The sequence below is a fragment of the Macaca mulatta genome, chromosome 2 (genome assembly GCF_049350105.2).
Source record: "Macaca mulatta isolate MMU2019108-1 chromosome 2, T2T-MMU8v2.0, whole genome shotgun sequence".
In the NCBI taxonomy this organism is placed as follows: Eukaryota; Metazoa; Chordata; class Mammalia; order Primates; family Cercopithecidae; genus Macaca; species Macaca mulatta.
Genome location: NC_133407.1, coordinates 1,627,998 through 1,859,778, shown reverse-complemented (window position 1 = coordinate 1,859,778; position 231,781 = coordinate 1,627,998). Strand labels below are relative to the sequence as shown.

At 49.7% G+C, this 231,781-nt stretch overlaps 4 protein-coding genes, 1 long non-coding RNA gene and 2 pseudogenes across 13 annotated transcripts; 5 read left to right on the top strand and 2 right to left on the bottom strand.

Annotated features, from left to right (window-relative positions):
• The first annotated feature begins 1,191 nt into the window (after window positions 1–1,191).
• Window positions 1,192–28,038, top strand: DYNLT2B (dynein light chain Tctex-type 2B). Of its 4 annotated transcripts, XM_077991131.1 has the most exons (6): window positions 1,192–1,393; window positions 2,543–2,676; window positions 13,809–13,878; window positions 19,138–19,192; window positions 24,234–24,297; window positions 27,532–27,687. In XM_077991131.1, the coding sequence occupies exons 1-5, from the start codon at window positions 1,284–1,286 to the stop codon at window positions 24,261–24,263; spliced, it is 399 nt and encodes a 132-aa protein (XP_077847257.1). In that variant the 5' UTR covers window positions 1,192–1,283; the 3' UTR covers window positions 24,264–24,297; window positions 27,532–27,687. The 4 variants fall into 4 exon arrangements, with proteins under 4 accessions (XP_077847257.1, XP_077847256.1, XP_077847258.1 ...); XM_077991130.1 differs by lacking the exons at window positions 19,138–19,192; window positions 27,532–27,687 and adding an exon at window positions 27,779–28,038; XM_077991132.1 differs by lacking the exon at window positions 19,138–19,192 and having other exon boundaries at window positions 27,537–27,687.
• Window positions 28,039–31,094: 3,056 nt separating this feature from the next.
• PCYT1A (phosphate cytidylyltransferase 1A, choline) lies at window positions 31,095–77,321 on the top strand. Of its 5 annotated transcripts, none has more exons than XM_077991129.1 (10): window positions 31,095–31,284; window positions 40,967–41,026; window positions 47,547–47,673; window positions 59,273–59,372; window positions 67,564–67,680; window positions 68,385–68,536; window positions 71,759–71,837; window positions 72,312–72,454; window positions 75,084–75,272; window positions 75,929–77,321. In XM_077991129.1, the coding sequence occupies exons 3-10, from the start codon at window positions 47,557–47,559 to the stop codon at window positions 76,133–76,135; spliced, it is 1,104 nt and encodes a 367-aa protein (XP_077847255.1). In that variant the 5' UTR covers window positions 31,095–31,284; window positions 40,967–41,026; window positions 47,547–47,556; the 3' UTR covers window positions 76,136–77,321. The 5 variants fall into 5 exon arrangements, with proteins under 5 accessions (XP_077847255.1, XP_077847254.1, XP_028699363.1 ...); XM_077991128.1 differs by having other exon boundaries at window positions 40,967–41,065; XM_028843530.2 differs by lacking the exon at window positions 40,967–41,026.
• Window positions 56,940–57,069, top strand: LOC144339557 (U4 spliceosomal RNA; annotated as a pseudogene).
• On the bottom strand, window positions 76,126–78,081 carry LOC144338965 (uncharacterized). Its single transcript, XR_013413457.1, has 2 exons — window positions 77,873–78,081; window positions 76,126–77,834 (listed from the first exon to the last, which is right to left on the bottom strand). It is a non-coding gene; the product is annotated as an uncharacterized LOC144338965 (long non-coding RNA).
• A 3,902-nt stretch (window positions 78,082–81,983) lies between these two features.
• Window positions 81,984–100,355, bottom strand: SLC51A (solute carrier family 51 member A). Of its 2 annotated transcripts, XM_028843336.2 has the most exons (10): window positions 99,943–100,355; window positions 99,442–99,646; window positions 98,357–98,451; window positions 88,856–89,010; window positions 88,214–88,287; window positions 87,649–87,807; window positions 87,000–87,111; window positions 85,843–85,989; window positions 82,890–82,995; window positions 81,996–82,354 (listed from the first exon to the last, which is right to left on the bottom strand). In XM_028843336.2, the coding sequence occupies exons 2-10, from the start codon at window positions 99,477–99,479 to the stop codon at window positions 82,218–82,220; spliced, it is 1,023 nt and encodes a 340-aa protein (XP_028699169.1). In that variant the 5' UTR covers window positions 99,480–99,646; window positions 99,943–100,355; the 3' UTR covers window positions 81,996–82,217.
• Window positions 100,356–105,110: 4,755 nt separating this feature from the next.
• On the top strand, window positions 105,111–116,864 carry ZDHHC19 (zinc finger DHHC-type palmitoyltransferase 19). Its single transcript, XM_028843529.2, is given in 8 exon segments — window positions 105,111–105,394; window positions 105,977–106,098; window positions 107,021–107,160; window positions 107,970–108,142; window positions 109,346–109,451; window positions 116,271–116,356; window positions 116,691–116,802; window positions 116,805–116,864. Coding segments are annotated over 8 exon segments (945 nt in total). The 5' UTR covers window positions 105,111–105,248.
• A 75,201-nt stretch (window positions 116,865–192,065) lies between these two features.
• Window positions 192,066–194,430, top strand: LOC106996689 (RAF proto-oncogene serine/threonine-protein kinase-like; annotated as a pseudogene).
• Window positions 194,431–231,781: the final 37,351 nt, after the last annotated feature.

Sequence of the window (231,781 nt, the reverse complement as noted above, 5' to 3'; positions counted from 1 at the left end):
AGACGCAGAGGCCTCCTGCTCTCCTGCTGCGGGGTTTTCAGTCAGGTTAGGCTGGGTGGTGAGAAGAGTCAGAGCGGAATGAAGGACATGCTGGTGGGAGAGTGTGGTACGATGGGCAGGAAGAGGACAAGGCAGGCAGAAGCAGCCTGGGAAGAACCTGGAAGATGGGCACTGGCAAGAAAAGTGGTGGGCAGGCCCCAGAAACGAGTTAGAGAACCCCAGGCTCTGGCCAGGTCCGTGGCTCACACCTGTAATCCCAGCACTTTGGGAGGCCAAAGTGGGTGGATCACCTGAGGTCAGGAGTTTGAGAGCAGCCTGGCCAATATGGTGAAACCCCGTCTCTACTAAAAATACAAAAAAATTAGCCGGGCATGGTGACAGGCGCCTGTAGTCCCAGCTGCTCGGGAGGCTGAGGGAGGAGAATGGCGTGAACCTGGGAGGCGGGGGTTGCAGTGAGCCGAGATTGCGCCACCGCACTCCAGCCTGGGCGACAGAGCTAGACATCGTTTCAAAATAAATAAATACATAATTTAAAAAGCAGGGAATGCACCCTAAGTCTCTTTCCTTCCTTTTTTTTTTTTTTTTTTTGAGACGGAGCCTCGCTGTGTCGCCAGGCCGGAGTGCAGTGGCTTGATCTCGGCTCACCGCAGGCTGCGCCTCCCGGGTTCAATAGCTTACTCTGCCTCGGCCTCCGGAGCAGCGGGGCTTACAGGCGCCGCCACCACGCCCGGCTAACGTTTGTACTTTTAGCAGAGAGGGTTTCACCACGTTGGCCAGGCTGGTCTTGACCTCCTCCTGACTCTGGTGACCCGCCCGCCTCGGCCTCCCCAGATGATGGGATTACACGCGTGAGTCCCCGCTCCCGGCCGCCGCAATGATTTTTGCACCAACCTAATACCTCAGGTCCAAGAGCCTCAGGCCCCGCGTCTATTTCCTCCGACCGCTGAGCGGCCGATACCGCCCAAGGCGGGCGGAAGCGTCCGGACCCGCGACCAGTTCCCGCCCAGCAGCCGGTGCGCAGGCGCGGGAAGGGCGGGGCGGGGCTGGCGGCGGGGCGGGGAGGGGCGGAGCGGGGCGGGGCCGGGCTGGCGGCGGGGCGGGGCCGGGCTGGCGGCGGGGCGGGGCCGGGGCGGGGCGGGGCGGGGCGGGGCGGGGCGCTCGCGGGCTTCAGCCAGGCCGGAAGGCGGCCTTGTTGCCCTGGAGACGCTTTCCCAGCTGCCGGCGGCTGCCGCAACCCGCCAGGCCTTCGTCGCGAGCGACGCCCGGACCGAGAAGCCCCGGCCATGGCCACGTCCACCGGGGTGTCCTTCTTGGTGGGCGACGGGGTGCCCGAGGCTGAGAAGAACTCGGAGCCGGAGAACACCTATATTCTGCGGCCTGTTTTCCAGCAGAGGCGGGTAGAGGACGGGCTGTGGCGGGGCGACCTCGAGCGCGCTGGTCTGAGGGGCGGAGCTCGCCTGGGACCTGGGCCACGGAAGGAGCGCGGGGGACGCGCGGGGTCTGCGGGGCGGGGGGCGCGAGGCGGGAGGGCGGCCCCGCTCTGACGTCCGGACGGCCCTCCCGCCGCAGGGGACCCCACCCGCGGCCACAGTGTTGGGGCGCAGGGCGCGTCTTAGGGTGGCGCCGCGGGAATGGCTGGCCCTGGGAAACCCAGGATGGCGTCCCGAGTAAGGAGATGGGTGGAATAGGGGCAGGAGGCCATCGCGTGGGATGCCGTTCAGCCGTGATTCGAGGGTTACCGTGTGCGCACGGGTGCCAGGATGGGCTCCCTCCCGGCGTGGGAGCTGCATGTGTGCAAAGTCCTACCAGGCGGGATCCGGAGGCCCTTAGACCACCGCACGGAGACCTTCCCGGGATTAAGGCTCACGGGCCAGAGCAGAGGGCACTCAGCTGGGTCTGTAACGTCACTCACTTTACACACTCACGGACACAGATTTAAAAACACGATCCAGTCTCCTCTGTTGTTTGAAACCGGATTGCTGAATCTCATGCTTGGCAAATATGGAAACCAGGAGTTTTGATTATAATGTGATACAAATTTCTTTATTTTTATTCTCTTGGTAACTCACAGAAAAAGTGATACAAATTTCATACAGAAATTTTCCCTTGGGTAGAATGAACACAGAAAAAGATATGCTTAGTTATCTTGGGAAAAGGTTCTGAATACTCAGAATGCCATTCTGCCGTATTTTTTATTTTATTTATTTTATTTTATTTTGTGAAAGTGTGCAGAACAAGATTGACAACAAATATATATTTTGTTTTGAGGGAGAGGGGAGTATGAGAAGCTCATTACTGGATGTATTGAGTTGCCTAATAAACTTCCAGATGGAGCATCAGTTGGAATGTGTTGAAGTTCAGTGCAGGTCCAGGTTGAAGATACATATGTGGCCTATGATTTGTCTTAATTTGTTTATATTTTATAATAAAAAATATCAAAAAGGATTAAGTGGTACTAATGACAGATGGGAGAAGTTGAGGTGTGAAGGTAAGCTGGGGTTTTGGAGTCACCGACTAGATGTTCACAGATTTTTCCATTCAGGTTCAGGCCCTCTGTGGTGAAAGACTGTATCCATGCTGTGCTCAAGGAGGAACTGGCAAATGCTCAATATTCTCCAGAAGAAATGCCTCAGCTCACAAAACATTTATCAGAAAACATTAAAGATAAATTAAAAGGTAATCATGCTGATAACTGGAAATGACTCATTCTCTTCAAAGACTCAGTGTTACCCATTTGCCCCCTTGTCCATCTTTAAACAAAGGACATTGGGGCCAGGTATGGTGGCTGGCGCCTGTAAACCCAACGCTTTAGCATGCCAAGGCAGGAAGATTGCGTGAGTTCTGGAGTTCAACACCAGCCTGGGCAACATGGTGAGACCTCATGTCGTTTGTTTGTTTGTTTGTTTTTTTTTTTGAGACAGAGTTTCACTCTTGTTGCCCAGGCTGGAGTGTAATGGTGCGTTCTCAGCTCACTGCAACCTCTGCCTCCCGGGTTCTAGCGATTCTCCTGCCTCAGCCTCCCGAGTAGCGGGGATTACAGGCATGCGCCACCACGCCTGACTAATTTTGTATATTTAGGAGAGACGGGGTTTTTCCATGTTGGTCAGGCTGGTCTCGAACTCCCGACCTCAGGTGATCCACCCGCCTCGGCCTCCCAAAGTGCTGGGATTACAGACGTGAGCCACTACACCTGGCCGACCTCATGTCTATTAAAAAGCAAAATAAAGGCTGCGCGGTGGCTCACACCTGTAATCCCAGCACTTTGGGAGGCTGAGGCGGGTGGATCACGAGGTCAGGAGACCGAGACCATTCTGGGTTAACACGGTGAAACCCCATCTCTACTAAAAGTACAAAAAACAGCTGGGTGTGGTGGCGGGCGCCTGTAGTCCCAGCTACTTGGGAGGCCGAGGCAGGAGAATCACCTGAACGTGGGAGGTGGAGGTTGCAGTGAGCTGAGATTGTGCCACTGCACTCCAGCCTGGGTGAGGGAGCGAGACTCTGTCTCAAAAAAAAAAAAAAGCAAAATTAAAAAAATTAAACATCTCTATTAAAAATAAAAACTTAAATAGAATGTTAGCTGTGGGCCGGGCGCGGTGGCTCAAGCCTGTAATCCAAGCACTTTGGGAGGCCGAGACGGGCGGATCACGAGGTCAGGAGATCGAGACCATCCTGGCTAACACGGTGAAACCCCGTCTCCACTAAAAATACAAAAAAATTAGCCGGGCGTGGTGGCGGCGCCTGTAGTCCCAGCTACTCGGGAGGCTGAGGCACGAGAATGGCGGGAACCCGGGAGGCGGAGCTTGCCGTGAGCCGAGATCACGCCACTGCACTCCAGCCTGGGCGACAGAGCGAGACTCCGCCTCAAAAAAAAAAAAAAAAAAAAAAAAAAATGTTAGCTGTGGATTCTATCAAATACAACTTCTTCTGTGTCTTGTCTTCTCTAATTATTTGGTGACTTTTACTCATGTAAGTTTTTACAGATGGTGAGAAAGAGTGAAGATGTGGAATAAAACATTACAGGGAACCACTGTCCAAAAAATCTTAGTATTCAGAAAGGCCAGAAAGTACAGGGACGCCTTTCCCCTTATTTCTTGGTTGTTTCTTCCCCCAAGCTGTCAGTTCCTCAGCCTGGCATTTAGTACCCGCAGTCCATCTCTCCTCCCTCATCCTTAACTACTTCCCTTACTCAGCCCTCCACTACCCGCAGTCCATCCCTCCTCCCTCATCCTTAACTACGTCCCTTACTCAGCCCTCCACCCTACCAAACTACATCTGTAGAGCATATTTTGTGCTTTTCCTACCCTGTTCTCTTTGTCTCTCTGTCTGTTTTGTTTCGTTTTTGAAATAGGGTCTTGCTTTTTTGCCCAGGGTGGAGTGCAGTGGCGTGAACATGGGTCACTGCAGCCTTGACCTCCTGGCTCAAGTGATCCTCCCCTCTTGGCCTCCCAAGTAGCTGGGTCTACAGGCTTGTGCCACCATGCTTAGCTAATTTTTTAAGTTTTAAATTGTTTGTAGAGATGGTGTCTTGCCTGTGCCCTGGCTGATCTTGAGCTCCTGGCCGCAAGTGATTCTCCCACCTCGGCCTCCCAACGGGCTGGAATGACAGGCGTGAGCCACCGCACCTGGTCTCTCTTGTTAATGATGTTACGCCATCTGAAAAGTTCTTTTTTTTTTAAATCTTTTTGAGACAGAGTCTCACTCTGTTGCCCAGGCTGGAGTGCAGTGTTGTGATCTCAGCTCACTGCAACCTCCTCCTCCTGGGCTCAAGTGATCCTCCTGCCTCAGCCTCCCAAGCAGCTGGAATTTCAAGCATGCGCCACCACACGTGGCTAATTTTGTATTTTTAGTAGAGACAAGGTTTCACCATGTTGGCCAGGCTGGTCTGAACTCCTGACCCTCAAGAGTTCAGCATGCCTTGGCCTCCCAACGTGCTGGGATTACAGGTGTGAGCCACCGTGCCTGTCCTATTTCTATCTGCTCTTCTTGGAAGACACCATTTTTTGAAGGGAAGGAATATCTTCATAAAAGTAATACATGCTCATTGTAATAAACCTAGACCATACAAAAAAGTATCCATAAAGTTTTTTTTTGAGATGGGAGTTTTGCTCTTGTTGCCCAGGCTGGAGTGCAGTGGCGTGATCTCAGCTCAGTGCAAACTCCATCTCCCAGGTTCAAGTGATTCTCCTGACTCATCGTCCAGAGTAGCTGGTATTACAGGCATGTGCCACCACGCCCGGCTAATTTTTGTATTTTTAGTAGAGACGGGGTTTCTCCTTGTTGGTCAGGCTGATCTCGAACTCCCGACCTCAGGTGATCCATCCACCTCGGCCTCCCAAAGTGCTGGGATTACAGACATGAGCCACTGCGCCTGGGCCCTTAAAGTTTTAAAATATTAACCAAAGGCAGTTACTATTTAATATTTGTGTTTGGGCCGGGCGCGGTGGCTCAAGCCTGTAATCCCAGCACTTTGGGCGGCCGAGACGGGCGGATCACAAGGTCAGGAGATCGAGACCATCCTGGCTAACACGGTGAAACCCCGTCTCTACTAAAAAATACAAAAACCTAGCCGGGCGAGGTGGTGGGCGTCTGTAGTCCCAGCTACTCGGGAGGCTGAGGCAGGAGAATGGCGTGAACCCGGGAGGCGGAGCTTGCAGTGAGCTGAGATCCGGCCACTGCACTCCAGTCTGGGCGACAAAGCGAGACTCTGTCTCAACAACAACAACAACAAAATACATATATATATATATATTTGTGTTTACTGTTTTTTCTGAATTTGTTTTAAGTTTTAGAAATTAAAAAATACAGAAAAGTACAAAGAAGAAAATAGCAATCCTGTGTATTTCCATCACCCAGAATTAACTGCTGTTAGTATATTAGCATTTTTGTTTTTAGACTTTTGAATGAAGGTTCATTGTTAAGATTTTTTGCAAAAAATGGTACACATTCATTATACAAAATTTAAACACTAGAAAAATAAAATGAGAAAAATCACCTGAATGCCACCACCAATAAACAATCATTAATATTGGTCAGGCACAGTGGCTCATGCCTATAATTCCAGTACTTTTGGAGGCCGAGGCGGGCAGATCTCTTGAGCCCAGGAGTTCAAGACTGTCCTGGCCAACATGGCAAAATCCTGTCTCTTACAAAAAATACAAAAATTAGCCAGGCTGCTGGTGTGCACCTGTAGTCCCAGCTACTTGGGTGGCTAAGGTGTAAGGATCACCTGAGCCCAGGGACAGAGATTGCAGTGAGCCAAGATCATGCCACTGTGCTATAACCTGGGCGACAGAGTGAGACTCTGTCTCCAAAAAAAAAAAAACTAGGCGAACATTACAACAGACTTCTTTTCTACATTTTATATATATATATGGACAAATGACAATGGGATATTGTAGACCTGTTTCCCATAGTCATATCATATTCATTCTGTAACTGGATCAGTTTTCTCCTGTTTAGTCCCTTGACCATGTCATTTTCATGGTTGAGTTCTTGATTTCTTTTCTTTTTTTGAGACAGAGTCTTTCTCTGTCACTCAGGCTGGAGGGCAGTGGTGTGACTTCAGATCACTGCAGCCTCGGCCTCCCGGGCTCAAGCGATTCTCCTGCCTCAGCCTCTGAAGTAGCTGGGAAGAGTTCTTTATTTCAGCTCTTAGATGATGAGATCTTGTCGTAAGTTGTTTTTAGAAAGGACTCCGAAATGCTGTCTTCCCTGGGTTCTTTCGTGTTTGAGAGCGCCTGCCTTTTGCCTTTAAAGTAGAATATACTATGGGCCAGGCGCGGTGGCTCATGCTGGTAATCCCGGTGCTTTGGGAGGCGGAGCTAGGCGGATCACCTGAGGTCAGGAGTTTGAGACCAGCCTGGCCAACATGCTGAAACCTTGTCTCTACTAAAAATACAAAAATTAGCCGGGCATGGTAGTGGGCACCTGTAATCCCAGCTCCTTGGGAGGCTGAGGCAGGAGAATCACTTGAACCTGGGAGGCAGAGTCTGCAGTGAGCCAAGATAGTGCCACTGTACTCCAGCCTGGCAACAGAGCGAGACTCCATCCCCCGCCTCCCCCTGCAAAAAGTAGAATATACTTTGGATAAATATATATATATATATATATGTATATATATATATATTTTTTTTTTTTTTTGAGACGGAGTCTCACTCTGTCCCCCTTGCTGGAGTGCAGTGGCCGGATCTCAGCTCACTGCAAGCTCTGCCTCCCGGGTTCACGCCATTCTCCTGCCTCAGCCTCCCGAGTAGCTGGGACTACAGGCGCCCGCAACCTCGCCCGGCTAGTTTTTTTGTATTTTTTAGTAGAGACGGGGTTTCACTGTGTTAGCCAGGATGGTCTCGATCTCCTGACCTCGTGATCCACCCGTCTCGGCCTCCCAAAGTGCTGGGATTACAGGCTTGAGCCACCGCGCCTGGCCGGATAAATATATTTTTGAGGTAATAATTTGTTTTCTTGACTCTTGTGCTTCATTGCCTTCTGACATTCAGTGGTAACTTGTCTGTCAAGAAATCTGAGCCCAGCTTGATGTTCTCTGCTTAAGGAATCCTCACCTTTGGCTGGACATGGTGGCTCACGCCTATATTCCCAGCACTTTGGGAGGCCTAGATGGTTGGGTTACCTGAGGTCAGGAGTTTTAGACCACCCTGAACAATATGGTGAAACTCCGTCACTACTAAAAATACAAAATTTAGTGGCCAGTCGTGGTGGCTCACACCTGTAATCCCAGCACTTAGGGAGGCCGAGGCGGGTGGATCACCTGAGGTGGGGAGTTTGAGACCAGCCTGACCAACATGGAGAAACCCTGTCTCTTTAGATACAAAATTAGCCGGGCATAGTGGTGCATGCCTGTAATCCCAGGCTGAGACAATAGAATCGCTTGAACCCAGGAGGCAGAGGTTGCAGTGAGCCGAGATCACGCCATTGCACTTAAGCCTGGCCAACAGGGGTGAAACTCTGTCTCAAAAAAATGAAACAAAACAAAAATTATCCGGGTGTGCTGGTCTCAAACTCCTGACCTCAGGTGACCCACCCGTCTCAGCATCCCAAAATGCTGGGATTTCTTGGGAGGCTGAGACAGGAGAATTGCTTGAACTTGGGAGGTGAAGGAGGTTGCAGTGAGCCAGGATCGTGCCACTGCACTCCAGCCTGGGCGACAGAGCGAGCCTCTGTCTCAGTAAATAAATAAATAATAAATAAATAAAGAATCCTCATCTTCACCTTTATGCTCAGTAGCTTTTCTAAAGATTCTGACTTTCTAATGAGTGTTTTATAACTTTCAATCTGCAGACTTTATTCTTTCCACATAAAGGAAATTTCCTTACATCTCTGAATATGTTTCCTGTTCCACTTGTTACTTCCTTGTCTTCAGGACACCAAATATTGTTAGGTTAAGCCATCTTTGCCTTCTATATTTATTAGTTTTTCTTTGCCATAATTTCTTTTTTCTTTCTTTCTTTTTTTTCGAGACAGGGTCTCACTCTGTCCGCCAGGCTGGAATGCAGTGGTGCAGTCTTGGCTCACTGCAGCCTCAAGCAGTCCTCCCATCTCCACCTCCCGAGTAGCTGGGACTACAGGCGCCGCCACCACGCCTGGCTAATTTTTGTATTTTTTGTAGAGACGGGGTTTTGCCATATTGCCCAGACTTCTTCCTTTTCTATTGCCATTTACTCATGATTTTCTTAAACCAGTAATTGTTTTCATTTGTGTCTTTTTTCTTGCCATTTGAATTTATTGGTTCTGGAATGATCTTTTCTGGGTGTTCTGTTTGTTCCCTAGGGCCGTGGTCTTTCTTTTCATCTGTTTATGTTGCTTAATAACCTGACTGAGGCCGGGCGCGGTGCCTCACGCCTGTAATCCCAGCACTTCGGGAGGCCAAGGCGGGCAGATCGCCTGAGCTCAGGAGTTCGAGAACCACCCTGGGCAACATGGTGTAACTTCGACTCTACTAAAAGACAAAAAATTAGCCAGGTGTGGTGGTGCACCCCTGTAGTCCCAGCTACTTGGGAGACTGAGGCAGGAGAATTGCTTGAACCCAGAAGGTGGAGGTTGCAGTGAATTGAGATCGCATCGCTGCAGTCCAGCCTGGGCGACTTAGGGAGATCCTGTCTCCAAAAAAACAAAAACGAAACAAAACAGGCCAGGTGAGGTGGCTCATACCTGTAATCCCAGCACTTTAGGAGGCCAAGGTGGGTGGGTCACTTGAGGTCAGGAGTTCGAGACCAGCCTGGGCAACATAGTGAAACCCTGTCTCTACTAAAATACAAAATTTAGCTGGGCGTGGTGGTGTGTGCCTGTAATCCCAGCTACTTGGGAGGCTGAGGCACGAGAATCGCTTGAATCTGGGAGGTAGAGGTTGCAGTGAGCCGAGAACTCGCCATTGCGCTCCAGCCTGGGCGACAAGAGCAAAACTCTGTCTCCAAAAAAAAAAAAAAAAAAAAATCCATAACCTGATTGAGTTCTTGTTTCACTGAGTTTATAAGCTTACATTGTTCTAGTATTGTGAAGTAAATGTGAGGAATAACTCTTTGTTCGTTGATTTGTAGTATTTTCTAGGTTGATTTTTTTCTTTCTTTTATTTTTTTTTTGACGAAGTTTCGGTCTTGTTTCCCAGGCTGGTGTGCAATGGTGCGATCTTGACTCAGTGCAACCTCCGGCTCCCGGGTTCAAGCGATTCTCCTGCCTCAGCCTCCCAAGTAGCTGGGATTACAGGCCTGCACCACCATGCCCCGCTAATGTTGTACTTTTAGTAGAGATGGAGTTTCTCCAGGTTGATCACCGTGCCCAGTCAAATTTTTTCTGTTACACAACTCCCTCCCTCCCTTCCTTCCACTTGAAGTTTCTTTCTTTTCTTAAATATTTTTTGAAAAATTATTTTGTGGACCGGGTGCGATAGCTCATGCCTGTAATCCCAGCACTTTGGGAGGCTGAGGCAGATGGATCACCTGAGGTCGGGAGTTTGAGACCAGTATGACCAACATGGAGAAACCCCATCTCTACTAAAAATACAAAATTAACTGGGTGTGGTGGTGCATGCCTGTAATCCTAGCTACTCGGGAGGCTGAGGCAGGAGAATTGCTTGAACCCGGGAGGCGGAGTTTGCGGTGAGCTAAGATCGCGCTATTGCACTTCAGCCTGGGCAACAAGAGTGAAACTCTGTCTCAAAAAAAAAAAAAAGTTTTGTGGAGATGGTGGTCTTGTCATGCTGCCTAGGCTGGTCTTGAACTCCTGGCCTCAAGAGATCCTCCTACCTCAGCCTCCAAAAGCGCTGGGATTACAGACGTGAGCCACGGCACCCAGCAGTAGCTTGTTCTTCTTTGTTACTCTTTTGTTTTTGCGACTGCATCTTTGTTTATTGCCATTTGGCTGCATTTCATTTTGTGGTGGCCATACATCATAATTGCTCTGATACGATGTGGGGATTTTTCATTGCTCTGATATGATGGGGGAGATTTTTAATTGCTCTGATATGAATGGGGGGATTTTTAATTGCTGTGATATGAATGGGGGGATTTTTAATTGCTGTGATATGATGGGGGGATTTTTAATTGCTGTGATATGATGGGGGGATTTTTAATTGCTGTGATATGATGTGGGGATTTTTAATTGCTGTGATATGATGTGGGGATTTTTCATTGCTCTGATATGATGTGGGGATTTTTCATTGCTCTGATATGATGTGGGGATTTTTCATTGCTCTGATATGATGTGGGGATTTTTCATTGCTCTGATATGATGTGGGGATTTTTCATTGCTCTGATATGATGGGGGGGATTTTTAATTGCTGTGATATGATGGGGGATTTTTAATTGCTGTGATATGATGGGGGGATTTTTAATTGCTCTGATATGATGGGGGGGATTTTTCATTGCTCTGATATGATGGGGGGATTTTTCATTGCTCTGATACGATGTGGGGATTTTTCATTGCTCTGATATGATGGGGGGGATTTTTAATTGCTGTGATATGATGGGGGGATTTTTAATTGCTGTGATATGATGGGGGGACTTTTAATTGCTCTGATATGATGGGGGGTATTTTTAATTGCTGTGATATGATGGGGGGATTTTTAATTGCTCTGATATGATGTGGGGATTTTTAATTGCTCTGATATGATGGGGGGGATTTTTAATTGCTGTGATATGATGGGGGTATTTTTAATTGCTGTGATATGATGTGGGGGATTTTTAATTGCTCTGATATGATGGGGGGATTTTTAATTGCTGTGATATGATGTGGGTTTTTTTTTAAGTTCCTCTCCCCACCATATCTGAGACTCAGATTTTCCCCTCAGAACTGTGATTTAAGGGTTGGGTATTTATTATTCTAGACACATTTCTGTAGGGATTCGGAATTGGTGAGAGAAAGGAGGTAGCTCCGCTGAGTTGTGTGCAGTGTTTTTCAAAAACTACTTGGACTCTGTCTTTTAGGATTTTGTTAAACACTCTGTATTAGGCTCATGCCCCACATGGGAGATCGCTGTAGTCTTCAGATGGTCCAGTTTACAATGGAATCTTGGAACCTGTATGTTCATCAGAGAGAGCTGGCTCTGTTTTAGCTTCGCTTATTTCACTTTTTTTTTTTGTTTAAAAAAACTTTCCACTATTCCTTGGTCAAAAAAGTAGAAAGATTTAAAAATGCCCATTCTGTTTTTTTCTCTTCAGAGTTGCTGTTAGTGATAATTTTCAGGATTTTGCTGCTTTAGAATGTAGTTTCTGGGGTAAACAGCTACATGGTGCTGGATCACCTCATTTTGCTCTGGAATCTTCATTTTTTTTCTTGTCTGTCTGACCGAACAGCTTACAGTTTTCTGGCGATCCCATGCCTTCCTGCTGTGCACGCGCCCCTCCGTCTCAGGCGTGCGGAGAGATGGGGCTGACCCTTCCTGCTGTGCACGCGCCCCTCTGTCTCAGGCCTGCAGAGAGATGGGGCTGACCCTTCCTGCTGTGCACGCGCCTCAGGCCTGCAGAGAGATGGGGCTGACCCTTCCTGCTGTGCACGCGCCCCTCTGTCTCAGGCCTGCAGAGAGATGGGGCTGACCCTTCCTGCTGTGCACGCGCCTCAGGCCTGCAGAGAGATGGGGCTGACCCTTCCTGCTGTGCACGCGCCCCTCCGTCTCAGGCCTGCAGAGAGACGGGGCTGACCTGGTTCCCTCTCACTCAAGGCTCAGCTTATTGGCCGGCCACATCCTCCAAGAAGTCTTCTCCAGTGATTTCTTGCCACTGCCCAGGCAGAGGAACTGCCCCCACTGGCTCTGTGTTCCTGGTGTACATCATGCATGCCACTCCTTGAATTATAAGCATATTGCATTCTCAATTTATTTTTCTATTTCCTTTTCTTTTTCTTTCTTCTTTTTGGAGGTGGAGTTTTGCCCTTGTCGCCCAGACTGGAGAGCAGTGGTGCGATCTTGGCTCACTGCAACCTCTGCCTCCCAGGTTCAAGAAATTCTTCTGGCCGGGCGCGGTGGCTCAAGCCTGTAATCCCAGCACTTTGGGAGGCCGAGACGGGCGGATCACGAGGTCAGGAGATCAAGACCATCCTGGCTAACACGGTGAAACCCCGTCTCTACTAAAAAATACAAAAAATTAGCCGGGCGCGGTGGCGGGCGCCTGTAGTCCCAGCTACTCGGGAGGCTGAGGCAGGAGAATGGCGTGAACCCGGGAGGCGGAGCTTGCAGTGAGCCGAGATCGCGCCACTGCACTCCAGCCCGGGCGACAGAGCGAGACTCCGTCTCACAAAAAAAAAAAAAAAAAAAAAAAAAAAGAAATTCTTCTGCCTCAGCCTCCCAAGTAGCCGGGATTACAGGCACCTGCCACCATGCCTGGCTAATGTTTATATTTTTTAATAGAGACAGGGTTTAACCACGTTGGCCAGGCTGGTCTCAAACTCCTGGCCTCAGGTGATCCACCGGCCTCGGCCTCCGAGAGTGCTGAGATTACAGGCGTGAGCCACCGTGCCGGGCCTATTTTTCTATTGTCCTTTGAGTTCTTTACTACTGTGAGTTCTTTAAGGCGAGAAAAACGTCGTCTTTATTTCTCTGTCTTGAAGGTTCAGCTCAGTAGCTGACTTACAGCAGGGAAAGGAAGGAGGGAGGTTTATTGAGGGACTAGTATGGTTCAGCTCAGTAGCTGATTTACAGTAGGGGAAAAAGGAAGGAAGGAGGTTTATTGAGGGACTAGTATTTAACAGCACTGTTTAGATGCTTTAGATTACTATATCTGGTCAGGCGCAGTGGCTCATGCCTGTAATCCCAGCACTTTGGGAGGCCAAGGTGAGTGGATCACCTGAGGTCAGGAGTTCGAGACCAGCCTGGGCAACATGGTGAAACGCCTTTTCTACTAAAAATACAAAAATTAGCCGGGTGTGGTGGCGCATACCTGTAGTCCCAGCTACTGAGGAGGCTGAGGTAGGAGAATCACTTGAACCCGGGAGACAGAGGTTGCGGTGAGCCGAGATCTCGCCACTGCACTCCAGCGTGGGCAACAGAGCGAGAATCCATCTCAAAAAAATAAATACAAAGATACTACTATATCTTATCTAACCTTGTAACAACCCTGGGAGGTAGGTACTGATATTCCCGTTTAATGAGGGGACTTAAACTGGAAAGTTAAATCACTTTCTAAGGTTATACACCTGGTGAGTTACAGTTAGGGTCTGTCTTCATGTCTTCCTGACTCCCAGGCTTACCATCATATTCATTAAGTACTTGTGGATTGAATGTTTTTGTCCATTTCTAGGCAAAGTTGTCTTTAATAAGTAATTTTACTACATATTTGCTTATAAACAACCTTATTTTTTCTTTCTAGAAATGGGATTTGACCGATACAAAATGGTGGTGCAAGTAGTGATTGGAGAACAAAGAGGTGAAGGAGTATTGTGAGTAGCTGGATTTTTCCTTCTTGTTTTATTCATCTATATTACGAGGTATCTGTCCTTTTGACAATTCAGTAAGAGTGTCTTTATAAGAGTGAGGGGGGCCTGGTGTGGTGGGTCACACCTGTAATCCCAGCACTTTGGGAGGCTGAGGCGGGCGGATCACCTGAGGTCAGGAGTTCAAGACCAGCCTGGCCAACATGGTGAAACCCCGTCTTTACTAAAAATACAAAAATTAGCTGGGTGTGATGGCACACACCTGTAATCCCAGCTACTCAGGAGGCTGAGGCAAGAGAATTGCTTGAACCCAGGAGGCAGAGGTTGCAGTGAGCCAAGATCATGCCATTGCACTCCAGCCTGGGTGACAAAGTGAGACTCTGTCTCAAAAATACATAAGTAAAATATCTTTATTATCTCTAAAATATTGTCAGTCCTCAATATCATAAAATATGCCGTTATTGTTCAGATATCCTAGATTGCCTCATATATGTATATATACGTTTTCTTTCTTTTCTTTTTTTTTTTTTGTTTAAAGAGACAGGGTCTCATTTTGTCACCCAGGCTGGTGTGCAGTGGCACTATCACAGCTCATTGTAGCCTTGGCCTCCTGGGCTCAAGTGATCCTCCCACCTCAGCCTCCTGAGTAGCTGGGACTGCAGATGTGCACCACCACACCTGGCTAATTTTCTATTTATTTTTTTGCAGAGATGGGTCACACTCTGTTGGCCAGTCTGGTCTTGAACTCCTGGGCTCAGGCAGTTCACCGGCCTTGGCCTCCTAAAATGGTGGAATTACAGGTTTGACCCAACATGCCAGACCTATTATTTTCTTTTTTACAATTTTTTCAAATTAAGATTCAAATAAGGTCTACACATTGCATTTGGTTAATATGTAAATTATGATTTTTTTTTTTTAAGACATAGGATCTTGCTGTATTGCCCAGGCTGGAGTGCAGTGGCTATTCACAGAAGTGATCATAACACACTACAGACTAGAACTCCTTGGCTCAAGTGGGCCTCCCACCTCAGCCTGCCAGGTAGCTGGGACTATAGGTGCACACCATGGCATCTGGCTTTAAATTTACTTTAATCTGTCATTTTTGCTGCCTCATTTCTCTCTTTCCTCTTTTAATCCTGCCATTTAATTTTATTTTTATGACGGAGTCTTGCTTCCTCACCCAGGCTGGAGTGCAGTGGCATGATCTTGGCTCACTGCAACCTCTGCCTGCCAGGTTCAAGTGATTCTCCTGCCTCAGCCTCCCGAGTAGCTGGGATTACAGGTGCTCACCACCACGCCCGGGTAATTTTTGTATTTTTAGTAGAGATGGGGTTTCACCATGTTGACCAGGTTGGTCTCGAACCCCTGACCTCAGGTGATCCACCCACCTTGGCCTCCCAAAGTGCTGGGATTGCAGGTGTGAGCCACCATGCCCAGTCATTCATTCATTTATTTATTTATTTATTTATTTTCCTGCCATTTATTTGTTGAAGAAATTGGTTTGTTTGTCCTGTAGAGTTTCCTATATTCTGGCATTTGCTGATTTATATACCTATGGTATTGTTTAGTATGTCTTCTATTTCCTGTACTTCTTGAAAATAAGTAGTTAGGTCTAGTCTTAATTAGCCATAGGTTTGAGGTTGGGGAAAGACTGTTTTCTGTCATCTTATTGCATCTTCTCAGGAGGTACAAAACAGCTGGTCATCTCTTTTTACCTGGTTAAGGTTGATCGTGGAGTTCAGATACTATCAGCTGGATCCATCTGTTATAAAGGCCGGGCATGGTGGCTCACACCTGTCATCCCAGCACTTTGGGAAGCTGAGACAGGAGGATCACTTGAGCCCAGAAGTTCCAGACCAGCCTGGCAACACAGCAAAACCCTGTCTCTACAAAAAAATACAAAAATTAGCTGGGCATGGTGGCACACGCCTGTGGTCCCAGCTACTTGAGAGGCTGAGGTGGGAGGACGGCTTGAGGTCCTCAACCCGGGAGGGTTGAGACTGCAGTGAGCCGTGATTGTGCCACTGAACTCCAGCCTGGGTGACAGAGTGAGACCCTGCCTCAGATAGATAGATAGATAGGTAGGTAGGTAGGTAGATAAGTGATTACATTGTCTTCTAGTTTCCATTGTTTCTGTTCATAAGTCAGCTGTAAGTTTTATTATTCAATTGAAGATGATGTGTTCTCTCTAGCCACTATTACTTTCTTTATATTTATTCTGCTTGGAGCTCTCAGAGTCTCTTGAATCTATGGGTTGATTTTGTTTTGTTTTTGAGATGGAGTTTTGCTCTTGTCGCCCAGGCTGGAGTGCAGTGGTGCGATCTTGGCTCACTGCACGCTCTGCCTCCTGGTTTCAAGAGATTCTCCTTCCTCAGCCTCCCAAGTAGCTGGGATTATAGGTGCCCAGCACCATGCTTGGCCTTCCAAAGTCCTGGGATTACAGGTGTGAGCCACTGCACCCAACCAGGTTGATTTTTTTTTTTATCAGTTTGGGAAAATTCTTAGCCATTGCCTTTGTTTAAAAAAAATAGTTTTTAGGCCGGGCATGGTGGCTCACTCCTGTAATCCCAGCACTTTGGGAGGCCGAGGCGGGCGGATCACGAGGTCAGGAGATCGAGACCATCCTGGCTAACACAGTGAAACCCCATCTCTACTAAAAATACAAAAAATTAGCCAGGCATGTTGGTGGGTGCCTGTAGTCCCAGCTACTCGGGAGGCTGAGGCAGGAGAATGTCGTGAACCCGGGAGGCAGAGCTTGCAGTGAGTGGAGATGGCGCCACTGCACTCTAGCCTGGGCGACAGAGCGAGACTCTGTCTCAAAAAAAAAAAAAAAAAAATTGTTTTTGGCCATGTGCGGTGGCTCACACCAGTAATCCCAGCACTTTGGGAGACTGAGGTGGCTGGATCACTTGAGGTCAGGAGTTCGAGACCAGCCTGGCCAACCCCATGGCGAAACCCCATCTCTACTAAAATTACAAAAAATTAGCCGGGCGTGGTGGTGAGCACCTGTAACCCCAGCCACTTGGGAGGCTGAGGGAGGAGAATTGCTTGAACCTGGGAGGTGGAGGTTGCAGTGAGCTGAGATCACATCACTGCACTCCAGCCTGGGGAACAGAGTGAGACTCTGTCTCAAAAAAAAAAATAAAAAAAAATAAAAAAATCAAGTTTTTATTTTAAAATAGTTTTAGATTTATAGAAAATTTGCAGAGTTTGCATGTACTCCACACCCAGTTTCCCCTATTACTATAAGAATGATAATTATGTTATTGAGACGGTTCTTGCTCTGTCACCCACGCTGGAGTGCAGTGGTGCCATCGTGGCTCACTGCAGCTTTGACCTCTTGGGCTTAACTAGTCCTCCTGCCTCGGCTTCCCAAAACACTGGGGTTACAGGCATGGTCTGCCGCACCTGGACTTCCTATTGTTAACATCTCCATCGAATGGAGCATTTGTTAAAATGAATGAACCAATAGCAGTCCCTGTTGTTACCATCTACATAGTGTGGAACATTTGTTAAAATCAATGAACCAATGTTGATACAGTGTTATCAAATAAAACCTTGTTCTGATTTCTTTAGTTTTTTTCCTAACGTCCTTTTTCTGCTTTAGGATTCTGTCTAGGATGCCGCATTAAATGTCTCTTTAGGCTCTTCTTGGCTGTAACAGTTTCTCAGACTTTCTTGCTTTGCATCACCTTGACATTTTTGAGGAGCACTAGTTAGGTATTTTGTAGAATGTTCCTCCATTGGGATTTTTCTGCTGATGATTAGTCTGGGGTTACAGGTTTCTGGAAGGAAGATCACAGAGGTCAAATGCCATTCTCGTCATATCATATCAATGGTACATACTGTCAGCACGACATATCACTGTTCATGTGAACTTTGACTACCTGCCTGAGGTAGTGCTTTTCAGGTTTCATCACTGTAAAGTTACTCTTTCTATAACTGCGCAGTGGGTTCACCTTGCCCTCTGCCTAGACAGAGCGGATTCAGAGGAATCGCAATGGAGAAAGAGTAATTCACGCATCGGCCTCCCCAGCATTTGAGGAGCAGAGTTTTTAAAGACGGCTCGGTGGGTTGGGGGAGCCAGTGAGGGTCCGGCTTTGGCCCCTGAGAGCTTTCAGTGGATTCCTGTGTCCCACTGACTCTACTCTTGTGGGTTTCTTTGAGCACTTCCTTACTTTCTAGCACTATAAGAAGCTCCATTGTGTTCATTCCCTGCCCCAGCCCTAGAATTCAGCCGTTTCTCCAAGGAGCCCCTGTTCAGTGTGTTGGAGAATGGCATTAGAAATGAAGCTCGGGGCCCCAGCGGTGGCTGTTCTCTTTGAAAACACTGCTGCTGCTTCATCCACTCTGCTCGCTTTTTAGGACTTAGGTTACATGTGCGTTTGGTCTTTTCTCTGTATTCCATATGTCTCTTATGCTTTTTACTGATTTTTCTTTTTCCTGTCTGTGCTTCAGTTTATATATTTTTCTTTTTTGAGATGGAGTCTCGCTCTGTCACCCAGGCTGGAGTGCAGTGGTGTGGCCTCGGCTCATTGCAAGCTCTGCCTCCCGGGTTTAAGCGATTCTCGTGCTTCAGCCTCCCAAGTAGCTGAGACTATGGGCATGCGACACCATGCCCAGCTAAATTTTGTATTTTTAGTAGAGATGAGGTTTCACCATGTTAGCCAGGCTGGGCTTCTCAAAGTGCTGGGATTACAGGCGTGAGCCACTGCGCCCAGCCAATTCGTATATTTTTCTATTGCTCCCCACTCTTTCTACATTTTAGTCATACTAGTTATTTTATTTTATTTTATTCTATTTTTGAGACAGTCTCAGTCTGTCGCCCAGGCTGGAGTGCAGTGGCGCCATCTCAGCTCACTGCAACCGCCACCTTCTGGGTTCAAGCAAGTCTCTTGCCTCAGCCTCCCAAGTAATTGGGATTACTGGTGCCCACCACCACACCCGGCTAACTTTTGTATTTTTAGTAGTGACAGGATTTCACCATGTTGACCAGGCTCATCTGAACTCCTGATCTCAAGTGATCTGCCCCCTTCAGCCTCCCAGAGTGTTGGGATTACAGGCGTGCGCCACGGCGCCCGGCCACAGCAGTGATTTGAAGGTTGTTTTATGCTTACTCTGGTGTCTGGGTCATGTGTGAGTTTGTTTCCCTTGTGTTTTTCTTGATAATCACGTAGATGACTTTGTCTCTTGGCGTGCCTAGTTTGAATCCTAGACATCGTTTAAAAGAACTGTAGACCTCCAGATGATATTATTTTCTTCCAGAAAGGATTTAACTTTCTTCTGCTGTGTGGGAAGAGTATTGGCTGCTTACCTTCAGGTACTGAGCTGAATTGAAGTTGGGTTACAGTTTGATCTTTTTAAAAAATTTTATTTTCTTGTGCCAGCTCATCTGAGAGTTGCGGTTTTAAAAAGGCCCTATCTTAAATTCATCATTTTTCTTTTGTTTTTTTTTTCTTTCTTGATACAGAGTCTCAACTCTGTTGCTCAGGCTGGAGTGCAGTAGTGCGATCTCAGCTCACTGCAACCTCCGGCTCCTGGGCTGAAGTGATCCTCCTGCTTCAGCCTCCCGAGTAGCTGGGACCGTAGGCATGAGCCACCATGCCCAACTAATTTTTGTATGTTTTTGTAGAGATGGGGTTTCACCATGTTGCCCAGGCTGGTCTTGAAGTCCTTGGCTCACCCTTGTTTCTTTCTTTCTTTTTTTTTTTTTGGAGAAAGAGTTTTGTTCTTGTTGCTCAGGCTAGAGTGCAATGGCACAATCTTGGTTCACCGCAACCTCAGCCTCCCGGGATCAAGTGATTCTCCTGCCTCAGCTTTCTGAGTAGCTGGGATTATAGTCGCCCACCACCAAGCCAGGCTAATTTCTGTATTTTCAGTAGAGATGGGGTTTCACCATGTTGGCCAGGCTGGTCTCGAACTCCTGACCTCAGGTGGTCCACCCGCTTTGGCCTCCCAAACTGCTGGGATTACAGGCATGAGCCACTGTGCCTGGCCCCCTTGTTTCTTAATTGTAGCCCTCCAAGTCTTTCAACCAAGAACCTCGAGTGCTCATTTGGCCTCTACAGGCCTCTACCTCCAACAGGTACTGACTTTCAGAGCTTGTCTCCTCAGCATAAAACTTTGCTCTTCATATCATAGGCTTTTTCCTTAGCGTACTAGTTTCCTGTTGCTGCTGTAACAAATTATCACAAACCCAGTGCTTAAAATGGCACAAATATATTATTTTACAGTTCTGGAGGTCAGAAATCCAAAATGGGTTTCATTGAACTGAAATGAAGATGTCAGCAGGGCTGCATTCCTTCTGGAGGCTCTAATAGAGAATCCATTTCCTTGTCTGTTCCAGTTAGAGGCCCCTGAACTCCTCAGCCCACAAGCCGTTCCCTTGTCTGTTCCAGTTAGAGGCCCCTGAACTCCTTAGCCCACAAGCCGTTTCCTCCAATTTCAAAGCCAACAGCATCTTCAACTCTCTGACTCTGACTTTTGTAAGGACCCTTGTGATTTAACTGGACCCACCTGAATAATCCAGGATAACCCCATTTCAAGACCTTAATTTAATCAAACATCTGCAAAGCCCTTTTTGCCATGTAACATAACATAGGCACAGGTTATGGGGGTTGGGACATAGACATACCTGGAGGACCATTATATTGGTCAGGACACTTAGCTTTTTAGGTTCCTACTTACAGTTTCTGGAGTCTTGCACTGTCGCCCAGGCTGGAGTGCAGTGGTTCGATCTCCGCTCACTGCAGGCTCCGCCTCCCGGGTTCCCGCCATTCTCCTGCCTCAGCCTCCTGAGTAGCTGGGACTACAGGCGCCGCCACCACGCCCGGCTAATTTTTTGTAGTTTTAGTAGAGACGGGATTTCACCGTGTTAGCCGGGATTGTCTCGATCTCCTGACCTCGTGATCTGCCTGCCTCAGCCTCCCAAAATGTTGGGATTACAGGCGTGAGCCACCGCGCCCAGCCTGAATTCAGCATGTCTTGAAAAGAAAACCTACCATGTGATAGGCTTAGTTCTACTTTTTCCTTTTTTATGGGATCTTCTTCCCTCCAGACTCTCATTTTACCTCCTTAGCTTTGTTAAGACTGCCGACTCGGCTGGGCACAGCAACTCACTCCTGTAATCCTACCACTTTCGGAAGGCCAAGGCGGGCAGATTGCCTGAGCTCAGGAGTTGGAAACCAGCCTGGGCAATATGGTGAAACCCTGTCTTTACCAAAAATACAAAAAATTAGGGCCAAGCATGGTGGCTCATGCATGTAATCCCAGCACTTTGGGAGGCCTAGGTGGGTGGATCCCTTGAGGTCAAGAGTTTGAGACCAGCCTGCCCAACATGGTGAAACCCCATCTCTGCTAAAAATACAAAAATTAACTGGGCGTGGTGGCGGGCTGCTGTAATCCCAGCTACTTGGGACCTGGGGTAGGAGAATCACTTCAACCCGGGAGGTGATAGTTGCCGTGAGCCAAGATTGCGCCACTGCACTCCAGCCTGGGTGACAGAGTGAAACTCCATCTCAAAAAAAAAAAAAAAAAAAAAGCCAGGCATGGTGCTGCATGCCTGTAATCCCAGCTATTTGGGAGGCTGAGACATGAGAATTGCTTGAATCAGGGAGGCAGAGGTTGCAGTGAGCCGAGATCGTGCTGCTGCACTCCAGCCTGGGCCACAGAGCAAGACTCTGTCTTAAAGTAAAATTAATAAAAAATTTTAAAAAGTAAAGACCGCCAACTCTCCTACTAGTTTAATTTTCCCTCAGTAATTGGTTCTCTGCCTAGGCAAGGTCCAGATTCTCAGCCCTGTGCCCTGAATTGGGAAATCCCCCAGGAAAAAAGTCTGTGGCAGAATATCAGCAAATCCCCCAGGAAAAAGTCTGCGGCAGAATATCAGCAAATCCCCCAGGAAAAAGTCCGCGGCAGAATATCAGCTTACCTCCTACAGTTCACCTCTTTCTGGAATTTTGCCTGCTCTAGGCCTGTTTGCTTTGGCAGCTCTCTGATTCATTTTATCCAGCTTTTCTTACTGTTCTTGGTGGGAGCATTGCCTGCTACAACCTGTACCATTATGCCTCTTCCAAGTCACACCTGTAATCCCAGCACTTTGGGAGGCTGAGGCGGGCCAATTGCTTGAGCTCAGGAGTTTGAGACCAGCCTGGCCAACATGGTGAAACCCTGTCTCTTCAAAAAATACAAAAATTAGCCAGGCGTGTGTGTGGTGCACGTGTGTAATCCCAGCTACTCGGAAGGCTGAGGCAGGAGAATCACTTGAACCTGGGAGGTGAAGGTTGTGGTAAGCCGAGATTGTGCCACTGCACTCCAGCCTGGTTGACAGAGTGGGACTCCCTCTCAAAAAATTAAAATAGAAATAGAAATAGAAGTAAATAAAAGAATTGGGGTCTCACTATTTTGTATTTTTGTCTCACAAACAAAACAAAACAACTCTCGTGTTGTGTGCTTGATTCTGCTTCTTGTCATGTCTTCTCACAAGTCTTTTAAAATTAAGCGATTCTTGGCCAAGAAACAAATGCCAAATCGTCCCATTCTCCAGTGGATCTGGACGAAAACTGGTAATAAAATGAGGCACAACTGGAAAGGAGACATTGCCGAAAAGCCAAGCTGCGTCTGTAAGGAGCTGCACATGAGCTGGCTGGCACATGTATGCACGCTGTGTCAGGGTCACAGCCATCTTACCATCGCAAGCTGAAAATGTCACCACCGTCTGGACAGTTGGACGTGTTTTATTGGGAATATATTTTTTCTCTTTGTTTATATGCCCTGCGATAGTAGGCTGGGTTCAGTAATGAATATGTGAGGCCTTTTGTTTCAGGAAAAGAAAGAACCGATATAATATAAGGTATATATATATCTTTCTCTGTAGGTATGGGTTGTGAACTGCCTGGGTTCAAAGGCAAGCTTTGTCACCTAGTTGTATGACCTTGTGCACTTAATTTCTCTAATCCTCAGTTTTCACATTCACTAAATGGGTATAATTATATAGTACCTCATAGGATTCAGTGAGTTAATACACGTAAAACACTTAGACTAGTGAATGGCACAAACTGAGTGCTCAATAAGTGTTTGCATGATAAATCATACACATAGTTTAATAGAAATGTAAAACATTTGTAATTTTTTTTTTCACTTAACATTATTATTATTTATTATTATTTTTTGAGACAGAGTCTCACTCTGTCGCCAAGGCTGGAGTGCAGTGGCACGATCTCAGCTCACTGCAACCTCCACCTCCTGGGTTCAAGCAATTCTCCTGCCTCAGCCTCCCGAGTAGCTGGGATTACAGGCGTGTGCCACGACGCCCAGCCAACTTTTGTATTTTTAGTAGAGATGGGATTTCATCATGTGGCAGGCTGGTCTCAAACTCCCAGCCTCAGGTGATCCACCCACCTCAGCCTCCCAAACTGCTGGGATTACAGGTGTGAGCCACTGCGCCCGGCCTATTTTTTTCACTCAGCATTATATTGTGAATAGCTTTTCATGTTCTTGGAATTTGTTTTTTTAAGAGCCAGGGTCCTGCTGTGTCTCCCAGGCTGGAGTGCAGTGGCTGTTCACAGGTGTGATCATCACATACTACAGCCCTGGGCTCCAATGATACTTCCTGCTTCAGCCTCCTGAGTAGCTGGGACTACAGGGACACATCACTGTGTCTTGCAAAACTTTTCTTTAAGGTCTACTTAGAATTTCGTTGCCAGAAAACATCATTATTTCTTTTTTTCTTCTCTTTAAAATTCTCTCGGATCCTGAGAAATACCATAATTTCATTTACCAATCCAGTCCTACTGGGCATTTAAGTTGTTTCGATTTTTAATTGGCTTTTATTTTGACTAATTTTTTTTCTTATCCAAGAATTACAGAGAGGAGAACATCCAGTTTCGAGGGAGTTTAGCATTCTGTAGAGATATTTCTGGAGTTATAATTAGTTAGAAGACTGAATTCTAGTTCAGAGTTTGCTCCTTTTTCTGGGACTCTATAAAATGAACAGGTTGGACTAAATCTGTTGGGCTCTTTCTGTGCCTTCCTTGTCCTGTTATTGTGCAGGAGCTGAGCTCATTAAAAGTCACACACAAATCTCTAGTATTGATCCTTATAACCATTAGGCAGGGCCTGAGGCTGTCAGAGTCCCTGGCTGATCACCTCTAGTCGCAAGCAGCTTCATCTGACTCCGGTTTCTCTAGCTGACCCAGTATACTTTCTGGTACAAGCACAGTATTCTGTGGGCACCAACCTGGGAAAGGTTTGGAAGTACAGATCTGTGAGAGTGGACTAAGGAACACTTTTGCTCATGGCAGATATGTGTCGTTTAGGTCCTTGTTGGATTGTTGGTAATTCTTCATTCTTGGATTTTTTAGCATGGCTTCTCGCTGTTTCTGGGATGCTGACACTGACAACTATACTCATGATGTTTTCATGAATGTAAGTGTATTTGGAGACCTCTTTTCCCTTTCTAAGGACGTGGGTGCTGCAAGTCAAACTCCTCACTATTGATTAGGATGGAAAGACGCTGCAGTCTTAGTCATTCATCTTTGACTTCTGGATGAAATGATTTGACTGTTAGTTTTTGTGTTACTAAAGCCGAAACCTAGCGTGCTGCTTATAGGCAAGGAAACTTGCATGTTTACGTATGACATAATTTTTCATGGTTTGAATTTGTGAATAGCATATTCTTTAGTTAGCATATTATTTAAAATTATTTTTAGCCACTCCTCCATAAATCACTGTGTTCTAAAACTCAATCCTGATAATCCTTATTAAAGTAATCATTTATAACTAAAACTTTAAAATCACTTATTTGTTCATTCGAACAAATCACGCTTTGCTAAGTTGCAAACAAATTTGGATGGCAGGGATTCCATGAGCAAAGGTGATTTTTCTTTTAGTAACAAAATTTATTACTTTATCTTAAAGTCATTTATTAAAATTAAGCAAAACTAAAGAGGAATCTTTAAAAGGAGGTTTCAGGCCGGGTGCAGTGGCTCATGTCTATAATCCCAGCACTTTGGGAGGCCAAGGAGGTCAGGAGTTCGAGACCAGCTTGGCCAACATGGTGAAAGCCTGTCTCTACTAAAAATATAAAACTTTGCCGAGCGTGGTAGTGGGCGCCTGTAATCCCAGCTACTCAGGAGACTGAGGCAGGAGAATCGCTTGAACCCCAGAGGCGGAGGTTGCAGTGAGCCGAGATTGTGCCACTGTACTCCAGCCCGGAGACGGAGGGGGACTCCATCTCAAAAAAAAAAAAGAGAGTTTTTTTTTTTCTTTGCTTCTCGGAGTTAAAACTGCATCTTTTTTGTTTGTTTCTTTGTTTTGATAGAGTCTTGCTCTGTCGCCCAGGCTGGAGAGTGGTGGCACCATCACGGCTCACTGCAACCTCTGCCTCCCAGGTTCAAGCAATTCTCCTGCCTCAGCCTCCTGAGTACCTGGGACTACCGGTGCATGCCACCATGCTTGGCTAATTTTTGTATTTTTTAGTAGAGACAAGGTTTCACTATTTGGTCAGGCTGGTCTCCAACTCCTGACCTCAGGTGATCTGCCTGCTTTGGCCTCCCAGAGTGCTGGGATTACAGGCGTGAGCCACCGGGCCCGGCCAAAAAATGCATCTTTAGATGATACAATTCATTCATTCAGCAAATAGTTCTGAGCTCCTATTATGTGTCAGCTTCTGCACTGGAGGGGCTAGGGATAATGATGAATAAGGCAGGCACGATTTCTGCCTATTGACATCCAGTGGGGGCCACTTAATATTCAAATGAACAATATGTAGTAAAGAACTTTAGGCCGGATGTGGTGGCTCACATCTGTAATCCCAGCACTCTGGGAGGCTGAGGCAGGCGGATCACCTGAGGTCAGGAGTTTAAGACCAGCCTGGCCAACATGCTGAAACCCCATCTCTACTAAAAATATAAAAACTAGCTGGGCGTGGTGGCGGGCACCTGTAGTCCCAGCTACTTGGGAGGCTGAGGCAGGAGAATTGCTTGAACTCAGAGGGTGGAGGTTGCAGTGAGCCAGGATCGTACCACTGCACTCCAGCCTGGGCAACAGAGCAGGACTCTGTCTCAAAAAAAAAAAAAAAAAAAAAAAGCACTTTTTTTGGGAGATTCCAGGAAACATTAGTAGAGACAGAGGAAATGAGAGAGGAGGGCAAATCATGTGCCATTGAGCAGAAAACTGCTGTGGATAACAGGGCTCAGTCCTGTTGGAGAACTCTGGGTGGTGCTGTAGGACAGGGCCACTCACAGGGGGGTGCACAAACCAGCACCACCAGGGCCACTCACAGGGGGGTGCACAAACCAACACCACCAGGGCCACTCACGGGGGTGCACAAACCAACACCACTCTGTGACCTGTTTGTTACAGGTCCATGATGAGGTAAGCACATACATTGAGTATAAGGGTTGGTGTAGAAAATCTTACAGCAATTTGACGAAGTAATCTTTTGTGCAATGAATCTAAGAAAAAAAACTGGGGCTGTATTTTGTATGTTCTTTTTTTCCATTTCATGTTCTGAGTTATCTATTTTTATTGCATTTTACAAAAGCATCCTTCCATGAGAGACTGGAAGTTAAAAACAAAGCAGGTCCTTTATCACAGCACTGTTGTAGAACACAGTTCAGAGTTATCCACCCAAGGAGCCAGGGAGCTGGGCTAAACCAAAGAATTTTGCTTTTGGTTAATCATCAGGTAGTTGAGTTGGAATTGTTTTAACCCCATCATTACCAGGCTGGAGGTGAGGTTAGTGGTTCAGGAATTGCTGAGGCAGGTGGAAATCTTGTAAGAAGTGCCTAAAAAGTGTTTTAAGCAATTTGAGCTCTGGAAAGCATTTTGTGATTCTGAACTAAAAGATGGACGAATAAATTTTATCAATTAAGAACAAACACCCAGAGACTTTCTCTTATCCAGAATTTATGACAAGGTCCTGTTGTTCTTATTATCAGTGGTACTTATAACATAGTTTCTTGGGATGAGTAATTTTACTCATCAGTTTACTCCAAGAAACTCAAAGCATTTCATACATTATGTCTGCGATAAATCAGGAAATATGTGAATAATTATTTTATGAATATGTATTACTTAAAGTTCATTAGTTCACATTTTATTTCTACATTCAGAAAATCTAATTCTTTACCCATCCTAACCTTTTAGCAAGCAATTTTGTAGTTACCCTCAGGCAAGCAATAGCATAGCTATACTCTGGAAACCCTTCACTTCTTGAAGAAGGAAAAAGTCTTCCTGATTGAAAATTGGTGGCTGAGCAAGGTGGCTCATGCCTGTGATCCCAGCACTTTGGGAGACCAATGTGGGTGGATTGCTTGATCCCAGGAGTTCAAAACCAGCCTGGGCAACAAGTGAGACCTCATCTTTACAAAAAATACACAAAATTAGCCCGATGTGGTGGCATGCCCCTGTGGTCCTAGCTACTCTGAAGGCTGAGTTAGGATTGCTTGAGCCCAGGAGGTCAAGGCTGCAGTGAGCCAAGATCACACCACTGCACTGCAGCCTGGGTGATAGAGTGACACCCTGCCTCAGAAAAGAAAAAAAAATGGAAAGATCTGAGATGGTGTTAGTTTCGATTGCCTGTGCTGCTCTCATTCCCTTTTGAGTACTAACATTCTGGATGTGTGTGTGTGTGTGTGTGTTGTATTTGTTTTTTAGGACAGTTTGTTCTGCGTTGTAGCAGCATTTGGCTGTTTCTACTACTGAGTGAATCTTTGAAAAGCTGGGAAAAGACATGACCATGAAGAAATCTGAACTTTTTAATATTGTTAAATATCTTGACAAAATAAAGATGTTACTAGTTTGACAACTGAATCTGTTGTGTTTTAGGCCTTATATTTTTAATGTTTTGATTTTGTTATCCTATGTCTTTCCCTTTCCCTTTCCTTTTCTTTTCTTTTCACAGTCTCGCTCTGTCGCCCAGGCTGGAGTGCGGTGGCACAATCTCGGCCCACTGCAACCTCCACCTCTTGCATTCAAGCGATTCTTCTGCCCCAGCCTCCCAAGTAGCTGGGACTACAGGCAAGTGCCACCACGCTCAGCTAATTTTTTTATTTTTACTAGAGACGGGGTTTCACTATATTGGCCAGGCTGGTCTCAAACTCCTGGCCTCATGATCCGTCCGCTTCAGCTTCCCAGAGTGCTGGGATTACAGGCGTGAGCCACTGCACCCGGCCCTACTGTGTTCTTGTTACACTTGGAACACAGAGAAAAAAGCAGAGGAAAATCCACTTCAATTGTTCAAACATAACCAATGGTAAAAAGTTTGGTATATTTTCTACCAATGGTTTTTATTTCCAAGGTTTTAAAAAAACATATAATTTTATAACCTCATTTTTCATTTCTCATGATGTTATGAACAATTTTTATGTCATTTTATTTGCATTATGATTTTAAGATGCATGACTTAATAGCGGCATTTATTTCAATAGGTTATACCATTGTTACTTTTGCCAGTTCCTTATTGAGAGTCTGCTTATTTCTGATTTTTCACTATTATAAAAAATAAAGACATGGCTTTATTTGTGCATAAAGTTTTCCCTACATTCTTTAAAATAACTTTTGACTTTATTTATTTATATTTTCAGAGAATGGGCCTTGTTTTGTTGCCCAGGCTGGGGCACAGGGGTGGGACTGTAACTTGCTGCAGCCTTGAACTCTCAGGCTCAAGTGATCCTCCCATGTCAGCCTCCCGAGTGGCTGGGACTATAGGCACGCCAACACACATGGCTGTTTTAAAACATGTTTATTTTTATTTATTTATCGAGACAGAGTCTTGCTCTGTTGCCCAGGCTGGAGTGCAGTGGTACGATCTCGGCTCACTATAACCTCTGCCTCCTGGGTTCAAGAGATTCTCCTGCCTCCTGAGTAGCTGGAATTACAGGCAGGCACCACCACGCCCGCCTAATTTTTGTATTTTTTTTTTGTAGAGATGGGGTTTTGCCATGTTGGCCAGCCTGATCTCAAACTCGTGGCCTCAAGTAATCCGCCTGCCTTGGCCTCCCCAAGTGCTGGGATTACAGGTGTGAGCCACCACAACTGGCCAGTAATTAATTTATTTTTTGAGATGGAGTCTCACTGTCACCCAGGCTGGAGTGCAGTGGCGCCATCTCAGCTCCCTGCAACCTCAGCCTCCCAGGTTCAAGTGATTCTCCTGCCTCAGCCTCCTGAGTAGCTGGGATTATAGGCGTGTGCCACCACGCCCAGCTAATTTTGTATTTTTAGTAGAGGCAGGGTTTCACCATGTTGGCCAGGCTGGTCTCGAACTCCTGACCTCATGATCCGCCCACCTCAGCCTCCCAACAGTAATTTCATTTTTTATAGAGATGAGGCCTTGCTATGTTGCCCAGGCTAGTCTTGAACTCCTGGCCTCAAGTGATCCTCCTGCTTTGGCCTCCCAATATGCTGGGAGTACAGGCATGAACCACCATGCCTGGCTGCTTATTCCTACATTTTGAATTGTTGCCTTCATCTTTCTCACACAGTGTTTTTGCTCAGCTCTTGCCATCCTATGTCTTACATAGCTTATTAGCCTAAACACCCATCCATTTTCTTTGTCCACAGTGTCAGGGTCATATGAAATCAATCCTCTGTATGAAATTCATCCTCCCTTAAGACTCTCTGAGATTCTGATGTTGGTTACTATCTAAACTCTTATTTTTGTAGTGATGTTCCCCGTAGAGTCCCCGGTGTCTCCTCCAGCTAACTGTCCTTATTTGGGGTACCTTAGTCTATCCACCATGTTCAAACACATATTCGAAATTCAGATTTAAATCCTTTTTCCCCCGGAGGCTCCTCAGCAGATGCACAGTTATACCCATCCTCTTTCTTCTCAGCCACTTTCAAGTTAAGCATGTTGACCAAGCTTGTCCAAGCCGCAGCCCAGGACAGCTTTGCATGCGGCCCAACACACATTTGTAAACTTTTAAAAAACATCATGAGGTTTGTTTTGCGATTTTTTAAATTAAAGCTCATCAGCTATTGTTAGTGTTACTTTATGTGTGGCCCAAGACAATTCCTCTCCTACCAGTGTGCCCCAGGGAAGCCAAAAGATTGGATATTCTTGATGTAGACCCCCCCCCCAAAAAAAAAAAAAAATCCAAAAAAGCAAAGCAGCAACAACAACAAAAAAGTTAGCTGGGCGCGGTGGCCTGTGATCCCAACACTTTGGGAGGCCGAGGTGGGCAGATCACTTGCGGTCAGGAGTTTGAGACCAGCCTGACCAACATGGTGAAACCCCGATTCTACTAAAAATACAAAAATTAGCCGGGCGTGGTGGCGTGTGCCTGTAATCCCAGCTACTCGGGACAAGGCACGAGAATCTCTTCAACCCTGGAGGCGGAGGCTGCAGTGAGCCGAGATCGCGCCACTGCACACCAGCCTGGGCGACAGAGCGAGACTCCGTCTTTAAAAAAACAAAAGTAAAAGAACAAGTAAATAAGTTAAAAATGTCTTTTACTTCAGTTCAGTTGGTAATTAAATAAATAAATAAATTTTTTACAGCCTTTTTCCATAACATTGTGTAGCCACTTACACCTACTGATCAAAAGGGATCCTTCCCAAGGTTCATTCTAGCAAAGGAGAACGCTTCTTCCCCCCATACACCCCCCGGCAGGTGTCTTGATCCACTCCTGCCCAACTAGCTCCCAGCGGATCCCTGGGGATTTGTTATTATTACTATTATTATTTGAGCCAACCTGGGTCAGAAAAAGGAAGGGGGTGGGTCAGCCGCAGGTTCTCAGCGGACGGGGCTGGCGGTCGGAAATTCCCCTTCCATCCCCACGCAGGTAAAAGCTGACGCTGCGGCGAGGCGGCCGCGGTCGGGGCGTCTCCGCGGAGGGCTGCGCGGTGGCGGCCCGGGTGCGGGGTGCGGGGTGCGGGGTGCGGCGGGAGGATCTCCGCGCACAGGCCCGCCTGCGCGGACGCGGCCCGAGCTGGGCCACAGGGGAGCCGCCGGGCAGCGCGTCTTAACGGACCGGCGAGCTCTTGCGCCCGTTCACATCGTATCCCTCTTCAAGGAGGCGTGTTCGCTGCATTCTCCGGTTCCGGGCGGAGACTGACCCGGGCCATTCCGTCTCCGGTCTCTGGGATTTCTGCTCGGTCACTTCGTCCCCGGGGCCTCTGAGGAGGCGGAACTACGGTGTCAGGAGTCGCGGTTTTCAAGAAGTCGTGGTCGGATTGACGGGTGGGGGAAGTAGGCGGGACTTCCGGCCGGCTCTTCCATCTGCTGCTTTTCCCGGGCGTCTCCCCGCAACCTCCTCAACTTCCCTAGTCGGTGACGCGGCGCCGGGCAGGAATCCGAGCGGAGCGGGCTCGGGGAGCGTGAGCCGCGGGTGTGCGCCTCTCCGTGCGTCTCCGAGAGGACACTCTGTGGGGCTGGGACCGCGGGGCGACCGTGACCGAGGAAGAGCGGTGAGTGACAGCGAGGCGAGTGGGACCGGGGGCTGCGAGGCCACTGTGACCGAGGGCCGGTGACAGCGGGGGACTGTGACCCGGGGGAGGGAATGCGAAACGCGCGACCGCGAGAGCGCGAGGCCGGGGCTGCGACGGCGCTTGGACCGAGGAAGTATGAGGCGGTGACTGCAGGGGACGATGGCCGAGGGGCCGGGATCGATGGGCGGTGGCCGTGGGGGACCCTGACCGCCACGCGAGCCGCGGCCGCGAGGGGACTGCGACTCAGAGCAGTGACTTGGAGAAGAGGGTGGGGTCAGTGGTGGGCGATGCCACCGTAGGGTTGTGTGTGGGCACGGGCCGCGATGGGCTGTGACTGGGCAGAGAAGGTCGTTGGTGGGAAGGACACTGGTCTGGAATTGACAGACAGGCCTGAGGTGAATTTTCATGGACAGACCCCACCACTGAGTTACAGTTTCTTCATCACTGAGTGGGAAGTTTGGACTAGTTCAATGTCTCCCAGACTACGGGTTTCTTCCCAGTACTGAGCTGGGAAACCAATTCAGTGCATGGAACTCTTTTTCTTTTTTCTTTTTTTGAGACAGTTTCGCTCTTGTCGCCCAGGCTGGAGTGCAGTGGCGCAATCTCGGGCTCACCGCAACCTCCGCCTCCCTGGTTCAAGCGATTCTCCTGCCTCAGCCTCCCTAGTAGGTGGGATTACAGGCGTCCACTACCACGCCCGGCTAATTTTTGTATTTTTAGTAGAGACGGGGTGTCTCCATGTTGGCCAGGCTGGTCTCGAACTCCTGACCTCAGGTGATCCACCTGCCTCGGCCTCCCAAAGTGCTGGGATTACAGGCGTGAGCCACTGTGCCTGGCCTGAACGTGTACTTTTCTTTTAAAAAGTTGAATAGAATAGAAACTTTCAGTGTGTTTACATAGCAAGGGTAAGTATTGTTTCATGTGATTTATGTGTGTATGAGATTATGATGTAAAATAGATTTTGTACATCTCAAAGGGTAAGAAGCAAAATGTACTTTAAAAGTTTGAAAAACATTGGACCAGATTATTTCTGAGTTTTCTTTTGGTTCTAAAATGTAATGATTCTCTGACTAGGGAACTGTCTGGAAGTACAAAGATGCAATTGGGAACAGGCTGTATTAGATTGGCCTAACTGGAGGAGGCTTCCTGAATGTAATTGAGGTGACTAGCTCTGAGAGCTGAAACTCGGGATCTCAGTTGGGAGAACCAGAAATTATATTGAAATAGGGACACTGGGTGGGTGTGGTGGCTCATGCCTGGCATCCCAGCTACTCGGGAGGCTGAGGTGGGAGGATTGCTTGAACCTAGGAGGCGGTGGTTGCAGCGAGCTGAGATTACACCACTGCACTCCAGCCTGGGTGAAGAGGGAGACTCTGTCTCAAAAAAAAAAAAAAAAACAAACAAACAAACAAAAAACGGGACAGTGATATTTATAGAGGCAGTGAGGATTTAGGGGTTTGTAGTATGAGGAACTGCTAATGGGGAACTGGAAGCTTTGAGCGTAGGAACAAGGGTTGGGAAGGAAACTCAAGATAGGGACAGAAAATATTCTGCCAACAATAAAATGGAAGTAGGAAGGAAGACATGAACTCCAGAGCCTATTTATCTTGATATTTAGTGATTTGGCAAGTACAGAAACTTGCTAGTAAGAAGATATTGAGAATGGGATTTGGTGCAGTAATAGCAGTAAACAAATGATGACATGATGAGAAAGAAAGGTGGACAAAATGATGATACCCGCGATGTCAGTGATGGTGAGTGGAATGCCACATGGAAGAGACCTCAGTGTACTTGGTTGTCTAATTCAGTGGTTTGTATGCTGGAGGCAAGCCTGACATGCTAGGAGTGATGCCACACTATGGGTAATGTAAATGAAGTTTTAGCTGCTGACTTTATTTCCTACACATTCCCTTTCTTTAGGGCTGTTAGTGATGTAGATGAAATTAAAGTGAATGTTACTACTTCTCTCTTACAGCCCTTTTTATTTTATTTATTTATTTATTTATTTTTGAGACGGAGGCTTACTCTGTTGCCCAGGCTGGAGTGCGCTGGCACGATCCGAGCTCGCTGCAACCTCCGCCTCCTGGTTCAAAGCGGTTCTCCTGCCTCAGCCTCCTGAATAGCTGGGACTACAGGCATCTGCCACCATACCCGGCTAATTTTTGTATTTTTAGTAGAGACAGGGTTTCACCATGTTGGCCAGGCTGGTCTCAAACTTCCAACCTTAGGTGATCTACCGGCCTCAGCCTCCCAAAGTGCTGGAATTACAGGCATGACCACCGTGCCCGGCCTTACAGCTCCTTTTAGAAGGTGCTACTGACGGTGCCACCAAGTGCTTTTTATAATAGGAGAAGTATGAGGTCATTCAATTTATCAGACACTGTATTAATCTGATAGCCACTCCTGCCTCTACACTCTGTAATAGGGGAATAGGGTTCAGATAGGTTCTTGAATGGCAATGAGTTGAGAATGGTGGGGGATAGCCTTTTCTTGGCTAAAAAAGTTGGCTAGTTACACCTTTTTCTAGCACATTAGATGTTTACTTGACTTACATTCTACTTAACTAAAAGGAACTACCCAAGGATTTCTTCTAGAACAGCATATATGCTTCAAGGTAACAGGCTATAGAAGAGGCTTGGGATTCTGCAGTACTCCCTCTGGGATCTCTTTTCTTTGCTGAATGAAATGAATCTTTTTGTAGGACAAAGGATTTGCTTTGCAAATTCCCTTTGAAAACTAGCATGATGGCCTTGTTGATAAAGAATGAGCTTCATTCCCCCTCAGTCTGTGATTCTTCCCCCATAAGCAGTGGGGTTTTATTTTCCTTGGGGACCTGCTTTTTGAATATGTGATCCCTCAGGAAGAATGATCTAGTTAGATAGAGCCCTGGATTTAGCAGTCCCTGGTTACTTTCTCTGAGATTAACATTGACTCGCCCTGTGACTATGTATGGAAAGCATTATTGCTTTCTCTTGTTTTAGATTTTCTAACCATGGCCAGAGGTAACTGTTCTTATGATTAAACAGCCCTTCAATAATCTGAAATATATGTGAACTTACCAAATTTTATATATAATTTCATAGAGTTTGTAAACCATCTGACTCCATTTATAATTCAGAGCTGCCTAGCCTTTAGGTTAGACAGGATTTCCCTAGGGATCCGAATAACCTCTCCTGGAGATGTTGAAAGTGCTGATAGAGTTAGTTTTTGAAATGCTCAAATAAAAAGCAAGCATAATTTTCCATTGTTATTAATCATGGATAATAGCAAAATATCTGTTAATAACAGTAGAGTTCTTACTCAAGCATCACGCTTTTCTAAGTATTTACGTAACTCTGATCTGAAGCAGACCTTCTGACTTTTCTGCCAATAGAAATTTTCCTAAGTCAAGCAGAAGTAGGTCTCCTTCACATCAAAGTTTATGTCACCTTGAAATAGATTGGTAAGAATACATTTTTCTAAAAGTCATTTTTTTCTTGGATTTTTTTTTTCCAGTTAGAGAAACCCTGAAGTCAGAGTACTTGCCAGTTATCACAGGACCGTGAGAGTCCCTTTTTTGCTCAAGATTGTGGCTGGCTGCTTGTACATCTTTGACATTGTCACACATCAAGCACATGAGAAAAAGGGGTGGCTTGGGAGAGGGAGGGGTCAGGACTCTAGGCCTTGTCAACCCTCCTGCTCATCTGCTTGGCCACTTCTGGCATCTCCTTTTCCCTCCATCCTTGAAACTCTTTCCTAGGCATAAACCTTTCTGCTTTTCGTCCTAAACGTCTCTTTTCACAGTATTCCTGTCAAATGAGTACTTGGACATGTGTTTCATATGTGATTTGTTTTGTTAATTGCTTTATGGATTATTTGTGGCAGAATGTAAATCCTAATTCCTTTCTACAATTTAGCCAGTAAATTCCGGGAATGTACCTTTTTACATTTGCGGCATGTGCCGAAGTGCCACCTCAGAAGATAAAAAGAAATGAGTCTCATATTTGGCATTCTTTTAGGTTTGTTTATCTACCTTATTCATTAATGTAAATAATTGAATTACCTATGTTTTACCATTCGTAAACCAGGTTAATAGATATATATTAATAGCAGGCTTTCTGTGTGTGTTGTTTCCCTCCTTTCTTTCCATTTATTTATTTATTTATTTTTTTTTTTGAGACCAAGTCTTGCCTTGTTGGCCAGGCTAGAATGCAGTGGTGCAATCTTAGCTCACTGCAAACTCTGCCTCCTGGGTTCAAGCGACCTCCTGCCTCAGCTGGGATTACAGGCGCCCGCCACCACGCCCGGCTAATTTTTGTATTTTAGTAGAGACGGGATTTCACCATGTTGGCCAGGCCGGTCTCAAACTCCAGACCTAAGTAATCCACCCACCTTGGCTTCCCAAAGTGTCAGCATTACAGGCGTGAGCCACCGTGCCTTGCCCCTTGCCTTCTTTTGGGAATTCTCTTGTACCACAAGTTGAAAGTTATGTTAGTTTGAGACTTTCTGTGTTTGGACTAGGATGACTGCCAGTGAGCCAGGGGAGCCATGAATCTGCTAGGCGGTTATGTCACATTCACAACTACTTGCAAACCAGTTTTAAGGTGAAGGCTGCCAAAAAATAATGACATGCGGTTCCTGCTCTATAGACAATGAGCGTATAACCCTTAATAAAAAACAGGTAGTTTTTTTATATACAGAGAATTACACTAAATGTGATTATGTTTCTTTATTTTTTGACTGCAGAACAGGAATCTTAATCTTTTTTGTGTTATGGACTCCTTTGGCAGTGTGGTGAAAGCGTTTAGAGTTCCTTTTTGGAATATGTTTTCATATGCAAAAATAAAATACATAGAACTATAAAGAAAACCAGTTATATTGAATTATGTTGATATATAGTTATCAAAATATAACAAGTATAATATGATATGAAAATATCCATGATTTCTACTGGTAACAAATCCATTTGTCTAATAAGTCTTCTATTACTGCTGTAGCTTATGTTCATAACTAAAGTGATAATAGAGATATGGTCTTTTTCATCCGAATTCACAGACTTCCTGAATTCTGTTATAGACCCTGCCTTAGAGATATGAGTTTACAACCCACTCTAGGAAGATCACATTCTAAACACAAGAGTTTACTCACCAAATATTCTGGTAGAATAGTGGCAGAGTAAAATTGTTCAGCTGTAAGAACTATTCCATGTGTCCCTCATGGTTTTTTCTTTCCTGAAATATCCTACTGCGTGTCCAGGCTGAGAAAGTATAAGCTTTATTATGTGTGCCAGTGGCTAACCCAGGGTCTGGCTCAGAGTAAGTGCTGCTCAGTGTTTGTTGAATAAGGGTTTCTCTGACGAAATTAGAGGGAAGAGATCCAGTTCAAAGCTAAGGTCTTAAATGTGATAGTTTATAGGGCTCATGACAAGTCACATTGAGCTTTAGTTTAGAACTAATCTGTCTGAGAAGCTCATGTTTTGAAATTCACTTTTACTTTTATAAGTTCTCAGCCTGGTGTGATAGTTCATACCTGTAATCCCAGCACTTTGGGAGGCTGAGGTGGAAGGATTGCTTGAGGCCAGGAGTTTGAGACCAACCTGGGCAACAAAGTGAGACCCGCATCTCTATAAAAAATTAGCTGGGTGTGGTGGCATGGGCCTGTAGTCCTAGCCACTTGGGAGGGTGAGGTAGGAGGATCACTTACACCCAGCAGTTCGAGGCTGCAGTGAGCCATGATTGCACCACTGCACTCGAAATCTATTTCTAACACCGTTTTTCACTTTAGATTGGGTAAATTTAGGTAGAATTTGCCACCAAATTATTAATAAAGCTGGTCCTGATTTCATCTAGGATGAGAGGTAGCAAACTTTTTCAGTAACGGGCCAGATTGTAAATATTTTAGGCTTTGCAGGTCACACAGTATCTGTGACTACTCAGCTCTGCTGTTGTAGCACAAAAGCAGCCATGGACAATAAATGTAACAGTGAGTGAGCATGGCTGTCTGTGTTCCAATCAGATTTTCATTACAAAAACAGGTAGTGGGCTGTCTTTGACCTGCTAGCTATAGTTTGCTGACCCCTAATCTAGGAGATTTTCTGGTTCTTTTCCCTACTTTCGGTTAGCCATATACTCCCTCAAGCTTCAAAGGCCTTTACGCAGGGGCAATGTCCTTACACTGTTATCTCCAGAAAGACCTGAGTGTGCAGCAAGATGATATGACTAATGAATGCCAGGAATATTAGCTGCACTTTAACCCTTGAGTTTCCAGAGCGTGCCTCTTAGAGCACCAGCTTATTAAGTACCACCATGGCATAAGCAGGTCAACATCCCAAATGGAAAGTATGCTTGCGAACTCGGCTTTGGAACTGGGCATTGGTGTGCTGGTAGAAAAATACTGAGCACTGGGTTTTAGTGGGGAGGATAATGTAGGCCTAGAGATGGGGAAGGCAGGAATAGAATGTAAAAGAAAAATTATGTCTCATCTTTTTGCAAATAGTTCCTTGTAGTAATCGGTCAAGTTTGAGTTAGATTTTTGAAATGTGGAATAGCATATGTAATTGCAACTTGCTACTAAAAGAGCTCTCCCTTAGTGGCAGCTTTACTTTCTGTGGTTTCAGTTACCCCCAGTCAGCCACGGTCAGAAAATAGTTGTGTATGATATAGTAAGATATTTTGAGAGAGAGAGAGAGAACAGCCACATTCACATAACATTTATTAGAGTATATTGTTTGTTTTATTATTAGTTATTGTTGTTAATCTCTTACTGTGCTTAATTTATAAATAAAACTTTATCATAGCTCTGTGTATATAGGAAGAAAACAAAGCAGAGTCAGCCCTCTGTGGCCATGGGCTCTACACCTGCAGATTCAACCAAACTTGGATCGAAAATATTCAGGAAAAAAACAATAAAAAAACCAATACAACAATTTAAAAAAATGCAGATAAAAACCCAATATAGTATAATAGCTGGTTACATAGTATTTACTTTGTATTAAGTGTTGTTAGTAATCTAGAGAAGATTGAAAGTATATAGGAGGTGTAGATTATATGCACATTTGACACTGTTTTATATATATAAGGGACTTTTGAGCATCTCTGGATTTTGGCATCTGCAGAAGATCCTGGAACCAATGCCCTGCAGATTCCAAGGGACAACTGTCCATATAGGGTTCCATACTCTCCAGGGGTTCAGGTATCCGCTGGCATCTTGAAACATTTCCCCTGTGGGTAAGAGAGGACTCTGCTATATTTAGATTGTTACGTAGTTCAGGAAGCAAAGTCCATCTCCTCTTTCGCTTGGTAGGTCTGTTTGCAATAAGGAAGTTGAGTGGAAAGGATTGGATAGGAGTCCCTCAAACTGCTTGTAGGAGCCTTTCATCTTTGAGACTCAAGCATAGACATGCCAGCACCTAGATTCTGTCTCCTTCAGGACATTCGCATTGGAAAAATACGACTAGGTGTATCCTTAGTATCTCCTCAGTGCTAGCCCACCCCTCCACAAACACATTTTCCACTTGTCTAGCAAAGTTGATGTACCCAAGCAGGCATCTATTGGAACATGGAGGAACAAGGCAAGCAGTGTGTGCTGGTAGGTGAGTCAGCAGAAACCGAGCCAGATTTTTGTGAGTCAGAGTAAAAATCACAGGCACAGATACTGCATTCTGTGTTTTGAGGGCACTTTGGAGACACTAATATACTTAGCAGGCAGGTGTTGGGGGTGGGTTTTTGTGTCCGTATTTAGAATCTGTACTCAAATTTCAGTGGTGAAGATAAGGTGACTTATCTAGGGAGTGAATAGGCAGCAGTGTTGGAAAGATCGGGCCTTACAAATGCTATATTCTGGCTGTCAGCCCTTTTTTTTTGCTTTTTTTTGAGGTCGAGTTTCACTCTTGTCATCCAGGCCGGAGTGCAATGGCGTGATCTTGGCTCACTGCAGCCTCTGCCTCCTGGGTTCAAACGATTCCCCTCCCTCAGCCTCCTGAGTAGCTGGGATTACAGGCACCTGCCACCATGCTCGGCTAATTTTTATAGTTTTAGTAGAGACCAGACTTCACCATGTTGGCCAGGCTGGTCTTGAACTCCTGACCTCAGGTGATCCTCTCACCTCGGCCTCCCAGAGTGTTGGGATTACAAGCGTGAGCCACCACACCTGGCCTAGCTTTTTTTTTTCTTTTTCTTTTTTTTTTTTTTTTTTTTTTTTTTGAGATGAGGTCTTGCTCTGTCACCCAGGCTGGAATACAGTGGCATGATCTTGGCTCACTGCAACCTCTGCCTCCGGGGTTCAAGCGATTCTCCCACCACAGCCTCCCAAGTAGCTGGGTTTACAAGCACACGCCACCACTCCTGGCTAATTTTTTGTCTTTTTAGTAGAGATGGGGTTTTGCTATGTTGGCCAGGCTGGTCTTGAACTCCTGGGCTCAAGCAATGCATTTGCCTGGGTCTCCCAAAGTGCTGGGATTATAGGCTGGGATTATATACGAGCCACTGTACCAGACTGTTACAGCCTTTTTGACAAAGAAAATGTTCTGAAGGATGAACCACTAAACAAACAGGAAGTGCTGGCCCATCCTAGTAGGGCTCTTGACGGAGGTTCTCTATTCTATCTCCAAATACTTTTCTTTCTGTCTCATTCCTAAGGGTCTGTCTGCAGGGCATTAGGTAATGCACTGCCCCGTGTTCACCTCCTACTGTATTGGCTCTGAGGAGGGCGATCATTTCCCAGTCCCATTGCCTGCTGGACAAACAGGGATAGTAAGGCAGCCTGTGTGTGTGCATGTATTTTTCCCCCTTTGAATGTGGATATTTAAAGCCACCTCCTTTTCCAGAACCATCACTGTACCTTACTTGAATGGTATTGGTTGATTACAGAGGCACACTTACCATAAACTGAGAGTCCAAAAAATATTGTTCCTCATTGTTGGAGGTGTTCAAAATGGTTATTGGGCAGTTATCAGTGTTGTAACGGTGGTGTGGCTTTAGGTACACCTAAGTTCCAGTGTAACAAATTAAGAAGCCAACACGATGTTAGGAGGTATTTACTGTCTTCAGTGCGCCCTCATCCTCCCACATACCTTTTCTCTATACTTTCTCAGTAGCAAAGGTGATGTGTCCGGGCAAGCATCTTTTGGAACATGAGGGAGACTGGGGGTAACTTGTTCCATGATTTTAAACGTCAATTATTATTCTGTATGCTTTGGTGCTGCGGTTATAAGTTAGTAGATATGAGAGAACATTGGGATGGCCTAGGAAGGCCGGTGAAAAATGAAAGAAAACTCATGAGACCTACAGAGTAAAAGTTTATTATTGTTGTTATTATTTTGAGACAAAGTCTTGCTCTGTCACCCAGGCTGGAGTGCAGTGGCATACGATTTAGGCTCACTGCAACCTCCACCTCCCGGGATCAAGTGATTCTCCAGCCTTAGCCTCCCAAGTAGCTGGGATTACAGGTGCCCGCCACCACGCCCAGCTAATTTTTGTATTTTTAGTAGAGATGGGGTTTCACCGTGTTGGCCAGGCTGGTTTTGAACTCCTGACCTCATGTGATCCACCCACCTTGGCCTCCCGAAGTGCTGGGATTACAGGCATGAGCCACCACGCCCAGCCCAGAGTAAAAGTTTAAACAGCAGTAGTTCTAGACAAAAGTCATGAGAATTAATCTTTTCATAATTTCTAAATTCTTTTAGGGTTATCATTATGGAATATCTGTGACCCAGATGTTTTCCATCTCCTGAGAAGTGTGTAAGATAAAGAAGTGTCTTACACTAAAACCCAAAAAGCAGTGGGTATGTTTATTTTAAATCCAAAGAATCTAAAGACTTCGATTTAAAGAATAGTGTAAAATACAATGTAAAACCAAAAAGTCATCTTTAGAAAATATAAGAACTGTATGTAAGTAGATAAGGAATAGTATAAACACATAATAGTGTAAGATGGTAAAGAAAAATACTTTTTATTTTTTGAAACGGAGTCTCACTCTTGTCGCCCAGGCTGGAGTGCAATGGTGCAATCTCGGCTCACTGCAACCTCCGCCTCCTGGGTTTAAGTCTCCTGCCTCAGCCTCCCAAGTAGCTGGGATTGCAGGTGCCTGCCACCACGCCTGGCTAATTTTTATATTTTTAGTAGAGATGGGGTTTCACCATGTTGGCCAGGCTGGTCTTGAACTCCAGGCCTCAGGTAATCCGCCTTCCTTGACCTCTCAAAGTGCCGGGATTACAGGTGTGAACTACTGCACATGGCCTTTTTTTTTTTTTTTTTTGAGAAAGGGTCTCGCTTTGTTGTCCAGGCTGGAGTGTAGTGGCATGATCATGGCTCACTGCAGCCTTGGCTTCCTGTTCTCAAGTAGTCCTCCTGCCTCAGCCTCCTGAGTAGTGGGCCTAGGCACGTGCCACTACACCGGGCCATTTTTTGTAGAGACCAGTTCTGTGTTGCCCAGGCTGGTCTTGAACTCCTGGGCTCAAGTGATCTGACTGCCTCGGCCTCCCGAAGTGCTGGGATTACAGATGTGAGCCACTGTGCCCAGCCCCTCCTTTGTAATTAATAAGTAATCTATGGGGAGATACTTTGCAAACTGCAAATATCCTGTTCCTCAGCAAACTTTCACCCCATGGTTTTAGAATCCTGAAGAGCATTTTTATATCATAAACATTTTTTTAACATCTTCTCGGATACCAATATCATAAACATTTTTGAGGTAGAGCTCTGTGTGTGTTTTCCATGCCTTAATTGAAGCCTCTTTGAGAAAATAGTTTGTACTTAATTTTTTTTTTTTTCATTTTTTGAGATGGAGTCTTGCTCTGTTGCCCAGGCTGGAGTGCAGTGGTACGCTTGGCTGACTGCAACCTCTGCCTCCTGGGTTCAAGCAATCCTCCCACCTCAGCCTCCCAAGTAGCTGGGATTACAGGAATGCACCACCAAGTCTGGCTAATTTTTGTATTTTTGTAGAGATGGGGTTTCACCATGTTGTACAGGCTGGTCCCAAACTCCTGAACTGAGGTGATCCGCCACCTCGGCCTCCCAAAATGCTGGGATTACAGGCGTGAGCCACTGCGCCTGGCCTTTAATTTTTTAAATTGATGAATAATAATTGTTTATGCCACCACGCCCAGCCGCATTATTATTTATTATTGTCACCGTTCTGTGCAATAGATCACTGCAGCTTATTTCTCCCCTATTTGTTGTTGTTGTTGTTGTTGTTGTTGTTGTTGTGATGGAGTCTCGCTCTGTTGCCAGGCTGGAGTGCAGTGGCGTGATCTTGGCTCACTGCAACTTCTGTCTCCTGGGTTCAAGCGATTTTACTGCCTCAGCCTCCTGAGTAGCTGGGATTACAGGTACGCGCCACCACGCCCAGCTAATTTTTTGTACTTTTAGTAGAGACAGGTTTCACCATGTTGGCCAGGATAGTCTCGATCTCTTGACCTCGTGATCCACCCGCCTCAGCCTCCCAAAGTGCTGGCATTACAGGCGTGAGCCACCGTGCCCATCCTATTTCTCCTTTCAAAACTGAATTTTTGTACTCAACATCTCCCTTTTCACTCTCCACCCTCTTCTGTCCGTCTCTCATAACCACCATTCTACTCTGTACTTCTGTGAGTTCCACTCTTCGATTCCACAAATAAGTGAGATCATTTGTGGTATTTGTCTTTCTTGTCTGGCTTATTTCACTTAGCATAATGTCCTCCAGGTTAAGTTTGTACTTAAAAATTATGATACAGTACTTTGTAAAACAGTGAGTACTCATTTTTTTTTTTTTTTTTTTTTTTTTTTGAGACAGAGTCTTGCTCTGTCGCCCAGGCTGGATTGCAGTGGCCAGATCTCAGCTCACTGCAAACTCTGTCTCCCGGGTTCACGCCATTCTCCTGCCTCAGCCTCCTGAGTAGCTGGGACTACAGGTGCCTGCCACCTTGCCCGGCTAGTTTTTTGTATTTTTTTTAGTAGAGACGGGGTTTCACCGTGTTAGCCAGGATGGTCTCGATCTCCTGACCTCGTGATCCGCCCATCTCGGCCTTGAGTACTCATATTTTTGACTGCCTGGTATTATTGACTTCAGCCTGACGCCAAATTGCTGATTATATTTCTCATAGTGGATTTTGTGTCTCTACACTTAGAAGAATTGAGCAGATACTTACAGAAGAGTACTGTGCAAATTAGATGTGCAAATTAGAAAACTGTCATTAATTGGATGGATTAGGCATTTTGAGTAGTTCACTCAGACCACAGAGATGAGAGTACTGACCTCTGAATATTATGAAAGAATCGTTAATAACAATAGCGAAGGCAAGCTCTGACCATCGTCACTGGAAGAACTTAGAGTCCAGTGTATAGTACCCTTCCTCCATTGTAATTTGCATTTGTGAGGAAAGGACATTTCTAGGTGGTGCTCATCTTTCACTTTGGACTCTGACATTTTTTGATGTTGGCCTAACACTTAGCCGTGACTCATGGGGTGTCACCTTCAGTCTCTAAGAATCAGGCCAGGTTTCTTGTAGATCTTGTCATATTGCCACTTGGAATTTAGCCGGAGGAAAGAAAGTAAGGCATAATTGCAGTTGTTTAGATGAACATCTCAGTCAGGCTTATGAGAGGCAATAGGGCAGAGTAGACCGTCCTCATTCTCTCTGGCATTTGTTTTCCACCTGTTTTGAAGATTCTTCTCTGAACCATATCTTGTGCAGAGATGACAGTTGATCATAGAGATTCCCCTACCCCCAATTTCTGGCTGATTCCTAAAATTTCATCAGTATCAAGAAAGTAATTCATTTGTTCAAATTTTATTACTCAAGAAAAATGCAACTATCCCTGCAGGGAGCTAAAAAGCCAACGTCTAAATGATGGCAGCGGTGGCCTGTCTCCATGGGCTACTGCCATGATGCCAGCTGCAGTCGGGGAGGCATGGTCTGCACTGCACACTCCATGGAGCCAGTGGGAGCCAGGAATAGGTGGAAGCCCTGCCCGCTTCCAGGTTGGCGGGGCAGGAGCAGCCGTGGCTACATACCTGGGCATCCCTGTGCTTTTGGGGGCCCAGGAACCTCCCCTGCCCCTGCAAGCTTGAAGTGCCTGCTCCCACTGCCTGGCCTCTCCTTGCTCCTGGTGCCCGCTCTGATCCTGGTGCCCGCTCTGATCCTGGTGCCCGCTCTGATTCTGGTGCCCGCTCTGATCCTGGTGCCCGCTCTGATTCTGGTGCCCACTCTGATCCTGGTGCCCTCTCTGCTTCTGGTGCCCGCTCTGATTTTGGTGCCCGCTCTGATTTTGGAGCAAAGTTGAGGCCAAGCCTGGGCACTGTCATGACCTGGCTGGGTGTGCATGTGCTAGGGGCAGCGCTGACACGCCAGCCCCCTGCTGCCTTGGCCCCCTCCACATTTTGGGTGTCCAGGAGCACAGGAGGGGAGGCCAAGGCGGAGCTGAGGGCAGCTTCATGCAGGCCTGCAGGCGCCCCTTGGCACGAATAGCCAGGGTGCCTTGATAGCAGCAGGAGGCAGAGAGGCTCCTAGGCGGAAATGGGCGGGTCCCTGGTGAACCCCCACCTTCAAGCCAGAGATGGCCTGAAGCCTGGGGCCCAGGCTGCCAGTTCTGTGGACTGGAGTGAGAACTTATGGTGCTTTTTCCAGGCTGCCCATGGCTTCCCAATGGGCCAATCAGCATGTACTTCCTCCCCTCTGAAGCCCATGAAAACCCTGGACTCAGCCAGACTTGACAGGATGGCTGACTGCTGATAGGAGCTTCCACTCCAGCTCTCCTCTCCGCTGAGGGCTGCAGAGACAAAAGGATGACCTGCCTTCAGATAGGAGCTGCCCACTTTGGTCCCCTCTCCGCTGAGGACTGCACAGATGCTGGGACCACCTGCTGTGGAGAGGAGCTACCCACTTGGGGTCTCCTGAGAACTATTGTGTTGCTCAACAAAGCACCTCTTCACCTTGCTTATCCTCCAGGTGTCCATGTACCTCCTTCTTACTGGACATGGGACTAGAACTCGGGATCCACCAAATGGCAGGACTGAAAGAGCTGTAACAAACAGAGCTGAAACATGTCCCCAGCTCCCCCCACCCACCACTTGCCACGTTGTGAGCAAGAGAAAGAGACGAGAGGAGAGAGAGAAGAGAAGAGCTGCAGCCCTTTGGGAAGCCCAGACCTAGGAGCTCCCTGAGGCTGGGCTGTGACCCCCTCTTTGGAGCTCTGTGGTTCCTGGCCTCTCCAAGCTTCTGGGCACCACCGTGTTCCCCAGTGCCTGCATTGGAAGCTGCTTGTGGTATGCCTGGTTCAGCTGCAGCCTCTCAGGGAGCTGGCGCCTGGAGCTGCCCACCCCCCGGCAGCTGGTGTGCCTGGCTGTGCGCAGTGGCCGGAGCCTGTGCTCACTCGCCTGTGCACCGCTTGCCGCTCCGTGCCTGGCTTGCCCTTGGCGCGCGTGGAATCTGTGCTGGTGACACGAGCTGAGCGTAGCCTGCCAGGCTGAGTGGACGGAATGGGCCCAGCGGGCCTGAGCAAAACTCAGGCAAAGGCGCCACTGGCCACGGAGGTTTCTGGCTGGCGAAGCGACACCCCAAGTATTCTGTGACATAAACATGAAATATAGAATATTCAGAACTTTGCTGTAATAGCTAGTTGCTAGGAACTGTCTGCTAAATGAGCCAATAATAAATAAGTTTACCTTTGGGGGAAGGAGAATCCCTGAGGGAGTTTTAATAGCTGGAAACTATTGAGGTGTTAAGACCCTGAAAGAGGAAAGGGAAATGAGTACTGAGAAAAGAAGGGGAAGGGCCAGGTGCAGTGGTTTACACCTGTAATTCCGGCACTTTGGGAGGTCGAGGTGGGTGGATCACCTAAGGTCAGGAGTTCAAGACCAGCCTGGCCAACATGACAAAACCCTGTCTCTACTAAAAATACAAAAATTGGCTGGGTGCAGTGGCTCATGCCTGTAATCCCAGCGCTTTCGGAGGCTGAGGCAGGTGGATCACGAGGTCAGGTGTTCAAGACCATCATGGCCAACATAGTGAAACCCCGTCTCTACTAAAAATACAAAAAATTAGCTGGGCGTGGGGGTGGGCGCCTATAATCCCAGCTACTTAGGAGGCTGAGGCAGGAGAATTGCTTGAAACCAGGAGGCGGAGGTTGTAGTGAGCCGAGATCGTGCCATTGTACTTAGCCAGGGTGACAGAGTGAGACTTTTTTTTTTTTTTTTTTTTTAGAAAAAGGAGGAGAAGGACATTTTAAAAAGACGTTATGCTGGCCCTAGCTATTCTGGAGGTTCAGGTGGAAGTATTGCTTGAGCTCAGAAGTTTGTGGCTACAGTGTGCTCTGATTGTGACTGTGAGCAGCCACTGCACTCCAGCCTGGACAACCTAGCAAGACCCCATCCCTTAAAAAAATAAAAGTAATGAAAAAGGAAATAAAAACCGTTATGCTACTCTACAACTTTCATAGAACTAACCCTGGTGAAGTGGTCACTGAAATCTGTAGAGCATTTAGAGTTAAGACTTCAACTCGTGCTGTGGTTCATGCCTGTAATCCCAAGTCTTTGTGAGTTTGAAACAGGAGGATCCCTTGAGGCCAGGATTTCGAGACCAGCCTGGGCAACATAGCGAGGCCTGTCTCTTAAAAAAAAAAAAAAAAAAAAAAAAGCTATATGTGGTGGCATGTGCCGGAGTCCTGGCTGCTTGGGAGGCTGAGGCAAGAGGGTCACTTGAGCTAACAAGGTTGAAGCTGCAGTGAACCAAGATCATACCACTGCACCCCAGCCTGGACAACAGAGTGAGACCCTGTCTTAAAAAAAAACAAATAGAGTTAATAAATCCATGTTTTGTTAATCCAGGACTTCTTGAGAGCCATCCCTTTACAAAAGGTTCTTTTCTCTACCTGCACCTGTCATGCCTTCACATTGCCTTATACCTGTCGTATCGATGATATGGAGGGTAGTGGGAGAGTCTATGTAACTATCTTTCTCAGACAAATTATTCCAATCTTTTGCATGCAATCAGGATTTAAAATTAGCAGTTAGTATGTAGGCTGCACTGTGAGGGGGAATGACTTCCAACTTCAGGCAATTCATTGTGGCCATTGTTCCACAGAGAGGCATTTCAGTATTCCTACTAGAGCCTGTGTTTTGTGAAGCTTCGTTGTTTTTGCCAGATGCCATTGGCTCATCTTAGTGAAGTACATGCTATAGAACTGATATTTTGCTGAGTGTATCCTTGTGAACATTTCGGAAATACTGGTGACAAACTCTTTTCCCACCCCAATGAGAAAATTTTTGTTTTCACTTTCTATGACCAGTTAAAAGAAGATGGATGCACAGTGTTCAGCCAAGGTCAATGCAAGGAAGAGGAGGAAAGAGGCGCCTGGACCCAACGGGGCAACAGAGGAAGATGGGGTTCCTTTCAAAGTGCAGCGCTGTGCAGTGGTAAGTGGAGATGAACCCGGCAGGGGGAGGGTAGAAACCGATACAGCGTTGATGATATCAGTGTTACACGTCGTCTGAAATAATGAAAAGAAGGAATAGTAAGTGTATTTCACAGTCACTGGAAATCTTCTGCCTTTTTACTAGATTATGACTCACAGCTCAGTTGTAGGAGCTTTACCTGGATTTAGAAAAAGAAATGTTAGGAAAATATGGAAGTTGCGTGTGTATTAGGCTAAAACTATTGAAATATGGCCAGGTGCGGTGACTCATACCTGTAATCCCTGCACTTTGGGAGGCTGAGGTGGGCGGATCACCCGAGGTCAGGAGTTCAAGACCAGCCTGACCAACATGGTGAAACCCCGTCTCTACTAAAAATACAGAATTAGCCGGGCGTGATGGCACATGCCTGTAATTCCAGCTACTGGGGAGGATGAGGCAGGAGAATTGCTTGAACTCGGGAGGCGGAGGATGCAGTGAGCCAAGATCGTGCCATTGCATTTCAGCCTGGGCAACAGAGACAGACCCTGTCTCAAAAATAAAAATAAAAATAAAAAATAAGTAAATAAATAAATAAATAAAACTAATAAAATAGAAAAATTGGGGCTCTAGGCAGTGTTTTGATCTTTACATCATCTCGTGTCTAATGCGTTTTTTCTACTGTTTTTTCTCTCTATATCATTCCTCCATTCTATTACTAGTTGTATCTTGAATGAGAACCTTTTTCCATTTATGCCTACCTTATGCTCCTTTATCTCTGGAAATGTATCTCTGTATTTCCTAATTATTGCCAAACCTTAAATGAAAGACCCCATTCCACACTGCCTACCCTGTCTCAGCTTGCTACCCTTCTAAAACTTTCCATAATAAAAACATGTCAGAGAACACATACACAGTTGAAGCTACTGTTGTTAATATTAGTATGAAATCTGTGTTTCAAAATCCCAGTGACAGAATTGTATGTTTCTTTACCTATATTGACCATTAGCCATTGATCAAACTCAGTTTCCACTGGTTAGTTCTAGAGCTTCCCAGCCCAAAGGGAAAAATCTATTCTGAAACAATTAATAGTTACTCCAAGTGAATGCTCTGTCTTGAGCAATAAAAGCAAATAATACCCCACAAATAAACAAGTGCCTGCAGGGCTGATATTGATCATAAGGGCAAGTATATATATTTGTTTCCTGTTGCATTTGTAACAAATTACCATAATACAAATATACAAATAAATTATCTTACATTTCTGAATATCAGAAATCTGAAATGGGTCTCAGAGGACTAAAATCAGGGTGTTGGCAGAGCTGGAGGGTCCAGGGGAAAGTCCGTCTTCTTGCCTTTTCCAGCTTCTAGAGGGTCCCCATATTGCTTAGCGCTTGGCACCAGCCAGTGCTTACATCACTCTGACCATTGCTTCTGCCATATCTCCTGCAGATTCTGAATGTCCTACTCCCTTTTCACTTACAGGGACTCTTGTGATTACATTAGGTGTACCCAGATAAACTGGAATAATCTTCCTGTCCTTCAAATCCTTTATTTAATCATATCTGCAAAGCTTCTTTACTATTTTTATTTTTATTTGTATTTTTGAGACAGAGTCTCGCTCTGTCGCCCAGGCTGGAGTGCAGTGGCGCGATCTCAGTTCACTGCAACCTCTGTCTCTTGGGTTCAAGTGATTTCCCTGCCTCAGCCTCCCAAGTGGCTGGGATTGCAGGTGCCCACCACCATGCCTGGCTTACTATTTTTATTTTTATTTTTAGAGTAAGGGTCTTGCTATGTTACCCAGGCTGGTCTTGGACTCCTGAGCTCAAGCAGTCTTCCTACCTCGGCCTCCCACAGTGCTAGGATTACCAGGCGTGAGCCACTGTGCCTGGCCTGCACAGTCTCGTTTGCCATGTGTGGTAGAACAGTCACAGGCTCCAGGGATGGGTGTGGCCATCTGTAGGGGGCGTTATTCTGCATACTATAGTAAATAAGCTCAGAAAATGACTCAGCAATCAGCAAAACAGGGCATTGTTAGTTTCTGAATATTTCTTAGAGAATTCAGATTGAAGAAATGGTGGTACCAATTCAGCAGCATCACTTGGAGCAGTAACAAGTTATAACCAAATAGGTGATACTGTCAGCTAATCAGCCAATCACTGTAGCTAGGAATAGAGCAAAGGAAGTCAGTCTTTTCAGTGGAATGAGCTCTGAGAAAACTTAAATTTCTTGGTCTTTAAAGTCTGGGGAGTCTTTTTTTTTTTTTTTTTTTTTTAATTCTTCTGGGGAGTCAATGCTTTAAATTCCTTTGCTTCATCTATTCATGTGAAATCAGTTCAGTGACTTGCTACCTGTTCCACATTCCTCCCTGAAACACACAGGCTATTTAGCACAGGCGAATGGTCAAGGAGCCACCCAACAGCCTGGACCAACGTTGGTGAGGAGGGGTGTCTGCTAGTAAACGTGCCTGTCATCTCACTGTGCGCCTGTACTTTCTAGCTGTGACTCTCCTTTGAACACTGTAACAAAAACAAGACTGTTTTCTTTTTTTTAACGGCTTTATTGAGTTATAACTGACATATCATTTACAGTATACAATTCAGTGGTTTTTAGTTTAGTCACAAAGTTGTGCAGCCATCACCATGACCAGTTTTAGAATTTTTTCCTTTATTTTTTTGAGACAGGGCCTTGGTCTGTTACCCAGGCTGGAGGGCAGTGATGTGATCATAGTTCACTGCAGCCTCAACTTTCCGGGCTCAAACAGTCCTCTCACCTCAGCCACCCAAGTAGCTGGGAATATAGGTGCACGTCACCATGCCTGGCTAATTTTTAAATTTGCTTTTGTAGGCATGGGGTCTCACAGCGTTACCCAGGCTGCTCTCAGTCTCCTGGATCAAGTGATTCTCCTGCCTCAGCCTGCCAAAGTGTGGGATTGCAGGCGTGAGGCACCAGGCCTGGCCTGGGATATTTTTATCACCCCAGAGAGAAGGCGTCTACTCAGGAGCAGTCACTCCCCGTTTCCCCCCAGTCTCTCCCCGTTTCCCCCCAGTCTCTCCCCGTTTCCCCCCAGTCTCTCCCCGTTTCCCCCCAGTCTCTCCAGCCTCTGGAGACCACTAATCTGCCTTTTGATTCTGTGGATTTGCCTGTTCTGGGCGTTACATACAAATGACATCATACAGTATGTGGTCTTTTGGGGCTGGCTTCTTCCACTGAACATGTTTTGAAGATTCATTCATATTGCAACATCTATAAGTACTTAATTTTTTTGAGACAGAGTCTCGTTTTGTTGCCCAGGCTGGAGTGCAGTGGCATGATCACAGCTTCCCAGGTTCAAATGATTCTCCTGCCTTAGCCTCCCGAGTAACTGGGACTATGCAGGCGCCCCCACTCCTGGCTAATTTTTGTATTTTTAGTAGAGATGAGGTTTTACCATGTTGCTCAGGCTGGTTTCAAACTTCTGACCTCAGGTGATCCGCCCACCTCAGCCTCCCAAAGTGTTGAGATTACAGGTGTGAGCCACCACGTCTGGCCAGTACTTCAATTTTTTTTTATTGGCAAATAACGTTCCATCATATATCATGTGCTACTTTTTAGTTATTCATTCTCCAGTTGACATTTGGGTTGAGTAAGCAAGATTTTATTGCATTTTTATTTATTTATTTTTTGAGACGGAGTCTTGGCTCTGTCACCCAGGCTGGAGTGCAGCAGTGTGATCTCGGCTCACTGCAAGCTCCGTCTCCTGGGTTCACGCCATTCTCCTCCTGCCTCAGCCTCCCGAGTAGCTGGTAGTACAGGCGTCCACCACCATGCCCGGCTAATTTTTTGTATTTTTTAGTAGACACAGGGTTTCACCATGTTAGCCAGGATGGTCTCAATCTCCTGACCTCGTGATCTGCCCGCCTCGACTTCCCAAAGTGCTGGGATTACAGGCGTGAGCCACTGCTCCCAGCCTTTATTGCATATTTACAATGTGCTGGTATGGCAGTAGGTGGTAGAGGTGTAAAGATAAACAAGACCTTCCTTTTATGAGATGTGAGCATAGAGTAGAATTCTATAGCCTAGAGCTCACTAACTGTTTTTCTTTTTTTTTAACGGGAACTCGCAGGCCAGGAACGGTGGCTCACGCCTGTAATCCCAGCACTTCGGGAGGCCGAGTTGCGTGGATTACCTGAGGTCAGGGGTTCGAGATCAGCCTGGCCAACATGACAAAACCTTGTCCCTACTAAAAATACAAAAATTAGCTGGGCGCAGTGGTGGGTGCCTGTAATCCCAGCCACTCAGGAGGCTGAGGCAGGAGAATAGCTTGAACCTGGGAGGTGGAGTTTGCAGTAAGCTTAGATTGTGCCACAGCACTCCAGCCTGGGCAACAGAGTAAGACTTCGTCTCAAAAAAAAAAAAAAAAAGAAGGGTTGGAGACCTGCTGTGTTGCCTAGGCAGGTCTTAAACTCCTGGGCTCAAGCTGTCCGCCTGCCTCTGCCTCCCTGTGCTGAGGTGACAGGCGTGGACCATCACACCTAGCTGAGCTCTTTAGCTTTAGAAAAGCACTTTTCTTGCAAATAAAGAAAGGAATAGGAAGGATCACCAAGTATTAGATACCTGGGTTGGCGGGTCGGGATGAAATGGATAGAAAAGAGACAAGAGTTAAGAAGGAAAAACTTTATGGCTATTTTGTCTATAAGTATAAATCATTTATTGATACAGATGTTTCTAAAGGTTCAATCAAAAGGATCACAAAAGTATTTATAAAACGTAAGACATTTAGCTTATCTTAATATATATCAGGCTGGGCGCAAGTGGCTCATGCCTGTAATCTTAGCACTTTGGGAGGCCAGGGAGGGCAGATCACGAGGTCAGGAGTTTGAGACCAGCGTAGCCAACATGGTGAAATCCCGTCTCTACTAAAAATACAAAAAAAATTAGTGGGGTGTGGTGGCGCATGCCTGTAATCCCAGCTACTCAGGAGGCTGAGGCAGGAGAATGGCTTGAACTCGGGAGGCAGAGGTTGCAGTGAGCCAAGATTGTGCCACTGCACTTCAGCCTGGGTGACAGTGAGACTCCGTCTCAAAAAAAAAAAGCAAAAAAAAAAAGAATCCTTAGAAAGTAAAAAGTGTAATGGGACAACAATATCAAATTCTAGTCTCATATTATTTGAATTATGTCCATTTTCCTGTTAGTGTGGATGCTGGAATCTCTCGTTTTCACTGAAATTTTGAGGAATAGTGAAATAATGTGTGTGAATATAGCCTGGAAAAAGTTGTTATGGAAGCAATATTGCATTCAGGGACAATTCATAATTTGGGGACTGTTGATTGCCATTATAACTTTTAGCTGCATACATTTGGAAAGTTTATATAGCATTTTAGAAGCTAACCTCTTAGATTAATAGAGGTTAATCTTGTTAGCATGCTGAAATCTGTGTTCTATAGGATACAAGAGGAAATGAGCTAGTGACAAATTTGTTGAGTGCCTGCTTTTGTGATACATTGTGCTAATTACTTTGCAGATGCTACTTTGTTTAATCCTCATAGTAAACTTGTAGGGCAGGTATTGTTTTCTATTTTGTGGAAGATGAAACAAAAGCTTTAGAAACTTGCTGTGATTTCACAGCTATTAAATGATAGAGTTGGGATTTAATCTAAATTTTTCAAGTTCTAACCTCATGCTCTTTCATTTATACCTCACTACCAGATAGTCTTAAGGCTTGAAAGCAATACTGTGGGGTTCCCTTGAGGTTAAAATGAACGAGATGTATTTTAGGAGAACATAGACATATTTAGTCCTACTTTTATAAACCTCAGCTTCTAGAGACACTGTTCTTTGTGAATAACAGTGTTTTAAAAAATACTACCTTTTCTAGCTGGAAACAACTCTAGAAAAAAAGATTTTGCTGGTTTATTATAGCGGCACAGTGTTAGTTTCACTCCCTGTACTTAGGAGAAACGGGTTCAGCCAGGAAGGACAGCTGTACTTGTCTTCTACCTGGGAACAGACACAGAATGTGAGAAACACTGAAGAAACAGTTGTGAAAGATAAGATACGTAAAATCCTTTTTTTTTTTTTTTTTGAGATGGAGTTTTGCTCTGTCGCCCAGGCTGGAGTGCAGTGGCGTGATCTCGGCTCACTGCAGTCTCCACCTCCCGGGATCAAGGAATTCTCCTGCTTCAGCCTCCGGAGTAGCTGGGACCACAGGTGCCCACCACGGCGCCCAGCTAATTTTTGTATTTTTAGTAGAGGCAGGGTTTCGACATGTTGGTCAGGCTGGTCTCGAACTCCTGACCCCATGATCTACCTACCTCAGCCTCCCAAAGTGCTGGGATTACAGGTGTGAGCCACCACACGTGGCCAATATATCTTTTAAAATTTGGGTAAAATTCACATAACATAAAATTCATTATTTTAACCATTTTAAATTATATAAGTCAGTAGTTTATAGTCTAGTCATACTGTTGTATAACCATCACAACTATTTAACTCCAGAACACTTCATCACCACAAAAAGAAACCCCCTGTATTCATTAGCAGTCACTCCCTATTTCCTCTCCAGCTACCTCCTGGCAACCACTAATCTGCTTTCTGTCTCTACAGCTTTGCCTAGTCTGAACATTTAACGTAAATGAAATCATACAATATGTGGCCTTTTGTGTCCAACTTCCTTTGTTTGGCATAATATTTTCAAGATCCATCCAGGTGGTAGCATGTATCAGTACTTTATTCCTTTTTATAGGTAAATAAAACGATTCCATTGTATGGACATACCATTTGTTTATCCATTCATTGATGGACATTTGGGTGGTTTCTACTTTTTGGCTATTACGAGTAATGCAAGTGTGTGAACATTTTTCATGTATAAGTTTTTTGTTTGTTTGTTTCTGTTTTTGATTTTGTTTTTGTTTGAGGCAGAGTCTTTCTCTGTCTCCCAGATGAGCACAGTGGCACAATCTCAGCTCACTGCAACCTCCACCTCCTGGGTTCAAGCAATTCTCCTGCCTCAACCTCCCAAGTAGCTAGGATTGCAGGCATGCACCACCCCACCTGGCTAAGTTTTGTATTTTTAGCAGAGACGGGATTTCACCATGCTGGCCAGGCTGGTCTCGAACTCCCGATCTAAGGTGGTCTACCCGCCTCGGCCTTCCAAAGTGCTGGGATTACAGGCGTCAGTTACTGTGCCCTATATAGTTTTTTTTTTCTTAATATATGTTTTCAATTATCTTGGGTATATACCTAGTAGTATAATTTCTGGGTCATATTGTAATTCTGTTTAACATTTTGAAGAACCGTTTTCCAAAGCTGCACATTATTTTATATTCACAGTAGCAATGTATGATGGTTCTAACTTCTTCACATCCTTACCGAGACTGTTATTGCCTGTCTTTTTGCTCATAGCCATCCTGGTTGATATGAAATAGTATCTCCTTGTGGTTTAGGTCCTTGGTTCTATTTTTAAAAGTATTCCAAAGAATAACAACACACACACATATCTAAAAATGAATGTCTTGGCTGGGCATGGTGGCTCAAGCCTGTAATCCCAGCACTTTAGGAGGCCGAAGTGGGTGGATCACTTGAGGCCAGGAGTTCAAGACCAGCCTGGCCGACATGGTGAAACCCTGTCTCTACTAAATATACAAAAATTAGCCAGGTGTGGTGGTGCATGCCTGTAATCCCAGCTAGTTGGGAGGCTGAGGCACGAGAATCACTTGAAACCGAGAGGTGGAGGTTGCCGTGAGCCGAGCTCGCACCACTGCACTCCAGCCTGGGCGACAGAGCAACACTTTACCTCAAAAAAAAAAAAAAAAAAAAAAAGAATGTTTCCATTTATATCATTAAGTATATCTTAACTAAGCTTATATGAGTGATTTTTTTTTTTTTTTTTTGAGACAGGGTCTTGCTCTGTTGCCCAGGCTGGAATGTGGTGGGGCAATCTCAGCTCACTGTGACCCCTGCCTCCCTGACTCAAGCAATCCTGCCACCTCAGCTTCCCAAGTAACTGGGACTACAGGCATATGCCACCATGCCCGGCTAATGTTTGTATTTTTTGTAGAGACAGGGTTTTGTCATGTTGCCCAGGCTGGTCTTGAACAGCTGGGCTCAAGCAATCCACTAGCCTGGGCCTCCCAAAGTGCTGGGATTACAGGCATGAGCTACTGACCCAGCCAAAACAAACCAAACCAAAACAAACAAACAAACAAAAACGTGTTTTAATGTTAAAACAATTTTAAAATCTACACTTATCTGATCTTCACAGTCTCTGGATTCAGCCCAATCACGATATGATCTTTTTAGAACTGAGCATCACTATAGCCATACAGAAATTAGAAGGATTATAAGGGAACAATTTCATGCCAAAAATTTTGACAATTTAATAGACAATTTCCTAGAAAGAGACAAATTGCAAAAACTAACCAAGACACAGTAGAAAATCTTAATAGACCTGTATCAAGTTAAAAAAGAAAAAAAAGGAATTAGTCATTAAAAATCTTCTCACAAAGACAAGTCCAGGCCCAAAGTTAAAAAGTTAGCTGGGTGTGGTGGTGCCCGCCTGTAGTCCCAGCTGTTAGAGAAGCTGAGGTGAGAGAACTGCGTGGGCCCCAGAATCGGGGGCTGCAGAGAGCTATGATCGTGCCACCGCACTCCAGCCTCAGAGGCAGAGTGAGAACCTGTCTTTACAAAACCCACAAAAACATTTAAGGAATAAAAAATATGAATCTTACACCAAAATAAGGTAAAGAGAATACTTCACAACCTGTTTTGTGAGGCCAGATATCAAAGCCAGACAAAAACATTACAAGAAACAAACTATAGTCAAAAATCCCAGGCCAGAGGCCTGGCACGGTGGCTCACGCCTGTAATCCCAGCACTTTGGGAGGCCGAGGTGGGCGGATCACCTGAGGTCGGGAGTTCGAGACCAGCCTGACCAATGTGGAGAAACCCCTTCTCTACTAAAAATACAAAGTTAAAATTAGCCGGGTGTGGTGGCACGTGCCTGTAATCCCAGCTACTTGGGAGGCTGAGGCAGGAGAATTGCTTGAACCTGGGAGGCAGAGGTTGCGGTGAGCTGAGATCGCACCACTGCACTCCAGCCTGGGCAATAAGAGTGCAACTCCCTCTCAAAAAAAAAAGGCCAGGCCAGGTGCAGTGGTTCACACCTGTAATCCCAGCACTTTGGGAAGTTGAGCTGGGTGGATCGCTTGAGTCCAGGAGTTTGAGACCAGCCTGGGCAACATGGCAAAATCCCATCTCTAAAAAAATAATAATTTTAAAAAAAGAGCTTTGCACAGCGGCAGTAATAAAAGAGCTTTGCACAGTGACCACTGGCGTTTATCTGAGGCGCAGTTATTACTCTTTGAAAACTTTTCCCAGTACCCCTCTGTGACAACTTGCAATGTCGTCAGCATTGGCAATTTTTGACAGTCTCTATGGAGACTGAATTTTTAAAAAATACAAAAAATTAGCCGGGTGCAGTGGCCCACGCCTATATAACCTCCGCACTTCGGGAGGCCAAGGTGGAATGACTGCTTGAGGCCAGGAGTTTGAAACCAGCCCAGGCACATAGTGAGACCTTGTCTCTACAAGAATAAAAAATCAGCTGGATGTTGGGTAGTGCATGCCTGTAGTCCCAGCTACTTGAGAGGCTGAGGTGGGAGGATCACTTGAGTCGGGGAGGTGGAGGTTGCATTGAGCCGAAATAGCGCCAATGCACTCCAGCCTGGGCAACAGAGCTGGACCCTCTCAAAAAAAAAAAAAAAAAAAGAAGAAAAATCCAGATTGGAAAAGAATAAGCAACACTATCTTTATTCACAGACAACATGATATTATTATATGTAGAAAATGCTAAGGAATCTATGAAACAACAGCTGATACTAGAACTGAGAATTAGCTTTAACAAAATCATAGAACATAAGATCAATATACAGAAAATTTCAGTTACACAAACACAAATACAAATCAATTGCACTGTTACATAATATCAAGGAACGATCCAAAAATAAAATTAAGAAAACAATTCCATTCACAACAGCATCAAGTAGAATAAAATATTTAGGAATAACAAAAACTCTTTTTTTTTTTTTTGAGATGAGTCTTGCCCTGTCGCCTAGGCTGGAGTGCAATGGCGTGATCTTGGCTCACTGCAACCTCTGCCTCCCGTGTTCAAGTGATTCTCCTGCCTCAGCCTCCCGAGTAGATGGGATTACAGGTGCCCACCAGCACACCCGGCTAATTTTTTCTATCTTTAGTAGAGACGTGGTTTCACCGTGTTAACCAGGATGGTCTCGATCTCCTGACCTCGTGATCCACCCACCTCGGCCTCCCAAAATGCTGGGATTACAGGCGGGAATAACAAAATTTCTTAAATGAAGCCATCTATAATAGACAGATCAACATGCCTGCATAATAATTTCAGCTTGGCCTCTGAGTAACTACGTACAATTTACATAACTTCTCTGAATCTCCTTTCTCTCATCTTTTTTTTTTGAGACTGAGTCTTGCTCTGTGGCCCAGGTTGAAGTGTAGTGGTGCTATCTCAGCTCACTGCAACCTCTGCCTCCTGGGTTCAAGTGATGGTCCTGCCCCAGCCTCCCAAGTAGCTGGAATTATAGATGCGCCACTGTAATTTTTGTATTTTCAGTAGAGACAGAGTTTCACCATGTTGGCTAGGCTGGTCTCAAACTCCTGACCTCAGGTGATTTGGCCATCTCAGCCTCCCGAAGTGCTGGAAGTACAGTCGTGAGCCACTGTGCCCTGCCTCGTTTCTCTCATCCTTAAGTTGAGGATACCAATTATAGTACTTCTTGCCTTACAGGGCTGTTATGAGCATTAGAACATATTTACAGTGTCAAACACTACACAGTGATAGTTATACTTAATAAAGCACCCAGGAGCTGTTTGCCTTCCCAGTCTCCTAGTGGAAGTGGTATGAAAATGCACTTATGGGTCAGGCACAGTGGCTCACGCCTGTAATCCCAGTACTGTGGGAGGGCCAAGGTGGGCGGATCACTTGAGCTCAGGAGTTCAAGACCAGCCTGGCCAATATGGCGAAACCTTGTCTCTACTAAAAATACAAAAATTAGCTGGGCATGGTGGCGGGTACCTGTAATCTCAGCTACTTGGGAGGCTGAGGCAGGAGAATCACTTGAACCCGGGAGGCAGAGGTTGCAGTGAGCCGAGATCATGCTCCTGCACTCCAGCCTGGGCAACAGAGCGAGACTGTCTCAAAAAAAAAAAAAAAAAAAGAAAACGAAGAAAATGCACTTAGGAACCTTGGCAATTTGTCACATGATATAGGGGTGGCTGTTTTGCCTTGCTGCAGAGGAGCCATCATTCTGGACCCAGTTAGTTGGGACTGTGCTTGGATTCCCAGCCAGATTGCTCAGTCTGAACCTGAAGTCACCAGCAAGACATTTATTTTTCATGCCATAATTTACCCATTTTGTAAAAGGTTGCAACTTTCATTTGTCAGTTTGGAATACCATTTTTTCCTTCTTTCTTATGTTACAATGTTTTAGGAAGAATTTTAATCACATCATATTGAATAACTGATTTGTCTTTAAAGCTGCCTTTTTTTTTTAGTATTATAGTGTATGCCATTGAGTTGAACTTTCTTTTCCTTCACTTTCCTTCTCTTAAGGGCTTACGGAAACCAGCTCCTTTTTCTGATGAAATTGAAGTTGACTTTAGTAAGCCCTATGTCAGGGTAACTATGGAGGAAGCCAGCAGAGGAACTCCTTGTAAGTAAATACCTACCTAATTTGTTGTTTTACTGTTGTTTTTAGCATTCCATTGTGTTTATCAAATACACACCTGCTTTCTACATACTTCCCTCCGATTGCTTGTAAAGACCAGCGGTGAAGGGGTTCTTCCCACCTGCCTTGATGTTCCATTTAGAAGGGTAACTCTACTCCATAAACTTTCATTTTTTTCTTATTATTATACACCTGTTTCCTGGGCTGTTGTTGTAGGTATGAGGTATAGTAAAGCAGAAACAATACGATATTATATTAGCCTGAGCTGAGTTATGATCTTATCTGTTTCTATAAAGTCCAAATCATATGTCAGGCTGTCACATTCTTCATAGCCTTCAGAATTCCCCACCACCTCTCTACGCTCTGTCAGCTGGCTATGATGCTGCCGATTGATAGAGAACAAAAATATCCCAGGTTGGGAGATGCTCATCACTTAATTTTATTTTTACTGATATTATAATTTTCCAGGTTCTAAAAAATACTTTATTATTTTCAAAGCCCTTGCTCTTTATTTGTATGCTTAATTTACATCATTAATTAGCAGTTTTTGACCACATAAATTACTAACATATATTCAAGATGCTTTTCTTATGTGGGGCAATTGGTTTTAGAGATCACTGTAAAAATAAACTTCCAAGAGCATTTGTTATGAATACAGAGTCTTACAGCAAATATTCTTTCTTCTCTGTAAATTCCCCCATTCTCCTTTTTTTCCAATCCTTTTTCACTTCTTCTGATTACTATACTAAGTGTTCTTTCTACCCTGTAAATATAGGGCTGAACTAAGACTCAGGCAGACACCAGGGAATAAGAGGGAGTTATAGCCACAAATCTGTGCATTTAGTATATTTGTGGTTACTTCTTAATTGTATTGGTATGTTTGCTTTCTGTTGTAACTAAAGAACAGTGAAATACAAATAGAAGTGGGCCAGGAGTGGTGGTTCACACTTGTAATCCCAGCACTTTGGGAGACCGAGGCGGGCGGATCATCACTTGAGGACAGGAGTTTGAGACCAGCCTGGCCAACATGGTGAAACCCTGTCTCTACTCAAAATACAAAAGTTAGCCAGGCATGGTGGCAGGCCCCTGTAGTCCCAGCTACTCGGGAGGCTGAGGCACGAGAATTACGTGAACCCACTGCACTCCAGCCTGGGTGACAGAGTGAGACCCTGTCTCAAAACAAACAAAAAAACAAATAGAAGTGATGTACAGTGTCATACCGGGATTTTTTTTTCTTTTGAGGCAGAGTCTCACTCTGTTGCCCAGGCTGGTGTGCAGTGGCACAATCTTGGCTCACTGCAGCCTCTGCCTCCCGGGTTCAAGCGATTCTTCTGCCTCAGCCTCCCGAGTAGCTGGGATTACAAGTGCCCGCCACCCCACCCAGCTAATTTTTGTATTTTTAGTAGAGATGGGGTTTCACCCATCTCTGGTTTCACACCATCTCTTGGCCAGGCTGGTCTGGAACTCTTGACCTTGTGATCCACCCATCTCAGCCTCCCAAAGTGCTGGGATTACAGGCGTAAGCCACCGCGCCCGGCCAATACTGGGAATTTTAGCACTTACCCCTTGGCCTTATCTTGGGTATACGTATTGTGGGTTTTGGGTCCTCAACAAAAAGGAGGCTAATTCCAGAGAATCCTTTCTTTTTGAAAAAATGTTTAGATATAGTTCATATTGATCACAACCCTCTGATTCCATGATAAGATTTTTGAGTTTGGCTTCCTTTATTTGGGTAATAGGTAGGCTCCTGGAGGCAGGGTAAAATGACAAGGAAAACCAGAGACTATGAATCAGAGCGTAATGGTGCCAGGTCTCATTTCAAAACGCCAGAAGATAGTTCAGGGTTCCCATTCAGATGAGATAGTAGAGGCTGTTGAAAGCAAGAACTTCTTACATACTCTCTAATGATACACATTTACAATCAGCTATTCATTTAGATTTGATCCGATGGGTTGCATTACCCAGTTTGTTGCTAATTTGTCCGTATATCATTTGTGGTACATAAAATTTGAAAATATGTGTACTGTTTCCAAGTTGGTCTTTTGTTTTGTTTTGTTTTGTTGTTGAGACAGAGTCTTGCTCTGTCAACCAGGTTGTAGTGCGGTGGCGTGATCTCAGCTCACTGCAGCCTTTCCCTTCTGGGTTCAAGCAGTTCTTGAGTCTCAGCCTCCCGAGTCGCTGGGACTACAGGAGTGAGCCACCGTGCCGGGCCTGTTTCCAAGTTTTAAAGCTTATAATTAACAAGTCCTGACTAGTATAACTTTTTAATTTTAGAATTATAGAATTTTACAAATAAGTCGTTTTCAAGATTATCAACTTTATAGTTTCTTCATTATGTACATAAAGCAGTTATAGTCCATAGTAACTAAGAAGTGAAGGCTCCTCTACAGTAAAACAGATAATTAGTGGGATAGAATTGCAGCTAAAACCTCACCCTGAAATGGTGCTACTCCTTGTAAGCATTAGAATAGAAGGCCTTCAGCAAAGTAATTGTATTTTTGGTGGAACAAACTGCCACAAATTAGCCTATAAATTTGCCAGCTTAATTTGAACTCTGGGTTTTCTCTTAGATCTCATTTTGTCTGACTGTTGTATGTTAAATCACCAAGCAGCTAACTGCATTTATGTCAGTGCAGGACAAGGAATAAAGCAATGAAGAATGCACATGCTCTAGGGAAGTCTCCACACCTCCCTCCTGCTCCCCACGTTTTTACGAGGGAGGTTGTATAATCTAGGAGAAGATTCTCCACTTAGAGAAAAACAAATATGATTTGAGAGACAAGAAGGTCAGCTCTGGGAATCTTTTGGAAGATGAAAAAAATCAGCAATATGTTTAACTCAGAGAAAGGAAGGAAAAGGGAGAGTGTGAAGGGCAATGGAAATCTGTTAGGAACAGAATGTTTCAGTGGTAGGTATTTGGGAGAATAAATACATCCAAAGAGATCATTAATTGGAACCCAGGTTTCTTCTGCCTAAAGGAGGACATATGGTTACTTAGTCACCAGTGGTGCAGCGTATAGTATAATTCATGATCCATATAAACCATATAATTTATCATCCAAATCAGGACAGTTTTGAGCATGAAAGGGAGTTGCTGTTAATAGTATACAGAGGTTGAGTGTGGTGGCTCAAGACAATAATCCCAGCACTTTGGGAGGCCAAGGCAGAAGGATTGCTTGAGGATAGGAAGACCTATCCTCAAGACCTATCCTTAAGACCAGCCTGGGCAATACAATGAGATCCATCTCTACAAAAAATTTAAAAATTAGCCAAGTGTGATAGTGTGCATCTATAGTCCCAGCTACTCAGGAGTCTGAGGTGAGAGGATCGTTTGAGCCCAGGAGGTCTAGACTACAACAAGCCATGATTGCACCACCACACTTCAGCCTGGGTGACAGAGACCCTATCTTAAAAAAAAAAAAAAAAAAAAATACATGCATATACATATACATACACACACACACACACACACACACACACACACACACACACACACACATGCCGGGTGCGGTGGCTCACACCTGTAATCCCAGCACTTTGGGGGGCTGAGGTGGGTGGATCACAAGGTCAGGAGATCGAGACCATCCTGGCTAACACAGTGAAACCCCCTCTCTACTAAAAATGCAAAAAATTAACTGGGCATGGTGGCACATGCCTGTAATCCCAGCTATTGAGGAGGCTGAGACAGGAGAATCACTTGAACCTGGGAGGCGGAGGCTGCAGTGAGCCGAGGTCACGCCACTGCACTCTAGCCTGGGCGACAGAGTGAGACTCCATCTCAAAAAATATATATATATAAAAAATATATATATATATAAAATATATGCATAATATATAAATGATATCAAATATGTATTATATTACATTATATAATAGAAACATTAAACATTATATTAAAGGGATATAATTTATATAAATATGATTATATGTACTATAATATACATTAAATCAGGGGTGTGGTTATCCTGGCCAATAGCCACTTGGTAAAAGAATGGCTAACGCTAACTTTCTTCCCAGACTAGTTCAACAGTGACCCCTTCTGGCCGTTTGGTTAATATGTCAGCCTGGGTTTGCCAAAGGCGGGATGGAATGGTGGCCAGTTGAGACGTTGGTAGGCTGGGGAAGCACTGGAGAGAGCAAGAGGAGCATCTGGGATTGGTCTGAGAAAAGGTTCAGTGATCTACTTGGCCTAACCTAGGATGATTAGCTGTGCTGCAAGCAGCCACTTGATCAACAGCCTTCTGTGTTATTGCCGCCATCCAGGCAATGAGAAAATTTCCCTGCTCTATGCTGTCTAGTAGCAAAGAAACAACAAAATAGTCTTAATTTGCATATTCTATCCCTTGTGTTTCAGGATCAAATAGTGTGAGATTGTAGCCCCTCTGGACTTGTTTAGGAAAAATGGAGGTATGTTAGTTACTTCATGGACATGACTTCTGGGATACTTCAAAAAAAGATTTTTTTTTTTTTTTTTTTGAGACAGAGTCTCCCTCTGTCTCCCAGGCTGGAGTGCAGTAGCGCAGTCTCAGCTCACTGGAACCTCCGCCTCCCGGGTTCAAGAGATTCTCCCGCCTCAGCCTCCCGAGTAGCTGGGATTACAGGCGCCCACCACCATGCCCAGCTAATTTTTGTATTTTTAGTAGACACAGGGTTTCACCATATTGGCCAGGCTGGCCTCAACTGCTGACCTCAGGTGATCTGCCTGCCTCGGCCTCCCAAAGTGCTGGGATTACAGGCGTGAGCCACCATGCTCGGCCCAAAAATCTTTTTAATGTATTATTTTTTAATAGGCATAGAGCCAATGCAGTGACTTCTGGGATATAGAAGGGGGATTATATGCTCAGATTTTGTTTTATTTTGCTTTGTCTTATTAAAAATTATCTTTTTTAAAAATAATTTTTTTCTTCTTTTTTTTAGTTGACACATGGTGGCAGTAAAAAATAATTTTAATAGAGATAGGGTTTCACTGTGTTGCCCAGGCTGGTCTCAAACTCCTGGGCTCAAGCAGTCCTCCTGCCCTGGTCTCCCAAGGTGCTGGAATTACAGGTGTGAGCTCCTGTACCCGGCCTGCTTTCTCTCATAGATGAGAAAACTGAGGCATAAGGAAGTTAAGGTTACAGAGGAACAAAGCTGATTGGAAAGCTTGAGCTATGACCTTTCTGACTCTTAAATCCGTTAAATTAATTCTTAGTTTTCCATTGGATTGGTATATTTAATGTAAAATTTTTATTTCCTGTATTATAACATCAATACAACCAGCCTGGGCTGGGCGCGGTAGCTCACGCCTGTAATCCCAGCACTTTGGGAGGTCAAGGCAGGCGGATCACTTGAGGTCAGGACATTGAGACCAGCTTGGCTAACATGGGATACGAATATAAAAATACAAAAATTATCCCGGCATGGTGGCTTTCGCCTGTAATCCCAGTGACTTGGGAGGCTGAGGCAGGAGAATCACTTGAACCTGGGAGGCAGAGGTTGCATGAGCCTAGATCATGTCACCACCCTCCAGCTTGGGTGACAGAGCAAGACTCCATCTCAAATAAATAAGTAAATAAATAAATACATAAAATACAGCTAGCTTGGGCAACATGTGAAACCCCATCTCTACAAAAAATATAAAAATTAGCCGGGCATGGTGGTGTGTACCTGTAGTCCCAGCTACTTAGGTGGCTGTGGTGGGAGGATCATTTGAGCCTGGGAGGTGGAGGTTTCAGTGAGCTGAGACCATGCCACTGCACTCCAGCCTGGGTGACAGAGCCAGACCCTGTTTCAAAAAATCACATCAAATGAAATCAATATATTCCCACAGTTTAATATCCATAAAGTACAAAAAGGGCATAAAGTAAAATGTCTTCCTCTCAAGACCTGTCTCACAGCCACCTGGTGTCTCTATAACAGGCCACCAATATTACCCATTACTGTGAATAGCTAAGTAAATTGTTTATATATCCTCCCACCTTTTAGTGGGTGTATTATGCTATATTCAATCTTCCATTGAAATGTAGGTCATTTCCTATAAACTGTACTGCAATGAATAACGTCTGTATTTACTGTGAGAGAATTCCCAGAATTAGAATGGCTGGGCCAAAGCTATAAGCATTTGTCGTTTGTCTTTTGATAGATACGACCTAATTGCCCCTCTTGGAAGTTGCTGATACTCCTTTCAGCAGTGTATTATTTCTTGGTTTAAAATCTACTTGTTTATCAATAAAGTTTTTTGAAAACAAAACTTCATAAACCTCCTGAGAACCAATTCTCTTCTCCTTGTTTCATTGCCCTGAAGAGAGGAAGGAGATGTACCTGACCCTGAGCCTCAGTGTACCTGACCCTCAGCCTCAGTGTATCTGACCCTCAGCCTCAGTGTATCTGACCCTCAGCCTCAGTGTACCTGACCCTCAGCCTCAGTGTATCTGACCCTCAGCCTCAGTGTATCTGACCCTCAGCCTCAGTGTATCTGACCCTCAGCCTCAGTGTATCTGACCCTCAGCCTCAGTGTACCTGACCCTCAGCCTCAGTGTACCTGACCCTCAGCCTCAGTGTACCTGACCCTCAGCCTCAGTGTATCGGACCCTCAGCCTCAGTGTATCGGACCCTCAGCCTCAGTGTATCGGACCCTCAGCCTCAGTGTACCTGACCCTCAGCCTCAGTGTACCTGACCCTCAGCCTCAGTGTATCTGACCCTCAGCCTCAGTGTACCTGACCCTCAGCCTCAGTGTACCTGACCCTCAGCCTCAGTGTACCTGACCCTCAGCCTCAGTGTACCTGACCCTCAGCCTCAGTGTACCTGACCCTCAGCCTCAGTGTACCTGACCCTCAGCCTCAGTGTATCTGACCCTCAGCCTCAGTGTATCTGACCCTCAGCCTCAGTGTACCTGACCCTCAGCCTCAGTGTACCTGACCCTCAGCCTCAGTGTATCTGACCCTCAGCCTCAGTGTATCTGACCCTCAGCCTCAGTGTATCTGACCCTCAGCCTCAGTGTATCTGATTCTCAGCCTCAGTGTATCTGACCCTCAGCCTCAGTGTACCTGACCCTCAGCCTCAGTGTATCTGACCCTCAGCCTCAGTGTATCTGACCCTCAGCCTCAGTGTACCTGACCCTCAGCCTCAGTGTATCTGATTCTCAGCCTCAGCACAGTGTATCTGATGACACTTTGACCTGTCTTTCCCAAATGATGTAAATGCTCCTACTGTTATTTTCTGCTGCAGTAAAATAGCTCTTCCTTTATTCACATAAAGGGATAAGTTACATGGACTCCTTATATTTATTATTTAAAGCATGACGAACCATTATGCTGATCTCGTTTTTAATGTTTATTTGGCTTTGGAATTAGCCTTGTTCCCCAGGAAATCATTTCCTGGCTTCTAAGTTGACAGCTCTCTTATTAGTTGTGCCTGACAAGTTTGGTACAACCAGGCTACCAGAGGCAGTTAGTGCAGATGATGATGTTAAAAATCTCTTTATAGGCTGAGTATGGTGGCTCACACCTGTAATCCCAGCATTTTGGGAGGCCAAGGTGGGATTGCTTGAGTCCAGAAGTTCAAGACCAGCCTGGGCAACATGGTCTCTACAAAAAATAATAATAAAAAAAAATTAGCTGGCATGGTGGTGTGCATCTGTGGTCCCATCTACTTCGGAGGCTGAGATGGGAGGATCACTTGAGCCCAGGAGGTCAAGGCTGCAGTGAGCTCTGATCGTACCACTGCACTCCAGCCTGGATAACGAGTGAGACCCTGTCTCAAAAATGAAAAGGTGTTTATAGTCAAGTTATTTTTCATAACCCAACCTACCCCCAAATTAGGGTGAATACCCAGAGAACATCTAAAGAAAGGAGTATGCAATGGGGCAGGGCGCGGTGGCTCACACCTGTAATCCCAGCACTTTGGGAGGCTGAGGCTGGCAGATCATTTGAGACCAGGAGTTCGAGACCAGCCTGGCCAACAAGGAAAAACCCCATCTCTGCTAAAAACACAAAAATAGCCAGACATGATGACATGCACCTGTAGTCCTAGCTACTTGGGAGGCTGAGGCAGGAGAACCACTTGAATCCAGGAGGTGGAAGGTGCAGTGAGCCGAGATCATGCCACTGTACTCCAGCCTGGGCAACAGAGTAAGACTTGGTCTCAAAAAAAAAAAAAAAAAGTATTTTTGTGATCTATTCTTTCATTTGGATTTAGGTGAGCGACCTGTGAGAGTTTACGCCGATGGAATATTTGACTTATTTCACTCTGGTCATGCCCGAGCTCTGATGCAAGCAAAGAACCTTTTCCCTAATACGTACCTCATTGTGGGAGGTAAGAAAACATTTGGTGACTCCAGGTGCAGTGCAGAAAAAGATGATAGTAGAGTCTGTATTTCTCTTCTGTCTTTATAACCTGAGTACACCGGCTCTTATTTCCGTTTTTAAGTGAAGGATGTAGTACAGCCTCTCTAAAACATGAAATATATGAGGTACCAGCAACCTAAACCTGGAGAGAGGAGCTTCAAGCTCATTGACTGTGACGTCTGACATTTATCTCACTGTTTGTAGCCGAGTTTCTGCCAGTCACAGGAGCAACAATGACTTCTGTTGCCCAGTTAAAAAACATTTGCTTTAGATTTCACTTTATTACTTTGAATCAACTGGAATACAAAAGTCTGCCAAGGAAATGTCATGTGGTCCAGTCCAGTGTGAATAAAATAGGAACACATGTTTAAGGACTTAATTGATACAGACATGCACAGCAGGTTGATTTCAGAGTCGAAGATCTTGGTCACCTGTTGTGCCGTCTCTTCTCCAATGTATGAACATACTATTTAGTGAGTGTTGCTCCTGAAGGTATGCGCTGCATTAGGAGAAGCGTTGTTACCCAGGTTCAACTGCCTTTAGAAGACTTTTCTTCAGTTGGGGAAGATGGTTGCAGTCCTAAGCAGTGGGAGAAGATGGGAGAGGTCAGTGGCTGAGGAGTGGCTAAGCAAAGAGGACTCCGACCCACAGTTTATGATGTGGTGAACTCAGTTTGCAGCGATGAGCTCACACACAACTTCAAAGGCTTCACGGTGATGAATGAGAACGAGCGCTATGACGCAGTCCAGCACTGCCGTTATGTGGATGAGGTGGTGAGGAACGCGCCCTGGACCCTGACACCTGAGTTCCTGGCCGAACACCGGGTAAGAAACTGGACACATATTTCCCTTCCTTGTTCCAGAATCCCCTCAACTCTCACGACTGCTGGCGCGCAGGCTGGTTTTCCACTAGCTCTGTTTGACTTCTACCTCATATGTAAGTTTCATAGGAGATGACAGTGATATTACTAGTGATAATAGTCATCCCTGACGTTTATGTGGGGTTGGATGGTTTGCGAGCACTTTTACATCCATTCTATTCCATTTTCTCCCCACAACAATCCTGTGGTGTGGTTATCATTTCCACTTTACATGTGAGTAACAAGTCCTAGAGAAACCAAATAACCTGCTCCAAGTTACACCATTGGCAGAGCTGGGAATTGAACTTGTCAGTTACGAGACTTTTCCCCCCACACCACAGGCATGTCTACCCTTAGAACGTGCCAGTCTCCTGAGAATATCCATAGCCCCAGGCGAACTCTGAAGACGGTCACATTACCAGGAAACAAGACGGATTAACATAGACTTTTCTTGGCTTAAGTTTCATTTCAGGGCTTTGGTCTTAGGCTAGAAATTGGGTGGAATCAGAAACCAAGGATATTTCTTACTGTTTCTCAGTAAGTTATTATCAACCCCTTACCTCCTTTTAATTCTCCCACATTAAAGTAACAGATTTCAGCCAGGTGCAGTGGCTCATGCCTGTAATCCCAGCACTTTGGGAGACCAATGTGGGAGGATCGCTTGAGCCCAGGAGTTCGAGACCAGCCTGGGCAACATAACGAGACCCTGTCTCTACTTTTTAAAAAAAGCCACAGGTTTCCTGCAAAAGGTGGGTATAAAAGATGAGAAGGATTGATTAGGCCAGGTTAGAGGTCCCCACGCCTGAGGAAACAGCAAGCATGTTGTCAGTTCTCTACAGGGGCGTGTGGAATGTTGTAGGTAAATTGTTGAGTGAGGCAGAAAGAATAAAGGCAGCCAAAGGGCTTCTAAAGCAATACATGGGTAGGCCTGAAGAGGGGATATTTACTGTAACTATTGAGGATTGGGACAGATCTTCTATAATTCTCTGACTTTTCTACATCAACACTTAGCAGCCAGTGGCTCCAAAAGTGGTAAGCAAGCTTATTCTCAGCATCACAGCCCGCAGGCCCACACAGAAGTATGAGGTTAGAGGAATTTCTGTTTGTTTGTTTTTTTTTTTTTTTTTTTTGAGACGGAGTCTCGCTCTGTCGCCCAGGCTGGAATGCCTTGGCGCGATCTCGGCTCACTGCAAGCTCCACCTCCCAGGTTCACGCCTTTCTCCTACCTCAGCCTCCTGAGTAGCTGGGACTACAGGCACCCACCACCTCGCCCGGCTAGTTTTTTGTATTTTTTAGTAGAGACGGGGTTTCACTGTGGTCTTGATCGCCTGACCTTGTGATCCACCCACCTCAGCTTCCCAAAGTGCTGGGATTACAGGCGTGAGCCACAGCACCCGGCTGGTTAGAGGAATTTCTAACTCTGCTTTTCTCTTTGTTAACAGTATATACTCAACTCTAAGTTTTGCTTTCCCATTCTTTTTTTTTTTTTTTTTGAGATGGAATCTCGCTCTGTTGCCCAGGCTGCAGTGCAGTGGCGCGATCTCGACTCACTGCAACCTCCACCTCCCAGTTTCAGGCGATTCTCTTGCTTCAGCCTCCCAAGTAGCTGGGATTACAGGCGCCACCACCACGCCTGGCTAATTTTTTTGTATTTTTAGTAGAGACGGGGTTTCACCATGTTAGCCAGGATGGTCTCAATCTCCTGACTTCGTGATCCGCCTGCCTCAGCCCCCCAAAGTGCTGGAATTACAGGCATGAGCAACCGTGCCTGGCCTTCGGCCTCCTGTTCTTTACTTTGTGCCTATGGATCCCTGACAAGTTGTTCATGAGTAATTGAGATGCTAGCTGAGGGTCTCTGACATAGTCCCAGTGAACATGCTTCACACTACAGTGCTCTCTGGAGGTTGGTAGAGTGATCTTAGTAATTATCAGCAAAAGGCTGGTGGCCCATTCAGGAAGGAGTAAGTGAAGTTTAGCATGTCTCTGAACAACGTTATTGATCCCCAGTGTCATTCGTCTCTTCTTGCTCTTGCAAAGGATATTCATAGTAGTAAAATGGCCGGGCGCGGTGGCTCACGCCTGTAATCCCAGCACTTTGGGAGGCCGAGTCAGGTAGATCACTTGAGGTCAGGAGTTCGTGACCAGCCTGGCCAACATGGTGAAACCCCGTCTGTACTAAAAATACAAAGATTATCCTGGCGTGGTGACATGCACCTGTAGTCCCAGCTACTCGGGAGGCTGAGGCAGGAGAATTACTTGAATCCAGGAGGCAGAGGTTGCAGTGAGCCGAGATCATGCCGTTGCACTCCAGCCTGGGTGACAGAGCGATACTTGGTCTAAAAAAAAAAAAAAAAAAAGGTAGTAAAATGATAGATCTTGAGGATAAAATGTCTTTTATGGCTTTGGGTTTGTATTTCTCAGGAGTATAGATGTATGTATTCCAGTCATAGGGCTGGTGGTTGCTATTTTTATATTCCCTCTTTTCTCACGGACTGAGAGAAACCAGTTAGGAAAGAAGTAACCTCTTTCTCATATTTTTTTTTTTTGGAGACAGTCTTGCTCTGTCACCCAGGCTGGAGTGCAGTGGTGCGGTCTCAGCTCACTGTAGCCTCTACCTTCCGGGTTCAAGCAATTCTGCCTCAGCCTCCCAAGTAGCTGGGATTACAGTCGCCGGTCCCCATGCCTGGCTTATTTTTTTGTATTTTTAGTAGAGATGGGGTTTCACTGTGTTAGCCAGGATGGTCTTAAACTCCTGACCTCGTAATCTGCCTGCCTTGGCCTCCCAAAGTGCTGGGATTACAGGTGTGAGCCACCGCGCCCGGCCTTTCTCATACTTTTAGAAACCCTTATTTGACCAAATCCTTCCAGACCCAGGACAGGGAGATTTCCTTCTTTCCTAGGCTCCACCCACTAACTGGTTCACCAGCAAACCCTCTGGCCCTGTTGACCACAGCAAGATGACTGGTGTCCAGAGTGAGGGTAACGGTTCTAGTAGACTAGGAGAAACAGCGAGAAAAGCAGCTGGCTAACTTTCTATTTATGCTCCATAAATCATTAGGTTGGGTGGTTTGTGAATAGATTGTAGCCTGACCTCTGCTTATTGTCCTTTTTCTGGGCCTAAGAACATTGACTGGGTCTTTCTGAATGGCAGTTATCGTGGGTTTTAATGATGTTTCCTTATTTTCAGATTGATTTTGTAGCCCATGATGATATCCCTTATTCATCTGCTGGAAGTGATGATGTTTATAAGCACATCAAGGAGGCAGGTGAGTGACCTGATGTGCTTCCTCACTTTAGGGGATCTCAGGGCAGCTGTAGATGTTCAGCCGTGTTGCTACTTTACAGAGGAAAATGTGTACATTAGAAATTCAACATCCTCTTTCAGGCCACATTTTGGATAAAAGGTAAAGATGAGCATAGCATTCATCAATTCTTCATCATCAGTTCATGACATCCATCAATTCTTGGTATAAACATCTACTTTTGGTATCTCTCTTAATTTCAGGAAACGCTTTCTCATATTTTTCGTAATATTAGGGCTATGTAACTCTTCTTTGCCTTACCTCTGGACTTTCATTCAGTCTTCCTTCTGTATATCAGTATCTCTCCGTTTCATTTAGTAATAACAGATTCTGCTTTTTGAGGAAAGGAAAGGAACGTTGCCCCCAGTTTCCATTTAGTCTTAATACCTGAGCTAACCAGAACCTCACAGTGTTTGTCTGTATGTGTTTCTGAGTCAGGCATGTTTGCTCCAACACAGAGGACAGAAGGTATCTCCACGTCAGACATCATCACCCGAATTGTGCGGGACTATGATGTGTATGCGAGGCGGAACCTGCAGAGGGGCTACACGGCAAAGGAGCTCAATGTCAGCTTCATCAACGTGAGTTCCAACCGCACCCCAGACTTCCCTGACTCTGTGGGATACGTATTGCCTCTCACTCCATCTTAGCTGAACTGGCTTTGCAGTTAGCTCTAATGATCACTCCCAAAAGTTCAGTGAATGAATTACCACTATGTTAACTGTTTACAAAAAGAATGAGGCCGGGCGCGGTGGCTCAAGCCTGTAATCCCAGCACTTTGGGAGGTCGAGACGGGCGGATCACGAGGTCAGGAGATCGAGACCACCCTGGCTAACACGGCGAAACCCCGTCTCTACTAAAAAATACAAAAAAAATAGCCGGGCGAGGTGGCGGGCGCCTGTAGTCCCAGCTACACGGGAGGCTGAGGCAGGAGAATGGCGTAAACCCGGGAGGCGGAGCTTGCAGTGAGCTGAGATCCGGCCACTGCACTCCAGCCTGGGCGACAGAGCGAGACTCCGTCTCCAAAAAAAAAAAAAAAAAAAAAAAAGAATGAAACAGTTTCTGCCGTTAACGGTCTAGTACCAACACATTGGTATAAAGCCATACAGCCAACAAAATAAATAAGAAAGAGTAATTTAGATAGTACAGTATTTCTGTTAATAAATTGAAAACTGTGTCTCTTAAACTTCCTTTTTTTCTTTTGGTTGGATGATCTTTTGGAAACCTCCTTAAGCCTATGAACCCTGTCCCCGTGTGGACAGTGACACACGACACACCACTTCCCCGCATAGACCTGAGTTTTAAATTTTGATTGATGAAAGCTTAAGTTTATCTTAGCTTACTATTGCCTTTTAGAAACTCTGTATATTTTACTGGGCTTGGTGGTTCATGCCTGTAATCCCAGTACTTTGGGAGGCTGAGGCGGGAGGACTGCTTGAGGCCAGGAGTTTGAGACCAGTCTGGAGGCAGCATAGTGAGACCCCATCTCTAAACAAACAGGCAAACAAAAAAACTCATATATATATGTATGTAGTGTATATATATGTATGTAGTATAGATATATTCATTGTTTTTGTAAACAGTTATATATATACTGCAGTATATATATATATACACACACTACATATATATATGTAGTATTTCTTTCTTTTTGAGACAGGGTCTTGCTCTGTTGCCCAGGCTGGAGTGCAGTGGCATGATCTCGGCTCGCTGTGGCCTCTGTCTCCTGGGTTCAAGTGATTCTGGTGCCTTAGCCTCCTGAATAGCAGTGATTACAGGCTTGTGCCACCACGCCTGGCTAATTTTTGTATTTTTTTTTTAGCAGAGATGGGGTTTCGCCATGTTTCCCAGGCTGGTCTTGAACTCCTGGCCTCAAGCGATCGGCCCCCCCTTGGCCTCCCAAAGCGCTGGGATTACAGGCATGAGCTACCGTATCTATCCGACACCATACATTTTGTATGTAAATTAGACCTCAATAAAATTAATTTAAAAAGAAGAAAGCTGCTAACTTTAATGTCTCCTACATAATCAGTTTACCATGCTCCCCCACCTGCTCCCATCTCTGTGAATTGTGCTATGAGAATGGATAAAATGATTACATCTAAATATGATTTATCTAGGCAGACAAACACTAGCTCTTGTTAATTTATTTACTATAACTTTATTTTTTCCCATAAAAATCAGGTGTTTAAAAATTCTAAACATATTCCCTTGCCTCTTTATGATCTGGAAATTATGAGAGCACTTTTTTTTTTTTTTTTTGAGACGGAGTCTCGCTCTGTCACCCAGGCTGGAGTGCGGTGGCCGGATCTCAGCTCACTGCGAGCTCCGCCTCCCGGGTTCACGCCATTCTCCTGCCTCAGCCTCCCGAGTAGCTGGGACTACAGGCGCCTGCCACCTCGCCCGGCTAGTTTTTTGTATTTTTTTAGTAGAGACGGGGTTTCACCGTGTTCGCCAGGATGGTCTCGATCTCCTGACCTCGTGATCCGCCCGTCTCGGCCTCCCAAAGTGCTGGGATTACAGGCTTGAGCCACCGCGCCCGGCCCCGTTTTCCTTTTCTTTAGCAAAGTCGGTAGGGCCAACGAGTGTCCGCATTTCGCAGATGAGTAAACGGACCTTAAAACACGAAAGCAGCAAAAGCGGAAACACAGCTCATTAAAATAATAGAGTCAGCCAGCGACAGGGGAGACGCAGTTCGATGAGCGGATGAAGCAGAAGATCAGTGTTTTCTCCCTCGATCCATCGTGATTCGTTATTCTCGGCAGTGCTGTGCAGGGATCTTTAGCTGCCTCTGTATCTCCCTCGATCCATCGTGATGCGTTATTCTCGGCAGTGCTGTGCAGGGATCTTTAGCTGCCTCTGTATCTCCCTCTGGAATGAGGTTTGGGTCATGCTGGGCATGTTTATGTTCCAAGTTTATGTTTTATCTTTAAAACTCTGACGTTATTTGGCTACCTGCCTGTGACTGGGTATAGCCTATATTTTTAGTTTATTCCCAAATGCCCACAATATTAGCATTACTATTTTGTGTGTGCATCCACAGCATATCTTATCTGTTATTATGCTAATGACATGTGGGGTAGATTAAAGCAAAGCAGAATTCTAGACTGAAAACTGTCAGTTGAGTGCTTGAGCCATGTTTTTTTGTTCTCTTATGGTAGAGAAGTTGGGCATAGCATTATTTCTCAAAATAGTTGTTCCTTTATCTAGGAGAAGAAATACCACTTGCAGGAGAGGGTTGACAAAGTAAAGAAGAAAGTGAAAGACGTGGAGGAAAAGTCCAAAGAATTTGTTCAGAAGGTGGAGGAAAAAAGCATTGACCTCATTCAGAAGTGGGAGGAGAAGTCCCGAGAATTCATTGGAAGTTTTCTGGAAATGTTTGGTCCGGAAGGAGCGCTGGTATGTTCTTCCCCACTGGACAGTGTAGGGAGCTCCCATGTTGTGGAAAGAATTACAGAATCATCGAGCAGAAAGGGACGTCGACAATTAAGGAGTGATCTAGTCTAGTCCCCTTATCTGGGCAGAACTGTCTTTCAACTGTCCCCAGCAAGGTTTTTGAAATCTTTACAGAAAGAGGTTACACATTCTCCTAGATAATTTTGCCAGCTCTCTATCAACCTTGAAATCTGGTGACAAGAGAAGCAAAACGCCTTGCCCAGCTTTTATTTGTGGTATGATTTTAGATAGAAGGAAAGGAAAGAATAAAGAATAATAAAAAGAAAGCAGCCTCCACTCCAAGTAGCTGCAGCATGAACCCCAGGTAAGGTGGGAATTCTATCTTTGAGGAGTAGCAGTCTTTTCAGCCAAATAAAAGATTGAGCAAGTGAGTCCTAGGTTAGATATCAGGAAGGATCTGTCTGTGAAGGTGTTTGGATGGATTAGAATAATCCTAGAACAGATTATTCGGGAAGAATGGGGAATTTCCCGGGTAATGACAGCAGGTGAGAACCGTTAAATCAGTAGTACAGCATAGACTGCCCTAGTCCCAGATGCTTCAGTGACGGTTCAGTGGGATCCGCGGTATTGCTTCTAACTCTTCCTTTCGGTCTCTCCAGAAACACATGCTGAAAGAGGGGAAGGGCCGGATGCTGCAGGCCATCAGTCCAAAGCAGAGCCCCAGCAGCAGCCCCACTCGCGAGCGCTCCCCCTCCCCCTCTTTTCGATGGCCCTTCTCTGGCAAGACTTCCCCACCTTGTTCCCCAGCAAATCTCCCCAGGCACAAGGCTGCAGCCTATGATATCAGTGAGGATGAAGAAGACTAATTTTCCTCCCTCCTTTCCTCTCCTTTCCCTCTGTCCCATTACCTTCGAAGCTCTCTGTTGAATTCCAGACTGTGACCCCAACACTAAACCTAAGGACAGCTACAAAGGAAAGACAACTGGGGCAAGAGGACCCTGGACTGGGGGAACCAGAACAGCCTGTCCTCCAAGTGACATCACTCGCCCACACGAAGGAGGGGCTGCACCTTAGAAACCTGCTCTGCACCCATTTACCCTCCCCGAGGGCTTTGTTTCACTGTGTGTGTTCACGTGATCTCAACAGGGAAATCGTCATTTTTATTACGTTTTTTTAAAATTAGTCTTTCAAATGTAGAACTAATTTTTTGCCCGAGGAGTGGGCAGAAGAAGGAGGTAGTGTAATACGCAGAGGCCTTTCCTTCCCAGTACACTATAGCATTTGCCTTCCGTTCTGAAGCGAAGTGGCTTGCCAAGTCCTTCACGAAATGAGCCATGCTGATGGGTAATCTGTGGAGAAATATCTTAATTTTGATTTCCTTAAGGAAAAGCTAACAGCCAAGTTACAGTCACAAATCCCCTCAACGTACTGCTGTCACCAGTGTCATTGTGGCTGTAGGAAGGAGATCTGAGCCTAACTTGTCTCACTCTCTGAGGAGTTTCTTACTGGACCCAATGGGGGCCATGAAGACACTGACGGGGACGGAAGCATGGCGTCAGCTGCAGTGTTTCTGCTGTGTTCATCTTCTCAGAAATTCTGTGTCTGCTGTGTTCATCTTCTCAGAAATTCTGTGTCTGCTGTGTTCATCTTCTCAGAAATTCTGTGACCCGGTTCTCTGGGAGCCTTTGTGAGTCTCTTTCCTGCCATCTACCGTCAAAGGAAGGAACGCTTTTCGGGTTACGAGGATGAGGAGAGGAGCGGGACAATACTCAATCCCATGCCAAGTCAGTTGAGATTCGTTTCCTACTGGGAGGAGGGCCTGGCCCTGCTACTCCTATTTGAATGTTATTAACGTTACCTAGGCTTTTACAGAGGATACTTTGTAAATGTCTGCCGTTGGAACTTGATGTCAATCCCTTTTGGTAGTAGCCATATTGAATAGAGAGATTTGCACAGAATGTAGAAGCAAAAGCATAGGAAACACCTTCCTTTCTGAAGCAACAGCCTCATCATCTTGACCTCTGTCCCTCTTAAGAACATTCTTCACTGGAACCAGAGCTCCACAGAGTCTTTCTTTTCCTCGGAGAGCCGCGGCTGGCAGGGACCTCCCTCCACCGCCCTCCAGCAAGCCACAGAGCATGCCCTCACGGGACAAGATGTGGTAGGTTTTCTCCTTTTCTCCCCACTTCTCACACACGCCTGGTGGTTGTGGTGCCATCTCCATGTTAGCTTGCCTGGGGGGATTCAACATTCCAATCGAAGGATGCTAACACCTAACACCTGTGCTCACGCCTAACACCTGCCCTCACGCCTAACACCTGCGCACACGCCCAACACCTGCCCCAACGCCCAACACCTGCCCCAACGCCCAACACCTGCCCCAACGCCCAACACCTGCCCCAACGCCCAACACCTGCCCCAACGCCCAACACCTGCCCTCACGCCCAACACCTGCCCCAACGCCTAACACCTGCCCCCACGCCTAACACCTGCCCCAACGCCTAACACCTGCCCTCACGCCCAACACCTGCCCCCACGCCTAACACCTGCCCTCACGCCTAACACCTGCGCACATGCCCAACACCTGCCCCAACGCCCAACACCTGCCCTCACGCCCAACACCTGCCCTCACGCCCAACACCTGCCCCAACGCCTAACACCTGCCCTCATGCCCAACACCTGCCCCAACGCCTAACACCTGCCCTCACGCCCAACACCTGCCCCCACGCCTAACACCTGCCCTCACGCCTAACACCTGCGCACACGCCTAACACCTGCCCCAATGCCCAACACCTGCCCCAACGCCCAACACCTGCCCCCACGCCTAACACCTGCCCTCACGCCTAACACCTGCCCTCACGCCTAACACCTGCTGTTGAGCATGATCTAACTTTCAAAGCCCTGGCCTCCTGTCTCCTTAGCTACTTAGCTACATGGTCTAGCAGATCATCAGCCATCAGTAATCCTGTGGCTAGATTCAGGGGAAAATGGCTTCTGTCCAGGCCCCACCCCCTGTCACTCATAAATACCCCTTGTAGGGGTGGAGTTTTAGTGTTTTCAGCTAAGAAAACCACATTTTCTCTTTTCTTGCCTCTCCGCTAGGACTGTGAGCATCTCCTAGTCCACCCCTTAAACACTTTCTGGTAACACCTGTTCTTCCACCTGAGGGTCAGAGGCTGGAATCATTGCCTGCACAGCAGGACTATCTAGGTTCTTAAAACTTGGATCGCCCAGGCCAGGCGCGGTGGCTCACGCCTGTCATCCCAGCAGTTTGGGGGGCTGAGGCTGGTGGATCACTTGAGGCCAAGAGGTTGAGACCAGCCTGACCAACATGGTGAAACCCCGTCTCTACTAAAAATACAAAAATTAGCCAGGCGTGGTGGTGCGCACCTGTAATCCCAGCTACTTGGAAGGCTGAGGCAGGAGAATCCCTTGAACGGAGGCGGAGGTTGCAGTGAGCCAAGATGGTGCCACTGCCCTCCAGCCTGTGTAACAGAGTGAGACTCTGTCTCCAAAACAAAACAAAACAAAACCACACACACAGAAATAAAAAGAAATAATAAAAATAAATAAATAAAAATACTTGGATCACCCAGAAAGTTAGAGCGTCACAGAGGAGAGGGAGAATGAAGCCTCTTGTTATCCTGATCGCCTATGAAAATGACATTTCTAACTCTTCTCTTGAAGCGCAGTTCTTACTGTCAAAACTGGTCATACAGGCTTTGGCCTGGAGTCCTGTCTTTGAAACAGTTGAAGTTAGTGTTTTCCCGTGTTCCCCAGCGTTATATAGTCTCATCTTATCTGCGCCAGCCTTCGCGCTCTGGGAATTCTGCCTGCTTCCGTCTGACTGACTCTCCCTGGGGTGGAGAGGCAGTGAAGCCTCTTCTGAAGCCCATCGACGTGGTTCCTCCGAGTGCACATTACGCAAGTGTGTTTGGATAGACAGGGAGATGCCCAGAACGTGGTTCTCCTCCCTCCCCACGGGAGCCACACCTCCTACATACATAGTCTGGGTCCCAGATGTTTGGCCCTTTTCCTCTGCTCTCAGTGGGCTGCTTTTGGCATGCCCTGGGCTTGGAACGGACCTGCAGGCTGACAGACCTCTGAGACTGCTAGGGCCAGCAAACGTACATGTTCTTGGGAAACTCCCTTTCCCCTTTTGGTGAGTTTCTACCACCTCAGTCTAATCGTTTTTTCTGAAGCTGTTTGTTTGACTGAAGCTGAAGTCTTTTATGGTGTGGCATATTAGATACTTTGGGGTAAATGTGGTCTTAGGTGCTGGACAAGCATGGGTAGACAGAGGAAGCTGTTGGAATGTTGCATAATTTGGTCATCTGTGCCTAATTAAATGAGGTTAGAGGTGTGTACACCACAACAATGCCTGGGATCTAAATCTTCAGATATTAATGTTTGAGGCTATGGAGCCGTTTCCCTGATTCCCGTACAAGAAAGCAGCCAACATGGATGGGCCAAGTGTGGCCAAGATGACGGAGCCAGAAATGCTGGCCTTAGAGTAGAGCCTCTGTGTGTGAGACGTAAGAAGGCCAGAGCCCTGCAACCAGAGCTGAGGAGGTGCCAGCGCAGCCACTGCCTTCCAGGGGCCTGGACAGAAAGCTTGCTCTTATGCTAGACTCAGAAGCACTGAAGAATGGAGGTTGAAACTTTAGAGGACTAGAAAGGGATCATTTGTGCTGTTGCAGCTATTGCTGATAGCTAGAGCCAAAGACCATTATTTTGCTGAGGCTTGGGTGAGAAAGGGATGTGAGGAGGTTGAAAATCCTGAAGAAGAGAAAAAACATGAGGGAGGTTGAGAAAACTTTTGACACTTTCTGATCGCCGGTAACTCCTTAGGCTGCACCTGAGTGACGGTGGTTTTTTTGGAGGCTGCACAGCTGGTCAGACCATCTCTAGATGTTCTTTCCACAGTGGTTCACAGGGCGTCGTTCTCCCTTCCTGGATTATCTTGACTATGGGTAGCTATTTTCAAGAGCTCTTTGCCTTTTTAATCCTGCTCCAGATCACTTATCCAAAATCTTTCCAAATCAATTATATTTTGCTGCTTTTCTTTAATTCCCTAAAAGCCATAGCTTCTAGATTTTCTATCAGCACACAGTCTCACCAGAAGTTGAACCAATACAGGTAGAAAAAGGAAGCCCCCCATTAACATCGGGTTAATGGTAGAGCCAATGTTTTTAACTGGTGGTATTTTTTTAAACTTACCAATATAAGTATTTTTAAAGGTTCTATTTTTCAAAGTCATGACAATGATTGTTCTTGTTTTCTCTCATAGAATAGACTGCCATGGGATAAAGAGTGGTCCCTAGCTTCTATTTTTCCAAGTAAATAAGTAGAACATGTTCTTGGGATTATACCATTAAATGTTAATTTTCTTGAAGAAGAAAGATTGTTGTCTGCCAGGATTTTATGTTAGCACTCGGATTGAGGCAGAAAACGGAAGCACCAAGTTTAACACTGGGATGGCGCGGGTTGTGTTCCTGGAGGTTTGAAGTGGGCCTTCCTGCCTTTTGAGGGGAAAACTGACTGTTTTGAACATATCCTGGATTAGTTGGGTTGTTTTGTATTGAGGATCCCTAGAAGACAAGAGAGTCTTGGAAAGGGCTGCTGGCTTCGTCGTGAACGTTCGTCCCATCACCAGTGTGAGTCCGCGAGGAAGTTTTCCTCAAGTGGGGTTCAGTCTCTAATTTTCCTGTCTGTTATTAGTTTGTTCTGAGTTATTTTGGATTTTGTTCTTTAGCCAAATAAAGGCAATGTGGTTTTACCTCATGTTCCGTGTCCTGTGGTTTTTTTTGTTGTTGTTGTTTTTAGAGACGGAGTTTCGCTCTCATTGCCCAGGCTGGAATGCAGTGGTGCAATCTCGGCTCACTGCAACCTTTGCCTCCCGGGTTCAAGTGATTCTCCTGCCTCAGCCTCCCGAGTAGCTGGGATTACAGACATGCGCCACCACGCCCAGCTAATTTTGTGTTTTTAGTAGAGACGGGGTTTCTCCATGTTGATTAGGCTGGTCTCGAATTCCTGACCTCAGGTGATCCACCCGCCTCGGCCTCCCAAAGTGCTGGGAATACAGGTGTGAGCCACCGCGCCTGGCCATATGCTGTGTTTTGACCTGTGTGGTGCATTTTATGGATTTGGGACTTTTACTTGGACTCTCGGTGCCTTTGCTTCCACACACTGATTCTCTCCTCAGAAATCAAGCTCCATGACCACAGCATCAGGAAATTCCTTTTGTAGCTTGTCACCGAAGACTCAAAAGCCATTGTCCCACAAAGCGAGGCTGACCCAGACCCCAGGGCCCCGTGGGGTTGGTGCTCTAGTAGCACATCTGTCAGGGAAAGGTCACCTTCCGTCTTCTCCAGAGGCTCCTGGCTTCTTCAAGACTTTGGGCTGGTACTATTTGCCTCACCAAGTTCTCCTTTTCTTATACCAGACACAATACTATATACTCTTCTTTTCATCTGCTTTAGGAAAGCTCAGTAAACTTTCTTTTATTTTTTTTCCAGAGACAGGGTCTGGCTGTATCACCCAGGCTGGAGTGTACGGCACAACCGTCGCTCACTGCAGCCTCAACCTCCTGGGCTCAAGTGATCCACCCGCCTCAGGCTCCCAAAGTGCTGGGATAGCAGGCATGAGCTGCCACACCCAGCCAGCAATATACAACCCTGAAGGGCTAATAGTGACATGGACAGAGGCAGTGGGCCCAGTTACACATTTTCAGACGTCATCTTGTTTATTACAAAACTTAAAACACCTTCCCCAGGCAAGATACAATTTTATCCTACACATTGTTCACCTTCATCTGTAGAGTCAAATGTCATCTGCCAGCTTGTGTTGACAAGCGGAATGCTTTCCGTTTGGTCAAGGTTGAGGGACGGTACAGAAATCTTACATTCTAATGAGTACAGCATCCTCTCACCATCCAAGCCATCCACCTTAGGCTTGGAGGTTCAAGTCCGGGTCTAGAGAAGAGAAAGTTTCGTACCCAACCTTGTGGTCTTTCCTTCGGTAGTACATTCGTGTCAGCACGGTCATGAGGAAGGTCTCCAGGATGAGGAGGTGGCAGTTCATCACTGCAGTGTGGGGGGAAATACAGGGTAGGTTATGCTGAGTCACAGAGGTGGTATTTTACTAGCAGCCCTGGCAGAGGAGTGGAGCAACACTGTCTCCAGTTGATCCCCAAACTAGGACTTAGGGATACAAAATTGTCATAAATAACATCGGGTTAATGGTAGAGCCAGAACCAGAACTTGGCTGTCTGCTTCTGTGCTGTGAGGCTAGCATTAAAGTCCATTTCTTCTGTGTGTTCCATCAACATGGGCTTCTGTTTTTTAACCACACCCATTCCTCCCCCGGGAGCTGAGGACTGAACCCATGGCTTCCTGGGTTGGCCCTCAGGGCTGGCCTCAAGCTGGGGGGTTTCCCTTCTCTTCTGTGTGATCAGAGAGGTCATCCTTTCCTCAAAGCCATTGTTGGCATTTCCCGGAGATCCCCTCTGAACACTGAGCAGAAGTCAGGCCGGCCTAATGTCTGTTCTGAGGCCCTTTCTTTCCTGACTCTCCCCGTCTCATCCATCCCACGATGGGATAGGAGCCTTCACGTGCTCACCTTGAGACCTGGTTTTAGAGGAAAAGGGAGGCGAACACGCAATCTGCCCGCCGTTGGCCAAGACTGAGAAGATGGCGGGCTGTAGGGCAGTCAGGATGAGGAGAACCTGCGGAACATAAAAGAGAGGCAAGGGTGGGCTAGGCCTGCTCTCACGGCACAGAGCGCAGCCAGCCCACTGCTGGGCCTTGCCCTTCCACGGGCAGGTTCCACCCACCACCAGATCTGTGCAGTCACAGAGGCTTGAGGCTGTCACTTCATTAAAAATCTGTGGGATTTTCATCTTCAGGCAAATGACGTTCTCATTTTCTACCCAATATTTTATTAGAGTTTCTGACAAGATACAAGAACTCATTTTTAATTCCCTTTCTCAGCCTTGGCTACCAGTGAGCACTTACTGGATAAAAAGATGGGTGATTAGAGAAGTCATTCCATCTAGCTCACGTGCCTGAGGTCCCTGTTCTAGAATAATGGACAATTCACCATGGAAATGCCCTTTGAAAACTCTGCCATGCCAGGGACTGCAGGGAGAGGGCACTGGGGAATGTGTTTAATGGGTGCCGGGTTTCATCTGGGGAAATTTCAGTTCTGGAGATGGATGGTGGTAATGGTAGTGCAACGATGTGAATGTACTTAATGCCACAGACCTTACACTTCAAAATCATTAACAGGGCAAATCTTACCAAGATTTCACCACAATAAAGAAAGAAGGCGAAAGCTGAGAAGAAGAAGAGGAGGATCGCTGTCCAGCGGCCCTGGAAGCACGGTCTGTCTTAGTACTGCCCTCCCTGAGTACACTGTGTGCAAGACTCAGCTGCTTCGAGGCTGGTGTGGCTCGCCCAGGCTGCCCCACATTAACCATGGGCAGGCTCGGCCATCACAGGACTTTTATCTTTCGGCCTGCTCTCAAGTACATCTGGGACCCAGAACCTTTCTGCCCCTTCAATCCCTGACTCGTTCCGGGGACTTCTCTCTCTGTTCCCATAGCCTCTTCCATTCTACCTACTTTGTGCCTGGAAGTTCACATTTCGGAGGCATCTGCATAGATCAAATGAGAATGTATGTGAATTCACTCTGTTAACTGTAGGGCAGTCATTATGCCTTGGGAGTAGAAGACCAGCAAGGAGACAGGATGGAGAGAGGAGGAGACCAAGACTGGGCTAGAAGTCATTGCATTTGGTGGAAAAGTCATCTTTGGGGTTAGAGAATGCAGCGCGTAGAAGGCGGGCAAACATGCCTTTGAGAGAATTTTCAGAAGCGGTGTGAAGATGAAGGTCAGGGTAAGGAGAAGACAGGTGTGTGCAGGAGTCAGACACACCTGGGTGTAAATTCTAGCCCCATCCCGTATGTGCCTTTGAGCAAGAACATCTCGAGGTCTGTTTCTTCCTTTGTGAAATGGGAATAATAATGACTCCTAGGGTTGTGAAAATTTAAGTGTAATGTGTGAAAGTGCCTCGCAGGTGGTGTGGGTAGTTCCTGTAGCTATGCTAGTGCTGCTGCTGGTGTTGATGGATTATAGGATTTTAGGAAGTCATAGGTAGAAAAGGAAAGGAAGAAGCAAGGGTAGACAAATTTAAGGTTTGTTAACATACGTGTTATAGGTGAAATTGTGTCCCCCAAAAAGCTATGTTGAAGTCTTGCCCCCAAGTACTTGTGACCTTGTTTAAGAACAGTTTGTTTCACATGTAATTGGTTGAGATGAGGTCGTAGTGGAATAGGGTAGGCCCTTAATCCAATTTGACTGGTGTCCTAAAAATAGACGAGACAGGCGGGTGCAGTGGCTCACGCCTGTAATCCCAACACTTTGGGAGGCCAAGGCGGGTGGATCACCTGGGGTCAGGAGTGTGAGACCAGCCTGGCCAACATAAGAAACCCTGTCTCTACTAAAAATACAAAATTCGCTGGGTGTGGTGGTGCGCGCCTGTAATCCCAGCTCCTCGGGACGCTGAGGCAGCAGAATTGCCCAACCCAAGATCGCACTCCTGCACTCCAGCCTGGGCAACAGAGCAAGATTCCGGATTCCGTTTCCAAAAAAAAAGAAGACACACAGAAACACATGGGGAGAATGTCATCAGACAATGGAGGCAAAAACTGGAGCGACACAAATGCTGGTCAAGGGTCGCCCAGGACTCTGCTGGAAACCACCGGAAACAGAGGCTGGAGACCCCCGCAGGGCTCAAAGGGAGCCCCAGGACTCCGCTGGGAACCACCGGAAACAAGAGAGGCTGGAGACCCCCGCAGGGCTCAAAGGGAGCCCCAGGACTCCGCTGGGAACCACCGGAAACAGAGGCTGGAGACCCCCGCAGGGCTCAAAGGGAGCCCCAGGACTCCGCTGGGAACCACCGGAAACAAGAGAGGCTGGAAACCCCCGCAGGGCTCAAAGGGAGCCCCAGGACTCCGCTGGGAACCACCGGAAACAGAGGCTGGAGACCCCCGCAGGGCTCAAAGGGAGCCCCAGGACTCCGCTGGGAACCACCGGAAACAAGAGAGGCTGGAGACCCCCGCAGGGCTCAAAGGGAGCCCCAGGACTCCGCTGGGAACCACCGGAAACAAGAGAGGCTGGAAACCCCCGCAGGGCTCAAAGGGAGCCCCAGGACTCCGCTGGGAACCACCGGAAACAAGAGAGGCTGGAGACCCCCGCAGGGCTCAAAGGGAGCACGGCCCTGCGGGCTCCTTGGCTGTGGGCTTCTAGCCTGCAGCACACGAGACAAGACGTGCCTGTTGTTTCAAGCCATCTGGTTTGTGGTATTTTGTCATGGCAGCCCTGGGAAACAATTCCAGCACAGAAAGACAAAAAGCAGGAAGCACAGGAAGCATTTTCCAAACCTCTTGGGAGATCTGAGACTTACGAAAAAAATGTCTGGGCCCACTTTTAGCCTTTGTTGGTCTCACCTCCTAACCCCAACCATTTGTAGGTCTGTTATGAAACATCTTTTCTCCCCCAGGGCGTAGTTACCTGGAACAGAGCAAATTTGGCTCCCATGCTCTGCTCACCCAGGTGTAGCCTGGCTTGCCGGGAAAGGATGCCCAGGGTCCAGAGAGCCAGCAGTGTGGACACGCCGAGGAAAGTGTTGATCCACAGAGCTGTGCTTGTCTCAGAAATCTGGTGGCAACAGAAAGTAGTCAGGCAGGCAAGATTTCTCTCCCTCTCTCTTTCTTTTTAAGAGATGGTGTCACTCTGTCACCGAGCTGATTGCAGTGGTGCAATCATAGCTCACTGCAGCGTCACATTCCTGGCTCCAGTGGTCCACTAGCCTCAGGCTCCTGAGTAGCTGGGACTACAGGTGCACACCACCATTCCCAGCTAATTTGTTTTGTTTTTTTAAAATAATAGAGATGGGCCAGGCGTGGTGGCTCACGCCTATAATCCCAGCACTTTGGGAGGCAGAGGCAGGCGGATCACCTGAGCTTAGGAGATCGAGGTCATCCTGACTAACACGGTGAAACCTCGTCTCTACTAAAAATACAAAATGAGCCGGGCATGGTGGCACATGGCCTGTAATCCTAGCTACTCGGAAGGCTGAGGCAGAATTGCTTGAACCTGGGAGGTGGAGGTTGCAGTGAGCTGGGATTGTGCTATTGCACTCCAGCCTGGGCAACAGAAGAGAAACTCTGTCTCAAAAAAAAAAAAAAAAAAGAGAGAGAGATGGGATCTCACTATGTTGCCCAAGCTGGTCTCAAACTCCTGGCTTCAAGTGATCCTCCCGCCTCAGCCTCCCAAAGTGCTGGGATTACAGGTGTGAACCACCGCACCCAGTCTAATTTTAGAAAAAGGGGCTCGCTATATTGCCCAGGCTGGTCTTGAACTCCCACTCTTGAGCAGTCCTCCCACCTCGGCCTCGTGAGCCATTGGGATTACAGGCATGTGTCACGGCACCCGGTGCTTCCTTCGATCTCTCCTCTCCCATGGCAGGAAAGGTAATGAGCAAAGCCCCAGAGCCTGGGCCTACTGCAGTTCTTTGCTCTCCCTGGCAGAGTCCCTGAGCCTCTGTGTTCCCACAGCCACCCTTTTCTGGGGCCCTCTGTCAAGGGGTGTTGGCTCTGGCTGTTCCTTTTAGAACACAAAGGTGCTAAATGAGTCTTGGGCTGTGCTGCCCCTTCCTCCTGGCTTACGTCTGCCGGGTCATAGATGCCGTCGGGGATGAGAAACAGGCCCACCAGGCTCAGCGTTATCTTCAGGAAGGCGTATTGGAAAGGACCCAGCATCAGCAGCTGAAGCTTCTTCCTGCGTGGGGAAGAGGGTGAGGAACACAGGCCACAAACCAGCTGTCCCAGGAAGACCCCCCGCTCCTCACTGGGCTCCTGCGCCGAGGCTTGGCTGCCACCATAAACACCAGCCAGGTTAAGTGGGTGGGGACGGAGGAAAAAACCAGAATGTTGAGAGTGCTGGGAACCCTCTTAGTCTCCCGCTCATCTCCAGACCAGAATGCTGTCTTTGGAGCGAGGTCTGGGAGTGTGACCTCAACCTCATTCACCAAAGTGGGCAGAAGGGGCAAGCAAGCAAATGGCCCCAAGTCCAGTTTTCTCTGTGTGGCTAAGGCTTGCAGGGTGCAGTGAAGTTCAGTGATGAGAATTTAGGACCTCTCTTTCCTCTGCTCCCCTGTCCCCTGAGGTTGGTGCCCCTGAGTCCTGGCTGTGGGATGCCCACCTTTCCGTCACTGGCTTTGGCCCATTCACGCCGAATTCCCAGAGCCTTGAAGAGGGCTAGGGGGTCAGCAGAAGCTCCCCAGCTCCTGGAGGAGGCACCTTGGCCCTGCCTCACCTGGTGAGCAGCAGCCGCGGACAGCAGGGGCAGCAGCAGCAGCAGGGGCCTGTGTGGACCATCATCGGGGTGTCCCTCAGCGTCCTCAGCACTGCCTCCTTCCCCCCAAAGCCTTCCACCATGACCAGCATCAGCAGGTAAAAGCACACGGCATAAAACCTGGGGTGGGGAGAGAAGGGGGCCTATGAGGTGGGGGCACGCTGCAGGGACACCCCTTTGCTGCCAGAGGGAAAGACGGCAGGGACAGGCGGGGCTCACCGAGGGGAAGAGGTAGGGCTGGGCATTCTGGGTGTGTTCCCCAAGAGGAGCAAGGGAGAGGAGACGGGACAGGACTGGGAGAAGCGGAATTTCAGACTGTGGGAGCAAAGGGCTGGCTGAGGAATGTGCCAGATGTGAAAGCGAGGCATTCCCTGAGCAGAACCAGGAGTGCAAGATCCCCGAACTAGCACGGTTTGGGAAGGGCCAGACTCAAGGTCAGCTGGGATCAAGGACACGGACTCCAGAGTCCTGGTGAGCGGGAGCAGAGGGGCCCTCGGAGGGGGAGTGAGTGAGGCAGGACACTCACGAGGCGATGGCCATTTCCACCAGAAACAGGGAACGAGGGATCCAGAGACCAAAGCAGCAGAACACAGCCACCACCTGTTGAGAAGGGGCAGGAGCAGGTGAGGGCGGGAGGGAGCCCGCTGAGGCTCCTGAAACCTTTTGTGGCACCGGCACAGAAGGCAAAACCTGTACATTTAGGCAGAGTTCCTTAAACGTTGCCAGCCGGAAGAAGGACTAATTAAATCAAGCAAACCAAGGACCTGTGTAATGGCTGTGGGAGGGCGTTTCAAACGCCTCGACATAAGGATGGAGCTGAGTGTGACCCTGTGGAATGAGACTTCCCCACACAGGAACCACGGCCTGCCTCTACAGGAAGGAAGCGCTTCTAATAGCAATACTGTGGCAGGGAGCAGTGAGTGAGGCCGCTGGTGGGCTGAGCAGGTCTCCAGCTGTCTCCGCAGCCCTTAGAATTAAAACACTGCATCCCACAGCCTTGCAAGCGGAGGATCCTTACTGCAAGGGGAGGTCGGATTGCAAACCTCGGCCCTCAGCGGGTAGTGGCAGGGAAGTCTTCGCTGAAGTGAGTTGCTGAGTTTAGAGGAATTCTCACGTTGGTCTCTGCCTTCGTCTCAGTTCCCCCCGAAGGGCAGCCCCAGGGCCTCACCGTGGGTGCTGAGCTATTCCAGAGCAGAGACCGCCTCTTGATGGGGCAGCGGGTGTTCTTGTACAGGTAGACGGCATCCTCCAGGAAGATGGCAATGGAGCCCAGCACCAGCAAGGTCATGATGCTGGTGAGGGCAAGTTCCACAGGGCCCAGGGCTAGAGGAGGAGAAGGCAGAGAGCTGACGACCGGGACGGAGCGGGAGAAGGTGTGGGCTTGTTCCCTCGGATCCAAGTGGCCTTACTGGATCTAGGCTCTCACCCGTGCACAGGAATGATGATTTTTTAGACTTTTTTTTTTTAGATGGAGACTTGCTGTGTCACCCAGGCTGGAGTGCAGTGGTGCAAAATTGGCTCGCCGCAACCTCCGCCTCCCGGGTTTAAGCAATTCTCCTGCCTCAGCCTGCCAAGTAGCTGGGGTTACAGATGCCCACCACTACACCCGGCTAATTTTTGTATTTTTAGTAGAGATGGTTTTCTCCATGTTGGCCAGGATGGTCCCGAACTCCTGACCTCAAGTGATCCACTCGCCTTGGCCCCACAAAGTGCTGGGATTACAGGCCTGAGCCCCCGTGCCTGACCCCAATTCACTTTTCTATCTCCAGTGCCAGGTGTTACACTAGCAAATGTAGATCAATTAACATAATTGAAGCAGAATGTGATTATGGGACATTCTGGAGCTGTTTAAGTTGATTTCACCATCATTATATGGTGAAGCCAAGACATCAGGAGGCTACTTTCTTGTGGGGAGGACAGGGCCTCACTCTGCCACCCAGATTGGAGGGCAGTGGTGCGATCGTAGCTCACTGCAACCTTGACCTTCTGGGTTCAAACCATCCTCCAACCTCAGCCTCCCAAGTAGCCTGGGACTACAGGCGTGCACCACCACCACGGCCGGCTAATTTGTATGATTTTCTGTAGAGACGGGGTCTCACTACATTGCCCAGACTGGTCTCAAACTCCTGGGCTTAAGCAGTCCTCCCACCTTGGCCTCCCAAAGTGCTGGGATTACAGGTGTGACCCACCACACTAGACCAGGGGGAACTTCAACAAAAGAGAAATGGATACAAATAAAAACCCCAAGGACACCTGACCCAAGCCGGCCTCATGCTTGGTCTTACATGAAATATAGTCCATTGGTTCTCAAACTTTCATGGATATTGCAATCATTTTGGGAGTTGTTAAAAAGCAGCTAGCTGGCCGGGCGCGGTGGCTCACGCCTGTAATCCCAGCACTCAGGGAGGCCGGGCGCGGTGGCTCACACCTGTGGTCCCAGCACTTCGGGAAGCTGAGGTGGGCAGATCACTTGAGGCCGGGAGTCCAAGACAAGCCTGGCCAACACAGCAAAACCCCACCTCTACTAAAAACACAGAAATTAGCTGGGTGTGGTGCTGCTAGCCTGTGGTCCCAGCTACTCGGGGAGAGGTGGAGGCTGCAGTGAGCCAAGGTCACACCACTGCCCTCCAGCCCAGGTGACAGAGCAAGACCCTGTTTCAAACAAACAAACAAAAAATAACAAGAAGAGGAAAATGTCTATAATACTGAAAAAAGTTAGCAATGTTTATGTTTGGGTGATGGGACTACGGATGATTTGTGTCTTCTTTTCTATCTTCTTACTTTTTTCTATCTTTTCTGAGTATTCTTTTTTTTTTTTAAACAACTTAAATTTATTTTCTCACCGTTTTGGAGGCGAGAAGTTCAAGATCAAGGTGTCAGCAGGTTTGATTTCTCCTGAGGCCTCTCTGCTCCACTTGCAGACAACTCCCCTCCCCTCCTCCCTCCCCTCCTCTCCCCTCCTCCCTCCCCTCCTCTCCCCTCCTCCCTCCCCTCCTCTCCCCTCCCCCTCCCCTCCTCTCCCCCCTCCCCCCTCCTCCCTCCCCTCTCCCCCCCTCCTCCCTCCCCTCTCCCCCCCTCCTCCCTCCCCTCTCCCCCCCTCCTCCCTCCCCTCTCCTCCCCCTCCCCTCTCCTCCCCCTCCCCTCTCCTCCCCCTCCCTTCCTCCCTCCCCTCCCTCCTCCCTTCCTCCCTCCCCTCCCCTCCCTCCTCCCTTCCTCCCTCCCCTCCCCTCCCTCCTCCCTTCCTCCCTCCCCTCCCCTCCCTCCTCCCTTCCTCCCTCTCCTCCCCTTCTTTTCTTTCTTTTTTTTTTTTTTTTTTTTTTTTTGAGACGGAGTCTCGCTCTGTCGCCCAGGCTGGAGTGCAGTGGCGCGATCTCGGCTCACTGCAAGCTCCGCCTCCCGGGTTCACGCCATTCTCCTGCCTCAGCCTCCCGAGTAGCTGGGACTACAGGCGCCCACAACCGCGCCCGGCTAATTTTTTTTTTTTGTATTTTTAGTAGAGACGGGGTTTCACCGTGGTCTCGATCTCCTGACCTTGTGATCTGCCCGCCTCGGCCTCCCAAAGTGCTGGGATTACAGGCGTGAGCCACCGCGCCCGGCTCTTTTCTTTCTTTCAACGAAGTTTCACTCTTGTCACCCAGGCTGGAGTGCAGTGGCCTGATCTCAGCTTACTGCACCCTCCACCTCCCAGGTTTAAGTGATTCTCCTGCCTCAGCCTTGCAAGTAGCTGGGACTACAGGCACCTGCCCAGCTAGTGGAGACAGTTTTCACCACGTTGGCCAGGCTGGTCTTGATCTCCTGACCTCAACTGGTCTGCCCGCCTCGGCCTCCCAAAGTGCTGCGATCACAGGCGTGAGCCTCCACGCCCGGCCTAAACATTAACTAATAAACCATCACAGAGAAAGCCCATTGCTAACTGGGATCACAGGCGTGAGCCTCCACGCCCGGCCGACACCCATGTTTCTACTGTGTCCTCACACGGCCTTTTCTCCGTGTGTGAAAATCCCTAGTGTCTTTCTTTTCCAATTATTCTATAATGAATATGTATCTTATAACAAAAATAAACCTTTTTCTGGAAAACATATTTTTCCAAATATACAATGATGTGAAAAATTTATTTTGTGTCATGTTTACAAAAACAGAACATAAAACTATAGGAATAATATGATTTCTACAAACGTTAAATAAAAGCATAGAGAAAGGGCCAGGATTACAGGGCTCATGCCCTGTAATCTCAGCACTTTGGGAGGCCGAGGCGGGTGGATCACCTGAGGTCAGGAGTTCAAGACCAGCCTGGCCAACATGGTGGAACCCCATCTCTACCAAAAATACAAAATTAGCCAGGCATGGTGGCGGGTGCCTGTAATCCCAGCTACTCTGAGAGGCTGAGGCAGAAGAATTGCTTGAATTGGGAGGTGGAAGTTGCAGTGAGCTGAGATCACACCACTGCACTTCAGCCTGGGCAACAGAGCCAGACTGTCTCAAAAAAAAAAAAAAAGGAAATTACACTAAGATATTTGCCGTGCCTGTCTCTGGGTGAGACTGTAGATGCTTTTTTCTCTTTTTACTGTTCCGTATTTTCTTTTTTTGTTAAACTAAACCTGAATGATTTTTATAATAGAAATGTTTAATTTAAAAAAATTCAGACAATAGGCAAAGTCCAGACAGGAAAAAGCCAAAATTAATGCAGGTGGTTTTCCAAAACCAACGTTCCATGGTTGGGAAAGCAGGGCCATTGCTAGAGCCTCTCTTACCCCAGCCCCATGTGCTCATCAGCCCTTGGAGAGCGTAAAAACTGCCCTTCACACACCCACCAACTCAGTCTTTCCCAGTCCTCATTTCCCTAACTGCCCCCTGCTCCATGAAAACCTCCATTGCGGTGACGTTTCGTCCTCCTTCCGCCCACATCAGGGCTGTTTGTATTTACATAGCTGTTTACTCGCTTACTGCCGGTTCTCCACCTTGTGGTGCAAACTCCACGGAGGCAGGGACCTTGTCAAGCTTGTGCTGTTCTCAAACGCCTGGAGCAGTAACTGCTCTGTAACTATTTGTTGAATGAAAGCAATAGCCTGTGAGAATTCCTGTCATCATCCCCATTTTATAGACTTTTTCAGGAAACGAGGCTCAGAGAAGGAAGCACCTCGCCCAGGGTCACACGACCTGGAAGTGAAGGAGCGGAGATTGAAGCACAGGGAAAGCCCACACTCCTATTAACCATGACACACAGTGACTCCAGGTGTGTGTACTCGTGGATGTGGGAGAGATTTTCAAGGCAACCTGGGGGGGCTGTTCCATTTATGAAGGTGAGGGTGGGGCAGATTCTGACTGTTCAACACAAAAGGTTTTGCAGTGTCTTCTAACTGTCGCCTTTGGTACTCTAATTAGGAAAGGAAAAGTTCCTTAGCATCCATAGTCCGATACTGGGCCTGCCCATCAAACCATCTTCTTAGGAGATGGCAGGAGATAGCAGGAGATAACCTCTTCTTTTCTGGTTGAACTCAATTTCCCCCAAAGTGCATCTAAATGGATACTATGGGACAAAAGTATTCCACGGCTGAAGAATTTTTGGAAATGCATTAAAGTTAAATATGATGATTCCCGCAGAGCATAATGAAATTTTTAATCTGCTAATTTACATTGTAAATTTCCAAAAGGAGGGTCTAGAATGCACCTTTTACAAAACTTAACTTTTTTTTTGAGATGGAGTCTCACTCTGTCGCCAGGCTGGGGTGCAGTGGTGTGATCTCAGCTCACTGCCACCTCCGCCTCGTGGATTCAAGCAATTCTCCTGCCTCCGCCTCCCAAGTAGCTGGGATTACAGGTAACCACCACCATGCCCAGCTAATTTTTGTATTTTAAGTAGAGATAGGGGTTCACCATGTTGGGCAGGCTGGTCTCGAACTCCTGACCTCACGTGATCCACCCGCCTTGGCCTCCCACAGTGCTGGGATTACAGGCGTGAGCCACTGCGCCTGGTCACAAAACTTAGCTTCCTACAGAACTCTGTTTCCATGAAGGACTCCGTGGGGTTAAGTTTCTGAGACTTTGGGAAATGCTTGTCTGGCTGACCATTTTGACTATAATCATACTTACAGCAACTATTAAATTTCCCACTGTCTCTAGAATAACAAAGATTACTTTTTAAAAGAATGAAAACAGGAACATTAAATAAAAATTTGAAAAAAGAATAATCACCTGTAATCCCCGCTTTCTAACCAAAAATTATTTCCATGATTGCGTATCTGCTTCCAGGAGGTTAGAAGCACAGTATGGGGTGTTGGAGTCAGACACTTGAGTTCAAAGTAAAATGCCACTTACCAATAGCTCTATGACCATAGACAGTTACTTATCCTCTCCTTAAGCTTCTTAGCAAAGCACCTGGCGTGTAGTATTTGTTCAATAAAAAGTAGCTTTAAGGCTGGGCACAGTGGTTCACACCTGTAATCCCAGCACTTTAGGAGGCTGAGGCAGGAGGATTGCTTGAGCTGGGGAGTTTGAGATCAGCCTGGGCAACAAAATGAGACTGTGTCTCTACAAAAATTAATAGTTAGCCCAGGCATGGTGGTGTGTGCCTACAGTCCCAGCTACTCGAGAGGATGAGGTGGGAGGATCACTTGAGCCCAGAGATTGAGCTGCAGTGAGCCGTGATTAAAAAAAAAAAAAATTGGCCGGGCGCGGTGGCTCAAGCCTGTAATCCCAGCACTTTGGGAGGCCGAGACAGGCAGATCACGAGGTCAGGGGATCGAGACCATCCTGGCTAACACAGTGAAACCCCGTCTCTACTAAAAAATACAAAAAACTGGCCGGGCGTGGTGGTGGGCACCTGTAGTCCCAGCTGCTTGGGAGGCTGAGGCAGGAGAATGGCGTAAACCCAGGAGGCGGAGCTTGCAGTGAGCTGAGATCTGGCCACTGCACTCCAGCCTGGGCAACAGAGCGAGACTCCATCTCAAAAAAAAAAAAAAAAAAAAAAAAAAAAAAAAAAATTGATTCAATGGTTCTTCCAGAACAATAGCTTTCTCTCTCTCTCTCTTTATTTTTATTTTTTAAATTGAGACAGGGTTTCGGTCTGTTGCGAAGGCTGAGGCTGGTGGTACAATCATAGCTCACTGCAACCTCGACCTCCCGGGGTTGCAGCATGGCCCACCATGACTGGCCTGAAATAGTTTTCTTAGCATTTAATTTTAAGTTCGAGACCAGCCTGGGTAACACGGGGAAACTCCATCTCTACAAAAAAACCACAAAAATTAGCCGGGCTTGGTGGCAAGTGCCTGTGGTCCCAGCTACTTGGGAGGCTGAGGTGGGAGGATTACCTGAGCCCAGCAGGTGGAGGGTTGGGGTGAGCCAAGCTCGCACCACTGCCCTCCAGTCTGGGTGACAGAGCAAGACCCTGTCTCAAAAAAAAAAAAAAAAAGGAACAACAGAGTTTACGAATGAAGTGAGGAGGTTTTGCCACATCCTCCCAGAGGCACGTCTTCCTTCTCTGTCTGTGCCATCGCCATTGCCCAGAACTAGCACTTACACACCTAGGTCTTTACCAGATTGCCTGCTCTTTCTTTGAATTGCCTGTTTGCCACACTTCCTCTTCTTTCCCTGCCGCTGCCCTGCCTCAGACTGTTTTCCCGCATGCCAGGCCAGGGCAACAACCTCTCATATGCATCCCTGCCTATTTCCTGCTGTTGCTGAGATGGAGTCTTGTTCTGTCGCCCAGGCTGGAGTGCAGTGGCATGATCTCAGCTCACTGCAACCTCTGCCTACCGGGTTCAAGCAATTCTCCTGCCTCAGCCTCCTGAGTAGCTGGGACTACAGGCACCCGCCACCTCGCTTGGCTAATTTTTGTATTTTCAGTAGAGATGAGGTTTCACCATCTTGGCCAGGCTGATCTTGAACTCAACCTCAAATGATCCACCCGCGTCAGTCTCCCAAAGTGCTGGGATTACAGGCACGAGCCACCGCGCCCAGCCATGTCCCTGCTTCTTAAGGCTCTTCCTCTGCTGTCCATCCTGATTACTAATTAATGGCTGTGAAGCACTGCTTTCATCCAGCCACTCCCAGTCTCAGAGCCCTCAGCAGCTCCTTCTCTCTGTGGGATAAAGTACAGCTCCTCTGCCAGCCCAGCAGGCATCAGGCCTCACCTCACCTGCCGAGCCCTCTCAATTGTCCCCGGTTCTTCCACCAGGATCCTTGAATCCTGCCAGGCCTCACTCCCCTGGGCCTGGGGCACCCCCGACTCATCCTCTCAGCTTCCCTGTCCCAGAGAGAGGGCCGCTGGCCAAATCCTCCCCACTCTGCCTGCAGCAAGGCTTGCTGGACTAGCAGACTCAGCATGGCCTGTTCTGAGCAGCCTTGGGGTTCCTATTTGCACATTTTGAAGGAAAGCAATGTGACAACCTTTTCATTGTGTGAGACAAGGTTTCTCAACCTGAGCGCTGTTGACACTTTGGCCCGAATAATCTTTTTTGTGGGGGCTCTTCCTGTGTACTGTAGGAGTTTAGCAGCTTTCCTGGCCTCTGACCATGAGGTGCCAGTAGCACCTTCCAGTGTGGCACGGGAACAGTCTCCGGACACTGCCACGTGTTCCCTGCGGGGAGAGCTGCTGTGTAAGGGAAGGCTTGTGCCGCCAGCTGCACTATCTGAACAGGAGGTTCCTGGAACTGGATGTAGCAGCCACCTGCTGCGCAAACCACAGAGTGGCCACCAGGCATCTCCGGACACTCTGGCAGTTGGCAGCCGCTCTGGTTCAGATAATCTGAAATGAAGCCATACACAGCCCAAGGACACGCCCACATCTGCGTCGGAATGCAAACTGAGAGCTTCCTGTTGCCTGGGAAATGCATTAAATGTGCTACAGAGACATAGACCTCTAGCCAACATTTCACAGGTAGTCAATATGCAGCAGGAAAACAAAATAAAGTGCAGGCGTGAGCCACATTTTCTCTAAGCATGCTCGGGCCATGATTCTCAATGTTTTTGGTGTCCAGGGAATAAGCGGAGCCCCATCCTATGCCTTTCACTTTCTTTTTCTTTTCTTTTTTCTTTTTTTTTTTTTTCTTTTTGGGACGTAGTCTCACTCACTGTCACCCAGGCTGGAGTGCAATGGCATGATGTCGGCTCACTGCAACCTCCACCTCCCGAGTTCAAGTGACTCTCCTGCCTCAGCCTCCTGAGTAGCTGGGACTACAGGTGCCCGCCACCACACCCAGCTAATTTCTGTATTTTTAGTAGAGACGGGGGTTTCACCATGTTGGCCAGGCTGGTCTCGAACTCCTGACCTCAGGTGATCAGCTCACCTCGGCCTCCCAAAGTGCTGGGATCACAGGTGGGAGCCCACTGCGCCTGGCAGATGCTTTTCACTATTTTTTTTTTCCTGAGACGGAGTCTCGCTCTGTCACTCAGGCTGGAGTGCAGTGGTGCAATCTCAGCTCACTGCAACCTCCACCTCCCGGGTTCAAGAGATTCTCCTACCTCAGCCTCCCGAGTAGCTGGGATGACAGGTTCACTCTACCATGCTCGGCTAACTTTTGTATTTTTAGTAGTAGAGACAGGGTTTCACCATGTTGGCCAGGCGGGTCTCAAACTTCTGGCTTCAGGTGATCCGCCCACCTCAGCCTCCCAAAGTGCTGGGATTACAGGCGTGAGCCACCGCGCCCAGCCCAATGCCTTTCACTTTGAAAAGTAATTCAGTAACAGAATCTTGTTGGCCAACACTGAGAGGACGCTTTTGCAGGTTCACCTATTTTTTTTTTTTTAAATTATTGTTTTATTCGAAAAAGTGCTTCTTGCAAAAGGGAAGCTGCAAAACAGAGACCTCTGCAACAATTACTTGTTTTTTCTTAAAGTGAAAGAATGGGTGGGATCCGGGGGATCAAAGCGGTAGATGGACGACCAGAAGCACCCCCAAGTTATTTTCAGGAAACTGTGTCAAAATGCAAAGGTAAAATTTCCAGTCAAGGAATTCTTCCAACAACTGAACTTGAGCTCGTCTCGGGGATCCCCACACCCTCCCCTTCAGTGGAAAAGTGTGACTTATTATTGCAAACCAATTACTCCACTACAATAAGCACATCTGTCTACCTGAAAGCTCCGGGGTGGAATGAGGCAAATACCCACAAACACACACACACCCAACAACAGAATGCCCCAGGGAGGAGAAGGGTTTTCAGAAAAGTCTGGATCCTTTTCAGAAAGGAGGCTGGATCGTAAAACAAATCCAGCTGGTTCACCTCTGTGAAGCGCGTCACCCACAGTAACCACCCTCTAGAATGCCATGCGTCCAGGGCGGATGCCATGCAGGCCTCCAGGAGACCCGATGGGGCCTGGACCACTTGGGCACCACCTTGAGTCCCCAGATGGCGCTGGGGTCTGAAAAAGCGCCCCGGGGTCTGAAAAAGCGCCCCAGGTCGCAGTGCCCCAGTGTGAATGAGCTTTGGGGCCAGTTTTGTGGAGGCCCAACATGAGGGTTGCTCTCCAGAACCAGGCTCTCGTGCTGCCCTTTTGACCCCTGACTCCTTGAGGCATTGCCTTTCTCCAAGGCCTTAACCACGATGACGGACAGCGGGCCAGTTATTCTTCCCAGCTGCCCAGGTGGACCAGCTCGGGGCCGCCTCTCCCCAGCTCCACCCAGCAATCCTGGTTTCCCTCCTCTCAGTTCCCTCTGGCGAGGGTCCCCACTCACCTCTCAGGAGTTGGGCTGCTGTGGGTGGATGAGAGAAGCAGGCGGAGGGGACGCCATAATTGGTCTTCAGTACCTCCAGAAGATCTGCTGTGTATCTGGCGAGACACCAGCCTGTGCTCAGAACCGTGGGGGCTGGGGGAAGGGGGAGGGGTGCATACTGGACCCTCAACCACTCCTGAGCGCAGGACTTTGTCTGTTGCCCTCAGGGTCTCTTTCTCTCTCTCTCTTCCCTCCCTCCCTCCCTCCCTTCCTCCTTTCCTTCCTTCCTTCCTTTCTTTTTTTTTTCTCTTTGAGACAGGGTCTTGCTCTGTTGCCCAGGCTGGAGTGCAGTGGTGTCTTGGCTCACACAAGCAGCCTTGACCTCCTGGGCTCAAGTGATCTATTCAGCCCCCGTCCCCATGGAGGAAGCTGGGACTACAGGCGCACGCCACCACACCCAACTAATTTTGTATATTTTTGGTAGAGACAGGATTTCGCCATGTTGCTCAGACACTAGTCTCGAACTCCTGGACTCAAACTGGAACTGGGCTTGAACTCCTGGACTCCTGCCTCAGCCTCCCAAAGTGCTGGGATTACAGGTGCCCGGCCTCAGGGCCGTTTTCTTAGAGGGAGTGGAGAACTGGCCCAGGCAGGGGAGTAAGACAAGCTGCCACCTAGCTGGGGCGTGCCTGGCTGCAGTGCCTGAAGAGCCCACCGTGGATTCTCTCCATGCTGGTCGGGCTGCAGCCCAGGGACTGGCCACTGACCAGAGAGGAAGAGCAGGATCCCAGAGGAAGGGTGAGTCCTTGCAGAGGGACGGCCCCCTGCTACTGAGGGGCGCTGCCACTTCCTCTGGGGATGCCTTCCACAGCCCCTGCTCTGGGATCTTTCTCTCCCCACGGTGGGGGGCAAGGCCAAGGCCCTGAAGTGTCACACCCTGGCCCAAACCCACGTTGTCCCTGAGGACCTAGGAACAGCAGCCCATTTTCAGTCCTGTCTCATTCTGAGTGCGGCAGCCAAAGGGCTCTGGGAGGGAGAGAGGACAGGAGGGGGACAGGCGCCGCCGCCGCTTAGCAACCGGCCCAGGGCCCGCCGCCCTCACTTACCTGGGGTCCAGCTTTATCTGGGTCCTGCACGGCTCCATGCCGCTTTCTCTCCAGCAATCCCGCAGGCACCGCGGGTGAGACGGGCAGGCGGGGCGGCAGGTGTGGGCCCGGGCCGGGTGGGGGCCAGCGGAGTTCCAGAGTCTTCCCCTCTGCCGCTGTCCCTCCTTGAGCTTCCTGGGCCAACTTTTCTATCTCAGAGTTCACCCTGGAGGAATTTGATCCTCGAGGCTGGCGAAGTTCCCTGTGCCTGACTCATCCCTGCCCCCGGGCTGGTCCCTCCCACCTCCTGGACAGGCGCCTTTGTCCCTCCCACCTCCTGGACAGGCGCCTTTGTCCCTCCCACCTCCTGGACAGGCGCCTTTGGCCACCCCTTGCCCCTGGCCCGGCCCATCCTCTAGGAGTTTTGTGGCGAGGCCGCCCTGCCCTTCCAGGACCGTTCTGGGGTGGGGTGGGCTCGCCACAAACTCCTGCCCTGGGCGGGGGCGGGGACGAAGTCCTCACCGCAGTGCTCCCCGGTCAGATGCCCCCGAAGAACCTGCTGGAACTCAGGCTCCGGCACTCCGCAGTGGGGAGACTCAGGCTGAGTCCTCGGCTGTGTTTGGCGCCGTCCGCCTGATGTGCGGAAGGGAGGACAGGCTGGAAAAGCCAGATGAGGCCGGTGTGGGTTCCCGAACCCCAGTTCCTCACAGCGGGACGATGGGCTCAGCCAGCCGCACGCGGGGCCGGAAGATGCAGCCGAGTGGAGGCTGTGCCTGGGAGTCAGAGTTGCAGAGTGAGATTGCTGGGCATTTTGACAGGTCTTGAAAACCTGCTGAATTATAGGCTTGCAAACAATTTTATTGGTTGATAGCTTCCCTTTTCTCTCTCTCCAAACAGATTGAAATCTCTTTGAAGGCAGACACAGCATCTTGTACTGTGGTGCGCTGGTACCTCTAGGTTCCTGGCACCGAAGCTGACACATACAAAGGGTTCCTTAGAGTTTGGTTGCATAGTTGATGAAAGCACAAACCCAGAGCGGCAGCAGCATCCGTCAGCATGTCTGGGGTGCCAGGGGGCTTCGCTCATTTAGACTTTACCACCGCATTACAAGGGAAGTAGTATCCTTATTCCCATTTTACAGATAAGGAGGCTGAGGTCCAGAGAGGTTAAGAAACCAGGGTGGGCCGGGCGCGGTGGCTCAAGCCCGTAATCCCAGCACTTTGGGAGGCCGAGACGGGCGGATCACGAGGTCAGGAGATCGAGACCATCCTGGCTGACACGGTGAAACCCCGTCTCTACTAAAAAATACAAAAAACTAGCCGGGCGAGGTGGTGGGCGCCTGTAGTCCCAGCTACTTGGGAGGCTGAGGCAGGAGAATGGCGTGAACCCGGGAGGCGGAGCTTGCAGTGAGCTGAGATCCGGCCACTGCACTCCAGCCTGGGCGACAGAGCGAGACTCCGTCTCAAAAAAAAAAAAAAAAAAAAAAAAGAAACCAGGGTGGACAGAAAGCCATGGGGTGTGGAGAGCGGCCAAAAGGGCCTGGGGGAGGGGCTGTGTTGGGGCCTGGTGGAGATGGTAGGAAGTGAGAAGAGGGCCCGGAGGAGGGTGCAGAGGGTCAGTTCTGGGAAGGGACAAGGGGCTCCCTGTGCCGGGCTGGTGAGGCCATACAAGCAGGGAAGCGGTCCCTGATGGGGTACCCGGAGGACTCCCCACTCCTGTCCCCAAACACCTCAAAGTCTCTCCCAAGAGTCAAGCTGGGTCCTCCTCCAGTTTCCCCTCCTCCCAAAGTCCAGTTCCTGGGACAGGACGATGTCGTGAGGCCGGCGTCTCAGGGGCCAGCTGCCTCTAAGGTCAGGGGAGGAAGAGGTCGCCAAGGGCCCTGACCCCCAGAGGGTCACTGGCCTCAGCCCCACCCTGACAAAGAGGCAGACTGACTCAGCTTCCTCCCAGCATCTCTCCAGGAACGCTCGCCAGGTCATTTACCCTGAGCCCACTGGAGGCCTTGGGTTTAATTACCCAAAGCCCTGAACTTTAGACTTCCCAGAGCTGACAACAGGGCGCTGGGGATGTTCTTAGAAACTTCAACTTCAGGACACAGTGGGGAATGGCGGGAAAGGTGGAAGGGCAGGAGGGAGCCAGAGGGACGGAGGTTGGACTGAGACTGGTGCTTCCCCACCGGGCACCCCAGGAGAGACCGGCAGGGCGTCCGTGAGGGGAGGGGGCTTCTGCCCCACCCAAGGTCTCCAGGGGGCGTCTTCTGTACAGAGTGGCCCGGGATCCAACCAGTGGGAGGCCCTGCCTGGAGGCCGGCCCGTCCCCAGCTAAGGCTTGGTCAGAGAGGACGAGCTGTGACGCCAGGGTCTTCTCTTGGCAGTTGAGGCCTGCCAGCTGTCAGAAACTGATGTTTTAGAACCATGAAGAATAAATCCTTCTGATTTCCCCTTCTTTGGCCTATTTTTTTCCCATGAAATTATATGAGAGCATCATCTGACGCTTACTGAGACAGAGGAGGGACTTGGCTCCCAACCCCACTAGTGCGTTCCTCCCCCAACCCTTTTTCTTTCTTCTTTTTTTTCTTACCTGCTCATCACAGGACAGTGAAAAAATTAAGATAAGCAGCATTTCACTATAAATCTTTTGCAAAATGCCATATCCACTGATCACAGGACCTTGAAAAAATGCAGATAGGCAGCATCCCGCTTTAAATCTTATGCTTCAGGGAGTGAACCCCATTGCCTCGGTGTGCACAAAACCAGAAGAACGACCATCTTTACCCTTGGCCTCATTACAAGACCAAAATCTCTGTCCCGGCATGGGAGCTCACACCTGTAATCCCAGCACTTTGGGAGGCCGAAGCGGACGGATCACCTGAGGTCAGGCATTTGAGACCAGCCTGGCCAACAAGGTGAAACTCCGTATATACTAAAAATACAAACATTAGCTGGGTGCGGTGGCAGGCGCCTATAATCCCAGCTACTCGGGAGGCTGAGGCAGGAGAATGGCTTGAACCTGGGAGGCGGAGGTTGCCGTGAGCCGAGATGGTGCCACTGGACTCCAGCCTGGGTGACAGAAAAAAAACAAAAACAAAAACAAAAGCCTCTGCCAGGGAGAGGCTTGCTCGTCGTGTTCTGATCCTGCGATGTACGTGTTACCACGACTCCTTATCCCTGTGCGTTCTGCACGCCACTCCTGCAGGAACGCTCACCTCCCTCCTGAATTACCCGTGTCGCCCTCCTCAGGCCCACGACACCACAATGCGCTCCTCTGGGGGCCAGCCGGAGAACTCTCCCTGCAGTGCTGTCTCCCCCGTGGTGGAACGAAAGCCCCTAATAAAGCCTCGTCTGGGAAATTTGCTTGGCCTCGTGCCAATTTTTATTGGAACCTAAAGAACCTGTGGTCAGTAACAGGCTCACTTCAGTTATCACTTAAGTTTTGGTTTCCTTAATGTGAGGGTCAGTTTTGAAAAATCAAAAAAGAGGCTGGGTGCAGTGGCTCACACCTGTAATCCCAGCACTTTGGGAGGCTGAGGTGGGTGGATCACCTGAGGTCAGGAGTTCGAGACCAGCCTGACCAACGTGGCGAAACTCCATCTCTTAAAAATACAAAAATTAGGCCGAGTGCAGTGGCTCACACCTGTAATCCCAGCACTTTGGGAGGCTGAGGTGGGTGGATCACCTGAGGTCAGGAGTTCGAGACCAGGCTGGCCAATCTGGCAAAACCCCATCTCTACTAAAAATACAAAAAAAAAAAAAAAAAAAAAAATTACCCGGGCATGGTGGCGAATGCCTGTAATCCCAGTTACTCAGGAGGCTGAGGCAAGAGAATTGCTTGAACCTGGGAGGCAGAGGTTGCAGTGAGCTAAGATGGTGCCACTGCACTCCAGCCTGGGTGACAGAGTGAGACTCAATCTCAAGACAACAACAACAACCACCAACCACCCTCGCATCTTCCAGTTCCCCCTCCTCCCACACCCTGGCAGCTGCAAATCTGCTTTTGATCTCTATGGATTTGGCGACTCTGGATATTTCATGTAAGTGGAACAATATGTGGCTTTTTGTGCTGAGCTTCTTCCATTTCGCATAATCTTTTCTTTTCTTTTTTTGTGTTTTTGAGACGGAGTTTCGCTCTTGTTTCCTAGGCTGGAGTGCAATGGTGAGATCTCGGCTCACTGCAACCTCCACCTCTCAGGTTCAAGCGATTCTCGTGCTTCAGCCTCCCGAGTAGCTAGGATTACAGGTGCCTGCCAGCTCGCCTGGCTAATTTTTGTATTTTTAGTAGAGATGTTGCAGGAAACTGAGGACTGGCAAGGCTGATATGGAGAACAAGAGGATTGTTTATTTTAGGTACGCACTGGCTTAGTGGATTCGCATCTAAGAAGCTGAACGTTAAACAAAGACAGAGCAGGGATTTTACAAGCAGACTTACAATAAATAAAATAAAGGTGGTTAATCATATGATAGGTCACATAATCTATAGCATCACTTGTGGCCTTGCATAGCCGGTGGCTTTGTAGCTGCACTGAAAGAAAAACAAGAACTGGCTAAATACAGACATTTGTAAAACATAATCATGCTTAAGAAACCTGGGAAAGGAGTAACAGTAAAAGAATTTGTCTTTCTTTTTTCTTCTTCAGCTTTGGTCTGGAGGGGAGGGCTGTCTGGAGCGTATTCTTTCGGCCTTGGCTTTCTGGACAGCGTTCTCTTATAACTGTGCTTGAAGTGAGCGTGCTAGGCAGAGGAAAACTCGTTTTCTTTTGAACTTTCGCCTTGCTTGTTACTTTTCTTGGAGTGAATGAATGCCTATTTATTTTTAAATGTCTGCCTCAGTTTCTTCTTTTTGAGGCCTTTTATAAAAGAAGTTTGATATGGCTCACGCCTGTAATCCCAGCACTTTGGGAGGCCAAGGTGGGTGGATCACCTGAGGTCAGGAGTTCGAGACCAGCCTGACCAACATGACAAAACCCCGTCTCTACCACAAAATACAAAATTAGCCAGGCATGGTGGCGGGTGCCTGTAATCCCAGCTACTCGGGAGGCTGAGGCAGGAGAATCGCTTGAACCCAGGAGGCAGAGGTTGCAGTGAGCTGAGATCGCGCCACTGCACTCCAGCCTGGGCAACAAGAGTGAAACTCTGTCTCAAAAAAAGCCAAAACAAAACAAACAAAAAAGAACCCAACAAAAAAACCTAGCAACTTTCTTTCTTTCTTTTCTTTTCTTTTTTTTTATTTGAGATGGAGTTGACTCTGTCGCCCAAGCTGGAGTGCAATGGCGTGATCTCAGCTCACTGCAACGTCCACCTTCCAGGTTCAAGTGATTCTCCTGCCTCAGCCTCCCGAGTAGCTGGGACTACAGGCGGGCGTCACCACTCCTGGCTAGTTTTCTATTTTTAGTAGAGACAGAGTTTCACCACGTTGGCCAGGCTGGTCTCGAACTCCTGACCTCAAGTGATCCACCCGCCTCGGCCTCCCAAAGTGCTGGGATTACAAGGATTACAACGCCCGGCTGAAAATGACCAACTTTCTTCCTATGTGTTTCTCCAAGGTCATATTTTCTCCAACAACCTCAGCCTGCCAGGGGCAGGGCCTCTCGGTTCCCCAGCACGTGTAGGGTGGGGTTTGCTGTTGGAAGCGCCTGTCGCCGGAGACAGCCACGGAAAACTGCAGACAGTTCTGCTGAAGGCCGCCAGCCTCTGTGATGTCACACTGGAGCTTCTTTCCTTTCATCCTGGGCTGTGGCTCTGAGGCCGCTGTGGCCATGGAGCTCTGGAAGCTGGGCTGGGGGAGGAAGCCTGGTGGCTCTGACCTCCCCTGGAGGCGCAGGAGGCCCAACCATGACACTCTTAATGGATGCCACGCCCCAGGTGAAGGAGCTCTATCCCCTGCCTCTGGTCCCACGTCCCTGGGTCCTCTCCAGCCTGTTTGCTGCCTTCAATGTGGTGCTGCTGGTCTTTTTCAGTGGCCTCTTCTTCGCATTCCCGTGAGTTTCCCAGGCAAGGCGTTAGGTTTCCTACAAAGAGACAGCCAGGGAAACAGAATATGATAGGATGGAGGCAGGGGAGTGCAGAAGACGGTGGGGGAGAATCAGAGAAAGGGGGATATTCTGGTCTAGGGAACCGATGTGCTAAGGCACAGAGGTCAAGGGTGCCTGTGCATTTTGGGAGCTTTGGGTGGCTGGTCGTGCTGGTGCCATTTGGTGGAGCCATTATGAGTCTGCCTGGGTATTTGGAGCCTGGATTTTTACATCTGGCTTTAAGGTCTGTGGGTCCTGACCTGAGTAAGCCAGGCCCTGGGTGGGGGGCTTTGGGCTGCCCCCGCTCAGGACCGAGCCTGCCTCTGGTCTCAGTTGCAGGTGGCTGGGCTGCCCCCGCTCGGGACCGAGCCTGCCTCTGGTCTCAGTTGCAGGTGGCTGGGCTGCCCCCGCTCGGGACCGAGCCTGCCTGTGGTCTCAGTTGCAGGTGGCTTTGGGCTGCCCCCGCTCGGGACCGAGCCTGTCTCTGGTCTCAGTTGCAGGTGGCTTTGGGCTGCCCCCGCTCGGGACCGAGCCTGCCTCTGGTCTCAGTTGCAGGTGGCTGGCTCAGAACGGCGAGTGGGTCTTTCCCGTCATCACAGGCCCCCTCTTTGCTCTCACCTTCTTCAGTCTCGTTTCACTCAACTTCTCAGACCCTGGCATCTTACATCAAGGTGAGGCATCAGCCCCCTGGGAAAAGGAGGTGGCACCCCAAGGGCTGGGAACCTGCAGGGGATTCCTAAACTGCTCTTCCTACCACCCCTCCTCCAGCCTCTGGACCCCTTCGCCCCACGTCTTCATTACTGTGGCCCTAGCTCCTTCCCTTCCCTTCCCTTCCCTCCCCTCCCCTCCCCTCCCCTCCCTTCCCTTCCCTCCCGTCCCCTCCCCTCCCCTCCCCTTTCTTTCCTTTCTTCTTTCTTTCTGTCTTTCCTTTTCTTTTTTTTTGAGCTAGAGTCTCGCTCTGCTGCCCAGGCTGGAGTGCAGTGGCGCGATCTCAGCTCACTGCAACCTCTGCCTCTCAGGTTCAAGCGATTCTTCTGCCTCAGCCTCCAGAGTAGCTGGGATTACAGGAGCATGCTACCACGCCCAGCTAATTTTTTGTAATTTTAGTAGAGACGGGGGTTTCACCATATTGGCCAGGCTGGTCTCAAACTCCTGACCTCGTGAACAGCCCACCTCGGCCTCCCAAAGTGCTGGGATTACAGGTGTGAGCCACTGTGCCTGGCCCTACCTCACTTCTTAGGCCACCACGGTGTAGAAAAAGAGAATTGTTGCGTTTTCCCAGTTGCCTCAGATGCAAGGACTGGGCAGGCCAGGGCCAGAAGTCAGTGGGCTCTTCCAAGCCACTGTTTGTACTTCCTCCCTTCACTACACAATGCCACTTAGAGCAGCACTCACTGTTCCAAACGCCTGAGTTTCATACAAAACTCTCCTGGCTGGAAACCCGTCTTCCCTTTGCCATCCTCTCTGAGCTTGGACAGCTTGCTCAGGGGCAGGGGTTCCCCTGCCCACCTCGTCCCCACCCTTCCTTGTGCCCTGTGATGCCTCGGAGTGACCGCAGGGCCTTCTGCTGTGCCCCATCCTCTTCCCAGCCAGGCTCCGCTGAGCAGGGCCCCTTGACAGTGCACGTGGTGTGGGTGAACCACGGGGCCTTCCGCCTGCAGTGGTGCCCACAGTGCTGCTTCCACCGCCCGCCCCGGACCTACCACTGCCCCTGGTGCAACATCTGTGTGGAGGTGAGAGCCCCTCTACCTGTCCACCAGCCGTCGCCCCACATCTGGCTGGGATCAGGAGCCTCCCTCATACAGGGGCTGGGGCTGGGCGTGAAGCTGTCTTTCAGGACCGCTAAAGGCCAAGGGTGACAGTACCTCCCAGCCACTCTTGGTCACTCATGTGCTTCCTGCCTGCACCTGTCCTGGGAGGCTGCCCATTGCCTGCAGAGGTGCTGACATGTACAGGCATCCACATCTGTCCTGGGCTGGGTCAGGCCAGGGGAGGAGAGGCAGCCCTCTGTCCCACCCCTGGGCTTGCTAACATGAGATACCCAAGCCCCTCAGGCTGGCTGCCCGCCTGATCTGGAAGGCCTTGCCTGTCCTCACCTGGGTGTCCAAGGTGGAGGGTCTACCAGCTCTGAGTGACCGTCCCCCTCGTGAGCACGGCCTGCACAGGTTTCCAAGTGCAGGAGGCTGGCTGGGCCAGGGTGTTACTGTCATCTTCATCGAATGGATGAGAAAGTGGAGGCCCAGAGCTGGTTTCCGTTCTGCCCAAAGTTCCAGCAGGGTGCGTCTCACAGAAGGCCAGGCCAGCCTTTTCTCTAAAGGTCTTCTGACAGGAGACCTTTATACCACAGAGACCCAACTGTGCTCTAACGAGGGAAATGCCAGCACGAGGCATTCTGTGGCCCAGTTTCTCCCTGCAGGTGGAAGCCAGTGCATGGGCCAAGGGCAGGTGGCCTAGAGGGCAGGGGGAAGGCCTCGGGATTTGGGGTGATGGAAGTTGGGCCGGAGGGGAAGTCCTCAAGCCTGGCCCTCTCCCTGTCGCCCAGGACTTTGACCACCACTGCAAGTGGGTCAACAACTGCATCGGTCACCGCAACTTTCGCTTCTTCATGCTGCTCGTCCTGTCCCTGTGCCTCTACTCAGGCGCCCTGCTGGTCACCTGTCTCATCTTCCTGGTGCGCACGACCCACCTACCCTTCTCCACCGACAAGGCCGTCGCGTATCCGCCCACGTGGGGAAGGAGAGGGAGGAGGCGGGGACAGCCAAGGAGGGAGGGGCTACGGGGGCGGGGCTACGGGGGCGGGGCCAGAGGGAGAAGCCGCCTGGGAGGACCAGTCCGGGACGAGGTGAGGTGGGTGGGGCCGGGGATGGGCGGGGCTAGGAGAAGGGGCGGGGCATTAAGCCTCCCGCGGGTGGGGCGCGGCGGCTCACGCCTGTAGTTCCGGCACCTTGGGAGGCCGAGGCGGGAGGATCGCGCCAGCCCGTGTCCCAGACCAGCCTGGGCGACCCAGACCCCGTCTCTACAAACAAACAGAAAAATTAGCCGAGCGTGGTGGCACGTGCCTATAGTCCCGGCCGCTCGGAAGGCCGAGGCGGGAGGATCGCTTGAACCGGGGAGGGAGGTCGAGGCTGCAGTGAGCTGTGATTGTGCCTCAGAAGAAGAAAAGAGGCCGGGCGCGGTGGCTCAAGCCTGTAATCCCAGCACTTTGGGAGGCCGAGACGGGCGGATCACAAGGTCAGGAGATCGAGACCAGCCTGGCTAAATACGGTGAAACCCCGTCTCTACTAAAAAATATAAAAAACTAGCCGGGCGCGGTGGCGGCGCCTGTGGTCCCAGCTACTCGGGAGGCTGAGGCAGGAGAATGGCATAGACCCGGGAGGCGGAGCTTGCAGTGAGCTGAGATGCGGCCACTGCACTCCAGCCTGGGCGACAGAGCGAGACTCCGTCTCATAAAAAAAAAAAAAAAAAAAAAAAAAAAAGAAGAAGAAAAGAAAAGAAGAGAAAGAAAAAGGAATCTGGCGGGGTCATGGGCGGGTGCTAAAGGCGGACCGCAGATCTGGACGGGCGGGGACAGCGGGGCGGAGTCGGGCTTTCGCGGGGTGGGCGGGACGAGGGTGGAACCGGGGGACTGGGTGGGTGCGTGGGCGTCCGGGGGCGGGGCGGGGCTCGGGGCGGAGTCGGGCTTTCGCGGGGTGGGCGGGGCGAGGGTGGAACCAGGGGACTGGGTGGGTGGGTAGGCGTCCGGGGGCGGGGCGGGGCTCGGGGCGGAGTCGGGCTTTCGCGGGGTGGGCGGGGCGAGGGTGGAACCAGGGGACTGGGTGGGTGGGTGGGCGTCCGGGGGCGGGGCTCGGGGGCGGAGTCGGGCCTGAGGGGCGGGGCCAGGCGTGGGGGTCCCACAGCTCCGATCCTTAACCCGGGCAGCATCGTGGTGGCTGTGCCCGCCGCGGGCTTCCTGGTGCCGCTGTCCATCCTGCTGCTGACCCAGGCCGTGTCCGTGAGCTCGGCCGACCGCACCTACAAGGTCAAGGTACGCGGGGCCGTGGGGAGTCAGCTGGCACCCCCGGGACCTCCGCGCTTCCCGCGCTTTCTCCACTGCCCTTGGCCTGGTAGCCCGACCCCCACCCCCGATGGCGCCTCGTTAGGTCCCTCTAGACCCAGCTCTTAAGAGGCTCCAATCTCGCCTCCTCCGGGAGCTCGGTGGTCATTGTCCCTCCTGGGAGCCTACTGTGTGCTAGGCGGTGTGGATTCTTTGAGCGATGGGAATAGAGGTGAGTGAGGCTACGTTCCACACTGTGTTGATGAGGAACCTGAAATGGGAGTAACAGCCACCAGAGGCCCACGAACACTCGGAGAGGGGGCCGGTCCTGAGCTGTGTGGCGCAGACTCAGGCACTGAGGGTTCGGGGAGGACCCCATGGTAGGGTAGGACGTGCAGCTTAGGGGTTCGGGAGAGACAGAAGACAGAGCGGAGGGCATTGCAGGTGAGGGGCACACCTTTGCAAAAACTCAGGGAAGCCTGAAGTCTGTGGAAGGTTGGTAGGATGGAGAGGAAACAATTCTAATTGGGCAGAAGGTGGTGTGGGCAACCGAGTCAACTGCTTCCTTTGGCCCCATTAGAAAGGTCCAGGCTGGGCCCCGTGGCTCATGTCTGTAATCCCAGCGCTTTGGGAGGCTGAGGCAGGAGGATCACTTGAGCCCAGGAGTTTGAAACCAGCCTGGGCAACATAACGAAACTTCATCTCTACAAAAAATTTTAAAATTATCCAGGCGTGATGGCACATGCCTATAGTCCCAGCTACTCCAGAGGCTGAAGTGGGAGGATGGCTTGAGCCCAGGAGATGGAGGCTGCAGTCAGCGAGCTGTGATTGCACTGCTGCACTCTAGCCTGGGCAATAGAGCAAGACCCTGTCTTAAAAAAAATGCCCAGGCTGGGTGCGGTGGCTTACGCCTGTAATCCCAACACTTTGGGAGGCCGAGGTGGGCAGATGACCTGAGGTTGGGAGTTCGAGACCAGCCTGGCCAACATGGCGAAACCCTGTCTCCACTAAAAATACAAACATTAGCCAGGTGTGGTGGGGCACGCCTGTAGTCCCAGCTACTCAGGGGGCTGAGGCACAAGAATCGCTTGAACCTGGGAAGCAGAAGTTGAAGTGAGCCGAGATTGTGCTATTGCACTCCAGCCTATGTGACAGATCGAGACTGTCTCAAAAAAAAAACAAAAACAAACAAACAAAAACCCCCCAGAAAGTCAGGTGAATTTAGGCTTGATGATGAAATCATGGTACAAGAGCCAGGGTAGGATTTCTTAAAAGCCAAGTTTATTGGACGGGTGCGTGGCTCATACCTGCAATCCCAGTACTTTGGGAGGCCAAGGTGGGTGGATCACTTCAGGCCAGGCCAGGAGTTTGAGACCAGCCTGGCCAACATGGCAAAACCGTCTCTACAAAAAATGCAAAAATTAGGCGGGCGTGGTGGCTTGTGCCTGTAATCCCACCTACTTGGAGGCTGAGGCAGAGAATCTCTTGAACCCGGGAGGCAGAAGTTGCAGTGAGCTGAGATTATGCCACTGCACTCCAGCCTGGGAGACAGAACCAGACTCTGTCTCAAAACAAACAAACAAACAAATGAACAAAAACCAAACCAAAACAAAAAGTATTTTATTGAACAATAATCTACCTATGTAATACCCTTTTCTAGTGTACAGCTATGAGTTCTGACAAATGGATACAGTCCTGCAGCCACCACTATAATCAATATTTAGGACAGGTCCATCACCCCAGAAAATCAGAGACCACCACCGTAATCAATATTTAGGACAGGTCCATCGCCCCAGAAAATCAGAGACCACCACCGTAATCAATATTTAGGACAGGTCCATCGCCCCAGAAAATCAGAGACCACCACCGTAATCAATATTTAGGACAGGTCCATCGCCCCAGAAAATCAGAGACCACCACCGTAATCAATATTTAGGACAGGTCCATCGCCCCAGAAAATCAGAGACCACCACCGTAATCAATATTTAGGACAGGTCCATCGCCCCAGAAAATCAGAGACCACCACCGTAATCAATATTTAGGACAGGTCCATCGCCCCAGAAAATCAGAGACCACCACCGTAATCAATATTTAGGACAGGTCCATCGCCCCAGAAAATCAGAGATCACCACCGTAATCAATATTTAGGACAGGTCCATCGCCCCAGAAAATCAGAGATCACCACCGTAATCAATATTTAGGACAGGTCCATCGCCCCAGAAAATCAGAGATCACCACCGTAATCAATATTTAGGACAGGTCCATCGCCCCAGAAAATCAGAGATCATGGTCTTTTGTAGTCGATTTCTTCCCCTACCTGCAGCTCTTGGCAACCACTGATCTGTCTTCTGTCCTTATCATTTTTCCTTTTCTAGAATAAATGGAATTGTTGGCTTGTGAGTCTGGCTTCTTTCACTCAGCACATACATTCGAGATTCATTCACGTTGTTGCTCATATCAGCCGTTTATTCCTTTTGATTGCTGTACGGTATTGCATTGTGTGGATGTTCAATAGATTATCCATTTACCAACTGAAGATGTTTGTGTTATTTCTAGTTTGGGAGATTATAATAAATAAAGCTGCTATAAACACTGGTGGACAGGCATGTGAACGTAAGTTTTCATTTCTTTGGGGTAAATACTTAAAGGGGTCATATGGTAATTGAATGTGGTTTTTTTGTTTGTTCGTTTGAGACGGAATGTCACTCTGTCACCCAGGATGGAGTGCAGTGGCTCGATCTTGGCTCACTGCAACCTCCACCTCCCAGATTCAAGTGATCCTCCCACCTCAGCCTCCCAAGTAGCTAAGACTACAGGTCCCCAGGCTCTCCAGCCTCCAGGGACCTTAACGTGGCCTGCGATTCACCAGGCGGGGCTCCTTCCTGCGGCCCGCAGCACCCACCTCAGGCCTTTTTCACATGCCCCAAATCTCATTCCCTTCTTCCTCCATCCCCGGGTTGCAACTCCGCCTGTGGTTGATAGCAAGGTCTCTGGATCCAGTTCACACATGTTCACATCACAACTCCACAGCATACCAGCAGGGAGATCCTGGGAATATTGCTTGGCCACCTAGGCATCCACTTTCCCCGTCTGTAAAATGGGCAGCATGGGTGAGTGCAAGACACAGAGTAGCAGCCAGTACAAGTGACTGCTCCAGATGTCGCTACTATTAGTACCATTCAATTTCTTTCTTTCTCTGTTTCTTTCTTTTCTTTCTTTCTTTCTTTCTTTCTTTCTTTCTTTCTTTCTTTCTTTCTTTCTTTTCTTCTTTCTTTTTTTTTTTTGACGGAGCATCTCTCTGTCACTCAGGCTGGAGTGTAGTGGCATGATCTTGGCCTCCCGAGTAGCTGGAGTTACACCATGGCCGGCCTCTCAAAGTGCTGGGATTACAGGCATGAGCCATGAGCCACCACACCTGGCTAATTTTTTGTATTTTTAGTAGAGACGGGGTTTCACCACGTTGGCCAGGCTGGTCTTGAACTCCTGACCTCAGGTGATCTACCCGCCTCGGCCTCCCTAAGTGCTGGGATTACAGGCGTGAGCCACTGCTCCTGGCACCATTCATTTTCATCACCATTTACACATGCTTCTGTCTCTCATCTTAAAAGCAAAGCAAAACCCTCACTTAACATCGCCAGCCTCCCCTCCCCCTGCTCCACGCTGCTCTCCCGCAGCCCAGTCTCCTGACAGAGCTGGCAGTGCTCACGTGCTCCACTCTCCCCCGTCCCAGGCCGGCTTCAGCGGGCCGCTGTCCTCACTGTCACACTGACGCTGCTCTCACCCGGCGGCCAAAGCCGGTGGTCAGGCCTCAGAAGCCTCTCTCCAGACCGCACACAGCAGCTTCTGAAACTGCACGGGAAGCGGCCTGTCCCCGGCCCCGCAGGGCTCAGCCTCTGGCCTCCTGGGCGGCGCCTGGGTTCCTGCTCCTCCCCGCGGTGCCCTCGCCACCCTGAGGGCTGAGGCTGGTCCAGTTTATGTCGTGTGCAGTTCCCAGCACAGTGCCTGAACTTTCTTTCTTCTTTTTTTTTTTTTCTTGACGACAAGGGCAGTAGTGAGCAGCGAGGAAAGAGTAGAACAAGGAATTGGATCTGTAACTTACTGAAAAGGCGAGATAAACCACTGCTTTCAGACCAGCCCCTGGAACTTTTCTTTTTTCTTTCTTTTTTTGAGACTGACTCTCACACTGTTGTCCCGGCTGGAGTGCAATGGCACCATCTCGGCTCGCTGCAGCCTCCGCCTCCTGGGTTCAAGCAATTCTCCTGCCTCAGCCTCCCAAGCAGCTGAAACTACAGGCGTGCAGCATCACACCCTACTAAAAATTTTTGTATTTTTAGTAGAGACGGGATTTCACTATGTTGGCCAGGCTGGTCTTGAACTTGTGACCTCAAATGATCCAAAGTGCTGGGATTACAGGCATGAGCCACCACTCCCAGCCCCTGAAACATTTTTAAGCACCCCAAATGTTTCTGAAACAGTGAGCGAACCAACCACCAAAAGAATCCATAACACTTTGGGAGAGACGCAGAGACAGAGAGAGAAGCCGGAAGCCCTGATCCCTGGCGGGGAATGGGGCGAAGGGAGTTGGGTGGGAGATGGAGCAAGAAGCTGCCCACTCTGGCTTTGGTCCTGCGGAGTGTCAGGCAGTGTTAGACACAGAATCAGAGCAGGAGCCCCGGGTGTGGAGACAGTGAGGGGGGCTGAGTGCTTCAGAGCTGTTGGTTTCTTCCTTTTTATATTTTTTGAGACAGAGTCTCACTCTGTCGCCCAGGCTGGAGTGCAGTGGTGTGATCTCGGCTCACTTCAACCTCCACCTCCTAGGTTCAAGCAATTATCATGCCTCAGCCTCCCAAGTAGTTGGGATTTCAGGCACCTGCCACTATGCCCGACTAAGTTTTTCATTTTTAGTAGACGGGGTTTTGCCATGTTGGCCAGGCTGGTCTCGAACTCCTGGCCTCAAGTGATCCACCCGCCTCGGCCTCCCAAAGTGCTGGGATTACAGGTGTGAGCCACTGCGCCCAGCCAAGAGCTGTTGGTTTCATTCATATCTGAAAGCATCTTTCGTGGGAGAGGCAGGTACAAATGTATTGGTCAGTCTTAGCTGGGCACAGTGGTTCACGGTTGTAATCCCAGCACTTTGGGAGGCCGAGGCGGGTGGGTCATGAGGTCAGGAGTTCGAGACCAGCCTGGCCAACAACAGTGAAACCCCATCTCTACTAAAAATACAAAAATTAGCCGGGCGTGGTGGTGGGCGCCTGTAATCCCAGCTACTCGGGAGGCTGAGGCAGGAAAATCGCTTGAACCTGGGAGGTGGAGGTTGCAGTGAGCCAAGATCGTGCCACCGTACTCCAGCCTGGGCGACAGAGTGAGACTCTGTCTCAAAAAAAAAAAAAAAAAGTATTGGTCAGTCTTACGAATTTATTTATTTATTTATTTATTTTTATTTATTTATTTTTTTTTTTGAGACGGAGTCTCGCTCTGTCACCCAGGCTGGAGTGCAGTGGCCGGATCTCAGCTCACTGCAAGCTCCGCCTCCCGGGTTCACGCCATTCTCCTGCCTCAGACTCCCGAGTAGCTGGGACTACAGGCGCCCGCCACCTCGCCCAGCTAGTTTTTTGTATTTTTTAGTAGAGACGGGGTTTCACCGTGTTAACCAGGATGGTCTTGATCTCCCGACCTCGTGATCCGCCCGTCTCGGCCTCCCAAAGTGCTGGGATTACAGGCTTGAGCCACCGCGCCCGGCCTTCTTTTTTTTTTTGAACTGGAGTGTCGCTCTGCCTCCCAGGCTGGAGTGCAGTGGCATGATCTTGGCTCACTGCAAACTCCACCTCCTGGGTTCAAGCGATTCTCCTGCCTCAGCCTCCCCAGTGGCTGGGATTACAGGCGCCCGCCACCACGCCCGGCTAATTTTTTGTATTTTTAGTAGAGATGGGGTTTCACCCTGTTAGCCAGGATGGTCTCCAACTCCTGACCTCAAGTGATCCATCTGCCTCGGTCTCCCAAAGTGCAGGGATTACAGGCGTGAGCCATCTCACCCAGCCAATACGCTGCTTTTACATGCTTTAAATACCTTAAAGTCGGCAGAATCTCAGATAGTGCGAGGACGCGTGTTGCCCTGTGGTGACAGTGAGTGGCGACAGTGAACGTTCTGGAGCCATCCAGAGCTTTCCTCCTGGAGTGCCAGCTGTCCTCGCATGGAGTCCTGGTTCCTTTGGTGGAGGATGGTGTTGAAAATCTCAGCCTTTGCGGCAGGGGCGGGGGGCATGGGACACGGGGGAGTTGGTGGTGGGCAGAGATGCTGCTGGGCCACTTTCAGTGACAAAACGTGACAGCGAAGGCTTTTGAAGTCAGGTGAGGCCCAGCCTGCCCTGGGGAGTTCGGGAGGGGGTGAGGCTGATGGGTAGAGTGAGTGGGTGAAGGGGAGAGAGGAGGGAGAAAACCTGGTCAAGGTCAAGAGTGCCCAGGGGAGGACTCGGCCTTTACTGCATTGTGTGTTCAAGGCTTTTAGCCCAGATTTTCCTGCGCCATGTGATCACGGTTAGGGAAATATGACTGGGCCTCACTCAACTGACCTTCCAGACAGTGACGTTCAGTATCTGGAAGGAGGTAGCAGGAGGATGCGTGTGGCCAGTGGAGACCAAGAGGAGGAGGATGGGGCAGTGGTCGGGGGATGCTCTCATTTTCCCAGCCTCCAGCTTGCTGCTGCCTGGACTGAGCGCTGGCTAGCTGACCAGCTCAGGGAGGGCCACTGGGCGATGGCCCAGCCATTCCTGCTGGTTCTGAGCTCCTCTTCCGGTCTCCATCCCCCTCCAGTGCAGAGACCTTCACGGATACAACCCCTTCGACCAGGGCTGTGCCAGCAACTGGTATTTAGCAATTTGTGCACCACTGGGACCCAAGTGAGTTGGCAAAACCAAGAGGCCCAACTGGTGAGCCCTGGGGGTGGGGCAGAGGGGGGTTCCCCGGCTCCTTTCCACAGCTCCCGGGTGCTTACACTCACAGTGCCTGCTCCTCTGGGGTTTTCTCCGGGGCGCTGGGGGCTCTGGGGCCTCCCTACTTACTTGGCTCTGTGGGTTCTTGCCCCGTTATGGCGTAGAGGGGTGCTGCATCCTGGATGAGGCCTCAGCTTCCTGCAGAGCCAAGCCCTGGGCTGCGTGCTTCCTAAGCTGAGGCGGGCAGGGGAGCCAGACCAGGGAGGGCAGTGGCCCCTGCATCTGGCCTGTTGCTCCCCAGGTACATGGCTGAAGCTGTCCAGCTGCAGAGAGTGGTGGGGCCTGACTGGACATCCGTGCCCAACCTGCACCCTCCAATGTCCCCCTCTGCTGTTGACCCCCCAGCCCGCCCTGGCCCCCAGCCCCAACCTCTGGGTACCTACCAACCAGGAAAGGGCCCCCCAGGGTGTGGTGAGGCTGCAGCTCCCCAGGAGGTAAGAAGCGTGTGTGCGCCTGTGTGTCTGTGCGTGTCGGGAGAGGGGTGTCTGCAGGTTGTGAGGGTGTGGGGGGAGGCCCCTGAGGTTGGGCTGACCCTGAAACTGGAGCACTCCGAGCTTGGCGGAGGAGGGTCCTACCCTGGAGGGGCGTTGAAAGGAGGACCCAGGCCTCTATAATATACCCAGGGGTCCCTGGAGTCACAAAGACAAATGAATGATGACTACGCCACTAATGTGCTGATTGGCCTTGGGCCAGTCACTCTTAGGACTGAGATGAGTCTCATGGTTTATAATTTGGCCAAGGGGTGGGAGTGGCGGGAGATTCTTTTATTTAAAGGAAATGTTGACTTGAAGCCCCATGAGACACAGAGACGGGAGGTGGAGGATCAGGAGGCCGCCGTGGGGCTGGGCAACCCCTGTGCCCGGGGCCTCTGCAGCACATTCTGTTGTGCCAGCCCCTCCCTTTGCCTCCCGGGGCAGGAGACCTGGCACGAGCTGTAGGGCGGGGTCTTGGTGAGGGCGCTCATGCCCCTGTTCTGTGTTTAGCTCCACACCGGCCCAGTGCCCCCCCTGCTGCCGCAGGAGCCCCCAGACGAGGTTCAGCCTTCCTCTTGCCCCGTGCACCCGCGGAGATGCCCACAACACCAGCACCTGAGCTCCACCTCCTGAACCCGCCTCCTGAACCCACGTCCTGAACCCACCTCCTGAACCCACCTCCTGATTCCGCCTCCTGAGCCCACCTCCTTACCTCCCACCTCCTGAGCCCTGAGCGGAAGCCTTTCTGGGCCCTGCCCTTTGCCGCTCCCCTGGTGGGAGTGGTGGTGGGAGTGCCAAGACCCTCGATGCCCATTAAATACCCTTGCCTGCCGCTTACAGCTGTCACGCTGCGCGTGTCTGTCCCGGGTGAGGGTTTGGAGAGGCTCTAACGGGCCGGGACGGAGGAGCCAGGATCTGCGGAGTTCAGGACCCAACACCACCTGGCTCTGTGACCTTACACCAGACACCTGACATCTCTCTCCTCCTTACAATTGGGCGACAACAGGCCGGGCGCGGTGGCTCATTCCTGTCATCCCAGCACTTTGGGAGGCCGAGGCCACCTGAGGTCAGGAGTTCAAGACCAGCCTGGCCAACATAGTGAAACCCCATCGCTAGTAAAAAATTTAAAAATTAGCCAGGAGCAGTGGTGGGCACCTGTAGTCTCAGCTACTCAGGAGGCTGAGGCAGGAGAATCGCTTGAACCCGGGAGGCGGAGCTTGCAGTGAGCTGAGATCCGGCCACTGCACTCCAGCCTGGGTGACAGAGTGAGACTCTGTCTCAAAAAAAAAAAAAAAAAGAAAAAAAGAAAAAAAAAAGGCAACAATAATTGCAGCAGCCGACTGGCCCAGCTCCCAGCCACAGCTGGAGGTGATAGGAGAGAAAACCACCATGTCAGGGTGTCCGAGGCTGGGAAGACCTGGCCTCTGCCCAGTCACACCTTCATCCGGCTGCAGGGGGCACCCGCAGCCCAGGGAGTCGCCAGACTGGCCCGGTTCAGCCCTGCCTCACTGGAGCCTCCGGGGCGGGGTTGGGGCCGGCCCTATGGCTTCTGGGGCCCTGAGGCTGGGAGCAGCCCCCTCCTGGCTGCGGCGTCCTGGGGAAGTGGAGGGGTGGGGGCGTTCTCCACCACAGCCCGGCCTTGCATCTTTCCTGCAGCTGTGTCTCACCCTTGTCCCTCTTTCCTGGTGGGAAGTCAGGAGCTGGTTCTGGTCCTGCCCCTGGGGTGGTCCCAGGCCCCACACATCTTCAGGCCCCTGGGGTGGGGGGCTGGGGGCACATCTAACTGTGGCTCTGCTAGTGGCCAGAATGTGACCGTGGGACTGGGAATAAAGTCACCTTTCTGGAAGGTTGTCAGAGGCTAGAATGAGGTGTTTTGTGCAAAACATCGGGAACACAGGTACACGGTAGGCACGCAATGGGTGCAGCCAGTATCATCATGATTATTTTCTCCACCACACAGCTGACACTCCACGCAGAGCTTCTCCAAGGACCACCTTCGAGACTGACCCGGGCCCCTTTCTTAAGGGAAGTCCCTTCTGCCAGGCTCGTCCCCTTTCTGCCAGGCTCCTCCCCCTTCTGCCAGGCTCCTCCCCCTTCTGCCAGGCTCCCGTGGCTCAGTCTCTCCAGGCTCCCGTGGCTTGGCCTCTCCAGGCTCCCCTGGCTCGGTCTCTCCAGGCTCCCGTGGCTCAGTCTCTCCAGGCTCCCGTGGCTCGGGCTCTCCAGGCTCCCGTGGCTCGGCCTCTCCAGGCTCCCCTGGCTCAGTCTCTCCAGGCTCCCGTGGCTCGGTCTCTCCAGGCTCCCGTGGCTCGGTCTCTCCAGGCTCCCGTGGCTCGGCCTCTCCAGGCTCCCGTGGCTTGGGCTCTCCAGGCTCCCCTGGCTCGGTCTCTCCAGGCTCCTCTGGCTCGGTCTCTCCAGGCTCCCGTGGCTCGGGCTCTCCAGGCTCCCGTGGCTCGGGCTCTCCAGGCTCCCGTGGCTCGGGCTCTCCAGGCTCCCGTGGCTCGGGCTCTCCAGGCTCCTGTGGCTCGGGCTCTCCAGGCTCCCCTGGCTGAGTCTCTCCCGGCTCCCCTGGCTGAGTCTCTCCAGGCTCCCCTGGCTCAGTCTCTCCAGGCTCCCGTGGCTCAGTCTCTCCCGGCTCCCGTGGCTCAGTCTCTCCCGGCTCCTCTGGCTCGGCCTCTCCAGGCTCCCCTGGCTCAGTCTCTCCAGGCTCCCGGGGCTCGGGCTCTCTGTGTCGGAGGAGGGTAGGAATTTTTATCAAGTGTCCCAGTGATTCTGCCACATTGTTTGCTTCCTGCCACCTTTGTATCCGGGTGAAGCCAGGGTGTGGAGGAAGGTGGGGACGGAAGGATGTCCCCCAAGGGTTCAGATGAGCACCCCCAGGCACCGTGGAAGCGTGTGTGTCTGTGTGCGGGGGTGTGGCGCATTCTCAGGGGATGCTGGCCCAGCCCCTGTCCTCTTGGCCGCTGGCGATGCAGGACGTCCCTCCAGATCTCCAGCCCACTGGGTCCTGCCACAACTGGCCCTGGAGGCTTCAGGCCCTTCCCTGTAGGCCCAGCCTCACCCACCTGCCTGGCCTGGGCCACAGAGGAGGGGGTCCAGGAGCCTGGGCCAAGGCCGGATGTGAATTATGGAACTGGGTGGTTGAAGAAGTGGTGCCTGCCTGGAGTCCCAGCCCACAGGGGCAAAGAAGGCCAGGCCCGGTATCTGGGGAGGCCCTGCCCTTCCTCTGCCACCCTGTCCCTTGGTTCAGGATGGCACCTACTGGTCCTCGCCTCCAGGTATGCAGGGACTGACTCACTCAGCCTCAGGCAAGAGCCCTTCAGGCCTAAGCCAGCTGTGAGTCATCTCCCCTCACACGCTGGGCCTCAGTTTCCTCACTGGGCAGACATAATTTTCCTCAAAGTGTCAGAGGAGACCATGACCCCTCTGAGGGCAATGGCCTCCTGCTCCAAATGCAGGTCCTAGGTCTCTCTGTCCCTCCCAGCCTGGGATTTCTGTTGTTTTTTTTTTGAAACGGAGTCTTGCTCTGTTGCCCAGGCTGGAGTGCAGTGGTGCAGTCTCGGCTCACTACAACCTCCTCCTCCAGGATTCAATCGATTCTCGTGCCTCAGCCTCCTGAGTAGCTGGAATTACAGGTGTGCACCACCGTGTCCAGCTAATTTTTGTATTTTTAGTAGAGACAGAGTTTCACCATGTTAGCCAGGCTGGTCTCGATCTCCAGGACTCAAGAGATTGGCCCATCTCAGCCTCGCAAAGGGCTGGGAATACAGGCGTGAGCCACCGCGCCCAGCCCCAGCCCAGGATTTCTAAGGTTGCTTCAGGAAAGTCGCTTGGATCAGGCCCCTTTGCTCCTGGAGGGTTAAGTGAGGCTTCGACTGTCCCTTACGTTGACTCCCCACCACTCCACAGTCTCCCCTAAGCCAGGGCCCCCTCGGGGATTCTTTGCCTTTGGGAGGCCTCGGTTCAGCTGCACCCACTTTTCCTTTCTGCCCCTTCCTTGCTTCTGCGGAATGTACTCTTGATTCTCAGATGCACCCCGCCCAGTCCTTGACCCACTGATAAGGGGAGGGGTGTTATCAGAGCCCAGTTATGGGGCCCACTGTCCACACGCCCAGGAAGCCCTGCCATCTCTGCCTTCTGTGGGCTGCAGCCGAGGAGCGACCCCCAGGCCTGCAAAGCTGCCAGGCGCCTGCCTGTCTAGGGCTCCTCTGAGAGGTCCCCAGCTGGCCCCTAGGACCTGAAGAAAGGGGTTAGACCCTGGGATGGGGTGCCCAGAGCAGCGCCCCCATCTCCACGCCTTTCCTCCATGCGCCTTCTGGGGAGCTCACAGGCTTCATGGGCACGTGGGGTGGAGCTCAGCCCCGTCATTCCTCTCTGTGCCCAGCTAGTGTGCTGTAGAGAAGTCACTGTCCTGTGTGCAGCCTCAGCTTCCTCGTCTGTAGGGCGGACAGTCACAGCCGCCTCCCAGGGGTCACAGGATCCCAACTCTCTAGGGGAGGAAGGGGCCTGGGCTGCCTTATCCAGCCGCCCCCAGCCCCCAGTTTCACAAACAGGGACTCTGGGGCCCAGACAGGGAAGTGGTTGCATGGGATCGCACGGCACAGTCAGTCTGGTGACTCTCTGGTGCCCAGGCCGCTGCCCCTATCCCTGGTCCTGGGCCATTCCAGAGGAGACAGGCTTGGCCGGCAACCGCAGGGCCCTGCTCCCCAGAGCCTGTGCCTCAGAGCTGGGCTGGGCTGGACATTTCAGCACAAGCCCAGGGAACTGATAAGAAGGCTTAACTCTGTCTCCAGCCCTGTGCTGCCGGCGATAATGACCCCCTCCCCCTGCCTCCCGCTCTGCCCTGACCCTTGGGTGGGGACCCTGAAGGTGGCTGAGGGTGGAGCAGGGCAGGGACAGATGGGGGAAGGGAAGATCATTGCACTGCAGGATCCAGGGCCCAGAATCCTAGTACCTCACCGGACATAGGCACCTTGCTGGCCCTCACGGGCAGCTGGGCACAGTGCCTGGCACCCATGCTTCATCTGGGTCCGAATCCCTTCACTTTAGTTCTTAGCATGCGGAAGAATGGCTGGAGGGAAGCAGCCCGGGGGCTGAAGGCTTCCAGAACTCCTGTGCTAACAAACCCTCAATGGAACCTGCCCGGGCCAGGGCCTGTGCTCGGGGGTTCGGGATGCTCGGGGGTTCAGGACGCTCGGGGGTTCAGGACGCTCCTTTAATCCTCACAACTGCTCTGTGAAGTTGTCACTCGAGGTTCTGAGGTGAGGAAACCAGCACGGAGCAAACACGCCGCTTCCCAAGGTCACGTCGCTTCCCAAGGTCACGTCGCTTCCCAAGGATACGTTGCTCCCAAGGTCACGTTGCTTCCAAGGTCGCGTTGCTCCCAAGGTTGTGTTGCTTCCAAGAGGCAGGAGGGCAGCTCCTATGACCCGTAACCACCACGATGTATGTCTGTGGGCGGTTTCCACATTTTATTTCAACGTAGGGTCATAGTTAAGACAAGGGCTCTGAAGGTGGGCTGCCTGGTTCCAACCTCTGTAACGTAAGATTAGTATCTAGAAAACACACACACACACACACACACACACGTCGTGTCTCATCGTGTGGTTATGACATGGATTACACAGTGCATGGAAAGAGCTTGGCACAAACCCCCCCACACATGGCAGGTGCTTCGCGGAGGGGGCAGTGACCATCATAGCACGATAAAGGAGGCAGGAGGCAGGCCAGGCCTTGGGATGCCAGTTCCCATGACAACAGCCGCCGGCTCCTGCCCGGCTCGGTGCGGGTTCCCCTGTGGCCCTGACCACAGAGGTGAAGGGTGCCGCTTCGGACACGAGGTCTTTGCTACTGTTTTCCAGAAAATCCACCAACACTGGTGTCTCCAGGCCAAAGGGGGTGGGGACGTGGGCTGAGGTTCTTTGAGGGGATGGGAAGAAGATCACCCAACAACGGCTCTGCCTCCTGTTGAGAAAGCAACTGCGGCTTCTGCTTTGTGGCCAGGCAGTGTTTCAGGCTGAAGGAAGTCAGAAGCAATGGTGGTTCCGCGCTCTGCTCCAGGGAGGCTGCTCACAGCCTCCGCCCTCCCTGCTCCTCCCTGACCTCCCCGGCGGCAGCGTCCCAGGCTCTGCCTCTCCACGTGGGCCTCTGCCTCACCTCTTCTCACCGTTCCAGGCTTGTGTCCTCCCTTCCCCCTGCTCCTCCTCCTCCTGTCTTTCCTTCTCATCACACACTCTTCTGCTCTCCCTCGATTGCTCTCTCCCTCCTTCTCTCCCTCCCACTTTTCCTGAACCACAGCTTCCAGGAACAGAGTCAACTGTCTGACCGCTTTCATGTACTAGCTGCGGTTCTGGAAGGCCCTGGTCCGGGTGTGGAAGCCCAGGGAACTGTCTGCCAGGCTGGAGGCAGGGCCTGCACAGGGCACCCTGTCTGCCTTTCCCTGGGGCTTCCACCTCCCACCCGGGCACCCACGTTCCCAGCGGCTTTCTGCTCGGGGAAGTTCTGCTGCTGAAACCGGGGATTCCCAAAGTGGAAGGGGCCCTGCTGAAGAGCCAGCCACCTCCTCTACTTCTCAGTGAGAAGAAACCAAGGCGGTGGGGGACGCAAAGCGGGGCTTCCCCGGGATCACACAGCCAAGCAGAGGCCAGGCCAGGGGTCCCTGATCTGCCACCTGAGTCCTGGGCCCTTCCTGCCGCCCCACGGAGAGGAGACGGCTGGGTCAGAGGCCTGGCCTGTCAACAGGAAGGGCACGTCCCTCCTCCTAAAGGCCCAGCGATCAGGCTGCAGTGTAGCAATGAGGACACTGAGGACACAGGTGAGCGCTACCCAAGGTCCAGGCCTGGGGAAGCGCTCGGCCTGCATTTGCTCGCTTAGTCCTCAGCCTCCTGAATGAGGCACTGCCGTTACTCGTGTGGGTGTCTCGGGCCTGCAAAGACCAGGTGTGCTGGAGGAGCTTCAGGGCTACTCTTTTCTCTTTTTTTTTTTTTTTTTGAAACGGAGTCTTGCTCTGTCGCCCAGGCTGGAGTGCAGTGTCGCAATCTCAGCTCACTGTAACTTCCGCCTCCCAGGTTCAAGCGATTCTCCTGCCTCAGCCTCCTGAGTAGCTGGGACTACAGGCTCCCCCACCACGCCCGGCTAGTTTTTTGTATTTTTAGTAGAGACGGGGTTTCTCCGTGGTAGCCAGGATGGTCTCGATCTCCTGACCTCGTGATCCTCCCGTCTCGGCCTCCCAAAGTGCTGGGATTACAGGCGTGAGCCACGACGCCCGGACTGTTCAGGGCTACTCTTGCACTGATCTCCTGCGATTCCTTGACTGAGTGACCAGGGAGGAAGGTCCCTGGTCTGAGGACAAGTCCTGAGGTGAACGGGGCTCTGGGCAGGATTTATTCCATGGCCCATTAGTATCCTTTGGCTGAACCTGAGTTGTGCTGAATCTTATGTCCTGAGTAGTGGTGGAGGCATGAGGTCAGCGGGTGAAAGCACTGGTCCCTGGGCAGGCCCTGGGCTGTCTGGGCTGGGAGAGTCCCCCAGCCAAATTTAGCTCCTAGACGTCTGTTCTTCAGCCCCTGACGGGAGTGGAAAGATCCTCCTGCCTGCCTTTTCCTGGCAGGGCAGTAAGCGGCTGTGCAGGGAGCACAGGCCGGGCACCCGGAGAGCTGGGCGACAGGCGGCTCTGCTGCCAGCTGGATGTGTGGCCCTGGATGAGGCCCCGACCTCTCAGAGCCGCTCTGATCTCAATGCAAAGCTGAAACTAAACTCCATGCCCGGCCTACCTCACAGTGCGCTTGTAGGATCAGAAGGGTACATGATGGGCCAGGTGTGGTGGTTCACGCCTGTAATCCCAGCACTTTTGGAGGCTGAGATAGGTGGATCACCTGAGGTCAGGAGTTCAAGACCAGCCTGGCCAACATGGCAAAACCCTGTCTGTACTAAAAATACAAACATTAGCCAGGCGTGGTGGTGCACCTGTAATCCCAGAGGCTGAGGCGGGAGAATCGCTTGAGGTGAGCCGAGATCGCTTCATTGCACTCCAGCCTGGGAGACAGAAGAAAGAAGAGGAAGGAAAAAAACAAACAAAAAAACAAAAAACGGGAAAACCTTCAAGGACTTGTATTCCTTTCCTTAGGCCGGGACCAGGTGGGTGTGCGGTGGTTGTAAAGGAAACAGGGAAACAGTGAGAGGGTCTGACTCAGGCGTGGGGACCTGGAGGGAGTAACTCCCTTTCTCTTCTGTCTCCATTTTCTCTCCTTGGGCCCCGACTCTTTTGCAGGCTCTGAATGTAGATTATTTGGGGGTCGGGCGCGGTGGCTCATGCCTGTAATCCCAGCACTTTGGGAGGCCGAGGCAAGTGGATCATGTGAGTCCAGGAGTTTGAGAGTAGCCTGGGCAATATATTGAGTCCCTGTCTCTATATAATAAAATAAAAAATTAAATAAAAGAGAGCGTTGGGAAATGGCCAAGGCTGAGGATGGGCCACCTCATTCTGACTCCCAAGCAGATGGCCCGGCTCACCTTTCTTGGGTGACCTTCCCAGCTCCCTCTCTTCACCACCAAGTATCTATCCCCAGGGGAAAGAGCTGGCCAGACTTGGGTGTGGCGCAGAGATGGGGCCCCTCTGCTCCCAGCTGGCAGCATAGTCCGTTAGCCACCCCCTGGCCTCAGAGTGCCCTGGAGTAGAAGCCTCTGGAAGGCCTCAAGGCCTGGTGGTGCCCAGCTCACTCTGAGCCTTTGGCGGGGGCCTGGGCTGCTGGCCCAGCTTGGCCAGGAGGCTCTGGCTGCCTTGGGTACAATCCAGGCCAGAGAGTAAAGGGGGTTTGTTCCTGAAGCGGAGACCAGAAGTAGGCACACACAGCGCTCTTTGCTTTGGAGTAGAAGCCTTTAAAGATTTGTTTTCTTTAAATATCCTGCTGCAGGAAAGAGAAGCCGAAAACCAAACATTCCGCAAACATGGATTTCAGGTGGCTTTAAAGGAGCCGTTTGTTTGGTTTCCGTCCCACCCTGTTTCTGCTCAGTGGGGTCTGGGGCACTTGTCCCTGGGCTTTGGTGGAGGGTCCACGCCCTTCCAGGCTCACCCGTCCAGCCTCAGCAGCAGGTCTCCTCGGCACCAGATCTAGCCTGAGGGCCCCTGGTCGTGGCCCAGTCCTGAGCTTGGTCCCGGGGAGGGTTTGTGCACGGCCACGTCAAGGAAAAAGGACCACTTTTCCTTTATACCAGCTGCACCTGGCACTGTTGGCCACACCCTCTGTCTCGGAACCTCTCTCAGTCTTGGCCTCCAGAATCAGACATAGTTCTTTTGTTGTTGTTGCTGTTTTTGAGACAGAGTCTTGCTCTGCCACCCAGGCTGGAGTGCAGTGGTGCGATCTCGGCTCACTGCAGCCTCCGCCTCCTGGGTTCAAGCGATTCTCCTGCCTCAATCTCCTGAGTATCTGGGACTACAGGCGCCCACCACCACGCCCAGCTAATTTTTGTATTTTTAGTAGAGACGGGCTGTCTTGAACTCCTGACCTCAGGTGATCTGCCTGCCTTGGCCTCCCAAAGTGCTGGGATTACAGGTGTGAGCCACCATGCCCTGCCAAGGGATCAGACACACTTCTGACCCTCCTGACTCTTGGCTGCTCTTCCCCTCACCCCTACCATGAATCTTTCAGGTTCCATCCTTGGTCCTCAAGCTCCTGCTACTAGGGCACCAGTGAGGCTCAGCATGACTCAGCCTGCTCTTGGAGAAGTCACTCATTCCCTTGGCTTCAGCAGTGCTGGGCCTGCCCAGCCTCCATCTCCAGGCCCTCGGGTCCTCCCAGGAGCCCAGGTTTTGCACTTCATTTTCTGGATCTCCCGGGCGTTTAAGGTCTTTCCACGTCCCAGTACCGGGCGAGAGGAAGCAGATGTGCGAGGAGCCACGGAGTAAGAGGAACAGCTGCTTGTGTGCAGGCGGTTGAGCGTGGTGCAGGTTCATGGGAGGGTATCTGGGTGCCCCAGACTGGTCCCAAGCTTGGGGCTGGGATAGAAAAGTCCAAAGGGGCCAGGCGTGGTGGCTCACGCATGTAATCTCAGCACTTTGGGAGGCAGAGGTGGGTGGATCACTTGAGGTCGGGAGTTCGAGACCAGCCTGGCCAACATGGTGAAACCCCGTCTCTTCTAAAAATACAAAAATTGGCCGGGCGCGGTGGCTCACGCCTGTAATCCCAGCACTTTGGGAGGCCGAGGCGGGCGGATCACGAGGTCAGGAGATCGAGACCATCCTGGCTAACACGGTGAAACCCCATCTCTACTAAAAATGCAAAAAATTAGCCGGGCGAGGTGGCGGGCGCCTGTAGTCCCAGCTACTCGGGAGGCTGAGGCAGGAGAATGGCGTGAACCCGGGAGGCGGAGCTTGCAGTGAGCCGAGATCGCGCCATTGTACTCCAGCCTGGGCGACTAAGCGAGACTCTGTCTCAAAAAAAAAAAAATAAAAATAAAAATAAAAATAAAAATACAAAAATTAGCTGGCTGTGGTGGCACGTGCCTGTAGTCCCAGCTACTTGGGAGGCTGAGGCAGGAGAATCGCCTGAACCCAGGAGGCAGAGGTTGAGCCAAAATTGCGCTACTGCACTCCAGCCTGGGTGACAGAATGAGACTCTGTCTGGGAAAAAAAAAAAAAATCCGAAGGGTGCCGCAAAGCTAGCCCCAACCAAGAGTGGGGCAGGAATGAGAGGGGTCCTCAAGCAGCCTCGTCGGCCTCCTTGCCCCTGGTGCCCTGATCCAGTGGCCCTGGTAGAAGGGGTTGGGGAAGGAGGTCCGCGGGACGGGGCGTTGGGAGGTGCTGTTATCCAGGAGGAGCTGGTCGTAAGATTGGGGCCTGAACGGGATGATAGAAATAAGAATTCACCCGTTCACACATTCAACAAACACTGAGTAGCCACACCATATCCAGGAGGCAAGAAAATAAGTTTTTAAAGAGAATGTATTCATGCATAGTATAATTAGGTATTAATTTAAAATTATAGCCAGGCACAATGGCTCACACCTGTGATCCCAGCACTTTGGGAAGCCGAGGTGAAAGGATTACTTGAGCCCAGGAGTTTGAGGCCTGCCTGGGCAACATAGTGGCTCACCCTACCTCTACAAAAAAATAGACTAAAACTAGCCAGGCACGGTGATGCACACCTATAGTCCCAGCTATTCAGGAGGCTGAGGGGGGAGGATCACTGGAACCCAGGAAGCAGAGGCTGCAGTGAGCTTTAATTTCGCCACTGCACTCCAGCCTGGACAACAGAGCGAAACCCTGTCTCGAAAATAGAATGAAAAAATAAAATAATAAAATAAAATAAAATTACATGTAGGCTGGGTGCAGCAGCTCACGCCTGCAATCCCAGCTCTTTGGGAGGCTGAGGTGGGAGCATCACTGGAGCTCAGGAATTTCACAGCAACCTGGGCTTTGTTGTGAGCAAGTCCCCATCTCTACAAAAAATCGTATCATCTGAGTATGGTGGCACATGCCTGCCAGGAGTAGTCACAGCTACTTGCGAGGCTGAGGCGGGAGGATTGCTTGAGCCCAGGAGGCGGAGGTTGCAGTGAGCCGAGATCACGCCCCTGCACTCCAGCCTGGCTGACACAGGGAGACCCTGTTTAAAAAAAAAAAAAAAAAAATTTAAAATAAAATTATACATATGTATTTTTATTTATTTATTTTTAAAATACTTTATTTATTTATTTATTTATTTATTTATTTATTGAGATGGAATTTCGCTCTTTTTGCCCAGGCTGGAGTGCAATGGCGCGATCTCAGCTCACTGCAACCTCCGTCTCCCAGGTTCAAGCGATTCTCCTGCCTCAGCCTCCTGAGTAGCTGGGGTTACAGGCATGCGCCAGCACGCCTGGTTAATTTTTGTATTTTTAGTAGAGACGGGGTTTCTCCATGTTGGTCAGGCTGGTCTTGAACTCCCGACCTCAGGTGATCCACCTGCCTCGGCCTCCCAAAGTGCTGGGATTACAGGCGTGAGCCACCACGCCCGGCCTACATATGTATTTTTAAAAGACCAGAGGCAAATTCATCAAATGCTCATGGTGACCGAGCGAATGTTTTCCCGTTGGGGATCCTGGCTGTGGGTCTGGGGGGCAGGGCACCTGCATTCTCAGCCCAGCTTCCCTGCCTCGCCAAGTGACTACGAAAATCCCTTTTCCTCTCTGGGCCCGTTTCCTTATCTGTGAGATGAAAGCGTGGAACCAGAACATCTATGACTCTTTCCAGATCTAAGTTACACGAGGATATTCAGGACTCAGGATTTACGCAGAGCTGCACGGCGTGGTGTGGGGCTGCCCTTCCCGCTGCGGGCCTTGCCAGTCACGCCCTTACTACAACCCTCTCCTGGCAGGCTCCACGGAGGGGAGGAAGCGGCTGCCTGCCGCCTGCCCGGCTGTCAGACTCTGATCTCAAATTGGAATTACGCCTCTCATCTCCGCCCTACTTCGAATCTGAGAGGCCTCCTCCGCCCTTCAGCTGCAGCCTCGTGACCAGGAACAGAGCGGGCCCTGTGTCCCGGAGGCCTTCATCAGGGAGGGGGAAGCCATCCAGGCGGGGGGGGGCCTGTATTGATTACCTGTGCCCCCGCCCCTACGCCCCAAAGCCAGACACTGTGCTTGTGAGTTGTTACTTAGGTGATTTTCATTCCCCACCGCATCCCTGGGCAGCAAGCGGGATGCTCGCCTCTGTGGCAGGGGGAGGAGGTGAGGCTCAGCGAGAAGGAGGTGATGCTCGCCTCTGTGGCAGGTGGAGGAGGTGAGGCTCAGCGAGAAGGAGGTGATGCTCGCCTCTGTGGCAGGGGGAGGAGGTGAGGCTCAGCGAGAAGGAGGTGATGTGTCTGTGGCAAGCGGAGGAGGTGAGGCTCAGCGAGGAGGAGGTGATGCTCGCCTCTGTGGCAGGCGGAGGAGGTGAGGCTCAGCGAGGAGAAGGAGGTGATGCTCGCCTCTGTGGCAGGCGGAGGAGGTGAGGCTCAGCGAGGAGAAGGAGGTGATGTGTCTGTGGCAGGGGGAGGAGGTGAGGCTCAGCGAGGAGAAGGAGGTGATGCTCACCTCTGTAGCAGGTGGAGGAGGGAGGCTCAGCGAGGAGAAGGACATGGGGACTGCTGCGGGATGGGAACCAGCTCTCTCTGCATCGGAGTTGGAAGCAGCCGGACGGAGCTCATCGTCTCTCCCGAGGACCGAGGGGATTTCCAGCTGCTGAGCTAGTTGCCAGTGACCTGCTTTTTTCTTTCACAGCTTCCCTATTTTGTCAGCAAATTCTGTCTTTTTTTCTCCCAGCCTGGTCCCAACTGGGCGATGCGTCCCCTCTTTTCTCTTCTTTAAATTCCGGAACAGGAGAGTGCAGGAAATTCTGTCCGTTCTCCCACCTGGTCTCAGATTTTCAGACAGGTATTCAAGATATTAAATAAAAAGTCGGCTGGGTGCAATGGCTCACACCTGTAATCTCAGCAGTTTGGGAGACCAAGGCAGGCAGACTGTTTAAGGCCAGGAGCTCGAGACCAGCGTGGTCAACATGGTGAAACCCCATCTCTGCTAAAATTACAAAAATTAGCCGGGCGTGGTGGCAGGTGCTTGTAGTCCCAGCTAGTGGAGAGGCTGAGGCAGGAGAATCACTTGAACCCAGGAGGCGGAGCTTGCAGTGAGCCAAGATCGTGCCACTGCACTCCAGCCTGGCGACAGAGCAAGACTCTGTCTCAAAAAAAAAAAAAAAGGAATTTCTTACCAAATGCTCTTGCTTTTCTATTTTGATCATTGGTGTTGTAATAATATTTGTCAGATGTTCATTACACTTGTTCAGAAATCCTGTTGTGCGACGGGTTAACTGTCCCTTGATGGACAAGCCCCAACAGCTAAATAAAGTAACACTGTTGCAGTGGGAAAATGTGTTTTGATCATATCTTGGAATATAACTTAGTTGGAAGTTGGGGCTACCGTAATTTATTTATTTATTTTATTTTTTTGAGACAGAGTCTCCCTTTGTTGCCCAGGCTGGAGCGCAGCGGCACGATCTCAGCTCACTGCAACCTCCGCTTCCCGGGTTCAAGTGATTCTCCTGCCTCAGCCTCCTGAGAAGCTGAAATTACAGGCACCCGCCTCCACATCCGGCTAATTTCTTGTATTTTAGTAGAGACGGGGTTTCACTATGTTGGCCAGGCTGGACTCGATCTCCTGACCTCGGGTGACCCGTCCGCCTCGGCCTCCCACAGTGCTGGGATTACAGGTGTGAGCCGCCACACCCGGCCTTAATTCTTTTTTTTTTTTTGAGACGGAGTCTCGCTCTGTTGCCCAGGCTGGAGTGCAGTGGCGCGATCTCGGCTCACTGCAAGCTCCGCCTCCCGGGTTCACGCCATTCTCCTGCCTCAGCCTCCCGAGTAGCTGGGACTACAGGCGCCCACAACCGCGCCCGGCTAATTTTTTGTATTTTTAGTAGAGACGGGGTTTCACCGTGGTCTCGATCTCCTGACCTTGTGACCCGTCCGCCTCGGCCTTCCAAAGTGCTGGGATTACAGGCGTGAGCCACCGCGCCCAGCCGCGGCCTTAATTCTTAACAAATTCAAATCAGCTACATCTTGGGTCGAGTTCTTCACCTTGTTCACCTGGCCGGTGGTCCGCAGCTCACAGGATGTCCCAGGGATGAAGTGGGGTAAGGTATGGGCTGCGGCAGTGCACGAGAGGTGCTCCTGAACCCCCTCGCTGGCGCCCACCCCGTTCTGTGCTGGGCACTCGTGTCGCACTCTGGAAACCCCGGTCTCCTCATCTGTGAACCGGGGTGACTGTCCTGGAGTTGCCCCGCCTGCCTCCTAGGACGGCTGGGAGATGCCGAGCAGGGAGCGGGAAGGGCTTTCTATGCTGGAGACACGGAGTACAGTGTATGAAACGCAGGCCCCTGGCTCCCCTGGATGCTGAAGACACGGCGTACAGTGTATTAAACGCAGGCCCCCACCCCGGCTCCTCTGGATTCATCTGTTTTTGAAGAGAGACATCTCCAGACCCCACGTCCTGGAATCTTTGTAGAGGGTCAGCTCTGAGCTCCCGGAGCCAGGCCCTGCCTGCCCACCCAGCTCTAGAGGCTACAGCTGCAGCAAGAAACGAATCTGCCCTCACCTCCTTCACCTGGAGCCAGCCTCCCCAGCACTCTGGTCTCAGGCGCTGGCGGGCAGGAGGTGAGTGCTGTGACCGTGGCGTGAAGGTGGGACTCCTGGGTGAGCTGATGCTGCTTTGCCTTGGGCCCTCGGGTTCCTTGACCCTGGTGTCCCTCCTTCTGTCTCCTGGACTGTGGGGGTGGAGGGCCCTGATCCTGGCTTCCCGGGTGGCTGGTGACTCCCCTAGGATGGACGTTTCCCATGGCCTGCAGTCACTGCGCACCTGCCTTGGACAGGAGCAGGTGCAGGGCTGCCCCTCTGCTGTGCAGGGTCTGCAGTGCATAGTAGCCTCTGACCACGGCCTGGCAGCCCCCCACAACCCCCGCCCAGAGAACTTTCTGTTTTAACAGTTAAGCATTTATTTAATGAGTGTTAGGAAAAGATAGAGCTAACGCAAAAGAGGCCTGGGCAAGAATGGAAGGATTTGGAGACAGTTTGTTTATTTATTTATTTATTTATTTTATGATGATGATGATTTAGAGACGAAGGGCTTGCTCCCAGGATGGAATGTGAAGGAGAGACTGTGGCTCACTGCAGCCTTGACCTCCCAGGCTCAAGCCATCCTCCTGTCTCAGCCTCCAGAGCAACTGGGACTACAGGTGCACCACCATGCCCAGCTGGTTTGTTTAATCTTAATTTTTTATAGAGAGGGGGGTTTCCTCATGTTGCCCAGACAGGTCTTGAACTCCTGGCCTCAAGCAATCCTTCCACGTCGGCCCCCCAACGTGCCGGGATTACAGGCGTGAGCCGCCAACATGCTGGGATGACAGGCGTGAGCCGCCAGCGTGCTGGGATGACAGGCGTGAGCCGCCAACGTGCTGGGATGACAGGCGTGAGCCGCTGTGCCCGGCCAGGAGACAGGAGCTTTTCGAATGGATCCACTAAAAGGAACAAGAAGGCCGGGCGCAGTGGCTCACGCCTGTAATCCCAGCACTTTGGGAGGCCGAGGCGGGCGGATCACAAGGTCAGGAGATCGAGACCACGGTGAAACCCCGTCTCTACTAAAAATACAAAAAATTAGCCGGGCGCGGTTGTGGGCGCCTGTAGTCCCAGCTACTCGGGAGGCTGAGGCAGGAGAATGGCGTGAACCCGGAAGGCGGAGCTTGCAGTGAGCCGAGATCGCGCCACTGCACTCCAGCCTGGGTGACAGAGCGAGACTCCGTCTCAAAAAAAAAAAAAAAAAAAAAAGGAACAAGAAAGGCTGCATGTTGGGTCTGTCACGGATGCCCTGGGCTCTTCAGTGAAGTACGTGTTTATAAAGTGAGATGATTTAAAGCTGGTTTGGTGACAAACACCAAGTGAAAAGCCACGCAGGTGGCATGCAGGCGTGGGAAGAATTGTGACGGGAAATGGGATGCCTTGAGTTGGGGAAATGCTGTTTTCCATCCAATGCTCACAACAGTCCTCTGAGTGCAGGTCTTACTGTCTCATCTTACAGAGATAAACAGGCCCAGAGAGGTGAGGGGAGTCGCACACAGTCACTCAGCGAGGGAGTGGAGACGCTGAGCCTTGGTGATGACTGATCTTCCGTGGCTGGTAGACCTGGAAAAGGAGTGTTCCAGGACCACTGAGCCAGGGTGCCATGGAGCCCTGGGCTAACGGTTCAGTCCTCTTTTCCACTGCTGAGCTGTGCCAGGCAGGGCGTACCCTCGGACCAGAAACGGTTGCATCAGACTGGCACAGGCCTGTGGCAGGGCAGATAGCAAGACTGATTGGGAATTGGCGGGTGAGGGACGGCAAGAAGGAGAACCAGGTCAACTCGTGTCTGCAGAGGCCTGGCGGGCTGGGCTGCCACAGGGACCTCGAGTGTGGAGGAGCAACATTTGTTCACAGGCTGAGGTTCTTTTAACCACAGGTTGGCCTGGAACTGGTCTCCTGTTGCAGGCCTCTAACATGTAAGCTGGCGATAGGTAAGAAGGATGTGAGTCAAAGGAAAGCTATAAACTCCACAGCCACACACACCTGCTCAGACAGACACAGTCCTCACCACAACCACATACACACACTGCAGCGAATGCACAACCTTCCTAGCAGGGGTTTGTCCCAGGGCCTCTCTTAGAACACACAGGGTGTGTTTTTCACCTTTGGAATGACTCATTGTTCTGTCCTGTCTCCCTGCCTTTGTTCTATTGCTAACCATAAAGTTTTTTTTTTTAAGGCGGAGTCTCATTCTGTCACCCAGGCTGGAGTGCAGTGGCCGGATCTCAGCCCACTGCAAGCTCCACCTCCCGGGTTCACGCCATTCTCCTGCCTCAGCCTCCCGAGTAGCTGGGACTACAGGCGCCGCCACCTCGCCCGGCTAGTTTTTGTGTTTTTAGTAGAGACGGGGTTTCAACATGTTGGCCAGGATGGTCTCCATCTCTTGACCTCGTGATCTGCCCACCTCAGCCTCCCAAAGTGTTGGATTACAGGCATGAGCCACTGTGCCCGGCCATGTCACCCATAAAATTTAATAGCATGAAGTTTCATACGAGCCTGTGGTGGCCAGAGATGTAAACATTGGTTCAAATAAAACTAACAAACAAAGGTGCATTTCTTTTTTTGTGTGTGTTTGTTTTGAGGCTAAGTCTCGCTCTATCATCCAGGCTAGAGTGTGCAGTGGCGCGATCTCGGCTCACTGCAAGCTCTGCCTGCTGGGCTCAAGCAATTCTCTGTGCCTCAGCCTCCCAAGTAGCTGGGATTACAGGCGCCCACAACCATGCCCAGCTAATTTTATGTTTTAGTAGAAATGGGGTTTTGCCATGTTGGACAGGCTGGTCTCAAACTCTTGGCCTCAAGCAATTCGCCTGCCTTAGCCTCTCAAAGTGCTGGGATCGTGAGCCACCGCGCCTGGCCTCATTTTCCCCATCTGTCTAGTGGAGTTGGTTACTCCTGCCCCATCTAGTAGGATCCCGCCTGTAATCTTAGCACATTGGGAAGTCAAGGTGGGTGGATCACTTGAGCCCAGGAGTTTGAGACCAGCCTGGACAACACGGAGAAATCCCATCTCTACCAAAAATACAAAAATTAGCCGGGCATGAGAGTGCATGCCTGGAGTCCCAGCTACTCAGGAGGCTGAGGTGGGAGGCTCACCTGAGCTCTGGAAGTCGAGGCTACCGTGGGCCGTGATTGCACCACTGTACTCCAGCCTGGGCTATGGAGTGAAATCCTGTCAGAAAGAAAAAAAAAGAAAGAAGAAAGAAAGAGAGAGAGGGAGGGAGGGAGGGAGGGAAAAGAAAAAAGAAACTGAGGCTCAGGTAAGCTGCTCAGGCCACCAGATTAAGGCAGGTAAGGATGGCATCCAGACCCCTGAAAGGGAGGCCAAGCTAAAGACTGATTTGGGCACGGTGGTTCCTCCTGGCAGACAGCAGAAAAGGAACAAATACGAGAAGGAAAGAGTAGGGTCTTGTCTCTGCCCCAGAAAAGCAGCCTCAGAAGCAGTGGACTCAGATAATTCACAGCAGAGGGTCATGAAGCAGAGGAGGCCTGGGAGGGGAACCCGCGTCGGTGGGGGCTGGAGGAGGCCACAGATACTGGTTACAGTTGGTTGAGAGATAAAGATTTCCGATATTCGTTAAGAGAAACCTCAAAACCCTTGAGTTCCAGAAACTGGCATCCTGTTCTAGAGATTATTCAATTATCTTTTTTTAACTCGGGGGCGGGGCGGGGGGGAAGCAAAGAGTTTCTTAAGTCAATTCTATTCTTTTTTTGAGACAGAGCCTTGCTCTGTCAACCAAGCTGGAGTGCAGTGGTGTGATCTCGGCTCACTGAAACCTCTGCCTCCTGGGTTCAAGCAATTCTCCAGTGTCAGCCTCCAGAGTAGCTGGGATTACAGGCACCTGCCACCACGCCCGGCTAATTTTTGTATTTTTGGTAGAGACGGGGTTTCACCATATTGGCCAGGCTGGTCTCGAACTCCTGACCTCAGATGATTCACCCGCCTCGGCCTCCCAAAGTGCTGGGATTACAGGTGTGAGCCACCACGCCCGGCCCACTTCTATTCTTTCTAATAGGAGGGAATAGTAACTGTAATTCACCCAGCCCGTGCTGTGCGAACGCTAAGAGCCACCTGTATTGGCTCATTGAATCTCTCAGCCACCTGCAGAGGCTTTGACAATTGTCTCCGAAATATAATTCGGGATTAAAATTGGCACCAAGCACTCGAGTAACTAGCTCAAGGCCGCCGAAGAGACGGGCGGCAGAGCTGAGGTTTGGCCTGGGCAGTTTGCCGCAGCTCTAAAGCCCTTCCCCTGAGCACAGCTCCACCGTGCTAAGCCCAGCACGTGCCCCGTGAGGTCCACGACTGCCAACCTTCAGAAGACCCCTGTAACTTAAAGGTTGCTCTTATTTTGAAATAGACACTTTTTTTTTTTTTTCTGATTTATAAAAGTAAAACCCGGCCGGGCGCGGTGGCTCACACCTATAATCCCAGCACTTTGGGAGGCAAAGGTGGGTGGATCACCTGAGGTCAGGAGTTCGAGACCAGCCTGACCAACATGGCAAGACCCTGTCTCTACTAAAAATACAAAAATTAGCCGGGTGTGATGGTACACACCTGTAATCCCAGCTACTTGAGAGACTGAGGCAGGAGAATTGCTTGAATCCGGGAGGCAGAGGTTGCAATGAGCCGAGACTGCGCCACTGCACTCCAGCCTGGGTGACAGAGCAAGATTCCATCTTAAAAAAAAAAAAAAAAGTCAAACACATATATTTCAGAAATTTTTTAAAGTACAGAAAAACACAAAGAGGAAAAGTGAAATCCTCTGTAATCCCACAGCCCAGAACTAAGCACTGTTAACCTCTGGGGACCTCCCTCTAGTCGTTCCTCTCACTGTCAACATGCATATTTCCTAAAAGTCACCATCACACCGCTCTGTAATTTTTTAACAGCCTTATTGAGATCTAATTGTCTAAATTATATATGGAAACATACAATTTGGTCAGTTCTGACGTATGTACACCTGTGAAGCCACCGCGACAATCAGCATGCTGAACCTCAGCTGGGGGCCACGGTTTCCGTCTATAATTCCAGCTACTTGGGGGCTGAGGCAGGAGGACTGCTTGAGGCCAGGAATTCGAGACCAGCCTCAGCAACACAGTGAGACTGCCCCCCCCATCGCTTAAAAGAAAAACCAAACAAAAAGATGCCGAACAATCTGTCACCCCTGAATGTTTCCTCAGGCCCTTTTGGATCCTTCCCTCGGGGCTCTCCCTTCCCAGTGTGGACGCACGGAGCTCAGTGACTTTCGGCTGGGATCACAGGTCTGCGTAGCAGGCACCTGGCCCGGGGGCTGGGCGAAGCTCTGTCTCCTGGCCAGGATGTGCTTCAAGGAGCACCAGCAATATCACCTTGTGCAGGCCGAAGGGTGCGTTTGATTTTGTCAGCTTCCTCCGGCGGCTCAGCTACCTCCCCACGTGTCGGCTTCCTTCCCCGCAGCCCCGTCATGGAAACTTCCAGCTCGCTAAAGCGGGTTTCACCCTGCGTGGGCTCTGCAGCCTTGTCCGGGCCAGTTGCTGGGGCCCCTGTGTGGCTCATACAATGGGTGCGTGTTGCCCCTCCGGGTGCAGTAGGAGCTGGGTGCAGCCTGCCTGCGCGTCGTCGGGGTGTGTGGGCTACCTTGGAACACCTGGCTTGTTTTTAGCCGCCTTTAATGGATGTCTTTCTGCCTCCTGTTACTCACGCACTTCGGCGAGCAGGGTTTCCTGAGTGTAATTTCATCTTTTCTCTATGACTCAGGGCTGTATTTGAAGCCTCATTTGCTAATGTCAGGTGGCAGATGGAGGGAACCGTGTGGGTGAACTGGGGCCAGCCCCAGCAGTGCCACTGGAACTTACTTTCTTGCGAAGGCCACGTGCTTCAGCTGGTGCTTTTGGCTGTGTTCTCCAGCCTCAGCAGGCAGAATGGAGGTTGGGTTTCTGCCTGGCCTCCTGGCAGCCTATGACGCTACCAATTGATGAGCAAATCAAAGGCCAAAGCAGCCCTCTCTTAAACGGCTTTGTCACCCTCCAGCAAATCAGCATGGCAGACACTCTCCCTTGTACATTGTTGTACAGTTCTGGACACTTTCACACGCCTTTTCTCTTCTGAGCTTCAAAACGCCCCTGTGAGAAAAGCAGGCAATTGTTCCTTTCTCAGTTTAGATCTAACTACACAGCAGGCTTCAGAATCAATGCCAGGTCCATGAATGACTTGACAGGCAGAATATTAACCCTTACGAAGGGAGTATAGTATAATATCTCTGTGACCTTGGGGGTACAAAGAATTTCTTGAAAGCACTAATTGTTAAGAAAAAAGATGAATAAATTTTACTACTTTTAAAAGGGAAAAGAAAAAGGAAAACTCTGTTCATCAGAGGACACAATGAATAAAGCTGTAGAAAGACCAACGTAGGATCAGAGTCCAGAGTCATAAAGAACTCCTAGAAATAAATAGAAAAAAGACCAGGAAAACCCAACCAGGTGTTTTGCAAAACAGGAAATATACCTTGTCAATCAACATATAAAAGATGCTTAACTTTATTAGAAATCAAGAAAATGCAAAATAAAGCCACTAGGAAATGCCACTCTACAACCATCAGATTGGCAAAAATAAAAACGATGGCAATTCCTTCCGGCTGGGTGTGTTGGCTCATGCCTGTAATCCCAGCACTTTGGGAAGCTGAGGCAGGAAGATTGCTTGAGCCCAGGAGTTTGAGACCACCCTGGGCAACACAGTGACAACTCATCTCTATGAAAAACACAAAAATTAGTCGCGCATGGTGGCACATGCCTGTGGTCCCAGCTACTCGGGAGGCTGAGGTGGGAGGATCACTTGAGCCTGGGAGGACGAGGCCGCAGTGAGCCAAGATCATGCCACCACAATCCAGCCTGGGTGGCAGAGTGAAATCCTGTCTAAAAAACATTTTTTAAAAATAAAAAACCAAACCAAAACAAAAAAACTACCGCAGGGCCGGGCGCGGTGGCTCACGCCTGTAATCCCAGCACTTTGGGAGGCCGAGGCGGGTGGATCATGAGGTCAAGAGATTGAGACCATCCTGGCCAACACGGTGAAACCTCATCTCTAATAAAAACACAAAAATTAGCTGGGCATGGTTGTGGGAGCCTGTAGTCCCAGCTACTAGGGAGGCTGAGGCAGGAGAATTGCTTGAACCTGGGAGGTGGAGGTTGCAGTGAGCCGAGATCGTACCACTGCCCTCCAGCCCAGCGACAGAGTGAGACCCTGTCTCAAACAACAACAACAAAAGGACTGCAGTTTCCAGTGTTAACAAGAATGTGGGACGCAGGGAACTCCCACTGCCCTCTGACAAGAGCGTAAGTTCCACCCGCTGAGGAGCAATTAGACTTATCTTGCTGGGTTGTTACTGCTCTGATCTGGGCTGAACAGTTAAGGCCCGCCTTTGCCCTCTTTGACTCAAGTGGCAGCTCCACTCCTACGGCACAGTTTGCCGGGAGGTTCGGGGCAGCAACCAACCACCACAAAACCCGTAAGCAAACCACACAACTTTTCAAAGTAAAATGGACACATTGTGGGATATCATGTAATAGAACATGGCAGAGAAAATGAATAAGCCTCAGCTTCACTCATTAACAGATGAATCTCAAGAATATTACATGGAACGATGTCTTTATTTTTTAGGGTTGCTGTAAGAAAGTACCACACACTGGGTAGCTTAACAGCGGAAGCGTGTTGTCTCCTCGTTCTAGAGGCGAGGAGGTCAGGGTGCCGACGGGCCACGTTCCCGGGGAAGGCGCTGGAGGAGGACCTGTTCGCCGCCTCTCTCTGGTTTCTGGCAGTGTCTTGGTGTGTGGCAGCCTGACTCCAGGCTTCACGTGTGTTCTCCCTGCTGGCGGGTCTGCCTCTGTCCTGTGTTCTCCTTTTTATAAGGACACCAGTCGTATTGAATGAGGGTCCACTCTCATGACTGTGTCTCAACTCGAGCACCTCTGTAAAGACGGTGTCTGCAAACAGGGCCGCGTCTTGAAGTATTAGGGGTTAACACTCCAACATATCTTTTTTGGAGGGACAGAATTTAATCCCTAAATGTTTAAAAGTAGTAGAATACATGCAACGTGATACCATTAGTATAAAGTGTAAGGATATGTACATACCTAACAGTCTAATGAAAAGGAAGGGAATGATAAAGGCTGGGTTTGGAATGTGACTCCTCTGGGGTTGAGGGGAGGGAAGGGTGACTGGGGCTTCCCGTGCCTCAGCATTCGTCTATTTCTTAAGCTCAATGGCAGATGCATTGGTTAGTTTTAATGTTCTTGATAACATAGAACATATCAGTTAATGGAAAGTGGGGGTATGGGGGGCTCTGCACAGTCAGCCCAGAGGAGTCAACCTGGTGGTGGGTCTGGAATCTAAAAGGTATAAAAAAATTTTGGCCAGGTGCGGTGGCTCACGCCTGTAATCCCAGCACTTTGGGAGGCCAAGGCGGGCGGATCACCTGAGGTCAGGGGTTCGAGACCAGCCTGGCCAACATGCAGAAACCCCGTCTCTGCTAAAAGTAGAAAAAGTAACCAAGGCACGGTGACTCACGCCTGTAATCCCAGCTACTCGGGAGGCTGAGGCCAGAGAATCGCTTTAACCCAGGAGGCGGAGCTTGCAGTGAGCTGAGATGGTGCCACTGCATTCCAGCCTGGGCGACAGAGCGAGACTTCATCTCAAAAAATAAATAAATACATAAAAGTTATAAAAACATTTAAAAAATAAAACATTAAAAAAAACCCATGTTATGGCAAAGCATGATGGCTCACACCTATAATATCAGCACTTTGGGAGGCTGAGGTGGGTATATATATATATATATATATATATATATATATAAAATATGTGTTATTTTAATTTAGGGAGTAATTTATAAGTGAAGATTTATTTATTTATTTATTTATTTATTTATTTATTTATTTATTTATTATTTTTGAGACAGAGTCTTGCTCTGTGGCCCAGGCTGGAGTGCAGTGGTGCGATCTCGGCTCACTGCAACCTCCACCTCCCAGGTTCAAGTGATTCTCCTGCCTCAGCCTCCTGAATAGCTGGGATCACAGGCGCCGCCACCAGGCCCGCTAATTTTTGTATTTTAGCAGAGACGGGGTTTTACCGTGTTGGCCAGGCTGGTCTCGAGCTCCTCACCTCAGGTGATCTGCCCACCTCAGCCTCCCAAAGTGCTGGGATCACAGGCGTGAGCCACTGCGCTCAGCCTAATAAGTAAAAATTTAAATAAAGAATCAGAGAAAAGAAGCGTAGACACCACTTTGGGGCAGTTTTGCTGCAGAGAGAAGGTGACGGCTGGAGGCGGATGAGGGAAGTTTTCCCCTTTTGCATGGGAAGCAGTAAGTTCAGAGGTTAAGGGACTCACCGGGGCTCACACGGGGCGAGCCTGGCTCAGCCTGGAATGGCACCCGTGTCTCTGAGCCCCAGCACGTTCCTCCCCCAGAGGTGCTGCCTCTTTCTTGTGGTCATTATCAGGGTCCCGGGATGCGGCCCCTGAGGTTGGTCTCCCCTGCTCCTACCAGAGCTCCAAGAGTCCCAGCGCCTTCGAGTGAGAAAGGCCCACCCTGCTACCTCTCCACACACCTGACGGAACACCCTCCTTGTCCCTTGCTGTGCAATGACCGCACACCTGACAGAACACCCTCCTTGTCTCTTGCCGTGCGATGAGATCGGCTTCCAGACGTGGGAGTGACGGTGCACCTCTGGTTTAATGCCTGCTCACGTGCGTTGCAGAGCTATTGTGCTTCGGAACGGGAACACCGCAGCCCCTGGGTGGTCAGCCGGGGAAGGGGCCTGACTCTGCCATTTGCTCAGTTTGACGCTTGGTCAAGTTCTTCGCCTTTTCTGAGGCTCTTCTGCAGAGGGGGCTAATGCCTGCCTCCCAGGATGGTTCTGAGGACTGAGTGAGCCCCGCAGTGGGGCTGCCTGCCACACAGCAGGGGTTTCTCCGGGGCCCCTCCCACCACTCTGCTTCTTTCACATGCAAGTCTGGGTCTCACTGACCTCTCTGGGACCAAGTACAGACCACCCACCGCCCACCGCCCCACTGGCTGGGAGACTAGGACCCGGCTTCCCTTTTCTTTTTAATGTTTCCACAGGTTATTGGGGTACAGGCGGTATTCGGTCACATGAGTGAGTTCTTGAGTGGTGATTTGTGAGATGTGGGTGCACCCATCACCCGAGCAGTACACACTGCACTCTATTTGTAATCTTTTATCCCCGCATCCCTCCCACCCTTCCCCCCAAGTCCCCAAAGTTAGGACCTGGTTTTCTGAGTTTACTGTAAAAGACGGGGTCTCAGCCACTGCCCTGGAGAGAGTTTTACTGGCTCCTCCAAGTGCCAGGATGTGGGCATGAGACAGCTGACACTCAGGCTGAGTCCAAAGATGGCCCCATCTGACCCCACAGCTGTCCTGGAACCTTCGGCTTGGTCCAGTGAAGCAGAGAATGTGCTGTGGGCTGTGAAGTCAGCCATTACTCCCCGGGGTGATGGACCAAGCCAGTTCCAGTTCAGTCTGTCCATCAAGAAAAGGGAATAGCTGATTCCATGTGTGGCCCTCATTTTTCTGCTTCATAAATGAAAGAGCTGGAGGAGGCAATCTCTAAGCCTCTTCCTGCAACAGAGATTCTGAGTTTTTTGGTAAAATTTCTTTCTCTCTCTTTCTTTTCTTTCTGTTCTTTCTTTCTCTCTGTCTCCTTCCCTCCCTCTCTCTCTCTGTCTCCCTCCCTCCCTCCCTCTCTCTGTCTCTCTCTCTCTCTTTCTTCCTTTCAACAGGGTCTCTCTCTGTCCCCTAGGCTGGAGTACAGTGGTACAATCACAGCTTACTGCAGCCTCAGCCTCTTAGGCTCGGTGATCCTCTCACCTCAGCCTCCCAAGCAGGTGGTACTACAGGCACATGCCACCATGCCCAGCGAATTTTTGTATTTTTTGTAGAGACAAGATTTCACCATGTTGCCTAGGCTGGTGTTGAACTCCTGGGCTCAAGTGATCCACCTGCCTCGGCCTCCCAGAGTGCTGGGATTATAGGTGTCAGCTGCCATACCTGGCCTTAAGATTTCATTTGAGGGCTGGGCGAGATGGCTCAAGCCTGTAATCCCAGCCCTTTGGGAGGCCAAGGTGGGTGGATCACTTGAGGTCTGGAGTTCAAGACCAACCTGGACAACATGGTGAAACCCTATCTCTACTAAAAATGCAAAAATTAGCTGGATGTGGTGGTGGGCGCCTGTAATCCGGAGGCTGAGACAGGAGAATTGCTTGAACACGGGAGGTGGAGGTTGTAGTGAGCCAAGATCACACCATTGCACTCCAGCCTGGGCAACAAGGGTGAAACTCCATCTCAAAAAAAAAAAAAAGGGGGATTTCATTTGAGCCTATAAAGTTAGCCCATATGGGCACGGGGACCCCATTTTGCTTAAATTCCAGAATTTTTAGTTCACCAGCACTTACGGGCATCAAATCTAGCCAAAGTCAAAGGAGAGAAAGTCTGTGGCCTTAGGAGCCTGGAGGGGGCAGAGCACAGAGCACTGGGCCAGACGCAGCCCTGTCGTCAGGAGGGCCCGGTCTGTACGTGCCTCTGGCCTCAAGACACTCAGTCTTTGACTCGGTGAAATGACGTGTGGGAAATCACCCTAAGGAAATGATCCGAAACACAGAAATACGGATAACGGGGCAGGACGCGGCGGCTCACCCCTATACAGAAATACGGATGACGGGGCGGGACGTGGTGATTCACACCTGTACAGAAATACGGAGAACGGGGCGGGGCGTGGTGGCTCACACCTGTACAGAAATATGGATGACGGGGTGGGACGTGGTGATTCACACCCATACAGAAATACGGATAATGGGGTGGGACGTGGGACGTGGTGGCTCACACCTGTACAGAAATACGGATGATGGGGCAGGACGCGGTGGCTCACACCTGTACAGAAATACGGATGATGGGGCAGGACGCGGTGGCTCACACCTGTACAGAAATACGGATGATGGGGCAGGACGCGGTGGCTCACACCTGTACAGAAATACGGATGACGGGGTGGGACATAATTCACACCCATACAGAAATATGGATAATGGGGCGGGACGTGGGACACGGTGGCTCACACCTGTACAGAAATATGGATAATGGGGTGGGACGCGGTGGCTCACACCTGTACAGAAATACGATGATGGGGCGGGACGCGGTGGCTCACACCTGTACAGAAATACGGATGATGGGGCGGGGCGCGGTGGCTCACACCTGTACAGAAATACGGATGACGGGGTGGGATGCAGTGGCTCACACCTGTACAGAAATACGGAGGACGGGGCGGGACGCAGTGGCTCACACAGGGTGGGACGCGGTGGCTCACACCTGTACAGAAATACGGATAATGGGGTGGGACGCGGTGGCTCACACCTGTACAGAAATACGGATAACGGGGTGGGACGCGGTGGCTCACACCTGTACAGAAATACGGATGACGGGGCGGGATGCGGTGGCTCACACCTGTACAGAAATACGGAGAACGGGGCGGGACGCGGTGGCTCACACCTGTACAGAAATACGGATGACGGGGCGGGACGCGGTGGCTCACACCTGTAACCCCAGCACTTTTGGAGGCTGAGGAGGGCAGATCACTTGAGGTCAGGATTTCGAGAAATATGGATAACAGTACACACATAAGGATGCACATCACAGTGTTGTTTAAAACACTGAAAAACTTTAAACGACCTAAATGTTCGGAAATAGAAGATTAGTTGAACATTATGTCCATATGATCAAATACCAGGAAGCCACTAAAAATCATATTACAGGAGATTTTAGAAATACTTATAATACATTAAGTGAAAAAGTAGTATACATAACTATAGCTGTTGAATTGATCTAAATTATAGACGGCTAGAGATAGGTATGCACATGTGTATGTTCCAAATACAGAAGTAAATAGGTCATGTTGTTGGCAGTGGTTGTCTCTGGGTAGTGGAGTTATAAGTACTTTTATTTCTTTGTGAGTATTCATGTATAATATAAGAGAGATATTACATCTTTGCCTCTTTGCATTTTTGTTTTTCTCTTTTCTTTTTTTTTTTTTTTGAGATGGCATTTCGCTCTTGTTGCCCAGGCTGGAGTGCAATGGTGTGATCTTGGCTCACCGCAACCTCCGCCTCCCGGGTTCAAGCAATTCTCCTGCCTCAGCCTCCCGAGTAGCTGGGATTATGGGCCTGCGCCACCACACCTGTCTAATTTTGTATTTTTAGTAGAGACAGGGTTTCTCCATGTTGGTCAGGCTGGTCTCGAACTCCTGACCTCAGGTTATCTGCCCACCTTGGCCTCCCAAAGTGCTGGGATTGCAGGCGTGAGCCACTGCACCCGGCCCTCTTTGGATTTTTCTATACATTCAAGATTATTTATTTATTTATTGTTATATATATATTTTTTGAGACAGGTTCCCACTGTTGACCAGGCTAGAATGCAGTGGTGGGATCTCAGCTCACTGCAACCTTTGCCTCCCAGCTCAAGCAATTCTTGTGCCTCATCCTTCTGAGTAGCTGGGATTACAGGCATGTGCCACCATGCTTGGCTAATTTTTGTATTTTTAGTAGAGACAGGGTTTCACCATGTTGGTCAGGCTGGTCTCAAACTCCTGGCCTCAAGGAATCTGCCTGCCTTGGCCTCCCAGTGTTGGGATTACAGATGTGAGCCACTGTGCCTGACCCTATTATTATTTTTTATTTATTTTCCCAGGCTGGAGTGCAGTGGTGCAATTACAGCTTGCTGCATCCTTGACTTTCTGGGCTCCAGCCGTCCTTCCACTTCAGCTTCCCTAGTAGCTGGGACTACAGGTGCACACTACCACGCCCAGCTAATTTTTATTTTTTTATTTTTTGTAGAGGCAGGGTCTTGCTATGTTGCCCAGGCTGGTCTCAAACTCCTGGCCTCAGGTGATCGTCCTCCACTGGCCTCCTAAAGTGCTGAGATTACAGGCGTGAGTCACTGTGTCAGGGCTCATGATTTTTAATAAATTTTTTTTTATATACAGAAAACAAAAGCCATTAAATTTAAAACATTTTTAACTGTGGTAAAATACACATAATATAAAATGTACTATCTTAGTCATTTCTAAGTGTACAGATCAGTCGCATTAAGCTCATTCACAGTGTTGCGTAACCATCACCCCATCCGTCTCCAGAACTCTTGCTGTTGCAAAACTGCAACGTAGGCCAGGCGCGGCGGCTCCCGCCTGTCATCCCAGCACTTTGGGAGGCTGAGGCGGGCGGATCATCTGAGGTCTGGAGTTCAAGACCACCCTGGCCAACATGGTGGAACCCCGTCTCTACTAAAAATACAAAAATTAGCTGGGCATGTGGCACATGCCTGTAATCCCAGCTACTTGGGAGGCTGAGGCAGGAGAATCGCTCGAACCTGTGAGGCGGAGGTTTCAGTGAGCTGACATTGTGCCACTGCACTCCAGCTTCGGTAACAGAGGGAGGCTCTGTCTCAAAACCACCCCCCAAAACAAAAAAACTGCCGTGTTACACCCATGGAACCATAACTCCTCGTTTCCCTCTCCTCCCAGCCCCTGACAACCACTTTTTTCTTTCTGTTTGTAGGAATTTGATTACTCATATAAGTGGAATCATACAATATTTGTCTTTTTTGTAGCTGGCTTATTTCGCGTAGCGTAATGTTCTCAAGGCTCATCCATGTTGCGGCATGTGTCAGAATATCCTTCCTTTTCAAGGCTGAATAACATTCCATTTTGTGCATATATCCCATTCGGTTCATCTGCTTGTCCGTCCATGAAGCTTGAGTTGCTTCGTCTTTGTGCTCGTGCGACTAATGCTCTGCGAGTGTGGGCGTGAAAATAGCTTTGAGATTCCGCTTTCAGTTGTTTGGGGTATAAACCCAGAAGTGGGATTGTGAGATTGTTTGGTCATTGTCTGTTGAAGGTTTTGAGGAGCCTCCCACCACACTGGTTTCCACAGTGGCTGCACCATGTGGTTCTGCACCAGCGATGCCCAGGGTGCCAGGGCCTCCGCATCCTCACCGAGGCTTGTTAGTTCCTGTTTTTTTGTTGTTGCTGTTTTTGTTGTTGTTGTTTTAATAGTAGCCAAAAAATATCACTTAAAAATTTTTATGGCCAGGTGTGGTGGCTCACACCTTAAGCCCAGCACTTTGGGAGGCCGAGGCGGGTGGATCATTTGAGGTCAGGAGTTTGAGACTAGCCTGACCAACATGGTGAAACCCCGTATCTACTAAAAATACAAAAAAATGAGTGGGTGAGGTGGTGTGTGCCTGTAATCCCTGCTACTCAGAAGGCTGAGGCAGGAGAATCGCTTGAACCCAGGAGGGGGAGGTTGGAGTGAGCCGAGATTGCGCCACTGCACTCCAGCCTGGGTGACAGAGTGAGACCCTGTCTCAAAATAAATAAACATATGTGGAGTGCAGTGGTGCGATCAGAGCTCGCTGCAGCCTCAAACTCCCAGGCCCAGACAATCCTCCCACTTCAGCCTTCTGAGTAGCGGGGACTCCAGGCACACACCACTATGTCTGGCTAATTTTTTAATTTTTTTTTTTTTTTGAGATGGAGTCTCACTCTGTTGCCCAGGCTGGAGTGCAGTGGTGCAATCTCGGCTCACTACAAGCTCCGTCTCCCGGGTTCACGCCATTCTCTTGCCTCAGTCTCCCGAGTAGCCGGGACTACAGGTGCCCGCCACCACGCCCGGCTAATTTTTTATATTTTTAGTACAAATGGGGTTTCACTGTGTTAGCCAGGATGGTCTCCAACTCCTGACCTCGCAATCCGCCCGTCTCGGCCTCCCAAAGTGCTGGGATTACAGGCATGAGCCACCTCGCCCAGCCTTTTTTTTTTTTTTTTTTTATAGAGACAGGGTCTCATTGTACTGCCCAGGCTGGTCTCCAGCTCCTGGGTCCAAGCAGGTCCTCCTGCCTCAGCCTCCTAAAGTGTTGGGATGACAGGCATCCACCGTCAGGCCTGGCCCAGTGGCTCCCCTCTCTTCCCCTGGCCTCTGAACCTTCTGGTGGTTTGTGGTGAGGCAGATGACATAGCGAGGAGCAGGCCATAGTCAACAGCCCCAAGCTTATCCTGGGTGACTCTTTCTCACGCTGGGGAAGTTCCCGTCCATCCTGGCTTGTGGAAATCCACAGTCACCCTCCTGGTGACACTCACCAGACAGGAACAATTCTCCTCACACAGAAGTGGGGAGCGTGACGCACGGTCAGCAGCTTGGATGAGGCCTGAGGGCCCGACTCCCACAGGGTCTGCCCTGAGCCCGCCTCTCGCAGAGGACAGCACCTGACCTCTCTGAGGACCTGGGGGACCAGCAAGGGGGTCATGGAATGGCGGCTCCCAGGGCCAGCTGCCTGGGCCAGTGACCTGTGTGGTGGTTCAGGGCGCCATGCTCAGAGGGCCCTGCACTTGGCTTAATGCCCTGCTATCACCGAAATTCTTTTTTTTTTTTTTTTTTGAGATGGAATTTCGCTCTCGTTCCCCGGGCTGGAATGCAGTGGTGCAATCTCAGCTCATAGCAACTGGCGTCTCCCGGGTTCAAGCGATTCTCCTGCCTTAGCCTCCCCAGTAGCTGGGATTACAGGCATGCGCCACCACGCCCGGCTAATTTTGTATTTTTAGTACAAACGGGGTTTCACCATGTTGGCCAGGCTGGTCTTGAACTCCTGACCTCAGGTGATCTGCCCGCCTCAGCCTCCCAAAGTGCTGGGATTACAGGTGTGAACCACCGTGCCTGGCCTATTACCAAAATTCTTAATAACTTTTTGAACAAGGGGCCCCATGAGCTCTGTAGCTGGTCCTGGTGACGCCCCTTCCACAGTAGCCCCGGAGGACTGCTCTCCAGGGAAGGCATGACAAGCCCATGCCACACCCAGGTGGCCTCTGCCATCTCTGCAGTCCCAGCATTTTGAATGTGTGGCTCACACCTCTCGCTGCCCTGCCTTGTTTTAGAGTTCTTTGCCTGCAGGTGCCATTCTGCAGTGAGACTCTGAACTCCTAGAGGGCCAGGGCCAGCCTCTGAGCAGCAGGGAGCCTGGCTCCTGGACAGTGCTCAACAAATGTTAGTTGAAATAACTACTGAAGACTTCATGCCAAGTCAATTGTTTACTGGCAAAGGAAAGCAAAACGGGTGACTCCTGATGATAATGAATTGGATTTTGTTAGGAGAATGTGGGAAATAATGTGATCTTGGTTCCCATGAGCCCAGGTATCATCCGTGGCTGAGTTTCCACTTTGCTGTATCCCCAGAAAGGCACTGATATTTATGGAACACCTGCTATTTCTTGGTGCTAACCCATGGTCTCCCATTGAATCCTACAACCCCTCAAGGGGGTTACCCCTGCTTAGGAGGCTCAGAGTCAAGTCACTTGCCCAAGGCCACACACTGCCAAGTAGTAGAATGTGAATTTGAACACGGTTCTGTCTGGCTTCAAGGCCTCCTTCCTGGGTTTTCATCCTGGGGAAGGGTCAGAGATGAGTAACGGGACAACTTCTTGTAAGGAGCAGCCAAAGAGTTTAGGACTGAAAACCTGAGGAGTGTCTGGATTACAGCCTATCGCTTCTTCTTCTTCATTATTATTATTATTATTGCCTGGCTAATTTTTGTATTTTTTGCAGAGATGAGATTTCACCATGTTGCCCAGGCTGGTCTTGAACTGCTGATGTCAGGTGATCCACCCACCTCGGCCTCCCAAAGTGCTGGGATTCCAGGCGTGAGCCACCGCGCCCGGTTGAGCCCGTAACATCTTGACCCATAAGTGCTCCTCCTGCAAAGGGTAACACGGTAAAAAGAGAGGATTCTACAGACAGCACCCTTTGCTCTGCCACTTACGGCCAGCGTGACCTTGGCCTAGTTTCTTTTTTCCTTTTTCTCTTTCTTTTCTCTCTTTTCTTTCTTCTCTTTCTTTTCTTTCTTTTCTTTTCTTTTCTTTTCTTTTCTTTCTTTCTTTCTTTCTTTCTTTCTTTCTTTCTTTCTTTCTTTCTTTTCTTTTCTTTTCTTTTCTTTTCTTTTCTTTTCTTTTCTTTTCTTTTCTTTCTTTTTTTTGAGAAACTCTACTAAAAATAAAAAAATTAGCCAGGCATGGTGGCATACGCCTGTAATCCCAGCTGCTTGGGAGGCTGAGACAGGAGAATCGCTTGAACCCAGGAGGCGGAGGTTGCAGTGAGCCCAGATTGTGCCTCTGCACTCCAGCCTGGGCAACAAGAGCGAAACTCTGCCTCAAAAAAAAAAAAAAAAAAAAAAAAAAATTGTGACAGTAAGAGACATTTGACATAGTTGACTGTCTTGCTTCTAACCTCCAACCTGGGTCATTCATGGGTTTAGGCAAAGGTAACTTTGAGAGGAATTTTATTGTTTAACCTTAAAACAAGGATGATAATAGCCCTTCCCAAAACTAAACCGCCCTTATAAAACGAATGAAAGGACACAAGATCAGAATTATGAGAAGAGCCTGGATTCTGCTGAGAGGTAGGCATAGTTAAAGGCTAACCAGCCAGATTTTCAATTTCCCCAATTGTTTCCGTAGATAACATCACCATCGTAAAACCTAAGACTGGTCTTTTGAGATGTCTTTTCAGACTTTTCGCATTTCTGACCGGCTGACTCCACTCAACCTGAGACTTATGACCCATTCGGTCCTGTGTTCCTCACACAGAGGCAGTCTACACACACACACACACACACACACACACACAGAACACATAGGTTCCACACCCCTATGATTTCATTCCCAACCAGCCAACATTCCCCATTCCCTATAGCCCCTGTTCACCAAACTTTTTTTTTTTTTTTTGAGACTGAGTCTCATTCTGTCACCCAGGCTGGAGTGCAGTGGCACGATCTCAGCTCATTGCAACCTCCACCTCCTGGGTTCAAGAGATTCTCCTCTGTCAGCCTCCTGAGTAGCTGGGATTACAGGCGCCCACCACCACCACCACCCTCAGCTAATTTTGTATTTTTAGTAGAGACGGCATTTCACCAGTTGGCCAGGCTGGTCTCAAACTCCTGACCTCAGGTGATCCACCCGCCTCGGCCTCCCACAGTGCTGGGATTACAGGCGTGAGCCCCCGCGCCTCAGCCTCCCACAGTGCTGGGATTACAGGCGTGAGCCACCGCGTCCGGCCACCAAACTACTCTCGAAAGACCTCTGAACCTTCGAGATTGATTTGTCTGTGCAGTGGGCAGGGCAGGAGATTACATGAACTTAATTTAGCCTTTATTGACCCAGCTGTGGCAACCCTGCCCTGTGCTTCCCTGGCCTACCTTGCAACTGGGGGAGACCGTGCGACCTGTTCTGGCCGAGGGGCTTGTGTGGAAGGGGTGTGCCCAGGACAGACTGACTTCTTCCTGCTCTGAGGACTCCTGACCTGGAGACTGCTGCAGCCTTATGTCCAGAGGGAAAGGCCAGGTGAGCCCCAGAGATGCCAGCCCTGACACTGCCGAGCACCAGCCCTGCCCACTGCCAGAGTTTTTATTCTGGGAGGCAAAGAAACTACTCTTTCTTCACATCTGCCAGTCGGGGTTTCTGTTGTTGGCAGCCACATTCATTCCCAGTGCGTAAGCAGAAAGCGCTTCCTGCTGCTTCACTCCTCCGGGGTGCAGGGGATGCCCTCAGGCCCTGGAGTAACCCTCTGTGCTGGGGGGCTTCTCTCCTGCCCTTATTCCAGCCTTTTATCTAGGGTGCTCTTGGAGCCTGGAGGCCATTCTTGTCTTTCCCTGACCACCCAGTTTGCCCCAGGTTTTCCTCATTCATCCTGACCTCAATTTCCCGTTTCCTTTGGTTAATCGTCTCTTGAAAAATCACTTTCTAGCCGCACACACAGAGTCAATGTCCCTTCCCCACATCACATAGCACACAACCCCCCAGACACACACACACACACACCACACACCACACAACACACAACAGACACACCCCACACGCTGAGTCAATGTCCCTTCCCCACATCACATAGCACACAACCCCACACACACACACCCACATGACACAACACACAACACACAGAGTCAATGTCCCTTCCCCACATCACATAGCACACAACCCCCCAGACACACACACACACACCACACACCACACAACACACAACAGACACACCCCACACGCTGAGTCAATGTCCCTTCCCCACATCACATAGCACACAACCCCACACACACACACCCACATGACACAACACACAACACACAGAGTCAATGTCCATTCCCCACATCATATAGCACACAACCCCCCAGACACACACACACACACGACACAACACACAACACACATACTGAGTCAATGTCCCTTCCCCACATCACATAGCACACAACCCCCCAGACACACACACATACACCACACACCACACAACGCACAACAGACACACCACACACCACCCCATACACACATCACGCAACAGACACCACACACACACCACACTACAGATACACCACACAACCGACACACCATACAACAGATACACACCATACAAAAGACACACACCACACAACAGACACACACCACACACCAACCCATACGCACATCACGCAACAGACACCACACATACATACCACACACACCACACTACAGACACACCACCCCATACACATACCATGCAACAGACACACCACACACACACCACACACATCACACAACAGACACACCACACAACAGACACACACCACACACCACCCCATACACCATGCAACAGACACACCACATACACACCACACACACACACCACACAACAGACACACCACACAACAGACACACCACACAACAGACACACACCACACAACAGACACACACCACACACCACCCCATACACCATGCAACAGACACACCACATACACACCACACACACATACCACACAACAGACACACCACACAACAGACACACACCACACAACAGACACACACCACACACCACCCCTACACACATCATGCAACAGACGCACCACACACACCACACAACAGACACATCACACAAAAGACACACCACACAACACACACCACTCCATACACACACCATGCAAGAGGCACACCACATACACACCACACACACCACACAACACACCACCCCATACACTGTACAAGAGACACACACCACACACATACCACACATACCACACAACAGACATACCACAAAACAACAGACACACACACCACGCCATACACCATGCAACAGACACACCGCATACACACCACACACACACCACACAACAGACACACCACACACCACCCCATACACACACATGCAACAGACACACCACACACACACCACACACTACACACCACCCCATATACACATCATGCAACAGACACACACCGCATACACACCACACACACATACCACACACACCACACAACAGACCCACACATCACACACACAACACACCACCCCATACATACACACTACACAACAGACACACCACATAACAGATACACACATTGCACACACACAACACACACCACAACAGAGACACAGAACACATACAATACACACACAACACAACACAGGTGTACACACACATATCGTAAAGACACACAACACCCACGCAGCACACACATCACACACACCCCCATCATACGCCTCTCTCCTGACCCCTTTATCTTTTATTTTTGTCCTCTCCATGTGTGGAGAGCCACAGATCCAAAACCCAGTGTCCTGGTTATGCTTCTGCCAAATTCCATTTGGTCTCGCAGATGGAGTGTTCTTAATCCACATCCAATTTTAGAGACAGAAGAGGTTGCCCCGGGGGCCAGCGCCTGGGGAACCTGCCCTGCCTTCCTCCGCAGCCGTGCCCAGCCGGCCTGCCAGGCGGGGTCTGGGAAGACAGCCTCGCCAGGACTCTCAGTGCCAGCGTCTGACCTCGAAGGCCAGGGCTCCCGGGCCCCTGCGGGCTATTTTGGGACAGCTCCCCAGGCCCTAGCCCCACAGAGCAGGTGCAGGGCTGGCCAGAGGAGCTGATGCCGGAGCGATTCACTGCTGTGTCTTCCCCAGGCTACCTCCCCAGGCCACGCTGGAGGCCTGGACCCATGGGGGAGGCCTCGACCCTTGCCCAGGGCGGGAGAAGCAGGGCCTCAACCCTTCCCCAGTTTAGGGGGCCTGCAGCTTTGCCAGTGAAAGGGGCAGCTGGAAGGAGACCCTGAGGTGTGGGTCCTGCAGGAGGTGGGGAGCGGCCCCTCCATTGTGGGAAAGCAACTGCCACAGACCGGGCTGACCTCATGGGTTATGCAACCCAGGCCGCCCTGAGGCTGCAGGGAGCAGCTCCCCTGTGTGGGCCTGCTGAGGGATCAGCAGCTCTGGCTCCTAACCCAGCCCCCGTGGCTCCCGATGCCTCCTGACCCTTAGCAGAAGGTCGGACAATTTTCCACTCGCCCTCCTCCCTGGGTGTGGCAGGGAAGTGGAGTAATTAAAGCCTTTTGGGGATTATCAAGAAACTGCTAGATCACAAGTTCCCTCCTTGGGCACTCATGGCAAAGGGGAGATCAACCTGTGGTCTGCTGAGGGTCAAGGACAGGGAGAAGGAAGAGGGTGCCCCACCTTTAGAGGCCCCAGCCCTCAGCCTTCAGCGTGACCCCTTCGGTATCAGCATGTTTTTGGAAAGAGGCCTAGTTCTAGTGTCCAAAGTCCTGTAAAGGAAAATTTTAAAAATCAGGACCACTCACACTTCTCTTTTTCTTTGAGACAGGGTCTTGCTCTGTTGTCCAGGTTGAGTGCAGTGGCACTCCTTCCTGTCTTCACATGTTCACCTTATCTTATATAAAATGTAGTATTCACCTAAGTCTGCTGCCTGCCTGCCCCTCTTCCTATGTGCCATCCCCCTCTTTAAAGAAATGTACAAATGGCTGGGCGCAGTGGCTCACGCCTGTAATCCCAGCACTTTGGGAGGCTGAGGCGGGCGGATCACCTGAGGTCAGGAGTTCAAGACCAGCCTGACCAAATGGAGAAACCCCGTCTCTACTAAAAATACAAAAATCAGTCAGGCATGGTGGCTCACGCCTGTAATCCCAGCACTTTGGGAGGCTGAGGTGGGCAGATCACTTGAGGTCAGGAGTTCGAGACCAGCCTGGCCAAAAAGGTGAAACCCCATCTCTATTAAAAATACAAAAATTACGCAAGCATGGTGGCAGGTGTCTGTAATCCCAGCTACTCAGGAGGCTGAGGCAGGAGAATTGCTTGAACCCAGGAGGGGAGGTTGCAGTGAGCTGAGATCGTGCCACTGCACTCCAGCCTGGGCAACAAGAGTGAAACTCTGTATCCAAAAAAAAAAAAAAAAAAAAGAAAGAAAGAAATGTACAAATACAAAACCTGAAACTTCTTCAGAAAAACAGCCACAGATATGTCTGTGGCTTGTGTTTTTCCCAGAAGCGCCCTAACGTGGCTTAATAAACCTCGATAACTAAGACTTGCCTCAGTCACTCGTTCCGGTTGTCAGTCCTAAATGGAGAATGGCCGGGTGCCCCTGGGCAAGCTGCCTCAGCTCTGGGAACCTGTTTCCTTCGCTGAGAAAGCGCCTGGTGAACCTCTGAGGAGCCTCGAGGAGGCTTTCTGCAGCGGTGGGTGCTTCTCTTGCCCACCTCCCGAAGTGGGGACTCTCTTCTCCGATTCCCTCTGTAGGTCCTGGAAACACTCCCTCTCAGAACCTCCCACACATCAGATCAAGCATATTAAACACACCTGTGGCCCACATCGAGTATTTTTTGCTGTAAATTTTTTTTTTTTTTTTTTTTTTTTTTAGACAAGAGTCTCGCTCCATTGCTCAGGGTGGAGTGCAATGGCGTGATCTCGGCTCACTGCAGCCTCCGCCTCCTGGGTCCATGCGATTCTCCTGCCTCAGCCTCCCAAGTAGCTGGAACTACAGGCAGATGCCATCATGCCTGGCTAATTTTGGTATTTCTACTAAGAGATGGGGTTTCACCATATTATAGGTCAGGCTGGTCTCGAACCCATGACCTCAGGTGATCACCCACTTTGGTCTCCCAAAGTACTGGGATTACAGGCATGAGCCACCACTCCTGGCTGCTGTAAATTTTTTTAAAGGGCTTTCAGAAAGCTGCTTTATAAATTATTTGACAATAAATAACTTATTGAATTTTTTTTTTTTCCTTGAGGCAGCATCTTGCTCTGTTGCCCGGGCTGGAGTGCAGTGGCACCATTCTTGGCTCATTCAACCTCCGCCTCCCGGGTTCAAATGATTCTCCGGCCTCAGCCTCCCAGTAGCTGGGATTATAGGCTCACACTACCACACCCGGCTAATTTTTGTATTTTTTTTTTTTTTTTTTTTTGAGATGGAGTCTCGCTCTGCCGCCCAGGCTGGAGTGCAGTGGCCAGATCTCAGCTCACTGCAAGCTCCGCCTCCCGGGTTCACGCCATTCTCCTGCCTCAGCCTCCCGAGTAGCTGGGACTACAGGCGCCCGCCACCACGCCCGGCTAGTTTTTTGTATTTTTTAGTAGAGAAGGGGTTTCACCGTGTTAGCCAGGATGGTCTCGATCTCCTGACCTCGTGATCCGCCCGTCTCGGCCTCCCAAAGTGCTGGGATTACAGGCTTGAGCCACCGCGCCCGGCCTAATTTTTGTATTTTTAGTAGAGACGGGGTTTCACCATGTTGGCCAGGCTGGTCTTGAACTCCTGACCTCGAGTGATCTGCCCCACTTGTTCTCTCAAAGTGCTGGGATTACAGGCGTGAGCCACTGCACCTGGCCAATAAGTAATTTATTGAATGTTGATTGGCTATAACCTTCCCTTCCCTCCCCTTCCCTTCCCTTCCCTTCCTTTCCTTTCCCTTCCCTCCCCTCCCCTCCCCTCCCCTTCCCTCCCCTCCCCTCCCCTCCCCTCCCTTCCCTTCCCTTCCGTCCTTCTTCTTTTTTTTTTTTTTTTTTGAGAAAGTCTTGCTCTGTCACCCAGGCTGGACTGCAATGGCGTGATCTTGGCTCACTGCAGCCTCCACCTCCTGGGTTCAACCAATTCTCCTGCGTCAGCCTCCTGAGACCTGGGATTACAGGTGCTCGCTACCACGCCCAGTTAATTTTTGCATTTTTAGTAGAGATGGGGTTTCACCATGTTGGTCAGGCTGGTCTTGAACTCCTCACCTCAGGTGATCCACCCGCCTTGACCTCCCAGAGTGCTGGAACTACAGGCATAAGCCACTATGCCTGGCCAATTTTTCTTTTTTAGAAGTTTATTTTAGGCCAGGCGCAGTGGCTTATGCCTGTATTCCCAGCACTTTGGGAGGCCAAGGTGGGTGGAACATGAGGTCAGGGGATCGAAACCATCCTGGCCAACATGGTGAAACCCCATCTCTACTAAAAATACAAAAATTACCTGAGTGTGGTGGCAGATGCCTATAATCCCAGCTACTCGGGAGGCTGAGGCAGGAGAATCTCTTGAACCCAGGAGATGGAGTTTGCCGAGATCATGCCACTGCACCCCAGTCTGGCCACCGAGCTAGACTCCATCTCAGAAAAAAAAAAAAGAAGAAGTTTATTTTAAATTAGCTTTTATTTGGAATGCAGTGGTGTGATCATGGCTCAGTGTAACCTCAACCTCCTAGCCTCAAGTGATCCTCCTGCTTCAGCCCCCTGAGTAGCTGGGACCACAGGTGCACACCACCGTACCAGCCTAACATTTTGTGTGTGTGTGTGTGTGTGTGTGTGTGTTTAGAGATGGAGCCTTTGCTATGTTGCCCAGGCTGGTCTCAAACTCCTGGCCTCAAGTGATCTTCCCTCCTTGGCCTCCCAAAGTATTGGGATTACAGGCGTGATCCACTGCCCCCAGCCTGGTTAATATTTTTTAGTGATCATGGTATATATTAGAAATTCTTAGAAAGTAAGAAATGCTACAAAATGTTTCTAAATGTAGTGCCATTTTCTTGAATATTGAATGAATTCATTTATAAGCCAGTTAGTAAACCACTAGCAACTTCAGACTGTCCATGTTAGCAGAATAGCAAAAGGTGGATAAATCAGTGTGGCCATTGGCAGCACCAGCCCTGCCCCAGCTGACTTACTCCTAATCACTGGGAAATTATTTGTTTTTTTTCCTTTAATCTCTGGGTGACTCAAATGTGTAGTCACCAATCTGGAAGAAGGTCAGGATCTTGAGTCCACTGAGATAGGCCCCAGCAGGGACCGTGGCTGAAGAGGAGCCCAGACTCAGTTGCGTCTGGAAGGAGGACTCACTACGGGAAAGAGGGAGTGCTTCTGAGGGAGGGAGGTGCTCCCTGCCTCCGGCCTCAGGCCTTGTTCCCGGTGAGCGGTCATTTAGAGCAGAGGTTTCATCCCTTTACGGTCTTTGTATTTGCACAGTAGTCAGTCTGTTTACTGCTGCCACTTTAGTCAGTAACCTTTAGCCTACTAATGGTGCTTATTTTATTTCTCTTTTCATCTTTCAGTGTTACTAGGCCCTGCTGGCAAACAGAATTGAGGGGGGCCTGCCCAGCAGGAGGAACGAGGAGCCACAGCAAGGAGCCAGCGTCTGGGACTCAGCTGAGCCTTTCCTGCCCCGAGGCAGGTGGCCTGGGGAAGTCCTTGATCTTGAACCAGCCGGTTATGGTCTGCGGGGGGGCCCCACCTTCAAAGTCAGAAATCCCCACCATTCCTCTGGGGCCTCTTCAGCCAGAGGAAGTTGATGAGCCTAAGAGGCTTCCTGGAAAAGCTGCTCGGGGCTCCCCAGCCGAGGCTCCAGCTCTGAGAGGCTCTCCAGCCGAGGCTCCCCAGCCGAGGCTCCAGCTCTGAGAGGCTCTCCAGCCGAGGCTCCCCAGCCGAGGCTCCAGCTCTGAGAGGCAGCATGAAATGGGCAAGACTGTGGAGTTACCCACGGGGGCAGTGGAGTGTGGTAGACTCAGCATGGACTACGAGGAACTGAAGGACAAATCACATGTGCGTGTTTCAACTGAGGGGACTCTCAAAACAAGCTATGGAGTGAAAAAATGAAAGTTGGCTGGGCGCGGTGGCTCACGCCTGTAATCCCAGCACTTTGGGAGGCCAAGGCGGGCGGATCACGAGGTCAGGAGATCGAGACCATCCTGGCTAACACGGTGAAACCCCATCTCTACTAAAAATACAAAAAACTAGCCGGGCGAGGTGGTGGGTGCCTGTAGTCCCAGCTACTCGGGAGGCTGAGGCAGGAGAATGGCGTGAACCTGGGAGGCGGAGCTTGCAGTGAACCGAGATCCGGCCACTACACTCCAGCCTGGGCCACAAAGTGAGACTCCGTCTCAAAAAAAAAAAAAAAAAAAAAGAAAGTTACCAAACCACGTGTAGCACACACTGCCATTTATTAGAACACACTCACATAAAAACACTGAACCAGTGCTTTGGGAGGCTGAGGCAGGAGGATTGCTTGAGGCCAGGAATTCCAGACTGGCCTGGGCAACAAAGTGAGACCCAGTCTCTAGCACCCGTAGTCCCAGCTACTCTGGTGGTTGAAGCAGGAGGATCACTTGGGCTCAGGAGTTTGAGGCTGCAGTGAGCTATGATGGCCCCACTGCACTCCAGCCTGGGCCACTGAGTGAGACCCTGTCTCTTTAAAAAAAAAAAAAAAAAAAGCAAACAGGCCGGGCGTGGTGGCTCACACCTGTAATCCCAGCACTTTGGGAGGCCAAGGTGGGTGGATCACGTGGGGTCAGGAGTTTGAGACCAGCCTGGCCAACATGGTGAAACCCCGTCTCTGCCCAAAATACAAAAATTAGCTGGGCATGGTGGCGTGCACCTGTAATCCCAGCTACTTGGGAGGCTGAGGCAGAAGAATCGCTTGAACCTGGGAGGCAGAGGTTGCAGTCAGCTGAGATCACGCCACTGCACGCCAGCCTGGGTGACAAGTGCAAAACTCTGTCTTAAAAAACAAAGCAAAAACAATTAACAATAGAAAAACTAGTAACTGGAGAGGGTTTCTAAAGAATAAACTGACCTGATGGACAAAAATATACATGTATATATATATGCACCATATATAAACACAATGAGCGTCTTTTTTTTTTTTTTTTTTTGAGACGGAGTCTTACTGTTGCCCAGGCTGGAGTGCAGGTGCGTGACCTTGGCTCACTCCAACCTCCACTTCCCAGGTTCAAGCGATTCTCCTGCCTCAGCCCCCTGACTGGCTGGGATTACAGGTGTGTGCCACCACGCCCAGCTAATTTTTTGTATTTTTAGTAGAGCCGGGGCTTCACCGTGTTGGCCAGGCTGGTCTCGAACTCCTGACCTCCACCCATCTTGGCTTCCCAAAGTGCTCAGATTACAGGCATGAGCCATTATGCCCGGCCACAATTTAGAGTCTTTATAAAGATAGGCTCCAAATAAAATTCAAGGTCTCTCCCCAAGGACATAGAAAAGAGAGTGGTCACGGCCGGGCATGGTGGCTCACGCCTGCAATTCTAGCATTTTGGGAGGCCAAGGCAGGCAGATCACAAGGTCAGGAGTTCAAGACCAGCCTGGTCAATATGATGAAACCCCATCTCTACTAAAAATACAAAAATTAGCCGGGCGTGGTGGCACGTACCTGTAATCCCAGCTACTCGGGAGGCTGAGGCAGGAGAATCTCTTGAACCCGGGAGGCTGAGGTTGTAGTGAGCCGAGATCGCACCACTGCATTCCAGCCTGGGCGACAGAGTAAGACTCTCAAAAAAAAGTCTCAAAAAAAAAAAAAAAAAAAGAAGAGGCACCTTGAGTTTCCTAAGGGTAGAGGCCATGTCAGGTGAACATCCCTTTTATTCCCAGGAGGAGGGAAGGGAAGAAGCAAATGTCTGTAGCAGGTGTCTCGTTCCAGGCTCCGTGCTGGGTGGCTGAGAGCTCACGGCAGCCTGGGGGTTAGCTGGCTGTCTCGTTTTACAGATGCCGAAACTGATGGGCTGCAGTGAGTGACGTGAGAAACTTCTCTCAGAATTACGTGGTGTGTGAAACATTACGGGACTTAGTTACTTAAACATGTTTGGAAATTCAAGACCACAGATGAAGAATGTAGACATTATGTCATCACACTTGGTTTTTAATCACAGCTCCTCCGCCTATTAGCTTAAGGACTTTAAACGTATTATTTAATGTCTCTAAGCCTCGGTTTTCATATTTTTAAACTAGTGCTGATTGTAAGCTGCCTCTTAGGTTGTTGTGAGAATTGAATAAAATAAAATGAGCAAAGTAGAAAAAAAAAAGGAAATTTGCTTCAGGGGACAGTTGAAAATCTGGGTTCAGGCTGTGTGTGATGGCTCACGCTTGTAATAACAGCACTTTGGGAGGTTGAGGAGGGCAGATCACCTGAGGTCAGAAGTTTGAGACCAGCCTTGCCAACATAGCAATGTCCTGTCTCTACAAAAAATAGAAAAATTAGCCAGGCATGGTGGCACACACCTGTAATCCCAGCTACTTGGGAAGCTAAGCTGCGGCAGGAGAATCGCTTGAATCCAGGAGGCGGAGGTTGCAGTGAGCTGAGATTGTTCCACTGCACTCCAGCCTGGGCAACAGAGCAAGACTTTGTGTCAATAATAAATAATAATAATAATAATAATAATAATAAATAGGGAGTTACAGGGATCATGCGGACGGGAGGCAGGACGGGATTGCAGCTGTGACACAGATGGACAGAGCAGCTGCGGAGGCCCACAGAGTGAGTTTTGGCTCCAGAATGATTGCAGGAATAAAGCAGGAAAGCCGAGAGGACCCACAGACCCCCTGAAGGAAGCAGATTGCTCCTGCAGGACCCAGGAGACACTGCAAACACTGTGCTGGTATCCATGGCTGAGAGACTGACAGACGGTTCACATCACAGGACTCTGTGCAGATAACCCCCAGTACCAGCCTGGAGCCTGGTAGACCTGCCGGGTGGCTACATCCAGAAGACAGATAACAATCACTACAGCTTGGCTCTCAGGAAGCCACATCCATCGGAAAAGGAGGAGAGTAGTACGTCAAGGGAACACCCTGTGGCACAAAAGAATCTGAACCACAGCCTTGAGCCCTAGACCTTCCCTCTGACAGAGCCCACCCAAATGAGAAGGAACCGGAAAACCAACCCTGGTAATACGACAAGACCAGGTTCTTTAACACCTCCACAAAATCACGCTAGCTCACCAGCAATGGACCCAAACCAAGAAAAAATCCCTGGTTTACCTGAAAAAGGATTTAGGAAGTAAGTTATTAAGCGAATCAGGGAGGCACCAGAGAAAGGTGAAGCCCAACGTAAGGAAAAAAATGATACAAGAAGTGAAGGGTTCATGGAAACAGCATAAATAAAAAAACAATCAAAACTTCAGGAAACATTGGACACACTTAGAGAAATGCGAAACGCTCTGGAAAGTCTCAGCAATAGAGTTGAACAAACAGAAGAAAGACATTCAAAGCTCGAAGACAAGGTCTTTGAATTAACGAAATCCAACGAAGACAAAGAAAAAAGAACAAGAAAATATGAACAAAGCCTCCAAGGAGTCTGGGATTATGTTAAACACCCAAACCTAAGAATAATCGGTGTTCCTGAGGAAGAAGAGAAATCTAACAGTTTGGAAAACATCTTTGAGGAGATAATCGGGGAAAACTTTCCTGGCCTTGCTAGAGATCTAGACATCCAAATACAAGAAGCTCAAAGAACATCTGGGAAATTCATTGCAAAAAGATCATCGCCTAGGCACACAGTCTATCTAAAGGCAAGACAAAGGAAATAATCCTAAGAGCGGTGAGGCAAAAGCACCAGGTAACCTATAAAGGAAAATCGACCAGATTAACAGCAGATTTCTCAGCAGAAACCCTACAAGCTGGAAGGGATCGGGGTCCTATCTTCAGTCTCCTCAAACAAAACAATGATCAGTCAAGAATTTTGTATCCGGCGAAACTAAGCTCCATATACAAAAGAGAGAGTCTTTTTTTTCTTTTTTTTTTTGAGACGGAGCCTCGCTCTGTCGCCCAGGCTGGAGTGCAGTGGCACGATCTTGGCTCACTGCAAGCTCCGCCTCCCGGGTTCACGCCATTCTCCTGCCTCAACCTCCGAGTAGCTGGGACTACAGGCACCCACCACCAGGCCTAGCTAATTTTTTGTAATTTTAATAGAGACGGGGTTTCACTGTATTAGCCAGGATGGTCTTGATCTCCTGACCTTGTGATCTGCCCGCCTCAGCCTCCCAAAATGCTGGGATTACAGGCTTGAGCCACTGCGCCTGGCCTAAGAGACAGTCTTTTTCAGGCAAACAAATGCTGAGAGAATTTGCCACTACCAAGCCAGCACTACAGGAACTGCTAAGAGGAGCTCTAAACTTCGAAACAAATCCCGGAAACACATTAAAACAGAACCTCTTTAAAGCATAAACCTCACAGGACCTATAAAACAAAAACACAATTTAAAAAACAGAAACAAAACACTAGGTCATACAGGCAACAAATAGCACGATGAATGGAATAGTACCGCACATCTCAATACTAACACTGACTGTCAATGACCTAAATGCTCCATTTAAAAGATACAGAATTGCAGAATGGGTAAGAATTCACCAACCAACTATCTGCTGCCTGCTGGATACTCGCCTAACACATAAGGACTCGCACAAGCTTAAGGTAAAGGGGTGGAAAAGGACATTTCAGGCAAATGGATACCGAAAGTGAGGTGGGATAGCTATTCTTTAATCAGACAAAACAAACTTTAAAGCAACAGCCGTTAAAAAAGACAAAGAGGGACGTTATATAATGGTAAAAGGCCTTGTCCAACAGGGAAATACCACAATCCTGAACATACATGCACCTGATACTGGGGGTCCCAAATTTATACAACAATTACTAATAGACCTAAGAAATGAGATAGCAACACACTAATAGTGGCGGACTTCAATACTCCACTGACAGCACTAGACAGGTCATCAAGACAGAGAGTCAACAAAGAAACAATGGATTTAAACTATACTCTGAAACAAACAGCCTTAGCATATACATAGAACATTTCATCCAGCAACCACAGAACACACATTCTGTTCAACAGCGCATGGAACTTTCTCCAAGACAGACCATGCGATAGGCCACAAAACGAGCCTCAATAAATATAAGAAAATTGAAATTCTGTCAAGCACTCTCTCAGGGCCACAGTGGAATAAAACTGGAAATCAACTCCAAAAGGAACCTTCAAAATCATGTAAATACAGGGAAATTAAATAACCTGCTCCTGGATGATCATTGAGTCAAAAATGAATTCAAGATGGAAATTAAAAAATTCTTCAAACTGAACAATAGTGACACAACCTATCAAAACTTCTGGAACACAGCGATGGCAGTGCTAAGAGGAAAGTTCATACTCTAAACACCTACATCAAAAAGTCTGAGGCTGGGCACGGTGGCTCAGGCCCTAAAACCAGCATCACCCTAATACCAAAGCCAGGAAAACTAAAAAGAAAACTAACCACAAAAGAAAACTACAGACCAACATCCCTGATGAACACAGATGCTAAAATCCTTCACAAAATATTAGCCAACCGAATCCAACAACATATCAAAAAGAGAATCCACCACAATCGAGTGGGTTTCATACCAGGGATGCAGGGATGGTTTAACGTACATAAGTCAATAAATGTGATACACCAATTAAAAACAAAAATCACACGATCATCTCAATAGATGCAGAAAAAGTATTTGACAAAATCCAGCATCGCTTTATGATTAAAAGTCTCAGTAAAATTGGCATACAAAGGACATACCTCAATATAATATAAGCCATCTAGGCAAGGTGCGGTGGCTCACGCCTGTAATCTCAGCACTTTGGGAGGCTGAGGCAGGTGGATCACCTGAGGTCAGGAGTTTGAGACCAGCCTGGCCAACATGGTGAAACGCTGGCTGTACTAAAAATCCAGAAATTAGCTGGGTGTGGTGGCGTACACCTGTAATCCCAGCTACGTGGGAGGCTGAGGCAGGAGAATTGCTTGAACCTGGGAGGCAGAGGTTGCAGTGAGCCAAGATTGTACCCCTGCACTCCAACCTGGGTGACAGAGTGAGACCCTGTCTCAAAAACAAAAACAAAAACAAACAAACAAAAAAACAACGAAAAAGAATGACACAATGGACTTTGGGGTCTTGGGGAGAAGAGTGGGAGGGGAGTGAGGGGAGTGAGGGATAAAATACTATGAATAAGGTTCAGTGTGTACTGCTCAGGTGATGGGTGCACCCAAATCTCACAAATCACCACTAAAGAACTTACTCATGTGACCAACACCACCTCTTCCCCAATAACCTATGGGGAAAAAGATAAGAATATGTAGAAAGTTTTTTTTGTTTTGTTTTGTTTTTTTTTTTTTTTGAGACGGAGTCTCGCTCTGTCGCCCAGGCTGGAGTGCAGTGGCCGGATCTCAGCTCACTGCAAGCTCCGCCTCCCGGGTTCACGCCATTCTCCTGCCTCAGCCTCCCCAGTAGCTGGGACTATAGGCGCCCGCCACCTCGCCCGGCTAGTTTTTTATATTTTTTAGTAGAGACGGGGTTTCACCGTGTCAGCCAGGATGGTCTCGATCTCCTGACCTTGTGATCCGCCCGCCTCGGCCTCCCAAAGTGCTGGGATTACAGGCTTGAGCCACCGCGCCCGGCCGTAGAAAGTTAAAAAACAATTTTGAAAAAGAAAATCTGGGTTCATAGTTGGTGGGCCAGTGGCACACGCCTATAGTTGCAGCTACTTGAGAGGCTGAGGCAGGAGGATCACTTGAGCCCAGGAGTTGGAGGCTGCAGTAAGCTATGGTGGTGCCACTGCACTGTAGCCTGGGTAACAAAGCAAGACTCCATCCCTCAAAAAAAAAGATCTGATTCAAATCCAGCTTTATCTGACTCCCAAGCAACTGACAGCAGCAACAACTGGCAATGACCACTGCTACTCATGGCTACCTGGGCTAAGCCCTTTACAAATGTGATGTCACTTAATCCTCACAAAGGTGACAGGTTTTTTGTTTTTTGGGTTTTTTTAGACGGAGTCTCAGTCTGTCACCCAGGCTAGAGTGCAGTGGCGTGATTTCAGCTCACTGCAACCTCCGCCTCCCGGGTTTAAGCGATTCTCTTGCCTCAGCCTCCCAAGTAGCTGAGACTACAGGTTCCCCCCACTATGCCTGGCTAATTTTTGTATTTTTGTAGAGATGGAGTTTCACTATGTTGGCCGGGCTTGTCTTGAACTCCTGGCCTTGTGATCTGCCCACCTCGGCCTCCCATGGTGTTGGGATTACAGGCGTGAGCCACCGTACCCAGTGATCTGCCCGCCTCAGCCTCCCACGGTGTTGGGATCACAGGCGTGTCGGCCTCCCACGGTGTTGGGATCACAGGTGTGTCGGCCTCCCACGGTGTTGGGATTACAGCGTGAGCCACCGTGCCCAGCCGGGTAGGTTTTATTATTTACACTTTACGGCTGAGGAAAATGAGTTGCATGGGAGGCTGAGTGAGCCCAAAGTCACCTAGGTCTGTCTCACTCCATTCTCTTCACCACGTCACTCCATGGCCGGTCTCCTCCACACCCAGAAGTCTCTAGCCTACTCCCGCAGGGGAGATGCTGTCTGAATCTCAAAGAATTGGAAATGGAGAGGGCAGCCACGCAGAGCTCCCACTGACATCCACCACTCCAGACTGGGTTAGTGGATCAGGCTGACTGGTGTTGGGGGCCAGGGGTACATGGAATCCTACGGCCATCTGAATGTCAGCAAGCACAGGGCACAGTGGCTCACACCTGTAATCCCAGCCAGAGGAGGAGGATCACTTGAGACAAGGACTTCAAGATCAGTCTGGGCAACATAGTGAGACCCCATCTCTACAAAAGTTAAACATTAGCTGAGTGTGGTGGCCTGGACCTGTAGTCACAGCCACTTGGGAGGCCGAGGTGGGAGGATTGCTTGATCCCAGGAGGGAGAGGCTGTGGCAGGTTTTCTGATAGAGACGCTCTTCAGAGCCTGGAGGTCAGAGACAGAAAGACGGACACGGATCCTACTTGTGTTGTGGGATGAACTGTGCTCTCCAAAAAGTTATGTTCAAGTTCTAACTCCTAGTACCTGTGCACGTGACCTTGTTTGGAAATAGGGGTCTTTGCAGATGTAATCAAGGAAGATAAACTCATAATGGATTAGGGTGGGCCCTATACTCAACGACTTATAGGAGGAGGGAGCCCTATGTGGAGATGGAGGTAGGGATGGAGCGATGAGCTACAGCCCAGAGCATATCAAGGATACACAGCAACCCTGAAAAGCCAGAAGGAGCTAGGAAGGACTTTTCCCCAGGGCCTTCAGAAGGATCACGGCCCTGCTGACTTAGGACCTCTGACTGCGGAACTGTGAGAGAGTGAATTTCCGTCATCGTAAGCATCCAGTTTGTGATTATGTGTTATGGCAAAGCTGGAAAACAAATACAGTTTGGTCATTCCATAGGGATTGGGTAATCACATCCAGAACATGCTAATTATTGTCAACATGTCATGTGGGCTTGGGGAGTGGGACAGAGTTTTACCCTTTTCTTTATTTTTTTGAGACGGAGTCTTGATCTGTCGCCCAGGCTGGAGTGCAGTGGCATGATCTCGGCTCACTGTAACCTCCGTCTCCCTGGTTCAAGCGATTCTCCTGCCTCAGGCTCCTGAGTAGCCAGGATTACAGGTGCATGCTGGCACACCCAGCTAATTTTTGTAGTTTTAGTAGAGATTGGGGGCGGGTTCCACCATGTTGGCCAGCCTGGTTTCAAACTCCTGACCTCAAATGATCTGCCCGTCTTGGACTCCCAAAAGTGCTGGGGTTACAGGCATGAGCCACCATGCCTGATTGTGAGTTTTATCCTTGACCCTAATTTATTTTATTATCCTCTTGGATGAAAATTAAGAACGTCTACCATTCAAATGGGTAGATTATGCAAAACCTGGAGAGATGGTTAGTACTGAAGATAGGATCTATATTCAAAAACACCTCAAAGAACAGCAAAAATGGACTAAGACCTATAACGTGAAATGCAACACAGACAAAGTCAAAGAACAGCAAAAATGCACTAAGACCTACAATGTGAAATGCAACATGGACAAAGTTCTTGATGTAGGTTCAAGAGCCAGTTGCACGAATGGAGGATGAGGAATCCCCGGCTTGATGATGGCTCACGTAACACAAGGTGTTGGCTGCAAGCTGAGTATGAGTCAACAATGCATTGAGTCATCTGAAAATCCAGCGCATCTGTAAGTGACTTCACTGCCGAGCAGAACTGAGCTGAGCATGCCACCGGCCTCTGGGCTGATCGGGCCACACCTGGAGCTTCATTCAGCCCTGGGTGCCGAATGTTAGTGCCACATTTGACACTGCTCAGCATCCAGGAAAGACAGCCAGAAAAGTGAGGGGTCTGGAAACTGTCATGAAAGACAATCAGGAGAATTAGTGTTGTTCTGAGGCAGAAATTTAAAGGAAAATAAATACTGCATTTATTTACTTTAAGGATAGTAACAGGCTAGGCTATAAAAAGGGCGTGGTGACCTAGTCTGAGAATAGGCTCCAGACACCCCCGAGCATGGTGAAAAAACCAAAAAACCCCAAAACCAGGTTCCTCGGCTGTCTCTCCTTCTCTGAACTAGTAACTGTGACTATGTTTGCCAATGCTTGTACTTAGCAAGATTTGTACGTTTCTGTTTTCTTCTGACTCAGCTGCAAGGTCACCTGCTACGCAAGGCCACAAGTTGTGCCAAGTCGGTAGTTACGCCACAGATTACAGAGCCTGCCACTGCATGGCTGGCTGCCTTCGTGCTGGTCTATATGAGCTAAACCCTGTCTTTGTTCGATGCTCAGCTTTTTGAATGCGAATCCTCTGAGCTGGCGCACCTTAGATACACATCCTCCTGTTTCCCTTATCGGTCTCTCTAGTCTTCTGCTTCCCACAGCAGTTTCCCCTGAAGATGAGAAGACGTGGGAAGAGGGGACATCTGTACACACTGGCCTGCTGTCGTGAAGCACAAGGAGTGGGTGTTCTAGAAGAATGGTTCTTAACTAGCGGCTCCTGTGCTGATGAGGGCAAGCAGTAGTCTCAGTCTTGTTTTTGAGACAGGGTCTTGTTCTGTCGCCCAGGCTGGACTGCAGTGGCCCAATCTCAGCTAACTGCAACCTTCACCCCCCAGGTTCAAACAAGCACGTCTGGCTAATGTTTGTATTTTTAGTAGAGACGGGGTTTCACTAAGACCCGAGGCCAGGCTGGTCTCGAACTCCTGACCTCAAGTGAGTCGCTTGCCTTGGCGCCCCAAAGTGCTGGGATTACAGGCGTGAGCCATCGTGCCTGGCCTAGTCTCAGTCTTCAGACAAGGGAGCCCTGTTGGTTTTACAGCATCTTCTCTCTTTCTAATAAAAGCACCCATATGCTTCTTTGTGAGGCCACTCTGCCCCCACTTTGTCCGTGGCTCCAGGGGTCGGCATAGGACTGGGATTTAGCCAATCTGAGTGCTCTGTTACTTTGGCCACAGCCATCTATTCAAGGGTGGGTACGTGACCCAAGCCAGACTGAGTGTCTGTATTAGTCTGTTCTCACACTGCTGTAAAAAGATACCTGAGACTGGCTGAGTGCGGTGGCTCATGCCTGTAATCCCAGCACTTTGGGAGGCTGAGGCAGGCGGATTACCTGAGGTCAGGAATTTGAGACCATCCTGGCCAACATGGTGAGACCCCGTCTCTACTAAAAATACAAAATTAGCCAGGTGTGGTGGTGCGTGACTGTGGTCCCAGCTACTCGGGAGGCTGAGGCAGGAGAATCGCTTGAATCCAGGAGGTGGAGGTTGCAGTGAGCTGAGATCACACCACTGCACTCCAGCCTCAGCGACAGATCAAGACTCCATCTAAAACAAACAAACAAAAAACCCTGAGACTGTGTAATTCATAAAGAAAAGAAGAAAGAATTTTAATTGGCCAGATGTGGTGGCTCATGCCTGTAATCCCAGCATTTTGGGAGGCAGAGGCTGGTGGATCACCTGAGGTTGGGAGTTCGAGACCAGCCTGACCAACATGGTGAAACCTTATCTCTACTAAAAATTCAAAAATTAGTCAGGCGTGTTGTTAGGTGCCTGTAATCCCAACCATTGCACTCCAGCTTGGGCGACAAGGGCAAAACTCCGTTTCAAAAAAAAAAAAAGGAAGAAGAAGAAATTTAATTGGTTCACAGTTCTGCAGGCTACACAGGAAGCATGACGCTGGCCTCTTCCCGGCTTCTGGGGAGGCCTCAGGAAGCTTCCAATCATGGCAGAAGGTGAAGGGGGAGCAGGCACTTCACATGGCAGGAGTAAGAGCAAGAGACAGAGAGCGAGGGACGGTGCCACACACTTTCAAACAGCCAGATCTCTCGAGAGCTCACTATGGAGAACAGCACCAAGAGGATGGTGCCAAACCATTCATGAGAAATTTATCCCCATGATCCAACCTCCTCCCACCAGGCCCCACTTCTAACACTGGGGATTATGGCTCAACAGATTTGGGTGGGGACACAGATCCAAACCATGTCAGTGTCTATCTGAGGCATTTGGTTGCAACTACCAGGTAGAGACACTCTTTTTCCCTTGGGAGCACTAAGCTGGCAGTATAGAATCCTGCAACTGCTGGAGGCCAGTGTGCTCAGGTCTGAGAGGAGCCTGTTTGAGAGTGAAGTCAACACAGGGAATGGAGCCAAGAAATGCAGACAGCAAGATCTCTGTTGGCGTCATGTGAACACCTGGATCCAGCCATGCCTGAATTCCATCTGTGAACCTCTTGGACATGACACAATATGATCCCCACTGATTCTTTCCCCATCTGAGTTCAGGCTTTGTTGTTTGCAAGCACGTGTCCTAGTTCCTCACATCCACCTGCAAGTATAGCAAAAGCTGTAGGATGAAAACGTCATTCTGTAGGAATTCTAACGGCTCACACTTTTTGAGCACCGTCCATATGTAGACATTGTGGTAGTTTTTTTTTTTTTTTTTTTCCCCCGAGACAGAGTCTTGCTCTGTCGCCCAGGCTGGAGTGCAGTGGCATAATCTCAGCTCACTACAACCTCCACCTCCTGGGTTCAAGCGATTCTCCTGCATCAGCCTCCTGAGTAACTGGGACTACAAGTGCCCGCCACCATGCCGGGCTAATTTTTGTATTTTTAGTAGAGACGGGGTTTCACCATGTTGTTCAGGCTGGTCTCGAACTCCTGACCTCAGGTGATCCTCCCGCCTTGGCCTCCCGAAGTGCTGGGATGACAGGCGTGAGCCACCATGGTAGATTTGTATAATTTGTAATAGAGTTATACTTGAACATAGTTTTATGAGTTTACTTGGTGTGAAAACCCCTGTCCTTTGCAACTCAGACTCCTTTTTCTACTCCTCAGAGGAGCAGAAACCAATACCCCAAAATATGGTGCTTTGACGTATGGTACTGAAGAAGCCTCGAGGTCTGTCTGACCTTTCCCCAAAGAAGCTGAAGTTTTTTAATTGGGCAAGATCCAGACCCACAGGGAACAATTATTTGTAAAGCCAGGAACGTAACCAAACCTGAACAGAACTCTCCACAAAATAGTATGTAAACTGACCTCTCTTCCTAGATCCATTTACTTTCCCTCTTTATCCCCCTCTTTTCCTGCATCCCATAAACTGTGTTGCTAGGATGCTGTGTGAGCTTCTGAACCCCACTGGGGCGTGGGCGCTCTGACTCTCCCCATCTGCATGTAAATTAATTTTATACCTTTTTTCTATTAATTAACTGGCCTCGTGTCAATGATTTTCAGGGAACCTCTATGGGGCCTTGGCCCCTACAGTGGCAACCACTGTCATTTTTTTCAGATGATTCTTTTTATTTTTTCAGACAGGTCTCTCTCTGTCACCCAGGCTGGAGTGCAGTGGTGTGATCTTAGCTCACTGCAGCCTCAACCTCCGGGAGCTCAGGTATCCTCCTGCCTCAGCCTTCTGAGTAGCTGGGACCGCAGGCATGCACCACCACACCTGGCTAATTTTTAAAATTATTTGTAGAGACAGGGGTCTTCCTATGTTGCCCAGGCTGGCCTTGAACTCCTGGGCTCAAGTGATCCACCTGCCTCAGCCTCCCAAAGTGCTGGGATTACAGGTTTGAGCCACTGCACCTGGCTTCAGATAAATCTATTGAGTTTTCACTGTGAATGATTAGGGTGTAGCTCATTTTGGCTCTCCCTGTCCCTGTCACACAGAACACTTTCCATCCTCCTCTTCCTCCTGATTTAGTTACTTTGCAATTTTGTTTAGATGCACATTCACTGCTTTTTTTTTTTTTTTTTTTTTTGAGATGGAGTCTCGCTCTGTCACCTGGGCTGGAGTGCAGTGGTGTGATCTCGGCTCACTACAACCTCCACCTCCCAAGTTCAAGCAATTCTCCTGCCTCAGCCTCCTGAATAGCTGGGATTACAGGTGCCCAACACCATGCCCGGCTAATTTTTGTATTATCAGTAGAGACGGGGTTTCACCATGTTGGTGAGGCTGGTGCCCTTGGTCATTCAAAGGTGTGGGCCAAGCTAAGTTTGGGAGAAATGTAGTTCATAGTTTAAGTGATAATAGCCCTTTCCAAAACTAAATTGCCTTTGTAAAACTAATCAAAGGCCACTGGGTTAGGAGGAGGAAAGGGGCATGGATTCCACGAAGATGTGGGTGCTGAGAGCTGACTCCCAGCAGAAGTCACAAGATTTGCAACTTCCCCAATTGCTCCTGAAATAACATCACTATTGTTAAGACCTAAGATTGGCCTTTTGAGATCTCTTCTCAGGGTTTCACGTTACCGATGACCGGAGGGCCCCACCCAAACCAGCAGCCCCTCTATGGCCACTACCCAGAGGCTGACTCAGAACACCAGGGCCAATTTCCACACCCCTGTGATTGCCCCCACAACCGACCAGCAGCCCACACCCCCCAGCCCCCTGCCCACCAAACTCTCCGTGTGAGACCCCAGCCTCCGAATTTTGGGGCAGGCTGATTTGAGTAATAACAAAACTCTGGTCTCCCATTTCGCTGGCTCTATGTGTATTAAATTCTTTCTCTATTGCAATTCTCCTGTCTTAATAAATCAGCTCTAACTGGGCAGTGGCAAGAAGAGCACCCTGGGCAGTTACAGATTCTCGTGGTTTGAGGCGAGTCAGTCAGAGGCAGGCGTGGGGGTGCGCGCCTGGATTCCTGGCTACTCGGGAGGCTGAGGTGCGAGAGTCACTTGAGCCCAGGAGTTTGAGGCTGCAGTGAGCTGTGACTGTGCCACTGTACTCCAGCCTGGGCAATAGAATGAAAAATAAACTAAAAACTCTCTCTGAAAAATAAATTAAAAAGTGAGTCAATGAGCCTAGCCCACATTCACGGGGAGGGTATTACACAGGAAATACCTGGAGGCAGGGATCTCTGAGTGTCGTCTTAGAGGCTGCCTCCCAAAACAGGCGAATGAAGTATTAGAACACGTTTGGTAGCGAGTGTGGAGAGGGCCAGACGCAGCGGCTCATGCCTGTCATCCCAGCGCTTTGGGAGGCCGAGGCAGGAGGGTCACTGGAGGCCAGGAGTTTGCGACCAGCATGGGTAACATAGTGAGATCCTGTCTCCCCGCCAAAATGTTTTTAATTAAAAAAAAAAAAAAAAAGTGCTGAGAGAGGAAATCACAGGCTGTTGCAGGCACATGCAAGAAGAAATGCCAGCCTCTGCCTGAGGAGACCAGAGAGGGCTTTCCAGAGGAAGAAGCTCTGGGTTGAGACTTAGGTGATGAGATGTCCCAGGAGACCAGAGGGTATAAGAGCATCCCAGGCGCCGGGCGCGGTGGCTCAAGCCTGTATTCCCAGCACTTTGGGAGGCCGAGACGGGCGGATCACAAGGTCAGGAGATCGAGACCATCCTGGCTAACACGGTGAAACCCCGTTTCTACTAAAAAATACAAAAAATTAGCCAGGCGTGGTGGCGGGCGCCTGTAGTCCCAGCTACTCGGGAGGCTGAGGCAGGAGAATGGCGTGAACCCGGGAGGCGGAGCTTGCAGTGAGCTGAGATCCGGCCACTGCACCCCAGCCTGGGCGACAGAGCCAGACTCTGCCTCAAAAACAAAAACAACAACAAAAAAAAGCATCCCAGGCAAAGGGAAGGCAGTGCAAAGACAAGCGTGGAGAAGCTTGGCGGGTTCAGAGGGCAGCAGCACGGGCAGAGCCTGGGGCAGAGGGTGACAGGAGGGTGGGGGCAAGGCTAGCTCCCGGAGGACCCACCTGCTGTCCTCAGGCGTTTATCTTGGAGGCGCAGGTGAGCCATGGCCAGGGTTACGGGGGTGAGACGCCAGGCCTGTGCTTTAGTGCGCTCTGTAGTTACTGGCTGTGTAGAGGAGCCTGAGGAACAGAGGTGGGAGGCCGGAGACCAGGGAGGAGGCGGTGGCAGGTATCCCGGTGAATGTTGGGGGCTGGTCTGGGGCAGCAGCAGAGGGAGAGGGAAAGGGGAGATGACCGGGAGGTCAACGTGACCAATGGGGCGTCCACAGTGCCGGTCCAAAGGGCTGAAGTGGTTTGTGGGGTAGGTAAAGGGAGGCAGGGAGAGGAAGGGCCGACTGTGAACGGAGGGAGGTGCCACGCGGCCCCGGGCAGCTCAGCGAGGCCCGTTGGCTGCACAGGCAGACGGCGAGCAGGCGGGATCTTGCTCTGGCGTGGTGGGAAAGCTGGCAGGGTTGGGTGGTAACCTTGGGAACCTGAGAGGAGAGGTCAGGGTGGAGATGTCGGCCGCCGTTTTGGCCCCGGGAGGTCCATCCCTACCCCCCGGCTGATCACTCTGCTCTGTGAACGCAACCATGGCTCAGCCGCAGACCCAGGATTAGAACTCTACAAAAAGGGCTTCCTCGCTTGTTGAGGTGGCTTAGGCCTATATCCCTACACTTTGGGAGGCTGAGGCAGGTGGATCACCTGAGGTCAAGAGTTTGAGACTAGCCTGTCCAACATGGTGAAACCCCATCTCTACTAAAAATGCAATTAGCTGGGTATGGTGGCAGGTGTCTGTAATCCCAGCTACTCGGGAGGCTGAGGCACGAGAATCGCTTGAACCCCGGAGGCAGGGGTTGCAGTGAGCCGACATCACGCCACTGCACTCCAGCCTTGGCGACAGAGCAAGACTCCACCTTAAAAAAAAAAAAAAAAAAAAAAAAAAAGAGGCGCTTCTTGAACACTCCCTTCAAACCTACCCCAGCGGCCTCCAGAGCTCAGCCCATCCTCACCCTTCAAAGATCATGGAAGCCCTCAAGGCCTTGGGCTCACTGCTCATTGCTGACCGACTGGCCTCGTTGCCCTCCTTCTCTATGTGACTGCGGGCAGCTGACTCATTTCTTAGTCTTCCCTCTTGGAAAACAGGAGGCTGGACCAGCTGCTCCCGGTGGTCCCTGCCAGTGATGGTTTGCCGGGATTCCATCTCCCCCGGCCTCTGGGTTCTCCGGGCTCCGGGTTGTGGCTGCAGCATGGATGGTAATGCAGGTAATGCAATGTGACGTGCATCCCAGCACCCCGATGGCCATCTGCTCTCCCTCTGCTCAGGCCCGCCCTGGGGAGCCGCAGAGGCTGTGTTGAGCTCAGCTCCTCATCTTAATTCTGCAAACCTGTTTTGAGGTCTGGTCTGGTTCCCAGCTGAGCACTGAGTACTGTGGGTGGGGTCTCTTGGCCTGGGGTCTGCCCAGGGCACCATGGATCATCAGCCAGCAGGGTCTTTCAGAGGCTGGGTCGCCCACCCTGTTCCCCAGGCGTGATCATTTCTATTCCTCACTGTCCACCCTGTTCTCCAGGCGTGATCATTTCTATTCCTCAGAGGTACAGAGAAGAGCGTCCCGTCTTCAGGGTCACGTGTTGTACTTCGTACATCCTCCATGGTGAGGTTCTTTTCTAGATCTAGCCCGAATCCTTCAGGAAGGCTTAAAACAAAACTGCACTTTAAGGGCTTCTGAGTGGAGGAATCAGATTAGATCCACTCCTCTCAGCTTTCCCTCACCGCAAATGGGGGCTCAGCCCTCCGGGTGGGCAGGGGACCCATTCCTTTCACCTCCTGCCCTGCCTGGGCTCGGTCAGCCCACACCTGCCTTGGGCCAGAGCTGTAGTTGCTGTTGGCAGCCAAATGGTTGGAGGCTGTTAGGTAACAGGTCTTGGCCAGACATTCTGGTTCCGCAGGTACAGCCTACAAGTTAAAAATTGTTCTAAAAATGCAGGGCAGCTGTCTAAACACACACAGGCCTGGGGAGGGGGGAGGTTGTGGGACAGAGGCCACAGTCAGTGGAAGGATGTGTTTTCCGCAGGGACTCTGGGCTCAGAGCTCTGACTCCAAACCAAGCATCTGACGCTGCAGGGACGAGTGGCCCAGACCTGCTGCCTAGAGATAGGATTTGCAGCCCAATGCCTGCTTGCTAGCTTGCTTTCTTTCTTTCCTTCCTTCTTTTTTCTTTCTTTCTTTCTCTCTCTCTTTCTTTCTTTCTTTCTTTCTTTCTTTCTTTCTTTCTTTCTTTCTTTCTCTCTCTCTCTCTCTCTCTTTCTCTCTTTCTCTCTTTCTCTCTTTCTCTCTTTCTTTCTTTCTTTCTCTCTTTCTCTCTTTCTTTCTTAGGACTATCTCTCTGTCACCCAGGCTGGAGTACAGTGGTGTGATCTCGGCTCACTGCAACCTCCGCCTCCTGGGTTCAAGTCATTTCTTCTCCTTGGCCTCCTAAGTAGCTGGGATTACAGGTGTTCACCGCCACGTCCAGCTAATTTTTGTATTTTTAGTAGAGACGGGGTTTCACCATATTGGTCAGACTGGTCTTGAACTCCCGACCTCGTGATCCTCCCACCTCAGCCTCCCAAGTGCTGGGATTACAGGCGTGAGCCACCGCACCTGGCCCCTCTTAGCCCTTTTCTCTGGGGTCAACTCCGTCTCCCTTTGTGGCCTGTGTGTAAGTGCCTGCCCTAGGAGCATGCTCTCTCAGCCTGCATCTGCACTGGCCTCTTGCTTTTTTTTTTTTTTTTGAGATGGAGTCTTGCTCTGTTGCCAGGCTGGAGTGCAGTGGTGCAATCTCTGCTCACTGCAAGCTCCGCCTCCCGGGTTCAAGTGAATCTCCTGCCTCAGCCTCCCGAATAGCTGGGATTACACCCAGCTGATTTTTTTTGTATTGTTAGTAGAAACAGGGTTTCACCATGTTGGCCAGGCTGGTCTTGAACTCCTGACCTCAAATGATCTGCCCACCTCGGCCTCCCAAAGTGCTGGGATTACAGGTGTGAGCCACCGTGCCCGGCCAGTCTTGCTCTTTGTTATTTTGATGTCTTCCTCCAGTTCCATGCTTTTAGGCATCTCTAACCTTCCCCTTCTTCTTTCCTCTTTCCCCTCTTCTTTCTTCTCCTCTTTTCTCTCCCTTGCCCCTACTCCTCTGTACCCACTAGGTAATGGGATGTGGTTTCCTTTCTCCCCTCCTTAAACTCAGCCCCCACCTTAAGCCTCTGGAAATCAGCCTGGTGGAGGGAGGCAGCCTCTGGCCCCCCCATCTGCGACCTCGGGGAATGCCCGTCACCTCCCCAGGCCTCTGGCAATGGGGACAATAGTACCCCTTTGATCCTCTGCCTCACTGAATGGCGGGGAACATCGAAAGAGGTCAGTTGGTTCATTTGTTCCACATTTATTTAAGCACGTGCAATTTAGCCAGGCACTGTGGTGGGTTCCGGGGTCCATAGGAGGAGCAAAAGAGTACAGTGTCCCTAAATCCGCTCGTCCGAAAACCACAGAGGGCTTCGGAAAAGACAAACTCCTTCCCTCCCCCAGACCTTCAGGGTGGGAGTCTGCAGAGGCGGGCAAAGGAGGTGGGGGCGATGTCTGTATTTTGTTGGTTTTTTTGTGACTTGGAGTCTCACTCTGTCACCGAGGCTGGAGTGCAGTCGTGTGATCTCAGCTCGCTGCAACCTCTGTCCACTTTCTGGGCTCAAGCAATCCTCCCACCTCAGCCTCCCAAGTAGCTGGGACCACAGGCAAGCACCACCCCATCTAGCTAATTTTTTTGTATTTTTAGTAGAGACGGGGCCTTGCCATGTCGTCCATACTGATCTCGAACTCCTGGCCTCAAGGGATCGTCCCCGCCTCGGCCTCCCAAAGTGCTGGGATTATAGGCATGAGCTACAGAAGCCAGCCTGATGGCTGTGTGTGTTTTTGTTTGTTTTTGTTTTGTTTTGTTTTGTGTTTTGAGATGGAGTTTCACTCTTGTTGCCCAGGCTGGAGTGCAATGGCGCAATCTCGGTTCACTGCAACCTCCGCCTCCTGGGTTCAAGCGATTCTCCTGCCTCAGCCTCCCGAGTATCTGGGATTACAGGAACCAGCCACCACGTCTGGCTAGTTTTTTGTATTTTTAATAGAAATGGGGTTTCACCATGTTGGCAAGGCTGGTCTCGAACTCCTAACCTCAGGTGATCCTCCCGTCTTGGCCTCCCAAAGGGCTGGGATTACAGGTGTGAGCCACCACGCCCGGCGGATGTCTGCTTTCATAGCTCTGCAAGCGAGCCAGGCTCCTGGGCGTGGAAACAGCGTGTGCCTGAGTGAAGGAGGACGGGCTGGCGGGGCGACCGAGTCGGCCCAGGGAACCACTAGACGGGCCAAGGCTGGGGGCGGGGGAGGAAGTGGGAGAAGCTGGAGACAGGAAGCAGAAGGGTTTTTCTCCTGCTCCTCGCTGGGTGGGCCATGCACATCTGTGTCCAGGCTGGCCAGAGAGCGAAGGCCTGTGATGGATTCTCTTAAAAAGTGATAAAAGTACCGCAGAGGAAATATAATAGCTCTAACCGTTTCTTCATGATAGGGGCTTTCTTCCCTCAGGTATATTTTATAGGATATTTTCCTCAAAGATTAGCCTTTTCCTTATTTGTTTTGTGTAGAGGGTGTTCCTAAAAGTGGGCCTAGGTTTTCCACATCGTTTTTCGGTGTGTGTAAATTTTTAAAAACAGGGTTTGCTCATTTCTTTAAATATTGGTGTGCTATTTCATGTTTGTGAAGCAGTCACTAAGTATGACTGCCTGGAAATTTAAATGTATGCTCGTTAAGAAATGATGGTTGGGTTCTGTGGCTCAGGCCTGTAATCCCAGCACTTTGGGAGGTTGAGGCAGGTGGATCACCTGAGGTTGGGAGTTCAAGACCAGCCTGGCCAACATGGTGAAACGCTGTCTCTACCAAAAATACAAAAATTAGCCAGGGATGGTGGTGGGCACCTGTAATCCCAGCTACTTGGGAGGCTGAGGCAGAAGAATCACTTGAACCCAGGAAGCAGAGGTTGCAGTGAGCTGAGATCGCTCTACTGTATTCCAGCCTGGGGGGCAGGGTGAGACCCCCGTCTCAAAAAAAAAAAAAGAAAAAAAAAGAAAAAAAAGAAAAATGAAATGAGTAGTAACAACAAAAATCCCTAATGCCTCCAACTTTGATGGTTTAGAAAGATCTTTTGAAGTTTTTATTGGCTGGGCATGGTGGCTCATGACTATAGTCTGAGGTGGGAGGCTGGGGTGGGAGGATCGCTTGAGCCTGTGAGGTTGAGGCTGCAGTGAGCTGGGATCATGCCATTGTACTCCAGCCTGGGTGACAGAGTGAGAGCCAGTCTCAGAAAAAACCAAAAAACAACTGAAGAAAAATGTTAACAGTGAGTTTGTTTATCATGTGATAATTATTTGAATATGCAGGCACTGTTGATAGCCAGGGCGGAGAAGAAAACGGAGTAAAATTCCTTCCTGATGGAGTCCACATTCCAGCTGGGGAGAGGTAAGAAGCCAACATGACCAAATACATAAGAACGCGTTTAGAATGGCAGGTTGTGATGAAATGCTGAGGAGGAAAAACAAAACAGGAGTGAGGAGTGTGAAAGTCAGCCAAGGAGACGGGATTGGCTAAGCCTGGGAGTCCTCCCGAGACGACAACTTCAAATATGCATAAAAGTAGAGAGAACAACGAAACGAATACCCATATATCCATGATCTAGTATCAACAAATACTGCCAATTTGATTTTATCTGATTTTCCCCAATCTTTATTTATTTATTTATTTGTGTGCTGGAGTTTTTTTTTTTTTTTTGAGACGGAGTCTGGCTCTGTCGCCCAGGCTGGAGTGCAGTGGCCGGATCTCAGCTCACTGCAAGCTCCGCCTCCCGGGTTCACACCATTCTCCTGCCTCAGCCTCCTGAGTAGCTGGGACTACAGGTGCCCGCCACCGCGCCCAGCTAGTTTTTTTGTATTTTTTAGTAGAGACGGGGTTTCACCGTGTTAGCCAGGATGGTCTCGATCTCCTGACCTCGTGATCCACCCGTTTCAGCCTCCCAAAGTGCTGGGATTACAGGCTTGAGCCACCGCGCCCGGCCAAGTGTGCTGGAGTTTTTAAAAGCAAATCCAAGACATCACATGAATTTTCCTGTAAATACTCCAGTAAGCGTGTAAACTGATAAGGGATTTTGAAAACATGCATCGACCCTGCTATTACACCCCCAAGAAAACGAACAAAAATTACTCAGCATCCTCCAACGACCAGTCCATATCTTCACTTCCCAATAGAGTCAAATTATCTTTTCGCAGTGGGTTTTGAAAGGGGGATGATGACACCAGGCACAGCGGCTCATGCCAGCGGGTCACTTCAGCCCGGGAGATCGAGGCTGCGGTGAGCCACGCTCACACCACTCCAGCTTGGGGGACGGAGCAAGACCCTGTCTCAAAAACAGGCGGACAAACAGGATAATAAAGGTTAATTTTAAGTGGTGGCATATATTTTATGACTTTTGTCTATTTTTCAGATTTTCTACCATAAACATGTATTGCTTTTATAACTTTTTCAAAATGTAATCTTGAAAAAGAAAAAGATAGACTGGAGGAAAAGCTTGCAGCAAATACGACAAAAGACAAGGTTCACAAATAGCTAATAAGACTGATAAGCAGGCCAGGTACGGTAGCTCAGACCTGTCATCCCAGCGCTTTGGGAGGCTGAAGTGGGAGGATCACTTGAGCTCAGGAGTTTGAGGCCAGACTGGGCAACATAATGAGACCTTGTCTCTACTGAACTTTTTTTTTTTTTTTTTTGAGACGGAGTCTCGCTCTGTCGCCCAGGCTGGAGTGCAGTGGCGCGATCTGGGCTCACTGCAAGCTCCACCTCCCGGGTTCACTGCCATTCTCCTGCCTCAGCCTCCCGAGTAGCTGGGACTACAGGCGCCGCCACCTCGCCCAGTTAATTTTTTGTGTTTTTAGTAGAGACGGGATTTCACCGTTTTAGCCAGATGGTCTCGATCTCCTGACCTCGTGATCCGCCCACCTCGGCCTCCCAAAGTGCTGGGATTACAGGTGTGAGCCACCGTGCCCAGCTAAACTTTTTTTTTTTTTTTGAGATGGAGTCTCGCTCTGTCACCAGGCTGGAGTGTAGTGGTGTGATCTCGGCTCACTGCAACCTCTGCCTCCTGGGTTCAAGCAACTCTCCTGCCTCAGCCTCCCAAGTAGCTGGGACTACAGGCATGTGCCACCATGCTCAGCTAATTTTTGTATTTTTAGTAGAAATGGGGTTTCACCATGTTGACCAGGATGGTCTCGATCTCCTTACCTTGTGATCTGCCCGCCTCAGCCTCCCAAAGTACTAGGATTACAGGCGTGAGCCACCACGTCTGTCCACTTTTTTTTTTTTTTTTTTTTAAGCTAGGCCTGGTGACACAGGCTTGTAGTCCTAGTTACCCAGGAGGCTAAGGTAGGGGGATTACTTGAGCCTGAGAGATCAAGGCTGCAGTGAGCTGAGATCGCACCATAGCACTCCATCCTGGGCAACAGAGCCAGACCCTGTCTCAAATAAAAACAAAAACAAAAACTGATAATCAGCAAAAAATATGAACTAAATTTTATTCGAGAGGAAGTTCAACAGTGAATAACACCACACCGCCACACTGCACCAGATGAAACTGACAAGATGCAATCATATTAACAGCACAAAAGTCCACGCCGAGCTGGTTGGAGGGTGCTCACATGCTGCTAGACAAGTGTAAGTTATTCCACTCTTGGGAGCAATCTAGCTATAAGGAATTTGGGGCTGGGTGAGTGGCTCGTGCTCACAATCCCAGCACTTTGGGAGGCTAAGACAGGTGTATCGCTTGAGGCCAGGAGTTCGAGACCAGCCTGGCCAACATGGTGAAACCTTTTATCTGGTAAAAATACAAAAATTAGCTGGGTGTGGTGGCACATGCCTGTAGTCGCAGCTGCTCAGGAGGCTGAAGCACGAGAATCGCTTGAACCCAGGAGGTGGAGGTTGCAGTGAGCCGAGATCACCACACTGCATTCCAGCCTGGGCAATACAGTGAGACTGTGACTCAAAATAAAATAAAATAAAATAAAATAAACTATGTACACATATGTTGTTCTTCAACAGCAAAAAGAAGAAAATATCCAACAAGAGAATAATGAAGAAATAACTGATGGCACATTGGATTGGTGGCATATCAGGCTGCCATTAAAAATTCTCCTTATGGGCCAGGCGTGGTGACTCACGCCTGTCATCCCAGCACTTTGGGAGGCTGAGGCAGGTGTATCACCTGAGGTCAGGAGTTTGAGACCAGCCCGGCCAACATGGCGAAACCCTGTGTCTACTAGAAATACAAAAATTAGACGGGCGTGGTGGTGCACACCTGTAGTCCCAGCTACTGGGAGGCTGAGGCAAGAGAATCACTTGAACCTGAGGCGGAGGTTGCAGTGAGCCGAGATCGCACCACTGCACTCCAGCCTGGGTGACAAGAGCAAAACTCTGTCCCAAAGGGGGAAAGAAAAAATTCTACTTATGAAGACTACAGGATTGTGAATGAACATTTATGATAAAAATATTACATGAGCAAAAAATAAATAATGACTGTGACTACAGCAAAATAAAGTATGTACAGGCCTGGACAAACTGGAAAAACTAGACAGGAAAAAAACAACTTTGTTGGGCTAGAATGCTGAGATCATAGGTGACTTGTTTTTCCTTTAAAGTTTGTTTTAATGCCTTTATATTGTTTATCCAATAATTCTTTTGAAGAAGTCAGGATGTGGGAGAAGGCTTGGAGTAAGGTGGAAAATGTACCAGCCTCGTCTCCTCCTCCCTGGAAGTCTGTGCCTCCTGCTTGGGCCTGTCGCCTCCCCACACCCTGGGAGATGGGAAGGGAGCCCGCGAGGTCAACTCCATTTCCATGCGCCACTGGCAGGCCCTGGTGCCTGGGGCGCTGCAGAAACAGATGTGCTGGCTGCTCCCTTTTTCTCAGCCCACCTCCCTGCTGAGTTCTTTACATATTTTATCTCGATTTAATCCTCACAGAGCTCAGTGAGGTAGGTGCCCAGTGAGAGTCGGGCAAGTTACCCAACTCTCGAAGCTGAAGAGCTGGGTGAGGTGCCCGAGGCCACACACAGCCACGTTCAAGGCTCTGCCCTTCACCTCTGGTTCCTGCCGCTGTGCTGAGCTCGCCAGGGAGCTGTGCCGCCCGGCTGGCAGTGCCATGGGGCAAGTTCTTCAGCCTCTCCCGTCTCCTGTGCACTCTTAGGTGATACGTCGAGGGGCCCTGGGAGGAATCTGCCTGCCTGGACTTGGACTCTGAGCCCCTCATGGGTCTGAACAGTGCAGAGGATGGTGGGACCATCCCCTCCCCGGTCTCGCTGTCCAGCCATGCATTCAGCGCACGTCTGCGAGCTCTGTCTACATACCAGGCGCTGTGTGACCTCTGAGATCTGCGGACTGAGACACAGTCCCCTCAGACAAAGGGAGGGACACACATCAACAGAGAAGTATCACGAAATATCCTTTTTTTTTTTTTTTGAGACAGAGTCTCACTGTTACCCAGGTTGGGGTGCGGTGGTGTGATCACAGCTCACTGCAGCCTCAACCTCCTGGGCTCAGGGGATCCTCCCACCTCAGCCTCAGGAGTAGCAGGGAGTACACTGCACACTACCTTACCCAGCTAATTTTTTTTTTTTTAGACGGAGTCTCGTTCTTGTCCCCTAGGCTGGAGTGCAGCGGCGTGATCTCAGCTCACTGCAACCTCCAACTCCCAGGTTTAAGTGATTCTCCTGCCTCAGCCTCCTGAGTAGCTGGGATTACAGGCGTGCGCCACCACACCCAACTAATTTTTGTATTTTTAGTAGAGACGGGTTTTCACCATGTTGGCCAGGCTGGTCTCAAACTCCTGACTTCAGGTGATCTACCCACCTTGGCCTCACAAAGTGCTGGGATTACAGGCACGAGCCATTGTACCCGGCCTAATTTTTGTATCTTTTGTAGAGACAAAGTTTCTCCACGTTGCCCGGGCTTGTTTGGAACTCCTGGGCTCAAGTGATCCTCCCACCTCAGCCTCCCAAAGTGCTAGGATTACAGGTGTGGGCCACCATGCTCAGCAAATGACATTCTTTATTCCAATGTCACCTGCTCAGAGAGGATGAGCTGGGCCAGGTACGTAGAGGCCACTCACTGTCCTATCTCCCCGGTGTTTCGCACACATTTTTCACCGTTTGAAATTCTCCTCGTTGTGAGTAAGTTCCATGAGGACGGGGACCTCGTCTTGCTCAGCTCTGTTTCCCGGGGCTTAGTGCTGCCTAAGTGCTTCCCGCTTCCTGGGTTGTTGGGATGAAGCTGAGCGGAGTAGGGCTGCACAGGACTGTTCCACAAGAAGAAGAAGGCGGAGAAGTCTCCCCTGGGACAGTCTGGGAAAGGGAAGAAAATATACTTCTTTTTTTTTTTTTTTTGAGACGGAGTCTCGCTGTGTCACCCAGGCTGGAGTGCAGTGGCATGATCTCGGCTCACTGCAAGCCCCGCCTCCCAGGTTCAAGGGATTCTCCTGCCTCAGCCTCCTGAGTAGCTGGGATTACAGGTGTGTGCCATGACGCCCAGCCAATTTTTGTATTTTTAGTAGAGACGGGGTTTCACCGTGTTAGCCAGGATGGTCTTGATCTCCTGACCTCGTGATCCACCCGCCTCGGCCTCCCAAAGTGCTGGGATTACAGGCTTGAGCCACCGCGCCCAGCCAAGAAAATATACTTCTATTGACAGGAGGCCACGAAAACACTCAAGACACTTCATCCCAGAAGAGCAGTGACCAGGGCAGTTGGGACACAGTCAGAGAATCTGGAGTGAGAGATCCTGGCTGCAGCCCTGACCCCACAGGGAAACCAGAACCAGACGATCCACGCTGGAGGGGCCTCCGAGCTCATTCCAGCCGACTCTTCACAGCTTCAGTGTCTGGAATTTGCAGGGAAGGGACAGTGAGTGGCTCCTGGTTCTGGGGTTCCCCAGTCATAGACATACTTGGCCGGGCGCGGTGGCTCACGCCTCTAATCCCAGCACTTTGGGAGGCTGAGGCAGGAGGGTCACTTGAGCCCAGAAGTTTGAGACCAGCCTGGGCAACACAGTGAGACCCTGACTCTATAAAAACATTTAAAAATGGCCGGACCTGGTGGCTCACGCCTGTAATCCCAGCACTTTGGGAGGCCAAGGCAGGTGGATCACCTGAGGTCAGGAGTTTGAGACCAGCCTGGCCAATATGGTAAAACCCCGTCTCTACTAAAAATATAAAATTAGCTGGGCGTAGGGGCGCCTGTAATCCCAGCTACTCCAGAGGCTGAGGCAGGAGAATCCATGAACCCAGGAGGTGGGGGTTGCAGTGAGCCGAGGTCGGCGCCATTGCCCTCCAGCCTGGGCGACAAGAGCAAAAGTCCGTCTCAATAAATAAATAAATAATGAAAAGAAAAATAAATAAATAAATAGATAAAAATGGGCCAGGCACAGTGGCTCATGCCTGTAATCCCAGCACTCTGGGAGGCTGAGGTGGGTGGATCTCTTAAGCCCAGGAGTTCGAGACCAGCCTTGGCAACATAGTGAGACCTTGTCTCTAAAAAAAATAAAGTAAAATAATTTTAAAGAGATCAGCCACTCTACCCCAGGCCTCTAAGCACGTGCCAGTCCTCCCAGGCACTGCAGCATGTGTCCGTCTTGAGGATAGAGAGGTGGCAGAGCCTCCTCACTGAAGACTCCTTTAAAAAAAAAAAATTAGGGCCGGGCGCGGTGGCTCAAGCCTGTAATCCCAGCACTTTGGGAGGCTGAGGCGGGCGGATCACAAGGTCAGGAGATCGAGACCACAGTGAAACCCCGTCTCTACTAAAAATACAAAAAATTAGCCTGGCGCGGTGGCGGGCGCCTGTAGTCCCAGCTACTCAGGAGGCTGAGGCAGGAGAATGGCGTGAACCCAGGAGGCGGAGCTTGCAGTGAGCCGAGATCGCGCCACTGCACTCCAGCCTGGGCAACAGCGTGAGACTCCGTCTCAAAAAAAAAAAAAAAAAAAAAAAAAATTATAGAGACATGGTCTGGGCCAGGCACGGTGGCTCACGCCTGTAATCCCAGCACTTTGGGAGGCCAAGGCAGGCAGATCACTTGAGGTCAAGAGTTCAAGACCAGTCTGGCCAACATGGTGAAACCCCATCTCTACTAAAAATACAAAAATCAGCCAGTTGTGGTGGCAGGTGCCTATACTCCCAGCTACTCGGGAGGCTGAGGCACGAGAATTGCTTGATCCTGGCAGGTGGAGGTTGCAGTGAGCTGAGATCGTGTCACTGCACTCAAGCCTGGGTAATAAAGAGAGACTCCATTAAAAAAAGAGAGACACACACACACAGTCTACTGTGTTGTTCTGGCTGGTCTCCAACTCCTGGCCTCAGGCAATCCTCTCATCTCAGCTTTCCAAAGGGCTGGGATCACAGGCGTGAGCCACCACGCCCGGCCAGTGACTCCTTTTTTATCAGTCCCCTTTCAGGGAGTTCTTCTTTATACCGGGTTACATTTTCTGCCACTATAATTATAAATATAATAATTTCATTGCTTTCCTCTCATTACAGAGCACTTGAGAGATATGAAAAATATATACTTGGAAGACATATGAATTGTAAGGAAGGAAAAAATATTACCAATAAGCCCCCACCCTGGAAATATAACTTGCTTGTGTTTTAGCATATTTTTTTCTGTGCTTTTCTCTCCGCACTTCAAGTCATATATGTAGGTGCCATTGGCATCGCCTGTTTCCTCCCTGTGAGGATCTGATCTCTGCATTTACCATCAAGAATGCAGCTTCCCAGGAGGTTCATCTGTTGGGTCCAGCTCCTTGCTCCCCAGGCAGGGATTCGGCCCCGCCAGACACCGCTGACTGGAGCAGCCGCCCCGCAGAGACACATGTATCTTCTCCCCAGTGCGCTCTGTCCCGAAACCCTCAGGAAGAAGAGCTGCTTGTCGGTGGAGCACAGAGAGTTGATCCCGGGGAAGGGTGCTCGGAGGGGCAAGACAGAAAGCTGGGGTTGAAACTCGGAGCTGGCCATGATGGCTCACACCTGGAATCCCAGCACTTTGGGAGGCCAAGGTGGGAGGATCTCTCGAGCGCAAGAGTTGGAGACCAGCCTAGGCAACATGGCAAGACCCCGTCTCTATAAAAGAAAAAAAAAAAGAAACTCTGAAAGCCCCTGTAATCATGGTTTTTGTGGATCAACACAATCAAGACAGCATCTGGGACAAAGGGAACGGCAACGCCTCCACCACATCTTACGCTAGACACAGCTGGCCCTGTGTCACTTCCATCCAGCAGGGCCTGTTCATGTCCAGAGTAATCTACACAACCCCTCAGGGTCTCCCTCACTTAAAGCTCCAACGGGACAATCATGACTTTGCTTGGCTTTGTAGCTGGTGACTTATACTGAAACCTAGACGGTTCCGCCTGGATGCCCCTCACGAAGCTTGACTTGTTGCTGATTCTCTGATGTGAGAGCAGGTGGTTCCCATCTCCTGGCTGGGACGCCGGGTGTTTCTGTGGCTCAGCTTGTGAGACGCTGGAGAGCATCAATCTCTGTCCTCATCCAGTTGGCTGAAGATATCAGGTCAATCAGCATGGCCCACAACCACTCCCTCATCCACGGAGCTGGCCTGAGGCCAGGGCCCACCTGCCTCAGCGTCCACATTTTTCCCAAGGCTACATTCCAGGAAGCCTCCACCCGGCCCAGCCAGCCATTCACCTTGCCTCTGGCTTATCAGCATAATCCCCAGGACCAGGATGTTCCCACTGCCGCCTGCATGAGCATTCCGTGGAAACTCAAGAACTTTTTACAAGTCGTTCCTCCATTCAAAGCCCCACACAGGTTTCCTGTTCCGCTCAAACCAAGTCCTTATAGTGGCCATGCTCTCCAGTGCCGCTCAGCTCCCGGCTGTTCCTCCAATATGTCAAGCACGCTTCTGCCTCAGGGACTTTGCATGGCTGCCCCTCTACGTGGAACGCTCCCACCTCGAGTATCCATTTCGCTACCTCTCTCCTTCAAGTTTTTGTTCAAACCTCACACACACACATATATATATATATATATATATATTTTTTTTTGAGATAGAGTCTCACTCTTGTCGCCCAGGCTGGAGTGCAATGGCGTGATATTGGCTCACTGTAACCTCCACCTCCAGGGTTCAAGCGATTCTCCTGCCTCAGCCTCCTGAGTAGCTGGGATTACAGGTGCGCCACCACGCCCAATGAATTTTTGTATTTTTAGTAGAGATGGGGTTTCACTATGTTGACCAGGCTGGTCTCAAACTCCTGACCTCAGGCGATCCGCCCGCCTCGGCCTCCCAAAGTGCTGGGACCACAGGCGTGAGCCGCCGCGCCCGGCTGTCTCCCATATTTACCACTGCAGTCTGCATTCCCACCAGCACCTCTGATCCCCTTACCCTGTCATCCTCTTTTATTTTTAATAGCTCTTATTACCTTCTAACACATGACATAATTAACTCATATATTGTGGTTATTCCTGTCAACCCCCAGCCTGCCACAGCCAGAATGCAGGCTCCGCGAGGCAGGGATTCCTGTCTCTTCTGTTCACTGATAGAGCTGCAGTGTCTAGAATGTGCCGCACACGAAGCAGGGGTACGATCATGAGTGAATGAATCGTAAATGAATGGAAGGTATTTAGAATCCAATCTGCTTGTAGGGGGAAATTCCTAATGGGAAAGAATAATGGGAATTTTACTGAGGACCAGAGGCAGACGTTGGAGGGGTCATGTCTGCCTCAGTCAGGGATCCCGGTTTATTTTGGAATCTCCAGCTCATTCTTTCACTCTGCCCAGGCTGGAAGGGAGAGGAAGTGGGCTCCCCGTGTGCACGGGACATCAGGACATCTACCGGCGACATGAGGCCTTCCTGGAGGCTTCTACGACGGAAACAGGCAGAGACGCCTCGACTTGCCTTAGCCCCATCTTGTATCAATGAGTTTTGACTTTCAGAGAACTTCTGGGACAATCGCAGGGAGTGAGGAGCCAGTCCGGGTGACTGAGGGCCTGCAGAAATACTCCTCGGGACGGTCTTCTTCCTGGGCTCAGCTGGGATGATGTGAACGATGGCCCAAAGCAGCAGGGGTGTGGTGGAAAGAGTTCAATAGCCAGAGGATCTTCAGCTTCCACCTCTGCCACTTACGAGCTCGGCGACAGGTTTGGAAGCCGCTCTGTGGTAGGCAGAATCACGGTCCCCGGGGTGTCCGTGCCCTAATTCCCAGAACTTGTGACTGTGTTACACCACACAGCAAAGTGGACTTTGCAAATGTGAGCGAGGTTATATCCTTGGTTATCCCAGTGGACCCAGGTCTAATCACGGGAGCCCTCAAAAGTGGAAAACTCGCTCTGGATAAAGGCAGAAGACACATGAGACACAAAGGAGGCCAGAGAGCTTGGAGGCATGAGCAGGAGCCACCACTGCTGGCTTTGAAGATGAAGGAACGGAGCCACAAGCCAAGGGCCGCAGGTGGCCTCTAGAAGCTGAGAAAGGCCTGCAGGTGGCAGCCAGCAGGAAACAAGCCCTTTGTCCCAAACCACATGCAACTGAATTTCGCCAGTAGACTGCACAGGACTGGAGGCAGATCAGCCTGGCCTGTACCTTGATTTTGGTTTTGTAAAGCAGTGAGCCAGGCTGTGCCTGGACCTCCCAATCACAGAACTGTGACCTAATACATTTGTGGGGTTTTTGTTTTGTTTTGTGTTTTTGAGATGGAGTTTTGCTCTTGTTGCCCAGGCTGGAGTGCAGTGGTGCGATCTCAGCTCACTGCAACCTCCGCCTCCCGGGTTCAAGCGATTTTCCTGCCTCAGCCTCCTGAGTAACTGCACGACAGGTGCGCACCACCACACCCGGCTAATTTTTGTATTTTTAGTAAAGAAGGGGTTTTTTCAGGTTGGCCAGGCTGGTCTTGAACTCCTGACCTCAAATGATCCACCAGACTCGGCCTCCCAAAGTGCTGGGACTACAGGCATGAGCCACTGTGCCCACCCCATTTGTGTGGTTTTAAGATGCTCGATTTGTGTTAAGTTGTTACAGCAACAACAGAAAATAGATCTCCCTGAGCCTTGATTTTCTCAGATCTCTCTGAGCCTTGGTTTTCTCAGCGGTGACATGGAGATGATGATTATGGCATCCATCTTGCCGACTGGCAGCAACTAAATGAAATAAGCAGGAAGGGGCTTTGTAAACTGTTCTCTACAACACAAGGCTGTAAATGTTCTATAATTGAGCAATCTGCTCCTTATCAGGGCTCATCTCTCAGCCTGGAGAGAGGCAAAAAAAGAGGAAAATTCAGCCAACCACTCAGTTCAGATCAGGATTCCAGGTACATTCAAGAAGAGCAATGGAGCTGGTGTGGGTGCTGGTGTGATGCTGGTGTGATGCTGGTGTGGTGCTGGTGTGATGCTGGTGTGGTGCTGGTGTGATGCTGGTGTGGGAGCTGGTGTGGGAGCTGGTGTGATGCTGGTGTGGGAGCTGGTGTGATGCTGGTGTGATGCTGGTGTGATGCTGGTGTGGTGCTGGTGTGGGAGCTGGTGTGATGCTGGTGTGGGAGCTGGTGTGGGAGCTGGTGTGAGTGCTGGTGTGAGTGCTGGTGTGGGAGCTGGTGTGGGTGCTGGTGTGATGCTGGTGTGATGCTGGTGTGGGAGCTGGTGTGGGAGCTGGTGTGAGTGCTGGTGTGGGAGCTGGTGTGGGAGCTGGTGTGAGTGCTGGTGTGGGAGCTGGTGTGGTTGCTGGTGTGATGCTGGTGTGGGAGCTGGTGTGGAGCTGGTGTGGGAGCTGGTGTGGGAGCTGGTGTGATGCTGGTGTGGGAGCTGGTGTGATGCTGGTGTGATGCTGGTGTGATGCTGGTGTGGTGCTGGTGTGGGAGCTGGTGTGGGAGCTGGTGTGAGTGCTGGTGTGAGTGCTGGTGTGGGAGCTGGTGTGGTTGCTGGTGTGATGCTGGTGTGGGAGCTGGTGTGGAGCTGGTGTGGGAGCTAGTGTGGGAGCTGGTGTGATGCTGGTGTGGGAGCTGGTGTGGTGCTGGTGTGATGCTGGTGTGATGCTGGTGTGGTGCTGGTGTGGGAGCTGGTGTGATGCTGGTGTGGGAGCTAGTGTGGGAGCTGGTGTGATGCTGGTGTGGGAGCTGGTGTGATGCTGGTGTGATGCTGGTGTGGTGCTGGTGTGGGAGCTGGTGTGATGCTGGTGTGGATGCTGGTGTGGGAGCTGGTGTGGGAGCTGGTGTGAGTGCTGGTGTGGGAGCTGGTGTGGGAGCTGGTGTGAGTGCTGGTGTGGGAGCTGGTGTGGTTGCTGGTGTGATGCTGGTGTGGGAGCTGGTGTGGAGCTGGTGTGGGAGCTAGTGTGGAGCTGGTGTGGGAGCTGGTGTGGGAGCTGGTGTGATGCTGGTGTGGGAGCTGGTGTGGGAGCTGGTGTGATGCTGGTGTGGGAGCTGGTGTGGGAGCTGGTGTGGGTGCTGGTGTGGGAGCTGGTATGGGAGCTGGTGTGATGCTGGTGTGGGAGCTGTTGTGGTGCTGGTGTGGAGCTGGTGTGATGCTGGTGTGGGAGCTGTTGTGGTGCTGGTGTGGAGCTGGTGTGATGCTGGTGTGGGAGCTGTTGTGGTGCTGGTGTGGAGCTGGTGTGGGAGCTGGTGTGGTGCTGGTGTGATGCTGGTGTGGGAGCTGGTGTGGTGGGAGCTGGTGTGGATGCTGGTGTGGGAGCTGGTGTGGGAGCTGGTGTGGGAGCTGGTGTGGTCGTGGGCACCTGTTGCCCCAGCTCTTCAAGAGGCTGAGTGGGAGGATCTCTTGAGCCCAGAGTTCAACGCCAGCCAGGGTAACATAGTGAGATCCTCTCTCAAAGAGAAAAAAGAATCGCGGGCGCTTGGGCCGCCATCCTAGATGGGGGGAGTAAGAGGAGAACGGCTGTGAGGCAGGGAGGGTTTTCTGCTGCTTTCCTTGGGCCCCGAAAAGGGTCGGCTCCCGGGCTTTGGGGTGCGTGCCCTGAGGCGTGTGCTCCGACGCGGGGGCTGCTCGGGGTCTGTTCCCCGGGCTGGGGACGCCGAACGTGACTGCCTCCCCTGCCTCACCCGCGCCGAGGACAGGACTAGTGTGAAGAATTGTTTAAGCTGCATCAGTGGAGCACATACAGGGAGCCTGGAAGACGATCAGCCGTGGTTTTGGATTCAAAGATGCCGTGTTTGATGGCTCCAGCTGCATCTCTCCTGCCATAGTTCAGCAGTTCGGGATCAGCACCGGGCATCAAATGATGGCAAACGCACAGATCCTTCTAAGGCAAGCAACACTACCTGTGTTTTCTTGCCAAACAAGGAAAGAACAGTGGTCCATGTGCGAAATGGAATGAGCTTGCACGACTGCCTTATGAAAGCCCTGGAGGTGAGGGGCCTGCAACCAGAGCGCTGTGCAGTGTTCAGACTTCTCCACCAACACGAAGGTCAAAAAGCAGCTTAGATTGGAATACTGATGCTGCCTCTTTGATTGGAGAAGAACTTCAAGTAGATTTCCTGGATCGTGTTCCGCTGACAACACACAGCTGTGCTCGGACGACGTTCCTGAAGCTCACCTTCTGTGACATCTGTCAGAAATTCCTGCTCAATGGATTTCGGTGTCAGACTCGTGGCTACAGATTTCATGAGCACTGTAGCACCAAAGTACCTACTATGTGTGTGGACTGGAGTAATATCGGACAACTCCTATTGCTTCCAAATTCCACTATTGGTGATAGTGGAGTCCCAGTGCTACCTTCTTTGACTATGCGTCATATGTGAGCGTCTGTTTCCAGGATGCCTGTTAGTTCTCAGCACAGGTATTCTACACCTCATGCCTTCACCTTTAACACCTCCAGCCCCTCATCTGAAGGTTCCCTCTCCCAGAGGCCGAGGTTGACGTCCACACTAATGTCCACATGGGTTGACGTCCACACCTAACGTCCACATGGTCAGCACCACCCTGCCTGTGGACAGCAGGATGATTGAGGATGCAATTCGAAGTCACAGCGAGTCAGCCTCACCTTCAGCCCTGTCCAGTAGCCCCAACAATCTGAGCCCAACAGGCTGGTCACAGCCGGAAACACCCGTGCCAGCACAGAGAGAGCGGGCACCAGTATCCGGGACCCAGGCGAAAAACAAAATTAGGCCTCGTGGACAGAGAGACTCAAGCTCTTACTGGGAAACAGAAGGCAGTGAAGTGATGCCGTCCACTCGGACTGGGTCAGGCTCTTTTGGAACTGTTTATAAGGGCACATGCACGGAGACGTTGCAGTAAAGATCCTAAAGGTTGTCAACCCAACCCCAGAGCAATTCCAGGCCTTCAGGAATGAGGTGGCTGTTCTGCGCAAAACACGGCGTGTGAACATTCTGCTTTTCATGGGGTACGTGACAAAGGACAACCTGGCAATTGTGACCCAGTGGTGCGAGGGCAGCAGCCTCTACAAACACCTGCGTGTCCAGGAGACCAAGTTTCAGATGTTCCAGCTAATGGACACTGCCCGGCAGACGGCTCAGGGAATGGACTATTTGCATGCAAAGAACATCATCCACAGAGACATGAAATCCAACAATACATTTCCCCATGAAGGCCTAACGGTGAAAACTGGAGATTTTGGTTTGGCAACAGTAAAGTCACGCTGGGGTGGTTCTCAGCAGGTTGAACAACCTGCTGCTCTGTCCTGTGGATGGTCCCAGGGGTGACCCGAACGCAGGATAACAACCCATTCAGTTTCCAGTCGGATGTCCACGCCTATGGCATCGTGTCGTATGAGCTGATGACGGGGGAGCTTCCTCACTCTCACACCAACAACCGAGATCAGATCATCTTCGTGGTGGGCCGAGGGATGCCTCCCCAGATCTTAGTAAGCTACGTAAGAACTGCCCCAAAGCGATGACGAGGCTGGTCACTGACTGTGTGAAGAAAGTAAAGGAAGAGAGGCCTCTTTTCCCCAGATCCTGTCTTCCATTGAGCTGCTCCAACACTCTCTGCTGAAGATCAGCCGGAGCGCTTCCGAGCCGCCCTTGCATCGGGCAGCCCACACTGAGGATATCAATGCCTGCACGCTGAGCACATCCCCGGGCAGCCCACACCGAGGATGTCAATGCTGCACGCTGACCACGTCCCCGGGCAGCCCACACCGAGGATGTCGATGCCTGCACGCTGACCACGTCCCCGGGCAGCCCACACCGAGGATATCGATGCCTGCACGCTGAGCACATCCCCGGGCAGCCCACACCGAGGATATCGATGCTGCACGCTGACCACGTCCCCGGGCAGCCCACACGGAGGATATCAATGCCTGCACGCTGACCACGTCCCCGGGCAGCCCACACCGAGGATGTCGATGCCTGCACGCTGACCACGTCCCCGGGCAGCCCACACCGAGGATGTCGATGCCTGCACGCTGACCACGTCCCCGGGCAGCCCACACCGAGGATGTCGATGCTGCACGTTGACCACGTCCCCGGGCAGCCCACACCGAGGATGTCGATGCCTGCACGCTGAGCACGTCCCCGGGCAGCCCACACCGAGGATATCGATGCCTGCACGCTGAGCACGTCCCCGGGCAGCCCACACCGAGGATATCGATGCCTGCACGCTGAGCACGTCCCCGGGCAGCCCACACTGAGGATATCGATGCCTGCACGCTGACCACGTCCCCGGGCAGCCCACACCGAGGAGGTCGATGCCTGCACGTTGACCACGTCCCCGGGCAGCCCACACCGAGGATGTCGATGCCTGCACGCTGAGCACGTCCCCGAGGCTGCCTGTCTTCTGGTTGACTTTGCACCTGCCCTCAGGCTGCCAGGGGAGGAAGAGAAGCCAGCGGGCACCACCTTTCTGCTCCCTTTCTCCGGAGGCAGAACACATGTTTTCAGAGAAGCTGCTGCTAAGGACCTTCTAGACTGCTCACAGGGCCTCAACTTCATGGTGCCTTCTTTTCTATTCCTTTGGGCCCTGGGAGAAGGAAGCCATTTGCAGTGCTGGTGCGTCCTGCTCCTTCCCCACGTCCCCCGTGCTCAAGGCCCAGCCTTCTCTAGATGCGCAAGTGGATGTTGATGGTGGTACAAAACGCAGGGCCCAGCCCAGCCGTTGGCTCCATGAGTATTTTGAGGAAGTAAGGTAGCGGGCAGCCCAGCCCTGATGTGGAGACACATGGGATTTTGGAAATCAGCTTCTGGAGGAATGCATGTCACAGGCGAGACTTTCTTCAGAGAGTCGTGCAGCGCCAGACGTTTTGCACATAAGGCACCAAACAGCCCAGGACTGCCGAGGCTCTGGCCGCCCGAAGGAGCCTGCTTTGGTACTATGGGACTTTTCTTAGGGGACGCGTCCTCCTTTCACAGCTTCTGAGGTGTCCAGTGCATTGGGATGGTTTTCCAGGCGAGGCCCCCAGCCAGTCCCCGTCTCGGCCCTCTCAGGGAGCAGTCTTCCGTCAGCCAGTCCCCGTCTCGGCCCTCTCAGGGAGCAGTCTTCCGTCATGCTGAACGTTGTCTTCCAGGAGCGGCCCCTATGGGGCGGGGCCGCAGGGCCAGCCTTGTTTCTCTAGTCACATCTTGTGTATACAAGGAAGCCAGGAATACAAGTTTTCTTGATGATTTGGGTTTTAATTTTGTTTTTATTGCACCTGACAAAATACAGTTATCTGATGGTCCCTCAATTTTATGTTATTTTAATAAAATAAATTTAGGTGGAAAAAAAAGAAAGAAAGAAGTGAAGGGCCTGACTCCTGGAGGCTAGTCCAAAGTGCGTCTCTGTCTTCCAGGACTGTGGCCACAAAGCCCGTCTCTGTCTTCCAGGACTGTGGCCACAAAGCCTCGGGGAAGGAAAGGCTGGGTCAGAGGGGTGAGGAGCTTCCCTCTGGCTGATCTTTGAGGAGCTTCCCTCTGGCTGATCTTCAGGCTTAGTCCTGAAAGCCCACATGTCAAGCTGCTGCCCCAGGTGAGGCGAGGCAAGGCCAGGCCTGGGAGGTGAGGACACAGAGCCTCATCATGGACGCTTCTCACAGCCCTTCCCTCCTCTTCTTGCTTTGGTTCAGTTCAGCAAGCCTGGCCCTGCTACGCGTGACGGTGATACAGAAGCCAAGAGGGCCGCAGAGGACAGGGAGAACAGGCAGTCAGGCATGACCCACTGCGCTAATTACAGGCAGTCAGGCCTGACCCACAGCGCTAATTACAGGCAGTCAGTCACCTGCATCCCTTGGCTTGTTGCTCCCGTCTTCATTTTCAAAGCCAGCAATGCTGCGGGTGTGGGGCTCACGCCTGCAATCCCAGCACTTTGGGAAGCTGAGGTTGGGGAATCGCTGGAGTCCAGGAGTTTGAGACCAGCCTGGGCAAGATAGCAAGACCCCATCTCCATTTAAAATAAAAATTAACCAGCATCTTGGCACATGTCTGTAGTCCCAGCTACTCAGGAGGCTGAGGCTAGAGGATCACTTGAGTCTGGGAGATGGAGGCCGCAGGGAGCCGTGGTCATACCACTGCACTGCAGCCTGGGCAGCCGAGCAAATGTGAGCCCCTGTTCTCCTCCACCAGGGCACTGTGGAGGGCCCCCCCTGCTGCTGTCTCATCACTTAGGATCCCCTCAGATCCCCCAGGCACCTGAGGGTTGTCTGTGCCCCAAGCACCCCACTTTGGCACCCTTTTCCTCCCTCCCTGCCTGCTCTGTCCTGGTTGGGGCCGGGTGGGGAAGAGGCTGGCCACTGAATCTACTTGGAGCATGGAGGGGACAGTCCCCCGAGCCAAAAGCACAGAGCAGGGGCCAGGGTCTCTCTGTTGCTGAGCCTCCTGCCCTGGAGAGAACAGCCTCAAGAATGGGAACCACATCCTTCTACAGCAGGGGGGCCAGTGAGCCCTCCCCTCAGCTCCTTCCCAGCTCCTGTGAGAGGCCCACGGCCGCAGGTGGTTGAGAAGGAAAGTGGTCAGGGTGCCATTACCTGTCCCCTCTGCCCTACATGGACAGCCCCACCCTCACTTTGGGAAGCACCTCACAGACCCTCTCCCCCAAAACACACACACCAGCCAAGTTGAAAGGGCCTTTTGAGGCAATCTAACCCGAATTCCTTGTTATGCACTTGGAGAAACTGAGGCCCAGGCAGAGGGATCCTTTCATCACACAGACAGTTGCTCTGATGGCAGTGATGAGGCCTCAGACCTTTTTCTCTCTGAAACTCATCTACTACGCAACCAGCAAGCTGCACCAAAAAGGAAGGCCGAGTCCCAAACCAGCCCCTACCCCACCCGTCCTCTGTATCAGCCTGCAGCTTTTAGATTCTAGACAGGGGCCGGGCCATCCTGTTTACTCTTGGCCAGAGGGACTTATCGCAGAGGTAACCACATTCTCCCATGATTAAATAAAAACAGCCACACTTCCAGATATTCACTCATTTATTTATTATTTATACCACACCTACTTCCAAAAAAGCATTTGAGGCGGCTCACAACAAAAGCTACACATACAGCAGGACTGTCAAAGTGAGTACACGTCCACACCGCCAGAAGCTTTCATGACTGCAGACTGTGGGAGGAATTTTGTTTTCCAAGGACAAAGATGTCTTTGGCTTCAAGCACTTGAGAGTCAGGTTTTGAGTGTGGACATTTTAAGGTGCCTGGTCAGGTCAAGAAGTGAAAATTGGAGCATCTGGGCCGGGCGTGGAGACTCACACCTGTCATCCCAGCAGTTTGGGAGGCTGAGGCGGGCCGATCACGAGGTCAGGAGTTCAAGACAAGCCTGGCCAACATGGTGAAACCCTGACTCTAGTAAAAATACAAAAATTAGCCCAGCGTGGTGGTGGGCGCCTGTAGTTCCAGCTACTCGGGAGGCTGAGGCAGGAGAATCACTTGAACCTGGGAGGCGGAGGTTGTGGTGAGCCGAGACCACGCCACTGCACTCCAGCCTGGGCAACAGAGTGAGACTCCATTTGAAAAAAAAGAAAAAAAGAAAGAAAGAAAATTGGCACCTCTAATAAAGTGCAGAGATAGGCCAGGTGCAGCAGCTCACACCATAATCCCAGCACTTTGAGAGGCTGGGTGCAGAGGCTCACACCATAATCCCAGCACTTTGAGAGGCCAAGGAGGGAGAATCACTTGAGCCCAAGAGTTTGAGAGGAGCCTGGGCAAGAAAATGAGACCCCACCTCTACAAAAACATTGAAAGATTTTAAAAATAAATAATTAGCTGGGTGTGGTTTGCTCACACCTGTGGTCCTAGCTACTCTGGAGGCTGAGGTAGGAGGAACGCTTGAGCCCAGGAGGTTGAGGCTGCAGTGAGCTGTGATCACACCCCTGCACTCCAGCCTGGGTGAAAGAGTGAGACCCCATCTCAAAATAAAAACAAAAATAAAATAAATACAATACAATACAATAAATAGGCTGGGCACAGTGGCTTACGCCTGTAATCCTAGCACTTTGGGAGGCCAAGGCGGGTGGATCACCTGGAGGTCAGGAGTTCAAGACCAGCCTGACCAACATGAAGAAACCCCATATCTACTAATAATACAAAAAATCAGCCAGGGGCGGTGGCTCACGCCTGTAATCCCAGCACTTTGGGAGGCCGAGGCAGGTGAATCACCTGAGGTTGGGAGTTCGAGACCAGCCTGACCAACATGGGGAAACTCCATCTGTACTAAAAATACAAAAAAATTAGCTGGGCATGGTGGTGCATGCCTGTGATCCCAGCTACTCGGGAGGCTGAGGCAGGAGAATCGCTTGAACCTGGGAGGCGGAGGTTGTGGCGAGCCAAGATTGCGCCATTGCACTCCAGCCTGGGCAACAAGAGTAAAATTCCGTCTCAAAAATAAATAAATAAATAAATAAATAAATAAATAAATAAATAAATAGATTGATTTAAAACAATAAAGTGCAGGGATAGATGCCAAAGGTAGGAAAAGAGGCCAAGAGCAGGTACAGGAGTCCACACTCAGAAAGTCATTCCTCATCTATTTAAGCAACTTTGTGGAGAACCCGTTATGCCAAGCTCCCTATACAGATCGATAAGACATAATCCCTCTCCCTATACAGATCGATAAGACATAATCCCTCTCCCTATACAGATCAATAAGACATAATCCCTTCTCCCTATAGGGACCACTGCACTCCAGCCTGGGTGACCAGAGTGAGACTCTGCCTCGACAACAACAACAACAACAAAAGCACTAGCACGTAAAATTTGACTCGGGTAATCACAGCACTTCTCAGACTGTGGCTGCGCAAGACTCGCCTGGAGGATCTTGTTGAAACGCAGATTCTGATTCACTGGGTGCAAGGTGGGGCCTGAAATTCTGCGTTTCTAGCAAATTCTTAGCTTATGCCAATGCTGTTGAGCCGAATCAACTACCCAAAGTTCATTTCTCTTATTTCTTGACCACAGAAGCCTGAATGTACCTAGCCACAGGGGATGATCCATGACTGGCCGAAATTAATCCTGCAATCCTCTTCCCCTTGTCAATTGTTAGTCCTGGATGGTGGAGCCCATGACTTGGCCAATTCATCGTATATAAGGAAATCCCTGCTGGGTGCTTCACGGTAAGGATTTTCCGTCTGAAAAAAGATACACTCATGAATAAAAGGTGCTTTCCCCCACCGCCTTTCTTCCTTCTTGGATGCTGAGCTGTGAGGATGTGATGCTTGAGGCTGCAGCCACTGTCTGGTTGCCAGGAGTGCCAGACAGTGGGCAAGGTGAACCCCTTGGCAGTCACACGTGGAGAGGGTTTTCCAAGGAGCCTTTTATGGTCCATCGTGGTGAAACAAGTCATCCATCATTCGCGTTTCCACTGTATCTGGTGCTGAGCACTGTGATTGCCGATCCACCATTTTATTCGTTTGGATGTGTTCAGCTGCAAGTAACAGATTGCCTCACTAACCGTGGCCTAAGCAACAGAGACATTTAATTACGTCTCAGGGCCGGGCGCGGTGGCTCACACCTGTAATCCCAGCACTTTGGGAGGCCGAGGCAGGTGGGTCACCTGAGGTCAGGAGTTCGAGACCAGCCTGCTCAAAAAGTTGAAACCCCATCTCTACTAAAAATACAAAAATTAGCCGGGTGTGGTGGTGCGTGCCTGTGGTCCCAGCTAGTCGGGAGGCTGAGGCAGGAGAATCACTTGAACCCGGGAGGTGCAGGTTGCAGTGAGCCGAGATCGCACCGCTGCACTCCAGCCTAGGCGACAGAGCGAGACTCCATCTTAAAAAAGAATAATAATCCTCTCTCGGCCACCTGGCAGTGGCCCCATTAGGGTTAGTTCTTCAAGGACCTAGGACCTTTCCCTTCTGTTATCCGTAGTGGGGTGGGCGCCTGTAGTCCCAGCTACTCAGGAGGCTGAGGCAGGAGAATGGCGTGAACCTGGGAGGCGGAGCTTGCAGTGAGCCGAGATGGCGCCACTCACTCCAGCCTGGGGGACAGAGGGAGACTCTGTCTCAAAAAAAAAAAAAAAAAAAAGCAGAAACTATTCACTTCTGCTGAGTCAGTTCCTGGATGGGGGCCACAGAACCGGCTGGCAGGTCTACACAGTGCTATCTGGTTGTTAGAAACGCAAAAACCTGAGACGACATCTCCAAAGGCCAATCTTCGGTTCCCAGTAGTGAAGTTACCCTCAAGACTCACTGGGGAAGCTGCAACTCTCAGGGCCTCCGGAACAATGGCTGGGAATATTTAGCATTCCAGCCGCTCTCATCTGACTTGGTGGCTGGTGGCCTTTCATTTGTTTTGTGAGAACAGTTTAGCCTTCTAGGAAGGGCTCTCATATAAACGATACACTAAATCCCTTCCCAAAGAGAGCTCAGCCTGTGCCCAGGAACGAACAAAGACGGTTTCGAGGTTAGAAGCAAGATGAGTCAGCTGGGTCTGATCTTACTCACTGTCGTAATTTTCTGTTATGCTTTTTGCAAAGGTGGTTTCACAAGGAGGGTCTTGAAGGATGAGTCAGAGTTTACTGGTCAAGCAAAGGAGGACAGGCACCCGAAGCAGTGGGCCGGCTCACAGGGAAGCCCGGGGCAAGAAGGAAACTGCAGTTAGAGGCTGGGGGCCGAGGAGGCCGCTGGGGAGGTCCGCAGAACACGGGGAGTTTGCCAGCCTGGTAAGGAGTGTGGACTCGGTGGGGGGCAGCAGGGAGACGGCGAGGGAATCTAGCAAGGGGTAGAAGTCGTAACTGGAAGAAGTCAAGCAGGTTATGAAATATCAAGGTGCTTGGGCCACAGGAGGAAAGGTGAGTGCTGGGAACAAGTTGAAGGGACCCAGAACCACCGAGAGGAAGCCCGAATCTCTGTCAACACTTGTTCGTCCATGAATTCCTCACCTTCTTTGGGTCTTCACTGGGCACTCCCTGCGTTGCTGGAACCAGTCACCCTTCGGCATGAAAATCATGCAGAAAATCGGCAGCTGTTGGGGAAACCCTGACAAAGATCGAGACCCCCTCAGAAAGAATGCGGCACGTCCAGCACTTCGGAGCTTCTCGCCAGACCTTTCATGGTACAGATGGGGAAACTGAGGCCCCGAGAAGGGCTATGAGCCGATCAGGCCGCACAGCTAACTGGGGACAGAGCAGGACTGGAACCTTCTTATTCTGATCCTTGAACCAGCGATCAGCCCCCACTACCATGAGTTCCTCCCATGACCACACATGGCCGTGGATCAAACAGAACAAACCAGAGGTTAACACGGCCCCATTTCCCCACAAACGAGACAAGATGTTTGAAGCACATGAATGCGGCCTGTCCCCCAGAGTGAGGAAGTTCAAGATAAAAATCATGAAGCCCATACTGATTATTTTAAACACTGTTTCAGAATTCCTAAGAAACTAAGCTTCTATTAAAATACAAACAAGCTTTGAAGTCGTTTGACGATAAAAGGTATTTTCTGGGCCAAGCCTGGTGAGGGGGAAGGCTTACAGTGTTTTGAAACAAACTTTGGAGAGCTCATCATGGTTTGAAAAGAGTCAGATAATAGATCACAGACATGTTTGTCTCAGCCCGGCCGAGACAACACACTCCATCCTCAGAGTCTTGTGCAATCGCTCACATCATACAGTCCCAATGTACAGAAGTGCCGGGATCTGTCAAGACCCACAACCCCAGAGCCAGACGGCCTGGGTTCAAATCCCAGCTTGCTACTCACCAGCCTAGGTGAGTCTCCCGACCTCTCTGTGCTTAGTTTCCTCATCTGTAAATAGGATAATATTAGCCACCTGTTCCTAGGGCGGATTTGAAGATTAAATGAGTTCGTGTGAAGGGTGTAGAGCGGCGGTTGTGCTTTCTTGGTGTTAGCTATCATTATTTGTTCCATGAATCTCGATGGGGAGAAATATCCCAGCGGCATCCGGCCTGACGGGTCCTCCTCAGTCACGGACCACTTACCTATGAGTAGATGGCTTGCTACTAAGTATGGTGGCCCTAACTGTTGACTGGGACACAGGGAGGCCCCACCCCAAAACTACTGAGGCAGACTCTGCATTTTAACGAGATTCCAAGGGGACTCAGGCACACACTGAAGATGGAGGAGCACTGGACGAGGCTGCGGAAATGAGCACTAAAGGTGTCTCCAAGTAGAGTGGCCTTGGCCTCTTTGCAGCCGGGACCCCAACGGCCCTCCTGCCTGCTGGAGAGATGGGGCCACCCGGACTCCTGCCTTCCCCAGGACTCGATGTCTGGATGCCACTTCCATGGCCCTGTCTTCCCTGTGGGTCTGAAGGGTAGGGGGACATGGGAGACCCTGGCCTGGCCTTCAGTTTACCTGGAACAGGGAGTTGGTGCGTCTTCCGTGGAGCCTCAAGTTTTGCTCTTGGGTTTTGCTTGGGAGCTGCTTCTACAAATCCCTGTGGCGTGTAGAGCTAAAGGCAGTTTCCCCAAAAGCCACCCAAAGGCCAGCTCACCCCACTGCGGAGACGGTCACGGGCTGGCCGTGGGGATGACTGATCTTCAGAGCCAGGTTCTGAGAAGTTGGGGTCATCTAAAAACCCTCGGCAAAACACAGGATGAGCCATTCATTCGTTCTCTCTAGTAACTTATTTTTATTTTTACAGACGTGTTCTTGCTATATTGCCCAGGCTGGTCTCAAACTCCTGGACACAAGCAGTGCTCCTGCCGTGGCATCCTGAGTGGCTGGGATTACGGGGGTGCGCCACCCCACTCAGTCAGTAACCTTCTTCCTTTTTTTTTTTTGAGATAGGGTATGAGGATAATTCTTCAGGTCCTACTTTGGTCACCTGGCAGAAAGATAAATAAAGATCTAAAGTAAAGAGACATGTTCATCCTGAGAATGATGCTGCAATACATTTTCCTGATACAGCAAATTCTTCCCTTGGCTTAGAAGGCAATGCTTGTGTGGCCCAGAGACTGCCAGAGTGGCAGAATGTTGGCCGCGGCTCACAGGAAGGTGGTCATGACACCAGCCCATGATCCTGCGGGTCAGCTTCCTTCCGGGAAATTCCCTGCCGAAGGCCTGCAGTTGTCGCCCATGTGGGTTTGGGGAAACCGGGTCTCTTCTTCCTGATCTTCGGTCTGGCTTCCTGTCAGCCGTCGGCCTGGGAGGCGCACCCTGGGTGTTCCTTCTGTCTTGCACACGTCCAGCCCGACCGGGCGCCCGCCTGGGCTGAGAGCCAAGGGGTTGAGGGTGGAGAGGGCAAGAGAGGGAGGCTATTTGCTTGACTTTCACCTCTGGGCCTCCCTTAGTGCCCGGGGAGGCCCCATGCCAACCTCCAGGCTGGGGGATCCAGCGTGGCCCCCACTTCTGCGCTCTGCTCTCTCGCCCTTGACTGTGAGGGGGGACAAGGTGGATCAAGGTGGATACGGCGTCTGCCCCCATCCCTGGGACCCCTGCCCGGCCCCTGGCTCTGCGGGGTGCTAGGACTGCGTGGCCTGTGTCCTTCGGGTCGGAGCTGCTTAGCCCAGATCTCATCTACGGTCAGTGCACATTCCCGCAGTGCTGTGGAGAGAACCAAACCTCCAGGCCAAAGCACTCCGGACACAAACAAATCCTCAAAGTGCGCCGGGCGCGGCGGCTCAAGCCTGTAATCCCAGCACTTTGGGAGGCCGAGACGGGCGGATCACGAGGTCAGGAGATCGAGACCATCCTGGCTAACACGGTGAAACCCCGTCTCTACTAAAAATACAAAAAACTAGCCGGGCGAGGTGGCGGCGCCTGTAGTCCCAGCTACTCCGGAGGCTGAGGCTGGAGAATGGCGTGAACCCGGGAGGCGGAGCTTGCAGTGAGCTGAGATCCGGCCACTGCACTCCAGCCTGGGTGACACAGCGAGACTCCGTCTCAAAAAAAAAAAAAAAAAAAAAAAAAAAAAAGGCAAATCCTCAAAGTGTCTTAGAATGAAATGGACATGAACATTATGCTTTTGGAGTAAAAACCTAAGACACAAAATTCAATAAGAATGGGTGTACTTCCAGTGTGAACAGGGCTGTCTCTGCTCATCCCATGAAGGTTTAAAATTTTATTTTATTTTTGAGGTAGAGTCTCACTCTGTCGCCCGGGCTGGAGTGCAGTGGTGTGATCTCGGCCACCTCCTGGGTTCGTGATTCTCCTGCCTCAGCCTCCCGAGTAGCTGGGATTACAGATGCACCCCACCACGCCCAGCCAATTTTTGGATTTTTAGTAGAGAAGGGGTTTCACATGTAAGCCAGGCTGGTCTCGAACTCCTAACCTTAGGTGATCCGCCCGCCTCGGCCTCCCAAGGTGCTGGAATTACAGGCGTGAGCCACCGTGCCCAGCCCATGAAGGTTTTTTTGCTCCAGCCTCCATGGGCACCAAGCACTGGGCCTGTTACGAAAAGCCTCCCGGTTCCACAGTCCCAGCAGGGAGGGGCATCGGGTTCAGTCCTTCCATGGAGAACGGCCGCTGGAGCCCCCAGCATCTGGCCTGGACCCGCTTGATGGAATCCAGCTTCCTTCTTATCATTCTTTTTGTTGTTGTTCAGTCCCTTCCTTTTTATTTTTGTATTTTGTATCTTAACATTCATAAATGTAATTATGATAAAATAGACAATTTGGAACAGTGCCTCACATCTGTAATCCCAGCACTTTGGGAGACTGAGGTTGACAGATCACGAGGTCAGGAGTTCAAGACCGGCCTGGCCAATATGGTGAAACCGCATCTCTACTAAAAATACAAAAATTAGCTGGGTGTGGTGGTGCACACCTGTAACTTGGGAGGCTGAGGCAGAAGAATCACTTGAACCCTGGAGGCGGAGGTTTCAGTGAGCCGAGATTGTGCCACTGCTCTCCAGCTTGGACGACAGAGAATGATTCCGTCTCAAAAAAAAAAAAAAGAAAAGAAAAGAAAAAAAAAGAAAGGCCGGCCAGCGCAGTGGCTTGCGGCTGTAATCCCAGCACTTCGGGAGGCCGAGGCAGGTGGATCACCTGAGGTCTGGAGTTTCAGACCAGCTTTGCTAACATGGTGAAACCCCATCTCTACTGAAAATACAAAAAAATTAGCTGGTCGTGGTGGCAGGTGCCTGTAATCCCAGTTACTCGGGAGGCTGAGGCAGGAGAATTGCTTGAACCTGGGGGGCAGAGGTTGCAGTGAGCCGAGATCACGCCATTGCACTCCAGCCTGGGCAACAAGAGTGAAACTCCATCTCAAAATAGACAATTTACGGATGAGCCAATAATTTGGTGGAACTTATCTCATGAGCTAAACCTATTCAGAGTAAGAGTTCCTGGTTTCAGTGCACCTGAATTAGGGCCAAGGAAGTTTTGTAAGTCCTATTAAAAAATGTAAATTGGCCCAGCATGGTAGCTCATGCCTATAATCTCAGCACTCTGTGAGGCTGAGGTGAGAGGGCCAGCCTGGGCAACATGGTAAGATCTCATCTCTACTAAAACCCAAAGAAACAAACAAATTAGCTGGGCATTGCACCTGTAGTCCCAGCTACTTGGGAGGCTGAGGCAAGAGGATCACTCGAGCCCCGGAGGTTGAGGTTGCAGAGAGCAGTGGTCATGCCTCTGTACTCCAGTCTAGGTGGCAGAAAGAGAACCTGTCTCAAAAAAATTAATTAATTAAGAAAATAAAAATGTAAGTTGGAGTATCTTTGCTGACGAGAGAGGAAAGTGTCTTAGTTGAGATGGTTTCTCCTCCCGAGAATGTCCACCCCCAGAATCCTGTGGATACCCTGAGGCTGAGCCCTGCTGGATATCTGTGGGAGACTCTGTTTGGAGTAAACAGCTCCTGCCTCAGGGACAGAGAGAGGGAGGAACAGGAGAAACAGCTTGGGAATTCTTCCCTTCATTGTCAAGGCCCCTTAACCTCTGCCACATGGTCTGGAACAATCCTGTTTAAGTCATGGAGGACTTAGGAAGCTGAGTTTGATTCCCACTGGGCTCTGACATGATTATTTATTTATAGTTCCAACCCTTGGCCATTGGTTAAGCTCTTGCCACGTGCCAGGCCCTGGGCAAGGTGTTTTAGCCACACTGTGGTTTATAGCTCCGAAAGCCTTATGAGGAAGGAGCTATTATTATGCACACGTGTAACACCACAAAACAGGCTGGAGACAGTCAGTAACTTCGTTGCAACTTTAATTTCCCGCCTGAACTTAGCCACACTAGCTCCACATGCTTTGTCTGTCTTGGGTTCTGGTTTTTGTTTTCAGAATAGTGTATATAACATATATAAATGGTTTAAAGAATTAGAACATATTTTATATGCAAATAATTTTTTGATTATGTATGTTAAAATATGTTTGTAGCTTGATTTCTGCTTTCTTTATGGAATCTTTTAATAAATATCACTGCTGAGTTTTTTAATAGAATAGAATGTATCAATAATCTTTTTGTATGGCTTGCACATTTTACGTCTGATTTTGAAAATCACTTCCAGCCAGGCACGGTGGCTCACATCTGTAATCCCAGCACTTTGTGAGGCTGAGTTCTGTCTCTACTTAAAAACAGAAACAGGGCCGGGCGCGGTGGCTCACGTCTGTGATCCTAGCACCTTGGGAGGTGAGGGGATCATGAGGTCGGGGGATCACAAGGTCAGGAGACCATCGAGACCAGCCTGGCCTACATGGTGAAACCCCGTCTCTACTAAAAATACAAAAAATTAGATGTGTGTGGGGGCGGGCGCCTGTAATCCCAGCTACTTGGGAGGCCGAGACTGGAGAATTGCTTAAACCCACAAGGCGGAGGCTGCAGTGAGCCGAGATCACGCCACTGCACTCCAGCCCGGGTGACAGAGCAAGACTACGTCTCAAAAAACAAACACAAAAAAACCTGGAGTCTCTGAGCCTCCCGTGGCTCAGGAGGCTGCCCAACTTAAAAAAAAAAAAAAAGTGGGGGGTGGGAAAGGAAAAAATCATTTCCTATCCCAACGTAATAAGATATTTTTCTATATAGTTTTTTTTCTAAAAGGCTTATAGTTTGACCTTTCCCATTCACATCTTTAAATCACCTGGCATTTTATTTTTATGTTTGAGGTGATATAGGGAAGATGCTTGTGACATCTATTATACTAAGTTATGGCAATGTTTGTACTCTCTAAACTCACCGGGTACTACACAAACAAAGCTTACTTCCTTCAATTCAATTGTGTAAGGTTTTATTTAGTGTCTGTTGTGGGATTATCTAGAAACAGGGTAGGCCCTCTCTAAGGAAAAAAAAAGAAAATTATGGATCGCTAAAGTTTTGAATCATTAATTAGGAATGCACTGTGAAGAGGACGATCACACATTTTCTGGCAACCTGATCTATCGTTTTCACATAGAAAGAGGCGTATATAGGTTCTGTGGGCCTTTGGGGGTTCCCATTCTCACTTCCTTTCTTATGAGTGTGGTGAGCATTGGTGGGGTGTGGGGGTGAGTCTCGGGTGAGTCTCAGGTTTTTGTTCTCATTAAATTATGTTACTTTTCTTTCACTGCAGAGATATGCTACGGTCCAGAAATTTTTCTTAAGATCCCACAATGATCCTCTACTTTTTCACAAGTAGAGAGAGGTGTTTCAGACTAGTACGGTACTGTGCGGCTAGTTGCTTCTACGATGGCTGTGAACGTGGTTGCAATCAACTAGGCCATGTTTGGGTTATGTCAAACAATGGGCTTACCATAAGCCTACCATTGCCACTCCAAGCTGATAGCCTGTCGTGTTTGAATTTGTAAAGACAACTAACTTGGGAAGTTCTTTCTCGTCCAATATGAAAAATTCCTTTTTTTTTTTTTTTTTTTTTTTTTGAGACGCAGTCTCACGCTGTTGCCCAGGCTGGAGTGCAGTGGCGCGATCTCGGCTCACTGCAAGCTCCGCCTCCTGGGTTCACGCCATTCTCCTGCCTCAGCCTCCTGAGTAGCTGGGACTACAGGCGCCCGCCACCGCGCCCGGCTAATTTTTTGTATTTTTAGTAGAGACGGGGTTTCACTGTGGTCTCGATCTCCTGACCTTGTGATCCGCCCGCCTCGGCCTCCCAAAGTGCTGGGATTACAGGCTTGAGCCACCGCGCCCGGCCAAAAATTCCTTTTATTTTTAAATCACTGTTGTGTATGTTTAAGCAGAGGTGTTTTTTTTTTTTTTTTTTTTTTTTTTTTGTTAACCTATAAATACATACAGAGGCTTCTAAAAGGCCTTTGTGGTCCCTGGGGAGCCGTACTCTTAATGCAGCAAAAGTGGCACTTGAAATATATAATTATTATATGTAAAAAATAGAAAAGGGAACGAAAATTAGCTGGGCATGGTAGCATGCACCTGTAATCCCAGCTATTCAGGAGGCTGAAGCAGGAGAATTACTTGAATCAGGGAGGCAGAGGTTGCAGTGAGCCGAGATCAAACCATTGCACTCCAGCCTGGGTGACAGAGCAAGACTCTGTCTCAAAAAATAAAATAAAAAATAAAAAAGGGAAAAAAAGGAATGTGTCCTCATGCCTCCTTCCAGTCAATTCCTACTGCTCCCACTACCCACCTCCTAACCAAAAGGCAACCGTTTTGCAGCTTGCACTTTTTTTAAAGGCAGAGTCTCTCTCTCAGTGGCACGAACGCAGCTTATTGCAGCCTCAACCTCCTGGGCCCAAGTGATCCACCTTGGCCTTCACCTAGCTGCAACAATCCTTCTTCAAAGGGACTCCGTGGACCTCGGTTTGTGTATCCACAGGTGATGAGGAGGGATGAGACGGGCGGTAAAGATCTTTCGCTTCCTAGCTCCGATGCTCAAGAGGCCCACGTGGGCAAATAAATATAATGTGCATAAACCTGAAAATATTTTTATAAATAACCAACCAATAGTTCATGATGGGTAACTCCAGTAAACAAAAAAGAAAAGAACCACACAAAGCTACTGAGGGAGAGGCACCACAGACCAATAAATCCTTGCAAAAGAAAAGCTGCTTTGGGCAGGGCGCAGAGGCTCACACCTGTAATCTCAGCACTTTGGGAGGCCAAGGTGGGCTGATCACTGGAGCCTGGGACTTCAAGACCAGCCTGGGAAACATGGTCAAATCCTGTCTCTACAAAAAGATACAAAAAATAAATTAGCAGGGCGGGTGTGGTGGTGTGTGCCTGTGGTCCCAGCTACTCGGGAGGCTGAGGTGGGAGGATGGCTTGAGCCCAGATGTCGAGGCTGCCAAGATCATGCCACTGCACTCCAGCCTGGGTGAGTGAGACCCTGTCTCAAAAAGAAAAAAAAAGAGAAAAAAGAAAAGCCATTTTTTTTTTTTTTTTGAGATGGAGTCTTGCTCTGTGCCCCAGGCTGGAGTGCAGTGGCGCAATCTCGGCTCACTGCAATCTCTGCCTCCCGGGTTCACACCATTCTCCTGCCTCAGCCTCCAGAGTAGCTGGGACTACAGGCGCCGCCACCTCGCCCGGCTAATTTTTTGTATGTTTAGTAGAGACGGGCTTCACCATGTTAGCCAGGATAGTCTTAACCTCCTGACCTCGTGATCCACCCGCCTTGGCCTCCCAAAGTGCTGGGATTACAGGCGTGAGCCACCGCGCCCGGCGAAAAGCCACTTTTTAAATATACTTGATAAACTGTAGTGTAAAAGGATGGTTCATATAATATGCTACTTAGGCAGTAATTGCATTTTAGAGCATAGACAAGAAAAGTGGACAAATATGTTATTCTGGTGGGAGGTGAAGCAAATAATAAAATTAAGTTCTATCAACATAAAAGCAGTGTGATCTCGGTAACTAGAGTAGTTTTATGCTTGAAACTCAGCATCTACCATGCATGGTATAAGTTGGAAATCCAGAACGTTTCTCATCTGACAATAGATTACCAGGATGTGCTTGGTCAACAGACTCAAGACCAGATTCCTTTAGAAATAAAGATGGAACTTCCAGTGGAGACCGGAGGACAGAGAGAGAACTCTTTCCCCCGAAAAGGCAGCTCCTCTACTTGCCCCACAGACCAAAAATATTCTAGAGAAAATTGTACCCAAGTAAATAGCTGTTACGACTACGGTTAAAAAAGAAAAGAAAGTTAAAGGTATGTTTAAAGACACATTCATGCCTGGGCATGGTGTCTCACACCTGTCATCCCAGTGCTTTGGGAGGCCAAGGTGGGAGGATTGCTTGAGGCCGGGAGTTTGAGACTAGCCTGAGCAACAGAGCGAGACTCCATCTCTACAAAAAATTTAAAAATTCGGCCAGCTGCGGTGGCTCAAGCCTGTAATCCCAGCACTTTTGGAAGCCAAGGCGGGCGGATCACGAGGTCAGGAGATCGAGACCATCCTGGCTAACATGGTGAAACTCTGTCTCTACTAAAAATACAAAAAATGAGCCGGGTGTGGTGGTGTGCACCTGTAATCCCAGCTACTCAGGAGGCTGAGGCAGGAGAATCCCTTAAACCCGGGAGGCGGAGGTTGCAGGGAGCCGAGATTGAGCCACTGCACTCCAGCCTGGGTGACAGAGCAAGACTCTGTCTCAAAAAGAAAAAAGAAAAAAGAAAAAAAAAAGAAACTCATTATTGTGAATGTTTAAAACCTTGATCAGCTTTGAAGATTTTGCAGCTTTTCCTACCCAAGCCAGACCCTGGGCTTTCCCCTCTTGCCTAATGTGAGACTTCAGAGGGAAAACAAAAAAGCTCGGCTTTGTCAAAAGTCCTTTCAGAGTGATGAAAGTTCAATGCCAAGTACTTCTGGGAAGTCTGGTCTGGTTTGTTCCTCTTTAGTCGCTTGTGGATTTTTTTTTTTTTTTTTTTTACGATAGGGTCTCGCTCTAGGCTGGAGTGCAGTGGCATGATCTTGGCTCACTGCAACCTCCGCCTCCCACCTCAGCCTCCTGAGTAGCTGGGACCACAGGCACCCACCACCACGCCAGGCTAATTTCTGTGTTTTTGTCGAGACAGGATTTCACCATGTTGCCCAGGCTGGTCTTGGAGTTGTAATCTTTTTTTTTTTTTTGAGATGGAGTTTCGCTGTTTGTTGCCCAGGCTGGAGTGCGCGGGCACAATCTCGGCTCACTGCAACCTCTGCCTCCCGGGTTCAAGCGATTTTCCTGTCTCAGCCTTCTGAGTAGCTGGGACTACAGGTGTGCGCCACCACACGTGGCTAATTTTTGTATTTTTTCATTTGGGCAGGGCTGAAGTAGGAAGCAAGGATGGGAACTGGTGCAGGAACGATTAGGATTTCCGTATTTTCTCCCAGTCTCTAACTTTGATCAGTTTCTAGAAATTACCAGGTCTAGATGCATCCCCGAGAAGATAGTGTCCCGTCAGGGGAACCAGGAGGGTATAAGCCATTGTGGAGAGAAATACATTAGACTGTCAGAGACAGGCCATTTAACAACCTCGCCGTACAACCGACAGAGGTTGGGTGTCTGGGAAGCAGACCAAGAGGGAGATTTGTGACCGGGAAGTTTATTAAAGATGACCTCAGGAGGCCGGGCACCATGGCTCATGCCTATAATCCCAGCACTTTGGGAGGCCGAGGTAGGTGAATCACCTGAGGTCAGCTGTTCAAGACCAGCCTGACCAACATGGTGAAACCCCGTCTCTACTAAAAATACAAAATTAGCTGGGCATGGTGGCGGGCGCCTGTAATCCCAGCTACTCGGGAGGCTGAGGCAGGAGAATCGCTTGAACCCGGGAGTTGGAGGTTGCAGTGAGCGAAGATTGTGCCACTGGGCTCCAGCCTGGGCAGTAAGAGCGAAACTCCGTCCCCCTCCCCTCTCCAAAAGAAAGAAAGAAAGGAAAAAAATGCCCTCAGGATTAACACCAGTGAGGAGGCAGGGCTGCAGGATTAGGGGACGTTGGCCTGGAGCTCAGGAAACGAAGGCCTCAGCAGGAGTGACTGGAGCTAGGATGGCCGTCAGGAATGCAGCTGTCCCTGGGGGGAGCGTGATCTTGGGTGACGCAGCCTCTTTAGCCTCAGGTGATCCTGGAGAGGGACTTCCTTTGTCTGGACATGGTTCATGATCATATGTCTATAACATATGTCCATAATCCCAGCACTTTGGGAGGCCGAGGCGGGAGGATTGCTTGAGCCCAGGAATTTAAGACCAGCCTGGGCAACATCTCAAAAAAAAACAAACAAAAAAACCCCATAATTGTTATACTAGCTACCATTTACTGAGCGTTGCTATAGGCTGTGTGGCTAATTATTTTACATAGATCATCTTAATCCTCAGAACAACCCTGTGAAGTAGGTACTGTTTTATGGATAAGAAAATAGGCTCAGCCGGGCGCGGTGGCTCACGCCTGTAATCCCAGCACTTTGGGAGGCCAAGGCGGGTGGATCACGAGGTCAGGAGATTGAGACCATCCTGGCTAACACGGTGAAACCCTGTCGCTACTAAAAAATATAAAAAACTAGCCGGGCGAGGTGGCGGCGCCTGTAGTCCCAGCTACTCAGGAGGCTGAGGCAGGAGAATGGCGTGAACCCGGGAGGCGGAGCTTGCAGTGAGCCGAGATCGCACCACTGCACTCCAGCCTGGGTGACAGAGCGAGACTCTGTCTCAAAAAAAAAAAAAAAAGTTATTACAAATTGCATCAAAAATAAGATGATCATTAATCAGGAGAAGCCAGACTTTTGTACTGAAACTCTAGGCAAGTTCTCAGGATCACTAGCTTCCAATAATAGCCCCTACAATAAGTGCAATATTGAGTTCCATGTGGCTTTTCATGAGAACTTTTCTCAATGAAGGCAGATTGCATGATGCTAAAGAAGAATTTAGGCCGGGCACAGTGGCTCACACCTGTAATCCCAGCACTTTGGGAGGCCAAGGTGGGTGGATTACTTGAGGCCAGGGGTTTGAGACCAGCCTGGCCAACACGGCAAAACCCCATCTCTACTAAAAATACAAAAATTTTTTTTTCTGTGAGGTATATAGTGATGTCCTCTCTTTCATTCTTGATGTTCATATATTGAACTTTTTCTCTTTTTTTGAGACGGAGTCTCACTCTGTCACCCAGGCTGGAGTGCAGTGGTGCGATCTCGGCTCACTGCAAGCTCGGCCTCCTGGGTTCACGCCATTCTCCTTCCTCAGCCTCCCGAGTAGCTGTGACTACAGGCGCCACCACCACGCTGGGTAATTTTTTTTGTATTTTTAGTAGAGATGGGATTTCGCCGTGTTAGCCAGGATGGTCTTGATCTCCTGACCTCGTGATCCACCTGCCTCGGCCTCCCAAAGTGCTAAGTGCTGGGATTACAGGCGTGAGCCACCACTCCTGGCCACTTTTTCTCTTTTTAAAATGGTCAGTTTAGCAAAACTTTTGTCAATTTTAAAAAAAATTGAGACAGGGTCTCACTCTGCCACTCAGGCTGGAGTACAGTGGCTTGACCATCGGTTACTCCTCAGCTCAAGCAATCCTGCTTCAGCCTCCCAAGCAGCGAGGACTACAGGTTTCCACTATGCCTGACTAATTTTTTAAAAATTTCAGCCAGGCGTGGTGGCTCAGGCCTGTAATCCCAGCACTTTGGGAGGCTGAGGCGGGCGGATCACGAGGTCAGGAGATCGAGACTATCCTGGCTAACACGGAGAAACCCCGTCACCATTAAAAATACAAAAAATTACCCGGGCGTGGTGTCAGGCGCCTGTGGTCCCAGCTACTCGGGAGGGTGAGGCAGGAGAATGGCGTGAACCCGGGAGGCGGAGGTTGCAGTGAGCCGAGATCGTGCCACTGCGCTCCAGCCCAGGCAACAGAGCAACACTCCATCTCAAAAAAAAAAAAAAAAAAATTTCCTGTAGAGACTTGGGGGTCAGGAGTCTTGCTGTGTTGCCCAGGTTGGTGTCTAATTTCTGGCCTCAAGTGATCCTCCCACCCTGGCCTCCCAAAGTGCTAGGATGACAGGTGTGAGCGCCGGGCTGCTTTGTCAATATTGTTGGTCTTTTCAAAGACACAACTTTCATTTTCTTGACTTTCTCTGTACTCGTTGTGTTTTCTTTTTAATACTTTTGGTTTTTTTTTGAGACAGGGTCTCACGCTGTCACACAGGTTGGATGGAGTGCAGTAGTGTGATCATAGCTCACTGCAGCCTTGACCTTCTAGGCTCAGGTGATCCTCCTACCTCAGCCTCCTCAGTAGCTGGGATTATGGGCATGTGCCACTACACCTGGCTAATTTTTGTATTTTTTGTAGGCACAGGGTTTTGTCAAGTTGCCCAAGCTGGTCTCGAACTCATAGGCTCAAGCAATCTTCCTGCTTTGGTCTCCCAAAGTGCTGGGATTACAGGCATAAACCACCATGTCTGGCCGACTTGCTTTAGAGTTTTCATATGTGTGTACTAACCTGTGCACACATGTAAATATATATACATAACCATCATGTACGTAACACACATACGTGATTCTTATATAATACATACACACATAAACACATGATAATTAGTGTATATATATTTATATGTGAGTATATATACACACACAGTTGTTAATGTGTATATATTTATATACGCATTAATATAAGCAAGAGAGAAGCGTGTGTGTGCGTGTAGACAACGGTGAGCTGCCTGGCTCCCTCTGTTTGCCGTCCATTCAATCCCAGCGTACATGTAGAGTGGTTTCACGGTTGTAACCCATAGCCCCATGGGAAAAAATTTCCCTGTTAGAGCTCAGCGCTTATGTACAGTCCCTTTTATCTTTAGTCTCACAGTCATCACTCATTTCCAAAGTCACGTACACCAGCACTTCCTTCCATCCCCTTCAGTGCCCACCACTTCCCTTCCATCCCCTTCAATGCCCAGCACTTCCCTTCCTTCCCCTTCAATGCCCAGCACTTCCCTTCCACCCCCTTCAATACCCAGCACTTCCCTTCCATCCCCTTCAACACCCAGCACTTCCCTTCCCTCCCCTTCAGTGCCCACCACTTCCCTTCCTTCCCCTTCAATGCCCAGCACTTCCTTCCATCCCCTTCAATGCCCAGCACTTCCCTTCCACCCCCTTCAATACCCAGCACTTCCCTTCCTTCCCCTTCAATACCCAGCACTTCCCTTCCTCTTCAATACCCAGCACTTCCCTTCCACCTCCTTCAATACTCAGCACTTCCCTTCCACCCCCTTCAATGCCCAGAACTTCCCTTCCTTCCCCTTCAATACCCAGCACTTCCCTTCCTTCCCCTTCAATACCCAGCACTTCCCTTCCTTCCCCTTCAATGCCCAGCACTTCCCTTCCTTCCCCTTCAATACCCAGCACTTCCCTTCCTTCCCCTTCAATACCCAGCACTTCCCTTCCTTCCCCTTCAATGCCCAGCACTTCCCTTCCTTCCCCTTCAATGCCCAGCACTTCCCTTCCTTCCCCTTCAATGCCCAGCACTTCCCTTCCACCCCCTTCAATACCCAGCACTTCCCTTCCTTCCCCTTCAATGCCCAGCACTTCCCTTCCTTCCCCTTCAATACCCAGCACTTCCCTTCCACCCCCTTCAATACCCAGCACTTCCCTTCCATCCCCTTCAACACCCAGCACTTCCCTTCCTTCCCCTTCAATACCCAGCACTTCCCTTCCTTCCCCTTCAATACCCAGCACTTCCCTTCCATCCCCTTCAATGCCCAGCACTTCCCTTCCCTCCCCTTCAGTGCCCACCACTTCCCTTCCTTCCCCTTCAATGCCCAGCACTTCCTTCCATCCCCTTCAATGCCCAGCACTTCCCTTCCACCCCCTTCAATACCCAGCACTTCCCTTCCTTCCCCTTCAATACCCAGCACTTCCCTTCCTCTTCAATACCCAGCACTTCCCTTCCACCTCCTTCAATACTCAGCACTTCCCTTCCACCCCCTTCAATGCCCAGCACTTCCCTTCCTTCCCCTTCAATACCCAGCACTTCCCTTCCACCCCCTTCAATACCCAGCACTTCCCTTCCTTCCCCTTCAATACCCAGCACTTCCCTTCCACCCCCTTCAATGCCCAGCACTTCCTTTCCTTCCCCATCAATTCCCAGCACTTCCCTTCCATCCCCTTCAATACCCAGCACTTCCCTTCCTTCCCCTTCAATACCCAGCACTTCCCTTCCTTCCCCATCAATACTCAGCACTTCCCTTCCACCCCCTTCAATGCCCAGCACTTCCCTTCCTTCCCCATCAATACCCAGCACTTCCCTTCCACCCCCTTCAATACCCAGAACTTCCCTTCTTTCCCCTTCAATGCCCAGCACTTCCCTTCCATCTCCTTCAATGCCCAGCACTTCCCTTCCACCCCCTTCAATACCCAGCACTTCCCTTCCTTCCCCTTCAATGCCCAGCACTTCCCTTCCATCCGCTTCAATACCCAGCACTTCCCTTCCTTCCCCATCAATACCCAGCACTTCCCTTCCACCCCCTTCAATACCCAGCACTTCCCTTCCTTCCCCTTCAATGCCCAGCACTTCCCTTCCTTCCCCTTCAATGCCCAGCACTTCCCTTCCACCCCCTTCAATGCCCAGCACTTCCCTTCCACCCCCTTCAATGCCCAGCACTTCCCTTCCACCCCCTTCAATACCCAGCACTTCCCTTCCTTCCCCTTCAATGCCCAGTACTTCCCTTCCATCCGCTTCAATACCCAGCACTTCCCTTCCACTCCCTTGAATGGTAGGTCATGATTGTAACATGGTGAGATTCTTAATCACAGTCTGCATTCCATCCTGGGACCCCTCCCACTCCCACTTTAACATTTGCATATATTAAGGTTGAAATTTGTGCTGTAAATAAGTTTGTGCTCTATGGGTTTTGTTTGTTTGTTTGTTTTGTTTTAGAGACAGGGTTTTGCTCTGTCACGGAGGCTGGAGTGCCGTGGGAGAATCATAGCTCATGAACTTCTGGACTCAAGGGGTCCTCCGGCTTCACCCTCCTGAGTAGCTGGGACTGTAGGCACATGCCGCTCAGCCAGCTAATGTTTTCTTTGTTTGTTTGCTTGCTTGTTTTTTGTTTTTTTGAGATGAAGTCTTGCTCTATTGCCCAGGCTGGAGTGCAGTGGTGTGCTCTTGGCTCACTGCATCTTCTGCCTCCCAGGTCCAAGTGATTCTCCTGCCTCAGTAGCTGGGACAGGCACCCCCCCACCATGCCCAGCTAGTTTTTGTATTTTCAGTAGAGATGGAGTTTCACCATGTTGGCCAGGCTGGTCTCGAACTCCTGACCTCGAATGATCCGCTTGCCTTGGCCTCACAAAGTGCTGGGATTGCAGGCATGAGCCACCGCGCCCGGCCAGTTCTATGGGTTTGACAAATGCAGAGTCTCGTGTACCAAATAGAAGAGTTTCACTGCCCTAAAATACCGTATATGGTTTACCTATTCAGCCTACCTCACTTTCTAAGCCTCTGGCAACTACTGATGTATTTTAAGTCTCTATAATTTCACCTTTTCCAGAATGTCGTATAAATAGAATCATTACAGTATATAGTCTTTTAAGATTGGTTTCTGGCTGGGCACGATGGCTCACGCCTGTAATCCCCGCACTTTGGGAGGCCAAGGTGGGTGGATCACTGGAGCCCAGGAGTTTGAGACCAGCCCTAGCAATATAGAAAGATCCTATCTCTACAAAAATTACAAAACAAGTAGCCAAGGGTGGGGGCGTACTCTTGTAGTTCCAGCTGCAAGCTGAGGCAGGAGGATGGCTGGAGCCTGGGACGTAGAGGCTGCAGTAAGCCATGGCCACTCCACTGCACTCCAGCCTGGGCGACAGAGTGAGACCCTGTCTCAAAAAAAGAGAAAAGAACAAAAAGACTTATCAGGTAAAACGGCCCAGAATCTAAATTTATGGCCCTCACTAATCTCGCTGTTTCTTGCTCTAATGGATTTATGGCCATGAGAAACTGTAGCAAAGTAAAGGTGTGCCTGGAAGGGACAGATGGACTCTGATTAATCTTATCAGTCTCCTGGCAATAGATAACCTTATATACATAAGCATTAAAACCAAATCCAAGTCCCATTTTGCTGACATTGAAGTGTTGTTGTCACAGAAAGGAAGGAGTCCTTCCTCTCTACATTTATAATCTCAATCATTCATTTGAGAGTTTTCGCTGGCCCTTTGTATTTTGCACCTGTTCCCAATAATCCAGATGGCACCGTGGGGGCCAAGGCCCTTGACTACCTGAAGTTTCACTAAAAAATCAATTCACAGCCTGGCACGGCGCCTCATCTCTGTAATCCCAGCACTTTGGGAGGCCAAGGCGGGTGGATCACTCGAAGTCAGGAGTTTGAGACCAGCCTGACCAACATAGTGAAACCCCATCTCTACTGAAATTACAAAAATCAGCCGGGCGTGGTGGTGGGCACCTGTAATCCCAGCTACTTAGGAGGCTGAGGCAGGAGAATCGCTTGAACCCAGGAGGCGGAGGTTGCAGTGAGCCGAGATCATACCACTGCACTCCAGCCTGGGCGAAAAGAGCAAAAACTTTGTCTCAAAAAAAAAAAGAAATCAATTCACAAAAGGCAGATTGGTCTAACGTGGTGGCTCATGCCTGTAATCGCAGCACTTTGGGAGGCCGAGACGGACAGATCATTTGAGGCCAGGAGTTTGAGACCAGCCTGGCCAAAATGGTGAAACCTCGTCTCTACTAAAAATACAAAAATTAGCCAGGCGTGGTGGTATGCACCTGTAGTCCCAGCTACTTGGGAGGTTGAGGCAGGAGAATTGCTGGGAGGTAGAGGTTACAGTGAGCTGAGATCGTGCCACTGCACTCCAACCTGCGTGACAAAGACTCCGTCTCAAAAAAAGGAGGGGGGTAGATTAACGGGAAAAGGCATACAAGCTCATTTAATATGCATACATGGGGAGAATCACAGAGTAATTCAGAGTAATCCTCCATCTCCCAACAGGGCACAGAATTTTATTCTGGCAAAACAGAGTATGGGGAAGGCGAGAAGAGGAATTCTGTTATTCCTAGGGGGAATTAATGGATCTGGGAACAGAGATTGACTTGTGAATAGTTGTCTTTGACACTGAAAGGGTCAGCTCAGGTGTGTTTCCATCCTTGGTACTACAGGGAGGAGAAGGAGGGTCTGGATCATAGGCAGATAAGGAGCTTCAACTTGGGCCGGAAGGTGGAGAAGACCTCAAAGCTTCCTCAGTGCAGTATGTTAAAGTGCCATATTTTGAGGTATTGGTTTCTGAGTCAACACTACTAAGTGGTATGGCACTGAAGATATTCTATTTCTCAGAATATGCTTTAGCTATCTCTTTCAATTTTGTTGTTTTTACTAAGAAAAGTATGCGTTTGGGTTGAAGTGCCAGAGGACAAGAGAGTCCCTTGGATGTTGGCTTTTGCATTTATTATGTAACTCCTGAACTTCTTTTAACAAGTCACTTTTTCATTTTATTTTTCTATTTTTTTTCCTTTTAAGTAGGCCACATTTTTTAGAACAATTTTACAGAAAAATTGAGAAAATAGTACAGAGTCCCCATATACCCCTATGCTCAGTTACCTATTTTTTGTTTGTTTGTTTGTTTTTTGAGACGGAGTTTCGCTCTTATTGCCCAGTCTGGAGTGCAATGGCACAATCTCAGCTCACTGCAACCTCTGCCCCCTGGATTCAAGTGATTCTCCTGCCTCAGCCTCCTGAGTAGCTGGGACTACAGGCACATGCCACCACGCTCGGCTGAGTTTGTATTTTTATTTTTATTTTTATTTATTTATTTATGTATTTATTTTGAGACGGAGTCTCGCTCTGTCGCCCAGGCTGGAGTGCAGTGGCCAGATCTCAGCTCACTGCAAGCTCCGCCTCCCAGGTTTATGCCATTCTCCTGCCTCAGCCTCCTGAGTAGCCAGGACTACAGGCGTCCGCCACCACGCCTGGCTAACTTTTTTTGTATTTTTAGTAGAGACGGGGTTTCACCGTGTTAGACAGGATGGTCTCGATCTCCTGACCTCGTGATCCGCCCGTCTCGGCCTCCCAAAGTGCTGGGATTACAGGCTTGAGCCACCGCGCCCGGCCTGAGTTTGTATTTTTAGTAGAGACGAGGTTTCTCCATGTTGGTCAGGCTGGTCTTGAACTCACGACCTCAGGTGATCCGCCCACCTCGGCCTCCCCAAGTGCTGGGATTCCAGGCGTGGGCCACCGCGCGGGCCTCAGTTCCCCTATCACTAACATGTCAGTGTACTATGTCCTTCTCGGTTATTTTTTATGCACTTATGTACATGTCAGTGTATCTCTAGAAACAGTTTTGTTTGCTGTGTCTAAGCCTCCTTCAAAGCTTTGCCTGGTGCCCTGCGGAGCAAAATCATTGCCCAGCACAGGCCACGTGACATGGAGCTGGGCCGAGCTGAAGACTCACTCTTTTCCAGAAGGACTGATTTGGGTGATGTCCTGAGGCGTTGAAGCAGGACGTGTCAATATCTCATTTCCCTCCTTGTGGAAACTTGAAACTCTCCTCAAGAGTGAGCGCTCATCTGAAAATTTGAACTGGAAATGCTGGGATTTGCTAGATGCTAATCACCAGCGGTACCCAGCTTTGTGATTAACTCCAGGACAGCCGGTTTGAAGAAGGTATTTCCTGATAAATAAGCTGGTTTCATCTGTGTCCAGGCACACACTGAGGCCAAAGGAGCTCCACTCCATAAACATTTATTAAATATTTCCAGGTAGCCCCAGGGAGGGACCCCCCGCCCCGGAAGACTGCCAGGACTGTCCCCGAATCTGCGCGCATGGTGCTGCGGGGGCGGGGAACGGAGGAGGCAGGAGCACCGGCTTTGGGAGGTGGGATGCTGCGTTCTCTCTGGGCAGCTTGCCTTTGAGTAGGTCCTCCAGACGGAAGTGTCCAGCAGCACCTGAGAATAAAGATCTGGCATTTAGAGAGCGAAGTCATGCCCAGGCGCCATGGCTCATGCCTGTAATCCCAGCACTTTTGGAGGCCCAGGCAGGAGGATTACTTGAGGCTAGGAGTTGGAGACCAGTTTGGGAAACCTAGCGAGACCCCAAGAGAATTAGCTGGAGTGGCTCACACCTGTAATCCCAGCACTTTGGGAGGCTGAGGCGGGCGGATCACCTGAGGTCGGGAATTCAAAACCAGCCTGACCAACATGGAGAAACCCTATCTCTACTAAAAATACAAAATTAGCCCGGTGTGGTGGCGCACACCTGTAATCCCAGATACTCAGGAAGCTGAGGCGGGAGAATTGCTTGAACCCACGAGACGGAGGTTGTGGTGAGCCAAGATCATGCCATTGCACTCCAGCCTGGGCAACAAGAGCGAGACTCCGTCTCAAAAAAAAAAAGAAAAAATTAGCTAGGGTGGTGGCATCTGTAGTCCCAGCTCCTTAGGAGGCCGTGGTGGGTGGATCGCCTGAGCCCTGGAGTTTGAAGTTACAGTGAGCTATGATCACACCACTGCGCTCCAGTCTGGGTGACAGAGTGAGACCCTGTCTCTAAATAAATAAAAAATTAAATTAAAAGCAGAGATAAATCACAAATTAGTATTTGTACAGTGAGCAGAAGGAGAGTCAGAAGGAATCCGACCGATGTTGCAGAGATCCAAACGGAAGCGTGTGGGTATCAGACCTTCAACGCATCACGTGCCTGCCCTCACATAACTCATGGCATTCTCATATTTTCTGCCTAGCTAGTTCTCACAAGAATTCTTGGAAGAAGATAATGATGCAGCACTTCACTGGACCCTCCATGTCGGCCACTTCCCTGGATATCTAAATAGGAAGCAAGGATGCTTCTCTTCGTGTTTCAAAGGCCTTTGATGCTGCACAAGTGGAACGGCAGGATTCTGGAAGACCCGCCCCTATGGAGCAGCTGATGGATAAGACGTCAGAGAGAACCTAGGGGACATTCTGAGGCAGGGCTTTACCACCAGGGCTGAAAATAGCCTGGCACACCGTAGACCCCTGGGTATATTCGTCATATTTACCCATGAACAAGGTGAGGAGAAGGGGAACGTGAGCCGGTACAGGCTCACTCGCTCACAGACTCGGAGCCTCTCTCTTCTGTGAACAAGTGGAAAATCAGAGGTATCCAGCTGGGCGCGGTGGCTCACGCCTGTAATACCAGCACTTCGGGAGGCCGAGGCGGGTGGATCACCTGAGATGAGGAGTTCAAGACCAGCCTGGCCAACATGGTGAAACCTCGTCTCTACTAAAAGTACAAAAATTAGCTGGGTGTGGTGGCGCACACCTGTAATCCCAGCTACGAGGCAGGAGAATCGCTTGAACCTGGGAGGCAGAGGTTGCAGTGAGCCGAGATCACACCACTGCACTCCAGCCTGGGCGACACGAGTGAAACTCTGTCTCTCTCTTTCAAAAAAATTAAAAAATAAATAATAAAAATAAATAATATGTATGTATATGTGTGTGTGTGTATGTATATACATATATATATATTTTTTTAAGAAACAAGGTCTCACTCTGTAGTCAAGGCTTGACTGCAGTGGCACAATCATAGCTCACCATAACCCTGGACTCCTGGGCTCAAGCAATCCTCCTGCCTTGGCCTCCAAAGTGCTGAGATTACAGATGTGATACTGCATGGGGCTCACAGGAATGTTTAAGAAGCACTAGGCTGGGCTGGGTGCGGGGGCTCATGCCTGTGATCCCAGCACTTTGGGAGGCCGAGGCAGGCGGATCACGAGTTCAGAAGTTCGAGACCAGCCTGACCAACATGGTGAAACCCCATCTCTACTAAAAATGCAAAAATTAGCCAGGCGCGAGGCAGGTGCCTGTAGTCCCAGCTGCTCAGGAGGTTGGGGCAGGAGAATTGTGTGAACCCAGGAGGTGGAGGTTGCAGTGAGCGGAGATCGTGCCACTGCACTCCAGCCTGGGTGAAGGGCAAGACTCTGTTTCAAAAACAAAAAACAGAAGCACTAGGCTAGAGTCTAGCTTCTACCTGGATCTCAAAACCAACCTAACCTTTATTCATCTTACCATCTTACCACGCTGTAGGGAAACCTGCCTGTACCTTAGCAAAGTCAAGCCTAGAGCCGGGCGTGGCGGCTTTCACCTATAATCTCAGCACTTTGGGAGGCCGAGGAGGCTGGAAGATCCTTTGAGCTCAGGAGTTCAAGAATAGCCTGGGTAATATAGTGAGACTTCGTCTCTACAAAAAAATTAAAAATTAGCCCTGCGCGGTGGCTCATGCTTGTAATCCCAGCACTTTGGGAGGCCGAGGCCGGAGGATCCCTTGAGCTCAGTAGTTAAAAAATAGCCAGGGCAACACAGTGAGACTCCGTCTCTACAAAAAAAAATTAAAATTTGACAGGTGTGGTGGCGGGTGCCTGTCGTTCCAGCTACTTGGGAGGCTGAGGCAGGAGGATCGCTTGAGCCCAGGAGCTTGAGGTTACAGTGAGCTATGATCATGTCACTGCATTCTGGCCCATACAGCAGAGCTGTCTCAAAAAGTGCATAAATAACATAAAGTCAAGGCTGGATTTCAGATCTGGACACAGAAGTGGTCAGCCTGAAATAGCGGGTTGGAGGGGCCCTGGCTAGCAGGATTGCCAGAGCTACCTCTCCCTTTGGAATTCTCTCTGCCATTGCCCACTTGGACTCGACCTCGTTACAGAAGCCTCCTCCCCTTCCCAGCATGTTGCTCAGGCTGGCCTCCGACTCCCGGGCTCAAATGATCCTCCTGCCTCAGCACCTCCAAGTAGCTGAGAGTATAAACATGTGCCAGGGTGCCCAGATATGTTACTTCTGGGAAGCATTCTGGAGAATAGTTGTACCAGGCACACTGTACCTTATGACCTTGTCTTTATATATTGGGGTCTTTTGTTTTGTGCTCCTGGCATCCAATTCAGCTATAAAGTTGACTCAAACCTTCCAAGGATGGGTATTGTCGTAAGGTCCCGGTTGGAGCCTGGCAGTACGTCAGTCTAACCTGAGTGCAGAGCTTCAACTACCTGCCTGCTATGACCGTATTTTCATATCTCCATACCTGAGATAGAGTAAAAAGTGGTTTTGATACAGAAATCTGGCTGGGTGTGGTGGCTCACACCTGTAATCCCAGCACTTTGGGAGGCTAATGAGGGAGGACTGCTTGAGCCCAGGAGTTTGAGAACAGCCTGGACAACGTGGTGAGATCCCCATCTCTATATCTCTTAACATTCACTAAAAAAAAAAAAGTATTGCAGAGATACGAAGTTAGGGTCTTGCTATTTAAAAGCTGTTCCACTTCCCGCCAATTCTTTTGTATTCTTCGCACTTCTACTTATTCATCTATAAAACAGGTATAATACCTATTTCACAGAATTGTTGGGGGCCAAAGTAAGATGCCACAAATATAAGCCCCCAGCTCAGTACCTGCACACCACGGCGCTCAGCGAACGTTAGTGCACTCTGACCCCTGGGCCCCCCAGCCCTGGGATATGGCTCTTCCTACCACTCAGGGGATTGTGTGAGATGAACCAAGCGAAGCCGGTCCAGCTCTCACAAATGTAACCACCATACAGCTGCCTCCTTGACCACGTTTCCATGTGTAAGAAATCCACGTTTTGGCAAGAACGTTTTCCAAACCAAAGGAAAATTTGTCTACTGTGTATACGAAGCTGAAGAAACCAAAAGTTTCGCTGATTTGGTACTTTTCCTGAATGCTAGATTTGCTGACTTGGGATTTAGATTTAGACGTCGGTATGCAAATGTTTTCTTCACACATTTCTTCATTTTTCCCATTGACATCATCAGTCACCCCCACTTCACAGTGTCCTTTTCAAAGGCCTCTTGCTTAGTCATTTTTTTAAAGGCAACCTTTGGCCATCAGGCGCCCAGTTTATCAGAAGTATTATTGTTTGAGGTCCCAGCCACAGAGGAAGGGAAACTCAGACATAAGTGAGAGTTGCAAGCTCAGATGTCAAAAGAAGATACAAATAGGAGGCAGGGTACAGTGGCTGATGCCTGCAATCCTAGCACTTTGGGAGGCCAAGGTGGGAGGATTGCTTGAGGCCAGGAGTTCAAGACCAGCCTGGTCGACATAGCAAGGTCCTGTCTCTATAAAAAACAGAAAGAAAGAGGCCGGGCGTGGTGGCTCACACCTGTAATCTCAGCACTTTGGGAGGCCGAGGTGGGCGGATCACCTGAGGTCAGGAGATCGAGACCAGCCTGACCAACATAGTAAAACCCTGTCTCTACTAAAAATACAAATTAGCTGGGCATGGTGGTGCATGCCTGTAATCCCAGCTACTTAGGAGGCTGAAGCAGGAGAATCGCTTGAACCCGGGAGGCAGAGGTTGCAGTGAGCGAAGATGGTACCATTGCCCTCCAGCCTAGGTAATAAGAGTGAAACTCCATACAAAAAAAGAAAGAAAGAAAGAAAGAAAGAAGGAAGAGGCAAATAAGAAAAACCTAACTGACTAATTTATATTTTGGAAACAAAGTTTTTTTTTTTTTTTTTTAACTTATTTATTTATTTATTTATTTATTTATTTATTTATTTTTGAGACAGGCTCTCACTCTGTTGCCCAGTGTAGTATAGTGTATAGTGGCATGATTACGGTTCACTGCAGCCTCAAACTCTTGGGCTCAAGAGATCCTCCTGCCTCGGCCTCCCAAGTAGCTGGGACTTCAGGAGTGTGCCACCACGCCTGGCTAATGTTTTTTCTTTTTTTTCATATTTTTTGTAGAGACAGGGTTTTGCCGTGTGGCCCAGAAACAATGTTTAATATATATACATTCATACTATAATTTTATCAGTTCAATAACTCTCCTTATCAAAGGTAGGTACGCATTCTGGAAATTTAAGCAAATCAGCTAGCTTGCAAGGGCAATATGAATGCACTGCATTTCTGTCAAACAGTATCCAGAGATTTCTGGAGCATCAGTTGTGTAGCAGGACCAGCCGCAGACAAAACTCCTCAGACACTAGATTAAAGAAGGAAGAGGTTTTTTTATTTGGCCGGGAGCTTCGGCAGACTCGTGTCTTAAGAGCCGAGCTCCCGGCTACAAACTCTTATTTTTAGAAATATCTGGGATTCTAGCCAGGCACGGTGGCTCACGCCTATAATCCCAGCACTTTGGGAGGCGAGGTGGGTGGATCAGGTCAGGAGTTTGAGAGCAGCCTGGCCAACATGGCGAAACCTTGTCTCTACCAAAAATACAAAAATTAGCCGGGTGTGGTCACACGCACCTGTAATCCCAGCTACTCAGGAGGCTAAGGCAGGAGAATCCCTTGAACCCGGGTGTCGGAGGTTGCAATGAGCTGACATCACACCACTGCACTCCAGCCTCAGTGACAAAGTGAGACTCTGCTTCAAAAACAAAACAAAACAAAACAAAACAAAACAAAACAAAAAAACAAAAGTTTCGCTTTTGTTGCCCAGGCTGCAGTGCAATGGCATGATCTCGGCTCACTTCCCAGGTTCCAGCGATTCTCCTGCCTCAGCCTCCTGAGTAGCTGGGATTACAGGCGCCTTCTACCATGCCGGGCTAATTTTTGTGTTTTTAGTACAGACAGAAGTTTGGCCACATTGGCCAGGCTGGTCTTGAACTCTTGACCTCAGGTGATCCGCCCACCTTGGCCTCCCAAAGTGCTGGGATTATACACATGAGCCACGGTGACTAGCATTATATATTTATTATTATGATTATTTGAGACAGGGTCTTGCTCTGTTGCCCAGATAAGAGTGTAGTGGTGCAATCACAGTTCATCGCAACCTTGAACTCCTGGGCTCCAGCTATCCTCCCACTTCAGCCCCCAGAGTAGCTGGGACTACAGGCAGCACCACCACACCTGGCAATTTTTAAGTGTTTTGGAGTGATAGGGGGTCTCACTGTGTTGCACAGGCTGGTCGTCTTGAACTCCTGGCCTCAAGCTATCGATCCTCCTGCCTTGGCCCCTTGAGTGCTGGGATTACAGGCATGAGCCACCGCACTAGGCCTGGCCTTTAAATATAAATCCTTGTAAATATACATTACGCTTCCCCAGCTACGTTTTTTGCCTTTTCAAGGGTACAGACTTGCTTCTTACCTCTTTACATGTCCTTTCCCAGCGCACAACAGTACTCAGTAAATAATGATGGCATTACCTTTTTGTATCCACTGCTATCAATGACCAAGTCACTTTTTCTGGAATAGGTGCATTCAAAAGGCCCTGAAGGGCCAGGCATGGTGACTCATACCTGTAATCCCAGCACTTTGGGAGGCCAAGGCAGGTGGATCACGAGGTCAGGAGTTCCAGACCACCCTGGCCAACACAGTGAAACCCCATCTCTACTAAAAATACAAAAATTAGCCAGGCGTGGTGGCACACACCTGTAATCCCAGCTACTCAGGAGGCTGAGGCAGAAGAATCGCTTGAACCTGGGAGGCGGAGGTTGCAGTGAGCCGAGACTGTGCCATTGCACTCCAGCCTGGGTGACAGAGCCAGAAAAAAAAAGTTTCCTTTTCCTTTTTTTTTTTTAAAGCTTCGACCCATCACCACCACATTTACTCACTTAGTCTAGGCTCTGCACCAGTAACACCTTAAATTTGTATAACCATGTAGTTTAAGGAGTTTTTTTACTTTTTATTTCACTGGTAAATGAATGAAGGCAGTAACGGGATATTATTTCCACATGGCAGACAGGGAAAATGAAGTACAGAGCCATGACTGACGCACACGGTTCCGCAGCACAGTGCGTGACAGGCCCACTGGGAGCAGTTGCTAATTTCTAGGCTGGGGCTTTTTATTTTATTTTTGAGGCAGACTCACTTTGCCACCCAGGCTGGAGTGTAGTGGCCCAGCCTCAGCTTACTATGACCTCCGCCTCCCAGGTTCAAATGATTCTCCTGCCTCAACCTCCTGAGTAGCTGGGATTACGGGCGCACACAACCACGCCTGGCTAATTTTCGTACTTTTAGTAGAGACAGTGTCTCGTCATGTTGGCCAGGCTGGTCTCGAACTCGTGACCTCAAGTGATGCTCCCGCCTCTGCCTCCCGAAGTGCTGGGATTCCAGGCGTGAGCGTCTGTGCCCTGCCAACTGGGGCTCCTTCACTAGGTAAGTGGCTTATCTGGTTTCCTTTTCCTGCCAGTTCTCTCTCACCAAAAAGCAAGACTCCCGCTTTCATCTCTTGGTGAAGAAAAAAGAGAGGGAGGCAGAATTTTGTGGTTAATCATCCTGCACTCTTGTTTCCAGCAGTGATTCCCCTGAATTAGCTGTCAGACATCTCCTTAGGATTTCTAACACACACCGCAGGCTCCTTCTCACTACGGAGCCTTCAGGTGGCCACTTCTCTGCTGAAATGCCTTCATCCTTCCTCTCCCTGAACCCACATCCATCCCAGTCTGCAGACATCTTCCTCGTCACATTCCTACCTGACCCCATTCCGCCCTATGGGGACTCTGACTCAACCATGCTGACCAACAGTCTACGACAGGGACAGTCATTGCTTTTAGGGTCTTCTAGACCCTAAAAGAGGAATTTTTGGAATAAGGTTTTTTTTTCCCCATTTTATTTTTTATTTTTATTTTTTGAGAAAGAGTCTTGCTCTGTCGCCCGGCTAATTTCTTTTCTTTTCTTTTTTTTTTGTTTTTTTGAGACGGAGTTTCGCTCTGTCGCCCAGGCTGGAGTGCAGTGGCACAATCTCGGCTCACTGCAAGCTCCGCCTCCCGGGTTCACGCCATTCTCCTGCCTCAGCCTCCCGAGTAGCTGGGATTACAGGTGCCCACCACCACACCCGGCTAATTTTTTTTTTTCTATTTTTAGTAGAGATGGGGTTTCACCATGTTAGCCAGGATGGTCTCGATCTCCTGACCTTGTGAGCCGCCCACCTCAGCCTCCCAAAGTGCTGGGATTACAGGAGTGAGCCACTGCGCCTGGCACCCAGCTAATTTTCATGTTTTTAGTAGAGACGGGGTTTCACCACGTTGGTCAGGCTGGTCTTGAACTCCTGACCTCAAATGATACTCCCGCCTCAGCCTCCCAAAGTGCTGAGATTACAAGTGTGAGCCACCGCGCCCGGCCTTTATTCCCATTTTACAGCTGATGCAACCCAGGCTCAGGAAAGTCGAGAACTCCAGCTTCTCGGCCCTCTAGGCTTTGTGCTCTTTTCTTTTCCCCATAGCTCATGGTGTCTTTTTCCTCACCAATCTCCTTCCCTTTATGAAAATTCTGGGGTTTCTGTGTACCATTCAGAAGAACTGCAAGAGAGTGAGGTAAGCCTCATGGAATAGTTTGTGGAGGGTTGGAAATTAAATAATTTCCAATAATAATTTCAAATAATTAGGCTGTGTGCGGTGGTTCACGCCTGTAATCCCAGCACTTTGGGAGGCCGAGGTGGGTGGATCATGAGGTTGGGAGATCAAGACTAGCCTGGCCAACATAGTGAAACCCCGTCTCTATTAAAAATACAAAAAATTAGCCAGGTGTGGTGGCAGGTGCCTGTAATCCCAGCTACTCAGGAGGCTGAGGCAGGAGAATCGCTTGAATCCAGGAGGTGGAGGTTGCATTGAGCCGAGATGGTGCCACTCACTCCAGCCTGGGCGAAAGTATGAGACTCTGTCTCAAAAAAAAAAAAAAAAAAAAAAAAAAATTCGAATAATTGAACAATTTCCAGTAATTTCCAGATGTGCACTCCTACGCTCTGCATGTGCTTCGGTTACTCTCTCCATCCTGACTAAGGTCAGAGGTGCCCCAGATCCCACTTTGGTACCTCCACCTGTTGGAGTAAATGGGTTCACAGGGGCCCAGCTTGGTATGGGCTGTGTCTGCCACGGTCCGGGTCTGTCTCTGTGACTGTGTCTCCCGCGGTCCAGGTCTGTCTCTGTGACTGTGTCTGCAGCGGTCCGGGTCTATCTCTGTGACTGTGTCTGCAGCGGTCCGGGTCTGTCTCTGTGACTGTGTCTCCCGCGGTCTGGGTCTGTCTCTGTGACTGTGTCTGCCGCGGTCCGGGTCCTGTGTCTCCCGCGGTCCGGGTTTGTCTCTGGAGTTTGCTGGTTCTCATTGTGAGAGTTACTCCCATGGGAGGGGCTGGCCATTGAGTTTAGCTTTTGGAATTTATTTATTTTTGTTTGTATTTATGTATGTATGTAGGGTTTTTTTTTTTCTTTCGACAGAGTCTCATCGCCGTGTCACCTAGGCTAGAGTGCAGTGGTGTGATCTCAGCTCACTGCAATCTCTGCCTCCCAGGTTCAAGCAATTCTCCCACCTCTGCCTCCCAAGTAGCTGGGACTATAGACGTGCACCATCACGCACGCAAATTATGTTTTTTGTATTTTTTTAGTAGAGATGGGATCTCACTATGTTGGCCAGGCTAGTTTTGAACTTCCGATCTCAAGTAATCCACCCACTCAGCCTCCCAAAGTGCTGGGATTACAGGCATGAGCCCACCATACACGGCCTAGATATTTTTTTTTTTTTTTTTTTTTTTTTTTTTTGAGACGGAGTCTCGCTCTGTCGCCCAGGCTGGAGTGCAGTGGCCGGATCTCAGCTCACTGCAAGCTCCGCCTCCCGGGTTCACGCCATTCTCCAGCCTCAGCCTCCCGAGTAGCTGGGACTACAGGCGCCCACAACAGCGCCCGGCTAATTTTTTGTATTTTTAGTAGAGACGGGGTTTCACCGTGGTCTGGATCTCCTGACCTTGTGATCCGCCCGCCTCGGCCTCCCAAAGTGCTGGGATTACAGGCGTGAGCCACCGCACCCGGCTTTTTTTTTTTTTTTGAGACGGAGTCTCCCTCTGTCGTCCAGGCTGGAGTGCAGTGGCCGGATCTCAGCTCACTGCAAGCTCCGCCTCCCGGGTTCACGCCATTCTCCGGCCTCAGCCTCCCGAGTAGCTGGGACTACAGGTGCCCGCCACCTCGCCCGGCTAGTTTTTTTTTTTTGTATTTCTTAATAGAGATGGGGTTTCACCGTGTTAGCCAGGATGGTCTCGATCTCCTGACCTCGTGATCCGCCCGTCTCGGCCTCCCAAAGTGCTGGGATTACAGGCTTGAGCCACCGCGCCCGGCCACGGCCTAGATATTAAATAAAGGGTGCCAAAAATATATTTCATTGCAAACATCCAAGTTACTGGATGTCCAGAAATGAAAGGTATAGGGGCCAAGGCCTTGGGCCCCCTGGAGGTTCAAAGATCACTGACATGAAGCTGATTGGCAAGAGAAAAGGCACACAAATTTATTTAACATACCATGTGCAGGCACAGGGACAATCACAGAGTGACTGCTTATCCCCTGACAGGCTTCAGAAGCTCCTGGCAAACCAGGTTATGGGAGAAGACAGAAGAGGAGTTTTTTTTTGTTTTTTTGTTTTTTGGTTTTTTTTTTTTGAGATGGAATCTTGCTCTGTTGCCCCGGCTGGAGAGCAATGGTACGATCTCAGCTCACTGCAACCTCCACCTCCTGGGTTCAAGTGATTC

What these genes read in the sequence shown, in the direction of transcription:
- DYNLT2B (XM_077991130.1), top strand. Translation starts at nt 1,284, where the DNA reads ATGGCCACGTCCACCGGGGTGTCCTTCTTGGTGGGCGACGGGGTGCCC. An exon ending in CGGCCTGTTTTCCAGCAGAG is followed by an intron (nt 1,394 to 2,542) that starts GCGGGTAGAGGA and finishes TTTTCCATTCAG; the next exon opens with GTTCAGGCCCTCTGTGGTGA. An exon ending in CAAAGAGGTGAAGGAGTATT is followed by an intron (nt 13,879 to 24,233) that starts GTGAGTAGCTGG and finishes TGGATTTTTTAG; the next exon opens with CATGGCTTCTCGCTGTTTCT.
- PCYT1A (XM_028843530.2), top strand. Translation starts at nt 47,557, where the DNA reads ATGGATGCACAGTGTTCAGCCAAGGTCAATGCAAGGAAGAGGAGGAAA. An exon ending in TAAGCACATCAAGGAGGCAG is followed by an intron (nt 71,838 to 72,311) that starts GTGAGTGACCTG and finishes TTTCTGAGTCAG; the next exon opens with GCATGTTTGCTCCAACACAG. An exon ending in TCAATGTCAGCTTCATCAAC is followed by an intron (nt 72,455 to 75,083) that starts GTGAGTTCCAAC and finishes TCCTTTATCTAG; the next exon opens with GAGAAGAAATACCACTTGCA.
- SLC51A (XM_028843336.2), bottom strand. Translation starts at nt 99,479, where the DNA reads ATGGAGCCGTGCAGGACCCAGATAAAGCTGGACCCCAG. An exon ending in CAGATAAAGCTGGACCCCAG is followed by an intron (nt 98,452 to 99,441) that starts GTAAGTGAGGGC and finishes GTGTCTCGCCAG; the next exon opens with ATACACAGCAGATCTTCTGG. An exon ending in CTCTAAAACCAGGTCTCAAG is followed by an intron (nt 82,355 to 82,889) that starts GTGAGCACGTGA and finishes CCCACACTGCAG; the next exon opens with TGATGAACTGCCACCTCCTC.